The sequence below is a fragment of the Pezoporus occidentalis genome, unplaced genomic scaffold (genome assembly GCF_034315485.1).
Source record: "Pezoporus occidentalis ecotype Australia unplaced genomic scaffold, CSIRO_AGI_Poc_V1 ctg47, whole genome shotgun sequence".
In the NCBI taxonomy this organism is placed as follows: domain Eukaryota; kingdom Metazoa; phylum Chordata; class Aves; order Psittaciformes; family Psittacidae; genus Pezoporus; species Pezoporus occidentalis.
Window position 1 is genome coordinate 453,918 of NW_026915802.1, and position 250,162 is coordinate 704,079.

The window sequence follows — 250,162 nt, forward strand, 5'->3', positions numbered from 1 at the left end:
AGGGCTTCTAGGAAATACTCTTACTTCTCATAGCTTTAAGGAGCTGATAAGTGGTATAGGACCTCTAATGTTTTTTCTCACTGGGAAGAGCTGTATTTTTCTGCATTTTTTCAGAAGCACCAATGTTTCCCACACTTTTCTGTATTCAATTTTCATTCTTTTGCTGTCCTGTGATGCAAGGAAAGCAACTAGTTGTGTTATCTCAGATCACCTCTAGAGTAAGGAGACAAAACTCTCCCTTTTGGGTGATTACAAGATGGGATAGCAAAATTCATGTGTGTTCCTTCTGTTCTCTGGAAGACTATCTCTGAACACAGTCATTAGTGAAGCATTTCCTACCTTTCCCTTTTCCTGCATGAAGACAGAAATGGGACTATCCTGCTACATATAGAAAAAAAATCTGTGTTGCAGGTCAGTCAGTACTGAGAACTACCCCTCTCTAGATATACACTTCAAAAACAGCACTTGATTTTTTTACAAGTGGTTGTGGCAGAACCAGAGACAGTGAAAAGGGTGTCAGGGGATGTCAAGTATCAGAGACCTTTCAAATGGACCTAGTAGCATCTGTGTCCTTTGAGAACCACAACATGGAAAGGTCCTTGGCTCACATTAATCCTGCTGAAGAATAGAGAAGGGAAGCAATGTAGGTTTATGAACAAGTGCCATGTGCTGAAAGAGAGACACACAGGCTGAGTGTTGCACGAATACGGCCTTAACTCAATTGCAGAGCTACTACCTAACATACAAGCCAGGCTGACAAAGATGTTTGATACAGAGAGCAGTGTAAACAGTTAATGTTACAAAGATTTGGAAAAGAAAATGTGCTTTGAGGTACAGTTGCTGTCAGCTCAAGAGATCTAGGCCCAGATGGGAATCCCTGATCCTTCCGCCCAGAAATACCCAATGTTGTTCTTAATTAGTATGGAAATATTTTCCTTCTTGAGAGAGGGCTGTTGAATTGCCAGTGGGATACTGGGGGGATGGGTCTGTGCTCGTGTGGGGTAGGCTATCAAGGAGCTATTAATTAGGTTACTTCCCACTGCTGTTGACATGCTGGGGAAGGGGGTTGTTTGTGGGCAAAATAAAAAGGAAAGGGAAATGGAAAGACTGGGAACAAGAACGGAAAGCAAGAGGAAAAAAAGTAGTCAGGTAGGACAAAGTGCACAGGCTGAAAGAAGAAGTATGTGTAAAAAGACATTCCTAAGATTACTGAAGTAGAAGATGGGACACATGAAACCAGGATATGGTTAGAACCAAAGGGGCAACTCCTTTGAGACAGCCGCAGCATGGATTGGACACAGCCACAAGGACTGACTGATCCTCTCCTGCCTTGTCGCTGGTTTTGTTGTTCATACTTCCACAAACTTGTCACCAAAGCCTCCTCATGTCAGAGTAGCAATATTTTATGCCAACAGTCACTATGAAATAGGAAAGAATTTGGATGTGAAACTTCTTTAGTTGTAGGTTACCTTCCTTTGCTGTCTGGGTCTCTTACCCCTTCCTTTGGAATGGGATCTTTATTGGGTTTGATGAATAATCATAAAAGTACTAATTGGAATTTTTGCTTGGCTTCCTATATAATACTTCAACCACTTACTAATTTTATCAAGGTCTCATTGCAGTCTCTACTCTGTACTTCCAGTCATCATGTGTACAGCCCTGGAAGAGCCCATACACAAAAACCAGCATACAGTGATAGTGTAGCTCTCTATCTAAGCAGTAGGTGCTGCATTTACAGTTCTGAGAGAGTGCCAGAACAAGAAAGAGACAAGGAACGTTTGTTGCAGTGTGAATTAGAATAAGCAAAGGATCTGTTCACAGAGGGGAAAGAAAACTGAGCAAGTGGGTTACCTAAAAATATCAGTGCAGGCTCCAGGCTCCCTTGCAGAGAGAAGAAATCAGTGCAGTTGTGATTATTCAGAGAAAGTGTTTTGAGTTTGCAAAGGGGGAGGAGTGGACTGTTAAGACAAAGGCATAGCATTGATACCTCATGTGGGACTAACACAATCCAGACCTATTTACCCTGAGATCTCACTCTAGAGAACACAGCTGTATGCTGCATTTTCTTTCAAAAAACCTGTCTAATAGGAAGCTGGATTCTGAGCATGGACCTACCCAGCCTCCTTGGAGCAACACAGCACAGGACAAAAGCTATCCAGGTTGCAGTCTACCATCATCACTTCAAATCCTCAAGTTCCCTAAGAGATCCAGAGTGAGCACAGGTGGTTTGAAACAGAGAAATTGGTAAAAAGAGGGACTAAAACTAGAAGGGTAACTTTGCTTTCAATTCCAGGGGTTTGTGCACGACAGTGACAATTCATCAGCACATGAAAGATTGCTGTTAAAGCAAGCACATCTGCTGGGGGCCAAGGAAGCTCTTGTCCCTAAATCTGCCACCAATCATAGAATCCAGGAGCACTCATGGAGGTCTTGCATGTCGTCTTCCTATGCTATGTGTAACGCAAAGAGGGGTATGGTGGCAGAAGAGTGAAGCAGGATGAAGCTGAGCACTGTACAGCTGAGGGCTCCTGATTCCATATCCAGCTCTTTTTGGTTTTAAATGGGGTGTGTTTATTTGTTTGGTTGGGTTTTTCCAGTTGGCTTTGTTTTTAAAGAAAATGAAATACAGATTATATCACAACATGATGTTCCTTCGAAAAATGCTTTGTCAGTTTAACTGGAATTTATCGTTTGGCCTGCTATTCTAAGGGAATACTGCATATATGATCACGCTTGATAAGTTTGTCTAACTTCTGAACCTGTTATCTAATTTCAACACATTTCACACCCAATCAGAAGTCTGAAAGGTATTAAATTCATGCAAGTTTCATGAAATAGGTGACAGGTAGAGAAGGAAGGCCTTATTATTATCCCTTAGGGAAAGACGGCAGAAAGAGCTCACTCTTATTTAGAGTCCAGGAAATCCACATGGGACAGGGACTGTTCAAATGCCCCAATTACAGAAGAGTTCAGTTGAGGCTCGCATCTTACTATGTGTGCATCAGAGGATCCACTGTTTGGTTAATGTATCTTATAGATTCTCTAGTGACTAGTAAGGAATAAGCTTCCTTCTTTCTGGACATTCATAACACTGCTAATGCATGTGATTTCCCTGAAATTTAATAACAAGTAAGTAACATTGCAGTTTCAGGATAATGCAGTTAAAAAGCCTATCAAACACAACAGAGAAAGCCACTGGAAAAAAGGCATCTTTGTTTCAGGTACCTGAGAAGGCAATGAGCACCCAAAATTTTCAATAGAAGATTCTTTCAGGAGGTAAGTTGAGATGCAGCTGTGAAATCGCTGTGGTCTGTACAGACTGTATCTTCTGCCCTCTAATATATGTGCCCCAGTTTTCCTCGTATTAGCCTATCTTAGCACTGGTTTCACTGTGATCTTGGATCCCAGTATAGGTAAAGTGGTAGTTCTGCATGAATATTACTTTGGTAGGATATAGTTCAGCATAACTTCTTTGGAGATGTAAGCTAGACTAACATAAACGTGGTTATAGTTATATAACTTTGTCCAGTGCAATATTCTTATAAAATCATTCCTGTGAAGTGGGCTAGTTCCATTTATACAAAAATTAATGTGGACCAGGCCTCAAATTACAAAGTATTTGCAGTGGAGACCATATTTGCTTATTTACACATGCATGGTGTTTAGTGTCAAAGGGCCTGGTACTGAATGCTGCTTATAATAATAATAACAATAATAACAGCAATAACATAAAAGGGCTACAAGTCTGGCTGGGGAGTCACCACAGTGTCTGTAATTAGTTGTAGTAAAAATTATCATTTCTGAGGCATCTGGGAACACTGACTCTCAAAGATGAACAGTAACTATGTAGTCATCCCTGTCATGGCACAGCCTTAAAGACATTTTTGTCAGGGCACTTCCTTACTTTTTGCTTGCTCTGTACCACGAAATGAAGGTAATGGTTGCATGTTTTTTCTTTGCAGTCTTGCCATTACATGGACCTCTGAGGCTGCCCATTTTCATGACTCACTTAACAATGCTTCAAGGGGAACAGATAACATTTTGAAAGCATAACGTAGCAATATCGAAGCAGTTTCTCTACACAGACTCATTCTGAAAAAGGAGGTGAAACAAGAGTTTCCATTTATAGAGAACTTGGCTGAAGAAATCACTTTTGAAGGAGGGAATCACTGCACAGTTCAGGGCAGGGGTCTGCTTCCTGATATTGTGTGTCAAGTCTTGTTTGGTTGATGAAAGTTCCTCTTTGATGAAAGTTTTCTGGAGTGAATAACAATTACTCCAAATTAATACCACCACTCAGAACAATTGTAGTTAACATAGAAGACTTCCAAATAATTCGTCCAGAACTCAGTTTTTTGTTAAATTTCATTAAAGAACAACCAAGCTTTAGGAAAGTGTTTTATTGGGGAATTTGCTGATACAGACAGGAAATATGAAATGCCCTGTGGTTACAACCAGCAGTCCACCTGCCTCCAAATTAGAGCCTTGATTTCTGCCTGGATGCAAGCTAGTGATCAGTGAGAAAGTAAAGAAAATAACTTTTTTGAAACATAAGGGGTCTTCTTTGGAAACTTAAGAAGGAGACATGAAAAAATTCCCATGCTCTCTACTTTTTCTAACATCCTATTTCTATAAATTTAAAAATGTGAGTTCTGTCACCTGATAACGTGGCAAAAAGAAACTTCTCCAGAACAATGGCAGAGATGTAGCACAACAGCTCTGAAGAACGGGCTTTCAAAAAGCAGAAGGCAGCCTGCTTGCAGGTTTCCATGGGGTTTCATCAGGCAAATGAATCCCAGGATCAAATGGCAAGTCACCAGATGTATTCAAGAGAAAGTTTCTGTTCTTGTCTCTGCTACTTAAGGCATGTTTACAGGGCACAGGGAAGCACCATGCAGTGATAACTTAGAGTCTCATGGTATTCTCAAATTGAATTTATATAGCCTGGTTCTCATCTGGCTATAAAGTCCATATGAATGAGGCTATCTTTCTGCCAAAATCCAAACCAGGTCATTTAGAGCATGCAGAAGTAGCCCTGTGTAACTCTGCTTTGCTAAAGTATCCTTAAGTGCTGTGTGACATAAAACTGGGGCTGCTTCTCCTGGAGTTTCTGTTACCTGGCTGCAAAGTGCTTTGATGCATCTGTCCTGCCTTGCAAAGGTGCAGACGACTGAATACACCACTTTTTTTCACAGCTTAATGTTGCACAGACGAAATAAAGTTGTGGTTTCATGGTGGTTATGTTGTATTTTGTTTTGTTTTGTTTTTCCAAGCTTGTGAGAGCAGGAGAGCTGCATGGTACACAGCATGTCAGGGAAGAAGCTACTGTGACTGCTTTAGATCTTCTACTCTGTGCTCAGTGGGGAGTCACAGCCAGGCCATGTGTGAGCAAGTGTGTGTCATGCTAGTGACACATTCCTTGAGGGAGGGGACCGGTGAGGAGCTGGGCCTCACCTCCCAGCAGCAGCAGGGCCCTAGGCAGAAGTAATGGAAGGGACTGGTTATTCCAGGCGAGGACAGGTCCAGGTGTGGCAAGAGCACAGACTAAAGCAGCAGCAATGGACTGAGCAACCAAATGTCTGCACCTGAAGCACGGACTTGACAGAAACCTTCCTCAAGCAGCTGTTTCCAAGGGACCTTGGGTAAATCCACTTGAGGTTAAGGATTTAACTTTTTTTTCCCTCCTCACTGTTAAGCCTCAGTGAATGTGACATCTTTTTACAGGGAGTAGGGGGGTGGGGAAGAGGAGGGGAGGATAGAGGGCAATTTTTGCTATAGAGTGTGCTATACCTGAGCTCCAGCTCAGGTTCTAGCAGCTTTGAATATCTGCAGTGAACTGCAGGGCACCTTTGTTGGTGCCAACAAGAAGTTGGGGGGGGGGGCAGAAGGAGGGGCGGGGGAAGAGAAAGGGAGCAGGCACCATGTGCTTCCCATCAGGACCTCAGAGGGGGATGCTGTCTGTGCCACTTGCCAAGACTGTTGGTAGAGAAACAGCTGGGCTTTTGGCTCCTCCTCAGCCTGGCAGGCTGTTGACTAGCAGCACTGGTTGGTTCAGGGGGCAGCTGCCTTGCATTTCAGGGCACATTGTCCTGGCTCTTCCGCTCCTCTGCTGGGACAGCGTGTGTCTGTGTGTGTGTGCGTGCACACGCCCTTCCTTTGTGTCCTTAGTGCAGAGCATCCTCAGACGAAATCCTGAGTGCCTGAAACAAGCAGTAAAGCTCGGCAGCAACATGACAGCCCCAGCAGCTTGTCCTCCCTATGTTATGTGCTGTAGCTGTGCTTCTTCACCTGGGATGAGCTTAGTGCCAGGGAGCTCAGTTTCTGACTGGGGAACAGAGGAAGGGAACACTAAATCCTTCTGCAGAATCCTTCTTTCTTGCAAATATGGGTAACTACTTTTAAAGAAAAGGCTCCTTCCCTTCTCCCCTTCTCCCTCTCCATTCTTTTGGAGAGGAAAATGCTCTGAGTTTTGAAGTGCTCAAGGCTGCAGGGTGGGAAGGGTCTGGGTCGGGAGAGCTTTCAGAGGTGACTGGCAACTCTAAGATGAAGAAGGACTTGAGGTGATGGGGTGAGAAGGCAGAGGAGACTGCAGCAGAATTGTGGTAAAGAGGGAGAAACCACCTCACCTATTCACTAAGATGGAGCTGAGTGAATGTTCAGCAGAAGCTTGCTATGGTTAGCCTAAAGAAAAAGAGACAAGGGAGGGGGAATTTTACCTGGGTCTGTGCCTGTTCAACACATTACAAGGGCTTACATCTTTCAGCCAAGGGCCTGGCAGCCACAGAGTGGGCTCAGAAGTTATTTTAAATGGCACAGAACTGAGAGACATTAGCTGGAAACACAGATCCCAGTTCCCCTCACAGTGCAAGTGAACCTTGCCTTAGGTTTATGTGCTGAAGAAGCTTCTGTGAGGGTAATGTTTAGGCTGCCATTTCATGTTTGGTTTTATGCACAGTGAGGGAGTGATATTATGGTGGCAGAACTTCACTGCCAGAGAGGAAGTTGCACACGCATTGCTGCGTCCATGAACGTCATGTGTGCCTTCAAGCGCCTCCCAAATATGGGTTGTCAGGAGTTGTAGGTAGGGTTTTGGTGTGATCTGTGAGAATAGTCTCTCCCACAGTAACAAGACAGTTTCCAGTAGTGTTCAGGGTTATTTTTGGTGGCTTGTCCCCTCCTTTCAGTCCCTGCGGCATACCCTGCCTGGCACAGGAGCCCTGGCAGTGCCAGGCAGAGATCGCCTGGCTGGGAGCACTTGCTTGCCTGTGTCTACAATGCAGAGGGAATGCTACTGAACATGCAGAATTTGTTTTACTGTGGTGGGCTGACCTTGGCCCGCTGTGAGCTGCAGCGCCTCCAGGAAATATCCACCTGCTCCACTGTGCTTTCTGCAGCGGACTGTGTGCTTCGGCACCTGGAGCGCCTCCGGCCCTCCTCCTGCTCTAAGTGTCTACCGTTTCTCAGTCCTCACTGCCTGTCCTCTCTTAAACAAACACGCTTCGCCAGAGGCACCGCCATCTCAGCGGAGGGGCTCAGCCATGCCCTGTGGTGGGTCAGCTGGAGTTGGCTGGAACAGGCTGTGTCTGGCACAGCCTCTCCTCACAGGGGCCACCCTGCAGCCAGCGCCTCACTACAGACACCTGGTGCAGATACGCTGAGTAACGCTTGGCTAGTGGTATTTGGGGAGTGAGAGCTGCTCCCTCTCCTTCAGACGAGAGAGGGTCCCAACCTCAGGGCAGGGGTAAGGGCTCTTCAGACACAATCAACTGGGAGATGAGGCAGGATGGGAGATCAGTGGTGTTGGTTTGGAGTGGGCTCACGAGGGACCCACTGCAGAATTTCTCAGTACTTATTTCCTCACTTTTGAGGCTGAGGAGCTTGTGTGGCACCTCACTTTTCTCGTGAGAGCTCTGTTGGGTTGTGCCGACCTGCAGGCATGTTCTCAGCAGGTATGGAAGCAGATGAGCAGCCCTAAAACCCCTCAGGTTGCACATGAAGGGCTTCTGGGAAAACTTTCTCCTCCTGTGCGTGTCTGCAGCCATAAACATCCCCTTCCTTTGAGGAACTTCATCAGTTGTTTGCCTTCATTTTTACTTTTTAAAAATACGTTTTATTTGCGCAAGACACACAGAGTATGGATCCTCCCCTTGGAGAGGAGAAGAGGGAATGGTAATAACCCCCGTGACACACTGGGCATTTGGAAAATGGTGATGATCCTTCTGAGGGGCCGAGCTAACAGTCTGACTGTAAGAGGTTTAGATCTGGAGCCAGACATCATGGTTAGGCCTGTCTGTGGTTATAATGTAGTTGTTTGGGTTTTGTAGAAGTTGTCTGAAGGAATCTGAATTAAAAGAAAAACAAAAACAAAAAAACAAAGGGAAACCTTTTTCTGGCAGTCCTGGTCTCTATTTGATCTGGCACCAGAACTGATTTAAGTCTGTCCTCATTCTAGTTTCAAAATTGCTCTGAGCTTTAGTGTGACAGTTACCCTGCTTCCTCTCCCTCCCCACCATGGCCAAGGTCACTGAGAGCACAAAACTGTATCTCTTGCCTGAAGATGACCTTAGGCTGCTGGGCTGAGATTTGTCTGAGTGCACAGCTAATGCCCTGCCAGCACAGGTGTGGACTTGCAGGTGCTAAACAAGGTCCTAAACAAGTGATACAACAACAGCGATGAGTTTCTGCAAAACATCCACAAGAAGCTGAAAGCATAAAAGGTATCTGCCCCAAATGATGGAACTGACAGCCAGATGCTGGTGGAACACATTGCAGCATGTGATTGGAAGAAGATGATGGTGGTTTCCAGTGAGAGAATATCGTGTTTACACAATTTAGGCAGGAGTACATCCAAGAATTCTTACTCCATTTCACTGCTTTTTGCTGGTTGTAAACATAGAAGCTCTTTTAGGAACAGGCTCTGCAGTAGAAGCGGAAGTTTAGCAGGGATCTAAATGAGGTAAGGATAGAAGGAATTTTTCTGTCATACTGTATGTGGTAGACTGCAAAGCTTGTGTGTTTAAATGCAATACAGCACGTGATTGTCCTACTGCTTGCAGGCTTGAGTTAAAGCCTCACAAATTTTCTTTCCGTGTGTGTGTGTAGAACTGAATGCTCACTCTGGATAGCTTCTGAATGCTCAAGCCAAGCTATTTTTCATTAGCACATTGTTATTACTGGTGGACTCAGAAAAACAAGGGAGAGTAGCATTCTCCTGTGCTTGCTCTTGTTCTGGTTAAGACCAATGCCATTCCTCTGCTGAGCAGCCACAGATGGTGTCTCTCCATAGCCTAACTCTGCAAGCACCTGTGCCAAGTGAAGATTTTTCTCTGCCTGCAGCTCTGAAAATGGAAGAATAGATTTGGAGTCTCTTTCCCCTAATCCATGAAAGTTCCTTAGTCCTAACCTGATATGCTTTGCTTGAGGCTGTTAAAAAGTTTTTGCAGATTCCCTACTGCCAAAGAGCTTTTGGAGTCCTAATCTCCAGCTGGCAGGCAGCTGGAGGGTGGTAACATTTTCACCTGGAATGGCCAGGTAGGTGACTTCTGTTAAAAACTTGGTAATTCTTGTGTGGTAACTCTTCACATTCCTGAGGAATATCAAAATATATAGAAACTAAAGAAGGACTGAAACTTACAAGTGTATTAACCAAGCAGTGTGGCTTTCTGTGGTGATGGCAGAGACTTGACATGACAGTATGGCATGCACCATCCTAAAGGGTACATGGAAGAATTAGATGGTATGTATGGACTTTGGGTTCAGCATGTGCCGTAAATATCCTGCTGCCGATATTGGTTGCACAGAAAAAGAACATTGAAGTAATATGAAGTTTTCAGCATTAAAATCAAATAAGGAAATTAACCAGCTAAACTCCTAGCAGTAAAACCAGCATGCAGTTTTTCAGAGTACATGCTTAGTATCAAAATACATAGTATATTTAACTACATCTTAAATCAGATCAAACAGTCGTACTGCGTGTGCCAAGCTTCTAGAAAAGAGTTGCTACTAAAATTTTTCCCTTTGTTTATCTTTTATTCCTTATCTTGTTATTTTTACAATCTTGGAAGAGGGCTTTTTTGACATTCATTTATTTTATGTGAAAAGAGTTATCATTCCATAGTATCTTTTTTTTGTGTTTACCTAGTCCCTGTTTGAAGTCTGTGCAATTCACACCTCAGTAAATGCAACAGGGCATTAATACAGCTGTCCTGGAATGTTGGGTTTGTGAGACTTTCAAAGTAGTGTGACTCTGCCAAAGAAACTTTTTGTTGTGTGTTACAATTGTTCTTCTTAGTCCATGGCTAGCCTTTGAAAATGCAGAGCTGACTTTCAGTTTATCTGTTAAAACTTACATCTGTATTTCTGATACCAAAGCAGCACTGGTTCTGAGCTCTAAACTTATGGCACATTGATCAGATGTGCACAGAAGCACCTTAATAGTTGCTTCTGTGAGAAGGGACACAGGAAAAGAGGACAAAGATGTGATTTAATGTGAGGGTGGGGGGAATTGGAAGATTACACTGATTGGATCAGTATTCCAAGCTTCAACTGGTTTTGCTGTGTTGCTAAGGTAGTTGTGAATTTTTGTTTGATTTTGTCATTAGAAGGAAAGTACATATTGCATTCTTCTGTAATAGCTTATATGCAGCAAATTCTGCTTAGATTTCTGTGTGCAAAGCTCAAACTTTTTGTGTTTGAAGAAAATTAAGCACTGAACTTTTACCTCTGCCATAGAATCTGAGACTGAATACAGGCTTATGGTGAAAGTGGCCCTAGCAAGAAACATTTAGAAAGACAGCTTCGCAGACAACAAGTAGAAAAGATGGTAAAGCTGCATTTGCACTTTATCAAGGAAAGAGTTGAGCCTTTATACAGCCTATAAGCCACTGATGTTGATATTTTTCTGGGGTTTTCTTTGTTTGGGCTTTTTTATTTGCTCGTTTGTCGCAGTGTTTTGAAGTGGGCATCCAGGGTTATGGCCTCTACTGTTGGATTCTTTCCCTGCCTCACCCTAAGTCTGGAGACTGGAATTAAGTGTTTTTTGTGCATAGGGGTGCTGGCAGTGTAGATGCAGGATCTGGTTTTGAAGTTTTACCTAAAGCAGATCTTTTCTGGATTGCTGTGTATCCCAGTGGGGATCAACTAAGGTCATACATACTGCTGTGTAAAGGCAGAGACGAAGAATGGAGGAATGCTGACTCCATTCAGGGTTCATCTGTAGTAGCTGTCACATGCTAGCAAGTCCTCATCCCTTAATCCTCCAGGCAGAAAGTGGAAGGATGGGGGAATAATGTATGCCTGGGTTTTGCACCACTGTAGGTATGGGATGCCAGTGGTAAGCACTGGACCTGGACCTGGACCTGAAAACTGAATAGTGCTTTGCAGCAACTTGATTGAGATGTGCCCAAAGTGTCCTTGTGATTTAGACTACACTATGAGCTTTAGTTTGGCTCATAGGAGCGTAATGGGGAAGGGATGGTGCTGCTCTATACAACACAGGGCTTGATGGAGTACTGTTGAAGAACTACTGTCAGCAGTAGTCAACAGGCAAAGAACAGTCTGACAGTGGTAACATGTTCAGGATCTGTGTAACTATGCATTTGTTAAAGCTGAATTTTTCAAAAATGACTGTTGAATTTAGATGCCCCTGTTTTGTGACCTTGCTCTACCACGCCTCAGCCTGATTATTCTGTGTACTGAGCTTCTAAAATTCCTTCTGGTGGCAGTGGGAAGTGTAAAATGGTTTACAGTTCTCAATATCAAAGCCCAAAACACCATGTACTAACCAGCCCAAATGAGAGAGCAGAAATTCAAGTGGTCATGTAATTTTTTATCCAAGATCTGATTCAACTAGGTGAAGGATCAAAATCTGGTGGGGAATTGAGGGTGTGTTTTTTCATTGGAGCTCAGACATTTGTAGTTCTTCATCTGTGGACATCAAAGTGCTTTGAAGTGCAGTGTTAAGTATTGTTATCTCTGTTTTTTTTAAAGCTGTGGTAAAGTGACAAGCCAGACTTCACAAAGGGCACTAGCTCAACTAAGGAAAATGTCTAAATTTCATGAGTCTTTGTCCAGTGCTTCATCAGACCCCTGTTCTGCAAGAAGGCCATTTCATTGACTAAATCCTACCAGCTTAGACACAAAGTATATTGTCAAGAGGCGAGTTATGCATGCATCAGGATTTGGCCCCAAAAGAGGAAATTATTTTATCTCCCCACATGATCAATAGCTGCAGTTGAGCTGAGACCTTGGCTGTGATGTGGTGGGTCCTTGCCTTGCTTTAGGATAACTGCTCCTGTTAAACTAACTACTCCAGCAAGAGCAGCAGCTGCAGTGTAGTGCAGACATGCCTAAACTAGCTTAAATAGTTCAGGTACTGTTAGCCACTGAGCCAAAGAACCATAGAGTTCGGCATGGGCTTGATGCCTGAGGATTTTATCCTGCTTTTTATGAGTTTCTTTACCATCAGAATGCTTTATGAGCATTTCTTTACCATCTCAGCTCAAGCAAGCCTAGCAATGTGTTGAAAAGATGGCTGGTGAATCTGGTTCTCTTTCTATAATAGTACTAGTACTTTTGCCTGCAGAGCTGAGCATGGTGCTGGGGATGATTGTAGGAGATACTGCCTTTGTACAAGTGTAGCAAAAACTGTTTTTCCTCTCTCTGCCTACTGTTCTCCCTCTTATTACCTATCCTGGTGTTCATCAAGACCTGCCTTGCCTTTAAGATTGTATGCTGTGAAACTGCATAGCAATTAAGGTTCTGCTGCAGATCATAAATATCTAGGAGTTGATGAAAGCTTGGAGAACCAGCTGCCTCCTGGAAAAGCTTTTGGCCTTGCCTGACTATGGATCTAACAGGAGAATCTGTAGAGGTTAGATATGGAAAAACCAAGGACCATTACCCCCGTCAATTAATGGGGACCAGGGCAGCAGAAGCATTCCTGATGCATTCTCTCAAGTCATTGCCCAGATGGTGGGCTCTCAGCTCAGCCTCTGCAAAACTGCTCTGCTGATACCTGTAACTCATCAGTTTTCTCCTGGCAGTCAAGGACATGAGCAGGAACGATGGTTCAGGTCCCTAAAACCTAAGTAACTTCTGCTGAGTCAATAGGGGAGGTACCATCTATGCCCTCAATTTTGTTTTCAGGAACAGCCTCATCAAATAGTATTTGTGGCCAGAGACCCTAAGTAGACTGCTGAGCTGTTAAATTGCTAACCTACCCACTAGCCCTAGTTTATTCTGCAGCAGAAATACAAGCATACCTGGACCAACCCCCAGAACTTAACTCTGAACTCTCATTCTGTCAGAATCCCCAGCTTGTTTTTAAAATGGCATTTATTTGTGCTAAACTACAAAAGAGTTGGATGCAGTCTGCCAATTGTGCTTTCCCTCTCTGTGCACTAAATTTTGTTCATTTGCCTTACATGCCTCAAGTTGCTCTAACGCTGCTAGGAAAGTAATTGCCTTGCACTTTCTCTTTCTGATGCCCACGGGTGACTGTGGGGGACTCCTCCCTGGGTACAGTGCACAGTTAAAAGCCCAGCTTCTGCTGCTTTGCTTAAGACCTGGTTATTTCTTCTTCTTTTTTTTTCTTCTCTTTCTTTCTCTCTCTTTTTTTTTTTTTTTTTTTTTTTTGTCAGCTGCCTGTTATATCAATCACAGAGCTGGGATCTATTTATAGGTTGGGACTCAGAGTACTGTGTCCTAGTCACAAAGAGAGGCAGAGACGCAGAGGGGACTGTCGGCTGGTGCAGGCGGAACCAAAAGATATTTAATCAGCAATTAGAAACACCTGAGGGCAAGGGAAATTCTACTCCAGCCTCGAGCTTTATCTCTCAGCCTGCAGCATGTAAGTAGTGAACTTCTACCTTTTACTGCATTTATGGGGTTGTTTTTTGTTTTGGGCTTTTTTAATCCAAATGTTGCTCTGAACCAATCCTTTTAGCTGGGCTGAAAATTAAGGCAGCATCTCAGTATGGTTAAAGGTAGTATTTTTTTTTCTATTTTCACACTGTCAAAGGAAGGTCAGCATGACCCACAAGCAGAGGAGTTGGTTCAGAACTTTGTAGAAATCAGTCAGTTTCACTATTTGAGAGTGGCTTTTTCTCTGGAAATAAGCAAATGAAAGTTTGCGTGGAACAGTTTTGTTTTGGGAATAGAAAGGGTCAGGTTTGCTGGCATTCCAAAAAGGTCAATGTATAATGTAACACTGCTTAAGGGCTTACCAAGGACAGGTGCTATTTATCCCATGCTGGTAAAGGCAAACCTGGAAACTTCAGCAGTCCTGTCTTAAAAGAACCAAGCACCACCCTTTCCTCTATTGAAAAAAAAAAAAAAATCAAACCACCCCCCCCCCCCCCAACCCCCCCCTCCAGCTTCACATCAGACCTTCTGTTAGCATGGAGATGAAATTAAATTTTGCTTTTACTGAATGCATTTATCATTGAGCAGTTGACGTTTCTTTAATTTTAAAAGTCCCACAGCAACCAAAGTCTTCAGTGACAAAAGAGGGGTGCAAGTCTTTGTAAAGTCGGCACAGTGGTAGTCAGAGAAGGAACTTACTCTCTCATTGCTAATGAGCTGTTTGCTTTAAAGCAGACAAAATGCAAAATGTTTGAACAACATTGTATTTTTAGAGTATTTTAGTTAACAGGAATATGAAGAGAGGGAAGACAATAATTAGTCAGAAATTGTTTTTTATTGATAGCTTTTAGCACAAAGAGGTTTTTCTTGTTTCATATTTTTGCCTGAGTTTGGGGCTATAGGTTTTACAAAATTTAAATTTTTTATTTTTTTTTAAGTATAGAAATATTTCCTTCATTTATTGTTTTTATAATGTTTACTTCCCAAAATCCCAATATTACAATTTTTAATTTTGCTGTGCTAAACATTTTAATATAAATTTATAACTGAATCTGTGTTCTAAAAACTTTTCTTCCCCACAATTACCATTTTTGAAAGTAACAACAAATCAAATGAAGCTGAACTTAAAATAATTTGGAGGAACAAGTGTCTCATAAAAATAGAATAATAAAATCAGAGCTGTTTCATAGGTAAAATATCAAGTCCTAAAAAATACATGATAGCTGAGTTGCTTGGACTGACTGTAGAAAGGTGGCAAGTGAGCTTGCTCATAATTTCTTTATGTTGCATTTCTTTGCTGTACATTTTATAATACTCAAAGTTTTTAACTCAGGTTCTAGAGACAAAAAATCCTGGCAGCAAATTAATTCTGTCTGAGTTTTTAGCGATTGATATAAATACTCCATCCTTCAGCTAGAATGCTAGATATAAGAAAGGCTTTTAGGAAAGCGTGGATAAACGTGGTGGATGTATATACACAAATAGTGCCCAGAATAATGGTTACAATCCACTGCTTGGTATGAAGCTCCCCTCCCCCAAATAAAAAAAAATGTTAACCTGACCATTCTTATCATAGGAAGCTTCATTTTGATTATTAAGGCTTTTTGCTTTACTTAAAAATGAATGTAGTTGAATTATTTAACTCCCTTTTCTGTTTGTTTTGGCATGATATTACATTTATTGCCTCTCTGTGACAATCGTTATTGTGTAATAAAGGGAGAGCAGATTTTCCTGAAAGACATTAAAGAAATAAAGTTGCTGACTCTAACAACTAACTAACAAGGAATCTATCAGATAGCTGGTCTGAGGTTCCCCTAAAATTGAAAACCAAGAGACATGTTATCACTTGAAAAATGAATCTTTTTCTTCTTACATAAACAGAAATATCAGCATGACTATGCTTGGGAATTACTGCAAAAACTGATTTACTATAAATTTTTGCAGACATCCAAGCACTCCTGAAGTAGTCCTTCAAGTATAAAGCTAGAAAAATTTTAGTCTTAAGAATTTGTTTGGACTGTTCAATAGTTGTGTCATCGTAATTGCTGGACTTTATCCTTCTATTTTAACTGCATGTGGGTCTTTTCCCCTGTTAAACCTGCCATATCTTTTTATTACTGTATTTGGAAAAAGTAGCTAAGCATCTACTGTCCTGTAGCATACCAATCAATAGTTTATGGGACCACTTTTATTTGGAGGAAGGGAGTTACCTGCGGTTAGAGGGAAGACTTTGATGCATTATGTGGAAGTATTTGTTATTTAGTTTTTTCACTAATATTTCATGTTTTGTGGAATAAGTGTTTACCAGCCTCCAAACTGACTTACTCTGTACAGTGTAGTTTGTCACAGGGCTGTTGCATGAATTTATTTTTTTTTTATTCCTTAAACAACAAATAATTTTCATTTTGTCCTAGTTTATTTGTTTCTTTGACTGCAAAGTAATGATTGACATGCAGAGTCTCCTCTTCAAGCCCCTCCTTTCATTGCTGAGTATCGCACCCCTTATAAATAAAACCTCTGCCAAATCTGCTGCACAGGTGTCTGAAGCACATGCTCAGGTGTCTTCCTGTAAATCCCTGAGAATAGGGATTAAACACCAGCAGGAAAAAAAAAAAGAATACTCTTCTTGAAACGGTTCTGTGTTTTTAGGGGCCTTCTGAATAAAACCCCCAGCAGCCAGTTATTAAAGATTGTGTAGTGAGCTATCTCTCTTACGTCTTTTATAGCTTCACCTGTACATCTGTCCGTCTAGTTCTCTATTTTTACATTTCATTATGCTATGCTTGCTCTCCTCCTCTCTTCTTTTTCTTTCCTGAAGACACATTTCTATCTGGCACAGAAAATAAACTCAGATTTCGGGTAGTTATGTTAATCTAATTCAATCCTCTGTGGGTTAGGAGTGAAATTCTAATAGTGGAGCTGTTGAGGGCTTTTTTGTTAATGGCTTGGGGATTACATTGAGTTAAAGGCTCATTTCCTAATCAAACAGAGAGGGAGAGAGTGACTCCGAATATTTATGAGTCTCCCAGCGCGAGTTAAACATTGAACTCCAAAAGCAGGATTTCAATGCTGCAGAAAGAGTTAAAACCCCTCAGGGTTGCTGTGTCGAGGAGAAGGGAGGAAAAAAAAAAAAAAAGAAACCAGTTAAGCCATCAGCATTTTCAACTGCTGCATAACTTCAGTTTGGTGAGAGAAAATAATCATCTCACAGAGCTAAAATGGAAACCGTAGCAAGATATTTAAAACAAAGTCAAGTGATGCTTCAAAAAGGCTCTTATTTAGTGAAGCAGGATACACGCAAGGCATGCAGCAGCCTAATAGAAACTCCACATAAATATTCTAAATGAGAAGGATTGGAGGGTGGGCTGCCTTTTTTTTATTAGTGCCTGGAAAACCCGATTTAATTTTTTAATGCTTTTTATTTTTGTTCCTACTTAAATCTTGGGTAGCCTTTTCTTTAAAAAAAAAGTGTGGATAGGTCAATATCTAAATTGTTCTTCTTCTGTTATGTTGACTGGTATCTTTTGAGGCATTTATTTCTGTCCTTCAGTTCTTGCCTTGTTGTAGTTGAGAACTGGATTCGCTGTCACAGGAATGATTGACCAAATTAATGCCTGATTGCTTTTGTGATGAGTTCATCATACATGCTTGGGTAGACCCTGCTGTTACTGGAAAAGAGCAGGCCTGCCTGCCTGCAGCAAGCAGAGGGCCTCTGAGTTGCTAAAGGCCTGGTGTGTTGTGAACTAGCCAGCAGTCCTTTTTTTTTTTTTTTTTTTTTTTTTTTTTGTCTCAGAGCTTGGCTTGGATTTAGAAAATGTGTCTGTGGCGGGTGACCTGCACAAAATCAAGGCTGTGCCACGATCCTGCCTTTCTTCTGTAAAGAGGTCCTGAAGAGGAATGGGTATAGAAACCTGCTGTCTTCCAACACATGGCCAAGTCCATGTTCCTCAGTTTCCCCGCCTGTAAAATGATGCATGAGTGCCACCAAAAGTACTCCAAGATCTACAGAGAATAATCTTATATAAATCTCAAATGACTCATTTGCCCATGGCAAAAACTGCAAATCACTGACACAGGTGCATATCTTGAAAGCAAGAGGATTTTGTGCTGGCAACAAGAGTTACCCAAGTTTGTCTTTTTTTGTTTGTTTGTTTGTTTTGGGGTTGTTGGGCTTTTCTTTGTTTTTAAATACATTTGGTCCATGCCACCAAAAAGGTTTTCTTGGTTTGGTACGACAAGCAGATAGAAGGCTAGCTTACTCCTAGTATAACATTCCATGGTGTTGTCCTACACATTATGTCTGAATATGATCTTGGTGACTCTTGTTGAGAGGAAGCTCCAGGTTTATTGCTCAAAAGTGGTAAACTTTGGCAAAAAAAAGTAAGTTACTGTTTCGTTCTGGAGCAATGTGTATTGATGGTCATCCTGTATGCACTGAACTTGGTGTTTTTGCTGACATGTCTGTCTGGGTGCAGCACCTTGAGGTAAGCATTGGCACCTTGCCCTAGTTTAAAAATTATTTAAAACTGCGACCTGATGTGAATGCCTGAGGCCCATTCTCTGCTCTGTGCCTGACCTGCTGAGGAGAGCACCATCAGCTAGGGTGTACTTCATTAAATGCATTTTGAATACATAATATTTGTGCTTGTTCCCTCTAATAACTGACACCTATAGCACATCACTTTGAGACAGGAGCTTTCTGTGGCTGAGCTAAACACTGTATAACAACACTATTTCCTGCCTTCCTTTCCCTTGCCATCCCAGTGTCCTTTCTGTTTGCCTCAGCCTTTTCCTCTCCTGCACTATCATGCAGTGGCCGTGGCCTCGCAGTTTATATTTCCCCTGCTGACCTTTCGGGAAAAATACCCTTCCTTCTCTTTTTGTCCTTTCCAGTGCTATGCTGAATCCTTTGAATGACCTGCTGCTGTTTACCCTGAAGGTGGCTGCATTTCAGTACAGCTTAGCCTGGCATATACAGTTTATGAAGAGCTAGGGAACTAAAATCTGATTTTCAACTTTTCCACCAGCTAAATAGAAAGCTACTGTGTTCTTGTTGTCTTCTTGTCATGTTGATTTTATAGTAGTGTAGGAATTTTGGGGAAGGAACTACTGCCACTCTTCAAATCACCCCGTTTAGTTGAGGTTGTAACTTGAAAGTAGCCACAGTTCTAAAGTCTCAGGACTCTTTAAAGTCTCTAGAGAAAGGGGTGTGTCTTTAGGAGAAATTACCTTTTCCAATGGGATAAAACTTGCAACTAAATCTTGTTGTTTGGATACTGGAAAGCATATGTCCAGCATGTGTGAGAGGGAAGCATAAGTGACTATTTTTATTCATTAAGGGGTTGCTGCCCTTTTCTTTCCCTCAAGCATGTGAGATACGAATGATCCTGCTCACAAGAGTTTCATGCTGTTCTCAGAATGGGTTCTCTTTCTCTTCGTAATTGTGTCTGCTGGATCAGCAGGAAATGTACTCCAGAAATTCTTGTTTCCCCAGCCTCTCATGATCACCTCTTTGTAGTAGGCTTAAGCAAATGACTTGTAGCCATATACTAAAACATAAGCATTTCATTGACATCCCTCTAAAGCTCACAGGACCTAGAGGGTGACTTTCTGGGTGAGAAGAGAGGGTATGCCTGCCACCAGGCTTGCCAGACAGCTTTATTTTTGTTTGCTTTGTTCTCCATCCTCAGGCCTTCCTTTCTTTTTCCACAGGTCTTCTGGAATTTAATAAATTGCAGTTACTCTCATTGGCAGATCTTTCTAATGCTTCCATTTAAATAAGTTCTTCCCTGTTCCATTGTGACTCCATGGCCTAATACAGAGGATTTCAAGCTTTCTGTATTGGTGATGTGAACTCGCGTAAACTGGTGAAGAGCTGATGTGAATATGATTTTCTCTGTCATACTTTTTGGACCTACATTCTGTAGTGCTGAGAGTATGGCAGCACTTGCATTATAACTATTGCTTAGTGCTGTCTTTGCATGGGGGAGGACAATGAGGATTTTGTGAGTAAAACATAAGCTAGGAAGGGATTCCTTGCGTCAGCATCCTCTTTAATGCTTTGCCCCAAAATCAATCTAGAAGCCTGTCTCAACCCCCGCTGCTTTTTAGGTGGAAATTTCTGTGTACAGCTTAATGTATTCATGGCCAATCTTTATACCAAGTTGTTTGTTTCACTGTTGTTCTTTAATTCTATCTCTGATACAGATTCTCTATTCAGTCTGAGTCCCTTCACTGATGTGTTTTGACCATCTTAAATGGGGTTCCTGTTTGCCTGTTCTCCAAGATCTATGGAGAATTGAATGATCACAGCAAAATTCCTTGTGTTACGGCAGGTTCTGAGTGCAATTCTGTGTTTTGTCCTCAGTAGACCCTATTCTCTTTTTTACATTGCAGATAATCATGTGATTCTTCCATTCTTCCTGAGCTTTCTGTCCATTCCTCTTACTCTCTTTTTCCTATATAGGATTAAACTTAATTTTTGTGTGTATCTAAATAGGCTTTACTCTTGTAACTCTGTAATGACTGTCCATGCCATCTATTGCCTATGCAGATCCCTTCTGTGAGTGTCAGCTGGTGCTCTGGGAACGCTTTATACTCTCTGCATAGAGAAATATACTGCACAGAGAGATAGTGGGGATAGAGAACTGTTTTTTTGGGACCCTGTATCCAATTCAAAGAAAACAGATGCAAGGGTATCTCCATGTGCTCAAAGAGCTGTACACAGACATGGTTTTGCTGTGCTGAAGTAATAGGCTACACAATGCAATACCATGTTCGCCTGGCTACATCCAGCTCTGTAGACTCTTCTGGCACATAGGCTCATGGAATGCATGTTTAAGGACAGAATTAATAGGGCTGTTGCTGTGTTTGTGAAGGGTTAAATGATGGGAGATGAGAGCCACAGCTTCCCCTGGGGAATAAGAACTAGCCAGAATAATTGATTGTCTTGGCTTATTGATCCTTCAGGAAACAGCACTGAAGCAATAATGCTGTTCCTGCCACTTTGAGGCACTTTGTACCAGCAACATCCTCTGTTTACCTAGGATACTGCAAAGGAAGAGCTGCTCTGTTGCAAACCCATTCCAGAAAAGCCCTGTGCTAGATGTGTTGAATTTACCACTTGTATGTCTGCTCCCAGGGAGAGGTGCACGTGCAGAGAGGTAGCTCAGCAAGTGTTGTTATTTTATAGTGCTTAATGGAGATGGGCTGTAACTGGTACCTTGTGAATTATTATACTGAGCTTTTGCTGGCAGTGTTTTGGTCTGTACCATTCTGTGAAGCCTCAGGCTGTCTTGTGACAGGGTAACTATCTCTCCCATCCTTCTGCCTAACTTTACCTTTCTGATGAGTTGGCAGTCACCCCTGGTTGGTCTTGCTTGCAAGTTGGAACAGGGTGGTTGAGCATTTTTGATCCTGTGAGCCCAGTGCTAACTCATGGCCACCTGTGTGAGCTGGTGGGGGTAGATGATGAAACATCCCACCTGATTAGCACCGAAGTTCCAAACCTTCCTTGAGAAGTCAGGCATTTCTTTCTGGCCTCAGGGTGGCAGAAGGAGAAACCTCTACCTGCTATAGGAGCTGCTGGAAGAGCAGTGCTTTTTTGTCTGCTTAGCTACACCACCCCTATAGATGCATGAAATATGTCTAAAGAACACAGCACAGCATGCAGATTGTTAACCCTAAGGAACTGCTGGGTGCTTCAGCAACCACAGGCCTGTGAGGGGTAGGGGAGCATATGTTCCGGCCTGTTTTGGGGCTCTTAGTTGTACTTGTAGCACAGTGGGGTGTGAGAGAGCCCTCACATGGTTCCTCCTGAGGCATCAGTTTCTGAACTGGGCTTTGCTCACACTGTCAACTGGACCATTGCTGATAGTGACAAGATTTGAACTCTTACCTATAGAAATAAAAGGGCAGCTTGCTCATCATGCTCCCTATCTCCTATTCTCTCTGCTTTGCACTTGCACCCTTTCTCTTTGTGGATGTGCTGGGTTTTTTGAGGAATCTCAGGCAGGTCTCTGCAGCTTCCCATAACCAGGTCAGAAGGCCAGGAAACCTTGGGACCATTTGGAGGGCATTGCAAAATCTTGCACAAAGCCAAAAAGCTGTTGTGCAAAGCTGCCTTATTAAGTCTGGCCAGCTTACATACAGAGATACACAAATAACTTAGCCATTTAATTACCCTATATATCATTTCTATACTTCATCCTCTTTGATGTTACCAACAACTTTATTGCTGTGCTTGATGTTTGACTTTATATCTCCACCATGTGAAAGCAAATGATGAGAAACATTGCAGTTTGCTTTAAAGGGAGAAAAGTGTCTAAACCACAAGGGTTCAGCAAACAAGTAAAAAGCAATGCCAACTTTTATATATATATATATATATATATAAAGGGGGCGATAAGAATAACCACCAGTGTATCATAAAGAACATAATTATGTTTATTTTGGGACTTGATCAGTAGTTGAACATATGAGGCTCACAATACTGGGTTTAATACAGTATGTGACATTGTGTATTATGTAATGTAAAATTATTATCTACTACTTAATAAATCTCATGCTGTGATTGTTCCACTTCTTTTTGACTAGCTCTCAGACTGTTGCTACAAGTTGTACAGTCAGTTTTGGCTCTTACTTCCATTTTGCCCTCATTGTTTGTATCATGACACTTTTCCCTGCTGCTGGGGCTGCTGCATTTAGCCATAAGATAGCTTCTGACTGAAAGAGCTTCTGAATGGATTCAAGATAAGAGACTACCAGGTGGTAGAGTCAGACATTAAGTCTGTGGCTAGAAGAAAGATGAAGGTAACTGAGAGAGATATTTGTGGTAATGCACTGTTGCAAGTGTGGCTTGTTTGGAGTGTAGGTGGCTTTACTTGCTGTGCACTTAACAAAAAGACAACAACAACAAAAAAAGAGCATAGGTCTCTATTTTTGTGTGTAAAACCTGCCTAATTCTTTGCTTTGCAAAATTTCACCTTCACTTCCTTAGGTGAGAACTCTGCTACGTGTTCTTGATATCTTTATACTTGCATGTGTGTTTTCCCCTTCTTTTCAGTGTTGTAGTCATCCTTTTATCTTAAAAAAAAAAAAAAAACAAAAAACAAACCCAAAACAAAACAATGCTTTAAATAAGCTAAAGAAAGTATTTTTTCCACATAACACAAAGTTAAACTGTGGGACTTACTGACCTCTGCATCATTCAATGGCAAAGTTATGGATTCAGAAAGATATCGAGGAATTTTTGGAAAGTGTGGACTCATCAAGTGGCAAGTATATGTTATGGTCTAGAGGGAGCAGCCTAAACCACAAGCTGCCAAGATACTGATTGTGCAGTCTGCAAAGGTGCACAAGGTGCAGAGAAGGGAACACATTCTTTCTTACAGTCTTTCCTTGAGCATGTGCTAGTATCTGATATCAGAGATAGAATATAGGACTTGGTAACTTCTTAACTTGACCTGGTATACTGTCCTCACAGCTTCTCTTGCAACTGGAAATGGTGTTGTCACTCTTTGTGGGTAGCCGAATTACTTGTTTACATGATACTCTATTACAGACATGCAGTGTCTGTATTTTGGGATGCCTGATGTTGCTTACCCCGAATGTTTTTCTGCTGTTATAGGCAGTGATTCTAAAGCTGTGAAAGTCCCTAGGATTGATAAGCTATGCCACTGTGAAAGTAGCTGTAGAATACAAGAATGCAGCCAGGGAGTGAGGCTGAGCTAAGCTGAAATGATGCTTCCTGAATTTATCCTTTCTGATTGGTACTGTGTTCTTTCCCACTTAGCTGAGTGGCTCTTGTGGTGGAATTTGCAGGGCAGAAGTAGGCCCAAAGGGAAAGAGGCAATAGGTTAGAAGAAGCTTTCAGTTATTTAAGACAACATTATGCAACAGCCATGAGTTTGTTTCAGCGTATAACATCCTCTGCTCTGCAATGCATAGGTCTGCAGAAGGTTTTGTCACCTGATGGCTTTTGGCTTGGTGATATGTTGAGTCACAAGAGCATTGCACTGCAGTATCACCAGTTGGTGGAAGATTCTTCAAGTAAATTTTAACACCCAGCAGGCCCTTTGCTATGCTGATATTTGTTCCTTATAACTTCTACAATGGCTTCTGGCGTCTGGCTTCATCTTTCCCATCTGTGAGTGATGTGCCTGCAATACCTTCCTTCTGCAATGGAGCATCTGGGAATACCTTACCAGGTTTCACCGGACAGAGAAGGCATTTGGACAAGAGCAAGGTGTTTTGCTTATAAGATGATTGTTCAGTGTGAGAAAGAGGAAGGGCCACAAACATTTGTGCAGCCTGCTTCTTGTGTGACACCTACCCTGTGAGCCCAGAGTACTGAGAAAGTGACCTGTTATCTGTTGGAAACTGTAGCTTAGTGTTTTGGCTCCAGCCTCCGCCCCTCAGATTTCATGGGCCTTCTCCAATGCAGTCACCTCTAAACCTGTAGTTGTAAAACTGTGTAAACTTGGAAGCTGTCTCATGTACTTTTGCTGCTTAATGTATGTCTTTAGTAAAACATTAATGCCTTGGGGCTTCTGAGCAAATTTACTTTCATGGCTCAGAATTCACCTCCATAGTGAGAAGACAGCGCTGCATTAACTTTGGGGAGCTAGAAGAGGCTAGGCAAGGAACAACATTGCCTCCTATCTTGCTTCAAATGTCGATGGTCATCTTTTGCATGTTTCAACACTTTGCATTGGTAGGTGCTGACCCACATGGGAATGAAAACCAGAATCTCTTACACTGAAGTCCCGATAGGCACTCAATGCTGAAAAGCTCATGACAGGCCTGGAGTGTTGGGGAACTGTGCTAGTTTTAGCTCTCAATCCCAGCCAGAAATATTCCCAATTTTCCCTTTTTGTTTCCAGCCTGACAATTATGTGACTATGAACACTGAGTTTTTAATATTGTATAAACGTCTTTTTGTACTATTTTATATTTCAAAGCAGTGCCAAGCAGGAATTTGTGCTGCTGGCTTCCCATTCATCTGGGAACTGCTGCAACTTTGGTAGAGGCACGTTTCTGCGGAGAGGACTCAAGCTGCTGATTTTGACTGGAGTTTATTTCTGGAATGCAGCAGTGTTTCACCAATGGAGCAGCTGTCCTGGAAACACTTACCACATGGGGTCATTTTCCTCTCTGCATGTAATCAACAAAGCCACCCCAGTTAATCTGAATCCTTTTAAGTCTCCTAAACTAGACCACAGGGAGTGCAGAGAGGTCTACAGGACTCTGACCGCCTTCACTTCCTACTGCCGTTATTAGGGAAGAAAAAATGCTCCCATGCTTACATGTTCCTTAAAGGGGAAGCCTATAATCTTTTCTGAGCATGGAAAACCATTTCTGTCAGTACCATGCTACTGATACGGGGGGAGGTATAGGTCCTCCATTTTCTATGGATATTTTGTAATAGTAGCTACACTTCTCCTAAGTTTACCAGCTGCTCCAGATTGTGCAATCACAGCAGTCAGCAGTGGAGAAAGCTTCTTGGGTTATTCAGTTCTTTTTCTTCTGTTTGATTTGCTTTGTTTGCACAGCTTTCTTCCATCCCTGTGCACTTCTGGGGATAACAGTTCTACAGCTCAATTCCTTCTGCTATGAAATTTTCCCAGTTATCAATTTAAATTATTTTTTAATTTCCTTTCTTCTCTCTAGTTCTCTCTCATGTGGACTTGCTGGTGCTCGGTTAATGGTTGGACTCAATGATCTTAAAGGTCTTTTTCAACCTATGTAATTTTATGATTCTGTGTTGCCCAGTTACTTCCACACTGTTTCCACTCTTCAACACTTTTTGGATGCAAGTTCTGTCTCTAAGTCCTCCTTGCCTCCAGTAGGCTTTTTTTTTTTTCCCTTGCTACAGCCTTGCATAAGTCTCTTGAGCTACTGTATTATCTTTATTGTAGTTCTATTGAGGTTTTATGTTTTGAGTTTAGTAATTCCTTTCTTTGTCTTACACCTGTCTTTTAGGACAGGGTGCAAGGCCAGTCACAGGTAGCAGTCCTTTGGGGGTAGGAAGACATTTTCAAGCCTGGACAAGGACAGTTTTTTCATAAAGTGATTAAAAAAAACCCAGCACTTCACTGAATTCAGCTAGAATATTTAAGTGTTTCAGAGTGAAGAGAACTCTAGAAAATATTCAATGGATGTACAGTTTCTTTTTCTTATTGTAAGTTCTTTGCCTTTCCAAATGAGTGATGGGATGAACGTAATTAGTCCTTGGGTCACCCCTATGGAAAGGTAAAAGCTGGCAGGATGAAAAGGCTCATGTGATCCCTTTAGAGAAAAGGCAATACAGGTTTTCCTTACTGAGAGCCAAGGGGCAGTAAGTTGTAGTAGGAAACTGTGTTTTTCTAACACTGTTTCAGAAGCTGAGGGTGAGGCTTGAGAAATGTTGCAGAAAGGACAGATGATCAGGTTTTAAAAACAGCCTGCTATGACACCAATCAGAGAGGGGATTGGAGAACAGTGCGTGCCTTTAAGAAGCCTTCAGTAGGCAATAAAGTAGTAAATTGACATGTAATAGAGAAGAATAGAAAAATATTTTCCCCAGTACTATGACAGAGTCTCTTCTGATGGAACATGGCTATGTTCAGTTGAAATTAAATGATGGATTTATCTGTTAAAAGTAGAACAATGTTTGGTTAGCCAGAGTGTGTGAGACACTGGAAGAACAAAGATTTTCCTCTCCTGTTTATGAGCGTGTGTTACAGAAGAGTTCACAGTTTGACTTCAGGCTTCTAGTGCACCGATATTGAAAATATATACTGTAGTAGTGAAGACAAACCGGGATAGTGAGGCAAACGCATCGGGATTGACTGGTTGACAAACAATTCTCTTCACTCATTTTCTAACCATGATGAACTGGGTTTATAGTATGTGTTCTCACTGGCAATTTACTTTATGAAGCTTGGATAAAATTTCAAAACAAGGAGATCTTTATAAATCTCAATTGCCTTGCTTCCCATCCCAGAGATTACCAAATCTAAGACATGAGCATATTTAACTGACCATTTTTCCTCTTGTTTATGATTCATGCACTGCACAGCCCTTGCCATTAGCCTTTAAACATTCTTTGTATACTGTCGTGGTTTAAGCCCAGTCAGGTAATTCGTTCGCTCACTTCCCCCCCTTTTCTTGCCCTCCCCCTGCTCTCGGAGGGACGGAGAGGAGAATCGAAAAGAATGCAACTCCCACGGGTTGAGATAAGAACAGTTTAGTAACTAAGGTATAACACAAATCACTACTGCTACCACCAACGATAATAATGATAAAGGAAATAACAAGGGAAGAGAATACATCATCTCACCACCAGCCGACCGATAACTCGCCCCCCCCCCAGCCCGACCAAGCTCTGACCGATACCTCCTCCAACCCTGCAGACTCCCAGCCCTTCTGGCTAACTCCCAGTTACATCCTGGGCATGACGTGCTGTGGTATGGAATACCTCTTTGGTCAGTTTGGGTCAGGTGTCCTGTCTCTGCTTCCTTCTGGCTCCCCCTCCTCCCTGGCAGAGCATGAGGCTCACAAAGTCCTTGGCCAAACCAAACCATCCTTGTTATCAGCTCTGTTCCCGAGCTGAAAGTCAAAACACTGCACTACACCAGCTACCAAGAAGGGGAAAAATGACTGCTACTGCTGAACCCAGGACATATACATTTTGTACATTTTGGTAGATGAAGCATATATTGTCTGGCAAAAATGAGTAGTTTTCGTAGCAAGGTTACTATAATATGTAAGAAATTGCCTTCTGAAAACCATGTATGATGTCTCTTAATTGAAACTCATTGGAAACAAATGAGTATTGGATAGTAGGTACAGCACAAACACTTCTTAGTGAATAGTTTCAGCAGACCAAAGCAGATGCTGTCTTTGCACATTTGTCTTGCTTTCTACAATCCTTAAAGAACCACAAGGAATCTAAACAGATTTCAAGGCAGACCCATACCACTCTAATGCTCTAGGGCTAACTGCATAGCACAGGCCATTAAAATCCACCTAGTAACTCATGCACTTAGCTGGGCAGCTTCTTAACATCAATGTCTTCTAGAGAGACATAAAACCTTGATTTAAAGACATTGTGATAGATTATCCAGCATGCCTCATGGCAAGTTGTCCCAATGGCCAGTTCCTGCTGTTTAAAAATGTCTTTATTGCTAAGTGAAATTTGTCTAGTTTTGGATATCAGGAATAGTCTTGTCTTACATCCTTTTAAAGCTAGATTAAAGAACTTTCCACTATTAACTTTCCCCCATTTACAACTAGATCAGGTCACCCCTTAGCCTATTATTGGAATTAAATTTATTATGCTTCTCAGATCTCTCACTGGATAGACTTTGTTTCAAGCAGGCATTAGTTTGATAGCACCATGCTTTTCAGTTTGTGATTTATGTCTCTCAATCTTATTCTGTCTCAACCACGTCATCCTTTACCTACAGGAAAAGGCAAGTTTTCAAAGAAAAATACCCCATGTATGAGTGCTTTTAAGAAACCATTTGATACTGCTAATGGTACACAACTTTCACAGCTGTTGTAATGTAGGGATCATATGGCAGGTACAGGTATTTATGTACACCTGGATTTAAAGTAATCCTGCTTGTGGTCAGTTTGAATTAAACTAACATTTTGGCATTTTTAACTCGCGTCAGCTCCTCATTCTAAGCTGTACAAACAGGTGTTAACACAAGGGAGGAGGCAGGACACAGGTAGCTCAGATGGGAAGGATGGTGGGATCTCTTTCAGCAACAGAGGTGGATTAGTAAGATTCTGCAGCCTATGTAGAGAGAATTTTTCTGCAATCTGATTTTTAAAAGTTAAACACCTAAAAGAAACAAACAGGCAAGAACAATGTAGTTTTATGCTCTTTGAATGTAACATATGCATGTTATTTGTATGAAATTGAAAGAAAATCTAGAATTCTGTAGAGGGGAGGAAGATATGTGATTCTTTCTATGGTAATTTTGAAATAAATATAGTAAAATCTCTCAGAGAAAGAAACTCGGTGTGCTCTAAAAGCCTTTGGGCTTCCCCATAGTGTATGTGGCAGAATGTAGATGTTTCTCAGGAAGAATCACAAAATGGTAGAAAAGTTAGGGTTGGAAAGCACCTTAAGATCATCTAGTTCCAACACCCCTGTCATGGGCAAGGATGCCTCACACTAGACCATGTCGCCCAAGTCTCTGTCCAACTTGGCCTTGAGCACTGCCAGGGATGGAGCATTTACCACTTCTCTGGGCCACCTGTTAAGAATCTGGGGAAGAAATCTTCTACATTCATATTTTCCCAGCTTTGCAAAGGAATGGATGTTAAGAATAGTTACTTCAAGGAAGTTGTGCTCTGAAAGAGGCTCGCACACAAGGCCGGAACTAGTAGCCTGTTGTTAGGGGCGTGAGAGAGTAAATCTGAGAGGGAATGGGATTTTTTCAGTCTTGCAGGATTTTAGAACATTGGAATATCTCTTCCAACGTCTCCCCCGACCTACCTGCTATAATGCCATGAGAAGGCCACTTCCTTTCACTCCCCTTTGCTAGGATATCACAGCTAGTCAAAATCAGACCCTGTGAATGGATGTAGTAATGAAGGCCATTCATTAGTCTCAAATGCAGGTGGTCTGTATATTTATAATTTTACTATGAGCTTTATTCATTCTCATTAAATTAGAATTTGATTATCAAGAGAGAAATTTTAAGTGCTTTACCAAAGAATTCTAGAACCAGTTGGTAGATACATTGGATTGCTTGTACATTCACTATAGCTGTATCCAGGGAAAAAGAAAATACTTGGATTATGAAATCAAGGTAACAAGGCTTCATGCATCAGAATTGCAGCTGCTGGAGTGAAATATACCCTTCTTTGTACTTTCTCTGAATAATTTGATTGTTTGTGATATGGACAGTCTAAGATTTATGGATATAGCTTCTCAGCTGGTGTAAACCAGTGCAGCTGCGGTGAAACCAAATGAGCTCTGCCACTGTACACCATATTACAATTTGGCGCTCAATGTAGTTAGGTAGATGTGTCCTTGCTTTTAAGTGTTCAGGTTTTGTATATGCAACAGGTAACTACTGGGTTTTCAGTAACCTAAAACAGCTCTGAGCATGGTTCTAGCAGTAGGTTTTACTTTCCAGCTGTACCTACATGGGGGGAAATATTCCCATCAGTTAAAAGTGGAGCACAATGGAGAACTGAATGAGAAAGCATGGGTTAATGGTAGCAACAGGCAAGTCCAGTCTGAGCTGGCAGACCAAGGAGGAAAAGTGGGCAGTTTGCAAATGTTGGCCTTTTTATGAGATTTCATTGTATTTTATGCACGCAGGATGCAATGAGGTAGTGTTCTTGCTTGGTACTGTTCTGGTAAGATTCACAGCTCTGGGCACTAGCAGCAAAAAATGCAGAGGAAACTTGGAAGGTAGTAAGAGAAGAACAACAAAAATGATAACAGAGCTGGAGGGATTGTTTTTATGAGGGAAGATCAAAAGACCTAAATATGTGGAGCTTGGCTAAGTGATGACTAAGAAGGGAACATGAAAACTACCTACAACTGTTTGAAGGATATAAACACTACAAGTGAGCAAACAGTGGGGTGAAAAATAGTCTGTGAATTTGAAAGTCATTTTCAGTGTTCTCTAATTCCACCCTTTAGTATTCTATCTCTGTTAAGACTTGTGCTTTACTGAAAACATTTCCAGGGAAAAGCACACTTGTATATTCAAATGCTTCAGTCTCTGTGAAGGAATTCTGAAATGTAAATTTAAGCTTAAAATTTGAAGTTTGCTTTAGCTTATGTAAGTCAGGTAGTGTGTAGTACATTGGACTAATCAACACCATGCAAATTTTCTGCATGGCAAGCCAAATACCTGGTTGAAAACTGTATTTTCAGTTTTAACGTGGTACTTGGGTGCTTCCCTGATGGAATTAGTTAACTGAGCAACGTAGGATAGGTTCCAACTGCTTTCTTTCAGCTTTGCACAAAAAGGTGAGGCATTTGCTTTTGTTGACAGGCTGTAATTTATAAATGGTATGATTTGCAACTTGATATATTGGGGGAGGTATTTTTTTTCTTTGACAAGAGTTAAAAAGTGACTACAGCCCGAAACAAGAGCAATGTATAGAAGGGCTGCTGGTGCAGTTTTATAAAGTTGTCCAGATGTGCCTTTGCACTGCAAGAAAGATATTTTCTAATTTTTTTTTGCACAATTCATGAGCTGGGAAAAGTGGATTTAGCTCCTGTGATCCTCCGGACAGTTAGAGCAGTTGAACTGAGAAGACATTTAAGGATGAGTTTAAGAAAATATTGTGTTAATGGTGACTTTTTTTCTCCTCCTGGAGGTCCAGTTGTCAGTTAAATCACTTGGGCAAAGCAATGGAAGTGGTTGCTGGGCAAAGCCTCAGGTGAACTGACTAATTTGGTAAGTCATTTTCAACTTCAGCGATTTGTGAATTCAGGTATCAAAATTCTGTGTTAATACTCATCAACAGGCTTTTCTAAGCACCTTTCTCTGTTAGTGCAGGATTGATGCATGCTGCCCAGAGAATAACAAGAAATATATGGTCGGCTGTGTATATACACTCTTTAAGAAAATGCCTCTGGATACAGTTGTGTATATGTATGCACGCATGCGTCAACCCATACTGCACACAGAAACTACAGGCATTGACCTATGCAAACACACACCAAATTATCGCTTCCTATAAACAAATTAGCATGCTTTAAAAGGTGAAAAGCTCTATAAAATTGTCTGCCCTGTTGTTTATAGTGTGAATAGAGGATGCACTACATTACAGAGAAGCTCACATCTCTCTCTTCTCCCCCCCTCTCTAAATGGACGTGTGCTCCGTCCGTTTCACCATTGTTCCTGCCAGCCCGATCCCAGCAGGGGTTCCCTAATTAGCAATCTCTTCATTTCCAATCAAAGCACAAAGCGGCCCCAAAAGTCTCTCTTTATGAGGGAGCTGAGCGGTGGCTGGGGACGTGGAGTGGGATAATTGCCTTCGCCACTGGCAGCAGTAAGCAGCCTGGCTAATTCATTATTGTAATAACTTTGCTTGTCCTTGGGGAGGGGGGGCTAGGGTGAGGAGGACTGAGCCTGGCGGTGCTAGCTGAGGACAGGGGGAAGGGGGAATCCAGCCAGAATTGAGGTAGAAGATGGGAACAATTGGCAAGAAAGGAGAAACTATTCAAGATTTCTCTGTCTGCCCCCCCCCCCCCCCCCCCAATAATTTGAGGATGATGTTAATTTCTGGCATGGCAGCCAGCATTCCCTGAGCAAGACTGCTGAGGGCACCCGTCTGCTTTGCCCTTGTCATGTTCACAGAGAGGGACATCTGGAAAGGTATGTAACTTGTCCCCAGGATGGCCGGGGAGGCTGGGGCTTAGTGGATGAGGGAGACTGAGGGTTAGTCTCTCAGTCCAGGAAGGAAAAGTTGACACGCAAGATTGCAATAAGGTTGAATGACTGAGCTGCCCACACCCAGCAGTTTGTGGCTTTTAGCGATGCACAAGAAGTCACCAGTCCTTGTGTGGAGATTGTGTGCTGTATTTCTTCAGTGGAGCCAGGAGGTGGCAAATCCTGTGGCAGAGCTTTGTTCTTATCTATTGTCTCTTTAGAATATCTTTAAAGACTTACCTGTCTTCATGTGGATGACTGTTTTGACTTTGCTGGAGCTCTGTTGGCTTTCAGTAGCAACCAAGGCTCTGAACTTGTGAGCTGACTGCTAGGCTGAGATGTCAGCAGGTGCTGGAGCAGCTAAAGTGAATAGGTGGTGATGGTGGTTACTTCCTCTTACTTGAAGGGAAATGTCTGTGGTGTGTCACAGTAGGTTCATTAGGGTTTTGGTTTTGAAATGTGTATGTGTTTAAAGTAGGTAAGGTCAGTCATATATTTCCAGATCCCCTGGTTCTTTGAGCTTATCTCACATTGTTGTGGCAGGGTCTTGGCTACTGTACCTGTTAGGACAGCTCCTTTTCCAAATTCCTTTGAGCTGTTACTGCTATGTATGTTCATTGTGCTCATCGCTGAGACTATCATGGTTCATGTTTCTGCACTGAGATGGCTGCTAATGTAGCTATGAATTTTACTGTCAAAGTTTTTTCACTGAAAATTAGTATTTCTTACATAAAAATAAACAGTGACATCAAATTGCAAGTGCCAAACATACAAATCTGTGTGTGGCAGGAGCAGTTTAACATTAAATTATGCCACTGTATTCATGAATACTTCATTCTGGAGTGATTTGTGCTGCACCTGTGGTACGGAGAGGCACATGGAGCAAGTCCTCAGCCTAACAGGCATTTCAATACTACGTAACAGATCCTTTGCTTCCCGAAGAGCTTAGCCACCTGAGATGCAAAATGCTTAGTGGTAGTAGATGTTTGGGGGTAGTGGGATGAGCAATGGAGTATTAATAGGTGTTTAGAGCAGAATTTATAGTTGATGTCCTGATACTTGTGACCAGTGCTGTTTTCCCAGCTGCTGTGTGCTAGTTGCTGTCTAGCAGGTTTTTCCTCCTCTTGTCTTCTCTTCCTCTTGACCAGAGATTCAACCCCTTGGAGGCTGTGCTGCCAGCAGCCAAAGGAATGTGAGCTCAGTGAGCTAACAAGCAAGACCAAACTTCCTCTGCCTGGTACTAATGTCTGTGTGGGGTCCACAGTGCTGATTAGTAACTAGAGTCCCAAGAGAAAAATGTCTTCTGATTTTTATTTTCCCATGATCAGTGCTGTAGTCCTAGTTGTGTTGTGCTTCTTGTTGTCTAATGTAAATACCATATAGCGAGGAAACGTCAAACAGGCCAATGAGTGTGTGCACAATGGCTACTGTGAAGGATTTCCATCACTTGCTGTGTGTCTTGTGCCATTTCTATGCTCCTGGACCCTTTTTGAAGGATGACTGTAGCAGTCATGGGGGAATTGCACATCTCCCACAGCTTGCCCAGTTAATGAATTGCAGCAGTAACAGCGCATAGGGTTGAGGTGAACTCATGTGGGTAACCCTGTCTGCTAGAAATGAAGATATCCCATTTGTACATTTGTGGGATTCTCCATCATGTGGTAGGTCCTACTCTTGTTGCATTTATCCCTCTAGCCCTTTGAGAACACTTTTAACTGTGGAAAGTGTAGTGACCTAGAGTTAGATCCATGCAGTGGCTAGACTTTTGGAACAAATTGTTTTCTTTTCTTGTGTTTCCAACTGCTCAGGGATAAGGATCATCTTGAATCCTTTTCCTGTCAGTTCAAGAGGCAATGAATCTTAAAGACCTTTTGGTAGATAAACTGGGGACAGGGAGTTCAAAGTTCAAAATGAAAGTCATCTGATATACAGCATGCTGGCATAAGGTTGATGGAATGCTTGGATATGGGCAAGGGTGGATGGGCTGGAGTAACACTGAGCAGTTTAGCCTTGACTTCACTTTTAGTCTGAGACCCTAATAGTTGCACTGTTGGCAATTGCTTGAGGAGAGTTAAGAAATTGTGGCAATGGGCATGAGAAGGAATATTAATGATCCAATTTCCAGCTGGGTTCCACTCCAAGGCTTCGCTGGGTGATGTGCATTTTTAATCATAACAAACCAGAATGAGAAGGAGTTGTTTGCAGCAAGGCAGGCCTGTGTGTGAAACCACAGGGTGTGACACCATCTCAGACCTCTGCCTGCTGCTCCGGGGCAGTTGCACAAGGCTGCTGTGCTTGAATGCCACCATTCAAGCTAGGTTGGGCTATGACCATAGCACAGCCTGGATCACTGCTATAAATGGATCCATGGAGGGTTATCTAATAACTGTCTTGAATAGCCTGAAGATCTTGACCTGAGGAAATCACTGAATTTGACTGGAGCTTTGGATCGAAACTGGCCTTGGTTCAAAAAGAGCTAGAAATAAAATTTCTAGATGTTAGAGACCATAGTGCTGTAGCCATGCTGAATTTCCTGGTAGCTAGTTTTTGCAGTCTTGGATGGTTTCTGTGATAGGGTCTTCTCACTTGTTTGTGTTTCTGGGACATGATTTCTCTGACTTTCAAGAATACAGTCTGGCTAAGTGATGTGCTTAACAATAAGTCTGCATTGATCCTTTCAGTCTTAGAGACACAGCTTTTGAGAGAATTTGGGAGAACCCAGAGGTTTTCTTTACCCTCTGAGTGCTTTGCATTCTGAACATTCATCCACAGAGAACTTTGCTGTACTTCTTTGGGAGCCCATCATTACATTGTTCAAGTAAACAGTAGGAGTTGCTTTTGAGGGACATGGAGCCCCTTTGGCCTGGGGCTAAGTATTCTGTGATCATTTAGTAGTGGGACATGTAGCTCTGTGCTTGATACATATTTGAGAAATTCCAGCTCTGTACCCTAACTTACCTGCTAAGCTTCAAGCACCATGTCTCAGGACAGGTCCCTCTTTATTTGCCCTTCATTCTGTTTTTGGTGACTGTGTAACTGCTTTGTCTGTAGGGTTAAATTGCTAATAGTCACAACAGTGTTTTAGTACAGCAGTTGTCTAGTGTATATGAAAATATGGTGCAGAAACACAGCCTTTTTGTGGCAGAGTTGTCTAATACATCTCTTTGGCAGAAAAAGCAGCAGCTTAGCTTTATCAATACAGGACTTGGAGTGTACACTAAGCACGATGGTAATTCCATCTAGCAGAGGGCAGGGGTGCCACAGATTCTTACTATAATGCAGGAGTTATGGGAGGAAGAAATACTTTTCTCTCATCCCCTCAAGTGTATATTAAGGCCAGAAGCATGTACTGACTTTCCTCTTGGAGTTCTCAGGAGCTGTTCAGTTGTTACCCTACATGTTAGTGCTAGCCAAAACTAGGGAAAAGGGCTGAAGTACTGCATGCCTTCCCTTTGTAGCATCATGTTTTGTGTATCTAGCAGTGGAAAGGTGGCTAGTGTTTGATATCCCAGTACTCTTGCTCATTATTTTCAAGTAAACAAGGTGAGGTATCTGGAAGAGGCATGAGAAAACTCTTGTCCTGGTTTTTATCCCATTAAGCTGGGAACTAACATTTTCTGGGATGGTCTGTGCTGATGCAGCTGTCTGTATTGTGTAGGCTGGGGTTAGACCATTGCTGCAGAAAGATGGGACTCTTTCTATTGGAGAAGAAGTTTGTGAAAGGACACCTGCAAAATCAGAGCCAGCTGGGCCACTAGTGTCTGCCCCAGCTCCTGACTTCCGCAGTGCCAGGGGAGATGCCAGCAGCCTAAAGAGTTCTGTGTAGGAATGAAAGTTACATGATTTATGCAAGAGCTGTTTCACCTGAGGAAGGGAATTCACTGAAGTGGCTGGGGAGGGGATAGGAGGGGTTGCTTTTCAACATCCACAGGAGATGCTGCCTCTGGCGTGTCAAGGCTGGAGGACATAGTGAGGGGTTTGTACATGTTGTGTTCATGCAGCAAGTCTGGCCCGCGAGAGGTACCTTCCACTTGGCAAAGCTGTCTCACAGCTGCCGCTTGACACCCAAGCAGCTAATATGCCTCCTCCACAAAAGGCTTTGGTTTGAAATGTCAAAAACTTCGATTCTGTGTGTGCATCTGTATGTATGTGTGAAAGGGTGGAGATTGAATGGGCAGTGGTCCCGTCCTCGTGGGGGGAGGGGGCTGCGAAATGGATATAGCTTGCTGTGGTTTTACAAATGCTTTTTGGGGAAGATGGATATAATTTGCTGAGATAGGTGTTTGTTGCCCAGGCAAAACTCTCAGTGCATTTACAGCAGTTCTACATGGTCTCTGTGTGTGTGGTAGTTACGTGTGTGTGCATGTACATGCTTGTGTATGCCTTTATTTCCATGCTCTGGCTGCCTGCCTCTGATTTAAGGGCAGGTTTTATTCCCCAGCTGCCTCAGGGCTCCTCTTTTCTGATTGCATTAAAGTCTCTGTAATTCTCCCCTCATTAATGATTGGCATATTTTTACCTCTCACTAAAGGAGCTTGGAGGCAACTCCCGTGGGGCCCTGCTCGCCAAATGAAACAATTTCATCCTGCTCCAGAAACGCATTAAAAAGGGTTTGTCAGGATCTTATCGCTAGTTAGGGAAAGCTAATCAAATTACTTCTATTTATTAGCTGCCGCAGCAATGTGTCATTCCATCAAGTACAGGTACTGGGACAGGCAGGGATTGCACAGAAAGCTCTGTGCATCCACCACTGCTGCCTTCCTCTGTACAACAGCATCTCTTGCCAAAGGAGGCTGCAGGGCCATGAGGGGCTGTGAGCTTCCCAGCAGCAGTGCTTCTGCCATCATTCCCAGCAGGACCTCCCTTCTGCTGCCACTTTTGTCTTTTCCAAGGGTCTCTCCAAAATCCCTTTGCAGTAGCACTCGTAAGCTTTAACCATTGAGTCTGTTGCTTCTGCATTTGGTTGATCGCTTCTTGCTGTTACTGATTATATTTTACTATGGACTGTTTGTTTTGAGATGGTTTGGATTTTTTGTTTTGAGATGGTTTGGGGTTTTTGGCAAGTTTAAATCAGTCTTAAACCAGTCCAGGAATTATTTATTACTTGGTTTCTCTTTGGGCCTGGGTTGACAAAGCGAATATTCTGGCAGGATTATGGCAACTTGGAAAATAATAATAAATATAGGAGGTTTTGCTTTATGAGACTTCTGGGAGACATTTTTCAAGCTTTTTTTTTGGGGGGGTGGTTGTGTGGGGTTTTTTGTTTGGTTGGGTTTTTTTTAATGATCTGGAAAAGTAATTAAAATTGGTGAAGTTGGAAAGAAGACAACTTAGTCTTTATTGAATAAACTGCATACAAAGGACCTAGCTGGGACTCTGAAAAGAGCACCAACAGTTGCTGGACTGGTACTGATTGCATGAGCAGTAGTGGTTTGTGAAGCAGGAGGTGTGAGCTCAGGCAGATCACTCTTTCATTGATTCCACACATGGAACATGCATTTCTCTCATGCACATACAGAATGCACTTGTATTTGCAACCATGTATGTGCTCCCATTCTTGTACATAATCCTAAATCCCAGGGTCACTGTGCCTCCAGTGGGCTTGCTCGAAAGGGATATGGAGGCAGGTGTTTGAGATGCACTTTCAAACTTTAGATGGCATAGTAGATCTACTTCCATCTCTATTTCATCTCGAAACTAAGAGCAATGACATCTTTGGTGCTTTGGATAAATATGAGTTTGCTGGTGAAAATGGTCTTATTTCCATGTAAAGCTGATCTCACATTAGAAAAAAACACAGGAATATTTAGTGGATGTATTTGCATGAAATGAAGTGTGTCTAAATATAGTTATGGTGATTCACAATGATGTAAACCTTTGCTGTTTCATTTTGTGCATACCAAAAATTTTACCTTAGCGCAAAATCCTGGGAAAGCAGTGAAAATGCACTGTTCCCATGAATGAGTGTCCATGAAAATACAGCAGTATGCACATCGCGTGTGTTAGTTTCATTTAGGGAAGGTTTGTGTTGGTTCTCAGCATTTTGCAGTGTATGTACACACATGCGTGCTCTGTGTTTGCACAGAAATTATGGAGCAGTTAGAGGTTTGACAGTATTCTGGCACTACAAGCAATGATTTCAGGAGCTTGGGTTGGTGGGGGACGGGCAAGTGCCCCAGATATCATAATTGTATAAATTCACTGTGCAGTGTGAGTGGCTGCCAAGCTGCAGGGGCCCGGGGTGCTGTTCCTGGGAGCAGCAATGTAGCAGGACTAGTGGGGGAGTCCAGCCCCATCAGCCCCATGCAGCGAGCCACGTTCCAGCATCCTCATTATCCACACAGTTCAAAAGGCAGTCCTGAGTGGTCCGTCATGTTCCACAAAAGGTTGTATCGATTGGTCTTTCCCGGGGTCCTTTATATCTCTCTTCCTCGTCAGTAATGAAGAGGCCGAGAGCAGGGAGAGTCAGCAGACTTCCAGCTGCTGGGATTTCTTCATCTTCTCATCAGGATTTTAATTAGACACGTCCGAGAGGGCAGCACTGTGTGAGGGCAGGAGGGAGCTCTATCAGGCAGGCCACTTCTTTAATTACTGTTTACTGACAGATAACAAGGGAGGGGAGGTGGCAGCAGGAATAGTTGCAGGGGGAAGAAGGGAAAGAACGTCAGTCCCCAGAGCGTGCGTTCAGCAAAGGCAGCAGTTGCTAAGGATTGAGCGGAAATTGTTCCCCCCTCCCCACCCTGCCACACTGTTTACCTGTTGCCAGAGAAAGGCTCCCCTTGCCCCTTTCCTAGGGGGAAGAAGATAAATCGATCTGAAAGGTGTTAAGTGGTAAGGGCCAGAGACACAAGGAATGAAAACTGTAAATCTGGTTAGAGAGAAATGAGAGAACTGTCTCCTCTAAGCTTCCAGGATGCTCAGCTGAGCTGTCCTGTGCTGTCCCTACCTTGGGCAGCCCTGTGGGTTTTCTGACACTGCACAGTAGGAAGCAAAATTCTTTCCTTTTCCTTCTGTCTGGAACTGGCAGCCCTCCTCTCTCCAGCTGCCACCATTGCTATTTTGTCAAAAAGAAACCTTCTTCTCTATGTGTCCTCAGCATTGGCAGTATGAAAGCGGTCTACTCTGCGGTTGCTGCTGTCACAGACTTTCCCCCTGCTCCCCCATGGGCCAGCTCTCCACCTGAATCGTATCTTCACCCATCCCTCCTCTGCCTGGCCCCAGAATCCACATCTCCTTCCAGCTTTTGACTCATTCACCTTAAGGTGGTTTTGGACACTGTTTGTAACCCAACTGCTGTGTCCTGCTGGATCACAGCCCTGTTTTTCATTTTTGTGGAGTTCCATCCTGATTTGTTTGTGTTATCACAGGGGAATGCTGTTCACAGTCCCTACCAATCCAAGTGGTTGGGTCAGACAGCAGTGGTGGATCACTGCTTCCTGGCTCAACCAGGTGTGTTAGGGACATTGGATAATATCTGCAGTGGAGTGCAGCAGTCGGTTTCCACATGGGCAGTCCTTTGGCAAACTGAGCTCAGCAGCCTGTCGCTATCCAGAAACTTGCTCTGACCTTCATGATTCTTCATGATCTTCATGATCATCTCTGATTTCGGCTGTGTTGAAGTCTGGTGCTTCCAAAATACTGTTGCTATCCCAGTATGGAAGACAGCCTGTGCAAGAGCTTGTTTTCCCTTGGTGCCAACAGAATCCAACTGCTCTGAGCAGAACAAGATCTTGGGATCAGCAAGGACTTGGTAATTGGACTGTTGTTCTTTCATTTTGCTACGCAGTAGTGAGCAGATTATAGAACCCACATGTTATAGATTTCCTGTCATCCCTCATGAATCAAAATCCACTGTCTTATTTACTGTTGGCCAAAGCCTGTGTATAACATCACCAAGGGATATGCTCTCCAGCAGTTGTGCAAATACACAGTACAGAGTTGCATGCAGTTGCACGTGCCTTTGAGCTGCCAGTACACCTCCTCCCATCACAACACTTACGGTAGAGAAGGGCCCTCTGTTTCCTATCTGCACAGAATGGCCCCTGGCTTCCCTGAAAGCTCACTGTTTGTAACACTGGAGGCAAATCTGTATTACTGAAATAATATTAAGTCCTGTAACATTTCTAGTTACATTTCTAGTTACAACTCCAGCCATTCTGTACACACTCATACCCACCTACACCAAGGATGTGAACTTCCAGTTTCCTGACAGCTGTTTCATATGAAATCTGGCAGGTCTTCATTGCAGGTCAGTAGAAGAAATTGGTGCTCAAGGTACAGTACTGGAAGTCAGGATCATAGGCACAACTCTCAGGTTTGTCAAGGACAGCTAAGAAATTTTGCTGCTCTAGCTAGTAGTACACTGAATGTAATATATGATAGCCATAATTTATCAACAGGTATTTTCTCAAGTTTCCCAAAATTTCAGCTCAAGATCTTGAAAGAGTGAAAAATGGAATCCAGCTGGAGACTTGCCTCAGTGAAGGGCTGACACATGTTTGTTTATTGATTTTATTTTTGGTAACTGTAGTGAGGCATTAGTGACATGTTACTACTGACTCCCTTGGAGTCCCCTAGAAGTGAAGTTTGCTTGTTATCTATCACAAGCCAGTCTGCTAGTTGCAACTTTGTTCCTTGTTGTAGGTGTTCATACAAAATCTGTGGCCTTCCAGCTGCTGAACTTGGAGGCCCATGAATGAAGTTAGAGAGACTGGAGTGCTAATTTATTTCTGTTAGGCAGGTTAATGTTTCTGTGTGGAAATCTAGATACTAGGCAAGGTCTGGGGGATGTGTCTTCAAACAGTAAGCGGCTTTGTCCTGGAGGAAGTGGTTAAGCCATTTGCTATGTCTGTTGTTAGAACTGGAAGTAAATGGGCTTTGGTTGCAATGTGGGAGATTTCAGTTTGATGTTACAAACTTCTATTAGCTGTGATATGGGAGCATTAGAACAGACTTTGAGATGTGCTGAAAGATTTTCAGAATAGGTTAGAAGAAAAATCTGTCAAAAATAATGCTGCTATAGCTGATCCTCTGTTGGGATGTAGTGATGCACCAACCACCTGACCTGGTCCTATCCCTATTTTCTGTGACTCTGTGAAACGTTAAGATGTATATGATCATGCATCCAGCTGATGCAAACTTGAGATGGGTGCAAGTGCATACATCAGATAAGCACTGGCATCTATAAGCTACCAGGAGAGTGTTCAAAGGAGTACAAGCACTGCACTTTCCTTGAAAGGCCTGACATCCAAATGCTAATGTACCCAACCACAGCAAGTCTTGAAAAGATGGCAGTAGCAGCTTTTTTGCTTAACCAATTTCTTTAATTTTTGTCTTCATTTTCACTGCCATGTACAATGGTGTAGTAGCACCATCATTTTTTACTAGTGCTTCCTGTGAAGTTTAGTTCCAGTTGTTCATACCACTGCCAAGCTTTAATCATTGCTGTAAATATTTTTATGCCTTTGATAGACTTGTTTTGTGGAAATCTTTATCAAAACCAACTTAAAAAAAAAAAAAAAAGAAAGTATGACATATTCTTGAATTATGCCCACCTTCCATTTAAAAACAAATCAAGAAGATTCCTCTTCGCAAAGCTCTAAATCAGCTTGTGTTCTGGAGCCAGGCTGCAGGGACAGAAGGGGCTGTGCCATAACAGAGGTAGTGTCAATAAGTGGGGCAACAAAACAGTAATGGAAAGACAAGTCAAGGGGAGGTGGGCAAAAAAGTGAAGAAGGGAAGCAAATAGTTATAAACAGCTGTTGAACAAGGAGGCTGGACTGTGGAATGTGGAAGAATGGAGTCTGGAGGAGTTAGATGAGAGCAAAGGAAAAGGTTGGGGTGAGAAGGTAAAGGCAGTGAAGAGAAGGAAGCTGGCTGTATTGGTCTGCGAGAGAAGAGAGCAAGAGGCATGACTTGGATTGAATTGTTGGAAGAGCCTCTGTATTGTTATTCCTCAGCTGTCACTGGTGTCTGAACGTCACCCAGTGTTTCATGCTCCTCATGTTAATCTTTACAAAGGCGGTTAAGTTACCCTTGCAGCCATTTACTCCACTACTTTGGTTGTAGTGGTCCCTGTGATAAATTCATCTCTTCCGATAATCCACCAGAGTGTCCTCGTGATACATCATGAGAGAGTTTGTTCACTGTAAAATAAACAACAAACTCTGTGAAAAGGGTACTTTGAAAGGTGCTTATACAAGAACTGAAAACTGGGGAAAGACCAGTTATTCTCTGTGTGCACTTCTGTCTAGCCAACTGTGTGTCTTATACAACTGTATGTTTTAGCTATGTCACTGTGCGCTGTTTCTTCCACAGGACCCCTGCCTCATTCACTGCATACGATGGACATGCTCTGAGATAAATCAGAGTTGCACAATGAAAAAGACCATCTGTAGGACCCCTGCCTCATTTGTCAGGTGTGTACTGAGTGAGACAAGGAGATTGCAGAAGAGAAAGGGAAGTTTTTATAGCTGAAGCAGTGACATTCTAACCTGCCAGTTGACTTTTTTTCTGTGATCATTTCTGTATAACAGGTTTCAGGGTTCTTAAAGCAGCTGTTATGCCAGTGGTTATTTAATTGTGTGTTCCTTATTTTATAGGGGACCTTTTAGATCCCAGAGGAACTGCTTTACAGAAACACTGAGTGCATACAGATGCAAATGAACAGGAATCCACTGAACCCAAAGTTCTATACAAGCACAGATCACTCAGGCTGCTGGTGTCTCAGAATGGGCACCCAGAATTGGCAAATGCCTTTTAATACAGTCTTCGGTCATTCACCTGTAAAATGGGAATAAAAATACCCCCTCCCCTCATAGAGAAGTATGAAAAATAAAGGATCTTGGGCTGGTGAAGCTCTTGGACAATGTAATGATAAGCCCATAGAAAAACACATAAGGAAATTAATAAATCTGTAGAGTTAGGTTTGAATAATATGCAGTAAATAAGGCCTGGGGCCACACACTGAACAATGAACAGAAACCAGCATCTCAACTAGCTGCTTGGTACATGGGAACAATCCCTTCTAAGTGCAGTGTGAGATGGGGTACTGTGAAAAAATATGATCATGTAATTAAGGGCTATAAAATAATGCATATGTACATGAGAGCTAAGAGTATTTCTCACAAGTAAACACAACTGCATTTCCTAATACTTGACTTCATTTGTAGTCTGTCCTGTTTAACATACCCATTTTTTGTTTGTCTTTGTTTCATGGGTCCTGTCATGCTTCACACATTTATCTGCTGTAAGATGGTGTTGTCCCAGCCTCTCCATTTCGATTAAGTGTTGCCATTTCATGTAGTTGCAGATCAACTAATTGCAGGTAGTCAAAACCTGCTTATCTTATATATTACGTATTCCAGAAGTTGTAACCTCCACTGAGGTGCAGATTGCTGTGAGTGAAGGAGGCAGAACTGACCCTGAAATTTGCCCTCATGAGCAGAATTGGTGCTTGGGTGTTGCTGTTCATAACAATGAAGGACTTGGGGATATTTGAGAACTTACAACCTGCTAGCAGTAATTAAAATAATAAAAGCCACAGTGATTTTCCCATACAGCAATATGCAAGAGAGGAGAATGTCACTAGGGCTACGAAATGACTTTAAAAGTCTTTTCTGTAAATGGGTGGAGGAAGAATGGCAAAGTTTAAGCTCCTAGCAAAAGTATGCAGAAATGTAGTGGTCAAAATATCTGATTCTAAATAGCCACTTTTTTGATGACTGATTATGTGCATGTTTAGGAATAAATGTATAATGAGCGTAATGGTAATGGAGTAGTGTTAAAACCCATCAAGTTGAAAAGTTGAAAACGGTGCTGGTATGGTGAGGGTGCAAATGCTGGTTAACCTTCCCAAAGCATACCTGGTATTTGCTATAATTCCAAGGCAGAATGTTATGAATAGCTCAAGAAGTGGAGCTGTGACACATACCCCTGACATAGGGTTTGTAGGAAGTAAAATTGTCTGTTGCAAATGTCTAAGAAACATACCATAAAATATTTTCCTCTTATATTTTCCCCTTCTCTTCGCCATTCACAAACTCAAATATGAAGAGTATTAATTGGCCTATTTAGACAGTATAATGTGGTGCTCCCCTCAAGGATGACTGTTGGCCAGTTGATGACCAGGAAAGCACTGGCTCCCACATTTGCTGCAGATAATGGTTCATTCTGGAAATTAAGTAATCCAAACCTATCGAACACATTTTAACCTGTGTAAGAGAGTATGTGTCCTTTTGTTCAGTGGTTTAATTGCTCAATTTAACATTTTCTTCAGACAAATGTATTGCATGATTTAAAGAGGACAGAAGAAAAAGTGATGCCAGGGTACCCAAGAGCAGGAACTTTGACAAAAATCCCCTTGGACAGGACCTGGCACTACTGTCCAAAGGAGAGAGAAAGGAGCAATTAAAAAAAATACAACAATCTGTTCTTGTTCAGACAGCAAGATGCAGCACGTGTGCTGGGTGGCAGCCATCAATGAGAGCTGGTTTCCCCATGGGATATGCAGACCTGGACTATCAAAGTAAGCAGGGGCTGGGACAAACAGATGTTATGCCAGACACATCAGCAGAGCTAGTCTGTTTTGCATAGGCGCCTGATCTTACTTGGCATGCTTTAAACTCATTCTTTTCTGAGTCTCAGGGTGCAATATAATCATTATGATTTAATCCTAACTGCTTTGTTCTTCACATGTGATGCAACTCTGGGGTATTACTTCTAACCTATACAAACGGGAAGCTGAGGCCCAAGGTGGCGTGTTGCCAGGTGCACAGCTCCTGAGTGTGCAACCTCAGTTGCACGCCTTTGCTTCCCTTTGATGACAGAGGCTGTGGGAGCACTGCATTAACAAAGTGAACAGTCTTTCCCTACAGGTGTCTTGTTGACAGGTAGTGTTAGTGCTCCAAAACTGATGTTTTGAAAACACCATCCTGAGGCATCTCTGCGCAACAGGTACTCTGCTCTCTGGAAAACTGTGTTAGGACAGAGTGGGGAAAATTAACGTGAACATATGGACTAGTGGCCCCCATGCTCCTGTGGCAGTGCAGCAGAGTAAGTCAGGCCTTGGCATGGCAAAAGTTGGATGTGATCCTAATAGTGCTCAGGGGCAGACAAATCAGAGTCTTGCTCTTTACATACAGGCCTGGCAAATGGAAAAATGTTTATTTGCTGCTCTGGATACACAATGTAGGCGAAAAGAATAAAAGTGATTTAATCACTAATGTGAGAAATATCACCTGACTGAGCATGATGCAGAGGACAAATGGGTCAGAGGGCCTTCCCTTGCCCAGCCAGGAGGGATGGGGAAACATTGGTGAGGCTCAGGATCAGATTGGTTAATTATTATTTATTATTAATTTTCTAATTTCCCCCTTACTCAGATTCCATGATTGCTCCTCTACCTGTCTGGGTGCATCTGTGACATTGACTCCGTCTTTGAGATGGGGAGCACCCTCTAGTGGTTAAGGATAATCTGACATTTCCTGGGATTGGCATCCATCATGATCGCGAACTGCCAGTTAAACAGAGCGGGAGCTGGTGCTGGCTCTGTCAGTGCTGGTGGAATGGGTGTTTGAGGTGTAAACGCTGGCTCTGACTTTCTAACCCAGGAATTCCAGTTGACCTCACGGGAAGCCTTTTTGCCCTGTGAAAAGCATGAAAGGTGTGTGTGTTCTCCCTGCTCTGCTGTTGGGCAAAAGCTCTCATTGAGCCCCTTCTTGCTTTCTTCTGGTGAGAAGGCAAGTAAACTTGAATTTGCTCCATTAGTTCTCAGCGGACACAACATCCGACCCTGGCACTCTTCTTGGGGATTGCTGTTCCCTGCCTCTGCTCCTACTCTTTTCTCCCAAAAGCACTAGTCTTGCGCCCAGAGCTCTCCCCAGTGCAGCTATGGCTGACTTTGCTCTGCTTAGATGCTAAAGCCAGCACAGTACAGTCCCTTGCAGGGGGCACAGGAATTCAGCTCAGGTTTCCCTTCTCCTTCCCTAAGTGGATTAACAGGCTGAGAGGATCATCTCTGCCTGCCTGACTCAATCTTCATTAGCTAACATGTTTCGCCAGCCGCAGTCACATCCTGGTCCACAGAGCTGTTTGACATGAGTGGATTCCGGCCCCAGCCTCCCACAAAGGCTGCTGCATCTTCCAAGAGGGTTTTCTTGTTAGCAAGGCTCTGTGGGATGCTGCGGATGGTAGGGATGTAGGGCAGGAGTGCTGCAAGACGTGCTTCCTTGCTCTGTGCAGTGTTCACTTTACAGTAACTAATCTGCATCCTCTGCTGGCTAAGAGATCTGCAACCTTAAGTAATGTGCATGCTGTATGAGTGTCAGAAAATGTCAGAAAACCCACAGGTGGGTTTTTTTTCCCCCTTATGGTTTCAGTCAAGGGAGGATCCTGAGTATATCAGAATATCCCTGAAACTTCAGTTAGTTGGCTGTCACTTCTGGATGCCTTTTCCTGGCTGCTTATTGCTAGTCAGTTTGAATACAGTATTTCCTAACAAGCTGTGTGCAAGCAACTGACCCTTTTCCTCATCCTCTTCTCCCCGATGCTCTGTGGTAGTCATTAATGGCTGTTGCACCCTTGCACAGGCAGTCATTTATTTTACAAGTGCTGCTGTTTCCTCAGTCCAGAGAAGACCTTTTCTATGCAAGGAAGGTGTGCACTTCAAGTATCATCAATTTTAAAACAATCTATTTAAGCTAGTGAAAATTCAAACTGTGGATGCTCTCCTGCCAGTTTGAGGATGCTTCATTTTTGCTCATTAGATGTCTAAACAGGTTTCGTTTCAATGCTAATTAGTGCCTTTTGCACCAGTTTCAGTTAATCTATTTCAAATTGTACCTTGAATTACACTGCAGCGACATTCTCATGCAAAGAAAGCCTTGAGAAGAGGAGGTGAACGCTGGGCATCACTAATACCAAATGCCATTGGGGAACACCTATGATTGCAGCAGTATGAAGGCATTTGGTATCTGTGCAGAGGCCTGGACTTGCCTTTGTGGGAAAAAGAAGCCTCCTCCTGGCTGTCAAATGCATGTAAATAGGTGCAGGCGAAGCGCTTGTATTTCTGCAAAATTGACACTGTGAAAGCACAGAAATGCTACAGAAATTATTGTGACTGAAAAATCTCAATGGGAAGTGATTCACAAGGAAGCAAATCTTCTCTTTATATTTTTGTAACTTGACCGTTGCAGTGGGGGAAGCTGGTGTGCCAGCCTCTGAAAGCAAGGTCGCCTGGCTGGGAACAGAGTCAAAATGGCCTTTTTTTTTTTTTTTTAATTTTGGCAAGTTGAAAGGGAAATAAAAAAGGCAAATGAGCATGAAGGGGTAAAGGACACTGCAGACTTCAGAGGATTTTAGAACCCAAAGCATTGTATTTAACAAATTAATGGATGAATTGAATTTCCCAAACAATGTGTGTTAAAGCACACAATGAATAACCCAGCACTTATGAATTAGCAGTGTATTTGGTTTGGCCCTGCAAGGTCCTACACGTGGGTTGGAGCAACCCCAGGCACACCTACAGGTTGGGCAGAGGAGAGATTCAGAGAAGCTCTGGGTAGAAGACCTTAGGGGTGTTGGTCTATGAGAAGCTTAACAGGAGCTGGCTTCAGTGGGCGCTTGCAGCCCAGAAAGCCAACCGTATCCTGGGCTGCATCAAAAGGAGCGTGACCAGCAGGTCAAAGGAGGTGATCCTGCCCCTCTACTCTGCTCTTGTAAGATCTCACTTGGAGTATTGTGTGCAGTTCTGGTGTCCTCAACATAAGAAGGACATGGAACTGTTGGAACAAGTCCAGAGGAGGGCCACAAGGATGATCAGGGCACTGGAGAGCACCTCCTATATGAAGACAGGCTGAGAAAATTGGGGCTGTTCAGCCTGGAGAAGAGAAGGCTGCGTGGAGACCTCATAGAAGCCTTCCAGTATCTGAAGGGGGCCTATAGGGATGCTGGGGAGGGACTCTTCCATTAGGGACTGTAGTGATAGGACAAGGGGTAACAGATTAAAACTTAAACAGGGGAACTTTAGATTGGATATAAGGAGGAAATTCTTTCCTGTTAGGGTGGTGAGGCACTGGAATGGGTTGCCCAAGGAAGTTGTGAATGCTCCATCCATGGTGGTATTCAAGGCCAGGCTGGACAGAGCCTTGGGTGACATGGTTTAGTGTGAGGTGTCCCTGCCCATGGCAGGGCGGTTGGAACTAGATGATCTTAAGGTCCTTTCCAACCCTAACTACTCTATGATTCTGTGATTTTTCAAGCCACAAGTCAATGGGTCAAAGCATAACAGCTCCCCAGACAGCCTGTGTTCTAGTTCCCTGGGAGATGCAACCCTCTCTGGAGCAGTCACCTGCCAGGGCTAAGTAGTTACCAGTGTTTAATAATTCTTCACATAGTGGGAAACAAGGGTTAAACAAACCCTAAAAATATAACCTGTCTATGAATGGGCAGTAAAGGAAGGTTCGTGAGAGACCAAATAAGACCTTTGTTTGGAGGACCATAGACTGGGAAAATAAACCTGTTTTTATATATTTACAAGTAGCAGAAATCACTTTATGTGTGGGGAGGAGCAGACTAAGGAGATGGCAGTCTAAGTTAAGGCTCACCAAAACACTTGTGGCTAGACTTTGTGCCTTTTTGATATTGAGGCTATTGTGGATCACTAATCTTGACAAAGATGATACTTTTTGTTCTTCAGTCCTGTCCTTTTCAAAGGTTTCCCAAAGCACTTTATGCATTAATGAGTTATTTTGCTGCCACAGCTGGTTTTGCAGTAGCTTTAATAGCACAAAACAGCATACTGATTTGAGACCAGAAATAAGGAAGAATTGCTGGGGAGTAATGCAAGATATACAGACAGAGAGAAAACAGGAATAAACTGGGAATGTTGAATGAGATGTGTTTAAAGCAGTAGTTTGCTGTCTGCTCCTGCCCTTTTCATCTCAATTGCTGGCATCTCATCGGTAATGAATTGCAGGGAGACACAAATTGACACAGTGCAACCTGTACCACTCACATTATCTGTTCAGTCTCCATCAGTGACCCTTTTGTAATGCTACTCTTCTACAGCATCTTCCAGTAACAAATTCTAGTGGTGGTTGGTAGTCTTCAGGTTCCCCTGTGTGGCCCTCTGACCAGAGCCAGAACAAAAGGGTAGATGGCAGATCTGCCTGTCTCTGCAACTCTTTTTTAGCTAGTGGTGAAGGGTCAACTCTGAATACTGAACGGAACACTGTGATTTTAGGAAATAACTCCTCTTTATTCTCCAGTTTGAGGAAACAATAAGAAATTGCATCAGCAAAGAGAGTACTATATCTTGAAAAGAAATTCTTCATACAGTATCAAGAATTCTGTATTTCCATGCTGACTTTTAAAATTCATATACTTCCTCCTGTTTAATCTGCTAGTCCTTCCCTCCCCCTTAAATTTAGGATGTTCGGATGAGGTTTGGATACAGACTAGAATGGTGTGCTTTCTGTGCAGTTAGGATCTGCATGTAACTTCAGGGTTGCTTTATCAGCTGTGGACTGGATTAAGAATGTCTATTGGGAGTTTCAGGTCTTGGTTTTCTCATTGGAGGTCCTTCCATCAGGCAGGTCTGTTAAATGCTTGCTGAGTCCCTAGAGACACTTGATCTGTGTTTAAAGGGAAGCAGCTGAACCACAAGAAGAGAGAAATGGCTGTGTACTCAAGCACTGTTGCTCTGGAGGGATCTTACTGTAAACTGTGCAAAGCTTGCATGGCAACCTGGGAGCTGTGGGCTCTCTGTGTGCTCTATCCCAGCAGAGACCTGTGTGATGCTCCTTCTAGCTTTTCCTGCTCTGAGAAAGACAAGTTGATGGCTTCTGGATTCTTTGGGCATGAACTGTCTTTAACTCTCCTGAGGCCTAGGCCAGGAAAACCTCTGGAGGATTCCAAGCAGCACCTTACTCCTGCTCCCTACTCCTCTTAAAGCTTCCCTAGCGGAGACACCCGCTCAGGGAGAGCAGGAAGTCCATAAATAAGTAATTCCTTCTGTCTCTCCTGATCAGTCCAAGCAGCTGTGATTGCTCCTGAATGCCTAGGTTGCTTTCTTAATGGCTTTTAAACCAATTTCACCCTCGTCTGATGACCCAGCTTCTCCTGCTGTTTTTGGAAGAAAAATGTCTTTAGCGAGATGGTTTTGGGGACTATTTATATGGTGTTTCAATAGTTTTGGCTGAGGTGAAGGAGTATAGCAGTGCAGGTGAAGCTACAGTTTACAGGTTCTACCAGGCTGCCCCATGCCTTGTTTTGACAAACCTCTACAGGGCACCTCCCAGGTTACTGCAGCTAGCATTGCTTGAGAGCACTGGACACATGTGATGCTTGTGGACATCCTGCAGACATCTAATAACTCTTACACCACTCTAAGACACAGAACTTTTGGGGATCTCTTTTACTATTGGGAGAGCTAATCACTGTGACACCTAAGCCTTGCTTACCCTTTGCCCCTCAGTGTGTAGGTAAACATTTGGGAACATAAGTTAGGAATGTAGGTTCTCACCTGTCTGTTCAGCTGACCTATGGCATCACATTAATGGGCACTTGACAGCTTGCCAGATATTTAGGGCTTGTATTGGTGCACTTGTACTTTGTAGAGAGGGATTGTAGTAGCTAAAATAAAAGTGGTCTCTACATAGCAAATATATAGCTAAATCTAGAGGTGCTCGCTTTGTTTCTTAGTGCAAGTCCTGGAGATATTTATTGCTCATCTGATAGGTGTCATCTAGGTTTGTCTATGCAGAAGTATTCTGTATTTCTGGAAGTATTAGTACTGCTTCCTCAGGCAGAACATGCTTGCTGGGCAGCAGGACATGCAAGACATTTTCTGAACATCCTTGCAGTGCTGATCAGGTATCCTATATGATGTGTCGTAGTACAGCCTTGTGCTGCAGGCCAATGAGGATCCCATAGTGCCTTGGTAGAGGCACTAGTCTAGCTGGTTGGAATGCAAATGCCATTCCTATGGCTATAATGCTAAATAGGCTGATTCAAACCAAACGATTGCTGGCTAATCAGTGCTAATCACCTACATTTTTTGTTTGTTTTAAACACCCTGCTTGACCAAGGATTTTAATGACTCTCCTCTTGAAATGAATCCCTGGAAGCAAAGTGGTCTCTCAAGGTAGACTTGCCTGGTACCTTCCCCCTCACATACAAGGGAGGGCCCTCCTGGGTGCTATGTCATTGACTGTTTGGCAGACCTCTGCATGTGAAGCAGTGGCAGTCTCTCTCCTATCATCTTCCTCCTGTCATGCTTCTAACTTCTTGTTACTCAGAAAAAGCAGTGGTCTTAACAAGGAGCAGTGCTGTCCCCAGATTGTGTGGTTCCTACGTTGAATCTGCTAGCAGCAGCTTCTGAAGGTTGTATCATAAAGGCCTACTCTTTGCTGAGTTGCTGACTACATGAGTTATGAAATACTGCCAAATGTTGAGGGGCAAGGTCTAGAAGATTAGTTGAGTACTACTGAGTTCAACTGACTGTAAATATTTAATGGAAGATGGGTATGTTCACCAGAGGAGCAGACTGGGGAGGCAGTAGTAATCTTTGATCATTGCTAAAATAAAGGTGTTGAACGAACACCTGATGAGCAAAAGACCAAACCTGGAGTTTACTTTGTAAGCCCTGTGGAGACCAAGGGGACCTGTTGCTAGGAGTCTGCAGCACCAAAGTCACCCTCAGACCCCATGGGACTGAGATTTGAGTTTACCTTAACAATGGTACTCAAAGTACTCTTTTCTAATGCTGCCACAGGACTGGTCAAGCTGGCAACATGTGACTTTGAAGGATGAAAGTGTTTTTTTTTTGAAATCCAGTGATGTATATTCCACATGAGAGAGATTGCTATATTTTGGAGTACACAGTGCTGCATAACAGAAGGAGGACTGAGCTAGTGAAGCCTGGCCTTCTCTTTACATAGAAAAGCTTTTTTTTTCTGGTAACCAGCATCCATCTCCTTGTGACTGGAAGATGCTGACTTCTTGATACTGTATGTGCATACATATGTGCTAATGCAGATGTGCTTATATGGTCCTGAGTTACCCTGCCTCTTCTAAATGAGGTTTTGTGGTATAGGCAAGGATTGCTTTTCATTTTCCATTTCTTGTTTGAAAAAGTACTGCAAAACCACGATCATTAGTGATCCATAGGCATAGTGTTTGAATGTTAATGACTTGTAGACAGAGCAGTGATTTCCTAATGTGTTTTACTGCAGGTGTCTGAATGAGATACAGTTGATGGAATTCAGAAGTTAGAAGTATGTTAAGAAGCTTGGGATAGGGCTTTCTGGCAAAGCTGTCTAATTGGATAATGTGTCACTACAATTTGCTCTTGTCCAGAAAGTGAAATAAATGTAGTTCAAATAATAAATAAACACAAGAGGGAGTTGTGAAAAAAAATCTGTGTTCTTGTCCAAACACTGAAATTGGTAGAGAACGAATTTTCAAAATGGTCATGTGTTTAGGTGTTTGGAGATGCAGAGCAGAGGAGACTTGCAGTTGTGCTACTGATAGAGCGTGTCAGAAGGAAGCCAGCTCTAGAGGTCTGACACTAGCCAAAACCTGTAGCCCCTTACTGTTAGGAACTGGAATATTCTGAGGCTGGAGAAGGTGACCAGGAGAGCAGTCCTGATCATCAGATGATCTCTGCTTTTTCTAGACTGTTGTGCATCAGGTTTCCTAATGTCACTTGGGACCTGCAGATTCATCTCACTGTTAAATACTTTTGCATAGATCCACTGTGAGTGAGCTCCTCTGCATTTGGCCTGGCTGACCTGGTGAAGTCAATAAGTCTTCTATTGACTGTGCCCAGATGAGGCCAGATGGAGGTTCCTGAAGAGAAAGGATGGTCTTTAATCCTTGCTTTCTTCATCCGTTATACCCTACATGAAAAAAGTCCTTTCACTGCTTTGCTTCTTTAATTGCCTACATCACTTTGCTGGAAGACTCTGTTACCTACTTAAACAACCCAGCTAAGAGGAAATTGCACACTTATGCGCTGTTGTCATGTCATAGTATTCAAATTGCACATGCCAAAAATGTTATAATTCTTTGCTTGCAGCATAACAGTAACCTATTTGTCATGACAAGACAGATACTTCTTTTGATCCGTTTAGTGACTATGCTGGTACTGTGAATATTAGGGTCCTGAGAATGCATGGGCTTAGAGAGAAAAACAGCATATCATCTTCCCAAATTAGAGAAATGAACAAGCATCCCCTCTTTTTCTGATCTCCCTCCCTACTTCTGTAATTACCTGTTTTTTTTTGAGGAAGGTTTCTGACCGCTCAGTTAAACAAGAGTTAGGCAAAGACCAACTGAGGATCGGCAAAACATGCAAGCAAGTACACTGCAGTTTTTCTGGGCAAGGAGGATGGAAGTTCCTATCAAATATCCAGCTAGCTGATGATGCAAAAGGGAGCAGAAGGCATAATCCCAGCTACATAATTTCTCCTGCGTCTCTTTATGTTTCTTACCTCAAGTTCTCCCAAAATCTGGAAAATGGTATCTCACTTCCCATTGTCTTTATTCTTTCCCATTTGGTAAAATACTCTGTGCCTGCCTCTTACTGTAATGCCTTGTTTTGAATTTTACAGAAGTTAGTGTGGCTTCCCTGGTTTGTCTTTGTGTGTGTATGCATCCGCATGTGTAGGTTCACCTAAGATTTCATCAGGAGTGAATTCCACTCTGGAATAGAGTCCCGCTAGTAAGAAAAAAGCAGGTATGGAAGGACACAAAACAGCACTGCCCTTACGAAATACAGGTTATTAAAAGAAAGTCTTGACTTTTCATTGGCAGTGTAGGAACTATATTTGTCTTATCTCACAGCTTCTAAGACTGTTGTATCCAAGCACAGAAATTAATTGTGATAGAGAATTCTCATTCAAAGCAGTACAGGAAGGGTTGGGACACTTGTATTCAGACTCTTGCTCTGCTACAGATTTGTGCAGATTGATCTGGGGCAAGCCACATAACCTCTTTATGATACCACTTGGTAGTCTGTAGGTTGAGAATTATAACACATTTTAAAGACTAGGAAATGCTTGAAGAGCATTCAGATAGGCAGTTATATAAAAATTACAACATAGAAACTATTTCCTGCTTAAGTAGATGTTGAGCTTAAGCAGTGATGGTGGTGATACCTTTTAGATGGAAGCATAATGTTCTTAAGTCCATTTTTTTTTTTTTTTCGGGGGGAGTGTGTGAGGGAGGAAATCTGTTGGAGTTTAGTAGAAAGTAAGACATTGCCTTTGATGGGCAGAGCAAACTGGTTTTGGGATGTAGTAAGGGAAAATGGACTAGAGCCAAAATTAAAAAAAGGCTGTTTTGGTCTCATAGATGAAGTCTGTATCTGGCATAGCTATTTGCTGTGGAAGGGGATATATGTGGGAGTGGTGAAACCCTACCACTGCTCACGGACCTGTGCTCAGGGGACCTAAGTTTTTCTTCAGGGCTACACTAGCCTTGCAAAGCAGAGGGATCAGGGCATGTAACAGTGACTTGTGTCAAATCCAAGCAATACTATTGGCCTCAAGTGTGAAAGGGTTGTCTTCTAAATTTATCACAATGACCCCTAACTGTTTCCTTAAGGGAGACAGGCTGGGAAAGTTATCTTGTCATTGAACTCATCTTTCCTCTCCAGACAAGATAAGAATGTGTGTACAGAAGTCCCTTCTGCCCATCTTAGGTCTTCTAATTACTATGTGCATTTTCTGCCCCATGCAGATACCACTTCACTGGCTTCCTTGTGAGAACACAATAACAGGGCCTTCATAAAGGGAAAAAATTCCAAAGTAACTAGATCTCTCCCTCTGTTGCATTTTCCTTATTCACAAAAAAAATACTAGCCTTATCAACAAGTGAAATCAAGTTTGTTTGGCATGATTTGCTGGTTACTCCTATATTAGAGAAAATGAAATTTCTGTCAGTCAATCAGTCAGCTTGCTGGAAAGTTGATCATTATGCCATGATAAAAGTTTAAAAAAGTAAAAAATTAATCTATCAACAGATTAGTCATTAAAGGACTGGGGGAAAGTCTCCAAAGAAAGTATCTGTCATCTCTTGGAAAAGGCAGCAAATGTCTTCGCAGTGCTTTCTGAGGAGTGGGATTGCATGTCTCAAGGAACTGATATTGCCTAACATTCCATCACCTATACCACTCCAACTCTGGTCTGTCTGAGGCTAATGCTCATTTCCATCATTTCATGATGGAAAGTTGTTGCTCTGCATCTTGATTGAGTGTGAGGAGAACTGGTAACCTCAAAAGCCAGAGGTTGCCTTATGAAAGTTATCACACACTGGAGCACCTGTGGACATGCTCTGCTCAGAGGCCGTGGATGGTGTGGCCAGGACTGCTGCTGCCCCTCCCACAGTAAGAGAGCAGCAGTTCAGGGCAGGATTTGGTAGGGACGGCAAACAAAGGCCATGCTTACAAAGCAACCCAGTGCTGCTGTCGCAGGTGCAGTTCTGCCTTGTATTTACCCAAACTGAGGTTTTGGGCTTGAGATCTAGTAGCTTAATCTTGCAGTCCTAGTACTTTTTTAAAAGCATACCTATCAGAAGGATGTTGTGATCAGTGTTTCCTTCTTTATTCTTTGGGGGAAAGAGAAATTTGCAAAAACTGTGAGAAGAGCTCAGTGAGCACTGCGTGTGAAGGGGTTTTCAAAAGGTGAAGGCTCCTGAAGTTCCACAATCAGCCTGCAGGACTCTAGTCCTCTTACTTGGGAAATTCAGGTTGGCAGATCAGGCAGAGGCTATTCCTTTCTATCTGTCTCAGAAAGGAAGAGCCAGGCCTCTGCACAGCTATTGTCAAGGCAGAGGAAGCTTTATTTGTCCATTTGCACTGAGTCAGAAGAGATTAATGTTACATTTCTGCACCACTCTAAATACCCACCTTACCCAGGCAGTTCTCTGTCAGCAGCAGCCCATTTCCAGAGTACAAACTCACCATTGTACTGTTTAGATCAGTTAATTCAGCTCTGTGGACCTTGTGCCCAGCAATCACATGGCTCCCTGCTTGCCTAACCTCAGCCTAAATAGAAGTTAAAGTATGAAATGAAAACATGGGCTATTGGGCGAGCAGAACCTGCCTGCCAGGCTGTTGCCACCATGGTCTCCCATTCATCAAGGGCCCACACCAGGGTTAGTCTTTGCACAGGATCCATCCAGGGTGCCTCTTTCTGGAGAAAATTGTTTTCCATCAAAATCGGCTCACTGCAAACTTTCTGCTCTTGAACTGTAGCCTGCCCAGGCCCTGACCCTGTCTGCCTCTTACAGCCCCTCTTGCTACTGTGCATCAGGAATCTTCTTCAGTGGGCAGCTAGGTCATCAGTGAGTTTCTCTCTGACCTCAGATTTCTGTTAGAAGCACACCGGTGCTGTTTTTATCCTTCTTGCTTCTGCTTGGGTCAGGTGTTCTACAGTATGGTCAATGTGAGACTCCTTGCTTACAATCTCGGGCCCTACAAAAGACTGTCTTCTACCTTCAACAGTTAAAGCATCTTAGAGTTTCTGCTGGGCTGATCACTTAGGTAAACAAAGGTGTATGTGTATATATATGCTCCATTTGTATTAATTAGCTGTTTTAACTGTGTCACCTGCAAAATTCAAGCAGTCAGATTCTGCTGCATTAAAACTGTGAATGAGACTTTGCTCTGTCTCCTGATGTTCTAAACCAACATGATTTCTCTGCCATCTTCAGGTGTCTCTTTCACCATAAAACACCTCTGTTTTGACATCTTTAAGCTGTTCTGTCTAAAGGATAGTTGATCAGAATCACAGTTTGTCCTGACACAGCCTGGGGATGCACTGTGGCACACAGTTTGTATGACATCTCAGGTAGAGGAGGTAGTGAGCAAGTCGCACTGATAGACTTCAATAAAGCAAGGATGGCTTATACTGGCTGTCAATTTGGCCATTCTTTTTTTGAATCTTCTTAAGTTTCTACAAATACTGATAGTATTTCTGATAGTATTTGTAGAATACTGATAGTGTGAAAAGTTTTAGCCTAATCTTAGCATTTATTGCCATCTTTATAGCTGAACCACACTGCATTTTCTTCTATGCCATCTCATCTGAAAAGCTCTAGTCTGCCCTTTGCTTCTCCTGGCGGTGTACATTCTTGCCTCAAATTAGGGTTGATATAATATCAACCTCAACTGGGGTTGGTATTAAGAAATATCCTTTTAGTTCCTACTTTTTCCTTTTTATTTGCCTGACATAAGAGAATGAAGCTTTTATCCAGATGTGTGTGTGTTTTCCTTTTAAAAAGGCCTCTATGTCTTGTTTAACTGTTAAGAGTATTACATATTTGAGCAGTGGACAGCTAGACCCTGTAAGGACAGCTCTGTGAGTCAGGCTTCCTGTGCAAGACTGCGTGTGCCTGAGAGGCTCAACTGCTGATATGGAAAGGCATCTTCAGACAGGTACTGAAACGCTGCTGTAGATAGGCAGTGGAACTGTATGAGTATAGGAATGTGAATGGGAATTGCAAAAACACACTGACTCCAACAACAGCCAGGATATATGCAGAGCTTTGAAACTGTCTTTTGTGCGGCCGGTTGTGTGTGCTAGTTCTGATGTTTGTGAAGATCTCTGAGGGTCCGTATCTATGGGTTCTGTGCGTGGGAGTATGTGCTGTTATCCTGAATATCTGATTCTGATCTTACTTGCTGGGTTTCCTAGGCTGCACTAAATTACACTGCTTTGAAATGGGACTCGGGCACTTTTCTGCCTGCGTTAGTTTGCATGTGTATGGGGAAGCGGGTGTCGGAGCACAGCAATTAGGCTTTGTCAGCGTGAGACGTGGATCTATGCATGTGCGCGGAGTGCGTGTGTGTGGAGTCGTGCCTCTGAGGGTACCGGTGCCTGGGGCGGGCGTGTGCAAAGCGGCACACGGCCTGCCCATGTAAGTAGCCCATGGTGCACCCTTCACCTTAACCCTAAACTCTACAGCCGGGCCCACGAGAAGCAGATCAGTGGTTAAGCGGGAAGAGCGTGCGCTGCCGCTGCGATGGTTCCCGTGGTGGGACTGGGCTGGAGCCGCGAATTCATGTCACCCGCGCTGCCGCCGTCGCCGCCGTCCCGGCTGCGGTGCCAGGGTCAGCTCGGCCTGCGGCCCGCAGTGCACCCCAACTCCTCCGGCCCCAGTCCAGGACGCCCCGCCGACTATCCCGGGGGAGCTGGGGCCGCTCAGGACTGCCGGACGCGCGGCGCTGCCGGGTCTGTGTCCGGCGGCCCCTTTGGCCGTGCCTCCCCCAGCCACGCTCCAAGCCCAGCCCCTGCGCAGGAGCCAATAGCCGCCCTGCCGTCTTCATCCGTCTCTCGGCGTTAAAGCTACAGCGGGGCTCGGGGCGGTGAAATCCCCCGTGGCCGTGTCCTGCGCTCCGCCCGCCTCCTGCCGCCGTCAGTGTGTCCGCACGCGGGTGCGGGATCAGAGCGGAGCGGCGCCGCCTCCCGCCGCCTCTGCCCCGCCACCCGGCTCTGTCCGGCTTCTGTTCTCGGGGTTCCCCGCCCTCCCCGGCCGCTGCAATTTAGTTCTCTCGTTCTTTTTCTTTCATTTTTTTATTTCCCCTTTCTTTCTTTTTCTTGTTTTTTTTTTTTTTTTCTCCTCTCCAACCGGGAATGCTCAAACTGGACTGATGGACATTTCCGAGCTGTGCATCTCCGACCCGCTCGGCTACCACAACCAGTGAGTGTGCCGCGCCGCGCCGGGACCGGGGCGGGCCAGAGGCGGGCTGCGATTGGCGCTGCGTCCCGCTGCGGGTGGGACGGGGCAGCGACCCCGCGGTCCCGCAGCTTCCCTGCCGCAGAGCCGCCAGCCTCCCTCCCGCAGGGCACCAAATGAACCGGGTGCATCCGAGCGGCCGCGGGCGCAGCGCGCACCTCTGCGCGGGCAGGTGCGGCAAGGTCCGCTGAGGAGCGAGCGCTCGGGGTGTGGGGGGGAGGGTGTCGGCGTGTTGCTGCGTTTCTTTCTTGCCTTGTAACTTCTCCCTCTAATGCTTCATCTCCTAGGAACAGGCAGCTAACAGCACTGGCAGTCCTTTCTGCGCAGTTTTACTTTCCGTCAGTGCTAGGATTTTTATTAGATGAATTACTAGGTGTCTGTAAAGAGATGTGCATATAAAATGACACAAAGCAGATCCATTAAAGCACTGTCTCTATTTTCAAGAAGTACGGTTTTTCACCTGAAATGCCCTATGGAAATTCAGTTTCCCACAGCTTACTGTTCGGATAGCCTGCTCGGGGAAAGAGTGGACTGAGTCGGAGGGCTGGCAAGCAGACATCCCGACCTGGGACCGGTGGCGAATACCTTAGCACCTGCTACTGCTCTTTGTATTCCGAAGTGGGCTGTGCCTGGTAATGCTGTGTTCAAAATCACTTCAGCATGTTAACTTTGGTTTGATCCTTTTGGGGAAGTTAGGAAACAAGGCAAAATCTTCTCGGCATTTGCATCCAGCTAACTGGAGCTGTTAGTTTTAAATGCATTTCTCCTCTCGGATAAATCTCTCACCCTGAGCAGAGTCCCCTTTTGTGTGTTTGATGTTAATCCCTGTGTCACCTACGCAGGTTCTGTGGTGGCATCAAACGTAGGAGTGAAGTAGTTTTGCCTATTTCATTGCTTTTAAGAACACATTGTATTTAGTAAAATTAAAACAATTAAAGCCAAACAGAAAACCCACAATGATACTTACCTGTCTTTCCTCATTACAGCTGTCTTATTTGTCTTTGTTTCTTGTTTCCTGATATTCCATCTGTCCTTACACTCATTTCTTCTTCCTTTAATCCCCTGCTTCCAGCAGTTTCATTAAGATGAGACTTAGTGTTGTTAATAGAAATTAATAATCTAACCCATGTGATTTTCTTTTTTCCCACTGGTGCTTCACTTGTGGCTGCTTCATTTTGAATTAAAAATAAACAAACAGTTTCTTAAGGGAAATGTATTCTGTATGCTGCTGGGAGTCTTTTCATGTTAAGGCAAAAATTGAAGGTGCCTTTACCTTCATTAAAAAAAAAACAAAGCCAAAAACCCAACAAAACACTGCTACATCTTCATCACTTCCTATGGTGTCTCTTAACTTTTCCCTTTTGATTTGTCTGCTTTTGAAATTAAGAAAAGGTACTCAAACCAACATGAAAATAGTAATAAGTAATCTGCACTTTATGTTACTGTTCACCCCTTTTACTTTTCCATGAGCTGTCAGCTTTCAGTAACGTCAAGTGCACCTTACCTGTATTTGCAACTCTATGGACAGTGAGTAGACAGATGAAGGTGGCCCTGGGGGAAATGCCACTGAGCCCCTGGCTTTACAGTAGACAGAGGGTGCTGCTTTTTGAGATGAGAAACTGTTTGGGAGCTCTTTGTTTAGAGAAGTGCTTGCCTTGGTTCTGTGTGCCAGCTAACCTGCTCCTTAACACTGTTGAGGGTGGAAGAGACAGACAAATATCATTTAATGTATCTCAGCCTCTGTTTTTCAACCTCCTTATTTATTTATTAATTAATTAATTAAAGATGTACAGCAATGCACGGAAGTATGGCTTTATCTGAGAAAAGTTACTGAGAGAAGGAAAAGAGGTGATAAGCCTTAAAATTACAGTGTATTTAAAGTGTGCGTGCAGTGTGTCAGGTACTGATTTGATTTGCATTCTGGTTTTATTAAGGTTAGATTTCAGATTGCATTCCTGCATCTGAGGATAAAAGTTGGACCAATACATATCCCTGTAGTCATTTTTCTCTCACTGTAACACAATTATATTGCGAACATGCAATGTAAATACAGGTATTGTACTTGTGCCTGTATCGCTACCTTGCTGTGTGAACATTATCATTCCTATTGTACTGATTTACTCTTCCGGCTGCTAGCCATTGGAAAAATTTCAAGTTATTTTTCTTTAAGCAAGATAATACTTCTTTTAATTATGTGGACAGCAATTTTTGTCAAATTGAACCTTAAGTTAGGAATTAATTTAAAAATATTGCAAGCTGCCTCTTCTCACTTAGTTATTTGTTAAGCTATAGGAAAAAAAATAGGAGGACATGTAGAAGGTAGGAAGGGAAGTGGATGTGGTCACTCAATACGTGATCCATACAGTTACCTGGAAACTGTATTTCACCTTACAGTTATTGAGAGACAGAGAATGAACAAGGCAAAAGAGAGAAGAGGTGTCTCCACCTTGGAGATTAAGGAGAACTTAATATTTGTAACAGTCAGACCCAGGAATGGTCTAAACAAGACCTAAGCAAAGGATTTATTGTCCCTATCCTACTCTTCCTGAAGCAGTGAAAGTTGCCTTTCCTTTGCTTGCGTGTGTTGATGTGAGAGATGACACCAGGAACCTGCGGAAGTTCTGGTCAGTGGGTTGTGCAGTTCCCTCACTGCAGGATCTTGCATGGAGAGTAAGAAAATCCTTCTTTGTAATTTTGCTCCTCTGTGCATGTGTCCTTAGGCAACATATGTATTTCATTTCTTGTGTAGGAATCCACTCTTTAGCAACCGCTTACTACCTTTTGGTACCGACCTTTGGGAGAATTATTCCTGGGGTAGGTGATGCAGCTTCAAGGAAGAGGCTTTCGTGCGAGTTTGAATTGGGAAACTAACAAAAGCAATGATTTGTACCTGCAGTTTTACTCTCAGGTGAGGGCATATGGTGAGAATACATTAGTTACACTGTAGTGACAACGTCTGTCTGCAGTACAGCGGGAAGGGAATGTGTGTGCAGACACCACAAATGTACACTCTGACATACCAAAGATGTGATTACATTCACACACAAACACATGTTTACATCTATAAATGTTTGTGTTATATATGCACATACATATGTATGGTCATACTGAATATTGGTGGTGTGTCTCTCATGAGCAAATCTAAGTCTGTTTGAAAGGAGAAAGACGGCATTTTTACTTTTCTGTATTAACTTCCACATCTCAGAGAATTTTTTTTCTGCTTAGTTGCAGTTGCCACTAGAAATATTGATAGGACTACAAAATTGTAATTTCTAATTAATGTTCTGTATGACAGACAGAAACTGACCAAGGAACCATCAAGAAGGGAAGATAAAATCATTGGCAAATGAGAGCATCCTGCCAGATGCTATGTCTCTTACACTCTTTCTTCTGGTGTATGAGACAGACACCTGAGTCACTAATCTGATAAAAATAAAAATTATTTTATGAACAGAAGGATAAAGTTGAAAGGAATAAGTGATAAATTTGCTAGAGAGGTGGAAAAGTGTAACATTGGAAGTCAATGAAGAAGTGAATTCTGGACTCTGCAGCAGAGAATTAACAAAGTTGTTGTCACTGACTCTAATGCACAGACTGAGGAAATGTGACTTGATTTCAGAGGTTACTGGAAATCTCCATATTCCGTGAATGGGAGGAAATCTGAGTCAGAGAAGCTGATGCAACTGTCTGCTTGGAGTATTTCTGAAAGGCTGGGATAGGGAGGACTTAATTGGAATGAATGGGGAGGAAGTTGTTTGTTTTATTGACAGAATAAATTACAAAAACTCTGGAAGAGAAATGGCCTAGTTGATAGGTTCCTGATGAGGTTCCCATCATAGAATGGGGTCTTGGTATGCTAAGCTTATTGAGCACAAGGCTGATTAGGAAATTGGTACCTTTAAAGTATTTGTATTAACTTTTCCCTCCTCTTCCAATTCCACTTGTAAAAGTAAAGATGATCTAATCATTATCAATTATTGAGAAATATGGAAAGATCAATATATTTAAAAAATAGGATTTTTTCCTTTTATTGATTTGAATTAATCAATAAATATTGCATTTAGCCTGAGAGGGGAAAGACTTTGGAGAGATTGCATCAGAGAAAGTTGCTGTGACAGAGATTTCACATGCCGTTTTCTTCTTCTCCAGGAGAATGTTGCTCTACGCTCTGCCCTTTCTGCTGTTACTCCCTGTGCTTACTACTGCTCTGAATTTCATGTTGTTTGAAAACACCTGTATTCTTCAAGTAATTTCAGTTCAGTAAGAACTTTGGTGCATTGTGTCATTTGGTGTCTTTACTAAATTTTCCAGGGATCAATGGATAGAAACCCTGTTATGGAATGGAAGAAGGGAGTAAAATAAATGAGACTATGAACTTTACAGGTTCTGTCGGGGCACAGTAGAATTTCTCCAGAGTTTAAAATGCCTAAGAGAGATTTAATTAAAGAAAGAAATAGTAAAAGGAGAAAAAGGTGGTGTCAAAGCTTGGATATAAAAGCCCAGATCTTTTCCCCAACTTCTCCTTCAAGCTTGTGCTCCTCAGTTTAGGAGTTGGGAGCCCTAGCAGCAGCTAGTGTTGCACATCAACAGTTCCACTGTACGTTTCAGGGACGGGGCTGTTCTTACCAATGAGACCCGTTCTTTAGTTCATAGAGCTACTGACAGTAACTTTACAGCCAGGGTGCACAACAGAATTTTTAGTCTGTGCAGTATGAGCAGGTAAATTTAGCATATGTCCAGTACCCAGCAGCGAGGTTCCGAGGTAATGCTGCTATAGTAACTGAAGGGGGGGGGGGGGGGGGAGAGAGGAGGGGTGTGTGTGGAGAAGAGAAAGATCAGAGCTTCCAGGGCAAACTATGAATTGGTTGGTTGTTCAGTGAAGGGACTTAACAAAGAAGATACTAGCAGCATTCGGCTATGGTGACCTTGCCAGAAAAAAAACCTGAATGGAAAATCTTGATTTCTTTCTGCCTTCCCAGTATCGGCTCCGTTGGAGTTGTGAATGCAGTCATCTCCGTGTAGCTTGCATGTGTAAAGTGCTTTGTGCCTGTCATTGGGAGCAGAACATAATTTACTATTATATATTAGTAATAGCTATTGACCTCGTGAGTTTTACTTCTTAGGAGTTAAACTGTAGTAATTTATACTTTGTGTTTTTATACTTTGTTTTTTATCCTTGCTATGCTGCCTCTTTCTAAGGCTTTGCCCTGTCTCTTCAGAGCAGTAGAGATTTCCACAAAATGATCCTTGCAGCTGGAACATAGTGCACTTTGATTCTTACAGTGCTTGAGAGTCTGGCTGCTGGGTGTGACTGTCCATGAGAAGAAACATGCCTGCTCAAGGTGGAACACACTGTATAGTAATATATTTCTCATGTTTGTAATTGCAAATGTAATTAGCAAACAAGCTCTGGGGGATTGAGGACTTGAAACTTTCAGTGCACATCATTTGACCCTATCTTGACTGGACCAGAGCTTGTATGCCACTGTTAACCCTTGCTGTTCCTGCAAAGAAATGCTCCTTCTAGTGTGACTGCTGCTAAGTTTCCTCCCCCACTTCCTTTTTTTTTTTTTTTTTTTGTTGGCTATAAGCAGCATTGTGCCTGTATTTGCTCACACCTTCTTTTACTGCGATGGCAAGTGCTTATGTTCCTCCTGCGACAGGCACACTAATATTTTCTCTCCTAGCACTTCTGACAGTCTGGGAAGCATTCTGCAATGCCCTTTGTGAAGAGCACTGTGTACCAGTAAGTGCTTTTGCATACTGAGCTGTTCAGTGCCTTCCTATCACCACAGGCAACGTTACTACTCAGTGCCCCTTGCACTTCGCAAAGACAACTTGCGAAAAGCAGGTGGCAAGCTGTTATCACACAACCTGCAATGGCTCTCTGTCCCTGCTGAGCTGGAATTTTCTTGCGCTCCCTTTTTGAATGGGGGAGGAGTAAATATGTAAGAAATCCTGTTAATTTTTTGGAATCCTGGCAAAACTCAGTCTAGTCACCCTTAGGATGACTTTGTCATCCTACAAACAATATTCCTGATCCGTAAGGATTTAGTGAACAATACAGAATCCGTTCTTAAATTCACAAATTTAAGTATGCATATGAAGCAAAGGGAGCTATTCAGCTTTTTCATGTGAATATTGTCTCTTATTTGTTTTCTTATTTGTTTTCAAGATAGGACTTAAATTGCAATAAAATTTGTGATAGGACTGCATTTGTTTTGGACAGTTTTCATTCTTGCATTTTCATGTATGTGAAATGAGATAGCATAAATGTAGAGAGCTGTTTTCATACAATTTTTTGTCATGACTGTAAGGGCATTTCACAAATACTGCGTCCTGTTGAAGGCTTGGAAGGAAAAGGAAGCCTGTTCTGGTTTCTTCTTGGTAGAATAAGAGCCTTTGATGAGAACCTTTTCCTTCAGTCCAGATTCTCCTTTTCCATTCCCGGAAATTATGTTGGATTTACCTTGTATTTGCAGGCTCATATATTTTACTTAAATTAGAATAGCTTGTAACGTGGGGGATGGAAGTGGGACCTCCAGCTTAGAGCATCCTGCATAACAGGAGGCAGTTTCTCATAGCACCTTTTTGTTTTGAATTCATTGCCAGTGTTTTACTGCAGCTGTTTTTAGATGAAGATTTCTTGGTGCTCTGTCTACTGTTCTGAAAGGCTTTTTGTACATACAGCATATTTAGAAGTGTTATTTTCTAGGTTTGCCCCCCTTTTTCTCCTGGCACTTTAAAGTTCCCTTTAGTAATAATGGCCCTCAATCTCGGGTGATGGAGCCGTCACTGTGAACAATGCTGGTGAGTGTATTGTCTCCCTGTCCTTTTACTCAAGAGAAAGGTCAAAAGAACAGCTTTTAAAAAATGTTCAATTCTCCAGTTACGATTTTGCATATGGAGATTATAATTTTAAGGATGTGTAAGCACTTGGGTAAAAATAAGACAGAAATATGATTTTTTTCCATCAGTTGCTGGAAGTACATTTAAATGTGATGACACGAATAGTTACAAACCGAATTTCTCACCAAGATTTACACCATTTTAAATATTAGAAAAATTAAACAGCTGAAAATAAGGACACTAAAGAATTATTCTTCAACAGATCTAATTGTTCTAAAGTCTTCTGTGTTGTTTCTGCTTTTATTCAGTCAATCTGACAAGTTTTTCATTATCAAACATATTATTTGTTTCCTGACTTAAGAAATCATGCTTATCTAGATGAGTTTTTCCCAGATGTGGCATCATAACAGCGGAGAACATAAGGTGCTACTGATTTCAGGGATTTGGTTTTGAATTTCTTTTGGTGCACATAACCAGAATTAGCTGATATGCATATTCAGTGGGTACAGTTTCTTCATACTTTTTATTTTTTTAAACAATCTTTTGATTTATATGGTAATTTTGAGGAGTTGCTGTCATTTTATTTTTCTTTGTTTCTGGCCTGTGTATGGCATGCGATTGCTATCTAGCTCTAACAGTTCAGAAAGCCCTGTAGAGGAGGAAAAGCGATTCAATTCTTTAGAACACACAAATTCAGTATACATGATGCTGCTTCTACTTTTAGCTCTAAAAGTTTAATTCCATTTCTTCCTAGTTTTTGTATTTCTGTTGATTAAGGCTGTTTCAGTCATTTTTGTAGACTAAGGGACTAATGGTACAGGGAGATACGGAAAATATTTTCCTAAAAAACTAAAGACTAAAAGTATCAGTGCCTATTGCATGGCACTGTCTAGTAGGCAATTTTTGTTATCAGATTCATCAGTACTGCAGAGATACCTGGGTGGATCAGGGTTCTCTGTACACCTCACCGTATTGAGCAGCGACTTCCAAGTGATGATGTGCAGTCTGCAATGCAGCCTCACCAGGGGCTGTGGCAGGGAGGGGACCACGGCTGGCTGATGCAGTCGAGGCTCACATTCAAAGCCAAGGAAATCCCAGCACGGGAACTTGCTTTTGAGTGCATGGGCTATGTGAAGGGTGTTGACTTTACTTCTGGTGGGTTCTTTTTGCCTTAATAGATTGTAGCAAACATGACCTTTTAAAAATTATGTTTAAGTGTATTGATGTGTCCATATGTATTACTTTACATAGATGATGCCAGAAGCAATTCCTTTGGAATAATTGATACAAGCTGTGTAGTGGCACCAAACACACTGTAGAGAACTAAAATGAGTCAAAAGTGCAAGAGAAAGAGTTTTCTTGCATTCAGAGACCTGCAAGTACGTGATGCATGTATATCAGTGTGTGTGTATGCACTTAATTTTACATAAATGTGCATATTCTGTAAGTTAACAGAATGCGTGTATATGAAGTACATAATTTTATATATAACCACGTTCATTTGATATTGCACAGTGTACTGTTTCACTTAAACAGTTACTCATACAATCAATGTCTCTTTGTGTGCGTATGCAAGTCTTTCTGTATATGGGTGCATATTTCTCTGCTTGTATTTGCGTGTAAATGTATAACAAAATAACGACAGGTATGGCTGTCTTCATCGCAAGGTTTGCCTGAGTCTTTATTAATTAAAGTTTGTAAATCTCTTCATAGCCTTGCATAGAAGGTGTTCTGTAAATGTAGAATGCTGTACAAGTATACGATATGTAACATTTCTGCTTAAAAAAAATTGTTTCTCTTGGAGCATATATAATCATGGGTCATATAGGATTAGGTGCTACAAATAAACTGCACTTGTCAAATCAATGCGTATTAAAATTTGTGATTTTTAAAGAGAAACTGAGATTTTCTTTAGTTAAAGTATCAGAGAGGAATTTGAAAAACAGTGTGCAGAAAATAGATCTAGCTGTAACGTTGTCCAGATAAAGCTGGGCTCATGTGCCAGAGCCAGAAAAGTCAGTGGTTTGGAATTTCTTTTTTATTTTTGTTATTTTGGATTATTTTTTTTCCAGTGTGATTTGCGTTTAGGAAGGCACAAAAGATAGTGTGCTTCCCCTTACAGAATCCCTTGCTTAGAAGGTTATCTGACGATGAGATACTTAATTTTTTTATTTCAATACCGTAGTGTTTCTGACCGTTCTTTTTTTATTCTTTTCAAAGAGTTGTTTTATTTTAAAACAGAGCAGTGCCTTTTCTTCTAGCAATTACAGCTAGGGGACTGTCATTGCAGGAGGAACTATAAGCCCTAATCGCTGTCTGTGATCATTACTTCTCTCATGATACTGACTGTCCCCATCGAAATTTCTCCTCTTGAGTTCCTATTCTAACATGGACTTACTTTTAAAGATATTAACAGATTTAATTCCACAGCCTTTTTAAAATAGCATAATTATGAAACAAAAACCAAAAGCTCTCACAAATACGGTATTTATACATGTTTTAAAACAGTAATTTTCCTTAGAATTTTCCCCTCAGGTGTTTAGGAAAAAACAGATGCAACCTCCCCCGCTCCTTTAATTGTTGGTTGAATGAAGAAAAAATTCCTGCTTTTGGCTGGCCTGCTTTTTCAGCATACTATTACTTTGCTTCAGTCTCTGCAAAATGTTATAGATTCAATTCCCCTGTTGGAACAAGAGTTAAAAATTAATTCATGAATAATAAAAAACTATCAGTCTTGTTGAGTTTAAGAAGGATTAGAAGAAAGGGTTTTGTACAGAAGCAGTTATATATCTTGGTGGTGATGTTGTTGGACTAATAGATATTGTACTTGGTCCGGTTGGTTATCTGATAAAGGTAGCTGATTTGCAAATAGGATTGTTATCCTGATGACTAACGAGTCTCATGTTGGGCGGATTAAAAGAGGTTGGGCACCTGGTGTCTATTACAAGTTCTTGATTCCCTCTTAGGAGATAATTTATTTGATTCAGATGTGTAGATTGAAAAGGGACCAGGTAAATACACACAATAAAGAAATGGTTCGTGCTACCTCACCACAGCTGGGATTTTCAGGGAAGGTGATGTGACTTGGGCACCAAATTGTACCGACTGTCAGCATGCCTGTGGTGGGGCACTGTCCATAGCACAGTAAGAGATGTCAGGTCATCTTGTGCTCAGAGCATGTAACTGATAGAATGTAAGTGCAGAATAACTCACAATCCCCTTGAGATAGAGGAATGATTTGCACCCAGATTTTTGTGGCTTGTCCCTACATATATCTCTGTGTAGCACTGGAGAGGGGGAGAAGGAAGTAGGAGGTACGGCTTTGGAGGAGTGAGGGCATTCAGAGTGAAGGAGATCTCTTTTTTTTTTTTTTTTCTTTTTTCAAAAATGTGTCAGAGCTAGACCTACAGTTTATGGAAAGCCAGTGAACAAAGGTGGCTTGTTGTGATGGTGGTTGAGCCTGACATATGGTATGGGAAGAAGACTGCCCTTCTGCACCAGTGAGCCATTCAGCTCAGTTAAATGGAGGTCTGGGGAAATGAGGAAGAGGATATGGCTGCCATAGGCAGGAGGAGGAATAGATGTATCTTCAAATAACTGCTCTGTAAGAGCTTCTTAGGATTACAGAGCCTTGGTGAGGAAGTATCTTAAGCAACAAATTCTCCAGAGGAATTTGCTGTCACGCCTAAAAGCCACGGCACCTCTGTCTTAGCTGTTGTGTGAAAACTTGCAAATGTAGGATTTTTGGGAGGTTAGAGACAATGAGGTACAGCCTGCAGGTGACGGGCTGGTAGATTTGGGTAGAAATAAAGGCAGCATAGAGAGAAGTGTCCTTCTATTAAAAGGTCAGTAGTTTTGCTTCCGTCAGTGAGGGACTGTCCAGTGGCTTTGACTCTACCTGCCCATTGCTCTAGCACAGGTAGGAGCTGGAAGAGCTCTGCAGCCATCTGCAGGGATCTGCTGACAGTGCGCCGGGCACCTTGCTGCTGTGGAAGGGGCTGCAGGGCCTGCCTGGAGAGCAGCCATCGCACCTTTCTGTTTACAGGCCAGCTCCTGAGAACATCCAGATTCCTCTGTCCTCTAAAAAGTACGTGCAGGTCTCTCCTGGGCATCTTGGCAGTGCTCTCATTACTGCATTAAGAGGGAGTTTCCATGTAGCCTCCAGGTAGACTCTCTGTCATCCCTCACAGGTCCTACTCTGCACGCTCCCTTTTGCATCTTACTAGTACATGTTTGGACACTGTCACCACATCCCCTGAAGAGCAATTCCACTGTCTGTGGAGATCTCATGGTAAAGAAGCCTGATGAGTCAAGAGAAACCTTAGTGTTTCCCATATGAGTTTCAGGCAGTCTTTGAGAAACACATTTTCTTTATGTGTGAGCATCTTTTGTGCATTTGCACACTGTTTCCTAAATGAAGCAATTTAGAATTCTCATAGAATCATAGAGTGGCTGAGGTTGGAAGCAATCTCAGGAGGCCATCTGGTCCAACTCCTCTGCTCAAGGAGGGCCACCTACAGCTGGCTGCTCAGGACCATGTCCAGGGCAACTTTTGAGTATCTCTAAGATGAGAGACTCCACACCCTGTCTGGGAAACTTGTGCAAGTATTGGTCACCCCTCACAGTGAAACATTATTTCCTGTGTTCAGGCAGACCTTTCTACTTTTCAGTTCATGCCCTCATATTGTGCCCCTTGAGGTTTTTTTACTCATACTTGAGTTCACCCAGTTGTTTTATGTTGTGTTATAACTCTAGTTTGACAGCCTTTTCTTAATAAAGGGACACATAGGAAATTTTAGGTACATGTGTGTTAAACCTATGTGGAAGAGAAGTATCCCCCACCTGGTTCCCTGGCAGTATGTCTTAATGTCACTTGTGTAGGTGATTGTCAGCTGGGAGTATAACTGCATCGTTGGGATTTGAATTGCGAGGCTCCTGCAGCCTGAGTTAAAAATGTCAGGTATGTTGTCTTAAATTTGCAGTCAGCTCATCAAGAGCATCTATTGTGTCTCATCAGGAGATATAGCAGTTTCTCATCTTATATATATAAGAGTCTAGCTTGTCCACATCACAGTATGATAAATACAAATAAAGAGGTATTTATTGCAAATATCCTCTTTTTCTTAGTAAGTAGCTAGGTTATCAGGGTTCTTCCCTTAACAGTGTAAATTAATAGCAGTAAACAATAATTAAATGCAGATTTAACAAGTAACAATCCAGTAATTTGGGGGTTGCCGTTATTTTGGCCTCTCTTCTCAATCCTCATTGTTTCTGCTTTCTTATGGGAAAATGACATCAGAGTCGTCTTACTGATTTTAGGTACATCACCATTGCGAGAGTCAGGGTAAGGATTTGGCGCTGTTCATGATGTGGACTACTGAACTGGGGAAAAAACCTGTAATAGCCATAGGGAAAAATTTTTAAGGAGGTTGTCATATTAAAATGACTTCTACCATGACAGAAAACCTTCTGCCTGTAATAATGTAGTCAATACTTGCTGCCTTCTAGAAGCAACTACTGTGCTAACAGGTTCTGTTTCACTTGCAGCAATAGGTAATTTATATCAGGTTACTTCCATCTTCTGGGAACAAATAGCAACCGTGAAATTCTGTCACTGTTGTTGAGGGAAGAGGCTGGTGTTAAGAATTTATATGGGAAACTAGGCAAGCAGAAGCCACAAGATGAAGAAGCCATCTAACAGCTTTGAGCATGTTTGGGAACTTGGATTTTTAAAGCTGTATTCAAAGGTACTTTGGATCTGAATCTCCTGTTGTTTTTACTTGTGTAAATGACAAGTAACTGAAAATCAGGTGGGGTGAGCGAGTGTTAAACTGGCACAAGATTAATATTAGGCCATTCAGCTTAACATCATAATAGAGGAAGATATACCTGGAATCAGTATAAGAAATCATATTGAAAGGGACACAAACACGGTAAAGCTTTGTATGGGAAGGACAGAAACTAGTCATTTTCCTTCTGTAAAACTTTGCCTGGTGCTGTTAGTGCCGCAGATCACCTTCTGTTTCTTCTGGATTTCAGGTTTCATGCTTCTAATGCATGAAATGATTTTTTCAGCCCTTTGGGAATTATTTTGGAGTATGTTAGAGAAGGCTACATAGTGGTAACTGGGGAAAAGTTTGATGCATTACTAAAATGCACAGAAGACAAAATGCCAAATGAGGTGTGAGAGGAGGTGAAGTTGAATTCACTGAAGTTACAAAGAATATTATTGGAATAAAACCAGAGCAGAGGTGAGTAAAGGAGGAGTCCAAAGAAACGTTCCTGCGTGTGGTGAATTCCAGAGAGCTCGAGATGAGAATGTCCTTTGCCAAATTCATGAGGATGAAACCCGTGGAAGAAGGCCTGTGCAAAGGAGAAGGAAGACTAGAACAAGATAGGTGGGGAGAAGAGACCCGGCTCTATTTCAAGCTCCTTTTAAGTTATCTATATATTGCCATCCAGCTGAGGAGCAATTGCATTTTTATAGCAATAGATAAAATCAAAAAAAAAGTGGAAGGCAAATGTAACAAACCGTGCCTTAAGCAAAACCTCCTTGATATTACCCTGTGTGTAGGAAATCTTAAGTTCAGCATCATCTGATTCTGTATTATCTTCAGAACGCCGATGCTGCATGGAAATACAAAAAGCAATGGCAGGCAAAGCTCTACTGCTTTAGACAAGAGATCCAGAGGAGAGTTGGTGGTTCAGAATGATCTTGAGCATTTTGGGTTGCAAACAGTATACTTCCAGTGGACGCTGTTGGAGCTGTGTTTGATTGGAGATGGTGAGCTGGAGGAAGACAAGCAAGGGTAGAACCTGTGTCACAGAGGTTAAGATCAGATTGTAACAGAGTCATGGTGACTGAAAAGCTGAGGGCAACAGCCCGGTCACTGTGGCTGCACTTGCTATGTGACTAAGGTTTTTGTCTGAAGTATGATAGGAAACATCTGTTTCTCACCACTTTTCTTATTTAACTTACTGAACATACACTGAAAACACCCAGCCATTTCTTCCTGCAGAAACCTGGAATTTGAATACAACAGTTTTAGGAGAGAGAGATCACAGAGGAGGAAGAAAGATTTTGCTAGCACATGCACACGTTTCTGTTGCTAAAACTGAATGAGAGTTTGCTTAAAAACTGAGGTCAAACTGTGCAAAACTGCCACTTGGTTTATCACCTAGCTTTTTAATTCAGTATGTGCTGTATGGCCTCTGCGCTGAAAATGGGCTTTCCTTCAGATCTGCAGACTGTCCTTTTTTGTATCTCTGCTACTACAAGGTGAAAGTTGTCAGCAACATCCTTGTGAGGTGAGAAAGAGTCACATATGTAAAACCTGCCCACAGAAACACCCAAGTCCTATCCACTTGACAGCCCCATTGTGGTCCCTATCACTGGCTGGAAGCAGAGCCTGCTTCCTGTACCCATTGTGGGGAACCTGAAAGCTCCTTAGTGCTGGGAGCAAATTGCACTGGGGAGAGGTGATGAGACATAGGGCAGCATGATATTGCAGAGAGCAGAGGAGCTTTGAAATGGAGCTTTTGACATTGGAAAGACCTGCAGTGTGTAATGTCATGGGGCCTGAAGAAAGAGAACTGTTTCCTTGGGATGAGAAGATTTATTACAGTGTGTTTAGCATCCCTGCAACTAGAGAAGGAAGATGCACATTAGCAGCTGGTAGGAGGCCTGTGCTGCACTTCTGCTCCAAGGGAGCAGAGAAGGCAGGAATGACACATTGCTGTGAGGTGGGATGGTAGTGGAGTCCTGTGCATCAGTTGGGGTAAATACGATAAACACTGGCTTGGCATAGGAGTGGTGAAAACTTGGGTGACTTTTTTCATTTTGATAGAGATATTGCGGACTATCCCCTGGAGAAAAACCTCGCAGTCAGTGAGCTGGAAAAGGGGGGAGCTGAGCACCACTAACCAATTCTTAAACATTTTCTATCCTGTTCTACTGGCCACTGCTGGCTATTAATGTGGTTTCAAGCCTTTGTGTTGTGTTGCAGGATTAAGGGTGTTACCTGTTGCTTCCTTGTTGGCTCTTGGCAGTATGATGCCAGAGATGGTTTAATTTTCTCCCAACTTCCATATTTATTGGAGGTCCTTTCTGCTGAGTGAGAGGGAGGGAACAGAGAACAGCACATGACAGCACCTCTTCTGCTTGAGACGTTCATGGGCTGGTGGCATTGCTTTGTGGCTGTTCTTGTGGTTCTTCACATTTGTGCAGCAGTCCTTGCTCTAGCAGGTGTATATAGAGATGGGGAAGGGAAGGAAGAGTCTGTGTTTTGCCTGTTCTTGGGGGATACTTTGTGTCAATACTCACATAGATACTTAATATGTCAATGAACATACGGAGTGTTACATGGTGTGTCTTGTACTTCTTGATGTAAATGGATTTGCTACCTCACATTATGTGCCTTATGCATGCATCCCATACACACATCTTGTGTGTGTCCATCCATACTAAAGCAAGAAAGGGTATCTCCCATGAAGCTCCAGTTTCAGGAAGTGCTTCTTGCTGAACAGGGTTTTGAAGCATCTTCTTGGCCTGAGGAAGGTGCTGTTAGAACTCCGCCTGTAACGGTATCACATAAAACAACCTAACAGGAGTGTGAACTGGCTGAATGAACATATTAAATCTGTGACAGAATTCCTGATTCCAGGAGGAGATGTAGGTTTGGGACTGGGGTTATTGAGCCAATGCTTATTTAAAGTGTCGTCAAGACTGAAAGGTAGTTTGTAGAGGTTGGTTGAACAGCGTTTGATCTGAGGAGCTGCTATTTTAATGGACAAGGAGTAACGAAGTGCTGGGCAGGAAAGTCTAGCACCTCAGAAATTAGTTTTTGAAAAGACAGTCTGTGACGTTGTTTAAACAAGGTTGTTGCCTATCGCCTGCTTTCTGCAGGGATTTAAAGGTGCAAAATGAATGATCTTCACAAGAATAGGAGGTAGAAGGTAAACCGTGCTTCCATGCAGTGATGCTGAACCTCTGTCAGATGTGTCCTTTCCCTGATGTGCATTCTGACGTTTGCTTATCACTCGGGAGCAAGTGCACATCTTTTGCCTCCAGCAGCCCAGCTGCCAGGATGGAGTAAATATTGCTTTGTGGCTAAAGGGGCCTGTTAGCCTCCAAGAGACACCAAACACCAGCACTCAGAAAAATTAGCAGCAGTAGAAGTACATTACACAATTCATCAATCTTTTGTTTTCAACACTAAAGCTATGCTACTTGGGGCGTGTGGCTTACACCAGGGTCAGCATTTTCATTAGGAGATCCCTGGCCCCCCATGCTCAGCCCACTACCCATTCCCAGGGGTGCTGCAGAGTTACTTCCAGCAGTGGGTGCATGCAGCTGCCTGGCATGGGTGAGTGAGGCTGGGAGCAGCCGTTCTGTTCTAGGCAGCATGAAAAATCAGAGGCAGCTAGGTATGAGTAAAAATAAGTTTCCCTGGTGTCAGCACAGGCCAGTTCTGATTTTAAAAATGAAATATGGCAGCTAATTAATCTAGATCACAGCTTAATCGCCTGTGGTGGGTTTAAAAAAAAAACATTTTTGTGTGAATTTAGCACTCGGGAAAGTGAGAGGCTGAGATCACTGCAGAGACCAAAGCACAGCACGGATAAGCTGTCTCCTGCCAGCTCTGCTCATGTTCCTCCATGGTGGCCTACAGTAGCCACTGCTGTTACGTCCGGAGCTTGCCTTTCATACCCTCTTCTACAGCAGCATCTACACGCTGGTGTGGCACACACCTCCCCAGCACCCCTGCATCTCCTTTTGTGAGCCATTACAGAGATTTGGAGGCACAGAGCAGCAGATTTGAAGGTTCACCCCTGGATGGTATCAGGAATGCCTCCTTCTAGGGCCCAGGCTGTGGTGTGCTACCTGCTGTCACAGGCGCAGTGAAAAACTGTTCTGCCCTTGAAAGTGTGGCATGAATAGGGAAAGGAAAGAGATCAGCAGAGAAGGCACCAAGACAGCAGACAGAAAGCTGGAAAAATAAAGGGTTTGCTACTTCTGTTCTTTCTTCCAGACCAGGCCAGCACTGAGGAAAGAAAAACAATCTGTCCAATTTTATAGACTGTGTGTTTATGTTTTGTAAAGATTTTGAAAAGACAGAGCATGAGTGCTTTGCTGCACATCTCGTCCATCATTAGTGAGTTGAGTTCTGCCAGCGTTTTCAGTAGATGTAGGTCTTGCAGAGGGATGTGTCATAGGCACTGGCTGTGGGACAATGTCAGCCAGTTGGTTGACTGAAGTGATGGTTGGCATGGGGGAAAGCAGGTATGTGTTTGAAGGATGAGCAAAACAGATGGACCAAGGTGAGTGCATGTGGTGGATCCCAGAAATGGCTAGGACAGTGTGAGAAGAGACTATTAGATTTTGTGATATGGCTTTAAAATAATCCATCAGCAAAGTGATAGCCTTCTACTCTGTTAAGTCAAGTTTTTGGTTAAGATTCTCTAGAGTTACAAGCAAACAATTTACTTTGTCCTTCATTTTCCATTCGCACTTATGCTAAATCATGGTCCTGCCTGTTCTTGCAGGCTAGCAAAGCTGAGTAGGAGGCAAGCAAACAAACGTGGAAGGCAGGGCAAGAGCTGATGTCGCTGATGAAAAACATTTTGCTCTGAGAGCTGGCGCCTCAAACTGGCACCAGGGTTGTATGTGTGCCCCTGACACCCATCGTGGCATTGCAGTACTGGTTATTTGGTGGATACCAGTGTTCTGATTAAATTTCAGTTCAGACAATTACATTATTCCTTATTTTCCATTATAATTCCAACAGGACAGACCTTTTTTCACTTAAACTCTGGCTGTATGGTGCAGAAAAGCTGCTGTGTTAGGCTTTAGAGACGGGATGAAACGATCCTGTAATGTGCATACAATTTTGAGTAGCAGTTTGAAGTCCTTGTGGGTGAAAGATGCTGCCCATGACTTCTTACTCACTGTAAATCATAATTTTTTAATTTTTTTTTTTACAGTGGCCTGAGTGGATAGAAAAGGAACTCTTCAATTTTGTGACGTAATAACTGTCCTAGGTGAAATTAAATGCAAAGCCAAAAGCTTTAAACAAAACCAGGTTGCTAATAGAACACAATAGTACTGTTTTGAATCTGTAACCTTCAGCAATTATACTGACCTATGTAGGGGCAAATACTCGGCACTTAATTTGAATAAAAATATTATTTCCTATTTTGTCACTGTAGATGAATTGAGAAGATGAATCAGTCGTGTTTACTGAGGGCATGGGGATAGTGAGGACAGAGGGCAATAGAGATCTGAAGAATGTGGTTCCCATTCAGTCAGTGTTATGACCAGCAAAGAAAGTCCTGTCTCAGCATAGCAGCTGGGGAACAGACATGATTTTCAACTTGAAAACACAGTATTAATGGGTCGTATTTTGTTGTGCAATATTTGATCCGTGAGGGCCCTGTGGCCAGGACCCCATAAAGCAATTTGAAAAATGTAAGGTATGTGTAACAAGGTAAGAATGCAGGGAAGAGACAAAGAATTCACAGCAATGTGGAATAGGCTGTAGTGAATAAAAGGGAGAGTTGCACACATCAAAAGGCATTTGAAAATTATTCAAGATAAGAGCATGTCCACTAGGTCAGAAACAAGGAGAATCTAGTTTGTCCTCTTCAATTTACCTTTGTTATTACGCAGCACATGTCCCCACAGCATCTCAAACCTTGCTGTGTTGTCTGAGGAAGAGTAACATATACGTGAGGTTTTGGAATACCTGTGATTTGTTCTTGCAAAACAGGGCTTTGAGAACCCCATGGGCACACAATTAACTGTTTCATTTTAATTCAGCCCTGTGGGAAGATGTCAGGGTCTCTCACTTTGTCTCTTTGAAATTGCTTTGTAAAGGGGATGGTTAGTTAGCATCAACTGAGCATCTGCCATCCAGGCTCAGTGAATAATCCAATTCCACTCTGTATTAGAAGAGAGAGAAATCAGACAGGGCTAAACACCAATGATTAGTTAATTTTACTGCAGCCTGACGATGCATTTGGATTGCTCAGGTTTTATACGGCTTTCCCAGTTTTAATTTCTGTGGTTCTCTATGAGGTAGTCAAGACAAGGCAACCAGCAATCTTGGAGGGAAGAGAGTGGAGCCGATATCTCCTTTTTCTCTTACTTTTTGTGGAAGCTCGCCCCTTTCTGTTTTCCTTCGTTTGCGATTTTGGGTCATAGAAAGCTGAGAGCGTCCCTGAAGATGGCAGCACAACTCCCCAAACCCTAGCTGTGGTACTCACAGAGTGCAGAGTTAATGCTTTCTGGACTGGCAGGGGGAACCTTTCCCTGTGCCCCCTTATGCAAACACTCAGGTGTATGTTTCTTCTGTCTGGGCCGTTGTCCTGCTGTCTGGTTCGTGTTCCCAGAGAGCAGGGATTATCTCTAGGACATTTTTTTTTATTTTTTTATTTTTTTTCCCAAAGCAGTGGTAAAATTTTAACTTGGGAAAATTGATTCTTTTCTTTTCCTAATTGTGCTGAAATCAAATGGAGTTGCCCTTGTATAGTTGTCATTTCTGAAAGATTATCTTTCTCTTAAAACAGATAAAATCAGAGCAAACATACATCATAAAGGAAGAAAAATCCTAAAAACTCTTCAAATATAGTGTCAGTTTTGGAGAAGATTTTGGAGTTGTTAAGGTGGTTTTTGTTAAAAAGAATTTTGGGGTTTTTCTGTGGTATTATGTCCCTACCAGTAAGTGAAGTGCATCCATAGCTCTTGGAAGCGTTTGACATTGACACTGGAAATGTCTGTACTGAGGGTCTTCAAATAGTCTCTGTTCATCAGTCTGTCTGAAGTGGTCTGCAACTGTATGGCTCTGTTCAGATCCAAGCAAACCTTAGTGGTATCCACAACAGAATTTTACTTCCTTGTTCCCTCCTTCACTGCTTTGGTTTCAACATTAAAATTATTATCTTCACCTGCTTGGAAACTGCCACCACCAGCAGCACCTACCTTTATTGTGACAAGCTGCCATTCAACAGCCTTCCCTTACTTTTACAGGAAAATGGGACCACACATCATTGACCCTGAAGTGCAACACTTACAAGCATAAAGTGTTTTGGTTGGGATTGTAGAACATCCTTTTCTCTTATGTTGGATTCAGTTCTAGCCGTCCTGAAATACCCACTAGAGCTAAAATGTGACGGTCTCTGTAATGGTAGGAGGGAAATTACCCTTTGAGAGCAGAGACATCACTAAACATGCCAGATATGAGGAGACTTTTTGTCTTTTCATGTGCAGAGGTATAAGTAAGTTTCTTCAGTTCCTCTTTCTTACAGCCAAAAGCTAAAAAATCCTTAGTGACTTCCATCCGGAGATTGTTGTCTTGTGTAATAGAAGGTTTTAGACTGACCTCCAGGTGAAGTAGATATTACTGGATGTCACACAGAATGTGCATAGCCCAACACTGATAAAGACGTTAACGAGAAACAAATTTCAGTGTGTTTTCAGTGTGTTTTCCATATGCATGCTCTGTATCCTGCATCTCTGCCTTGGAATATTGAGGTCTGTGGGAAGCAGATCTACACACAAAGCAGGAAAGTCTCCAAGTGGAAGGTGCACATAGACAACACATCTCAAAACTCCTAAGGCCAGCTCGTTGGTAGCTCTTCTTCCCTTTATTTTTAAGTGACTGAGTATGTAAAAAGGAGCTAGTGTTTCATGCAGGACATGGAGTTGAGTCCCGAATGTGTCCTGGTTATATTTTTATCACGCTAGAACACTGAAAAGAATTCTGGTTTTTGAAGTTTGAGCCAAATCTGTGTTTGAAAGATACACTGGGTATTTTAAAAATATAGCAACAGTTTGTAAAAGAGAATAAGGAAGGTGTGTGAAAATAATGATGCTGAACAGTGCATGCAAAAGTAAGCTTTATTGAAAGACGAAAAGCATTAAAGATGGAGAAAGAAGGAGTCTGTAGTTTTGCAATATATGGTAAGAGACCTTTGTTGAAGTGAAATGATGCTCCAGTTATGATTTTGTTTCTTAATGCAAATTTCTTGTCCTTAGCATTGCAAAAGGAAGTTTGAGAGCATGCAAGTAACCCAGAAAACCGAAACAGATGCAGAAAACAAACATTATTTTCTGTTTGCAGAATTTCCTGATATTAAAATATAAATATCCTAAAAATATTTTGATATTTTTTCAAGTGTGTAATTTAGGTTCTAGAATTTTGGGTACTTGAGTTTGGTGATACCTCTGTGGCAGGTTTGAAATTAAGGAAGTGTGGTGGACTGAGCGCTGCGGGACAAATTTATAGGTAAATGTGGATCAGGTTTGTACTTCTCCAGAATTCTGAGATTGAAATCCCTTCAGGTTATATTGTCAGGACTGCTTGATGTAAGAGACAAAGGTACCTGTCCCATCCTTTCTCCACATGAAGTGCATGTTTGAGCTCTTATCACCTAATTAGTAGATTTGTACCCTGCCCTTTCCCCATCACAATCGCTTCCCAAAACTCAACATCTAGAAAGGAGGAAAGTGACTCAAAAGCGTCAGCCCTCAGGGTACAGCAGTTGTCACCCACACTTGGGAGGGCTGTTGGTGCTTTTCTTATTCCAGCTCAGGAGAATAAACAAACTCAAAAGCCCGAGGCTCCATCCCATGTCTGGTTCTTCCTAAAACAGGGCAGTTTGCTGCTGCCTTTGTATCGCCTCTGGGGTAGACCTTATTCCTTCCCATCTAAGGAATTTTCCCCTTTCTCCCGGCTGTATGCTTCTGCTGCCCGGGGTATGTTCCTGGAAGAACTCTGCCTGTGACACAGCAGATCAATGGGCGAAGACCCAAGTCCCCTTTCCCAGGGATCGATATGATGTTGGAGTATGATGCTGGGGCTGGCATTGCCTACTCCTTTCAGGTCTGGCATTGATTAGCTGCAGCCTGCAAATAGAAGTGGAGCAGTAATGTTCCACAACCTCAATAACCCATCCTCAGGAGCCTGCCAGAGTCAAGGGGCTCCTTGCTGCCACCGCAGCCAATAGAACCATTTCATTAGGCTGGAAAGGTTAATTGCATTGAAAACTGGCATCATCCTCAGCACATGACCGTTGTAAAACTCCACAGTTGTGTGAGGCCTCAAGCTGTCTCAGGGAGAGTGGACACAGCTGAGCTCTGAGAAATTTTGCTCTGCAAGGCTTCTGTGTAGGGCAGTCAGACCCCACATCTGTCAGTTCTCTTGCTGAGATCCCCTTACTTACTTAAGAGAAAGCTGGTTGAGGGGGTGACTGATGTGGATGGTGGTTGTGGTTAGAAGGGCACTTGGTATTTTCATACAGCCTTTGGATTGCATCCTGCATGCATGCGTGCAGTAAATATGGAGGAGCAGCTCACACAAACTACAGGCCTTACTCTGAGCTACGCAATTGAAGGAAGAGCACAGCAGGCTGGGGATCACGGTCTCTGTGTGCTGCAGCTCTGCACTGAAAAGGCGCCTGTGAGTCTCCGTGTTCTGTCTTCGCAGCGAACAGAGCTCAAGCTCCTGCAAAATTGTTGCTGCAGCCACTTAAACAGTATAGGCCTTCTGCAGCATGAGGCCGCTTGTGTGCTTTCAAGCTCTTGAAACTGTTACCTATCAAAAAACCAAGGGGAAGGCTCCCTCTGCGGAAGGTTGGCCCTGTGAAAGTTCAGGTGGTCTCTCCTAGTGCATTGTTAGGCTTCTGTGTATGTTAGCTAGATTTTGGTCAGAGAAATTAATTTTGTGATTGGCATTTGGTTTTGGTTTTGGTTGGGGTTTTTTTGATCAGGGTTTGCAGGGGAGTCTGCTGCATGTGCACAATGTCCCAGTTCAATTTGCCAAACAGAGTTCTAGAAATTAAGAACATTCTGATCATCTGACAACTTTTGAGGGTCAAAGCAGTGTATTTCCTCAGAGTAAAGAGGAAGTTAAATTTTTGAAGTGATTTTTGTTAAGAGGCAGATTTTCTGTCACCTTAGCAAATGTCATCTCATTCTTTTGTTAGAAATGTTAGTGATAGGACTAGGGGTAACGGGTTAAAACTTAAACAGGGGAAGTTTAGATTGGCTATAAGGAGGAAGTCCTTTACTGTGAGGGTGGTGAGGCACTGGAATGGGTTGCCCAGGGAGGTTGTGAATGCTCCATCCCTGGCAGTGTTCAAGGCCAGGTTGGACGAGGCCTTGGGTGAGATGGTTTAGTGTGAGGTATCCCTGCCCATGGCAGAGGGGTTGGAACTTGATGATCTTGGTGTCCTTTCCAGCCCTATTCTATGATTCTATGAAATGCCATCTTAGAAAGCAGATAGGGATTGATGTTGGGTTCTGAGATTTGGCTAATGTGTGTGAAATGTTCTGAGGTGCTCTCACTGAAAATATTAAAACAGAACAGAAGATTAATTCCCAGTCTGACACAGAAAACTTTGCAAACTACTAGTTGTTGGTGACTGAGCAACAGCCAGGCTGTTAAATCATTGGTTGCAGCTTCTTTTATAAGCTCTTCTCTGCCTCCCCTTCGTAGTCATAGTCACCTTTTGTGGGCAATCTTGCCTAACATTTTTTCTTGTCTTCTTGCTCTTCTTTCCCTGTGTGCCACATTTTGAACCAGAATGTTGGTTCCAAGGGAGGGAAACACCTCTGCTCTAGATCAGAACTTTGACTGCTAAGCAGAGAGATGACAGAAGGATGTGAAGATGCTGGGTATGCGCAGCTGCTTCTTTCTAAAGGGAGCCCTTTGCTGTACACTCAGTCACATCTCTGTCAGGACGTGGCTGTTGTGGCATCCCAGCTACATGTGCCAAGCACCACTGCAGTGCTTGGCATCTTTTGTATGACTGCAAGGAACCTCTACTGAAGTAGGATCTCCCGTTGAATGTGGTCAGCTGATTGTCCACCTTGCCCACTTCTTACAGATTCATGGGGCAGGCCTAAAAGGGCTCACATGTTCATATCATGTCTAATTCCCAACACATACCAGGGCTCTGTAGCTCCCCTATCTCCTCTGCCTCTGTCCAGAAACTTTCTGCTGCAGCTTGAGAAGAAGTGAATGAAAGAAAGGACTTAAAGGTCTGAAGGAGGAAGACAAGAAAGGAGGGTGGGAGGGAACCTCTCAGGTTCGGGAGAGCTATTTTGAGATGCTCTTCCAGTCTGCACAGGATTCTTGGTGGGAAGGACACAGTGAAGAGCTTTCTCTTTAATACAGTGTGCATTTTATCTCCGCAGACTTCTTGCAGACTTAGTTTAAAGATCTTAGCTCAATACCATTAGTGTATCTCTGCTGAAGGCCCTTTATAAAATTGATTAGAAAGTGGGCTTTTGCATGTGTGTGTGTGGGCTCTAATCTGATTTGAGTCCGAGATGGTATCTTTAATTCAGTGCATCGCAGCAACTAACTCACGAACTTCACCGAGACTCAGAGCCCCTAATTTGGTTTGAGAATACATTAGCAAAACGAGCTCAGAAGGGCCCTTTTCGGGGAGAGAGGGAGGGGGTGTCCTGGGGGGGTCTTGGGGACGATGGGAAGAATTGACTTGACAGAAAAGACTTGTGGATTTAAACAAGATCCTGGGCATGATATTCCTGCAGTGGTTCCCAGGAAACAAAAGAAGGGAGGAAAGGGAGAAGATTGATTGATTGCTGGCCTTGCACAAACCATGAAGAGCAAAGTGAACCTCAAAGCAGGCTTAACCCTTTCTTTCCATGAAAACAGAGAGAACTTGAGGTGCTGTTTATCCAGAACTGTTTGTCCTCTTCCTATTTCTTCATCCTGCTCCCTGGTCTGATGCCTGTAGCACACACTAGCATTGCAGAAGCAATAGTTTGCTTTTGGACAATGACCCACACTACCAAATCTTTTCAGGACTGATCCAACTCAAAGTAAAATGTTAATCATAGAATCATAGAATGGTTTGGGTTGGAAAGGACCTTAAGATCATCTAGTTCCAACCCCCCTGCCATGGGCAGGGACGCCTCGTGCTAAACCATGTCACCCAAGACTCCATCCAACCTGGCCTTGAACACCACATGTCTGTCCTTCTTTACTTCTTACTTCCTGAAATAGAAAAAAGTGTACGCCAGAAGAAGTCAGTGTTTGCAGTGGGACAATGACAGCAGTGTTTTGCTGCACGTGATATGTAAAAGCCAAACTTGGGGTTCATGGTGTAGATACGTATAGCCACTGCCTCTTTTCTAGCTAACCTTTACTCTTCAGATCCCCTATCCCTGTATGGTATGTACTGGGGGGTTTCTGTAGCATTCGGTATGATCCAGTTGGGGAAGAGGGGAAGGAGGGCAGAGAAACTCTCCAGATCCCTCCCATCCATTTTAAATAAAGGATTATTTTAATTTAAGAAATTATTAAAGTAAATGGGGGAGTAACTCATCTTAGATTTTGTTGGGTGCTATGGAAATACTCAAGATAGAAGTAAATATTTTATTTGAAAATGTAATTAGTAAGCTGTTAAACACAAAATGTTTGCTGTGTTAATTCAGTTTTATGGCTGAAGTCTTGCAGACACAGATGTCAGAAGAGTGTCAAGTTCTGCCTCCTTCAGTGATTCCCCTTGCAGCTGGGTAGTATTTCGTCATGGCAGGAGTATGGTGTTCTAAGACTTGCTGTCTAAATTTTGTAAATTGGTACAATTCAATTTTTTGCCAGGGAAGTTTTACTGGTTTATACCTAGTCTGGCCATTAATATAGTGTCTGACTTACATTTTCAAATGAAGGCTCCTAAATTGTGTTTGCAAAGTACTTACATAAGCCTACATGTGTGTGCTTGAGAATATGACTGTCTTTGTGCAATGCCACATTATGGTTGTTTTAGGCAGAGAAACATCAAAATTACTGACTTGAGTATATTGCAAACTGTTTGGTATACTGGTCCTTTATTATATATTTCCATTACATTGCATGAGTACAAAGTCAGCCAAGACCACAGCTGCACAGACGGCACAACATTTTTGGAGAAGATTTGAGCCCCTTCCTCTCAAGCATTGCATTTTGGAAGACAGAGCTGACTGTCAGGAATGGGGAATCACAAAAACAGAAACCTCAGAAATTGAAGGCTTTGGCAGTAGGTCTTACTCGTGTCATTTGGATATGCAACTGGATTCAAATGCTTAAGCTCAGCCACCTTCCAATAATTATTTTTGTTAGCCCTTGTGCTCTGCAGAGAGCACACCATATGCTTAGTTGAGGTTCCTTTTTACCTCCTTTGATGAACTGCTGAGGTCAGCAATTTTATTTCAGTAGCTTGCTCTGATGAACTTTATTTCTGCACCACCCTCCCCATCCAGACAATGCTGCAGTGCAGAGAAATAATCCAATTTTACTTGATTGGTAATAATTACTCTCAGCTGCTATTTTTTCAGTTGATTGATTAGAATAAACACTGCTCTGATGGGGTACACCAGAATCCATAACTCCCCTTCGTTCTCTCCAGCTACTTCAGCTCCTGCTTCTCCAAACACAACGTGAAACGGGAGGTTGTAATGCAGAGTGGCTTTTCTAAATATGCCTTCTTGCCAGTTTTTAACTAGTTGTGACCAAAGTTAATTTATCTGGATTGGTGGAAGTTCACAAAACCTCTATAATGTCTCTGGTTTGCAAGCCAGTGCTTTTGCTAAACAGATATGTTTCCCACTGTTCAGGGTTGAAGCTGGACAGAACTTCAATCTTTTAGTCTGCCAAACTGATCAAAGGCTATAGGTTTGCAGGAAATGTGCTTCATATTTACAGCTTTGTCCCTTGTCTGACTGGTTTCATAGCCGTTTAGCAGGGTTTCAGGCCATGAGTTGCTTTGGAGGGATAGTCATATTGTGGTTGTGTGAGGCTTTTGCTATACCAAATTTGGTAGTTTCCTTTTAGTATTTGGAAGGAGCATATCAGAAGGCACTCTCTCAACAAGTCATAGCTTGAAACTGTACCAAGCAGTTCTGCAGGGACAGAGGGACTTTAAAGCCCTGGCAGATTTGTCAGGAACTTAAACACCTCAGCTAAATTATGCACAAAAAAAAAAAACCAGGAAAACAAACATTAATGTTTGTGTTTGCACCAGCCTTGTGCATAGTCAGGAGCAACCTCTTCCAGCACTATAGTCTACTCCCTGTGGCTCCCTTGTCGATCCAGCCTATTTTGTACCAGATTTGCTGTGAATGCCAAGTGGTGAGCAGCACTGCAGCCAGTACCTAAGGAAGTCACCACAGGCAGTTCAGGTGTAGCTGGGATGAGCAGTGATTTTCCTACCAAGTAGCTGCTGTTAAACCTGTGGAGTGGAATTCTCTCGGGGGAGGTGGTCCGTGTAGCATGGGAGATGGTTTTGCTACTTGTAGCTGTTTTGATTTCCAGCTTGGGTTCCTTAAATTCATCCTGTTTAGAGAATAATGCTGTTTCCAGGGTGGGAAAGTGGGAAATGAGAAAATTGCTTGAACATGGGCAGAATTTACCTCCTCTTTGCAAGCAGAACAGTTGTCAAAGGCACCTAGAGCTTAGGCTATTTATCTGCTTAGGATGAATCCAAGGAAATAAATAAATGAATCCCTATTAGATCTTTTTAGGGAGCTTGTTGCTGAATTTCCTCTCTGGGGTGAAGTGCATAGGGGACAAGTCTGTCACTGCTGGCAGCAAACGGGCTTCCAAAGGATGTTCAGGCTAATGAATGTCACCCAGAGATGGCGATGTATGGATGAATGGATCCACTGTACCCCATGATATACAATGGTTGGATAGGGCCATCAATCTGTGCAGTGTGACTGGCAGGAGAAGACCGTTTATTAGAGGAAGTGGGGATTTCTGAGAAAGCCCTGTATTGGGAAAGATTTGTTCATCTTCCTTTTCTTCCCAGGAACATTTGAAATAAAGTGCATTTGAAGAAGGAGTACATTAACACTAGAAGATAAGTCTCCAGAAATCTAGTGAAGGGCATGGGATAGCTGCAGTGTTCAACATTCAGATAACTCTTCAGGACCTGAGATCCAGTTCTTGTTCAGATCAATAGAAATCATGATTTAATTTCAACAGTAGTTGAATCAAGGCTCAAATGAAGAGATAGAATATTACTTGTGATTTATTTCCACTGTAGCTACAAAATACTGGGTTCAGGTGGCAGGTAAGTTATTTATACTCAATTCCAACAGTTTTTCCTCAGCAAAATGAAGCAGTGTTTTGTGGCTTACAGAGGTGCTAAGAAGTAGCTCTCCTTGCTGTGAGTGAATGAGAAAGAAGTTTCATTCAAGCTCTCATCAAAGTTGGATAAAGTGCCTAGGTCAATTTTTGTAAGTTGATAGGGAGCCAGGGTTTAGGAGCTTCTGATCACATGCCAGCAGTGATTTCACTGTGATGCAGAAGGAATGGGGTAAAGCTTAAATGGCACCAAATGAAAAAGCAGAGCTGGGTTTCTCCAGCAGCACTCAGCTTACAATACAGAGAGGTTGATTTTTGGATGTGGGATGCTTCTTGACACATGGTTAATCCCTGAGTAATGCAGGATGATCATTGTATGCGTTGATGGCGCAGCCTCTGTGGTACTCCTGAATTTCCAGAACATTTATTTAGAGTTCCACCTTTTCAGGTGTTTTTGATGTAGTTTGTTTGCCAGTATCTGTCTCTTTATGCTGCCTGGTTAAAGAGGATAGCATGAAGTGTCAAAAAATTTCTGTGTACATTAGGACATACGTGTTTCTGAAAGTGTATAAAGGGACACATGCTGAGGGAAGCACAAGCAGAGATCAATGTGGGATGTACAGGGAGGGGAGCAGCATGAAAATTAGAACCTTGTTTCACAGAATATTTGTTGTTTCAGAATGTTATTTCATCCCAAATCTGGCTGCAGCCTGAAATTTTAAGCAGAGTGGAAATTCCAGTAAAATTTATTTTGAGGAAGCTTTCAATATTTTGTTCTGGTTCAATGTTCTTGAACCAATGCATAATTGGTCAGTCAGAGAACATATGAGGCAGCACATGACAGGCTAAACAAAGTGCTAGAAACAAAGCAAAATTAAACATCTCATTTTCATTAGAGTTGTTTTGGAAATCTTGCAGTACAAAACATAGCCAAAATTCACTTAGTCCTGTAATGGGACAGAATAGCATTTTTTAACAAAATTAATTTTTGATTAAAAACTTGTAATGAAGTGTAACTGCAAAGGAGGATGGAAAAATGGGTTGTATGGAGGTGTGGTCAGGAGGCAGTTGGTGTGTGAAATAGCACCTAGGGAGATGTAGACAGGATTAGGCAGTATTAGAAATAAGGTTATTCTGTAGACTGGGTCACAGGGGACTGGGCTTAAAGTTCATGCTGATGTAGGAGGAGGCCAGAATTGGTCTGTGTAATACAGCCAGGTTTGTGAAGCCAATGTTGTATTCCTCTGGCTGGCTTGCATGCAGGAAAACACTAGCTACCCAAGCTACTTAAACAGACAGATCTCTGAGCTGCAGTGCTGAAGAAAGAGGTTCAGATTCTGCTGATAATCTGGAACAGAGACCACCATGAGAGCATGGGGTTTATCTGTCCTTCTGTTCAGCAAACTCATCTGCACACTCCATTCTTTCAAGCACAGTTGCTGATTAACTGTCACAGTGTTCCTGAGATGCAGGTCATTCGGGACCATGTGCCTGCTTTTCACTTGAGGAAGCAATGTCATGGTTATCTGCAATGACTTGCTGAAGTCCAAAGAAGAGTAATGTTGAGTCTGGAATTAAGGACATTTTTGGCTGCAATTTAAGGGCTCAGTATGCTGTATGTCACTGCCCTATGTAGAATCATAGAACCATAGAATAATTAGGGTTGGAAAGGACCTTAAGATCATCTAGTTGCGACCCCCCTGCCGTGGGCAGGGACACCTTACGCTAAATCATATCACCCAAGGACTCGTCCAGCCTGGCCTTGAACACTGCCAGGGATGGAGCATTCACAACCTCCCTGGGCAACCCATTCCAGTGCCTCACCACCCTAACAGGAAAGAACTTCCTCCTTATATCCAATCTAAACTTCCCCTGTTTAAGTTTTAACCTGTTACCCCTTGTCCTGTCACTACAGTCCCTAATGAAGAGTTCCTCCCCAGCATCCCTGTAGCCCCCCTTCAGATACTGGAAGGCTGCTATGAGGTCTCCATGCAGCCTTCTCTTCTCCAGGATGAACAGCCCCAACTTTCTCAGCCTGTCTTCATATGGGAGGTGCTCCAGTCCCCTGATCATCCTCGTGGCCCTCCTCTGGACTTGTTCCAACAGTTCCATGTCCTTCTTATGTTGAGGACACCAGAACTGCACACACTATTCCAAGTGAGGTCTCACGAGAGCAGAGTAGAGGGGCAGGATCACCTCCTTCGACCTGCTGGTCACGCTCCTTTTGATGCAGCCCAGGATACGGTTGGCTTTCTGGGCTGCAAGCGCACACTGCCGGCCTGTGTTCATTTTCTCAGCAACCAACACCCCCAAGTGTCTCTCCGCAGGGCAGCTCTGAATCTCTTCTCTGCCCAACCTGTAGCTGTGCCTGGGATTGCTCCAACCCACGTGTAGGACCTTGCACTTGGCATGGTTAAACTTCATAAGGTTGGCATCAGCCCACCTCACAAGCGTGTCAAGGTCCCTCTGGATGGCATTCCTTCCCTCCAGGGTATCAACCGAACCACACAGCTTGGTGTCATCGGCAAACTTGCTGAGGGCACACTCAATCCCACTGTCCATGTCAGCGACGAAGATGTTGAACAAGACCGGTCCCAACACCGATCCCTGGGGGACGCCACTTGTTACTGGTCTCCAGCTGGACATTGAGCCATTGACCACAACTCTTTGTGTGCGGCCATCCAGCCAGTTCTTTATCCACCGAGTGGTCCATCCATCAAATTGATGTCCCTCCAATTTAGAGACAAGGATGTCGTGTGGGACAGTGTCTAATGCTTTGCACAATTCCAGGTAGATGACATCAGCTGCTCTAGCCCTGTCCATCAGTTCCATAGCCCCATCATAGAAGGCCACCAAATTGGTCAGGCAGGATTTCCCCTTAGTGAAGCCATGCTGGCTGTCACCAAGCACTTTGTTGTTTTTCTTGTGCCTTAGCATGCCTTCCAGGAGAATCTGCTCCAAGATTTTGCCAGGCACAGAGGTTAGACTGACTGGTCTGTAATTCCCTGGGTCATCCATTTTCCCCTTCTTGAAAATGGGGGTTATATTTCCCTTTTTCCAGTCATCGGGAACTTCACCTGACTGCCATGATTTCTCAAATATGATGGCCAGCAGCTTTGCAACTTCATTTGCCAGCTCCTTCAGGACCTGTAGATGGATCTCATCAGGACCCATGGACTTCTGCACATTCAGGTTCTTAAGATGGTCTCGAACCAGATCTTCTCCTACAGTGGGCCCAAGGTCTTCATTCTGACAGTCCCTGCATCTGCCTTCCAAGACTTGGGTGGTGCAGTCAGAGCCTTTGCCAGTGAAGACCGAGGCAAAGAAGTCATTCAGAACCTCAGCCTTCTCCAAATCCTGTGTAGCCAGTTCTCCTGAGCTTGCAGGAGGTGATCCTTGAATATCAGCCAAGAGTCTTGGGCCCCCCTGCCCTCTAGGGCTGTATCCCATGGAACCTTACTAAGCAGGTTCCTGAAGAGGCCAAAGTTGCTCTTTTGAAGTCCAGGGCAGTGAGCTTGCTGCACGCTCTTCTCACTGTCCTGAGGATCCTGAACTCTACCATCTCATGATCGCTGCACCCAAGGTTGCCCTGGAGCGTCACATTTCCAATGAGCCCTTCCCTGTTGGTGAGCACAAGGTCAAGCATGGCACCTCTCCTTGTTGGCTCCGCTATTACTTGTAGAAGGAAATTGTCTTCCACACAATTGAGGAACCTCCTGGATTGCTTGTGCCGGGCTGTACCGTCCTTCCAACAGATGTCAGGGTGGTTGAAGTCACCCATGAGAACAAGGGCTTGCGAGCGTGTCATAAATACACACCCAGTGACTAGTAGTCATGACATGTATATGGGCCTTTAGGCTATGTTCAGGGCATGGATGTCTGGTGGTGTGATGTAGGTGTAGAGTGGTTTCCCAGAAACTGTTCCCAAGAGTGGGCTCAGGAAGGTGGACACAGAGAAGGTCTGGGAGAGCAAGGTCTATACCGCAGACCTGGCCAGAGAGAGATGGCTGTGGAAAACAGGCTTAGTTTGCCAAGGGCAGAGGAAACTGGGAGGCTGGGCACACAGAGCAGATGAAGTGTATGTGGAGTTATAGATCCTGCCTTTATGCATCACATTGATCTCATTCAGTGTGTTATACTTAGCATTTCGCTTATGTAATGTCAGGGTGTTACACAGGTCTGTTTATTTTTAACTCATGGATGACTGGCGGTTTCAGTCTGGATGCTGTCTGGTAATGAAATGTGAGAAATTTGTTCAGGATCTTTGTCAAAGGATCTCTAAAAACTGAGAGAAATGCATTTTCTTGACCATTTATATTTCCTTGTCTCCTGGGAGCGAAGTCCAGCACAGACACACTACGTAGGGCGTGGTGAAAGCATTGACAACTATTTGTGTGCTTTGGTAAATAGTTGTGTTATTTTGTGATACGTGTTACACTTCATTTAGGAATTAGGTGGGAAAAGCAGAAGGGGCCAAGGTGCATTCTGCATCATGCAATAGGAGTCTGGTGCAAAAACCAGCCACCAGGCAATGGGACTAGAAGCTGTATCATAACCATATGGTCATGCCTGACCTTACTGCAGGTGGCTGTTCACTGACTTGGTATTTGTGCTGTGTTTCCCATTGTAGACAGGGTTTAAGTGAAACCAGTTGGGGGATTTGGCAAAGGATTCCCTGGTGTAAACAGAGACCAATAGCTGCCAAAATCATCTCTTACCAGCACCTCTGGATCCCCCTTTCTTACTGTATCACTACCAGATTCTCTAAAGGCAGTCACATTTCCACTGTATTAAAGAATCCAGCGAGGCCTAGGAGAGTATCCTCCCTCCTAGTTTATACATAGCATCCTGCATCAAGCTCTAGGGCCTATGGAACCCCGGTGGACCTAGGCTCCAGAACTTGCTTTAGAAATGACTCTGTTTGCCCTGGTGGGTTTGCAGTGCTCACTGCTGGCTTGTTGCCAGACATAGATTTTCATTTCCCATTGCTCTGAACACTTGCATGGCTCACACCCATAGAGTTCAGTCTATCAGTAATGAGCTTGTTGGGGTTGTCTACTGGAAGGAATGTATTTAGCTTCCAAGATCTCCCACCATCAAAATATTTGGCAAAATCTTGTAAATGAACCTGTGCTTCTGCCTATTCCCGCTGCTTGTGCAGGTTGCCTGCATCTTCTGTTCTGCACACGTCTGTTCCCCTTCAGCCCAGTACTGTCTGTCCATCTCCTCTTTGCATCTAATGGAGGCTGGTAATCCCGTTAGGTGCTTGCAGCAGGCGCTGCCGAATTTGCTTGCAAGCGCCTGTGCCAGGTCGAGTGTCATTGCCAGCAGCACTCTTGGCGGGATGAAGGTTGCATTAGTGAACAGTAATTGAAATGCAAAATAACATTTTGATCGAGCGAGCAGGCTGTTTATTTATCAGATCAATAGCCAAAATGCCCCATCTGGAGAAGTCAGCATGATAACAAGTGATAGCATTCCAAGGGCAAAGGGAACAAGCGCAGCAGGGAGGACATGCCGGCAGGGTGAGCTGGTTTGGCCTGGGTCACACTGGGCAGTCATTTTGGATTGCTTCATTTTGGATCCCTTCCTTTAAGAGGGCAGCCCCACTCCTAGCAGTGCCTACAAAGGATTCCAGACCTCTGGACAGAGAACAAACAGTTCTTAATACAAGATCAGACAGAGTGCAGACATACATAAAATCACTTGAGGTCTTCTCCTTCTCATGCTTCTGGTAGACACATGGGCTGTGACTCAAATGCACACTATGGGTGATGTTGCTGAGTTAGATAGTGTGTTTTTTTGATTCTTTGGCTTTGCTTTAGTGCATTAAATTGCTATAAGGGTCTGAACACTCACGGTGATGATCTGGAAATATGAAGTCATAGCTTGGCTTCAATAGCAAAGCTGCTGGAATGGTATCTAGGTGCATCCACATAATTAGGAAAGAAGAGATGTGGGAGGGTGTGTGTGAGGAAGGCGTTTGTGTATGTTGCACAATACACTTATTATATGCATGTGTACCTGCTATACACAGATACCCTACTGAACAAAGCTATGTAACATTTAAGCCTATCTCAGAAAGGTGCTAAATGAAAGTGTAGACGCAGTTGTATAGCTATGTCTGTCTGTTAGCTTCTGCTTGTCCATTAGTAGGGACGCTAAACAGAGGGAACAGGATGTGAAACTGAGGCTGAAGATCTTGCAAGCTTGTGTTTGTTTGTTTGGTTGTTTTTTTTTCTTTCTTGTCCCAGAGTAATAATTAAGGAAAAGAAAAAACTTCCTGGGATGAGGAGATAATCTGTGCACCACAACAGAAAGAAATATTTTTGTGGGTTTTTTATGTAATCACATTTAGTTAAATTTTCAAACAGTCATGCCAGTTTGGGAGGAAAATGGAGGTAATTTAAAACTATTTTACTTTAGAAATTGTTTGGGGTGGATTGTTTGGGTTTTTTGTTGATTTGTAGTTGGGTATTTTTATCTATATAAATGTATGTGAACGTTATGCACAGTGCTGGAGAAAATTATATGCTTGTTCTGCTACACTGTTTTCTGTCTAAAGAGTGGCTTGTTGGCTGTGGTCTGCTCCTCATTTCTTGGTTCAGGCAAATAAAGCAGGACAACGTGAGGCCCCAGGTAGGTCTGGCATTGGGTGAACTCAAAGCTACTTTGTCAGTCAAATGAAATGGGGACAAACAGTCTGGAAGATGGATGAATGAAGTGGCTTTAGGATAAGTCATTAGGGTTTGAAGCTGGAATTTGGGTCAGCTGCATCTGACTGCTTAATATATGCAGTGTGTGGCAAGAGATCTGCTAAATACCTACCAAAGGTGAGTTTTTAAAGACTCAGCAACGCTGAACCTTGAGGTTATCTTAAATAGGTAGATAAAGATAATCCTGTATGCTACAGCAGCCTAAGTTGTTCAGAAGGAAACTTGGTGTTTCCATCTATTGCCTGTTCTCCTCAGACCTGTGATGTTCGCTAGCTTGAGAGGAGCCTGGTCTACAGTTACGTCTCTCATGTACTCCCTTTCTCTGCTTGTTCAAGCACTGTATCTTAGCCTCACTGTGTAGCACGTTTCTTTTTTGTCCTTGACCCCATGCAATTCTCCTCTTGTGCCTGTGTCCTCACTGACAGCCCAGCTCACTCCCACTTCTACACTTTCCCAATGGTTCTGGGACATCTCCGCTATGCCAGATCCAGTGCTTCCTCTCACCCTGTTATCTTGCTTTGTTACCATATCATCTTAGAAATGCTTCCCAGAGAGCCACATTTCAAATTGAAAAGCACTAATTGCCTATCATTATTTTCCATCCTGTAATATATGTGGAACTAATTTAAGTCAGTTTTTCAGGATCTGTCTGATGAGGCACTTAATTATAGATTTCTCTGAGAGCTACAGGTGGAATTAGGCAAAACCCATTTTCCACTACAACTGCAAGTTTGAAGTGTAAGAAACAGAAACCTCCAAAAACATTAACAGGTCTAACTCAGAGAATTCCTAAGTGGATTCAGGCTGGAGAACACACAAGCTCAGATTTTGTCTGAATAAATCTAGAGTCCTCTCTCAGTAAACTGGTATTCTTAAAGAAATGTTAAGTCTATTTTCACATTTGTTTCTAGGATGATGTCCTTGATTTGTAAGTATCTCCCATCCTAACTCCTTCCTCAAACACTTGGAATTAAGCAATACCTCTCTTTTTTCCCCCCTGCCATTGTTCATCATGAATCGTAGGCAAGGTTGAAGGGGGAAGTGCCTTCAATGGGTATCTTGAAATGCAAGGAAGTGCAGGCTGAAGAATTTCCACTGGTGGCAGTTTTCTCTCAGAAATGCTAAAAGGGGTACTGAGTGAAAAAAAAAGGTCTGTGTGAGATGAGATGAGGGATCAGGTTGGGATGCAAAAATAAATGTGATATGAATGGCAGTGCTGGAAGTTTTCTATTGCTTGCCCAGCTGAAAAGGTGGAAGCAAAATTCTAATGTAGAACTGTTTGAAGTGTGCTTTACTGAACATATTGTTGCATGGATCTCTTTCACAAGTGTATGAAGGACACTGAGGGTACTAAGAGAGATAGAGATTATAAGTGTCCTAGATAGGCAGAGTATAAAGAAAGACATTCAAGAAGAAATGAAGGTCTAGCTGAGTATTTCAGCCTGGATTGAGTTGCAGCTTTGCTGTATGCAGGCAAAGTTATTGAACACATGTGAGCAGTCCTCTAGGTATAGAAAGAATGCGTAAGAAAGTGGAAATATGAAACAGAGCGATGGGTGGTGGCAGAATTTGGATATATAGCAAACAGCAAGTAAGCCCTGGTCCTTGTTTTGTTGTGATAGAAACAGTAAGTATAAGCAAGAAACATGAGCTCAGGTACTAAAGCAATTCACTCTGAATTAGCGTACCAGAGGGCAAGGTACCTTCAAAAGGCAAATGCGTTAATAAGAGAGTGAACTGATAATGTGTGTCACACCTCCGGATTAATTGTCACTTCATCTGTGTACTGCTTCTTTTATTAACAAGAGTGTCCTAAAGGTGGAGAGGCATTACAATAATGAGGAGAGAGATGAGGGCTAGTAGGAAATCCATAATGTCTTCTGCCCATGAGAAACCTCTTCTATTTATTAAGTGGCCTCCAGTTTGTTGTGGCAGCTTTCATCAGCATGAGCTAACTTCGGCTAGAGAAGATCCATGGTATGTAACTGGGCTCTGGTTATGCAATGGGTCAAAGGGATAAAGTATCTCCCGGGCATTAGAGAAGCAAATACTTTTTGTGTGAGAGCCAGAATATGAGCTCTTGCTCTCTCTAACTCCTTAGCTTGCAGAAGAACCTACTTGGGTCTCCATCTTTCCTGCTGTGCAAGGAATATATTCCTTCAGTCTACAAGGCAGAACTGGTTTTATCTAATGACACTTCAGTAGATTTCATATAACCCAGTTCTTTTCAGGAATACCAGGGAACTGACCTCTGGAGACAGGTCTCTAGATAGGCTCTCACAGCTGGGGAGCTGTGAGACTTTGATGGCTTGTTTACGTATTTTCAGTTTAGCTTCTTCAGCCTCATGACTCAAAAGTTCTTCCCCTGACTCACCATCAAATTATAAAGCAAATAAAAAATACCTAGATCTCTCTTCAGAACAAAGGTGAAAGTAGGCCAAGTGTGATTCCTTTTTACAAAATAAGCCAGGTCCAGGTGTCCAGCAAAGCCAAAACCAACAGAAAATCATTGTAATTGGAATTGGGATGTTGTAGCTCTTTTAGAATGACATACTGACAGGTGGACCTTGTTACCACCTGGCAGTCCAGGTTTGTGAACTACAAGTTGGTATTCGTGCTATGGAGCAGAAGTCACACAATGCTTCCCACTCCAAATTAGAGAGCAAGCTCATCAGCCTTTTGCTAAGCTATGGTTTATGTTTGTTCCAAAGACAAGCATGTAGTATTTGTGCAAGTTTCTCCTGGGAATAGGATATGTTCCTGTATGATGGAATAATCCCAGAAAACCTTCCTGGACTGTGGATAGTATGGCTGAGTTATCCCTAGTTATCTGCTGTGCAGGAGTAAGGTGACACATTGGTAGATCCCATTCTTCTCAGACTGTTGTATGGAGAAGAGCTATCAGTAAAGATGAGAAGCCTCTAGATGATGTCTCTCTCGCTTGAAGTCCATTTGAAGCAGAAAAGCAGGAGAAACCAGTGTGGTGCTGACCCCATGCCTCCCTTGGTACATGGTGGGTGTCCTCGAGGCAGAGAGGCAGGGATGAGGCTATGTGGGAGCTGTCCATGGTAAGAGCAGGTCAGCCAGCAGGAGTGGGCACCTCAGCTCCATGACATTATCTCTTTGCATATGTGACCTAAAATTACTGTGGCTGCTGTTACAGCTGTCACGTCTAGCCTGTCACTTGGAAAACATTTATTTCTGTCTTCTGCATCTAAAAAAAAACCCTGCCTGACAAAATTTGGCTTGTTACTGGAGTTGCAGGCAGTGTTTGAGAAGCTGATCTACATTGCTCGTCAGCTGTGAGTTGCAAAGCTCTCTTAAGTGGCCCACAAAGGATGCAATGCCCAAATAGCATCATGGCATGATACGCACATCTCATTTACACATGCAGTGCATGTTTGTATCATCTGGGCTAACAAATACTGATAGCAAAAATAAGCCTGTAGCAAAGAACAGGTTGGATGTTTTATCTCTGTTTAAATCATTGGTGTTTCTGCAGATCAAAGCTTCTTTTGTCTTGCATGGTTGGTTTAAAAATGTCTGTGCAATCCAAAGTGTACTTTTGTCACAAGATGGGGTCTGAAGTGAGCAGGTTTATGCTGGTAGTCTTCTCAGGTTTTGTCAGTAAAATTTGAGTCTGCTGTGAGGACTCCTTCTTCTTGGACTTTAGGACTAAATTGCAGTTCCACAAGCACAGCCATAGGGCACCTGGAAGTTACAAAACTGTACAAGCATCTCACCTGCAGGGATTTTCAATTTTATGGTAGATCTGAAAGGACTTTAAAAAAATAACGATTTTATTTTGTCTGGAATCCACATCCAGCTGTGAGAACACCAAAAAAAAAAATCCCATTTCTGATGTTTTATATTTCAACTTGTGCCCAAAATAGAGATGGTTTTTCCTGAGGAAGGCTTGAGTGTTCTCTCTTTCTCCCCTTCCCTCAGCTGATACTAGTCCTATGGCTGTATTTCAGCATTCCTTTTAATGACAACTTTAATCTTACTGTGGAAATCTCCCTCAAGTTGCGTTGGTGAGTTTGTGATTTTATCAGAAAATACTGGTGAAGGGACTGGGTAGCCTACATGGCAGAACTTCTGGTGCCCATTTCTTACCTTCCTCCCAGAAACTGCAGTATTGTACTGAGCTGTCCTTGCCTTTCCTATTGAAGATCACATGATGAGGATCAGCCACTGGAGAAGCTCAGCAGTGTTGCCTCTAAACTGCCCTTGATCCAGTTTGGAATAGGTAGCACTGTCTGGAGAAGGTACAGGGTCACATATTTGGTTTTGCACTTAGATGCTCAGATGGTATTAAGTTACTGAATTATGGATCCCTTTAGCCAATAGAGAATTCTTCTTGTGGGGAAAAGTTGCCTTCAGTTACAAAGTTGGATATTGTTCTGGCTATCTCGCTAAGCACGTGTAAGTGGTGGACCATATTTCTTTTGAGTCAGGTGAAGACCTGTAGATAAAGAGTACTGAATTCTTATAGTTGGCATACCCAGAAGTGGGTCAGTAAAGAGGTGAGCATAGCTACAAATGACCGTTCCTGGCAAAAATAACCTCAAATGATGTGCAGTAAATTAGCCTTAGCTGCACTGATCCCTAACTTGTAATCCTTGAAGCTGAAAAATAAAAAAAAATTGGGGCAATATTTACTGCCTTGATTTTATAACGCTAATGTCCCTTTCTGGTCCTGTCCATCTGGCAGTCTTTCCTTCTCTTAGTATTGCTGCTGTTCTCAAGAGAGCATTAAACTCGTAAGCAGTCCAGGCATTACAGAGAAATGGCAAAAGATGAAAGGCTGGAGAAGAATTGGTGGAACTTGTAACGTTAACCTAACATCACTGCCTGAGGGCGATAACACTAATGGATAAAAACCTTAAGTACAATCTTAACTTGGTCTAAACCTGAGTATTTACATCCAGAATCACTGAGGTTGGAGCATGCCTGTCTGAGGGCTGTTACAGGCACATAAAGGCTAACAACATTGTTAGTGATAAGCAGCAGTGGGTTTATGAAACAGGAGTACAGCAGACAATAACCTCTCTTGATACAATTAGATAATTAGTGGATAAAAGGAATGCAATGGATAGACTGTCTCTGGACAGTGCATGGGCTTTTGACACAAAGCTGTGCAAGATCTGATTAGGGAAATTAGATCAAATTGGTTTTGATACAAATCCTGTGAAATGAATCGCGGATTAGCTGACAGGGTGTAAACAGAAGGGTTAGAGACATTCTTTATCCTTCTGCAAAGGTGGTGTCCAAAAGGGCAGTGTTTTGACTTTAAATATTCATTAGCAACCTGGAGGAAAATGCAAAGTTCTCAACTTTACAGTTGACAGAACTGAAAGATAGAAGAAAAGAAAACAAAGTAGAAAAAAGAAGAGGTAGGATGAATAGATTAGTATTATCAACAGGCTTTGGTAAAACAAGTGGCAATTGGCAGTGTGTGATTTAAAGATGATACTGGATCTACTTTGGAACAAGGAGAATCTCCAAATTTCATGTTGTGTAGAACATGATAGCAAAAGCAGCTTATATTCAGAGAGGTCCCAATGAGACAGTGGCTATCAAATGGTGTGAGCTGAAGTGCAGCCTGATGTCTGGCAAAGCTACTGCTTAGTTGGTCCATACATCTGCCTGGCTGTGTGCTTTCTAGAGTGACTCTTCCCTGTACTGCTGTGGCATTGCATTGTGTGATTCAGGGCACCTTGCTGCAAGAGAGACCCGGCAAGTTGGAAGAAGTCCAGAGAAGGGCCACAAAGATGCTAAAGGGATTAGAGGGAATGACCTATGATGAGGAAAGGTGAAAAGAACGAAACATTTAGAACTTCTAAGCCTGTTACACAGGCACCGAAATAGTAACGGAGTTTCCTGTGCCAGCATGGAGGAGAGTTGGATCAAGTCTCTCTCCTTTTACATTCCTATTAAGGTAACTAGAGATGAGCAAAATGGCTGTTCATCACTTTGAACTCTTTGCAAGAAACATTTAGCTGTTCTTGAAGTTCAAGATGTTGTATTTCATTGCCAGGGGACACTCTTGAACCTGTTTAAAAATCACCACGGGATCTCCATGAGACTTGCAGAAAGTCAGAGCTAGTGAGGCTTAACTCAGTGTGTATTGCCCAGCAATAATCAACTATGCAAATTGCACCAGAGACCAGAAAAGAGTAATACAAGGACTGAAATGGCTGGAGTCACCTTAGCTATGCTCTTTGATCTGTCTTGGTGTTTAGGACTTTTGCCTCTAAAGCTCATGTTCACATCTAACCAGAACTCACTGTGTATTACCGTCTCCTAGAAGGGAACAGGAGCATCCTCAGCTGTGAGGGTGTAGGGGGTTTGTTGCTATCCTTGATTTGCAATCAGACAGTCACTGTCACTGTTTGCCTTCCTTGGGGAGGAAGGCTCCTTAATTGAGGTTTTGAGTTGAGAAGTGCCTTGGTCCTAGGAGACTGATCTCCCCTCTTTATTTTTTTTTTATGGAGGGGAAGTACCTTAGTGGGTCCTCTTGAGGTTCTCTGGGAATTCTGGGCTTTTTAGGAGACAGAAACTGGGATTTGAACTCTGCTGACTGAATCTGACAGTACAGCTCACCTCCTTGTCATGCCTTTATCATAGTGGTGTCCTCTGTCTGCCTTTAGCATTCCAACTCCTTTTAATGTGGAGTTCCACAGTGCAGAACAGTGTTTTATGGTGGTTTTGCCTTCCATTTTGTGCCCAGTTCATGTTATTGCGCCCAATGAACTTCAGATTTTTACTACAAATGTACTTCTCAGGTAGGGAAAAGTCCCAGCATCTGGCCAGCACAGCAGCTTTGCTATGAGATGCTAAGATCTGGTCTCAACTAGCAAAGCTTCATCTTCATCCACACAGTCAGTTGGCATTACACCAGGAGATCTGCAATCTGTTTAGGTGCCCTGTGGGATTAAAGATGAATGCACCTGCAGCAATTATTCCTGTGACTGCTCCATGGCCTCTAGTCCAGTATGACCCTCTGAGCAAAGTATGGGCATTCATCAGCTCATCACACTGTCTCTGAGAGGAACCAGCTTCTGAATTCCTCTCAAGTAACACCACACAAAACAGCTGAGGAACGTGAGATGCCTGCCCATACTCTCAAGGTCAAGAGTCTTGCCAAATAACAAACTTAGCTGATCGATTCCAGAGGTAGGAGATGAAGTCAAACATCGAGGATGAAACAGAGAAGGGAAAATTAGGAGATACGTGGGTCAAATGAAATCATAAGGATGCAGGAGTGTGAAGTTGCTGCATATCAAACATCCACATTCATATCAACAGACACAGAGATGTGATATATATGTATATACACGTGCACTCCAGCCTTGCTGTATCACAGAATGTTTTGTCCTGTCTCCTGACAGGTTTGACCTTTTGGCAGAAGGAGTTGCCACAAACATCAGGTAAATAGGCTGAAACTGAAATAGAAGTTACCCACATGACTGTGGTATGGTAACTTTAAACCAGCAGAGCTTCCAAGAAGAAAAGTCAAGCATCTCCAGTCAGTCAGAATTCTTTGGACATGTCATCAGGAAAATGAATGTATTTAGGTTTTCTTAAAAGCCTTTGAAAAACTATCTTGCTTAAGGGAAAGTTTAACCTCTCAGGTTAATACTATTATCAATTAAAAAGTGTCTGAGACAGAAAAGGAAAGGTAGACATACCCTACCCAGAAAAGAAAGAGAAGTCAATTTTCAGCATCATAAAGGTTAACATGAATCACCCACAAAGATCAGTGTTGTGGTGTTTGATCCATGTGTTAATGATGTGGGATGTGGATGAACAATGAGACTGCAGGTGACATCAAATTATCAAGAAAGACTGAAAAACTCCAGAGGATCCTAATAAAGCTGGATGCATGGACAGCACAGTGGTAGATAAAATGCGCTGTTGCCTATTGGAAAACATTGCACATCAGAAGGCATTAATTTGATCTTTCATACGTCTTAATGGATTCTAAATTAACTGCAGCAACACAGAAACAGATCTGGGGATTGCAATAAGCAACTTGCTGATATTCTCTGTTGAAGAAATGGTAACAATTTAGATTTTGATTTAAAGACAAAAAAAAAAGGAAACAGTGTAAGGAGTTATATAATAGGTTGAAAATAACATTGAAAATATGGTAACTTCAGTAAGTAATTGATGGTGTGACCACTGTCCAGACCTTCAGCTGGAGAAGTGATGGAGCAGTGCCAGTTTCATGCTGCTGAGGAGCTGGCTCATTGAACTCTGCTCTGGACTGAACAGAAATAGCCAGACAAGAGGAAGTTCAGAGATAGATGATGAAGCAGACAAGAGGTCTGCAAAAACTTCTGCGTGAAGAACAATTATATAGATAGCAAAGAGCTGAATGAGGAGAACATGGCAGAAGTACATTTCCTGACGAGTGCCAGGAGATGTTCAGGGAGCCTGAAAGGCTGCAAATACAGTATAGGCATATAAAAGTGGGGTTTTTTTTTGTTTGTTTATACACCACAAAAGTAATCCCTGGAACTCATTGCCATAAGATGTCATAAAAATAGCAGTGTTCTAAAAAAAAGACTGAACATTTATGTAAAGAGTAAGACTATCTCACTAAAATAAGTAGTTTTATTAAACTTTTTTATTATTATTATTCTTTATTAAACTTTATTTTTTTAACTAAAGTGAGTTCTTTACTGTGAAGGTGGTGAGCCACTGGAGCAGGTTGCCCAAAGAAGGGGTAAATGCTCCATCCCTGGCAGTGTTCAAGGCCAGGCTGGACAGAGCCTTGGACAACATGATGTAGTGTGAAGCATCCCTGCCCCCGACAGATGGTTTGGAACTACATGATCTGAAGGTCCTTTCCAACCCTAACCATTCTGTGATTCTAAGTAAGAGTCTCAAATCTGGTAAAGATGCAGTCCTTTCTGTATACTTAAGAGCATAAACCTCTCTTTTAAGAAATGGGAATATGAGAGAAGCATCTCCATGCAAAAGCCCTATACTAGTAAATAGAAGAAAGATAAAGATTTAAGATTAAGCTGCATGAAACTTGATTAGATGATTTTCCATCAGTTTCTAAGCTCCTCTTTTAGTGGTGAGAGTGAAGGGGGAGGGGAGAGGGAAGGGGAAATCCAACATGAAAATTAATCAACTACTTCTGTATTACAAAAGAAAATCCAATCTGAGCAAGTCCTTTCTGCAGGGTCTGCTTGTGAACTCTTTGCTTAGAGCCAGGGCAGCACATTCTGAACTAAACAAACATCTTTTTCTCTAGGTCTACCACAGACAGGCTCATTTCTTTCTGCTGTCCCAGGGTTAGATTGTGCTCTGGGTAGATTGTGCCTCATCAGCACTGATGCCCCTTCGCAGCACTGCAGCCTTTGAACAGCCTGAAATCATGGTCTACATGAATAGCCTTGTCTTTATTCTACTGTGAATTTGTGGGTAATAGGAATGCTGTTTTTACTGAGTTGTACTGATACTCCTGAAGGAGAAGAACTAGGGTGGGGTTGAACAGCCTGAGCCAACGGGAGCTGGACAGAGGTGGGAAAAGGAGAGATCTCTTTTGACCAACCTAGAGCTGGGTTTGGCCAGGAGGTCTCTGAGTGCCTTTGCTCTCTCCCTGCAGGCTGCTTGGCAGAATGGCGACAGAGGAGCGGCACCTCTCCTCCAGCTGTGGGTCCTTCATCAAGACCGAGCCCTCCAGCCCATCTTCTGGCATCGACGCCATCAGCCACCACAGCCCAAGTGGCTCCTCCGATGCTAGCGGTGGCTACGGCATCGCCATGGGTGGCCACCCCAATGGCCTAGACTCACCACCCATGTTCAACGGCACAGGGATTGGTGGTGGGTCCTGCCGCAAGCGTTACGATGACTGCGCCAGCGCCATCATGGAGGACTCGCCCACCAAGTGCGAGTACATGCTCAATGCAATCCCCAAGCGGCTGTGCCTGGTGTGCGGGGACATTGCTTCTGGGTACCACTACGGTGTGGCTTCCTGTGAGGCATGCAAAGCCTTCTTCAAAAGGACTATTCAAGGTATGGTGGGAAGGGAGGGAAACTGATAGGTCTGTTTCATAGCAAAAAGGGAGGCAGCCCCAGACGTTGCTGAGACTGTGATATTTCCATGTCATATAAAAAGGGGAAGGAGAGGGTGCATGTCATGGACCTGAAACTCCATCCTTTTGTATGCTTCCTCTTTCCTCCCGCTCAGCTCTGGTCCTTCCAAATCAACGTGGACCTGAAGTTAGGTTTTGTCATGGTAGGAACCTTTGCCTAGCATAGCCTGACTGGCTACCAGATCTGGGTGTCTGGTCTAGTGGCACTGATACCCTGATAATGTGGCTGCTAGTGGAGTGAGGCCTGGAAAGGAAATGCTTTGCACTTTAAAGATGTTTTTTTTGAGGCCCATTTGAAGAGTATGTGCTCCTGCCTAGAGGTAGCTTCTTGTCATAGATGTCTGCACCTTGAAGTGAAAGCTCCAGCATTGCAGGAATAGAAAGTTTCTCACTCTGTCCTGCCAGTCTTAATTTGTGGCCGTGGACTTCATATAGACCTCACCACAAGGCTGGACAGGCACTTGTATGAGAGTCAGTCCTGTGTTCCTCCTTGGTTAGTTGCAACAGCCCTTTTCATTAAGATGCAAGTTATTTAAACATAAAAATATTAGATACTGAAGGAGATAGAGATACCCAGGTTTTGTCAGTCTTACTAAGGATGAGGAATTCCTCGGGTGGTTTTGAAAACCTTGGTGCATGTGTGTGTAGATGAATTGCAGTGCATTGCACCTACATGTACAGTTCACATGTGAGGCGTATGACTGTGTCCTGACTGCATAGGTGTGCTGCAGATGAGCACTCACACAGTTACAGTAAAGCCAAAAGAAGGAGTTCCTCCAGGCAAGCTCCAATATCTATAGATGCTTGGGTGTACTTACATAAGCGGGCCCTGTGTGAGCAAAGCCTTTCCTTCCTACAGTCTTTAACTGGGAAAAGTTTTCACCTTCCAGTGGAAAATGCATTGAGTTTACCCACCCACGATGGGTTTACTGTACAGATGTCCAGTGAGCAAGCAGCTTTGTGTGTACTTGGCAGTTGGCTGGGGTAAATCCACCATGGCAACACTTCCTTGCCTCCTGTGAGATGAAAGAAAGGCACATGTGGGGAGAGCATTCATTTTTTGTTCATTGAGTGGGCCTGACTACTCTCTGTCACTTGGGATATTCAACTCTGGAGTGGACAAAGTAGTATAGGGTGCAGTTCAGCCCAGGTCTCTGCAGAATTCACTATTTCTAGCTTAATTTCATAGATTCTAAATGTCTCTCCTCATTGTTGTCCAGCTGTGGGAATAATCACTTTGTGTTGCCCCACTGACTCTTCTTCTTTCATTATGCTGTGTGGAAAGCATGGTCATCTCTAGGGCATTGGCCTGTTGTACCCTGGCAGGGTGTCTGTGATCTGTCATTGCTGAATCTCCTGTGGTTGAATGTGAACTTTTACTTGCACTTCTGACTGTCAGCACTGACTCTGTCCCTCCTCCACTGCTTGGACCCATTCCCAGTGTTTCGTTTTGGCACATTCAGGTGCTAAAGGAGAGACAGAGTAGTACTCTGAAGCAAAGCCCTAGGAGCTGCTTATACAGGAAGAGACTGAAAAACTAACCCCTTGTGGGATCGATACTGGAGCACCTCTGTGGCAGAGCAGAAGAGAGGCCTAACCTAAAGAGGTAAAAAAAGACATGGGAACTTTTGAAGAGTTTTCAGAGAAATTCAAAAGAAAATAATGCAGGGCAGCACTGCCTGAAACAAGTATGAGCATGGGTGATAACATCACCTGACTTGATCCCAAGAAGGGAGAGCACTTCTCTACAACCCCGTCTCCCCAGCACAGCTATATTCTCCCTGTGGTTCTCTAATTGATTGCCTCCTAACATGTAACAGATGGGGGAAAGGAGTAAGTGGAGATTTCTCTCACCTTGTCATCGGCTTTGGCTGGCAACTGAGGTACCAGAAATGCTTTTATTCCCAGGAGTGGGAGAGACGAGTGTGCAGTGCCCAAGGGTAAGAAATTTCAGCGATGGAGCTGAAGGCTGAGCTCAGTGGAGCAGGCAGCAAACAGGGCTGCAGAGTTTGGTTGATTCAAGAAAATGCACCATTCCCAGGGTTCTGCTGCAGTGCGTGCAATATCCAAGTGCAGCCCTGGGTATGCAGGGAAAAAGGGTTTAAGGATCACATAAAAGAGAGAGTGGCAGAAGCATTTCCTTAAGGTGTTCATCCTGCTACTGTATTATATTCAGTACACATGTTAAGTATCTAACTGAAGAAGTAGGAAAATCTTCATCCAGGCTGACTACCATCGATGTAGGGTGTGCAGAAAGCATGTAGATGTGTATGTTACACGATTGTATCCCCTGCAAGTATCAAAAGACTTGATGTGATTCTGGTGCCTGGGAATGGTGTTGATTTAATGGTTTGAGCACAGGGATGGAGCTATGACTCCAGGATTTCCCAGATGCTCAGGAGATGCAGTAGGTAAATTCATCAGGCTTTTGTGGCCTTTGACCAGCCACTTCACTTCTCTGTGCCTACGAAAGCTGAAAAAACAGTGACTATTATAAGAGTACTTAATCTGCTGGCCCTATATTTGGTAAGTTTATTAAGTAATAGGTGTGTATGCTGCTAGAAAATGGGTCTAAATCTGTCCTGGATGACGACACTACCACAGCCCTATCTAGCTAATGCTGATCATGAAGCAGATCTTTGCACTAAATCTCCTCTTCAAGTACCCTCCTCCCCTAGTACAAATGACCCAGTCTGCCCGTTGTTTTTTTAGCTGCATTGACCCAGGTAAAACCTGCATCTCTTGAGGCAGGAGGATCCTGCAGTAGCCTCTCTGCTCCTGCTGCTGCTACAGCAGTAGGAAGAACGGACGTCCAAGCTACAGATCTTTTTTGAGCCTGACAGCTCTGCTACTCACTTTCCCCCTTAGCCAGGTGAGGCCAGGCTGTCCTGGACAGCATGAGAGCTGGTGCCTTGCAAGTGATGAGGGAGGAGATAGGTTGAAAGCCACCATGGGCATGGCTGGTTATCTCTGAGGTCACTACTGTTGCTGTGGGGGAGTTTTTCATTTGCAACATTTTTCCAAAGGAAAGCAGAATTTGTACTGTGTCACATTCCAACCCCCCCCCCCCCCCCCCCAAAAAAAAAAACAACAAGATTTTTGGAATAAAAAAGAAGTGAGGAAAATTCAAACTGTTGATTCACTTCAAGCTGAATTGAAATGTTTGGTTTTGCTGAAGTAAGCTAGGATCACACAGCACATCCTAACCTGTCCCACAGGTTTTGGGGAGGTCATACTTGTGACCTCTCTCCTGTTATGTTACGTAGCCCAAGAGAAGGATCAAGACCTGGAAGCCTGTGTGCCATTTCCACTTTGCAGCACTGGCAATGCTTGAGATGGAAAGGTGAAAACCTGAGATGAGATGATAGCACATGCCATTGGGCTGCAGGCCTTTCTCTCTGAACATGTTACATGAACATGTATTCAGCCCATATTCAGAAGGGCTGAACTTCACGTGCTTTGAGTGAGAGTCAGAAATTCTGACCTACTATGAAGCTAGGCTGTCTGACAAAAATTGAATCCTCTTCCTGTATCATCGCATTGCTTTGTGGGAACTGTGCTCTGGGTCCTGTTATATTCTAGTGGCAGTCTGCATTGTCCCCCATAAAAATACGTGCCATGAGCATCACCTGACTTAGTGTGAATATTTTCAAAGGTGCAATCTAGCTAAGGCAGGAGAGAATCTGAGTTTTGGGCATGTTGAAGTGTGCTGCTTTTAGTGCTTAAGAGAGCCTGGACCACCTCTCCTACGAAGACAGGCTGAGGGAGTTGGGCTTGTTCAGCCTGGGGAAGGGTGGGTCTGGAGAGACCTTAGAGCAGCCTTTGAGCACCTAAAGGGGGCCTATATGAAATCTGGAGAGGGACTTTTTACAAGAGCATGTAGAGACAAGGAAAGGGGGAATGGCTTTAAACTGAAAGAGTCTAGATTTAGATTAGATATTAGGAAAATATTCTTTACTGTGAAGGTGGTGAGATACTGGATCAGGTTGCCCAGAGAAGCTGTGGATGCCCCATCCCTGGAGGTGTTTAAGGTCAGGTTCAATGGGGCTTTGAGCAACCTGGTGTGGTGGAAGGTGTCCCTGCCCATGGCAAAGTGGTTGGAACCAGATGATCTTTAAGATCCCTTCCAAGCCAAACCATGCTATGACTTGAAACCAATAATTTTATATTAGCTGAATGGAATGGGTCTGTTACTTAAAAGATAACATACTTTGGATCGTTCCGAATTAAAGCTTTCTGAATTATATCCCATGGAAATCCTAACTAATCCATTTATCCAAATTTAGAACAAAGGCAAATGCTGGATTTCCTACTGGATACAAGTTCTAATCTAACTCTATTCCTGCTTTTACTAGTTTGTTCAGTATATAAAGCATTTTGTATCAATCAAATATATTGCTGTTATCTTTAGTTCATTAGTTGTTACAACTGGTTTTGCCTATTCTGAATATTAACTAGTAACAGTTCTATGTAACCATAAGAGTCCTTTATTATTCAACAGATTCGTGACTACCCTTCATCTATTTTTCATATTCAAATGGTGAAAATTAAGGCTATTTCTAAAATGACCCATTAATATAAAATAAAAGCTTAAAGCTCAGCAAAATAAAGAATTAAGATTTCTCTCCCTGATCTTTGTTTGTTCTTGGAACTTACCCATAATGTGATGCAACAGAACTTGCACGGAGTGATATTGGAGAGAACTGGTGATTGGAGAGTCAGAAAGAAGAGACATATTTACCATTATCTTCTGAATAGGCAGGATGTGTATCAGGCAAAATGCCTGCATCTGTGATTTCCCTGCTTGAATCTTGAAAGCTTCAAACTCAATGAGTACAGCAACACAACTGCTGTGCTGGTGTGCCCTTACATCAGTAAGGGGCTTCAAATACGGACAGTATGGCTCAGAAGACTTGTAGGGATTTATAACAGGCTTGTAACAAAACCTGTTGTCTTTTAGGACTTCCTGGTAATTATTATGGTGGTTAGAGTTGTACCTGGGAAGGGAGGAACAGTTAAGAGAGTCTGAGCATTTTCCTGAGCAGAAGAGGATTACCATCCACAGGATCAGCAAAGTGCCTGTGAAATACAGAAGGGAGGGTTTGTATCCCTAGCAGCCATGGTAGGCAGGCACTGTTCTGTCCTTCTGTGCTTCTCAGAAATGTGCCTGCTACTTCTCAGGTGGGAGTTCACAGCAAAAGTCCAGGAGGTGTTCTGAGCTTTCAAAAAACTTTTGAAGCTTAACCAGGTACCGTGCAGCATTCCCTCGGTCTGATGCCTGAATGCTGCTTACTGTTCACAGCTCTAGCATTTGGATTCAGAAAACCATCTCCAGTGCAGCTCAACTCTGTTAGCCTTGTGTTTTCTTTTTGTCTCAGTGCATCTGTACAGAGAACTCCATGCAGAAGGATGTCTTCTGAGGAACTTTGGTAAAGTATTTCTGTGTCAGAAACCCCACAGGCAAACTTGCTGCCAGTAGATAGAGAGCCTCAGGACCCATCTCCTTCATCCTCTTGCAAACTGGAGGCGGATTTCAGTGAGGTTGTTTGAAATGTCTAAGTCCTCTTTTGTGGAGCTCAAGCTTGGTGTGCCACCCTGAATAGGCAAACAGTGCTGGTGTTACACCTATAGCTACCCCCTTTTCCTCTCATAGTATCAAGGGTCCTGAAGTCTTGCTCCTCACGTTTCTTTTTTACTTACTATATAAGCTGCATGAAGTAAAATTTTGGTTAATCCATGTACTGGGGCTTATCTCACCTGCTTTTCCGAAGTCTCATTTTCCTGCAAGTGATAAACATGTGTACTAGGGTGGGGAGGGTTTTGGTTTTGGTTTTTGTTGGGATTTTTTCTTTGATTGTGTTTTGTGGTAGGTAGTTGGGTTTGGGGTTGGTTTTTTTGGGGGGGGGGATGGGGGGAAGTTACTGGGGGCGAGTTGATTCTTATTATTCTCCTTTCCAAAAATGGGAGCTTCTGCTGATGTGTGTATATACTCAGGCACCTGGAAGCATAGGACAGCCCTACTGAAAATCAGGTCACTTATTCAATTGCCTAAATACAGATTTACAGGTTCAATGTCTGAATCCGTTTCTTTGAAAACTGTAACTTAAAAAATACCACCCCTACTCCCCCCCCTTACCTCATGCAGATCATTGGAGAGATTTTCCTCTGATTTTCACAAAGTACCTCTCACTCCAGGACTCAGGCTCTGATGCCTCAGTTAAAGTGGAAGTTTAAGTGGAAGGTAATAGAGAATCCACTCCATGCATATTATCAGTGTTCCCTATTCTGGTACAGGAGGTCAGACTGGTGCTGCTGAGGGCAGAGTAACTGCTGATCTGGCACTGCACTCACCAAGGGGCTTTTTACAGTTTTCAGGTCCCTTTGCACTGAGACACCCAAATGATCTGTTTACCTTCAGAAATAGAGATAAAAAGGATTCAGGACAAAAGCTTGTGGGTACTGAAATGACAGTGTCATCACAGCTAGCGGCTGATTAAAAATAAGGTTGCTTTCTCCTGTAGGCTGTCCAAGTCAAGCAGAAGAGCTGTTCCATGGAGGCATTACACTGACTGCCTGGTGGGATCTTCCTAAGACTATGGAATTATTGTAAAACAAACCAACCAATCAAATTCCAAACAAAACCCTTCAAAGCTGTGAGGGCAGTGTAATAATTGTTACAAAAATTGGGATAAAAGGAAACACATGCATGAGCGGAGGTGCCTATGAGATGGATTTCCCTGGGAATTCCTGCTCTCAGCCCTCTGGCTCTGGGGGGGGGGGGGGGCACAGCAGAGAATGGCACCGTGCCACTTGTTGCAACCACAGCATGCTGTGTCATATCACTGGGGTGAAAGATATGACTTGAATGAATGGAATTTGGAACTTAATAGCAGATATCTCTGAGTCTGGGTTTTCCCCTGAAATTCAGGAAAAGCTGCATGCAGTCATCTGGCCCTCTGTTTGAGTCACCCAAAGGAAGGGATGAGAATTCTGTGTGCAGCAGTGCAAAGCAGGAGAGAGTAAGCAAGAAAAGAAGAGTAGAGGGAAAGAATGGTGCAAAACAATGAAGAATAAACCAGAAAAAGAGGAGAGATGAGTTTTCTTCAGAAAACAGAAGCTGAAAATGCTTTAGGTTTAAAAACTTGATTGGCTACTTGTTTATAATCTTCCCTGTGTTTCCTTGTAGAAAGGCACGATCAATAAGCAGGGAGCAGCTTGTACTCTCAGTGCTTTATTAATTCTGAGCTCAACTTCTCAGAGAAGTCTTGTCCATAACTTAAGCAGGAGCTGGGTGGGACTTTACTGCCTCCCCAAGCTCAGGGAGGCATCTTCTTCTTTCCAGAGAGGTATAGTGGCTATGGGGTCTCTCAATGAGCAGACTCTGGGGTGCAGCTTTCAGGTGCTCTTACTATTTGTGCACTGGAAAATATGTTCCAAATTGTTTAATGGTCAGAGGTCTAATTTTACAGAAAATAGGGTAAAAATATGATCTGTCACTTTAATAGTCCTTGGCTGTTTCTTAGCGTCTTTCATCTAAAGGGTTTAAAGTACAGTTAAACACTAATGAATCAAGACTTACAATCTCCCCAGAAGGCAGGTTTGGTGCTTGTTTTGTTTTGCAGATGAGCAAACTAGGACACAGAGAGGAAGTGATTTGCCCTGCAAGGCTACATATGAAGGCTTGGAACAAATCCAAACCCTGATTTGGTCACCTACCACTTGATTTATTGAAGCCATCTTTTTTTTGGTAAATCTTATTCTGTGGAATCAGTCAGGTCCTAGCAGATTTTCACATCAAATATTGACTAAGTTGAGGATATCTCTTCTAATAAGCAACACTTCAAACTAAGGCCTTGTCTATTAGATTATCCCATTTTCTGCCCTTCTGGGTCACGTAATCTACGGTTCATGACACACAGAGACTTGACTTGAATTTTATACTTGCGTACAGACTTGTCCCTGTGCACCTTTGTGTGTTGATGCTTTTCTGCAGGGTCTTGCAGCAGCCCAAGCTGCTGCAGTGAGGAGGAAGCTCTCTTGGAGCACCCTGCACTGGCAGCTGGGCTGGTGGTGTGACCGCCAGCCACTGGGAGGCTGCTGGAATTTCGATGAGTTAATCTCATCACTTTATCACAGGGCACTTACAGAAATTACAGGGAGCTGTGAGCAGCTCACTGTGCTGGCAGCCAGCCCCAGGACGCATAAAAGAAATTGAGACAAACACACACACACAAAAGTCAGAGAACTTTGTTAAAGTTTGGAGATGATAGTTTTTCTTGGATGAGTTCTGCTTGGGTAATGCTGATTGTGCCTTCTCTGGTGATGTCCCTCTTTCCTGTAGTAATGGCAGATACTGCCCCCAGCTGTAGCTCTCAACCCATGAAATGCAGAGCATGTTATGGGGCCTAATATAAAACCTCATTTACTTTGGAAGCATTGTTTTGTATGAAGAGGGTACAGCAGGTCCCACCTCTAGCATTTGCACCTGTAAAGTGAGCTGTAAGACACAGCTACTGGTGCTTTCTTTTTTCCTTTAGACTGGGCACAGTGTGTGCAAGGGGTATATGAGCCTATGTTCAGTGTGAAGGCAATAAGCATGGTGAGTGGGTGTGTTTTTTCAGCTGTGCTTACCAGCAAACCACATGGATGCTGCACAACGTGGTGGCCGCTGCTTTGCCACCCAGGAAGGGAATTTTGCCCACTGCCCGCTCTCCTCTGGCTCTGCTCCTTTAACAGCCATGATCCCAGTACAGAAGTACCTTTGAGAACTGCTTTTTTAAGCTGTACAAACAGTATGTATATGGTAACCAGTACCTACACCTACTCTGACACTAGCACATTTAGTTGTGACGTAGGTTTTGTAAACCATTTCCAGTACTTCACTTGTCAAGGGGTCCGTGGACTGGAGGCTTGGGGAAAGTGGGAGATCTGCTTGACGCAGGGTAGATAGAGCTTGAGCTGCCAGATGGGGGCTGTCACTGCCTTCCGCTGCTGTAAGGGCTCAGTGCCTTTGGTGTAGTGTCTGTTAGGGGGCAAATTTTTGGTCATGAGACCACGAAACATGAAGTCTTACATCTTCCCGGAAATCTGGTCCTGGCTTTGGTGAGAAACGTGGGCACTGAAACTAAGGTAAAATCTTCCAAATTGAGACTGTGTTGGAGTGTTCTCCCAGGTTTGTTCCTGCTCTGTTCCTTCCTGTGTGGGGCACAGCAAGTGTCTGATCATGAGGTAAGGGCCTCTGTACTCATCGGTCTTGTAATGTGCTGGAGCTGTGTGTCTAAAGCAGGAGTTTGTTTATTACCTTGAGATTAAGCCTGAATCTCAATTTCCAGCTCTCTGAGAATGTTGATACATTGCTAGTTATTGAAATTCAGGTACTGCTCAATGACGAAGTACAGTCTGAATAGAAGCAACTTGTGCAGCACACTCTCCTCCTGCAGACAAACTGCATTTTGGAAGGAGGTAATTAATGGTGAAGAATGGGGTGGCTGGGCTGAAGCTTTAGGGGCAAGTTGCAAGTCTTGTGACAAAACAAGGGCAAGAGGTAGAAGGTTTATAACTAGCAGGTGGATCACCTTGGGCTTTGGGGTTGTGTGCTCCTGGGATTTCACACAGCATGGGCCAAGCATAGTGAGTACTGTCTTCCTTTTGAATCTGTGCTCTGTCTTTTGGCTCAGATTCCCAATGGGCTTTCCAACTGCTTAGTTAGCCCCAGAGTCTAATCACCACGCCCAGAGATTGGTATGTATCAGATTGTCGGTCTTTAGAGGATGGAAGGGTCTTGCGCAAGAACATAGAAATCCATTCCAGAAGTAGGAACAAAAATCACGTCCTGTCCCAGTGCTACTAAACTGTAAGCTCTGCTTCTAATCTGATGATATCCAAAGTCATAGAATCATAGAATAGTTAGGGTTGGAAAGGACCCGAAGATCATCTAGTTCCAACCACCCTGCCATGGGCAGGGACACCTCACTATAAACCATGTCACCCAAGACTCCATCCAACCTGGCCTTGAACACTGCGAGGGATGGAACATTCGCAATTCCATACTGTGTGTTCTCTTGGCTCTTACCTACATTCCTTCCTACAGTTCTGCTTGATCTCTTGAGTCTCAATTTCTTGCTCTAAACCTCCAAACCAACTTTCTCATTCTTCTGAACTGACTGTAGAGCTTAGAAATCCTTTTCTGAGCTGCCTGATTTACCCAGAAGTTAGACTGCCTTAAATGTATTGTCATTGTCAATGCATCACTGGCAAGCTTAGATTTCCAGTCCTGCTCCACAAAAAACATTGAATAGCCCTCTTCAGAAACATCACCTCCAAAATGGATGGCAGGATGTAAACATTCATTTCTGTTTGTTGTCTTCTAGGACTAAATAATTGCTACCTCACACTGTGATCCAGCACTTATATCCTCATGTCAGACCCTTGTGTCTGTATTTCAGTTACTTTCTTGGCTTATGATAAAATATTATGTGACCATAAATACTGGGACCGGTATTATTTAATATATTCATTAATTATTTAGATGAGGGAATTGAGTGTACTATCAGCAAGTTTGCTGATGACACTAAGCTGGGAGGAGTGGCTGACACGCCAGAAGGCTGTGCTGCCATCCAGCGAGACCTGGACAGGCTGGAGAGTTGGGCAGGGAATAACTTGATGAAATATAACAAGGGAAACTGTAGAGTCCTGCATCTGGGCAGGAACAGCCCCAGGTTCCAGTATAGGTTGGGAAACGACCTGTTAGCAGTGTAGGGGAGAGGGACCTGGGGGTCCTAGTGGACGACAGGATGACCATGAGCCAACACTGTGCCCTTGTGGCCAAGAAGGCCAATGGCATCCTGGGGTGTGTTAGAAGGGGGGTGGTTAGTAGGTCGAGAGAGGTCCTCCTTCCCCTCTACTCTGCCCTGGTGAGACCCCATCTGGAATATTGTGTCCAGTTCTGGGCCCCTCAGTTCAAGAAGGACAGGGAGCTGCTGGAGAGAGTCCAGCACAGGGCAACCAAGATGATTAAGGGAGTGGAGCATCTCCCTTATGAGGAAAGACTGAGGGAGCTGGGTCTCTATAGTCTGGAGAAGAGGAGACTGAGGGATGACCTTATTAGTGTCTATAAATATATAAAGGGGGAGTGTCACGAGGATGGAGCCAGGCTCTACTCAGTGGCAAACAATGATAGGACAAGGGGTAATGGGTACAAACTGGAACACAAGAGGTTCCACTTAAACTTGAGAAGAAACTTCCTCTCAGTGAGGGTGACGGAACACTGGAACAGGCTGCCCAGGGAGGTTGTGGAGTCTCCTTCCCTGGAGACATTCAAAACCCGCCTGGACACATTCCTGTGTAACATTATCTAGGTGTTCCTGCTCCGGCAGGGGGATTGGACTAGATGATCTTTCGAGGTCCCTTCCAATCTCTAGCATACTGTGTGATACTGTGTGATAAATAAATTTGTGATGCTGCTTCCCCTGTTTTGTCTCAGAGGCAATGTTGTGAAGTGATCATAAGTGGAAAGGAATGAGGAAAGAAATGCTGATGCTCTTTGCACAGGGATGAGACACAGATGCACAAGGACTAATAAAGTAAAACTGGAAAGATTTGCCTAGAGAAACTGTGCATTTTTACAGGGCATGTTATCCATCTTCTCAATCCAGACCTACTGCTTCCCTGCTACCTGTAGTATGCCAGCAGGCAGGAGGAAGCAAAGGACAAAATGTCATCCCTGAATTCCCTGTTTTCCCAGGCAAGGCAAGAAAGGGCAGGTAACATCCATCCTACAGACATGGAGCAGGACTGGCCACAAAGGAAATGCTGCTAATACCTGAACTGTTCCCACTCTAAGCCCTGGACTTCAGGGAACAGGCCAGGTTATAAAGGATGCAGCACAAGGGATGATGATGTACCTGGAGGGGATATTGCATCTGAAAGCCCAGCATTGGAGTCAGCCCCTTGGATGGACAGGTTTCTCCCAATACTTAGAGCAGTATTGTTTTTTCTTCAAATGTGTTCTACTTAGTGCTGGGCTCTCTAAGAGCCATCATCAGCCAGCTGTGGTCTCAGAGTATGTGTGTGCAAATGAGTGAGCAAACATACAGCGTATACAGATTGATGGTGGTGGGAATATCTGGGCCACTGCAACTTGTCCCTGAATCACTGGGGATAACATGGTTCTTGGGTGACCATCTCTGTGTTTGATTGCAGGGAATATTGAATACAGCTGCCCAGCCACGAACGAATGTGAGATCACGAAACGGAGGCGCAAGTCCTGTCAGGCCTGTCGCTTCATGAAATGCCTCAAAGTGGGGATGCTAAAAGAAGGTAAGACAGAGTCAGACTGAGAATTGTTCTCTGTCCCAATAGCACCTGAGACTCCAGGCCTTGCAGGATCTCTTAGGGTAACTGCATGCTGCCCTCTCTGGCTTTCCAAAGGTGTGTTTTTAGGGGCTTTGTAAAATAGTCAGGATGTGCAGGGACCAAGAGAGCAGTCCAGGGAGAAGGATTCTAGTCAGCACCCTCATGATAGGATATTACTTCTAATACATGCAAATTTGAAAAAAAACTGGTGGTGCCAGACTTTCCCAAAGGAACCCCAGGCTGGAAGGTGTTTCACTTCTTTTTCCCCAGTTCATTTTGCAGTGTTGAGGTCATTTTGCCCTTTGTGTGAACATGACTGGCTTCGCTGGGCTTTGTAAAGTAAGGATGGAGTTAATGCAGAGCTATAGCACAGTGTGCAACAAAAATCTGTCCATATTCCCACTTGGGAGACTATTCGAAGATGGGCAGAGGTTTGTCTGAGAGCTGAGGGTCCCCTGCCCTGCACACCCAGCCTGCGCTGTGCTCAGCCTGTTGATATGTTCAACGCTCTCCACTCTCCAAGCAGTGTTCAGCTTCTTTCTTGTGCTGCTTTTCCTCCCCCCACTGCCCTCCCCAGTCCTTGTCCATTCAAGGTGGACCACAGGGAATTCAGTGGCAATTAAACATATTCTTATAGATTGACTATAAAGCTTTGTTTCCCTTGGGTCTCTCTGAGAGAGGCAGCAAGGGGAGAGGAAGGGAAAGGAAGGAGAAGCATTGCATGTAACTCTGCATTTCTGTACCTGGCAGAGCACAGTCCCCTCAGTTTAACCACAAGGAACAGCAGCTGGTTGTGATCTGCACAAGTCCTGTATGCTGGAGCCAAGATGCCAGCTTGCAGCTTGCTTCCAGGTCATATCTTCATAGCAGCTGGTGATAAATTGTACAGTGTCACTTGAACGTGTATTGCTTTGCACGAGGGCGCTCTCGTTTCTTGAGACGCAAGTTGATGGCAGCCAGTATTGTTAAGAATGTAGATTAGATGTTAAACCCTGTTCTGTTCTTTGATGGATGTGTAGTTTCTGTGGTTAAATATCTTCCTGCTAGAGCACCCCAGTAACCAAGCAGAGGTGGTGCAGGTTTGTGTAGTCTGGCTCTCCCTGAGGTGTAGAGACTGTAGACTCAGAGGATCATGATCCACTGCTGGGAGGGAGGCACCTACTTTTGGACCTAGATAGGGACCACTGGAAACCTGTTTCTCTACATGTGGTAGTTCATGAAGGGGATATATCCCCTTACCCACATGCCAGTCCACACTAGTGACACTGGCATTAGTGGGAGCGCAGTTTGGTAATGCACTCTAGGCTGCTCATACTAATCCCATAAACCAACCTTAAAAGCCTGAGCTTTTAAGTGGCTCCAGTCACACTGCAGAGCAGCAGCATGGGTCCAGGCTTGCTGGCTGCCTGTGTCTGTGCTGCCCTGCATCCAATCATTTGAGCTTCTCAGAGCAGGCAGCTGGGGGAGCAGAGCCACAGAACCCTGCACTGGCATGTTTGACTGTGTGGCCAGGGCATCCTCTGCTTCCAGTTTTGGGAGTTTGGCACAGTCCAGAGCAGGTTCTTGTGAAGTGTTCTGTGGCTTAGACTCCAAGTTATGTGAAAACAGTTAACTCCTTCCAGACCAGAATCAGGCTGGAAAGCAATGTAGGTTCACTCACACCATGCTGTGCCTGAACTCCTGAACCTCATGGGATACTATACATGGCAACCTGAAATTTGACTCTACAAATGCTTTTGTGCTGAGGTATATTTAGTTATTCATATAGGGATTGATTTGGCATCATTAAAGCCACTGGGGAAGGACGGCTTGCTATTGATATTAGTGTATCCATAATACACGCCCATAATATTTAGAGCTGTGGAATATACAGTATAAAGATTTATTGATAGTAATGGGATGCAGGAACACATGACAATATCAAGAGCAGCAGAGGAGACTCCACTGGCAATCTGCAAATAGTACTCCCACATCCTAACACAGAGTGGGGAAGTAATGTGGGGCAAGCATCTTTTTTCCTTTGTGCTTTTTTTATTGCTCAGTTTCCCAAGATGGGAAATAAGGGTCATACTGCTTTGCTTTGCAAAAGGATTGTGAAGACTGATTAGTTAACTTTATGTGAAGTCTGGTGGAAGCACAAAGTACTAATTCAGTCAGTACACATCTCTAAAAGCAAAATCCAAAAAGGGGGGGAAATGGGTTTACCGTCTTTGGTCTTCACAGACCCAGGAATTTCTGGAAAGAACAAATCCATAATTGTTTGACAACCTCAAAAATGCAGAATTGACAAGGGATTTTGGATTAGAAAAGGTTCATTGGTCTTTTTCATCTCTGATCTGTCATCCTATTAGCTCATCCATCCCTTTTCTTTGCCAGGGCAGGAATGTTCCCAGCTGTGTAGTTCTTGTAGTTTAATTTTGTTTTTTAAATCCCTGATGTCTTGGTTTCCCCAGAGAGCATGTTCTGGAGTCCCCCAGCACTTGTTAGGACAAGATGTGTCTTGATACTTGAGCTAGGATTATTTTTTTTCCCTTTCAGTAGTTCCCTTTTCTGCTTTACTGTGTTGTACTTGTCTTTCCCTTGGCTTCATCTGTGGCAGAAGGTTGCTAAGACAGGGTCTTTAGCCTCCTTGATTACCAGAGGTTTGGAGAAGAACAGTCTTGTGATTAAAGGCAAGATCTAGAAACTACTTCTTCTCTTGACAGGTTTCTTCTTGTCCTTTGCACCGAGTTGGTAACTTAGTGGGGACATTTCTGGGTAAAGAAACTGTCCTTCCTCTGAAGAAGAGTATAATACTCCATTAGTACCTAATTAAGGGCTTCATGATTTCTTCTCATTAAGGGGGGAAAGGTTTTCCTGGTCATTGTCATCATACATGATGTTCATACAATCTCCTGCCCACTGGGCATAGGCATAAGCCTGTTCTTCAGGCAGAAGGCACCACTATTCAGAGATGGCAGAATCAGGAAAACATGACTTCAAGCTTCTGCCTTACACTTTAAATGCTCAGTTGCTGCTGCCAAAGAGACACAGGCCCTCCCCCTGGGAGTACATATAAGGGGTCACCAGACATCTTCTCTTCTCCCTGTAGGGACTGCCCCTTTGAATGTAGCCCTTCAAGATCTGGGGAGACTGCCCCTAACACAAAAGTGCAAGTTATTCAGGCAGCGCCGAGTGAATGAAGATCAGGGCAGGAAGAGAGCCAGTGGAGCAATCAATAGGTGTCTCAGATATCCAGGCCACTTTCTTTAAGAGAGCTCTGATCAATGCATTGCAACAAGGGAACTGCACGGACATCAGAGCTTTGCTGTCTCAGGTTCTCCTGGCGTGACACTGCAGAGCTGGCCAGACTCGCTGGGGAAAGTGGCAGGCAGAAAGCTCTGCCCACGGAGCCCAGCTGGCTCAGATGTCTGAAGTGTTGGCCTGTCTGGCTGCTTGTGTCTCACTTTCCCCTTCCATCTTGAGTGTGCCCCCAGAGAGCATTAATTAGCCCCTCACTAGCAGGCTCAGATAGGAAGCTGCTGAATCTGGAGTCCAGGATTCCAGCAGACTCCAGTCCCAATGACCTGTGAAGAGGCAACATTCCTAGAAAATCTGTGCTGTGCTGCTCTTGTCCTTGCTGTAGCACCAGCCTGCGGGCAGTGGGAGATGAGGCTTCTTCACAACTTCATCCAATAGAAGTGCATGGCCCCTTCTCTGCAAAACTTAGGGAAACCTGAGCACCCTGTGGTACTGCTGACCCCAAATGAAGAAGATGATATCTATATACATGCCTGGCCAGTGTGGATGATCAGTGAAGGAAAACATGCCCTGCAACTTGCAGAGGAGAGGCATTGTACAGAGCTGGACATCCTTGTCTCTGACCACCCCATAGCCCCTCTACTCCCAGCACTCTCTGCCTTGTGCTCCCAATGACCAAAACGTAGCTCTTTAGCTCTGGGCTCTACAAAGTAGATCTAGATCTCTCTGGCTCTCAAGGATGATGGATAGAGAAATTTCAGTGGTTTAGCAGGTCTCTTTTAAAACCTCAATATACCTTGTCAGTTTTGGGGAGAATATAGCCTTGCCATTCACGCTCTAGCCACCCATGGCCTTTCAGTTTTACAGCAATTTGTTTGTCATCTAGAGGTAGATGTAATTTCAGGTGACACACGGCTTCTGCAAATGGGCTCAGAGGTTTGATTTTGGACGTTGGCTGGTTAAACATGACCTCACAGCCTTGCCCTCCACACCTCTGCTGCCTCTCTGAAGTCACAGTCCTGTGTGTCACCTTGCAGAACTGCACCATGAAGAGGACAGTGATGTCAGTCCTTCTTTGTATGTCAGTGTGGTGGGTTGACCTTGTCTGGCTGAGTGCCACACAAAGTTGCACTCTCAGACCGCCTTCTCAGCAGGACAGGGGAGAAAATACTACGAAGAAGTCCGTGGGTTGAGGTAAAGTCAGGGAGATCACTCAGGAATTATCGTCATGGACAAATTTAAAAAAAATATTTTATAAGAGGAGAGAAGGATATTGAGAAATAAAAACAAAATAAAATCACCTTCCTCCCACTTCTCCTTCCCAGGCCCAGCTCACTCATAAGGTCTGCCTACTCCCCCCCAAACATCACAGGGACTGAGGACTGCAGAGAGCCACCCTGTCTCTGGTGTCTTTGGGAATACCTTGCCTATGAGGAACTTGCAACAAGCTGATAACTTCTGTGCTGCCTAAGGGCCTGCATCTGTGTGAATGTTGGAGGTGGTCCCCGCTATAAAGATGGCAAGCCTGTAATCTCCAGATTTCAGAAGTGGCTGTCTCTTAAATCCATGCTCCTCTTGTTTAAGACCCTGGCTGAGTAGGAAATGATGTAGCCAGTGATACTTTCCTAATGTTTACTCCTAACTCTGCTAGGCATAACTCCTAACTCGCCTAACTTTTTCCCTTACCAGCTGTAGCCAGGGGCTGATGGTACAGATGTTTCCCAATTAAACAAGTCTCTCACCCTGGGCAGGCCTGTCTCTGTGATGTTATAAATTGGGTGCTATAAGATACTATAAATCTAGTATCTAAACAAGGGATTCCAAGCACTGGCAATCCCAAATTACTTCCGCTTAGTAACTTTGCCTTCATCCTTCACTAAAATCCAGATATATGAATCAACAGCTGAGCTCCTTTTTGGCAACATAACCAAATGGAGGGTGTTTCATTTCTGTTTTCAAGTGAAAGAATCTCTCAATGGAGCAAAGTGTTTCCAGCAACCTCTCCCCTTTCCCTCCTGCTCTCATCCCTGCTCCCAGACCATGTGTTCTCAAAAAGGTATTTGATTTCAGTGAAAGCTCAGCTGACATCCCTACAATATGCTCAGGTTTTTGCTTTGTGCTTCCTGGGAACGATGAGGGCTCCTCCGGGGATTCTGGGTAATTGGGTTAGTGGCCAGCTCATGTCAGGAAATTAAAAGGCAGCCCTGATCAGGTTGCTGCTGCATGTGATTTAATGGCTTTGTATTTATAGAGTATTCTGCCTCCAGCCGGTGCCAGAAATACTCACTATTGGAGGCATCCAAATGAAAGAAGAGAAAGAAAAATTATTTTTCTTTCTCTAAAATGCCCCTATGTTTAAAAAGAGACAGGCAACCCCCTGTCCTTTGAAACAGGATCTCCAAGTGCAGTGAGTGGCATCTTGATGTATCATCCACATGTAACTATTTTCCAAGGCATGAATTGAGCATTTGCAATGTGGCTGGGGCTGGGCTGTGTGGTGGCATGACACCGAGCATTGCTGCCTTTGGCAGGGTGATGGTAATTCTCCAAAGAGGAGGCTTCCAGTGGATGGACAGTCCACAAAGTACACACTGGGCTACTGGCACTTGGTATCTTTCTTCTGGCCATAAGACTGGTGCATCCAGGACCCTCCTCACATCTTCTCCCATATCCAATGGATTATAAATCTGTTTAGTTTGGTTCCTCCCATTCCTTTATTAATCTGTTTAGGTTCTTACCATAACTAACTAAATCCCCATTCTGTCAAACATGAAGTCCAGGCTCCATTGATGTAAATCTCTTGAGTAAGGCATCACCTCCACACAGGTTTATGGTAAACACTTTGTTCATTCTGTCACCAGGAATTATGCTCAGTGCTGTTATAATGTGTACGGAAAAGAGGAAGCTGATAAAAGCTGCAACCATCCAGGGGTGTTTAAATCCCAGCCATTGTGTTACAAGCTTTTAGGCAGTTCTGACAACATTGTAAGGCCAGGCTGGATGGGGATTTTGGCAACCTGGTTTAGTGGAAGTTGTCCCTGCCCATGGCAGTGGGGTTGGAACTAGATGATCTTTAAGGTCCCTTCCAGCCCAAACCATTTTATGATTCTATGGTCCCCTGAGGTGAGCAAGAGTGGGGTGGCAAGAGTGGGGTGTGACTTTCCCTGACTCACTTTTGAAGACTGTGCCAGCCCTTGGGCTGCAGGGTATCCTAGGAGGGTCTTTACTCAGAATTGACTGGCACAGCTGTTCTAAATTGAAGAATTAAATAAAAAGTGGACACTAGTTCTTACTGTTGGAAAAGCCGCTGCTGAGGTGACACTGCAAGGTTGCTCTAAGAGGCTGGCCAAGGCAGCAGCATGCTGTGTTGGTGGTTCTAATTCCCTCACCTCTGTGGATCTCCATTGAAAGTGGGCCTCTCTCCCTGCAGTGGTGAGGCCCTCTCCATTGTGTTGCTTACCTAAAAATTTGTTTCGTGATCCATCCTTACGCTCCTTTACCAGTTCCAAAAGGCTCATACGCTCTACCTAAATAGACTGAGACAGAAAACTGAGCTAGAGAAAGCATTAGTTTAACCCTGCAGGGGTTCTCTTGGTAGCCAATGGAGAGAAATATCCATCATGACTCCTGACCTGTCTGACCTGTGAGATGAATGTGGAGGTGCCAGCTTCTCTCTGTTGCCTGTCAGGGGAGCCCAGATGCACAGAAGGGAGCTATCAAAGTCTAAAGTAAGCTGAGTTAAATCACACCCAGGGCTGCAGGTCCCTTTAGGCAGTGAACACCTCTTTGGAGATTTAGCTCTGAACACTACTACTTGGAAAGTTAGTGGGTACTAGGTATATCAGACATCACAGGGCTAACCTGTCCCTCTGAGTCCAGGGACTCTTTAACCAGAGAGACAGTAAAGAAGCATTCCTACGCAACAGCATATCCCTCAAAACATCAAAGGTGGAGGAGGCTGCAACGTCCTGCTTGAACTGATCTAATCTCTCTGTAGGCCCTTGTAACACAGGAGATGGATTTTTTTTAACTCCACTGCCTCCCTCCCCAGGCTAGTTCTCCACCCTTCCATTGCAAGCGTCATTCCCAAGATTGCTGACCTGCATCATGCCAGTTGCTGTGGTTTAATGGCTATGCTGTGACCCTCAAGTTGTTTTTCTATGTTTCAAATGTGTTGGGTAATTACACCAGTCATCTATCAGGAGATTTTGCAGGGGCTGACCTCTTTTTGCAGCAGTATGAGAGCCTAATGGTATAAAGAGTTATTTTTCCCTTCCCATGCTGGAATCTCAGAGTAGTGAAAGAGCCAGTCAGGTTGCAGGGTTGCAGCCTCTTCACTCTCAGACAGGGATGCTTTTCCCTATAGTCTGTTTCTTTCCCCATTTTGGCAAGCCTAACTTTTATGGTCATCACTGCTGTTTCCTAGATGGGCCTCCTCCTGGCTCACTCATCCCATCACCACACCCTGTTGTCTCTCCTGAAGTTCAGAGCAAATAGGGAGACAGAAATTCTGTAGGAGACACCTTGGGCATAATCCTTCTCCCTTTCTTTCTTCTCTGCTTTCAGCCTACTCCTTCCAGTTTCTTTGGGCAGTGCCAATCCATGTACTTTAGATATCAGCTACTGGGGATAGGGGCATCTCTGTTAGCTACAGAGCACCACCCCAACTCAGACCCTGGGAGAGCAAGCAGGCTGCACTGATGCAGAAACTGCAGCTCAAGGGTCAGATGGGCAGTGGCCACAGGACCTGGCTGATATGTGGGGAGGCTCAGCAGAAGCAGCCCCAGGGCCATTGCTCTCTGGCCAGCACTTGCCATATGTTCCTTTCAGTTGTGTCCTCCTTGATCTAGACACATACTGTACCATGCAAACCCTGTACCTTGGCTCCTCCACTAGTTCTTTTGGCAAGATAGATCTTTCTGTTCCTATCAATACATGGCCATGTGATAGGACTCGATGGAAAGTGAGGTGAGGCCAGTAATTTGACGTGACAGCTGATATTGAGCCTAAACTGCATTTCCTACCGGCCAGGGCTTAGCTTCACAGAGCTTTTAAGAGTATTTTTAGTCCTCAGAAAATAAAACAGAAACTAAACCTGACTGTGTGCTGTCGCCTCTGCATACTCGGCTATTTTTACTTCCGACAGACTCGGCCTGGGTCCAGCTTTTAAAAAAAGCTGGAATTATTTTACTTCCATTAAGAAAAAAACCCGAAAGCCTGATGTTATCAAGTCAGCAAGGGAACATCTGATCCCAAACTTGTCGGCAGACGTCTCTCTGAGGGGCATGTCCGAGAAATGCAGGGAGCTTGAATAGATCAGCAGATCAGCTCTACCACTGCAGAGGCTTGGTGCTGGCACAGACCTCGCTGCAAGAGCACTTGGAACACGAGTGGCACCCACAGGACGCTTAGAAAACTGACATCTCTACCCAGGGCAGGACGGTGAGCTGAGAAATCCCGCACAAGTCCTGCTCCCTGCTAGATCAGAGGGGGCTCAGGCAGGCTGGGAGCTGAGAGTGTGCTGCCAGTGAGCCAAGACTCAGTCCCTGCGCCAGACACCGGGGTCAGCACCTAGGTCAGATGGGGTGCCAGAACTCTTATGCAGGGTCAATCAAAAGATAACAAAATTCAGTGAACATCAGCAACATCAGAACAGGGGAGGAAGAGGAGAGGGATATTTCCAGCACAAATAGCCCTCATTTGGTGAAGAAGCAGCTGATAGAAAGGTAGGTTATCAAGGGATGATACTTCCTAAACTTTGCCCTGTACTGTTGCATGTCACATTGTGTATGTAAGCACTCCTTTCATTACTGTTCTAGCAGCCCCTCCTTGCTGATACTGTGAAGAAAGGAGGTCCAGGAATGCTTATGGTGACAATTCTGTAGGATGGGTGCCTTCTCTCTTGGGAAGTGGCGAGTTGTGATCCATATGAGAAATGGTTATGTCCAGGAGCTGGAAGGCAACTGCTTTTTCTTGCAACTGTCTTGTGACGCCGTGGCACCAAATCCTATGTAAGAGTCTTCAGTATGGACCAGCTGCATCTTGTAAGTGGCCACTGCACCTTGCAGTTAAAGCTCAGGAGGCTGCACGTTTGGTGTGAAATCTACCCTTTGGGTTACAGTGTATGTACCACTCAGCCTTGCTCCAGCCCTCTCTCTCTCATCTCCCTTCTCCTTACACTCTCTCACTTCCATTCATACCTTAGTTTACATACCTCTCAGTTTCTTCTCTGCTTAGTGCTTTCCTTCATGCTGTTTCTCTTGAGTTAACCTACTCTATTTTAATATCCTTTACTGTCCCTTCACAGCCGCATTGTAACCAGATTGCCTATCTTAAAATCAGCCACTGAGGAAATCAAAGTAGAACAGCAGGTATTAACAAGCCACCTGAATACCACAGCTCAGTACCAGGTCCTGATTTTGTGCATGCCCTTCCCTTCCATCTAGGTATGACCCTTTAGGCTGTCAGATCTTTGGGGCAGGGATTCTGCCATGATGCTTATGTCTGGAGTGTCACACTCAGGGACTCAGACTGAAATGCTTTTGTTTGCTATAGCACCTACAGGTTGCTGGACTCAGCAACTAGCACTGGGATGCACTACGTAGGGGTCAGCCTGTTCACCAGCTCTGCAGCTGAGCGATGATGACAGGGTAGGGCAGTGGCTCTGCAAATGCTGGTTGAAAACATTTGCCTCAAGGAGTGTTGCACAGGATGGGGAACAAGAGGAGGACAAACACTTGTTCAAAATTAACAAGCTGAAGTCCTTGGGCAAACAGACCTCTGTCTGCTCAGTGAAGGAAGGAGGGATGGAGGGTAAATCTCTCTGCATCTCTCTTATCTTTTTTTAATGCACTTAACTCCTTTGTGTCTTTATAATCTGATTGAGGGTCCCTAATACTGCTACAACCTGCGCAGCCATCCCTCTGCCAAGCACTGGAAGATGGCATGCTTCTCCTTGGGAGAAAGAAATGAGCTCCTTCCCCATTTCCTCCCTACTCCTCCCAGTCTTCCCTCCCCACTGCTTATCAAACTGCATGGTGAAAGCATCCCGGAGGGCTCTGTATTGGTTTCTCCTGGGCTGAGAATGGCATCTCCTTGCACTGACATCAGGGCCACTGGTGGGGGGGACTGGATTCGTCTATGACCTTTCTTCTAGGAAGGTCCTGGGGAGCTGAGATTAGGGGCTGAATTCCTGCAACCTGTTCTGGATTCCTCCATAATATTTGAACAGACCCTTTTAATTTTCATACCTGGTTGCTTGGTTTACTGACAGTTCCTGAAATTTGTATCTCTCCCTACTCTCCTAGCTTATAGGTAGATGTCATTGATTCAACAGAGAATGGAGTAGAGGTCTTCTTTCTTAGGAAACCACGGTACACTTATAGCAGGAAAGAAATCATGGATGGAAATGAAAGTTTCCTGCTTCGTTCAGGACTTTATTAGTGCTGTTTCTCAGGAATCTCCCTAGATAATCTCAGGTTCGGGATTCCCTTGATGCCCTTTCTGAAATCACTCTCTGGAATACGTTTGGGCTCCCAGGAAGGAGTATTGCCCACAGTGCTACCTGTTGCGATAGGCAACCTTTTCAGAAACAGTAGCATGTAACGATGGAGGAGGATGGTACTTAGGGATGTCAGTGAATTCTTCACACTGGGTGAAAAATAGAAAATGGGGCAGGGGAAGGTAATCACTCAGTTTGATCTGAGTTCACCTATTCAGCTTCGTCTTTTTCTCAATGTCTGCTGGTCTCTCATAGCAGCCACTTGCAGCAGTTCCCTTACTCTGTTGAGCTCCAGGCCTGCTCATTCCTGCTTTTCCTGCTCAGTGGGAGCAGCGGGACTCTTAAAAGGAAGCAGCTACACAGTGTTAACAGCACCATGACTCTACGCCTCTGTCCCCAGACACCACAGTTTATAGGTAATGCAACCTAGACCTCCATGCAGGTGTTGCTACTGCCAGTGAGATTTTGACTGTGAGTGCTGCTGGCCTGGTTGGTGTTGCTGTAGGGATGCTCTTGGTACTGTCTGTAAGTCAAACCGATTTGAATGCTGCAGCCATGAAGAGTATCAGGATCTAGATGGTGTAGCAGGTAATGGTTTCATGCGGTGCAAGCAGGGCTGGTGTGAGTGTACAGTAAAACCTTTCTCTTTCCTGTGTTGTCGTAAGCGAATGGTATTGAAGTGCACAGTATGACAGACCTGTCAGCAGACTGCAGGCTTTTTCAGGTGTACAAGTTGTTCAAAAAGCATCACTTCAATGCTGATTCGGAGTGTTTGCTTTTAGTTGTTTGTGTTTATGTAGTGGATTGATTGCAAAATATTAATGCCTTACTGGGATTAGTAATTGTATCACATAATTGATTCCTGTGAGCAGACTGGATAAACTCATGTGTTTCTAAGGAAGTACTTGCATAGTGTAAATTTATATTTTTATTCTATTTGAATGCTTCTACATTTACCTTGAAAATTTGGTTTTTTTTTTGCAACAGCTTTTTCTCCCAGCAAGACTGTTACCCCAGTTTCACAAGACCAATTACCAGAGATCATATGGCTGGCCAGAAATAACCTACAATTGGACAAATACTTATGGCTCTTTTCACTATTTGTTTTTAACATAGTATGTTGTACTAATACAGCAGTGCAGCTGCTGCTCCTGTTCTATTGATGCTGCTATGGTTCTTTGCATGGTGACAATCACTGATGCTTCCCAGTCACTGGGAACTGTTTTCAATCTGCTGTTTGCAGTTTGATTCACTGTATTTTGAAAGAGTTGAAACAAATTCTTCAGTGACCCCCTACTTCAGCTTTATCGTTGCTTGATTGTAGTAGAGGTTGTTTCTATTTATTTTGGTTCTACTTTTCTTGCAGTTGCCTTACTTGATCAAGGCTGAAACATCTTTGTTGAATTCATAGCTCATAATCTATTTGCTATAGGTCACGTTTTCAAATATAAACACTGAGAGGCCACAGAACATTTAACTCCTCATTTTTAAGAACAATCTAAAAACTTATTTTTATAACTGCAGGTCTGATTGATATTTAAAGGTGCTTTTTTTTTAAGCAAGATCACCTAGAGGGCATTGAAGTCTGAAGCTTTTCATTTGCCCATCCAAACTGATGGTGATTCAAGAGTTTGAATAGGTTAATTTACGTCTTCATTAATGTTTTGAATAAAAGTAATGCTCCCAGCAGCATAGTTAGAGCTGGAGGCAGTCTAGCTGGTATTATTGGGATTGCTGGTTTCAGCTGAGATCTCAAGTGTTTGGGAGAGGGAAGCTCCCCAGGGTGTGGGGAATGTCTTACTTAGCAATTTCTAGCATCTGCATGTCAAGGTTCCCTATGGCACTAAGGAATCATGAGGATTTATCTTATTTTACCTGCAGGTGTTCGTCTGGATCGAGTCCGTGGAGGCCGTCAGAAATACAAAAGGAGACTGGATTCTGAGAGCAGCACTTATCTGAGCTTACAGATCCCTCCCCCAGCTAAAAAACCATGTATGTATTGGTCTTGAATTGAGGTCCTCTGAGCAACCATTAGGTTTCTCTTTATTTGTTTCCCAAAATGTACAGTGGAGCAGTTGTTGCTTCTGATTGCCGTGTTAGTCACCGGCACTGGGATTTTTTTCTAATGATCACAGTGCAGAGGTAAACTAGGTATAGCTGAGGTACAGCCCAGGTACTGTATTCATAAATACCAGACCTTTTCTATGAGATTATGTAAATCCATTTAGTGATACTCTGATCTTTTCCTGTATCCAAGCAATGTTAACAAAACTGGCCCTGTGCTGATTTCTCCCTTCCATACTACCTACCCATAGTTCTCTAAACTTTTCCACAGTCCACCAGCTGCTTATTCATGCCTTCGCTGTCCCTTGTTGGACCTACAAGACAATGGCTGACAACCTTATAGTAGCTTCTTGCTATAGCTTGTCATCCCTGTACAGAGCTGGTTTAAAACAGGCAGATAACAGCCTGTGTATCTGCAGTGAAGTATTCTCCTGTTGTGGACAAAACCATTTCTAAGGTCTTATGGGCTCTATAGTCATGTCTTATCCAAGGAAGGTCCTTCTAGAAAGGGCTGTTATGACACCTTATGTCGTGAGAGATACAACAACTTCTCCTTTGAAAAATGCAGTGACTAAGATCGTCTCCCATTTGCTGGTGGCTGAGCCAGAGAAGATTTATGCCATGCCTGATCCAACCATGCCGGAGAGTGACATCAAAGCCCTGACAACCCTCTGCGACCTGGCAGACAGAGAGCTGGTGGTGATCATTGGCTGGGCTAAGCACATCCCAGGTAAACTGTGGGAATTACAAGGGTGTAAGTATGAGCAGCGAAGGGAGGTATTATTTATCACTGTGCATCAGATTTTTATCTACAGTGATGGGTGGAAATTACTGCTTGTGGTGGGCTCTCATTGGTAACAAACTCCAGTAGGTGCATAAATTTATGACTGTATGTGTGTGTTCCCTGGGATTATGCAGAAGGCTTTGAGATTATATGATAAAGTTCTCTGTTTTACCTGGCATTGTGTGGCACAGCAAAAGCACTTGGGAAACAGGCCTTGGGACGGTATGGTGGGCTTAGTGATTTTGCACTGCTAGGTCTGTTGCATTTGTCGATGAATAAATGTTACAGCAGTGACCAGACTGCTAATGACAAAGCAGATACCTACCCTGCCTGTAGTGGGCATTCTTGCCCAGACTCAGGAAAGCTTTCCTCATACTGGACTCATCACACAACAAGTCCCATTGGGATGCAGGCCATACTCCCTATTTCCAGTGAATCTCCAGGCTTCTGTGCTGACAAATAATGAGGGCAACTTACTTGCAATGTGACTGGCCTCAGAAGACTCACTGACTATATCCAATAAGTGCCTGTATGATTGAGTGACATAGCAAATGTCTCATGCCTGCAGGTAGGATGGACCCAGGCTGAAGGAGCAGACATGGCCCTCAAGGGGGTTCTGGGGACAAAGATTTGATCTGGAAAGGGAAAATTCCCCTCTTTCTCTAGTTCTCTCCCACCCCTGCAAAAACAAAACAAAACAAAGATAGGTTAGATTGGCTTGTGGAAAAGGTTGGCCAGGGAGCTTAGGGGATGTCCTTGAGGTTTACATGGCTGCTTTCCAAAGACTGCTTCAGAAGATTAGTGTGAACAGGTCACTACAGCTATCTCCTGTCTTCTGTCCCACTTTCTTGTGTCAGGAGAGTATCTGAGGCTAAGCCATAGGATCACAGGATTTAACCCATATTGCACATTGTCTGTGTCTTCCACTGCATGGGTTTGTGTTCTCTTGATTTGGTTCTTGGCCTTAAGTTCTTCCTTGTCTGATGAGGCATCTCACGATGAGTGATCAGACAGTTTACATCTCCCATGTATTTTGTTTCTCTTTCTTCGTGGCTCCTCTTTTGGCTTTTTGGTCGCTGCTTCTCTTTCAGAGGGAGCATTTCTCCTGTGAGTCAAGGGTTAGTGGTTTCCTGGGCTAGATGGAACATGGACTATTAATTATGTGGTGGGACTATGAAGTCTGGAAAAACTTCTTCAGGACAGTGTTTCTGAGTAGAGGTTAATCTCAGTGGTGCCCTTCTTACATGAGATCTGCAGTATCTGCAGGGATTATACCCGTCGCTAGTGCCAAAATCCATCTGGGGCTGATTCATCACAAGTGGGGTTACAATGGTGATTAAGGAACTCAGCATGGATTGCTCTACTAACCCAGAACTTGGGGTGTTAACAGGAATGGTTTTAATACAATGCAATTAGCTGTTACAGCTGTCCAGTGAGGTGCTGTTGTATGTTCTAACCTTGGCTGTGTCTGTTCACGCAGCATGCTCTGCTGGAGTTCTCTAGCTTGCAGCTGTGGAATGAGCATGGGATGCTCAGCTCCAAGTTCATACAGAGTTTTCCAGCCTGCCATGGCGATGATATCCCAGAACAGGAGTGTAGTAGAAATTACTCCTGCACTGTTGAAGGGGGTCTTTCTCTCTTTTCTGAAAGGCAGGACATACCTGCCATCATCTCAGCTTGCTTTTTGTATCTTCCTTTCCTGTCAAAGGCCCTGCAACATGGTAATAGCCATCAGCCTGGCACAGTTCAGACCAGCAGCAGTATTATAACAGGACTGTGTGCACAGGAGCTTAGGGATTGTTACACAAGGGAGCAATACTCAGAAACAAACATAATAAAAGACTGTTCATAAAATTGGAACAAAATACTCTGCAGTTCTGAAACAAATATAAAACATACTGAGTTAGGCAGCAAGGGGGCAGAGCAGGGCAGGGCCAGGAGGCTGCCAGGTGTTTAGATTATCCATGCCCTGTACTTCTCCCTTCCCAGGAATTTGAGCAAAACAAAATTGCTTCCTGTGTTCAAAAACTCTTGGAGAGAGGGGGATGGAGAAAAGACCAAGTCACAAATTCCTGCCATATATTCACACTGGAATCAGTAAAAACCAGTGTGATGTTAAAATCATACCAACCCTTCAGGATCCCAGGTGTCAGCACAAACTTGTACCCCACAGTGTTAGCAAATATAATCAGTTAAAGATACTCTTCTATGACAACAAGAAAGCATGATTTAATGGTGTTTAGCAAGTATTATTAGCTCAATAGCCTTATTAACCATTAGCTCAAAAGCCATGCTTAGCCAATGTGGAGTTATCCCCTTCTGTGTGAGGCCCCCTCCCCGCTACCCACCCTCCCCCCTGTGCTAATTGTCTTTGAAGATCTACCTTTTCTTCGTGCTTGCTGCAGGGAGACAAGACTTCTCTCAAGGGGTGACGATGAAGGCTCTCCCAGGGTAGCTGTTGTGCTGTTCTCACTAGGAAGACGATAGTACTAGCACAGAATGAAATATGGCAAGTGGAGTGACAGCAGCTGTGTCTGGAGTGGCCTCAGATCCTATAATTACATCTCCCTTTATTACCTCTGCTAATGGCCCTCCAGGATGACAGAAATGATAATAAATTAACAGATTATGAACTCCACTTGCCACAAATTATGTGACTTTTTTTTTTTTTAATTCTGTGAGCTCCCACTGCCAAACCACGGGAATAAAAAAAAGAAAAAAAGAAAAAAGACAAAAAATAAAACCCCTGAATGTCACATCAGCTATTGCAAATAAAGCAGCTCTTCTCAAACTGGCAAGGAGGGAAACATGCGTGCAGCTCTCTGCTAGATACAGAGTCTCTTCTTTTTGGGAGCCTAGGGATGGCAGTGGAGCATTCATCACCTTTCAGGATCACACCTGAGAAAAGCAGCAAGAAACAGATCGCTGAGGACACTTTCTGGATGCTGTGCCATCAAACAGCTTGGGAACGCAATAGGACTGGATTTTATCAGTCCCTGGGAGCTGTAAGATGGTGCAGCATTTGAGTTTCACTAGAGGTTCTCCAGTCTTATAAACCTGTAATAGCAAGCCTGTGTTTTTGGCCAGGTGAAATTAGCATTTACCTTTCCTGATGTCGAGATTCTTAGTGTGGAAGACTCCAGGTTGTATGGTCTTCCCTTGTCTGTGCTGACTGCAATGATATGGGCACAGTTCTCCAGCCCTTGCATTCTACATGTGTAAACACTGGAGGAAAAGGGTCCCGATTCTGTCAGATGTTTCCAGTCAAGGCTTGGCACTGCAGCGCTCCCTCCTTCATGCCCTCCTGCTGGAGCTGGAGTCCTTGGCTACCTGGGAGTGCTTCTGGCAAAGGGCTTTCCCAGGTGGGTAGGGCAACTGCAGCTGGCTCTTCTGTTCTCCCTGGCACAGGACAAAGCATGGTCTTTCTTCTGCAGTTCCCACCCACCGTAACTGCCTCTGGGAAAGAGTGATTAACAGAGATGCTACTGCGAGGGTTAAATACATTTTCCTACTTTATTCTCTAGCAGATAAAGTGTCAGCCATGTCTGTCGTGGATCTTCTCACTCTATACTACATGACTGTTTCTCAATCTTTAACAAATTTCATTGGCAGAGTGCAGGGAGGCGATGGCATAACCCCTTTTGTAATCCAGATGGAGAATGAAGATGCAGAAAGGCCACGTGGCTGACCCAGAAACTGGACTTCAGGCAGCAGTGTAAATGCTGGGCTGTTCTGCATGGTCAGAGCTAGGAGAAGGGTGACCAAAGGAGAGATTCCAGGTGCTGAAGAGTGACAATGGCTGTGCACAGCACCACTCACCTATCTCAGGGCTGATTTTATCAGTTCCCTTCTGCAGGGAGAAGACCTAGGGAGACAGAATCCCAAGCCTTTGAGCTGTGTCAGCCTACACTTGGACTAGTCAGCAGGGCTACACATACCAGCTCCAGGAGGTAAGGGGCAGAAAGGCAAGGCAAAGGACAAGGCACCCCTGAAGTATTCACAGCCTGAGTAAGGTGTGGTATTCACCAGGTGCAGGACTACATGGAGCACCGGCTGTGCTGTACAAGGATCAGTCTTACAGCCATGGAGCTGGATTTGCGGCTCTTCTCCCTAGGAGCCTGGACGCCTCTTTAGCTGTTCCCTCTGGCTCTCCCCCCCAATGGTTTATTGATTCTTCCCTCCCACCTACTGCTCCCCTCAGACCTTGCACACACAACACGTGACAGCTGATTGGTATCTGTTAATTAATGTGGCCTGGGGCCTCTTTTCTATTCAGTGGCCTGATAAGGGAAATTGGATGTCCAAGGGCTGCCAGGCCATTATCACCCTTTGCTTCCCCTGGCAACACAAACACAAAACATGGCGTAGTGATAAATAAATACCACTAACCCACCCTTCTGCCTTCCCTTCCCCAGCTGAGATAGCAAAGATAGAAAAAAAACCCCACAGTTGGTCAATATAGCAATCATCAGCTCTTTTGTTAATTGCCAACTTGATAACAAGAGAAATCAAATGATCATCATGGTGGCTGGCTATGAAGGCCCTGATGTGGGGCCAAGAACTGTGAGCAGGGAGGGCTGTGGGATGAAGGAGTCCTGCTGAGTCTAGCACACAGACAGTGGGGCTGGGAGGCTCCTGCACAGCGGCTAATGAGTGCGCAGGCCTCTTGGTGAGCCCTGAGGCTCCCTCTGGGGAGAAAACTGGCAGGGGAGGTTGGTGGAACATCTCCCCCCCTCCTTCCACAGCTGAGGGGTGCCTGGTGGTCCTCTTCTCTCACAGCCCTGGGAATCTTTAGATAAAAGGAGCTGCCAAAAGGTGCAGTCCCTGCCTGTCAGTGGTGAGCAGGAGCTGCCTAGATGGGACGAACACACTGTGCTTGAAATCCCTCTCTGTAATGGCTATGGCACAATGCCCATCTCCCAGGATCTTTCATGGTCTGGCCTGCAAGGGTACCTGGTACATAGGATGTAACAGCTTGCTTTCCCACACACTTTATCTTTTTACCCCTGAAGGCAGACAGTGCCCTTGTGTTTCGGCCTCTCCACTTTCTCAAGTGGCCACTGGGGCTGTCAGGGTCTGTCTTGAGACTGTGCTTGCTCTCTCTGTACTTGAGAAGAAAGACTTGCTTCACTGCTGGGTGCTGATTCTGTTGCTGCTAGGTTTATTAGGTCCTTGTATGGCACCATAAAGATATTTTCGACACTGGGTAAGGTGGTTGGCTGTGAGGTGCAGAAAGCTGATGGCGTGGAGCTCAGGGAGTGATGAGGAATAGAAAAAGTTTTTGCTTACGGATTGAATACATTCCAGTGCTCTGTTGTGGCAGGACCTTCTCTCACACTGACCAAATGAGAGATTGTGGTATGCTTGTAATTAAAGCCTCTGTCATTCCCTCCTATCCCATCAGAAGCCTCTGTCATTCCCTCCTACCCCATCGGAAGCCCTCTTTTCTGCCATGTGTAGCTGTTTTCTGCTCTTTGGTCAGCTGGGGCAGATTAAATAGGCTGCAGTACAAAACCACAGAGGAACAGTGAGCAGGACGATGTGGTACAAAACAGTTGCTACTATAAAAGAAGCAGAGATGATTGAAAAGAGGTTGTCGTTAACCTTGGGTTGCCATAAACAGTCTGATCATCAGAACTCTTGTGGGTGGGCATAGGAGCAAAGAGAAGAGTAAGGTCCATGTGTGCTGATTGCCACAGAGACAGGGTCACTTTAATAATCTTTTATAAATTATTTTTGACAGCAGCAGGAGAGTGCTTGGGATGAATCCCAGGGAAACTAAGGACCCCAGGCTCCTTGAGGCTCTGCTTCATACCCATTTGACTGTGTTTGTCGTTTGTCCTTTGCCCTCTCAGGGTTCTCCAACCTCTCCCTTGGGGACCAGATGAGCCTCCTGCAGAGCGCCTGGATGGAAATCCTCATCCTGGGCATTGTGTACCGTTCCCTGCCATATGAAGACAAACTTGTCTATGCTGAGGACTACATCATGGATGAAGAGCACTCTCGCCTGACGGGGCTGCTGGAGCTTTACCTGGCCATCCTACAGCTGGTGCGCCGCTACAAGAAGCTCAAGGTGGAAAAGGAGGAGTTTGTCACACTCAAAGCTCTGGCCCTTGCCAACTCAGGTACAGCCCTAGCCCAGTCACCGTTACAATCAGGGAGTCAAGGCCCACACTGTTATCTAGCCTGGGAGGAAACTAGAGACTGCTGCCTGAGACTGTGCTCTGTCTGTGTCATGCAACATCCTCAAAGCTCCTCTCTGTCTACAGAGCAGGACCTAAGCTGGAGAGCAGAGAGAAATTAGGCTTGTTGCTGCTAGAGCCTAAACTGTGCTCTGGCTCTGTATTAGAGAGTGGAATCAGGCAGGGATGGGGTGGCTGCTGGTTTCTGGCAGTAAAAGAAAGCCTGTGAAGCCCTTCTCCACTAGTGAGCTGATTCCAGTGCCATGAGCTCAGAAAAGGGGATGTAGGACACCCCTGCATCCACTTCAGTAGTGTTCAGTTGGTCAGCTACAGCAAACAGGGAAACCTTGGTCCCAGTTTCGAATCCCACAAAAAGCTGTGGGATTTGGGCTCCCCAGTCCTGTCCTAGAAATGTTCAGTGACCACAGACACTGAATCTCCCTTAAACTGGGAGACAGCGTGGATCTGGATGGTAGAGCATAAGCCTATGTTGCCTATTCTATTTCCTCTTGTGAAGAGGATGAGAAAGGCCAGGGCTCTCCACCGAGTGCCCTCCATCTCAGTCTGGGGAGGGCTGCAGCTCTCAATCTAGCAGGCTGTAGGGGAGACAAGAGGTGCTGGGTACTGCACTGCTGTCGCACAAAGCCAGATAGCTATTTGCTTAGGATTCCCTTCCAAAAGGGAAACTGCTAAAGCTACTGTGTGACGAGGGCTCCCTCTACATCCCCTGAGTCTTATTGTCTCGCATCAGATCTTTCAAACTGCATCATGCAGGTCACAGAATTCACCCTTGCAGCCCAGCAGTGAATCCAGTATCTGTGTTGGCTAAAGCCACCTTCCAGAAACACACCCCGTGTGAAGCTGAAGGGATTAGAAGAGGGGGAATCTCCATCTTTCATGGTAGCTCACTCTAAGAATTAATAGTTTTCTCAGTTAAAAAAAAAAAACAACACACAAAAACCCCCCAAAAAACCCACAGCAAAAAAAAAAAAAAGATTCCTTGGCACCATATTTTTAATGTCACTTTGCCTGAGTTCACCTTCTAGATACTGGTCTTTGTTGAGCCGTGTGCTGTGACCCCCCAGGTCTTCTTCCACCTGACTGCTTGACTCGATAAAGTTGCAGTTCCATAGACACATTCCTTGGCTATAGATACATTACTGCAAGTGTAAGCAAGTGGTCCAGAGTGTGTGCGGCTGCCCTATCCCTACTGTTTTACACCATCCTGATCCTCTTTGCCATCCATACATCTTAGCTGCAGCAATTTAAAAGAAAAAAGAAATTACTTACTACTCTGTCCTGGGTTCAGCAGTAGCAGTCATTTTTCCCCTTCTTGGTAGCTGGTGCAGTGCAGTGTTTTGACTTTCAGCTCGGGAACAGAGCTGATAACAAGCGATGTTTTGGTTTGGCCAAGGACTTTGTGAGCCTCATGCTCTGCCAGGGAGGAGGGGAAGCTGGGAGGAAGCAGAGACAGGACACCTGACCCAAACTGACCAAAGAGGTATTCCATACCACAGCACGTCATGCCCAGGATGTAACTGGGAGTTAGCCGGAAGGGCTGGGAGACGGCAGGGTTGGAGGAGGTATCGGTGAGAGCTTGGTCGGGCTGGGGGGGGCGAGTTATCGGTCGGCTGGTGGTGAGGTGTTGTATTCTCTTCCCTTGTTATTTCCTTTATCATTATTATCATTGGTGGTAGCAGTAGTGATTTGTGTTATACCTTAGTTACTAAACTGTTCTTATCTCAACCCGTGGGAGTTGCATTCTTTTCGATTCTCCTCTCCGTCCCTCCAAGAGCAGGGGGAGGGCAAGAAAGGGGGGGAAGTGAGCGAACGAGTTACCTGACTGGGTTTAAACCACGACAAAATTGATAAAAATGTTGAGTGGCATCTGTTTCTTTCACTGACCCCGTGGATTTCCACTAGAAAACTCCTCCTTCAGGGATGATTCACCATTGATAGCTACTTTGAGATCTGTCATCTAGCCAGTTACTAATCAATTGAAAGTGTGCTTTATTGATACTGCATAGTGCTAATTTTTTAATGAGAATGCCCTGTGGTGCTAAGCCAAGTGCCTTATAAAAGCCTAAGTCTATTACAGCTATGAAGTTAACTTTATCAACCAAACTTGTAATCTCATCAGAGAATGAAAACGTGTTTGTCTGACAAGACCTGTATTCCAAAGTATCGTGTTGACTGTCAGTAGAATCACAGAATCATTCAGAATCATAGAATCACTGAAGTTGGAAAAGACCCTTAAGATCATTGAGTCCATCCATTAACTTAGCACTGCCATGTCTGCCACTAAATCATGTCCCTAAGTGCGTGCCGCATCTCTGTGTCTTTTAAATGCCATTTTATAAGTCTTAATCAAACGTCTGTCTTTTTTTTTTTTCTTTATGTTGCCCTGGTTCACATCAGGCTAGCATGGAAATCATCAGGTAATACCTAGGAGAATATGTACATCATTAGAACTTTTCCAGTCATCTTGAATTGCTTGAAAATACCAAAACTTGTAAATCATTAATCTGCCCTATCTGGGCCTCAGCCAGCAAGTTTAGAACTCTTCAAGCCAAGTTATCCAGCTCTGCTGATTTCTGTGAAGTTTGTACCTAGCAGATGTCTAAATCTTCTTGTATATAGGACAGACTAACAAGTCTTAATCATTTTCATATAGCATTGCTACATAATGCTGCTTTTTTTCTAAATGGGACAGACATCCTCACTGAGGACTTCTGTCTCCTTTGCACTGCTGTTAACGGTTTAATCATCTCCAGGTGAAAGGAGCCACCCTACAAATGGTCATTTTTCTTCTATTTCTTAAGTATTTATAAAACTTCTTTATTGTCCTTAGCCCTCCAGCCATGGATTTTCCTCCAATGTCCTTCACTTCCCTTATCGATTTTCTATACTTCATAAATTCTGATCCATATGAATTGCTATCTAGTTCCCTTTTTCAGTTTCTTATATATTGCTTTTTTAGCTCTAATTGCTGCCTTCACTTTGCCACTGAACCAGGATGGGCAGATGGCCAAGGCTGGCCTCTCTTTGTGGGATGGTAGCTTGTGGTGATGTAATCAACTCTTGTTAAAGGATCTGCCTCCTGTCTAACAGGAAGGTCACAGAATTAAACAGGGAGAAGGACTCCTCAGAGAGGCTGAAGTGCTAAGGTAGTGGTTGTGACAGGATGACAGGGTAAGTAAGTGCCACACCAGGGCATTTATCTGGCCCATGCTAAGGGCAGAGATGCTGCAGAACCTGAGCCTTGGTACTGTCATGTCCTTCACAGTGCAATAGTAGCACTGTCTGCTGATGTTGCTCACTGTGCTTTCAGGATTAAACCTAGGGTAAACCTTAAAGGACAGTCTGTATTGGGAGTGGAGAAACACTAAGCAATGACAGACCAGAACAACCAACATTTGTCAAGTGGTTTGGGGTTCTCCTTCCAGCACTGTGGAAGTAAAGTAGCCAAGGTAATGGTTAGGAGGCACAGGACAATGCATGTTCTCAACTGGATGAGAAAAGCCATTCTGACTTGACTGGATTCTCCTAGTGCATCTGTGTAGGAGTATAATCCACAAAAATCCTGCTTTGTTCCTGCTTTGTTATTTGTATTGAAACATATGAAAGTAAAGCACAAGATCTCATTTTTCACGTAATTAAAGCCTCTCACAACACACACATAAGGGAGCTAGAATAGAGCAAGTGTATTTTTCTAATGTAGCTGTCACATTCAGCCTTCACATTCTTTTAAAATAAGTTATTTTTTTACCATGTTTTTGACATGGAGTACACTTGCAGAGCCTGCATGTATGTGCTTGCATGCAAACAGCTAATTCCTAAAACAGTAGGAATGGAATGCAGACTACCTCTCGGCTCCCTTGGGTCAGAGACACAGTTTAAAGCTGATCACTTACATTAGCACCTGTGCTGCCTAGACCTCCTTTCTGTCTTGCCTCCTATATAAATTCCTGAATTTCCCTTATCCCTGGTGGGTGTAATTGCTTATGCTTCTAGGGACTTTCCTCTCTTCCATGCAGCCCTGTGTGTATTGACCCTTTGTTTCTAGGAATTAAAACAAATGAAAACAGAAGTGGGAGCTTACTTGCTCTTTGCTAGAGGAGAAGCTGACAATAGGCTGACCTTGCCAGAGCTGTGGCTGATCTCCGAGTCCTCAGTGTAATGCACCAAGGACACACCTGCTGGGACACGCAAAGATAATTCAGATGACCTCTGTCTTTAGTAAGTGCATTTTAGAGAGCTGAGAAATGAATTGTTAATGCCCAGACAAGCAGGCAAGTCCCAACAATATGATCACACAATTTTTGACAGAGTAGGGGTGCTATATAAACTGTTACCCTTCAGAGCCAGCAGTCCCTTCCTAGGCATTCCAAGGTCCTTTTTCTTCATGAAACAAATTGATCAACCTGTGTATTGAAGAGCCTCCAGGTTAGCATACAGCACATGTTCATTTAAGGAAATCCCATACCGGCCAAATGTTATTTCCCTTTTTTTTCCCCATGTATTTAAATTCTGAGATGGAGGGAACAAGATCTGCATCTAGCAAGGGGATATGTAGCAAATTCTGTACTAACAGGTCCTGCAACATCCTGGCTCCTCCTGCTCCAGCCAGAAGCTGCAAGAAAAAGAGTTAGGTGAGGAGGCAGTGAGCCTTGTCCATCTCACACCTGCCCTGTACCCCATGTCAGCAGTGTTGGAGAGGGGCTCCTGACATGAAGCCTAACTTTTAGGCCAGCTGACCCTCAGGGACATAGTTGGGCAACCTCCTTCCACCTCAGTGCTCCACCAGCTGTAAAAATTCATAGCTATTGATTTCGTAATTAACAGTTTATCAATGCCATCGACACCAGCTCACTGGTGAATTGCAGGGAAATTAATCCTGCACTGGTATTTTTTGCAGTCAGCTACTGATTCTGAGCTGCTTTCAGCAAAGAGGAGGGAAGTGGGGCAGGCTTTGATCTTTATTTCCCCAATTGCTCTGTGTACATTTAGTTATGTAGTGCTGTTAAGTCTCCTCACCTTACAGAAGTCAGGTGGCAGGAGGGCACAGTTTTGGGATTCTCTTTGCCGTTCAGCTACATCAGTACCCAAAACCAGAGCACCCACTTGGATCTGAAGCTTGGCTCATTGCCAGGTGCTTCTAGCACCACTGGAATCTGCAAACTCTGATGGGCTGTGATTACTTTTTCCCCCACCTGGAAGGACATTAAACAGAAAGACTGGAGGATATTTCTCTCCAAGCTCCAGCTCTTGATACTTCCAGTCTCAAAAATTATCTTTGCAACTTGGCAGGAAACAGGTCCCACTCACTTCTCCTGGATGGTGCATGGAAATTTTCCAGAGATGCTACCTGGCTGGGAGAAGTTGCCAGACTGACTTGGCAACATGCTTCTCCCTCCCTACATTTCAGAATCAAGCTCTGTGGCTAGCTCAGGCCACTGTGATGACCTGCTCTGAACTTCTTTGTCTGATCTCTTGAATGCAAAAAGCAAATGCAGCAAGAACAATCCTTTCTTAGTAGGCTTCTTGGAAATACAACCTTTTAATATACTCTAATTAGTGCATTCTTTCTAAACAGCTTCTTAAACAGCTTTCTTGCTAGACATAATATTTTCCCAACTGTTGTAATACTTTCTAAATTGTGCATGATAAATAGCATTTACTGTACATGTATGAAATTCACAGTATTTGTGTTGCACTCTCCATAGAGATGACACATATCTCTAGAGAGATTTTGATGCTTCGGCCAGCCTTCCTCCCTTTCACTGCTGTCACACTGAGGAGCCCATGTCCTCACATTTGTGTTGTGTGTGTGGCTGAGCCAGAGCACTGCTGCATTGCAAAGTCCAGCTGCAGTGGCAGACAGTGCACGTGCATGTGTGCTTGCCATGGTGGCCCTTTGCTGCTGCCTTTGGATTCATTGTCCCATGGCAGGAAACTTGATCAGTGTGTTCAGTATCAATTAAAAGTCTCTAAACAATGATGACAAGGCAGTAGTGTCTCCAGCTCTGTCAAGGTTGTAAGAAAGATGCAAGTATCAGCGAGATGAAAAGGAAGAAAAGCTTCAGTGACAGTTAGCTTCTCTAATCTAGCCTCTGATCTTTGGTGCTGCCCTCTGTCACTCTGACTTACCTATGAGTTTAGCAACCTGTGTTCAACTTGGGTTTCCCAGTTCAAACCCAGACTGGGTCACCTTTGCCTCAGCGACACACTAAGGAGCTGTGCTAGCCTTGCAAACCCTGCTTGCCCCTCCAGCAGCTTGAAGAAATCTAACTGGCAGCCTAAGGGAAGGGGCCTTGCAAGACGTGTGGGTTTCCTTCAGTGAAGCAGGAAGCTCCCTGAGCAGCTGCTGGCGGTCTTTGAAAACAGCAGCATATGCACAAAGGTGGGGCTGGCAACACCCTTGGGCACACTGGTTGTGACCTACTGGGGCTTTTCTGTCTTGCTGACACCCTGAGCAGCTGCACGGCAATTAGGCCGTTTAGACAGATGAAGCGCTATAGCAGTGTTAATTATTCTTAATGAGATTGCTCCCAAGAGGCAGCACAGCAGCTGCTGCCCCTTGCAGGGTGACTCTGCCCATAAGGAGCATGGAGGGCAAGTGAATGTGCAAGTCACAAAGGCCCCTGGCTGACCCCTGGACAGCTTTGGGGTAGCTGGCAAACTCGGCAGCATGCAGGGCACAATGTGTCACCTACCCCAGCAACCTTACTGTCCCTGCACTGCTGCAGCCAACTCGTTGGGCTGATGCCAAACATCACTGCAGCAGCACCAACACCTGTCAGCAAGGTGCATTTTTTTCCCCCTTAAGAAACAAAACAAAATAAAGCACGCACACACCCAAAAACCCCTCAAACAAACAACAAAAAATCCCACCACCCCAAACCCAAAACAAAACAACAGAAAAGAAAGAGAAGGAAAGAAAGCATCTTTAGCTCCAGGACCATAAAGGATTTCCTTTCTCGTTCCTCATGTCTGAGTTGTCTGTTTGCTGTCTTTTCTTCCACGCCGCAGATTCCATGCACATAGAGGACATGGATGCCGTGCAGAAACTCCAGGACCTTCTCCATGAAGCCCTGCAGGACTACGAGCTGAGTCAGCGCAACGAGGAGCCCCGGCGAGCGGGCAAGCTGCTCCTGACCTTGCCCCTCCTGCGGCAGACAGCCGCCAAAGCTGTGCAGCACTTCTACAGCATCAAACTTCAGGGCAAGGTTCCCATGCATAAACTCTTCCTAGAAATGTTAGAGGCAAAGGTCTGACAGCCCCAGCGCCAGCTGACAGTGGCCGGGGAACAAACAACTAGAAACAAAGATGCAGACAACGGAGCAGTCCAAACAGCAGCAGCAGTCACCGCCGGCTTTTATCTCCAGTCATTTATTATGGAAGAATTATTTAATGTCTATCTGCCAGCGTGACTGCAGAATCTCGTGTACAGAAGGGGGAAACTTTTAATCAGTCACCCGTTTCTCTTGTTTTTGTTTTTCTCTGTGGCAAGTACCAGAATATGCTCTTGCACTTGTTGAGGCGGTCATCGGGGCTCAGCCCCACTGAGCAGTGATGCTCTCGGCACTGTCCAGGCCGCCTGCTCCCCAGCTCCCTCCGCCTGTGCTTGAGGGGGAGTGGGAACAGAAGCAGGAAGAGAGGAAGAATAGAGTCAATATAAACATTATCTGCTGGTGTTGTGAGGGGTCAGATAGAAAGGGAAGCAGCCAGGGTCCTTCTTTTTGTCACCTTTCTGGCTCTTACATAGAACAGATGCTCCTTTGGAGAAGAGCACTGCTGGAACTCTGCTGATCAAAATGGCTGCTCCCAGGCCACCCCTCTAGCAGCAGCTAACACTTGTACATAGAGGCCCCACTTCTTACCGGGAAAGATGCTCCTAACTGTGTAAGATATTCTGCGACCTTGTACAGTGTGTCATTACGCCTGGCTACTCCCTCCCATGTACAATCCCTGCAGGCCCCTGAAGAGGTAGGATATATGTCCCTGAGAGAATGCAAGTCTGCTTTCCCAAATGGCAAGGAAAAAAGAGCCCTATATGATGCCTCAGAGCTGGGTTGACTTGATAATCTCTGCATCCTCTCCTATGTGGTGCTAACTACAATTCTTCTACACTTTTCACCCTATAGTGTATCAAACCTGCCTCTCCAGCTCAGCTGAGTGCCATTTCCCACTTCTTCCAGACAAGGCTTTGTCTGCATGGTTACTGCCCAAGTATAAATGCACCCCAAAACAGAGCTTTCATAGACCTCATTAAAGTGATAGCTTTTTGCCTCCACAGAGACTTAGGCTTATTGCCAAATGCTAGTTAGGAATCAAGGGCACTGCTTTTTTGAGGAGGCAGCTCTTGAGCCTGAGAGATTGCTTTTCTGTGGCAGCCTATGGAAATAAATTAGAGGGTGGCATGAAACCCCTGATATCCCAACTACTGTCTTCCCCTGCCTCATCCCATTGTCCTCAACAGCAGCAAAAGAGCTAGCACAGATGATACCGGGGCCTGGTAAGAGGTTTTCTCGTTGATGGAAAAGCAAATACTTGACCTTAAGGTGGTGGGAGAAGTGGGGGAATATTTATTTACCTGTCTCATGTAACCAGGTTCCTGCTGTCTCCAAGCCCTGGTTAAGATTTGCTGCATTCCCGGTAGCCAGAGGGGAATGTGGGTGACTGCAAAACTGGCTGTTGGCATTCTCTAAGATTTTATTTTCGAGGTCACTTTAGTTTTGACCCAGCCTGAGCTGATGAAACCTGAATGTATTGTCTGTTTTGTGGTCAGTGGCATGGCAGTACCAGTGAGAAAAAGCCTCTGATATACATTCGAGACACCACTAGCTTACTGCCTCTGTTCCCCTCAAGCTTTCCTAGCTATCCCAGAAGAAAGATGGTGTGGCAGAGGAGTAGCTTGCCCCTGGCAGGAAGCCCTCCAAAGCAGGGTTGAGGCATGTGATCAGGGAGGCACTGGGTGCCTGTTTTCTTTTAGAAAACAGTGCGTTCCAGTAGGGCTGTCAGTGCTGCAGAACAGCACCCAGGCTAGCTCAGAGATGAGGGGCGCTAACTGATGCAGACCTTTCAGCTCTTGTAGCCTGGCGCTTGAGTTGGTTCAGTTCCACCTCCTTTGGGTTTTCCTACACTACACAATTGTAGCTACTTTTATTCAATTTGTACTCACTTGTTGAAGGAATTCAGTTTGCTTCAGGCACATTAGTAAACTGAGACCTAAGGAGCAGAAGGCACATGGGAGCTGAGTCTGCTTCCATGATCACAGCAGTAGCAATTATAGAGCTCCCTTATGCTTTGAACAGATACTTGTGTTTCTCTCCCCAGCTGCCTCTGCGAGGGAGCTGGTGAGAAAATGAGAGGCTTTTGGTTGCCTGTATCCATCTGTGACTGAGAGGGACCAAAACAAAATGCACGCCACCACTAGAGAGCCAGCTCGCTATGTGCTGCACTCTGGCAACAATTCTGACTCTGGCAAAAATGCTCTCACAAATGTGCTGGGTTGCACTATCACCTGTAAGTTTGACTCATTTGACCACTGTTGCTTCCCTGCCAAGTCCTACCCAGCTCGCCATCAGCCTACTGTGTCCTGACCTGCTGTGCAAAGATAGCTGTCCCAAAATAGAAGAAAAGATCCTAAAAAGCAATTCTTACTCTATTGGGCCCTGCCTGGAAAGGCCACATACTTACAAAGAAAAAAGGCTCTTCCAGCTTTGTTGTGTTTGGCCCCAGGCCTGCTTTCCAGAATGCGGAGGGAGAACTACCTACTGATACCTACTAAATAATGATAATGAAGAGCTGCAGAGTTAGCTTCGAGCCCACAGAGAATGCTGGCTATTTAGACTAGGGCTGTGGCATGGAGGCAACTCCTGCCTTGGCAGAACAGTATGAAGATACCAAACACTTTTCTTTTTCCAGGACCTTCTTTCTCCAACACAGTTGCATAACCTTGGAGCCCTCCTGGATATCCCCCACTTCTTGAAGATAATATGCCTGGAAATGTTTGCATTGCTTCTCAAATAGGATGGGAACTGAATCAGACAGTAATTATCACACATTAATCTCTTCAAGCAAGGAATGCAAACTCTCCCCCAGGAACTGGGACAGAAACATCTATTTAGATTTAACCCTTAAAAGTCTTGTACTATCTTAAATTGTGAACCAGGTCAGCTCTGTTGGGCCCTTCCACCAGTGCAGGAATCATGCGTATCTCTTCACAGTTAGTTATTCTGATCTGCTGTGCATCACTAATACTATCATGCTGCCACAACTGAGGAGTATGTCCAGCTACACAGCAAGCTGGGCTTGCAGAGGACAGGAACATTGTTGTGTAGTCCTATCAGTGAACTTAGAAGTAGGAAATGGGGTGTCAGCAAATGCTTTGGTCTTTGAATACTCACAGTCTCTTAATACCGGGGGTGTGGAAGTTGAGACATGAACTAGGAAATGGGTTGGTGTTCTTTATGCTGTTCATTTGTAATCTAGGAGTCACAGAGTCAGCACCATATAGCTGTCCTTCTTCATGGTGTAAAAGATAATGGAGCTTGAGCCTTGGGACATAAATGGGCTCTATGACTCAAAGCAAAGCAGAAGAGGTAAGTAAGCGTATCAGTAACAGCTAATAAGCACGAAGCCCATGTCCAGCAACTATGGTAAAGCACCCCCAGCCTCTGATTTGCATGTGTGGATAACAGAAACCACATACCTGTCAGCTGCTACAAAAGGCAATACTTCCCAAGTGACCAGCTCTTCTGTTTCGGGCACATTCTTCTCTGGGAACAGTGGTGTCTGGCCTGTAATGCAAACCAAATTTCATGGGGATCAATTAAAAGAAAAGGTACAATACCACACAGAATTAGGTTTCTGGGGAAACTTGGGCATTACACCTCGCGGCAAAACTGTGAAGCTACAAGAAATGCCCCCCCAGTGATCAGGCCCTTGCAGTATTGCTCGTGCTGGGGCTGGGGGGGGGGGGTGTGTGTGTTCTTTTCTCTTTGCAAACTATGTCATCCTTTTTTTAAAGAAAACCCTAGTACAAATATATAAAATAAAACATGCTGCACCAGAAACATGTAAGCAGCTGTTAGAGGGGAAAGTCATTGAGAAAGACCCTAGAACGTAACTTGTTGAGCTTCTATTACCAATCGGAGCTGAGAGAAAAAGCTTCCACTTTGTATCCACAAGCTATAATCAATCATATGGCCAAAGGCCACTCTGTTGTTCTTGTGGCTGGGTTATATGGAGAAGCCAGAGAAACAGAGGCTGTGAGAATGATGCAGAGAGTTATAGACAGTCAGTGAAGTAAAAAGTAAACCAGTATCTACTTAACTATTATCTGCTCCTAAAGGAAAAAGAGAAGAAGAAAAAAATGTTAAATAAATTGTATTCTTGTGGTACAGGTCATTTCAAACAAAACAGAAATAAAACACAGAATGTAAAAACTAACCCAGGCAGAGTAATGTTTATTGCGTTCAGGAGCTGCTCTGTTCTGTCCCTTGAGGTTCCCCCACCCCACAGAAGAGGCTGGGGTGGGGGAAGGCAGGATTTTGCATGCTGCAGTATGGGAGGAGAGCCCCAGCCCGCTCAGAAGCACTAATCTGGTGTTTGCCCATAGCCAGAAAACAAATTCTCAGCAAGCTCCTCCAATTTTGTAAGATAAGCATTGCTGGGAGCTCATCAGACAGGCAGCATGTTGTCAGCATCTGCCATGGACTGGTCTGTTTTTTCCACTCACCCATTTTCTCCCTACATTCTGCACTTCACTGGTGCAAGGAATAAAGATGAGCTAGTGATGAAAAAGCCTTGAAGTTGTTCCAGTGAAAAACAAAATCTCTAATCATAAAATAGACCACTGGCTGAAACCCAACAGTGACATCATGAGTGTTGCAAGTATTACAGCAGAATCCATTGCTTATAAAGCGGGTGCAAGTGCTGAAGTCATGGCATTTGCTTTGATGGTGGTCAAGCAATGCAGGAGAGCAAGCTCATATCTGCTTCAGAAAGCAGAAGAAACTCACTGTGGTAACTGGGGTAGAGGCATGAGAAACAAGCACCCCAGGACTCTGACTTCTGAGCACAGACAGCGTCACCCCCCATGTAAGCACCACCATCTCCACGTCTCACTTTTAGCCAACACTGAGGTCTTTTTTCCAGGCAGCGGCACTCGTCAGGCAACCAAGAGGTGTCTCAGCCTGCCCTCAGGAGGCGATGGCTGTGAATTAGTGGTGGCCAGTAGGAAAGGCCGTGGGAGAGAAAAGAGCTTGAATGAAAAACCAAGATGAACCACCACAGTAGGACTTTTACCTCAGTTAAATATAGCACAGGGACAGCCACTCTGTGGCTTTGCAAAGGGCAGCAGTTTTGACAATTTTATGTGGCACTGGAGCTACCGGTGTCACGAGATCAGCAAGGGCAGCCAGAGGACTGTGGCGAGCCCGGGCCCCACTGGTGTCTTCAAACACCATTCATGGGACTTAAGGTTTCCTCAGTCCCTTAACTCTGAAGTAGCAGCTGTCTTCCTTACACATCCTGGGCACCCTTCTGCACTGCATAGGTTTTTCAAGGCTTTCCTTACATTCCTTACTATTGTTCACTCACTCACACTGGAAATAGAGGTGGGGGGTGTCCTGATAGTAAGCACACCGAGCATTGGGAGAAACTGAGGGCCACCTGAAATTTCTTCTTACAGAAAAGCTTCACAGGAAATACTAGAAAAATACTCTGTTTTCTCCAATCCAATTAGCTGAAGAGGGAAGGAGGTTTCTTTACTAATCATAGGATCAACTACATTGGAAAAGACCTTTAAGAAGGATCAAGTCCAGCCCTTATCCCAGAGTCCACCACTACACCGTGTCACTACGGGCCTCATCTACAGGTTTTTTAAATGCTACCAGGGACAGTGATTCCACCACTTCCCTGGGAAACCCATTTGGTGAAGAATTTTTTCCTAATATCCAGTATATTACAGCTGCATATATATATTATGTGTATATATATACACATCATATATATGTATATACATATATACATACGTATATGTATATGCATTATTTTACATATATATATGCATGTAATATAATGGTGCAGCTTGAGACCATTACCTCTTGCCCTATCACTTCTTATTTGGGAGATCAGCCACCTCCTGGCTCCATCCTCCTTTCAGGTAGCTGTTGAGAGTAATAATGTCCCCCTTGAGCCTTCACTTCTCCAGGCTAAATAACCCCAGTTCCCTCAGCCATTCCTCACCACACTTGTGCTCCAGACCCTTCACCAGCTTTGTTGCCTTTTTCTGGACCCGCTCCAGCACCTCAGTATCAATCTTGTAGTGAGGGGCCCAGAATTGACCACAGGATTCGTGTGCAGCCTCATCAGTGCCGAGTACAGGGGCACGATCACTGCCCTGGCCCTGCTGGCCACGCTATTGCTGATACAGGCCAGGAAGCTGTTGGCCTTCTTGGCTGCCTGGGAACAAGCTGTTCATGTTCAGCTCCCCCAGGTCCTTTTCTGACGAGCAGTTTTCCAGCCACTCTTCCTCAAGCCTGTAGCGTTGCATGGGATTATTGTGACCCAAAGGCAGGACCCAGCACTTTTTCTTGTTGAACCTAATCAATGTTGAGTTCTCTAAACACATTTCTCTCCCCCAAGATAAAGTCATGTTTAACTGCTGGGATATGTTCTTAAGCTCCAAATGCTAAAATGATTGCAGCAGTTGTCTGTGGCTACCTGAACATGAAATAAAATGAAAACCAACAAGATTTTTCTCTTTCAGGCTAAGGTATCACAGAGGGAATCAAAGCAAACATTAGCTAATGTAGCGAAAACTTCAGTGTTCAACTTCCCAGTACCAGGAAGAGGAGAGGTTGTGCTGTGTGCCTGGCTTTCTTTTGGTTGATAAGAAAATGAACATGAGCCAGCTTCAGTGTGCGCTTGCAGCCCGGAAAGCCAACCGTATCCTGGGCTGCATCAAAAGGAGCATGACCAGCAGGTCAAAGGAGGTGATCCTGCCCCTCTGCTCTCGTGAGACCTCACTTGGAGTAGTGTGTGCAGTTCTGGTGTCCTCAACATAAAAAGGACATGGAACTGTTGGAACAAGTCCAGAGGAGGGCCACGAGGATGATCAGGGGACTGGAGCACCTCCCGTACGGAGACAGGCTGAGGAAGTTGGGGCTGTTCAGCCTGGAGAAGAGAAGGCTGCGTGGAGACCTCATAGCAGCCTTCCAGTATCTGAAGGGGGCCTATAGGGATGCTGGGAAGGGATTCTTCGTTAGGGACTGTAGTGACAGGACAAGGGAGAACGGGTTAAAACTTAAACAGGGGAAGTTTAGATTGGATATAAGGAAGAAGTTCTTTACTGTGAGGGTGGTGAGGCACTGGAATGGGTTGCCCAGGTAAGCTGTGAATGCTCCATCCCTGGCAGTGTTCAAGGCCAGGTTGGACAAAGCCTTGGGTGAGATGGTTTATTGTGAGGTGTCCCTGCCCATGGCAGGGGGGTTGGAACTAGATGATCTTAAGGTCCTTTCCAACCCTAACTATTCTATGATTCTATGATGATTCTTTACAAAGCCCTTCTGTGCCACTGCAATGACCTGAAATGACACTGTGGCAAAACCTGAACATCTCTGCACAGGGAGCAGGATTAGCCCTGCAGTGTGTTGGGGTGGCTGGAAGAGACAGAGGCTGATAAGCGACTGTGAGGAGCTGGGTTTATAAAGCACAAGGATGGTTCGGCAAAACACGACAACCCTGATCCAAAACATTGCTGCCAGCCATTCTCCAACAGCCTTTCTCCAAAAGAACTGCAGCCAGTGAGTCTTTACATTAGTGCTAGTCAGCTCTGAGAGGCCCATCATGCTTCTGGTCCTTGTGTGCTTTCTTCCACAGGGCTTGAGAAGCTAGAAAAGTCTTCAGCTCTGGGAGTAGCAGCAACCAAATAATTGTAAATAGGAGGCAAAATTGTAACTGGCCAAAGGCTCAAGCCATCTTTCATAAGAAAAACTGAGAAGACAACAGGTACCACTGACACATTGCGACTCAGTTGTCACTACTTCACCGAGCCCCTCGTAAATCTAAATAGCCACACGGTGACTGCAACCTTCCCTTGGCAGCACACACAGCACATGCAGAAACAGCTCTACTGCTTCAGACCACAGCCCCATTTAGGCCAGTGCTCCCTCTCTGTTAAAGTGGCTAGCAGCAGATGACCGGAGAGGAACATAAAAACAGGGCAAGGAGGTGTAAGTCTGCCAGTGATTTAAGGATCAAAGACTACCTGAGCTAGAGATGAGGCCTTTGCATTTAACAACCCCAATGATTTTTCTTACGTTAATTTCTCCAGTCCCTTTTTTCAACCACAAGAAGCATTCAGCTCCTGCAGCAATGAGTTTCATGGATCACTGCCCAAAGAAGTATCTCCTTTGCTTGTTCTGAACACGCCATCAAGCTCATCCTATTTATTTCATGCTCCTACAGTTTGTATTAGAAGACAAAACAAACAGTCCCCCGCTCACTTCTCTTTACCATTTACAGTCTTCTAGGTCTTTCAACTTCACTCACAGTCGTTTCTTTTCATGGAAGAAGTATAGCTGCCAGATACTCCTTCCCTGGGTATACAATGCACCAATCAAAGTTAGGAAAATGTGACAATAAGGAAGGCAAATGGCTCCCTTCCACCACATGATCTTGATGCTTTAAAGACAAGTACGAAAACCTAGTACCAATCTAAGATATAGTGACAGATGTAGACCTCTCTTTCTGTAGCTATCTACACACAAACATACACACTCATTACATCTTGTAGTTCTGCATTCACAGCACTACTAGAGATCATATTTACCTTCAAAATAGCTTAGAAACAAGGTATTAGCCTTTTTAACCCATATTTTCCTAACAATAACAACAACAGCAGATTAGAATCCTTCCTTCTTTACATAGATGTGGCCTTTTCCCCAACAGATCATTTTTCTCCCTTTCATCCACCTGAAACAAACAGAGGAAACTAAAAAGGCACCTTGGCCTTTCTCTGATAATATTCCTTTTCTTATAACACAAAGGATTGTTCTAGAAATAAAAGATTTTAATGCATTCCTTGATGTATAAAAGATTTTTTTTTAATGTATTACTTCCTATTACACAATAAGAAACTGATTTCTGTTTAGAAATCCCAGCTTGCTTAATTCAGAAATACCAGGCTTTTCTAAATGATTAAAATCAGCACACTGACCATTCTAAAAAAGTCCCGGAATCAAGTGCATTATTTTGATGAATGAAATTACTTTACATCTTGTTCCCTGATTTCAAGAAACCAGCACTACATTTTCCATGAGCTTTATCATACACTCCTGACGTAACTGCAATTGTTGAATAATAAAAGGCAGGGCACTGATCAGAGAAGGAGAAGCCAGGACAAAGCAAACTGAGATCACTGCCTAAATTGGCAAGAATCAACACAAAACAAGGCTGCATTTAACAAATTGGTTAAATCACAGCACATAAATCATGTTTTTGAGAGGGGTTAATTTACACTATGTGCTAATTAAGTCAAGTGAAATAAATACAGAAGTTATGAATAATCTCACTGAAGAGTGTTACATTTGGAAGGAAAACGATTTAACTGAAGCCAAAATTACAGTCACCTTCAATAATTACATTTCCAGCACCGTAAATTTTTTTCCATCACAACACTGCAAGTAATTCTGTATTAGCATTTACATTATTAAACTCCAGCACATTAACTAAACTGTTGTTTATAGTTTTTGTCAGTGGTTAATACTACTACAAATTGATGATCCTTTGGGTCAGTCCTAGGAAGCACAATTTCATCAGATATTTTTCAATCTAATGAACTCTTGTACCAAGCCTGGGGTAATCACTCATTTCTCCCAGTTGTTTTTGTCATTTCCCCCATTGTTTTTGTCATCACATCACGAAAGTACAGCAAAGTCTGAAGGGAGTGATACTTATGGGAAAAGCATTAGTGCAGGCATCAGCTTCTCAAGGCACTATCCCCCAGCTCTTCCACTGCCCTGAGCACTTCTAGCTCAGGCTCACTTTCTCTAGCTGCAGAAAATCCTACATTGCTATTGCTGCTTTGCACATTTCTTTCCCCTGTAGCTCCATGAGAGGAGGCCCCTACTCTGATCCAGCTTGTTGCCCTGTTTAATCTTTGATACATTTTTGTTCCTTCACTGCTGTGATAGTCTCTCTTTCTCCTGCCTCCTCCTCTTGTGTTTCTGGCACATTGCCATCTGGGTGGGGAGGCCACCGATGAGTATTCAGTCCCCTGTGGCTGCTGACCACACTGAGCTGCTCCAAGCCCCTTGCAGGATGGACTGTTCCAGCTCCCTTAAAAAACCCTGTCCCTGTGGGTAGCACCCACTCACTGTTCTGCACACCTTCCGCTTGGAAGGAGGGTCACCCCAGGTAACCGTGTTACTGTTTTTCATTGGTGGGGCTCTGCTAAGATGTCCTTTCCAGCCCTGCAAGTAATGCAGTGCCATAAAAGTGATGCTCACCAAACCAGGGGGAGGGCTACAGGACGGCTTTTGCAAAATGACTGCTCTGTGACTGCCATTCAGGCCAGGTTATCCTTCCCCTTCACTCTCAAGCTTATGTTTGCAGACAGGAATGAAGAACAGGCCTGAGACACAGTCCACAGGGTAAATCACGGCAGCTTGTGTGGCAGCTTTAGTTAATTAGACAAGCCATGCCAGACCAGCGAAATACCACACTCACCTCAGGCTCAACTGCACAGTGCAGAAGAACCTCAATATCCTGCCTGCATAAGCCAGCAAGGCCATGTGGCAGCGGAGCACATAGCAACACGTGGTACTGCCAGTGCTGAGCTAGAACAGCTGCATTATCCGGATGCTGCATGCACTTGGCAAAATAGTTATTAACACAAACTGAGTTACAGCAATTGCTTTTTCCATGGAACATGTCCACAAAAGTGGGAATCAATGGCTAATTCCGGAATTTGTGATTGCCCTATATGTCAGGATATGTTGCTGAGTTACTCCTGTCATCCCTCTGGACATTCTCACAAACAAAGACAGCAGTAGTCTACCTACAGCTGCCTGACAGGTGTGTGTATTACTTGTCCCAATACGAGGAATAAATAAATTACCCCTAAATTGTCAGTGAGATACCATGCTAAGTGCAAACGTTGTCACCTCCTTGGTACCAGGTTCCATACTTTGCTGATTATATTTATTCTCACACAGGTCATCACAGCAAATGCCCTTTTCACTGAGTCTGGCCCTATATGAACTGTTCATCTGGCAGAGAAGCATTACTCTTTTCAAAGATCAAAAGAGTCAAAGAACAGAAACTGCAACAGAAACTATCTATCTGGGCTATGTCTATGAGTAGTTGCAACTCAGATGTGATATGCCAAGGGAGAGGGGAGAACCTGTGCTGGGACAATGCTTCACAAGGTGAGCAGAGCTGGCTAGATGTCCTTCACAAAAAGTGTCCTGGTGACTTCCCAGCCATGATTGAGAAATGAGATAATCATCTCTTCCATGAGCACTCATCAGATAACTAGCTACCCATTAGGTTGGGAACACGTAGTACCTCTGGAACAAAAAGAAGAGAAAAATATGATATAATGATAACACAAAACGAACATTAAGCAGCATCTCTGTGCTTCAGACTTGGCTGAGGAGTCAAATACCCTTTACAGGTAACTTTATGCTTCACAGTTACTGCTACTAAGCACATTACAAAAATAATCGCTCTTCTGTTTCTCTTCTCCCTTCACAGTCCCCAGCCTCCACTTCTTAACAGGAGTGGGGAGATGTAGGCATAACATTATTTCCCTGCCAGTCCACACCATAGGTACCACTTATTTCTCCTGGATCATTTCTCATGGCTAGAAAGGTTCCTGCCTGTGTGCCTAGATGTACTTTGAGCTTTCAAGGAGTAAAGACTGAGAGAAACAGGGCAAGTATAAGAAAAAGAGCTTATATAAGAAGTATAAGAAACCAAGTATATGATACAGTTTGTTCCTCAACTAGTTGGCATAGCTAGCTTTACTGCCTATTTCCCATTAGTCAGCCTGGCAGAAAACCATGACGGAGATTTTTGCCCTACCTTCACCGTCGGCCATTGCATCAGTGAGAGTGCACTGCACAGGTGGGAGGCCAATATGCTCCTGGCAAAGGAGGAAAGAAGCAACCATTAACAATTAGTGACACTAACATTAATGTCACCTTGTTCCTCACCCTAGCTCTCAATGTGACTACTCTGCTCCTTTGCTTCCTACAGTGAATCTTAGATGATTCCTCCTGATTTGCAAGTAGCCATAGTAAAGGAAAGGGGGCGGGGGGGGGGGGGGGGGAAGACATAATGAAAAGGAGAATGTGTCAATTCAGAGCTTCAGCATCAATGAAGCTGAAGACTTCCTGGAGACATCAATGAAGCTTAGATCAGACTCACATAGAGGAGGGGTGACAGGCAGCCATTTATGTGTTTTTACTGCATATTTCATACTTCCAGATGGGACAGTAATACTGTTTGGGATGAGAAAAGTCTGCCTGAACAAGGCAGGCAGAGCCCCGCACTCTTCAAAGCCAATAGAAAAGCTGAAAGGTATTTTTCCCATCAGCAAGAGATTTTTCATGCCCTCACCACATGCTCTGTTCTCTGGGAATCATCATCTCTTTGGCTGAGAAGCAGAATTCAACCTATGCCCCTAAATCTGGGGTTTGATAGCCGGGAGCAAAGAATCCAAAGCAGAGGGAATAAGGGATGTTAGATTCAGGGTGAGAAACTTCTGGGTCTGCTTCCCAGCAGGAGGTACAGCAGCAAAAACTATGGTTATCTTTGAAATGCAGCTCAACCTGTATGTGCTCCTTGTACTCTTTATGGAGAAGGGATGGCTGAAAGGGTTGCTGCAGCACACAGGAAAGTCTGTCTTGGAGAAGCCAGCCTTAAAGCAGGCCTTAAAGGCAAGTACTTACCCAGCTATCAAAAAATAGCACTTTTCTGTGCCAAACTGCACCAGAGAGAGACCTGCTGGAGACACCTCTCTCCTAGAATTGCCCTTACCAAGTAATGAAGATGAGACACCTTCTGAGACTGAAGTGGCAGGACAGTATATGCAGGAACCAGCTGCTAAAATATAACAAATCACCAGCACAGTGTACCATGTACATCCAAGAGAACTGCAGGGCTTTGGGATGGAAGTGGCTGGACTGCTAAACCCATGAATTCTCTCATTAAAATCATCTGTTCTGCTGGGGTAATGAAGGGTAGCAAATGCTGTAAGTTGTTCTAAAAAAGGCATGGGGTCACAGACCACTGAGCTTTACTTTGAATCTGGTAAATTGATTGAATTATCAAGTAAAATTAGAATCATAGGAAAGGACTGGCACAAAGAACTGATTTAGTTTTGCTCCATGATCTTACCCTATTTCCACTGCTCGTCACTACCTTCAAAGTCCTGTTGATTCTTAAGTCTCCTGCTTAGATCATTCCTTGCTACTCTTCTGTATTTGGCTATGTCCTACAGAAAAATGGCTTTTCATCCTTCCCCATTCCACCTAATTCTGTCCTGGGAAAAACTGCATAAGCCAGTATTTGTATTTATTCATGTAATATCTGTATTGCCATTGCAGGTACTCCAGAGAAAAGCAGCAATAGCAGAAATCATACCCAATGTCCTAATGATCCAGCACTGGTCCCTCACTTGTCCCAGTCTTAACAGAGGAGAACTGCATATTCTAGGAGGCTAATCACTTAAACTCCTGTAAGAACGGCTTTACCATGTGAAGAACATGCAGCATAAGAACGTTTTAAAAGAGTTTTCTACGTGAACCCTTATATATTGCCTGAACCAGATGGAGTTTTAGGACTTCAGTTTCCCTGGCAAGATACGCTGAAAAGAATGATCCAGATCCAGCAGGTGTCTTGGTTCTGTGCCTGGAAACTCTTTCCCTGGAAATAGGCAATCCCATCCAGCCATCCTCTCCCTACTAGTTCAGGATTTTTTGTGCTTCAGTATAAAATATTTACCTAATATCTCTTCATGCAGTCTGGTGTCTGGAAACACCACTCTGAAGAAGGCACCAAAGAATTATGCTGATCCTGTACTATTATATCTATTTTGCATATTCATTTAGCACTTAGTGTTTCTAACACCTAATTCTCTAAGCACCAAACGCTACCAAGCAGTGACATTAAATGAACACATTAGACTATAATTCATACTTATTACCCATATCACTTTGATCAAACTAACTTCAGTGTTTATTTGGTCACCACCATAGTTAAATTGTTATTCTAATTCCACTCCACATTTTGTTAAGCATTCTGATTTAGCAACTTCCATAACTTTGTTTTCCTTTGTGACTAAGAAATGAGAGTTCCAGATTTTTTTTCTGAGTAGACATTAGCTTCCACGTATCCACACGATGGCAATACAATTCACTTTCAAACTCCTAAGGTCTAAATTTCCCTGTTTGGATCTCTGGAAAATTTGAGCACCCTCTGCAAGGTCACTGCAATGCTCTCTTTTCACTTTAGTCCCAAGTCCAAGTGGATATTAGGATTTATAAAGCTTATGGCCATTATGGCCTGAGAAGTGGAGCATCTCTGTTCTTGCCTCTGAGTCACCGTGCACCTGATGCCTCACTAATCCCCAAGTGGCTTGGTGTGCCTCAGCACTGAACAGCTATAATTACTTCTGGAAGCCAGCTGCCAGTCAAGTGACAAAGAAGTCTGCAGAGCCATTTCCCCAGCCCGCATCGCTGAGTGCGTGGACCATTTGAATACAATACTAAATAGAACAAGACATGGGCGATATATTATCTTTGCAAAGCTGAGCTTGTCACATTTGCAGAATTAATATGGTGTGGCAGGAGATGTAAGGGCCACCTTCTCCATGGAGCTCCCACATCCGTGGAGCCAGACCGCACGAGCACAACGATGAAGAGCCTAGCTTTCCAAAACCACAAAGTTCCTGACACGAGATGGGCAACCAGCAGTACATTGCAAGTCCTCTGAGATAAGCGCAGAGATGAAAAACTAATGACAGAAATGGGTGAAAACCAGGTATTTCCTACTAAGTCTAAGCGAAACTTTTCTGGGTCTCACTCAAGCACTGTGCCAACAAACCTCTGAATTGTGTTGGAAGTGTTAAGCCCACACTGTGCAGCAAGCCAGGAGCACCTGGGAGGCAAAGAGCACCTGCACCATTTAGCAGATGCTCTTTTTGGGACCTCTGGACAGTATTAAGCAAATGACTTTTATTTATTTAACCTCCTCAGTGATCCCTGCACTCTACGGACAAATGGGAGTACTGAGTGCCTGCTCCAAGGAACCCTGCAGCCTAAATTACAGGTAAGTCCCTGCTGCTGTTCAAAGAGGGTTACTTTCTGGGCACATTCCTTTTGCTATGGAAGAAAGGATACATTTAGGATGTAATAAAGAAGATAAAACAACTGCCGCCTTTGCAGAGAAAGCTGCAATACCAGCAGTATCACCATAGGTTCAATCCTGTTCCTCCTCCTCTTCCTTCAAATAGAAGTTAAACTCACCCATTTCCTCCCTTGCACACTCTCCTTAGAGAAAGAAGCGGCTCAGGACACTACCTCAAATCAGAGGTTCACTTGGACACGTCCTGCCAAAAAAAAATCCCAGTAGAAGCTGGAGGAAAACATGGAATCTTTTGCTGCTTTGGACAATTTGCAAGGTGGATATTTTTTATATACATGTGTGTGTATACACATAATATATACATATAATACATACATATATATTGTACACATGCATAATACAATACACACATATATTTAGTGCTGCATGGGTGCCAGCCAGCTTATGTATTCCCAAGACAGAGAGATGCTGGTGTATGTGGGGGGGGAGCCTGACCAGGAAAGGCTGTTTGAAGGAAGCCCAGGAGGCTTCACACTATGTATCCCATTCAAGCTTGACCTTGGTGGAAAGCCCATTGACTGTTCAACACCGTCCATGCAGCCCAGAACTGTCCACAAGCAACTTCACAAGCAAAGACACACAGCAAGCTTTTGTCTCTTCTCCTCCAAACATAAGGTAGAGTCAGTGACCTTCTCTTCACCCCACATGAGAGTCCTCTTTGGGAAAGAGAGAGGCCATTTGAAGAAAGGGAAGGTATGTCCTGTGCTGGCACTGGGAATCCCACTGAGTGACAGGGAGAAGTTCTACAGCAATTGCTTTGTTTAAAATGCAAAATGTGGATGTGTTTAGAGGACATATCAGCATCAATCACTTTATGCAAATACTGCCTGTGGAGAAGAGTTTCCCCTGTAAGTCACTCCTCACTGCCCTAATCGAGTTAACGCTAGTAACTGAGGGCATGTTGCATGCTGATGGGCCACTGATGGTGCTGTCCCAGGAGAAGATTAATAAAAGGCAGCAGAAGTGCTTAGCCCCAAGCAGGGAGCAAAGTCAGAGGGGGAGGGGACGGGGGAGGACAAGGGTGTCTTTCTGTCTAGCAGTCATTGCCCATTACCACAGACTAAAAAAGCAAAACCTTGCAACCCTCTTCCACAATCACCAGCAGGCTTACAGAGGAAGGTCAGCACGGATGACATGCACTGATTTGGACAGGAAACATTGCTGACTTGCAGCCTGTAACTTCTCTTCACAGGGGAACATGGATCCATAAAATAGAGGTAAAAAAATCAAATGCAACTCTGCTCCTGTTAAGCTTAGAGGTACCTAAAATAGGGGCCTGCCTCCAGCCTCTGAACACACATAGTCACAGCTGGACTCACAAGCTGACACCAGAAATCAGTTGCAGACAGCATGCAAGGATTTGCTTAGTGCATCATAAAGGAGGACAGAGACACATTACAGCACAGGCCCTGACAGCCACTGAGGAGGAAACACCTGTGACTGCATGGGAATGGTTTTCAGGCACTGGCCAAGAAGGCAAGGCCCTGGCAAGAGTGAGTAGTACCAACCACAAGTTGACTTCTCTGGCAAATGTAGCCCTAGTCCCTTCCTGGCAGATGAACAGTAAGTACTGCTAATGATAGTCATTAACATTATTTCCTCTCTTTCTCAGCGGCAAGAGCAGTAGGAGAAGGAGACTGGGGAGAATGCAGATGTTCTCACTGCTGCGAGCAGAAAAGGAATGGAGCACTGCTAGTTAGCTTGCTTTTCATCCATGCATAGATAGTAGTTTTACTGCTTACTCTTTCCCCTTCTCTTCCTAGTCAACTCCTAAGCTTGCCACCTCTCAGCTTCTCTCTCAGCCACACTTGCTTCCTGCATCAAACTGTTGCCAATAGTTTCCCTCTTCTCAGCGTCCTGTTGCAAAGACTTCTGCCCTGAGCTCCTCTCCCACCATGCCTGCTCTGCTCAGAACGTGAGTTATTGTCCCATGACTCCTGTACATCTGAGTTACTGTCAGATCTTTGCTGAGTGGGAATCTTCTCTTTTATGTATCTGTAAAGTGCTTAGAACATTTATATTGCTCTATAAATAAGGATAGTAAGAGTCTAATGCTGGCAGCTCTGGCAGATGCATAGGCAATGATGACAGCCTGCCCATGGAGTGAGATCATTCTGCTTACTGGAAGATTCCATACCACAACAAGCTTCTGCTTGGAATCCAATCCATATCAAAACCCTTCTGAGCCTAGCAAGAGCAAAGCTGGTGCTGTGTTAGGGAGCTGACTTAAGCCAAAAGTTCTCAGCATTGCACTTCCATCTGGCAGGCAATAGAGAGTTGCAAAGAGTTTGTATGAGAAGTACCGCCCAGATATGCCAGTCAGTGAAGAGTAATGTTTGCTCTCCTAGAAAACGCCTAAATAGTGCAGGTCAACCTGGTTCATAAGGAGCTTAAAATCAGAGATGGTGCCACCAACCCAGCTGCAGATTTGTAATGCATGCACTTCTAAACCACTAAGAGGATTATTTTAGGACATGGATACAAGACAGAAGATGGCAGGATGCTCTTTCAGTTATGTTCTAGCCCCATATATCCCACAGCTCTGACACAGGCAGTTTTGACACAGGCAGCCCAAGCAGCTTTGAGGGACTTACAATGAGTTGAAGGGTAGGGATTTTGCACACCACATCCCTTTCTCTGTCTCTAGCATTTGAATGCTTATGTCCTTCCACAGGCACCAGCTGTATGAGAGTTCCCCAGACAGAGGACCAGCTACCATCTCTATGGGATAAAGATCAGCTATCAGATAAAGTTGCCATCAGCTCTCTACTCTGTGACTGGAGTTGCTTCTCCAAAGCTCAAGAGCTGAAACCCAGTCAAACCATCACCATACATCACAGCAGTCACTTTGGGGCTAGTACCCAGTGGGAAGACAGTTTGTTTCTGGCATACAAGATGTTTTCCTGCTGGGGCAGGAGTGGAGGGGGGAGCAGAAAACCTAGCATAGAGGAAGGGCTGGTGAGCAGCAGGTTCTGGCTTTACAAGAGGATGATAAATGATAACAGCATTAGGAACAAAACCAAACATCTTTCATGCTGTCAGAGCAATGAAGCCAGCACATAACAAGACATGGGCACAGGGCAGTGTAGTTGCTTTCCAGAGAAGTGCACAACTATCAAGTTACTTCTGCTCTGAGTCAACAGACCAATTCATCTTCCCGGGGTTCCTGTAGAAGAGGACAGGGGATAAAGGGTTAGTCATTTCTCTCCACTTAGCTAAGAGCTGCAGCTGCTCCATAGTGCACTAAATTCAATAGACCGGGTCATGTCAGGTAGTGCTGGATGCCAGTGCAGCAATGCTGTAAGAGGATGTGGATCGGAGAGTCCTAGCTGGACTTCTTCCCACACAGCCCTAGTAGTTACCAGAGTATTGTGAGGGCACTAGCTTAACACAGAAAGGAACGAACAGTCCAGAAGATGAAGACCACAGTATCTAATCCCCTTCAGTGTTCCCCCAGATTCAGACTCCACAGAAAGCTTTGCCTCCCTGCAGATGAGCAAAAAGCCCCCTTCCTGGGGTTTACCTCTTCTTCACAGGAGGAGGTCACCAGAGCAATAACAGTAGTTGGTGAAGGCAAGGATGCAAAAGCAATTCCTTCTATCAGTCTTCGTGAAGAACAGGTTCAATGAATTATTGTAGTTGCCCTCCTGTCTTTGTTGTAGTCCAAGACTTGGCAGTGAGGAAAAGATTAATGGCCAGTGCAGAATTAAGAATGAGATGGAGTGTCATGCCTGGTTTTGCTTTTACCAGCTCCCAGTCATCTCCTTCTATGCCCAAAGTTGTCCCTTTGGGCATACAATCAAACAGAAAACATGACACTCAGTGAACATATATGCATGTAGCCAGGAGGACTCTCAAGTACTACTGGCTTGGCAGACCGTTCTTCTCAATATTAAGTGGTGCTGGAAAATCATTCCTGTTAAACTCCAGTTCTCCTTAACAGAAGAGTAATAATACTTGATGATTCTTCCCCTGACAAACACTTGCTATCTTCCTCTGCTAATGGCAAGGGACATAGACGGCTGTTAACTGTTCTGGGCTTGCATCCGGGGAAATCGAGACACTGTAAGGGAAGTGTGTTTGACTTCCAAGGTCAAACACAGCAAGGATTCAAACAGGCTTTCACAAGTCCCTACTCTCCATATTGTTTGCAATTTCTTTGTTTTGTAAGTGTTCTCTCTCAAGATGATCTAAACCCTCTAGCAACTCACATACTTCACCACCACACTGTCCATGAACTAGGTAGGCATCCTCCCCATCTCACTGCAAACAGCTCTGTAGGCCCCATCAAGCAAGAAGGCTCTGCGACACCAGCTTGAGCTTGTCTTCTTTTGGCTGTGAGGACTGCTGGCTGCTTTCCCTCCTGCCATGAAGGGTGGCCACGGACACAGAAATTTAAACAGAATTAATTGCTTTGCTAAATACACCCTATGCTGAAGAACACATCAAAATGGGGAAAATGGGAAAGTTCAATGGAAAAGGCCTTTGCAGTCAGGCATGAATGAGATGTCTCATGTGACAAAATGCAATAGAAAATGTAAGTCCAACCTGGAAGAAGGCAGCAAAAAGGAACGTACAAATTCACACACCAGGTAGAAGTGAGAGGTCTGGGGAATCCTGAAACCACCCACTGAACCCATTAAAAGTACCTTTGTGGGAAGTAGAATGAATGAATCCCACTATGTATTTATGCCTTGTGCTGGATTTACTATGCTGCACATAAAAACAGGTGAACTCCACTCAGTTTTCCCCACAGCTAGGCACTCTTTTTGCAGCACTGTCTTGTCCATCTAACAAGGAATGAGGTTAGGAAACCTTTAGTGCAGACACTGAAAAACTGTTTTCTCTGTCCAGGGAAACTGTTGGGAACTGGCACATTTAAGATCTCTGCATCTCTTTCAGGTAAATTAAATTGGGGGTGGGAGGTTCAAAAGTTATTGTGAGGAATGAGTGAAAAAATATGTACAGTCACAGACAGTGCGATCACCTGAGCCTTGTTTCATTTGGAAATGAGGCTTGAAGGAATTAAAATCTTCTATGCATCTACTGGAAATAGAAAGTTTACCAGAAAAATTATGGGTCTTGAATTATATTTGTATTATAAGAAGGAGATTAAAGAAGACAATGACACTAAGAAAAGAGCACCACTTCTTTGGCACCAATAATTTTGAGCAGAGATCAAACTTGGAATTAATTCTTTTCAAATGATAAGGATGAAGCTTGGAAACAGCAAGGCTCAAAGTAGGAAGAACTGGAAAAAATAGTAAACTGAAAAGAAATAGTCTCCTAGGATTTTGTCATTTGTTTGGGACCCCTGAAGAAAATGAAGAGTAGAGCAGCCCATTATAGAAATAGAATTTGCTGCTCTACAAAGTAAATTCCAGACACCCACCCAGCCTCTATAGCACAGTAAAAGGCTGAGGTTGCTGGAATTAGTCAGGGCAAAATCAGGCCACACAAAGAAAAAAGAGCTTCCTCTGGTAACCTAACTAATGATATTCAGCATGTCTGCGCATTTCTCCACTGCTGGATATGTGACCATTTGTTTAACCACTCCTGGCCTTCTATTTCAAATAAGGATTAATAACAACGAAGATACCTTGTCTGCCAGATACCTGAAGCTTTGAATTGCATTTTTCATGGTGGGCTTGGCCCTTTTTCCCCCTCACACATCAGCTGTCTTTCTGCATTCTGCATGGCTTACTCTAGCTCTGGGTCTGGGGACATGATTTCTCCCCAAGTCAAAGTGGATGTTTCAAGACCTATGCCTGATATGGAAAGCAATATGAGTCTTACTGCAGCAATGCTAACATTAATTCCCAATAAAGTCATGCACTGAACAGCCTAGCAGGCTCCTGAACTGGAAAACTGGGAGCAAAAGAGGAGTTTGAAAGTAAGGAATACTGGTCCTGTTGGATCTCAGGTGACCCACTGAGATCTTTACTGGTTGTAAATAAAACAACACCCATGATGGGAGTGAATGTCTGGGTGAAGCAGTTGTTAAGGGAAGTAAGAAAAATATCCAGCTGTGTCTGAGAAAAATCTAGGATATATGAAAAATCTAGGATATATGAAAGCCTAAGCCATAAGCCAAAAGCCTATACCACAAATCATAAAGATGTCTTGTCCCTCAATGATGATCTTATGGAAGCATTTTCTACCCAAGCACCAGTGCTCCTCCACAGGGAATGCAGTTGGTCTTGGTCTACCATCCCCACTGCTATTCCCATGTCATTCCAGCTAGGATAGCTGTGCAATTCCCCATCCTCTACAGCCAAGCACTCATCTCCTCTAGTACCTCTCAGTCCAATTCTGGACCTTTCTTGTCACATACAACAGATTTTTAAAATGCATATTTAACTTCACAGAATTTATGTGCCACTGAGGAGAAATTCACACCCTCCTCCCAAATGAAAGAAGGAAGAAATAAAATCCTGTCCTTGACTTAACCTTTTACATGCACTGTCTCAGCAAGGATGGAATTCATTTGGTAATAGTTCATTGTAGCTTTATTTCTAAATCACAAGTGACCAGTGCCTGACCTAAAGGCCAATTATAGCCTCCATAACTGTACAGCAGTATGGAATAGCCTGCTGACTCTTTTATCACTCAAATAGTTCCTACAGATTGTTTCTAAAGGACCCACTGTACAATGCTCAACTCAGACTATTTGTTCGAGTTCTGTGGATCACCACATGGTTTGCTATGTAGTTTTCCTGAGTTGCACCTCTTTGTCCAGACACAGAGGACCTTTCATTTATTGCACTGGACCCTATCATCAATGTGTTCATAAGGAAAGAAGTGGGTTTCAGTTCCAGCTGTCTACAAGGTCCACAGCTCAAGGCAGCGTGCTCCACTGAACAGCACTCCATTAAGTGTTGTTCCCACAGGAGGTGCTGTGTACCCCACAGGAGCACACACAGGGTTAACATTCTTGAATTTCTTCCCAGAGACAAATGGTTTGTGTTGAGGAACTGCTGCTGGGAAGAAAAAAAAAAAAAAGCCCCTTTTTTATTATTCCAAGGTGCATTTTAATTTGCACAAGCGACATTGTGTCTGTGATGGATTACACGAAGGGAAACATTACAGCCCAGCAAGCTTGGCAAGGAAAAAAAATAGGGGAGATATGGGGAGGATTAAAAACAACCTATTGCAATGCAGAATTCTGATAAGGGGTCCATGGTGCCTTTAGAGCAGGAGCAGGTGGAACTCAGAGTACCAAGAAAGAGAAGAGGCATGGCATAGGGTGAGAGAAGGGGAGCAAGGTGGGAGCACAGACTGGAACAGACTCCTTGGTCATGTAGTCCACTCTCTCCCTGCTACCAGCACAATTGCAGAAGTCCTTTCATAAAAGGTCAGGCTCCATCTTAAAATCCATTCTGTTTCTTTTCCCTTGGAAGGATGTTACAGAATCTCACTTCTCTTCCTGATGGTTAGAAACCTTCATTTAATTTCCAGACTAATTTATTCTCAGCCAATTTATACCCATTTGTTCTTGTGCCAACATTGTCCTTAAGCTTAAATAGCTGTTCTCTCTCTTGAGGGTTTTGTGGTTTGATGTATTTATAGACAGAAATCATATCCCTCTTTCCTTATTTTGCCTGACTGAACTAGCAAAGCTCTTAATACCCTGTAAAGCAGATTCCTCATATCACTGGTCATCCTAGTACCTTTCTGTGCTCTCTTCCAATTCATACCTGTATTTCTGGGATACTGGTGAATTGTATGTGCTATTTCAGGAGTGGTCATACCAGGCTTTTGGACTGTTGCACAATAGTTCCATTTCTTTACTGGAAGCGTCTATATGCTGGAAATGTCTCCTGGTTTTGGACCTTTCATCAGCACCATACTGGTCATTTGGCCAAGGTCATTAATGGTGAAGACAAGACCTGAGAAACGCCTCCTTTCAGCATAATACTTCCACTTTCAGCACTACCTGTTGCTGTCCCCGCCTTTAGTCTCCCTTATGATTCCTCCGCTAATCACCATGCGGCACCTTATCTAATGATTTTCTGAGCTTGTGATAAACAAGCTCTAGCCAGTTATCTTATCAGAGACAGCTATCTCATTGCTTTTTATCCCATCTTCTTTTCCAGTTGTGCAGGTCTTTTTCCTTTAAGAGAACGAACGTACTGTACAAGCTAGAGAAAAATCCCTCTTGCCTGCTAATAGTGTATGGTTTATGGCACAAAGGTAGGTAATTCTGTCCCCTTGTTGGAGAGAGCACTGGTGATATTCAGTGCTCTCTTTACTACAATATTATATTTTCTTCCACACTCTTCAGGGCCTCAACAGCATAACCAGACTCTTTGTATTCCTCCATTTTTTTTTTTTTAATCCAGCCTCTTCTTGTTTTGAACTAACACAAAAAAGCATTCTCCAGAGATATTAGTGCCTGGAATTAAAAAGGACAGATTTCTAGCACTTAGGGATGGAGGCATTTAATAACAATAAAAATGCAGCTTGGTAGGTGGTCTGAGAAATGCCCTAACACAGCAGGAAAGACTCAAGAAAGCAAGCTGAATTAGGTACACTGTTGGTAAACCAAATCATCACATTTTTGTACTGTGAATCACAAGGAGTATTTGAAGTAACTGCAGTAAACATTTATCTGTTAATCTACAGGATATATTTTACCATAAAAATCCAGGCACATCCATTAAGAGGAATGAAAAAGACCTACCTAGAACATCCTCATTAATAAGCACATAAATAAAAATAGCCTGGGTACTCCAAAATCTAGCTAAGGTTCAATGCAAAATAGTATCGAGTACCAGCTACTTCCCTGGAAGCTACACAGGCTTAAAATCTTTCCTTGCAGGAAGTTGAAAGCCTGTTGCCATAAGCCCAGAAGGCTTTTACTGCAGAAGATACAGATGAGCCCCGTAGGACCTGTAAGGTCACTATAGCTGGGCTCTGATGCACCATGTGAATGGTTTCTATTGAAAATATTTGCCCATCAGTGCATGTATATATGTACATACTGCAATGTAAACACGTATCTATTTGCCTCTCCTGTACTTCCATAAATGAAATAAATGACTCCAAACATAATGTGCTTGGTTTTATAAGGCTATCCTTACTTGTCATGAGTAAACTCTACCAGGTCTCACAAAATTATGCTGTATTCTGATTCCTTGCGCTTTGTCAGTAACAGAAGTTCTACTGCTTAAATAATGCCTCACCTGGACTAACGCTACAGGCACAATGCAATTCTTCTCCTGCCCCTCTCCACCTGTGTTCTGGGAAGTCACAGATTGGACCCATTCAGTTGGTAAGGGAGGAACAGAATCCGGCACCCTTCCCTACAGCCCTGCTGCCTCAATTGAATTACAAAGTAAAAGATCACAAATGCTTCTTTTTGATTCCAGAGCGAGTAAGGTTAACTCTACCTAACTGCTAACAAGAAGGTAACATATTCAAAGACAGTTTTCAGAAATGTATTTTCCATTTTCCCCATTATCTGGGGCAACCCAGTACTCTCCTTTAATAAAAGACTGACTGTCATCACTTTTCAGAACAGAGCCAAACTCTGCTGCTCTAGAAAGGTCAGTATTACACTTGTATTCATCATGTCACACAAGTAAGAAATCCCAGAATCAACTTCTAGAAAATGCTAAATGAAAAAAATTTAATAAAATAGAGTATTACTTCTGAAATCCACTTGCCCCTCTGTGCCTCACTGTCCTAAAACCTTCTGCAAGCACACATCTTGCTCTATGCCTGAAGAAACTCGTTCCTCAGAACCCACATTAACTCCATTTCCCCCTGCAGGGGACTGAAGTGTGCTTCTCTATAGAAGTTTCTCACAGAAAAATCAGAAGTATACAGTATTATTTGGAAAATTCAATGATAGCTAATTAATAATTGACAAATAAGTGCTGGGTTAGGAAAAGACTGAATGCATTATATGAGTCATTCAAACTGAATGCTTTAGGCAGCTCAAGTGTTAAGTCCTTCCTGTTCCTTTACACTAATGACACTGTCACTGAAAAACAACAGAACTGAAAAGGATACTAGTGTCTTCCAGGCAGGGATTCTGAAATCCCTCTCTCCCAGTGCATCCCTAATCCTGCCAGCTCCTTTCTCTTCTAAGTGAGGTTTAGGCAACCAGGCAGCACAGCCTAATTGGTTTCTTTGATGTGACGGACATATGAAGGGATCGGTTAAAAAGCCCCATGATAACCTTCCTCGCTAAGACTGTTTTCAAGACACAGAGGATGTGGCATGAAACATTAATATAGCCTGAAGACCCCTTGAAATAGGAAGGATCCTTTCTCACAGTGATAGTATCATAAACATCCAGTCACTTAAGCAAGGTCTACCATCCTTCTGTGGACCAAATAGGAAACTCTCAGAGCTGTTCCTGGAGCACAAGCATGCACCCATATGGGTTGGGAGGGAGAAAACTTCTCTCCAAACTCCTGAGAAAAGGGGTGTCACAGGCAGGGTGACAGTAGGGAGAGCAGGCAGCACGGAGAAGCATTGATGGCTGCTGCTCTTGCCATAGTTGCTCTGCAAAGGAAGCCTCAGCTACAACCATTCCCCCACATCAATTGTGAGTTAAAAAAAAAACCAAAATTATTCTACCTCAGACTCAGTAGGAATCTACCACTAAAGCTCCCAGATTTGCTCTTGCTCCCAGCTAACAGTCAGTACTGTTTCAAGTAGGGACAGGACAGCTGGTGTCACATAGACGGTTGGGAGGTAGTAAAGAGAATACAGGGCCCTTGTTTCTTGTAAGGGGGTCCCTGGGGAAGCTACCTAACAAGATTCAAAGAAAGATGACTTGGGGCAAACCCAGAAGTCTCAGCTTGCAGTCTTATACAACTCTGCCAGGTTTCAGACTATTCTGTGCCTCTGCTTGGACCCAGACCATGCATGTTTACTTACTGCCTTGATACCATATCAGTATTTTTCCAGAAAAACACAAGCAGGAAGCAAACAGTGATTTCTAGCATCCAAAGCCTGAAACCAACAACAAGAAAATCTTTAAAAGCTCTTTGCCTGCCAGTGGAGCTGTCAGAGCATCTAAAAATGTAAGTTTAAAAAAGCCTGATTCAAGGCAAGCTAAGGTCACTGCCTCTTTCTCTAGAAAGAGACTTCTGTGAAGTAGTAGGGTTTTCTAGAGAAATCTCTGAACATTAAATCACTCACTCTGAGTTTTTAACAATGTGATAGCATAGCAAGGTAGTGGATCTGACGTGTCCGGGTTTGGTATATGCCAGGTGCCTGGGAGGAGCCAGCTGGAAGATTAGTCTACTATTGAACTACCTCTTCAAAATGATATTAAAAAATATAGGTTGAGCCTAACAAGGCCCCTGGTGTTTCAGATGCTAACCCAGTGACCATATTACAGAGTTGCCCTACACGCATGAAATCTCAGTTGCCCTACAAGTCATGAAACAAGTTATGGGCTAATTCCACAAATAATGGATGACTTTGCCAATGTTCAGTAAAATCCTTTACATTATTAAAAACATCAGTGTCAGGTTACAATTACTAAAGAAGTCCCAAGTCACACAAGGCTTTAGAGATTATACCCAAAACTTTGGGATGAAGTTTATGTGTCTATGGACTATTGTCCTGAAAAAAAATGAATTGAAAGGTTTGCTCTCACTAACAATCTGGGGGCTCCCAGCCCCTCCTGAGCCTGCTAGAGAGCTGCACAAGCTCTACTTTTGCTACAGAAAATAGGACATGTTGGAAACACCTTGCACAAGAACCGTTTGTGTAGCTTCCCTTTCTGATTCTTTGCCAGCAACTTTCCTCCACAGCTCTAGCAAAAGAGGATCACCATTGTCATCTTCATGACTACACAGACAGGATATACCCAGCAGAGAATGGGATACTCCCAAGTCAGGAATAATTCAGTTTCTGCTATAACAGTTTCCACTGCTATGTCAGCCCACTGCTGAACACCTGAAAACAACGTATCCTTCCTTATGGCACAGATTCTTCTTTCTTCATTGTTTTTTTAATGATAAAAAGTAGTATTATTAAAGACAGGCAAACAAAATACACTTCATCCTTGACAAGTTTTGACCTTGAGCCAGCAGCTTCCCCTGCATCTCAGAAGCATGGTTTTCTTTTTAGGCTTTATTTTCATGTAGGATTAAGAATTGCCTTGTATTGCTCTTCCTAGAAAATTATTTCAAATGTGGAGTCCACCACTGCACACTTTTTTGGATGCACTTAACAGTGCCCAACATAATGTCTTTTGGTCCACAGGAAGATGCTGTAGGATGAAGCCAATTTTCCACCCACTCCAAGTCACTCTCTTATGTATAGATTGCCCAGCCCAGTGTACACAGAGCTCAGAGTATCATTGGTCCTTAGGGTGATGTGGAGTAGTATTGTTGATTACTGAGTTACACAGTGAGTGCCAGCAACCATTCTTTGCCTGACAGGACAGAAGGAGTGTATATGAATCATGTGGGATAGGAATGCCTTGTGTCATGCTCAGTTAGCTCCTTTATTTCTTTACTGAAAGATGCCTGTGATACTTCTTGGTCAGAAAATAACACTAAGGGCTTCAAAGAATGAAAATAAAGATAAAATGAGAATGAAGAGGGGAAATGAGAACACAGATGATTTCCTTTACCCTTTCCCTGAAAAGAAAAGTGATAAACTACCAAATAAACAAACTCACGTGTTCCCTTTGCCACCCTTGTTTTGCTTTAAAGGCCTTATGTCAAGAAGCTGCACTATAATTAACTCCTGTTAATTCATACATAAAGGCTACTGCTCCTCAGATGGAGATGGCCATACCCACTGCAGAGCATGGCAGCTATCTCCTTGCTCATGGGTTCTGGCACCAGCCAATTCCATTGTGTGATTTATCACCCGGTAATCCATCTCCTCCATCCATTATCCTGCACAAAACCCAGCTCTGGACAGCTGCTTTCTCTGCAGAGCTGTCACTTTGCCTACCCTGTTCTCAGCAGGGCAAGGGAGTTTTGTCTTTTTAGATTCAGTAAGCCTCATGACAATTTGGTTGAATATCTTACAGGTAGAAATAACAGCTCTGTGCACATTAGATTAGACTGATGACCTGCATAAACCTTTCTCTTCAGCTGGGATAGCTCTTCCAACTTAGGATTTGCCAGCATCTATTAGATTTGTGCAAGTTAGCACTCCTGAACCTTTTTTAATATCCACAGGCTATTTAAGAATCAATTAATGAAGCCTACAAAAACTATTTTACTGAAATCAAACAGATCTGTTGCCTCTATGCTGAACTGATAAACATGACAAACAGTGATTTCAAGTGCTCGAACTGCAGCTAGTACAATTATTCAGCAATAATTTATATTGTGAAACAATATATAAGCGAAACAATGTATTATTGCATGTCAATTCTTTGAGTTTGAAATACACTTTCAGGATTCTTGCATATGCAATCCATGTGCACATCCATACAGCATCTAAATACTGCACCAGACTTACGTAGTAGTCCTTAAGTAGTATCAAAGGTTTTTATATTAGAAAGGTATAGCTGTATCAGTAAAATCAACACATTCTCCTAATGCTGATATTTGCTTGTTACAGCAAGCTTGGTTTAAGCTGGTTTGGTGTATGGAATCAATGAAGGCAACAAAAGTTTCTTTTGTGCATCTAGTCTAAATTCTCAGGGTTGGGGCCCGTATCAGCGCCTCCATATTTGTGTGACAGCCAGGCTAGAACTGCTCCAGTGCAAACATTAGCACTAGTGAAGCATATGCAGAAAAAGAACACACTGCAGTAGAAATTAAAGTTCTCCCGCCTGCAGCTGTGCAGCTCAAAAAAGCTCTGTGTACAATAAAGAAACAGGGGAAAATGGTAAAACACAATGTTTAGCTTCAAAGACTCAACAAAAAGCAACACATCCTCTCAAGAACAAGACTTTCACCTTTGGTACAGCTGTACTGGATCTAGAATTTGTCATGTGCTTAGGGACAGGACTCACAAACCCAAAGAGAGTTCAGCTTGGGGAAAATAATTAATTTCTATTCCTCTCCTTCAGCTCAGCCAACCTCATGGGGGGAGATGCCAGAAAGCATTACTGCCCTCCTGTTCTTCACATTAAAAAAAAGAAAAAAGTAGGTGAGGAGGGAAAAGGGAAACAAAGATGTAGAAAGAAGCTGGGGAGGGGAGGAGCAAGGACGGGAAGCTGAGAAGCAAGAAGAAAAAAAGCATTCGTAAAATTAAAAGGCAGGGCCCCATCAGATTATGTCGGGCAGGGGAAAGCGTGTAGTAGGCAGGAGTAATGGGTAATCGGAGCAGAAGTGAAGAAGGGGATGATTTATGGGAGCATGGAGACAGGGGTGGAATAATTTTTGGAGCAGAACGGGGAACTTACTGAACGCCTGAAACTCAGCTACTTATCCACTCGTTCTCGTGATAAATTAGCTCTTGTTTAAAGTAACCGGAGCTCCATTTTTCATTCTGATTACTACACTTGATATCTCTCTCTCTCCTTCTGTTTCTCTCTGACCACTGCCCCTTAGGTTCTCTAAGCTGAGGCAATGGGTTTATGGGAACTCTTCACCCCTCCATTACACTGTTCACACCCCCCCCTTCCAATTACTGTGGGATTAACTCTTTAAGTTTCTGTGTGCTTCTCTGAGCTGCTTCAACTGTTTCTCAGGGTTGACCTGGGAGCATATGGAATATGATCTTCTATTTATGCTATGGTGGGGGAAGGTGCATGTGTGTGCAGTGCTTGCATGCATACGGAAAGAGCACAGTGGTATGTCCTGGCTTCCAGCGTTTGCGCATGTGTTTGCCACATTCGGAAAGCAGCAACATTTCTGGCCTAGAGCACAGCCGGGTATGACTAGGAATGATTTATTTTACAGTACCGCCCAAAGCCACCACACCTCCCAGAGGCTCAAGGTCTCACTATTCAGTTTACCACCCAAATCCATACGAAGACTCAGGTGAGACAACAGGCAAGACTGAAGCAAGTGACAGAAAGGAGGTGACATACAGAGACAGACTTGCCACAAGTGAGTAGATGATTTTAAGATAAACTCATATAAAGACACGCTTTCAATAAAAACTTGTAGGACAAATAAGTACTAATAAGTATCAGGTTTCCTATTGATACCTGTTTTGTTTTTTTTTCCCCTAAAAGCATCAGAATACTGAAGTGGATCACAGGGAAAGATTTGAAGAATTAAGTGGTTTTGCCAGTCTGTTCAGGGAATACAAAAGACAAAAGGTACCACAGTAGACAGACCAGCTAGGTTTCTGCTCCCTCCCTTTATAAGTGAGAAAAACTTGCAGAGCAAATTGCTGAGAATTCTGAGAAATATAAGAACAGACAAGCCAGGAGTTGGCCTGTTATCGACAATAGTCTAGAACTAGAATATAAAAAGAAAGGGTTATTCACTGAAATTAAAAGTTGACAAAGTAATTAGCTGGTGCAACCTTCACCTCAGCTGTTACTAATGCCAGGAGCTAGACACAATTGAAAAGGATAAGGCAGGTATAAGGACATATCTAGACTTATGTTGGTTGGTGTGGACACACATCTGAACAAGAAGTCAATTTCTACGAATACAGTCTCAGCAGATGTGACCCCACAGTCCATCTGTTTCTTAACTATGCCCTGCCAGGAGTCCCTGCACCTTCTCAACTCATGTTGTGTCAGTCACAGCAAAAGACAAGGTATCAGGTTAGTAAAGGACACCAGATCTGACACATCACAGCAACACATGACCTCCCATATAGGGCAGCACAGCCATAAAGCCTTGCTGAACAAATAGGCTGCTTGCCTGACGCAGCTTACACTCAGTGTAAATTCTATCACATATTACAGGACACAACATTGGTTAAACCGCACATTCAGTTCTAGCTCTTGTGAAGGAGCCATATTCTGCTGAATGGTATCTGTCTGATTTGCTGCTACTGTGTGCTCTGTGACACTCCTCTACAACCATCCTGAGTACACTCTCCTAGGTACAGTTCAGTTAAATCACACTGACCCACATTCAAGATTGAGCTAATTATAGTAAAGCTAACGTAAATATAACTCATATTTCTTACATTTCTGTAGCCAGCAGGTAGTATAACCACACATCATCATCTTTATGCCAGAAGACATGAATGTTATGGATAGGTACTTTTCCAAATGAGAAGATGGACCTCAACAAAAGTTATTCATATTACAGTTTCTCAGTACAGGCCTTTTTTGTATGGGCTTTCAATGTTTCTTCTATAAACGTAAAGATCTCCAAGTTCAAGCAGAGCAATCCCATCTCCATTGCCTCCTTATTCATACTACTATAGAACTGTGCGCTACATGAACAACCTGGTAGCACTGGACTCCTGTTACTACCTTTGTTAGTGTAAGAGGCATTCTTTGAATAGATAACTACAGCTTGAGTTATGAGGTGTTTAGGAGGAAAGTCCAGGTAAGGTAAAAAACTAGAGAAAAGCTATAAGCACTGTCATTACCAAAACCAGTAGGTGGGCAGGCTGCTTGGAAACAATGATGGAGTCTCTGCCTTGAAGGAGTCACAGACAGTGTAAGTGCCCAGACCTCCTGAACACAAATTTACAAGCCTGATGTGTTTACCATAAAATTCACCAGAAAGGTGTTTTTGGAAGACAAATAGGTCCACCAGGTATTACACCGTTAGTATTTTTCCAGGGATGTCAACACACCTACAATGTGCAGGCAGGGACTGCAGTCCAAAGCCCAGACTAAAAAGCAGCTGCAAGAGAAGCAACAGGCAAAGACAAGGTGTGCAATAAAAGTTTAAAGGTAGTGAATGTGCATTTTCTTTGAGGTGAGTATACTGCACATCCTCTAACCTTGGAAGATCCCAGGGGGGTTTGGAGAGGGGATGAGGGTGGTTCACAGTTGTTAATACATTTTTATTATATATTTCATTATATTAAGTAGAGGGCAAACTGATTACTATGACCAGACAAGGACAGAGAGATTAGCCTTACTGGAGTCATGGGCAGTTTCTTACTTGGAGTTTAGGTAGTTAATCTACCCACCATGTTTCAGACTGTGCTCACTTTATCTGTACCTGGGATTCCAGTCCCATCTCTTCTTCTCATACCTTTGATAGCAAGCAGCTAGATCTTCAGAGATTTCAGAAAGCCAAGGTTGAAGTAAATGAAAACTGAAAGTTTTACTTTTATACAGAGCAATTTCAATACGAGAGCATTGAAATAGAATAGAATAGAGAACACACAGCAGCTTTCACAAGTTCCAGAATACTTCAGGTTGAAAAGAATGAAGTATTTGAAGTTTTTCTCTGGGGAGACCAATTTGTTGCAGAAACACCAATCTTGTGGGAGTTTTTCTAAGCCCACGGGAGACCTATTGCTTTTACCTTTGGGTCCCAGCTGACTTGGCATTTCAGATATGGCACTTGAAAACATAAGCAGAACAAAAGCAGAAACTTCATTTTATGAAAAATTTCAAAGGTTACAGGCCATAATCCTGAAGTAATAATCTTATGCTTTCTTCAGGGAAGTGAGGTAGACGGGGCTTAAATGAGCTAAATGCTTCAAATCCAACCTGCATGAAATTTAGCACACTTGTAGTTTTAAACTGGCATCTAGAGCATCTTGGGTTTTAAAAACCAAACACACTTAGTTTTTCCTGAAGGACTCTGAAGTGGTGAAAATTCACTAGGCAGGTCTTGCTATAGACCATATGGAGAGTATAGCTCCTTTGTTAGACTGTCATTTTTTCCTTTGCAATTATCTTCTAAATGGCCACTGTCAGGGTGGCTTGCAGCAGTGGCTTCTTTCTTCTAGAACTACCTGACCAACATAATTGCTAAGATAGCTTATGGACAAACCAGAAGCAGCTTAGCCTATAATGGTACACTAGTTGCCTCTGTCATCTGAATGCTTTTTTACTGACTTGTCTCCAACCTAGTCAACAAACTGCAGAATTAGTCAGAGGACCATTTACACCTCAGCCTTGCTGATGAGACTGCCAACAGGAAAACTTCCCAATGCAATGCTCCGCCATTTTCTCTGCAAAATAAGTAAGGCACTAGTTTGGCTGAGACACTAGCTCCTTGTACATAGCCATGAGGTAGTACTGACTGTCTCTGTTACTGCAAAGTGAATGCTGCTGACTGAAGGACTACTCAGTCCGCAGCCAATCAACTGAGTAACTCATTTGTTATACCTAAGTGTATCTGATACTATAACCCAAAGGTTCACATACAGCAGCTGTCTCTCTCAATGGGCAAGATTACCAGGATGCAAATATGACACAGTCCATCATTCGGTGCAAACTCATTTTGTTTAGCCTAGAAGCTCAGACGAAGAAGCAAGCAAGCACTGTTTTTATGACCATTGCCCTCTTCCCTCTGTCCCGCAAAACCAGCTGACCTTCAGGGGAACATCCAGCGCTCAATGGAAAGGAATAGCTAAAATATTCAGAGGATGTCAGGATATCCCTTCTTTACAAAGAAAGCAAGCATTCATTTATGGGCCTGAATCAAAATTCCATGGGTCTGCTTTCTGGCCCTTTCAAGAGGCAGAGAAGTCATTGTTACTCAGTGGACAGTGAAAATTTGCCCCTACTTACTTCCAATGCCAAGCCAATGGAGAGAAACTTCTGTGGAAACTTTTCTTGAACAAGATCTTAAGTTTTTAGAGGTTCTTCCATTTCTGTTGGCCTTCTAGACCATACTGGAATTCAAATAACCTACCTGATGTATTTGGGGGGTTGTAAAATATCACAGATAGAAGTGAGATAAAGGTGGAGAGAAGAATCCTGAGATACTATGGATATATTTATTTTTTTAAGAACTATCATTGCTCTCTTCTATGCCCCCTCCCCTGGCAGAGGTGAACTGCATATCTTTAGTTAATAATTAACTTGTCATGAGCTCCATCAATATCCCATCATCCAAGTGACAGAGGGAAGGGAGGCGATGGGGGAGGTGATCAGCACGACATGCCAGCTCTGCCCGCAGCCTGCGATCTCGTCTCAGCCATAATAAATAGGATGAAATGCACTCCTGATAAATGCCCATGTCATGGAGAGATTTTACCTTCACTCAGAAACAATGTAATATCTCAGCTATTACCCAAAATAATTTATCAATGTGTAATAGCTTTGTGCAGAGCTCAGATAGGAGGGGAGCAGCGCTTCCCGAGATGGATGGATCGTACCTTCTGCTTTTAATTTTTAATGCTCGTAGGCAGCTTCACATTAAAGGCCAGGTGTCATATATAGACTTAATGTAAGAATGGAGTTCATGAATTCTAATCAGGAGAGAATCTCCTTCTCTCCTCTCTTGCTTTAGTCACTTCTCTTTTTTTTTTTATTTATCAATTTTCCTGTCTTTCTGTACTCCCATCTTCTTTGCCTCACCTCCTTTGGTCCATTTCTTCCCCCCTATTCTTCACATTTGTTTTACTCCCTGTCTCTGTAACAAAACCATTTGGGTAGCTATTTGCTACTTCTAAAAACTGTACCATCACTTAAGGATAAAACAGAAGACTAGATTTACTTCTGCCTTGGTCCCTGTGCCATCATTTATATACAGGCAAAAAAGCCCAGCACAGTAGCGATCAAGAGCGGAAAAATCTGGACTATGGCCATCAGAATTCACAGTGGAATTACATTGCTAAAAGGAGCCTGGCTGTAAAGGGCCAGTGGAAAAGGTCCATCCCATATCCCAACAAATCCACATATCGCTGCAAAGAAACATGCTTCTTTAGTTGGCAAGAATACTGCACTAGGATGTGTAGATCCAAACAAAAGTGCTGTACCCCAAGGTCTCATTTTCTTCAGATTTCTAGTTTCCTTATAGCCATGCCAGCCACATAAACTTCCTCCTCTTCACTTTCAACATTATGCATGAAAACCCAACTGGGGCCCATCTCATCTGGTGGCCTGCAACGGAGGATCCTATTCAAGGACCTCTGTAGCAGTACATAAAATCTCCAGTATGGACAATACCAGGAAGTTGTAATTAAAACCACACCATTAGGGTTCAAGTTAGAAATAGCATTATTGTATCAATACACTACATCAAAGAATGACATACTGTCTGGGTGAGACATACCTGAAAGCCACAGCAATGTATGTCAGCACTTCTTAGCTCTGCACAAAGAATGAAGCTGCAGGAAGGAAGGGGGGAGCACCACTTACTGGCCAGAATGTGCAGCGAGGGACAAGAAGACAGTTAATACAAGCAGCAGACACAAGGATCAAGGAAGAGCCACAGACTGCAAAAAAGGAAAATGTCAACTGTTTAGACAACAGCTTCTGTTCACACTCCAATGTGAAGAAAAATAAAAGCACACCAAGGCAATGCTGCCCAGACAAGAAGCACTGCCAGAGCTGCAAAACCTTTTACAACCACTTTGCTGAATCTCATGTTATGAGGATACCAGTGCTAAGAGGAGCCTGGACTTGACTTCTTGATTTCCTTCTTTCTGTCAACAAAGGTAACTTAACTGCTCCATTTGTTGGTTGACAAAGCAGGGTCCGCAGACTGAATTACTCTCTCAGGAATTCCTTCAAAAGAAAAGACTTCTCTTGTGCCTGAAGACCAGGATGGCATAAAAAGGCTTTGCTGGCGCTGCTCCTTTTTAGCAGATAAACAGAGGACAACCACCTTTAGGGATTTTATTGTCAGTGAACTATTCCTCTTTTCCTCTTGGAACTATTTTTCTTTCCCACTTGGACATCTTTCTTTCCAGAACATAAAAAACTTAAGACACAGGCAATTTATTCCCACGTGGAACTCGGCATATTCCTCAGCCTACCAGATCAGCACAGTAAAGTTCTGTTCTCAAGCACCTGGTCACTGGAGGAACAGTCCATAGGAAATATTCCTTTCTTGTTTCTTACCTTCTGCAAGGATTACTCTATTTCCATGTTACTCCTTCCCAGTTCTGCACATCACAGTTCTGGAGATCAGATCTGTCCCAGTTAAAACAAGCGGCATGCCCAAAACTATTGACTTCGCACTGCTTCTCAGTAGGTGGTTGATCAAAGGGAGAGAAAGGCTGGTGTCCCACTGTGACAAATCCACTCTGCACACGAAGAAGCCATCTCTATAAAATATGCTAAAACAAGTTTTAAGAAAAAGTCATTATGTAATTGATAAAAGACAAGATAAAAGACAAGCTTTGTATTCAGCTTTGTGAATGTCAAGATAAGAGACTGCAGACCTTTGAATCTTTGGACAGCAGATCTGAAAAATGAGAAAGTGGAAAGCCAAATTTGTATTGCTGGGCCATAGTGTGGTACTTCAGGGTACAGGGAATGTGTGGCTGTTTGTGGGCAGAAGCGAACTTCAGGCCATCTGTGAAGATTCCCAGTTTTTCTAGGAACACTTTACTGAGCACATTTTGCTCCTCTATGTCTGTGTATAAATGTCACACTGCAAAGGCAAGACACTAGTATCCCCTGGCGCAGCAGCCTTAGGATACCCTCTGTGATATACAGCTATGTGAACTAATAAGGAAGAGAGATGCTGTTTGAAGAGGACAGAAAGATAGCCTTACCTCCCCTGAATACCATTCACTTAGTGGTTTTGGCCTGGCTCCAAGCCAGGAGGAGAGCAGCATGCCCTTGTCTGTGTTGAATGAAAGCCCATTGCTGGCTGCCAAACAGCCTCAGGCAGACAGGGACTCCAAGGACTGAACTGAGAGCTCTAAACTCATTCACTCATGGGCCAAGATCCTTCCTAACCCTAGAGGGGTGTGACAGAGAAAAGAGAGACATCCCCCAGGTAACAGCCTCTTGCATCACACAGTCTGAGCCTAATAAGGGTCTACTGCTGTCTTATTCCATTGCTAACACTATGACTCTAACTGCCGTGTACTACAAATTAATTCATTCCTTCAGGCTTTGCTGTTCAGTAACTGGCTGTCACAGCAATCTCCCGAGGAGCTAATTGAGAGTTGTGATCCGTGCAGTATTTCCATTACTGCTGTAATGACAGGCAGCCAGACACACACATATGCATGCTCACACACACAGAGCACAGGTTCCTCTGTCCTTATGAAGGGAAGCCAGAGCCACCTCAAGTACTCAGCAGTAGCTAGGAGAAAGGGAAAACGGGCTGAACTATTTCAACAATTCAGACTAAGGTCATCCAGACTTTGCCCAAATTAGGGCAACTTGCTGGGAGCTCAAGACAAGCGCCTAATTCCCATTAGTGGAGTGTGGCCTTCACACACTCCTCTTCTGTACCGTGGCACAGTTCCCGGACACTACAAATCCCACCAAACAAGTCACCTTTATTTGAACAGTCTTCCCTATTTCATGGTGGAACTTGTAGTCTCCATAGAGATGCTTCTTGACCAAAGATGTTTGCAGCTGCTGTGTGTGTAGCACTGTAGAATCTGCTAATATTAGAGCCTTACAGTTCTGCTTAGCAAACTCGAAGAGGTGTTAATTTAGGAAGGCTGTATTTGATCAGTTATGATGTGGTTATTCGGGCGCCTGAATGGCTCAGGCATGAGGTGTGCTCACAAACTGAGTCACTTTTTTGTTTGTTCTCCCTTTCACGAGCATTTACCGAGGAAACCATGAAACCCAGCACTTCCTGTGGCTGCGCACCTGCTGGTAAAGACTCAGCCATCACAGGGCACGTTTTGTGTCCTGACTGGACTGCATACTCGTAGCTCCCACCCAGAAAGCAGAGGATATGCAGTTCTGTGCTGCCACTGATGATTTTTTTTAGCAGAGTCAGTTAGAAGATGAGAAACTTTATTCTCTTGCAGGGTTGTCCACTTTTTTGAACTACCTCTAGAATTAACTCTAAAATGAACTCTACCATATCTGAGGCCTTGTCTATATACAGACAAATGTGTATCCATTTAACTTAGCTATCTTAAAAGTTGGTCAAATTGATGCAGACTCATTCAGTAGGCACTTCTCACTGAGTGCTTTACTAATCCCAATCCTCTGACTGGTTTCTTCATAAGTTAAAGACCATTTCAAAGTCCACTATCAATGGAAAACCAAAGCACAACAATTATTTTGAATGACAATTACTGAATTCCCTAGTAATTAAAATTCTGTAACATTTTAAGTATCTAAGTGAGACAGAATGCATTTGCAAGTGAGCTATTTCAAAATAAAATCTGCAATTATCAAAAAAAAAGCCAGACAGATCTAAGTCAACAGCTCTAGTCACCCTTAAACTGAGACTGTTGCAATGGCAGAGGTAACCCAGCTGCTGTGAGCAGGTAACTCATGTTCGGGAACTTTCAGAGGCCTGGACTGCTCTCACAGTCCAAAGGCAGCTTTTTTTAGCAGAGGAATGAGCTGTAGGTTCTTCAGAGCATTCCAGAGAGCGCAGTGTGCTACTCTGACTACCAGTGCACTCCGGCTTTCTAAAAATACCTAGGAAGATACCTATTCAAGGTACGAAAACAGCTTTTAGGGCTCACATAGAGGATTAAGTTACTGAGCTTTAAGAAGTAAAGGCTTATAATCTTACTGTGATAATTGATCACATGCATGCTCCTGGCATGTGATAAATACAAAGTCATTTGACTTAACCTAGCAGAAGGCAATGTTAAGTGAAATTACCCCATGTCTCCTGCAGGCTAGTTGTGCACACAGCTCTTACCACAGCTCAGCTGGAACATAGCAATTTGTTCAGTTGTGCTAAAAGTTACTGGATGTGCAAACTCCTATTCTGCCCTCTTGTGACAATATCACAGGAAAATAAGGTTCTTTTTTTAAAAAAGATTAATTTTATAAAGGAAACACAAACATTCCCAAAACTTTCACAACGGTGAAGTGCCCCTGAGAAGTGGGCTAATGCAGGATGTTCTGAGATACCTGTGCATCACAGAATGTGGTATACTGTAGTATGTTCAGCTTTCCTGTATATAACTGTAACTACAATTTGCAATTGGACATATTTGCAATAGATATAAAATAATCTTAGTGGTATAGAGCAGAGGGCAACAGATTGGATGCATCTATCACACTACACCAAGAACAGACCCTACCATCACCCATGGCAAGCTTTTGAAAGAGACAAGAGAATGCCAGTGAAGAAAGTTCCAAAAGCCCAGGGCAGACTGGAACAGTCTACACAGCCTGTTAGGGTATGGGGTGCCCCAGGACTTCATTTCAATGATCATTCAGAGCATGGCCAAGGAATATGCGAAGTGGGCATAAAACTTACCTGCTATCAATGTTCGAAGAGCTGTGGTATAAATGGAAAAGGTTCTGAGTATGACCAATAACTTCATTATCCCAGAAATACTATGTGCCATAGAAAAGCTTTGGCTTCTGCGCAATGCCTAAGTCAGACCTTTTCCCTTAAAATGTGATACAAGATGATTTCCAGCTGAGGGGTGAGGGTGGAGTGTGGACATACAAGTAGCAATTTATTCCAGACTATTTTGAACTGATTACCTGGAGGGAGCTTCCCAATATGGTTGCTTGGCATGTATTTCAATGCAAACTGATTGCCTCATAACTCTGCCATGCCAGTGTACATATACTTACATATCACAACAGGATCACCCCAGCCAACCTGAGTCAAATCCCACGGCCATAATATGCTCATGTCAGCATTTGACATCCTCATGGACTCCATATGTAGATGCACCAAGTCACCAGCTTCACAGCAGAAAGCAGATAGAAGTCCCTGCACACCACATCTCAAGCAAGCCTAGCCCAGCCTGAAGGGGCAGCACAATGAGCCTGCCTCAGCTCAAGAGGTCCTTGCAGCTTGTGTTTGATGGAAGACACCTGACTACCCTGTGCACAGATCTGCTGCTCCTGTGAGAAGAGACGTCTTGAGAGAGGAAGATTTGTCCTGACGCAGTGAGCCATCAACTCATTTGGAAGGGACCCTTGGAGGACACCTAGTCCAGACACGTACAGGCACTACTACTACCACTAGAACATGTCAGCTGTGCCTTTGTGTAGCTGACTCTTGGCAACTTCCAAGGATAGAAGTTCTACAGTATCTATGGGTAACTTGTTTCACTGAAGCACAGGCTCCCCTCCGGAAGTTTTACCAATGAGTATTTGAATATCCCAAGACACAGTATGTACTGCTTGCCATAGCTGACAGAAGATCAAGTCTTACCTAGACTATTCTAAAAATGGTAAGCATAAAATGAGGAAAAAATAAGCAGACATTTGGAAATAGGCTCACAAAAATAGCATACAAATGCATTTCTCATGCTACCCGAAACTAAGCACTAACTACAGGAAATCCTTCAGGATTTCTGTTTCTAAAAGCTCTCTCAGTTAGAGAACTAAAGAAAGATTATGGTACACTGATACTCCCTCTGACAGAATAAAGCTGCATGAAAACAATCAAGACATTAAACAATGTTTGACTGCAAGCCCAACATCCACCGCAATCTCTGTTCAGCAGGACAGTTTACAGAGCAGGGAATTCAATCTCTGATTATGCCCTCCCTCCCTCCCTCATTTATGCTGCTCAGTTCTCCAAGGTAGTTATCAAGTGCAAATAAACCTACAGAGGAACACTTGCCTCCTCTAGACCTAAATTAATGCCACTGAAACTCATCATTAGCTAGATGTATAAGGGCAGCTCATACACATGTAATCATCTATCAGGAAACACCTACCGTATAATACCAAACAAAAGGTCTGCTGTGTGAAGGGAGCCTTTTCTTCAGGAGATGCTTCTGATTCAGTTCAAAAGAAGGCTAAAGCACCAAAACTCATGTACCTCATCCAGTTCTTTGCCCAATTCTATGCTAAAGCAAGGAACTAGTTTTATTCTGGACTGCTACATTCCAGGTTAACTCACTGCATAATATAGTGTTAGCTGTCTTACAGATCACACTTAGAATCACAAAATTAAGATTGGAAAGGAATCCTGGAGGTCATCTGGTCCAAGTCCCTGCTCAAAGCAAGCCCAACTTTGAACATAGATCAGGCTGTTCAGGGCAAATTGTGAAGAAGACAGCCTCTCTGTCCACACTGTTATAACGCCCCTGTTGCAGATTGTATTCATTGCCTCTCATCCTTCTGTTGTGCTCCTCCAAATAGAAACTGTCTCTGTCTACCTTTTAACTACCTCTTTGGCAGTTGAAGGCTATTAGATCTCCCTTAGCTTTTTCTTCCTCAGCTGAATAAACTGGGGTCTTTCAGTCTCTCCTTTTATTTCATGTGCTTCAGTCCCTTAACTGTACACTGGACTTGCTCCAGTTTGTCAATATCTTCCCTATACGCAGCCCAAAAATGGGCACAGGACTCCAGGTACAGGCTTACAATTGCTAAATAGAGGGGAATAATCAGTCCTCAACTTGCTCAACACAATTCTGACAACTCAACCTAGCATGCACTCAACCTTCACTGCCTCAAAGTCAAGCCACTGAATGATCTTCAGCTTGTCTGTCAGGACTCTCAGGTCCTATTCTGCAGCACTGCTCTCTAGTCACGTGGATTCTAGCCCACAGTTCTTTCAAAACCAACATTCACTTTCCAATACACCTTAGCAACATCACAAAATAGCATGCAGTTTGTAATTCAAGGGCAGTAAATATATCTTGTGAGCAGAACAGAAAATAGACTTTTTGTGGGGGTGCCTGAATTTGCTTGCAACTAACAATTTAGGAGGTATTTAGGCATAATCGTATTCCTCCACCTCCTACTTTACTTTTTTCCCAGCTCAGTATCTGTGGCTTACACATTTGTGTAAGATACCACAACTTTTGCTTTCTCTGAAGCCTCATGCACCAGATGTAGAAGGACAGACTGACTATCTGGGGTCTAGCGGGGTAAGTGAACAAGGAACAAGTATCTATTATCAGAGTCAAAGGAACCGTAAGGAACTTATCCTTGCACCACAATCTCTAACTCTGGGCAAAAGAAAGTTATCTGGTTCCAAGTGCCTGGTCCAGAGCAGAGGCCAGGGTCTGAAGGGTGGATGAAAGACCAGGAGTTGAGTGTGCATGTGTGCACCCTCCTCCCCCCATCTTCTCACTCTGAGTTTGAATGAACAGAGAGAGAAGGTGAAGAAAGAGGACACAACCTAAACAACAGATGTATAAACTGTAGAAGCAGATACTGCCAACAGGCTTCTGTAACATAGCAGTTTTAATGGAGAGTTGATAATTTTACCTCTTTCACTTTTTATGTTACTCTATCTTGTACATACTATCTCTGTGTAATAACAAAATACATTTGTGGTATCTATTCTGTTTGTTCTGACCTTAGATATAACTAACATCCACTCAAAGGAAGAACACACTCAAACACTCATGCAAACGGAAAGAATTCCATCTGCAGATCTAGCATTATTCAGTCTGAATAATCTATTTGGTAGGATTTGGCTGATCAGGATGGTATTAAAACAAAACCAATAATTAGTAATAACCTATTGCTTAGCACTTACACCACACTTTACTTTTAGAAGTACTGCAAAAAAACATTACTTGATTAATCAATTAATCAAGAACCTATAAAATTAGCTGCATTAACTAATTAATTAATCAAGAAGTTATTAAAAGCCTGACTGAAAGGATATTGATTGCTGCTAGAAATAACAATTGCAATATTGTGATGCAAAGACAAGAATTTCAGAGTTGAAAAACAACAGTCTGCAGATCTATGAGGATTTTCATGCATGGAGCACGGATATGAGATGCATCTTAAAGGTGTGTGGCATGGGAAACCAGAAAAGAGCTAGAATATCTATTGTCAAACATAAGTTCTTGGAATTATTTGACATGACACCACTTTCAAGCACAAGAGAAATAGCTATGGCTAAGATCCTTGCAAGTTATTTCCATCCTGAAGAAGGTAGGAAAAATTAAGAGAAAACATACTCTTAGAATGGGTATTTGCCAATTAATTAACTCTGAAGAGAAAATGCTAATGGCTTGCTCAATACACACTGCTCATTGTGACCATGACTCAATTCAGTCTGAGAAGGCTTTGCAAGAGCTTTGCCATTAGCCTGTGACATAACCTTCAGAGACAGGGGAGACCAAGAGATTCACCCACATATGAATAAAATAGAAGCAGCACAGACACCCTTCCCATCTCCACTGACAGGCATGGTGTGGAAGGGGCAGGAATACAATTTCCCCTGTGGTCAGATGGGTTAGAGATCTACTTGCTGTTTCCCACTTATAACCAAGCTACCTATTTTACAAGCCAAGCACCTCATCAAGCTATACACTGCCAGACTGCAGCTAATTTCCGTAACTTCTCTGATAGGATCCTTCTAATTGCTGGGGGTTTTGCCCCACTTTGACCAGGCCAAGCAGTAGCTGAGTTTCATCTGCTATTAGCACATGCATGATTCTAAAGCTATGGGAAAGTGTGAGTGAAAACATCTATGCTAATGACTGACAAAGGGTCTTGTGCACAAGGTTTACCAGAACTACAGGCTGATTGTTCAGGATCCTTCATCTCCCAATCCTACAGTCATACTTCTGATGGGATATTGAATTGCAATAGCAGCACCTCTGACAGAAGGGGTGTCTGAGACACCTGATCTGCTCCACCTAGTGATTCCAGAACATGTCAGGCTACACCTCTCAAGATTAAGACTGCTGCAGGTGATGATATAGGGCACTGTATATAGCCCACTATATATAGATCATATGTAATCTGCAGACTGCTGCTTGATGACCATGGCAGTAGAATAGCTGAGGGGAGTTTCCCATTCTTAAGCTGACCTGCAGTAAGACAGATTTTATGTAATGGGGTCACTGATACCCTCCCCCACTTTATTATTCCAATTTTCACCCCCCTACCTTATATTTTATTAAATTTCAATCTCTCTTTGGTAATAGCAAACAAACAGAAAATGATAGCAGAATATTATATCCCACAGCATCACAGCTGCTTGAGAGACAGACACATTAGTACAGTTCAAGAGGGGAGGAGGGGAATCTCATACCAGGTATTGCCTTTCCTCATAAAACAAATATATAGACAGAAAGAGCTCTTGCACAAGTGAAGACAGCCCTCAGTTTGCTCTGCTCTTGAGGCACAGTACTGGAGCAGCCTACACTTCAACTTAATTGGCATAAAATGGAGTACATTATGGCAGTCAGTGTCACCAAGGATGAGCAGCAGAAACACATTATACATCCTGGCATGCAAGGGACAGGCTGGTCCCAATCTTTGCAACCTATGCATTCTTGCATATTTTTCTGCATATTGCATTGCAAGAGCCATATGTGCTACAGATGACAACCAAGGTTATGTGACAGGGTTAGGTGGCTGGGCTGCATCTTGGTGTAAAAACTGAACAGCATCTCTGTGATGTAGAACAAAGGCTAACATCTTCTATGAAAAAAAAAACCAACATTTTCTGTTCCATTTCCCAAATGGAAAAAAGAAAAGCCAATTCTGGAAAGCACAGACACAATGTCTTTTTAGTCTAGCTCAAGTGAGTATCTGTATGGTGTACTGCTGGAGAGGAGTCTTTCCTTTCCCTGCTAACACTAGATAAGTAATTCTCTTTCACACTGGATGGCTCTGGCATCAACTCTACTGCTCAGGAAAAGCCCAGTCTCCCTGCCTGCGATCACTATTTATACTGGATGTCCATTAATTGCATTGCTTGGAATGATTTGCTGTGGGTTTTCTTTTTTTATTCTAGCTGCATTATGTCGTGATCTGATGACTGATTGGGTCCTGTGAGCAATCATGAGCCCGAGCCTATTGCTGCTAGCTTGATAGAGTGTATATCTCTATTTCATATTCAATAATGATGAATGGTCATGGCTTACATTTATATAGCGCCTTTCATCCAGAAAGATCCCAAAGCACTTTACAAATTGATTTACTGTGCAAACTATGGGGTTTATTCTCCGCTTCATAAGCTCGTATAAATCCCATTGAGTTACTTGCACTTCATCACAGTACTTGGTATTGCCCAAACAAAGCAGAAGCACTCTTTCTAATACACCTAGGAGAGAGTCAGGGAACACTTATAAAAATATGCAAGTCTTCAGAACCTCAGTTTTATGTCTTATCCAAAAGGCAGAATCTTTAGTAGCAAAGCAAGCACCTAACCCTGGGAAAGATCTACTTTTTGCACTACTACCAGAGCTTCCTGCAGCAAAGCATGCCTTGGAGAGGACACAAGTAAGAGGTGAACCTGCCTGCTGACGACTGCACCCTGAGGCAGAATCTGATAAAAACAATTGGTTACTTCCACTAAAAAAAAACCACTATTAAACAGAAAGCTACTAGCAATTGAACATCAAGAGCCATCAATACAAGCTGCATGAGTTTCTTCTGGGTTGCAGAAGAATGAAACAGGAGGAAGGCTCAAGCAACCTTCCTGGCAATAATTTTGAGCACATATTTAGCCACTGCATAATGCTCTGCACTAATGATTTGAAACAAATTACCCAGTTGCCTTCTCCTCTATTTAACTTAGGGTGGGGAAGGAGATACACCAGGTATGTGTCTGGCTTCAGCAGCTGCTGTTGTTCTCACCTTGATGACTAGCAAAAAGGATTCCTGGAACCTAGCCTCCACATTTTCCAAGCCTGGGGGATATAGTGATGTGGGGAACTCATGACTGATGCAAAAGGTAACCACCTCAAGTATTTTTTCCACATTCTCTACTCAGTCTAAAACCTTCAAAGGAGCTCCATGACTTTGGAAGAGAGCTAAATGAGGAGCATAAAAACAAGTGCAGAAATTCTCAAATAAATATAGTGACACAATGTAATGGGTGAAGGCTGAACAAGCTCCCAAGTTCCCTTTTTTCCCCTGCCATATTACTTCTTAAATGGCTGAAATTCTGAAATAACTGATCAAAGACAAAATCACATCAAGTTATCCAATAGTTGTGTGGAAGACCTGTTTCCTATGGGATTTTAAACGAAATTTTTCTCTGGGAACTCAAAAGGAAACAGCTCATAGATATTTGAAGGTAAAAGGTATCAATTTAGTGCTAGAATTACATATAAAATTCAGGGTTTGAACACTGCCTTTTCTTTCATGGCATGTCAGACTTACCGTGCTGACATACTGCAGCGATAAGTAAAAGAGAGAGAACAAAACCTTTCCTCCTTTATTACATTATGGACTGTTTGCTAGATTCTTTATTAACATTAGATCAAAAAAAAGATAGCAAAAGTTAAGACAGGAAAAACATATTCCTTCTTTTTTGAAAGTATTTTGAAAAATAAATCCAGCAGCAGGATTGACAGTATCAGCCTGAAAGACTCCATGTAACCTGTATTCCTGAGGCAAGGGTAGGGGGAATCACACAGAAAACATGGGAGGATTTATCCAAAAGTTTCGTAACACGTTCAGGCCCGTATAGCTGCAGTCAGCTCGAGCAGCTTGCCTGATACCAGTAAAATATTCTGGACAATAAGTGAGTGAGGTTTTAAGGAGGCTATAGTAGAAATGTCCTCATCTCTCCCTGTATTGTGAATATCCTGCCCATTTCATCTCAGTGTAAGCTGGTTACAGTGAACGTAATGGCAAATGGGATGTTGAAGCACAAAAAGCCTTATGAATTTCTTGTGGTATAGACATAGAGAATGTGACAGTAAATGCTGAAGCCAGCCAGATGCAGGGCAGGTGCATGCTAACCTAGGGCATGAGACCCCACTAACCATAGTCTTCTCTCTCTGAAGACTGCTCTCCCACTTCAGTGAACAGGACAGAAGTTCTCTAAATGCATTAGTCATCTACATTTTAAGTGGGGACCTCAGTCATATTTGACACAGCTGCATTTGGCATGTGGTTTAAATGGAGTATATTTTTTTCTTAGACATCTCCCTCCTAATACCTAGAAATGTCACAAACACTAAGACATTTCCCTTCAAGACATGTGCACTGGCGCTCATGGTGTTAAAGAACTGCAAGATGAGGACTACAGCCTGAAGCCTACACCAAATATTCTTTAATTTTATGGGACCACTAAGGTGTGATGCAAGCATGTTTTATCAGCATAGCTTTCATACCTTGTGGTGGCTAAATTTCAGCTCATTTTTACTTCAAATACTTCAATTTTACCTTCAACTTTACAGTAGATGCTTTGTCTTTGCACAAAGTGAGAAAATTAAGACCATTTTGATACAAATGGCTTGCCTAGCAAGAGGGGAACCCTAAACAGCCTTCTGACACCTGAAAGGAGGCTATTACAATGCAGCAAGGATCTTTATGAATGCACGAGGCAGGATAACAAGAGACTGTGGAATTAACTGCAAGAAGGGAGATTCTGACTGCATATAAGGAAAAAAGTTCTTATCATAAATAATCAGAGAAAAATGTTACCCAGAAAGACTGAAATTTCCATTCTTGGAGGTTTTCAAGGGCCAGCATGATATTTCCAGCACACCCTCCTCTGCCCATCTAGCACTTTTCCCAAGCCCCTCCCTCTTTTGTTTAATTCTTCTTGTGTCTTATTTTCTGCATGCCAGTGTGGGTCCTTTTTCTCCTGGCTTTGATTTCAATAGGAGGGGAGTGAGAATAAGAGCAAGATTCACAGTTTTGGTCTGTAGGATGACCTTGGCCTTCAGATGTTTGGAGAAACAATGACATAGAAGACTGGATCAAAGCCCACAGACCTAAGATAAAGCATGTAAATGCATTAAGAGGAGAGCAAATAAGCAGTTCCATAATGAGGGCAGGTACTTGCTTGATGCGGACAGTATTATCAGAATTTAGCTGCCAAGCACTAGCAAGCAGTTATTGAGTCTCCATAACTTCCCTATTTTTCAGAATGCAGTGATACTGGGAAAAGTATACTAATGACCCTTTGCCTATTTTAAATCCTTCACTCATTCCCTTCATAGTATGGAGATAATGGAGTTCCATAGCCAATAATGTACAGGCTGTTGTACAGACAAAATACACATTGCCAGTAGTCCAGTGGCAGGATTATTATTTTTTTAAGTTAACACTGGAAGATGTTGCAGGTTCCACTTTTGTTACCAACAGTGTTTAGAAAGTATGCACTTCTGTAACGGTCCTATTTGGTGGGGTTTGTAACCAACAAAGAATTACTAACTCATGAGATCAAAGCCAACATGAGTATCAGACTAGACTGGAAACAAACTCCATACTTTCAGAAATCCTGACAGATTACCAAGCGCAGGAAAAGGAATTCATCCCAGTTGAGAAGGCACTGTTCAATCTAACAGTTCAGCAAATAGCTGGAAAGATTTTATGATATTTGAGCCTTAGAAAACTTACTGAAGATAACAGGACATCTCATCAACATTAACAAACAGGTGACAAGAAAGCCAAAAAGTAATTGCAAAATAAGGAAATGACATCAAATTAATGAAAGCAACAGCATCAGAGTTCCTTTCCTGGCAAAATAACTTTCCACCTTACAAAAATGCCAGCATAAATGATATAGATAGGCCCTTAACTGTTACTCAGCTGCAAAGCCAAGGACCAAAAAATGCCAGAGACTGAGATCCTCCTGATCTAGGAGATCTCCTGATCTCTCCATAGCAGGAGATACATGCACAAAGGCAGGGATGCCAGGGAAGCCTGCATCACTTTCCAAAGCTTTATTTATCCCAAGGATAAAGAGAAGATTCTGGCAGCCGTCTGCATGCATCAGTCTACTTTTGTTCACCAGCTCTGAGCTCACATCACATCAGCACTATAAAAAAGGAAGAAGACATAGGCAGCAGTTTTGGAAATGAAAATAAAGCATTTTAAAAGCTTTGCAAGAAGATGATGACTGCCAGGGCTCAAAGACCTTAAGTTTTTGCAGACACAAATAAGAATAAATCAATGTGGCTCAAAACTTTCAGGCTTCTTGGTCTTTGCAAGCAGATCAGTTTGGATCATATAATCATTGAATCATAATTCTATCCTACCATAGGATAGAATATAACAGTGCCTAGGCCAGTGTGTATCAAAGATTTCAATATCCAGCTTCATGAGCCTAAAATATTATTGTATCTGCCTGTAGACAGTGCCTCTCATTCAGCCAACACCCTGCAGCTCCCCAGAGATGGTGTGATAGGAGCGCACAACATCCAGAGATACATGTCTTTTAAAGCCCTCCTAGCTGAATAAGACATAACAGTACCCAGGACCCTATTAAAGAAGGAAGGGAGTCCAAAAAATATATGAATCAGGGCCTGGGAAATCAGTGTTATACGGAAGCCTGTTACAAAAGAAAGTGGAAAACTGCTGTGCTCCTGGGGCATTCACCTTACCAAGGCAAGCAAGTGCCAGAAGCCATGAGTCCTATTTGTATAGGAAAACACACCATCCCCTTCAGACTCCCAGTGTGGAGGAGGATGTTGAACCACACCATCCCCCTGCAAGCCCTCCCTCCCTCTCCTCCACCGTAGATATACAAGGCTAAGTTGATGAGCTGGTTCAGCTTAGTGTGAAATGTGTTACATTTTCCCCCCAGCTGCTTCCTGATTGCAGTATTTACTTTTAATCTCCTCTGCCTCAATGCCCGATAAAAACTTTGTCACATTAGATGGTGACAGATGGGGAAGAGAAGGGGGGGATCACTGCAAGGGAACGTCCTGGCTTCCCAATAATTTTTCACAACACCAATTATGTCCTTCAGTGCTTCCCGGCATGTGCACCCATGTCAGCAGAGAAGGAAATAGAAAGGCATAAATAAAGACAAAACCAGGCATTGCGTGGCTTTAATCTGCAGAATAACATTTCTCATTTAGGTGAAATATTGTTGGATTCTTTCCTGTGCTGGAAATGGAGACACACACACATATATACAGAAACACAGATGCACAGAGTTCACAACTGCCTTCCTTATGCATGAACACTACTGTCCTCACAAGCAGCTCTCTGGCATTATGAACAGAAAAATGCAGGTATCTCGTGCTTTCTGAAAGGTATCTATGACCTGCAAGCCAAATCTTATGCTCTTTAATCCAATCTCCACTGACTAAATGGAGGCAACATGAAGATTCTTATGTTACGGGATCAAAAAGTTCCTAGAAAGTTTAAGAACACAACATATTAGGCAGTACTTGAGGCTGCTGGCAAATGTCACTTTCCAAGACTAACCTTGGATGACACTACATTTGGCACCTTTAGATGTCTATCCAAGGTGACAAAGGGCAATCTTTTGAATCTGGTTTACTTCTTGCTTAGGTCTCCAAGGGAAATGAAATGCAGTAGTAAAAAACTGCATTGGTGGAGATATATATGGCAGCAGCTGAAGGTAATCATGGAAGCAAAGGGAGAGGGAGCCAGGATGAAGATGTGAGATGGCTTTGACCTGGGCTGGGATTTGTCCAGTCCTACCAGGACAAAAAAAAACCCTACATTTTGTTTGCCCTTTCTATATTCAAGAAATAAGGCTTTATGCACCTTCTTTATGAACAAGAAAAAAAATAATCAAAATATAGCAATTCCCCAGCTATTTTTAATGTGAACTAAGAGAACCACAGCTACTGCTCTCATCTTGACAATCCTGGCTCAGTCCCAAACAGGGACAAGACTTCAGTGACTTCCATTCCAAGCAGAATGGACAGGCTATGTCCCAGAGGAGTACATAATGAAACAAGAGCAGCTGCTCTATGGCATGATGTAAGTGTAGCAACAGAAATGATGGAGAAGAGCCTCAACTGGAACAGAAGGAAAGGGTAACTTTCCTAACAAGTGAAGCATGGTGTACATGAATGTTGACAGATAGGGCACATTCAGGTATCTTCCATTAGGCCAGAACTTGGCCTGCAGGAGTCTTGGTAAGAAAGTAAAATGAGTAGTCTCTGGGCTCCAGGCTAGAAGATTCAGCAGATATCAGGCAAAAGGCTGTGAGCCACAGAAGTGATGAAGAATCCACTGATAAAATGAACTATGCTTTATAAGAAGCCAGGGAACAAATGGCTGGAGCTAGAACAGAAAAGATAAGGCAAAGGAATGAGAAAGTATTAAGTTCTTTAGCTATAGATTTGCTTTACTGAAAACAGCTAACTAGTAATAGAAACATTATGGTCTTAAAGTGTCATTATGGTTGTGCATGACCACATTTTGGCAGTCATGTCTATATTTATATAACTGTCAGTATGGATGTATTATAAGCAGATTTACAGGTCTGATTATGCCCGTGAAACTCCCTAGAAGCTCAACTACAATGGGCTCAGCATGATATTATGGTGGCAAAGAAAAATGCCCTTTTCCCTACAGACAGAACCAGTGAAGACACACAGGTCTCTGAAGAACTTGTTGGGTATAAATCAGCAGTCCTAGACCAGCTAGACCTCAATGGATGTAGGAGCAAGAACAGCCACTTACAAGAGAAAGTTAGTATGAAGAAAAAGAAATGTCAAGGCAAATAGATTTAAGGAGAAGGATAATATTCAGACCTGAATAATTTTTAAAATCCTGTTGCCTTTCCAATGGATAAGCACTGAGGCTAGGAACTGTACATGGGCCTTACCCCTTAGGCTTCTCTAAGAAGCATTTTTGGTAGAGCTGCTAAAAAATAGCATCATTGCTAAAAAATAGCATCATATTTGCAACCAGATATAGCAGACAATTGCTTTGGTGTGGTACCATGTCCTAAGGTGAGATTCTTTGTTCCTTCCCATTTTTTATAAATATATCAACCCAAATCACTTGTGGTTGATTAACTGATAAAGATTCAAAAAACTAAAACCTAGAAACATCCAGATTATTTTTTTTTCATCTGCTTTCATTATTTCTTCAAATTAGTTACTCACCAAAGTAATATTCTCAGCTCTTTACTGCAATATTTTTGCAGCCTCAATGAGGGTGTTTCTACAAAGAAAGAAAAAAAAATATGCAGACAGCTACTGTCCTAATGTAATTTGATCTAAAAGTGTCTTTTTGTTCGGCAGGAAAAGAGATGAATCACATTTTATTTCTCTGATTCTCCCTAGAGATTGTCAATCAGTTTAACTTGAATTTATTCTTATTTGCAAATCACGTTAAAGGAGTAGGACTGTCCTAGAAATCTAGGCAGAAGAAACATTCCCCTACTTATTTTTTGGGTTATTTCTAAATGAGGATAAGAAAAGAAGACCATATGCAGAGTACTCTCTCTCTTCTTGCATCCCAATTTTATCAAGCAATACTCAGGCCACGGTTTCTCCTCTCTGTTTAGCTGCCTTACCTTCAATGCTTTAGCACATGTTCAAAGGTATACTGCTCCCCTATCTTAGAGCTTACAATTAGGCTGAATCTACTTAAGCACAGTGACCAAGACTTAGAGAACTCCTGTTAAGAAGTATGTGCACTTTTTACATTCCCCACCCCCCCCCCAAAAAAAAAAATCAGTTTTTCCTTCATTTAGGCACAATAAACTTCCTAATAATGGGAGAAAAACAACTGCCAACTCAGTGACTGTGTTGCTGTGCACCAGGAGGATTCCACAAGCCACCCCTTAACTTCAGTCTCTAGAGGAAAGACAGGAGCCCAGCTTCAATATGCGCTCAACTTTGCTTCCTTATGTCACTATGTTGGACCAAGTGGTTAGAGGAAACCAAGTGAATTTTGTGTTATTTTCAGGAGCTGGAGTTTATCCCTGAGGAACTGGTGATGTTGACTAAGAAAAATCAGGGCAAAGTAAGCTAACCTTCCAAGCTAAAGATCTCTCTGCTTAACACAAAGCATTGCAGATTCTATGAACAATGTGGTCATTATATTACAGTGCTTTTCACACCACCCCACCAAGTAGGCTGGAGTGCACAAAGACACACTGGGATGCGATGCAGCCAGGACAGCTCAACCCAGTTGACCAAAGAGATATTCCGTAACATATGATATCACGCTCACCATATAATGCTGGGGGAAGGAGGAGGAAGGGACAGATGTTTGGAGTGATGGCATTTGTCTTCTGAAGTAACCGTTACAGGTGATGGAACACTGCTTTCCTTGAGACGGCTGAACACCTGCCTGCCAACGGAAAGCAGTGAATGAATTCCTTGCTTTGCTTTGCTTGCACGCATGGCTTTTCTTTACCTATTAAACTGTCTTGATCTTAACACATGAGTTTTCCCACTTTGACTCTTCCAAGTCTCTCCCCGATCTCAACAAAGGGGGAGTAACTGAGCAGCTGCCACCTGGGGTTAAACCATGACAAAAAGGTATTCAGGAATTAACAAGCATGCTCTTCCTTTGCCTGCTGTATGAATGTTAGCAGCACTTAAACCTGCAGCTTCTCGGGCAACTTGTGTTTTGTGGCTGGCAAAATGCCTGTCAAGGTACTTGCCAGCAGTGGTACAAGAATACAGCCTATATTTTTTTCAAATACTCAGCAAGTCCCATCAGCTTTCCACAGCGGAGATTTGCAGAGGCCTTTTGGAAGTTAGATAAGAATTTCCAAACCACCTTCTCTTCAGTCATTTTGAACAGTCCATTCCTTCTTTACATAACTCAGAGCAATGACAAGGGAAAGGAGTTTGCAAGTAAGTTTTGCCTGACCCTTGCAATCTCAAAATCACAGGATGTTTACCATGGTCCTGTGGGAGCTTCCATGCTTTTCAGTACCAGCACAGCCCCAAGCTGCTCACTGTGTTGCAGTGACAGCCACAGCAGTGACATGCAGTGTGCAACCAACTGAGCAGAACAGCGAACAGCCCACTGACCTTTGTTGAATGGGTCTCATTAAAATTTCCAGGCCCCCAGTGAAAATTGAGCGGTACTGACTCAGAGTACACAAGTATTCATATCAGCACTTCCAGTCAGCCATTTCATTCATTTTCATAATCATCCCCACTTGATACCTGCCCTTCCAAAGGAAGCATGTGCAGGCTTTAAAAGATTAGCAATACTTTCCTCAGCTGGTACTTCTGAGGTATTTAATATAGTATATAATAATTCCTGACAATGAACAGAAAGCAACATTCTCCCTGCTCTACACAACATTAAAGTCAAATACTATATGCCTGCATCATCCACACTAACAGTTTTCAGCTTACAGTCTGCAGACAGCCGTGATCCCTCAAAATCCTCGCAAGAGAATCACAAAAGAAATCTACAAGAAGCAGTGTCATTGTCAGAAGGCTCAGTATACAGGAGTGCACACAGCCATGGAAAAGTGCTTCAGAGGTCCACAAACAAACAAACAAACAAACAAACAAAAAAATGACTGAGAGACATCATAAGTGTGGCAAATGCTACATAAATATTTTAGCTGGACTAATGAAGAGGCATTGGTATGTGGACACCATTACTAGATTTGCTGTGAAAGTCTTTAATGATAGTACATGACATTTCTTCTCAGTACATTTTATTGACTTAAGATAATAGTTGTTTATAAAGCATCTGTATTATTTTGTTTCAAAGAATTTCTTATTTTCTCAAAAGATGACAACTTATTTAGGAAGAAATCACACTGATGTTTCATGTGTTTCTCAAAGCCTTTGTAGCAATAGCATATATTCAATAGAAGCGTATTTTTCCCTTCTGTTCTGCAGAAACTTCGTATGAATAGCAACATATTTATTGGTGAAAATAATGCAACATGGCATCAGAAACCAAGAGATCAGAGAGCAGTGATTCAGTGAAAAAGCCTTTGGTCAGAGCAGATACCAAATTGCTCCAAAGCAAGCAGAGTGATTTTGTTACAAATCCTGTTTTAATATTTATTTAAAGACACCACTTTTGTGAGACACATGGGTGACAATATCTCCTTTTGTGACACAGATGGGTGACAATACCTCCTCTTTATTCAATTCTAGTGAGAAGATCGAAGGCTGCATTAAGTACTACCCCCTTGCACGTCAATACATAGGGAGAGGAAATCAGAACAGAGTCCAGACAAGGTCTCTAAATCTGCTGAAGGGATTAGCTACCTTATTCCAAGCCCTTCAACAGGGAATAGAGGCACTGCAGAGCACCTGGAAACAGACCATTACTTTGATCAGGGCAACAGGGGGAAAAAAATGACTGAAAAACAAGTCTTACAAAAGTTTGTTAATAATTCTGGTGGAATGGCCCAAACTGATTTCAAGCAACAACTCCCAGCTGTGAGGTCTCTATATACAGTGCTCCTCAAATCACATCAGCAGACAGGGGCATTGTGACTGGACCTATGTACAAATCTTCACCTCCTACTGAACAAGAAGAAATACCACAGAAAACTACTGGATATCGTCTGTGGATCTTAGGTGACCACTGAACTAGACCTGAATAGGAGGGTGCCATTATGACACAAAGGTTTATCTCAAAGACTGAACCCTGCTCCTGCACATCCAACAAGCCGCAACCTTGCAGGCTTCCACAGGATACAGCAGTGAGCTAACTCAGATGTGCAGGTCTGAAATATTAATATTAGGACCTAGGCCCTCCACCCCTCACCTTCAGGTAAGAATAACCCCACCTCTTTAAAGAAGTTTCAGAAGTAAGTTTTGATCACACATTTTTGTCCACAGCTAGTTAAAAGATGCGATTTTGAGCCCTGTGGAAGCAGAACAGGAGCCTTTTTTGCTTCTCAGGGTTTGTGAAGGCAAGGGTAGTGGGTTTCAGAAAGATTATCCCACAGTTCAAACTCATTAATGAAAGAAAGAAATTAACCAAGCTCATTTTTCAGGGAATTCTTGTGTAAACTGGAAATTTTCCAGTCTGTGAGCCCCGCACTGTGCTAACCCATAAATCACAGCAAGCAGGTTGTCTGTATAGTGAGCTCAGCCACGTTCAGAGATGGGGGGGTGGGGAGGTGGAGGAACCAACATATGTTCATGGAGAAAAAGCCTATAAAAACAAAACAGGAAAAAAAGAATACCTCCCTTGCCCACCACTGGAACAAAATAAAAGGCTTGGCCTCAGGCACTGAAACATACGCTGTCTGCAAAGAGTCCCCCAAACCAGGGGAAGGCACCTGAAACAGGTCAGCTTTTAATTGAATACAATATTAATTACTGCGTGCACCATTAACGGTTTGTGGGATTTGACTAATTAATGTAATAGTTTCTGAGTCACGCTCATTAAATATGAAAATTATGCCGGTGAAAGGTATCGGTTTCATTATCAATCTTGTATGGACAGGAGTGGGGGTGGGGAGAGGCTGCAGTGGAAAGAGTCCCACCCCAAGTTATTGTGTTATTAGCTCTCTCCTCTTGGAATTGGTTCAGGTGGGCAGAAGGAAGAGCCAAAGTGAAAAGAGGCAAGAACAGGAAGCATTACCTAGTGTTTGGAAGTCAGGACCCAAAAGCTATCCAGCTCTGATTGAATGTACACTTTTGTATAGCGGATGGAGCTGGCTGTCTGCATGCAACTTCAACTAGTTGTTGTCAGTTCCCATCATAACGTTTAGTTTCCTTCATCTCCCCGGAACAAGCATAATGAGAGAAATTGATGTTATGGGGTACTTCATTCATTAACCCATGTAAGGCATGTGGTGGTTCCGAAGCAGAAAAGTACAGGGAAGGTAATTATCACTGCTAAAAGCCAGTTCCAGAACACAAAGGATATGTTGAGAGATACTGCCCTGGGACGCACCCCTCACATGGGGCAAAGCTGTTACAGAAGGAGGACCAGAGATGTTATACCTCTCATTCATATCAAGCAATGCAGGATAGAGGCAGCACTGATGCATTCCAGAGGGAACTGCCATCAGTCCTGTATAGGAAGAAGAGTCACCTGCATGCAGGACCTCCAGGCAAAGAAAGGAAAGAGACATCAGTGCTCTAGGGTCCCTTTGTGCCCTACCCACCAATGGAGCAAAATGCAGAGGTCACCTTCTAGACTGAAATCTGAGAATAAGTACACAGCTGAGACAGTAGGAGGGCAGAAAAAAATCTTCAAGAGTAAGATAAATGTCTAACATCACATAGTGGGACTCTTCTTCCAAGGATCATAGAAGGAGGTGCGATCACCACCCTGTTATCAACAATGCATAAATGCTGCATAGGGAGCCCTACAGGAGCAGGAGGAGCAGAGATAATACCAGTGCTATTATTTTTGTAGCAGTCCTCCCGACTGATTCTTAACATATTTGGCACATGCTATGGGAGTCGAGAGGAAAGGGGATAGCTTTATACCAGACCTGCACATGTCCACATCCATGCTGCAGGTATATATCAGCCTGGAAGGCCCAGATACAGAGAAGAGAAACCAGCAGGTGGGAAAAGGGCAAGAAGAGGACAATAGCACACATGCAAAATCCAACAAACAACTCAAAGCCCTGATTCTCCTTAAAAGGTAGGGGAACGCCAGCAAGCAGTAAACCTGTTAGAAAGGAAATCCCATACGCTACGGTAGGCTTTTTATCACTTTGTCTAACAAGCAATGGCTGATGTATTATTTTCTTCAAAATAGATGCTGGTGTTCTTTCTAAATAACACTGGCTTGCTAGGAATTTGTGGCTGAGCTTGCCGAGAGTTGGTGAGATTATACACAGCCTGTTCCTATTTGGGCTTATAACGTACACAACCATGACCAGTCTGCAGGCTCCTGTACTGCATCTAAGGCATTATCCCTTCTCCACTGTACATCTTCAGCCCAGCCGCCTACACATAAACGTTCCTTCATATTCCAGGCCCCACAGCCCTGAGCAAGGAAGGCAGGTATATACAATTAGTTCTGCTTCATATAGGAACTATGAGTGCCATGGGCTCTGAGAAAGCTAGAAAATTTGGAGGGTCTCTGATATAATTAACTCCAAACTTTTGATTAAGATGATGGCAGGGCTCTCTGCAGCCTTATTAACAAGGCTACCGTTCCTCTCCATAACAAGACAAATAATCATTCATGGAGTGAGATCGAGTACCTTCTGTGATTCAAATCCTATACCAAACAAACAAGAACTCTTCTGGTCTGGAACAATGCCCCATACAGATGGCATTTTCTGGTCCTCCCTTTTCCAGGTCACAGTGTTTCACCTAACTCCTTCCCATCTATTTTGAAGATGAGCTTTGAATTTTTAATCCACGTTCACCAAAACAGCCAGAGCACTGCTGCTGTACAAGCTGCTCTGGAGCTGGATGAAGGTATTATGGTTACACTTCTGTGTATGTTTCAGGGATCACAAAAAGATTTAATTCATATTGCTCTGCCTCTTGCTTTGCTAAATACAGTTCAGAATGTGCTTAGAGAGGTCTTTGTATGGACCTTTCATCACAGTGGTTAACATGAAACATTTGGCTCAGGAAGCCTCTAAACTACTGCCTTACTAAACACTGCTGTTCTCCCAGAAGTATGCAATAGTGCCATTGTCAAACAGGACACCAAGCTATGTAAATTCTCATTCAGACTTTTACAGCTGCTGCATGCTGCCATAGTTCCCACTAATTTTGTCAATGAGGCTAGAGAGGACAGAGGTGGACTTTCCCTACCAAGGGCAGAGTAAAGATACTTTCCTCTAGGAAGCATGCTGAGGAACCATGCTCAGCCTTTTCTCACTAGCACTGTAAAAGCTCACACTTATTTTTCAGCTTCACTGACTGTATCCCTGTCCTGGGTTCAGCAGTAGCAGTCATTTTTCCCCTTCTTGGTAGCTGGTGTAGTGCAGTGTTTTGACTTTCAGCTCGGGAACAGAGCTGATAACAAGGATGTTTTGGTTTGGCCAAGGACTTTGTGAGGCTCATGCTCTGCCAGGGAGGAGGGGGAGCCAGGAGGAAGCAGAGACAGGACACCTGACCCAAACTGACCAAAGAGGTATTCCATACCACAGCACGTCATGCCCAGGATGTAACTGGGAGTTAGCTGGAAGGGCTGGGAGACTGCAGGGTTGGAGGAGGTATCGGTCAGAGCTTGGTCGGGCTGGGGGGGGGCGAGTTATCGGTCGGCTGGTGGTGAGATGATGTATTCTCTTCCCTTGTTATTTCCTTTATCATTATTATCATTGGTGGTAGCAGTAGTGATTTGTGTTATACCTTAGTTACTAAACTGTTCTTATCTCAACCCATGGGAGTTGCATTCTTTTCGATTCTCCTCTCTGTCCCTCTGAGAGCAGGGGGAGGGCAAGAAAAGGGGGGGAGTGAGTGAACAAGCTACCTGACTGGGTTTAAACCACAACAATCCCCTATACACTAATTTGATCCTTTTCAATTCCCCTCATTCTCCACAACACTTTCCGTACATATGTGATTATGAAATAGTAAGGACCTCCCAGACTGGTGTAAAGGTCAGGATTCTGTATACAGAAGTCCTGGTTGGAAAAAGAAAGCCCACACCCAGGACAGAGCAGTTCATACTAGGGGGAAACCTTTGCAGCCGTGAAAATACCCAGGTTGCAGCTACATAATCAGTCTCCTGTATCCCACATAACTTTAATAATATGAGTTCAGTATTTAATGAAATAACTTTATTGTGATGTGCTGTCATTGCCTATTACCTCTTTCATTTTTGATGTTTCTGTAGCTCAGTGTCGCTCTGAATGAAAGTCAGAATGCCCAAATGAACATGGTAGCAGACATTTTCAACTTAAGTTAGAAGAAGAGAATGAAGTGAGCACATACAAGACAAAGCTCAACTAAACTTTAAAGCAGATAAGCACAGCTATACTGAAGCTGCAGCAAATTAATTTATTACTTAAATATCAGTCAAATGGGACACCACTACCCTTCAGATGAATAAAGTCCCATCAGACATCAGAAAGTGAACCACCAAAGAACAGGAGGAGTTGGTTGTTTTGTTACGTGTTTTTGTTGTTTTAGGAGGTTTTTTAAAAGGCATTCTTCTCCACCCCATCACACATTGCAATTACAGGTATGTGTCAGCACCTCCCAACAAATATATTTAGGAGATAACACCTAATTGCTGCCAATACCTAATTTAATTGTTACATTTGCACAGAATTAATTTATGATAGCATGACAAAAGTTGCATTTATCTAAGCAAAGTTAACTCTTTACTCATCACTCAACACCAGAACTGAGTGGATAAATTCAAACTGCCTTAGATTTCCCCTCAAAACATCATTCTATGCTTTTCTGGATAAAAAGAGGACAAGAATTGGTCAGTGTAAAACACACAATGTGGTAAAGCTAAGGAGGAAAGAAAAACCAAAACCAACAAAACCCTACAGAAAACCAAGAGGGTTGTTTGGTTGTTCTTTTTTTTTTCTTTCTTCTTTACTGTAAGAACTTTCAGGTTTAAAACAGGTGTTGAAGTTCTGCTGTTGCAAGCTGTACAATAAAGGCAGTTTAATTTTTCCAAATAAAAATATATTAAGAAAATAGCAAAAGGATTTTTGAGTTTCTCCTTTATCATAGAGCCTAGCAGTTTTACTCACAAAGCATTGCTTGAGTGGTTCTTCTTGCCTGAAGACTTTGAATGGTTCCAGAAGAAAGTATTGCTGTCCCATCAAAAAGTACAGTACAGAGACCAATAGTGAGTTCTCCAGGGCACAGAAGTCAGTGACAGAACTAGGAATACAAGCCCACAGCTGTGACATTAAAGCTAAAACAAACACATAATTCTGAGCACAGGGATAAAAACAATGTCCCACTGTTGACTGATGCTTTGCAAGCAGAAACACATCAGAATTACTGCTCTAAAGAATTTACAATGCATCTGTGACAAAATTCTTAAAGAAACATGTTGATAGATGTAACAGGATTTGAGGTATGTATGTACCAGGTTTGGTCTCCTACTTGCTCAGGCAAGCTGATTATTGGAATTTCAATATGGAAAGTATGTATTGATCACATAATGTGATTTATGAACTTATGCAAGGAACTGTCTGTCCTAGCAAGAGCGGGCAACAGTGAGAAGAGTAGTATGCTCTATCTAAGCCAGATCTCTGGAGAGGAGCCTTCACAGTGCACAAACATGAGGTGTAAAACAAAATCTAAGACAGGGAAGCAAGCCAGAGGCAGTGGGTCTACAGTCAGAACAGTTTGCTGTCCCATGCAAGTCAGACAAAACACCATTTGCATCTTAGTTGGTAGCAGCTTAAGAAAAATGAAAGTTCATTTGTATCTAATAGCTTCCTCTGCTGGTGGGGAAACCTAAAGTAACAGCCATCACTAGGACAAAGGCATTAGGAAGAAACTGAGGCTTCTTTTAAAAGTTTTGGTTTTTTGTAACCTTGTTTTGCGCTACCTAACTCATGCAGCCCTTTCCCTAGTAATATTCAGTATCTGGGCAGAAAATTAAGAGAGCAAGCATTCCTTGCCAAGTTGAAAGTCCTCGCACAGGGTTGACTGCAGCACTCCCTGAACTAACCATCCAGCAGAAATAATGAGTTCTCAGAGATCTGGGACATATGTTTTCTACCAAACTGAAAAGTCAGATTTAGGGCAAGATTCCAAGAATTAGAGGCTAGCCTCCCTTACAAGGCACAAGGCAGCACTTCAGTAAACAGGAAGCAGAGCACAGAAAGGGAAAGGCAAACAGAAAGGCAACTTATAACCAGATCTATTCCCACTTCTAGCAGTTGCCATGTGATGGCCCTTTTATATGGAGCTTTCACTCAAGTCAGTTCTGTATGCCATAGACTCAAAGTTAAACACCCTTGGTGGCTGGGCCTATATGGAATATCTTCAGAGGGGAGCACTCTCATCTGCACTTCTCTTCCATTGCCACTCCCACTTCATTTTTTTCAACAAACCCACCTCCAAATAGCTTCACACAGGAAATAAGAACATGGCAAATCACTACAGATATTTGCAGGAATAGGTCTTTACATGTAGAATCCAGAAAGATCTTCCCACAACTAGTTCATAAAGGGCACACAGTTCACCGCTTCTACCAGCTGCATATTTTCTAGAGATTTGTCCAGTCTAGTTTTATATTTATGCCAAGCAGCAGAGATAGTGTCATTTGTCTTGAGAAACTGTTTTGCTATCTTTAGTCCAAGATTTTTCTTTAGTTCCAGTATCTCTCCCAAAACTTGCCAGAAAGGATCAAATGTTAGTGGGAGCTTAAAACATTAAGCTTGCTTGCAGATTGAATGCACTTTCTCTCTCAAGCCACCGATCAGTTCTTCACCTTCTCTCCATTCTACATGCAGACAAGAGGGAGAAGTAGTAGCAGCCATTCAGGAAAGTAGTCATATAAGGCAGAGTTGATCTGAAAGAGATCCAAGGAATACCCCTTTCCCCTGTACACGCAAAAGTATTATGGTCACTGTAACATATACTAGCACTTCTGCACCCAGCCAGGTGTGCTCTCCTTAGGTTCAGCAATCCTGGTCTTGTACACCACTCAGACTGTGAGGGGCAACAGAACATGTCAGAACTATGATGCTGGGGACATGCCCATACTTCTCTGGTTTGGCCCCCATTTAATTACACATTCCCTTGGCAAAATGGTAGCCTCTACCCATCAAGATCCTTTCTGAGAAACCAGCAAGAGGCTTTACTGACAATGTGCTGCTGTGAAAAGCTATGCGTATCATTAACACAAGCAAGCCTCCAGCTTCACCTTTAATCACTGGCGGGCTTGACACCTGCATTCTGCAGACAGCCTTCACTGAAGAAAGTTTGCAGCTGGCCCAGATCTGTCTAAGCTTCCTCATACCCACCAACTATCTCCACTCTCCATTTGTCAATTGTAAATGATAATTTCCATTCAATCTGATACATATTATAAGAATATAAACAAATGCCTCTGGCTGTATCATGGCTGCGATCACTTCCCTTTATAGCCATCATTTATTACAGGCAGACAGGTGGCCGTTCGGTGGAATGCCGAAGAGGCTCTCACCTGGACAATCACCAGGAAACACACTCACATTTACATTCTTCCCAAGCAGAAAGGCAAAAGAGGCATGTGATTTCTGGAAAAAACTTCTCTAAGCTTCAAAATTTCTTCCTTTCTCAGCCACATAAAGTCACAGGAGCAAGTCTGAATATTACCAGCCTAACCCATCAGCAACCACCATAGCTCAAATTTAAACTTACTTAGGATTTTTGAAAACAGGGAGGAGTTCTGGGGAAGCTTTGCCCCCAGTTGCTTAATTTTATGTCTTACAGTTTTGATACAGGATACATGTTTTTTCTAAATACTGTTTTACTTCACAGCTGTACACAAAACACCAAGATGGCAGCAGCTTTGTTGCTCAGATGGAGGTTGAAAGAAGTCCTATTATCTACTACTGCTAGGCACATGTAGTGTTTCATTTCAAAAATACATTGGAGTTCACATATGAAAATCATTTCACCTCCCTTTAAAACACTATCACCTCTAAAACAGATATGTGTCAGGTTACTTCACAACTCAGGCAGCAACAGTCAGGACAGAAAGTGAAGAGTATTGCAGTAACAGCTCTTAGAGAACACAGAATATAATTAACACATCTGTCAAATTCTAGAACAACGATGTTAACATCAGCTCTTGTATCAACACAAAAGGACCTCTGCCTTAAACTGCCTCTGAAACACAGCAATCTCACAAGCACAGCATAGTCAGAGATCAGTGCAGGATATTAGTTCAGAACAGAATTGCATAATCAGAGGTTAAGCAAGTCCCTACCAGCAATTCTGAGAGCAGGACCTGGGCTCCCCATGTAGGCCCTGGTACTTGTTAACTTGTTGGAATGCAGGAAAACAGACTTGTAGAAGTGCTGCAAGGACAGAGCAAAGACAACTGGAGTGAAGAGTTGCTGAAGGATCTTTTCATAGCTTTAAACATTATTAACTAACCATCATTCTCAAGATTGGAGTTCATATTGATTGTCATAGCAAAATGTGCATTATTGAGTCCATACTAAAAGACAGACCAAAAGTCCATCACACCAGATATTCTGTCACAGCAACAGCTAGCACCAGATATTTAGGAAAAATAGGCCACCTTCTCCAGGTATACTCATCTAGCACCCAGTCCTTTAAAGACTTCATAAGGCCAAGGGCTGCATTTAAAACATTCCATTTATTAGCCATCAATGGATTTGAATACCTAATCTCATTTATATTCTTGGTCACCCACAACATCCTCCTTTCCCTCTCACTCTGCCAGTCTAACAGCTGCACTCATTTGCCCTTGCTTTGCAAGACGGTGCTGAATTCCATTCCCTAGAGTAAGAAGCTGGACAGTGAAGTGACTTAGCTGCACTAAAAGGGGTATCTAAAGACCCTGGGCTTTCAGTTTAGTGCTTAGCCCAATAGATGGGGCTGTACCCTGTGCATATGGCTGTGTTCATGGCCAAAGGACACAATAGCTTCTTCCCAGAGGTACCAGCTTAGAAAGATGCAATGACCGGGACTGAAGATGTAGGCAGATGCATGCCAGAGATAAAGGCCCTGCTGACACTGCTTTTATGATGGTAGCTTGCTGAGGCTGTTATACTACACAGAACTGGAATCCAAAGGCCAGTTTGCAGCAAAATTGCGAGAAGTTACAGTGGTTTTGGCCCCAGCAGTCAGTTAATAGATGTGCAGATACTGTACAACAATTTCACTATTTAAGTATAGGACTCTTCCAAGTATGGAGCCTCCAGCCTTTAAGGCAGCCAGCAGCAGTGGCGCTGTAGGTGAGAGTTACATGTGGAGCCCAGAAGCAAGGGAATAGGTAAGCCTATAGTGCCTGTTGTGTAAAGTGCATTAGGAGTGCCTCCAAAGAGGGATACACCAAATCTAGATTGTTTTAAAGGCGCTGGGGAAGCCTGAGGCAACGAAGATGTGTGCAACATGGTTGCTGCTCCACCGGCTTCTAAATAAAACCACTGGTCCAGACGGCCCTAGTCCTGGTTCAAATTTGAATTCTGCAGGCAGCTAGGATCAGATCCCTCTTCTGGGGACAGTGACAACAGGGAATACCCAGCTGTAATTAACCTAACTACTGAAAGGAACCTCACTGTAATTAATCCAAACCTAACACCAAATAGAAATTAGTCCTTGTAATTGATAAACAGTGAGTGTAGCTACTGGCCAGTGATGTGTGGACTCCACCAATGCCTCTGTGTCTCTCTGGGATCCCTGGCATAAGCAGCGATGAAGCATTTTCTAATCTCCTCCCTCGCTTCCACAAGGCAGCTTTCAAAGCAGCTGGACTGCAGGGATGACTATATGCAGTCTGCCTGCACAGCTCTTCCCAACTATAGAAAAGGGAAGAGAGAGATCCAGAAAAAGCAGGACCATATGCTAGAAAAGAAAGCCACTACCAAAACCATCCAGCCCAAATGCTCACAGATCAGGCAGGCTCACAAAAGCATCTCAGAGAGGTCACTGGTTTGGTTGACTGGTTCATTGTCAAATTCCCTCTTTAGCCATCCAAAAGCTGCTTTCCTGTGCACTACCTGTGAAATGTATATTTCAGACACACTATTTCAGCACATGACGAAACAGTCTAGCTCTGGCTGAGAACTGCTTTGCCAAAAGACAGCAAATGATAGAACTCATCCATTACAGCCAAGAGCCCCATTTTGTGTAGCTGTTTGATTTCTTTTCAAAGGGTTTTATATCTGCTCCTTTCCAGATTTATTGTTTTCTTATTCTGATATTTCAAAACACAGTAAGAATTCATGAACTGTGACAATAACTATTTTACATACCGACAACTGAAAGCTCTTGCAAGCCTTCCCCCAAATCAATTACCTTTGCCACAATTACAATTTTGGGAGTGCTTCTGCTTCCTGTGGAAACTTTTTAATTTAAAAAAAAAAGAAAAAATGATCTGCCACAGTGCTCTGTAGTGGGGGTCTAAGTTCTCACCAAAGGTTCTCAGGGGGTGTCAACTTACACACCTAATCCACAAAAAAAAAGCCCAGCCTAGTGAGAGGAACATGAGCTGCAATTCCCAGTAAGAAGCATTTCACAGTTCAAATTTACATAGTCAGTTATTTTGCATTTCAGTTTGCATGGAAAATTAAACCTTCCCCTCACACTTCCATGCTCTTCTCCAAAGATTTTCCCTCAGATGAAACAGCCTGTTTTTCCAAACTCAGCCTGCTACCTAGTTCTAAAATTTGTGTATTTCTGCAGTAATCTGTAACAGAGGCAACCAACCAGAGCTGAACTCAGTACTCTTAAGCTATCATTCTACCATTTTTGTATTATTTATAGTCTATAATTTTTTCTCTTCTTGAACACTGGCTGGGGTAAAGTTAGGCTCTCTACACTTCCAGTTGAAAAACTGGCACTTAAATTTTTTAAAGCATGAACTAAAAATACAAGCGGAATTCCAAGACTTTTTGGTTTTGGTTGTTTTGTTGGGTCTTTTTTTTTGTCAGATGTGATGTTTACAGCACCGAAAATTTGGAGGTGCAGTGCCTGGATCTGTAAAACTTAGGGTCTGTAAAACTGCAGAACAAAACTGAGAAGAGGTTGAGCTCTACCCATAACAAATAAACCTCACTTGGGATAGTCCTAGAACTGAAGGACAACAAGGCAAGCTCCCACAGCAATTTGGTATACAGTTTGACATCACATTGCAGGTTCACCCACAAGTCCATGAATGCTCTCATTCCCAGTCATTTCCCCCACTAGAGAAAATACGCTGGATGAGAATAAATATATACACTGAGACCTACATCTAACTTTCACATATCTAAATGCAATGTGATTCACTTTGAACAGACCACCTGGATTAAACAGAAGTTAATAACAATCCCTGGTTTGTTTGTTTTTTTTTTGCTGCTTAAAACTTAAGACTTGGTAAAGGAGGGGTAAGACAGGACTTTTTATTACTCTTAGATGGTGCTAAGAGAACCCATAAATACATCTCTTTTTTCTGTGATCCCATTCATCTTGCTGCCTTTCTTCCTTCTCTTTGCCAACAATCAGATCCCAGTAAACAACCTCAAGTGAAATTTGCAACTGTCAGATAAACATTAAAAATGCTTCTCTTGTCCTTTCCCATTGATAGTCCCATTAATATTGTAATAGAACAAAAAAGTTATGAAAATGAACGCATGCTGGGTTTGGAAGTGAATGATGCAGACAGCAACCATGAAATATATACACTTGAATATACATAGACAAAGAGATGCAGTGCACCCACAAAGATGTGTGTATACACTTGCATGTAATATTTTAAGATACAGTTCCAAACCCACGCTACCGTACATTGTAAAGCGACTCTACTGACTTTTGTCTGGCATAATACAACAGAAGTAAAATCAGAATTAAACTACCACAGCTTTTTTTCGAAAAAAGTATCATATCTTTATGTAATGCTATTTTTTTATCTTTATTTTTAGTCAGAGGCTAGTATTGCAACCTGCTGTTCCCTATTCAGTACTTGTACTATGCAAATCTCTGCTTGTGTGTCTACTGTTAATTAAAAAGATCTATACCTCAAACTTAAAAAAGTATGAGAAAAAATCAAAAACATTAAAGTCAAGCTCTTTTATTCAAACTTGCCCTTTAGACACATGCTAATTCAAACTCTATCCACTAAAAGTCTCCAAAAAGGAGCCAGTCCAGTCCTCCCAATCCCACAATGAAAATGTTGTATCTTGTATCGTCTGTCCATCTAAACCCCCACTGAAATCACTGATAGTTTCAAAATAATCTCAAAACTGTCTTAAAAATCATGAGGTACTGTTGTATTTTATATATAAATTTTATTTTTATATATATGCCTATACAAGCATGGGATTTTTCTACCAGGCTTTTACATTTTCTGAACTTTTAACATTCCACTGTTTCAAGCTCTTCTGTAGAGATAAAAGATTTGCATGCTTTTAATAAAATGAGAATTCTTCCAGGAAAAAGCAGGATTTCAGAGGCTGGAGTTTTAGGAATACCCTCAGGTAAAGAGGCAGCTGTGATTGGGTCGGTAATCATGCAGGGAAACTCTAGAGGGACAAAGTCTGCCTGTGAGGCTTTCCCTACTTGAACAAGACCTTAGCTCTCTGAACAAAAACACACTGCCAGTTGTATTGTTCCAATTCCCAATTTAGAGAAATTTTGTTGGGTCATTTCATAATGTCAGACTGCATTTAAATGCTTCCAGTCATCTATTTCTGAAGTCCCTTAATGTTACATGCCTAGAATTTTCTCTCTTCTGAGCCTTGTACTTTTTTAATTCAAGTCCTACATATTTATACTTCTGTATACAAGCCAAAAGATACTAGACTGGGAACACCAACTGGATTTTTCACTCGTGGTTATCCACTGCTCAGGTCAACTGTCATTTTGCATAGAAATGATTCCCTAGTTGACTCATGCTTATATTAAGCAGAGATGAAAAAAAAAACCCAACAATAAAAAAGATGTTAATTTTATAGCATTTTCTGACATCATAGAAACAGACTGACAGCATTCTCAAGCTGCCAACAATCTTAAAATGTGGAATATTTTCACCTGTTATGAAACATGGAAAAAGCAAAATTGTTTTTTGATGTTCTCACCAAAGTCACAAAAAGGTCAGTCAGTCTTATGAGACTTCAACTGCTCTAGTGGCTTTTGAACTGAAATCTGTTTCATTCATCCACTCTGAAATACTGATTATGGAAAAATTCTGCTTAAGACTTCTGCTATTTAAATCACAGATCACCGAAAAGTAATCATCTTCTGGAATTTATATTAAAATTTCTCCTGAGTGGCAGTCAAGTTAGGTATAAGGACTCCAGCTGGGTGAAATTAAAAACTCACATGAGACTGTTTACATTGCAAACTTTACCTTAAAGCAAGGTAAAGCAAGGTGAAACTTTTACCTGAGAGCAAGGGAAGGTACTGAAGTCACAAAATCTGGATAGTCAATGGGTACTGTCTGTCCTTCCACAGACAACATATTCTACTGAGTTAACATAAATACAATGACTACAATTGATCATACTTAAAAAGTATTTTTCCAAAGACCTCACAGGAAATGTTCCACATGTTCTTGGTGCTTCTTTTTGTAATTTATTTATTTATTACACTTTAAACTAGAAGGTCTTTAAACCTATTTATTGCACTTTAAACTAGAAGGTCTTATAAACCTTACTGTCTGTCTTTCACAAGGCAGAACGTGAGCACTACTTTTCAACAGCAACACTTACTGGAAAAGTATATACAATGATGTCAAGTTCTCTCACAGTTAAATTCTTCTTTGGTAACAGTTTGTTCTAATTATTTTTTACTTAGATTTGAGACAATTTATGCAAACTCTTTGCTCATATTTGTTAATTTAGGGTTTGAATAATGTTTTTTTTCTACCTATACAGTTACCTCCCTTTATTTGGTATACCATTGTCAGAAAAATCCTCTTTTCTGGTAAGGAGAAAGGTTAACTGCTTACTCTGGGATCTTGCACAGTTACCCCACAATTCACTACAAACCAGCTTCAGCTCCAAAATGGCTTTTGGTTCAAATGTTCATTGAAGCAGGTTGATTTAAATGTCATGGAGCACAGGATAATAGTGTTTTCCACTGATTGCCCTCATGCTGTAGTTTGCATGAGGGCAATTGGGCTAGGCTATAGGCTAGGCTTTGGGAGGCTTCCCCTCCTCAAATGGGATATTATGCCTTTATAGAGTTGGTACAACTAAGGAAAAAGAAAGAGACAAATTAGGAACAGTCTGCTGCTGGACATGCCTAAGAGTAATAACCATGAGATCTTGTCATGGAGGGACTTCGATAAGCAAAGGATTCACCATGCCTTTGTTGAGATGGAAATGCAGCCCACAACACTACACAAAGTTCAGTCTGAATCTGACATTGTTTGCAGTTCATTTTTTCTTGAGCATCAGGGAAACAAGAGTGATGGAGTAGACACAGAGCATAAGGCAGAGCTGGAACCCTTATTCCACTTACTAAAGCAGTATGAGGGAGCAGGCATCAAGGAAAATAAGCACTATGGTGATCCATGTATTAACTTCCTGCCCTCCAAGGTCAGCATTTCTTAAACCATCCAGGACATTACATTCTCTGCACAGTCTCTAGGCATTTAGCAATGGGTAGCAAAAGAAGCTAAAGCTCTAATGGGATGAAGTGTCAAAGAGAGCTTTTTATTTAAAGAACTAGAGAAAAGAAAATGGATATTTTAACTTTTATCTTGGAGTTAGTTAATATTCACACTTAACTGCTGAACTGGCTAAATTCTTTTCTTTTCTTAAGGACCTTTATAAATTTCATCATTAATAAAATCAGACATTCAATTAGCAGGGAATTTCTGATTGCTGACTGAGATTCCCCCTTCCCCCAACAGTTTCTCTTTTTCACTCTTTCTAGTCTTTTGATTTTCCGGTCCTACCCCTATGTCCCCCCTTCCCCTGGAAAACCAGGGAAAAAGAAAACTGACTATATTAACCTCTGTCATTACCTAAATCCATCTCTTAATTAATAGGAGTTAATATGATTAATCAAAATAATGAGACAAACCTATTAAATTAGGGTGTTTAAATTACAAATGGAAGTGGTAAAGGCAAAGGAGCTGATAACAAATAGCTGCAGTCAGAGATGGGGTTAGCTCTTGAAATGATATGTGACAATCAGCAGAGAGAATTGAGAATGAGAGGAAATCAGCAAGATCCATGTGAGAAAAATATTCTACATGCACAAAGAATGATGTTGTTCAAATGCCAGGTGGCATTTCAGAGGATCAGATGTGTTAGTATTTTAATGCCTTTCATGGTGGAATATAAGATAGATGACAATATGATCATCAAATCTTTCAACTTGCAGTTAATTTCTATAGAGTTGGATGGTGCAGATTTTGCCCTGTTAGAGGTCCCCACTAGCAGTTTGATGGGAAAGCTGAAGCATTCACTAATCATATTAACACTGTCCCATGGAGACAAGATTGGACAGGTTATACGTTTCTATACTGGAGGCACACAGCCTGAGCAAAGGCCTGCAGTTGCAATACTCCATCTCCGATACTGACTTTCTTTGTGACCTCAGGCAAGTGCAGTAAACTACTCTGACTTGCTTGGCTGATTTAGATACACCATTCCTGAGCAAAGGTCCATATTTTATCTAAACTAGAATCTTGAAGTCTGCCAAGCTCTGTCACTGTGGTCCTCTGAGTACTGAAGGAAGTTATGCCAACAGTGACCTTTCCCCAGTAACTCACCAACAGTCAGTTTCTCATTGAATTTTCATCACTCAGATACCTGTTTGAACTACAGTTCTGAAATCTGTTTAACTCCCTTGTCACAGACCTCCAATTAAAGTAAAAACAAAGTCTCTATCATAGGTCACTGTAACAACGAAAGTGATACTCATTATTTGGGAGGAAAGGTCTTCCCTTTGCAGAAATCCATCAGCAGTTTCTATTTCAATCAAAACTATCAGCAAAGGAAATAATGTAGCACAGGACTGCTGCAGATAACAAACTGCACTACAAACTACTAACAAACAGGAGGAGGTGATTATGTTAATAAATATTTTTCAGGTACAAGGAACTCTACAAAGAATTGGGGAAGAAACAACCATGTAGACAGAATATTTCAAGACCAACATCATCCTTTTTACCTTTACTATATAATTTGTGATCTCTATATGAAGCTCAGATCATGCTAGAGGCTATGGGGTTAACAAAACACATAATTTATGAAGACACCATGCAATATATGATTTATAGGCCACTTTAACTGCCTTTAAAAGGCTGCAACTGGCCAGGAAGTGCTCCAAATAGCACCAGAAACCTCTCTCCATGGCACTGCATTGAAGCGGCAGTACGAGGAGAGTGAGATAAAAACAGGAGAAAAAGAAAGATCCTGCAGGAATTCAGCAAGGGAGGAATATGCTAAGTTGGCTGTTTAAAGCTGATTAGCCAGGGGAGATGAGAGTAGCAGTAGAAGAAGGCACAAGAACTTTGTTTTCATAGCCCCAAAACACCCTTTCTTAGCTGGCTTTAGACTGAGTTTTAAGAGGGAGTGGTAAAGTTAATGGTTGGCAGCATTATTTTGTGAGAACTGATACCTGACCTTTGACATCTCAGAACATCCTGTGGAAGCCCAAGGAAAAGAATGCTGAAGCAGCTAAGAAGGAACTTATTATTAGTTATAATCTCATCTTGGGCATTATGCTTTCTAGCTTTGCCACTGAACCAAGCAAAGGTGCAATCTTTCTCCAGGTAGAAGCACAGCTTTTCAACTCATGAACACATACAAAATGATGGGAAGGATAAAAAAAAAGAGGGTCAGAATGAAGATTTGGAAAGCAGTAATAAACTGCAGTTGAGTCATGCCATGCCACGTCCTTGTAGAACTTCAAAATCCTACATTAACGGCTTCATAAAAAGACATGAGTGTTGACAGTGATCCCAAACATCCTAAAGAGTTTAGTAAAGAAGTTTGGAAAGAGCATTTCCAGCACACCATGTAGAAAGGCGCGAGTATTTGGAGGCTGAGGAGCTGAAAGAAGGTAGAATGAAACAAAAAGATTATCACAGATACTCCATGCTTGGAGGAATGATCAGGAGCTACTAGAGTGTACAGTACAACTGGTGTCAGCCAAACACAGTGTTTCTCAATTGATGAAGCAAACACGTAATGTTTTGAAACACCTACTTCCACATAATGAATCATGTATCACCAGGTAATTACTATCATCTTCTCCCTTGAAAGGCAGAACAACCATAGTGACAAGGTGCTATTCCATTTCTACAGCCAATGCCAAGCTTAATAGACACATAGCTAAAGATTGCAGACACACTCATTTATAGCAGAAAAAATAAGTTTTTTATTGCCACATCCCGCTTTTCTGCACAACAGTGGCCTAAACCCATAGTCAGGATAGTGCTGTTTCTCACATTTTTATAAAAATTTCTCTTGCATAAAACACAAATAGGTTACAATACAATAAAGTCTTCTAGCAAGGACAACCTTCTAGGCAGAAGGATCTACACAATACACCAAAGGGTGTCTCTCAGAGAAAAGGAAACATTTTCAGAGCCAGTTTCTCTCCTCTGGAGTTATTACTTCCAGGAGTACAAGAAGACCCTCTGCATCCATTTCTTTAGGCTCTTTGATTGCAAGTCACTGCAGTAGCTTCTAATTATCTGATGGTCTGTTCGAGCCCTGGCTTCTTTGCCAAGACCAGGGGGCCTGTCAGTGCTAGCCGTGATTCTGATCCAGAGGTCTACTAGCAATAGACTGGGCCAAACTCATTCCAAAGGGCAAACAGCTATTTGAGAATGCTTTCGAAGCAATAGCAGAGCTGGATGAAAACCAGGGGTGTAGAATTGACCTTGCACTTACATGAAGTAATACCAAATATCTGGAGGAAACAAATCCTTCCAGCTACATGCAAGCACAACAATAATTCTAGGAAGTGGAAGGTGGTAAATTAAAGGTCTACTCAGCTGTCTTTTGATAACACTGATTAGCAGCCCTGGTCCAACTGAGCACAGAGGGGAGATGGCCATGTATGTGAAACAATCAGCCCCAGGAGTTGCTCCAAAGCAATGGCACTGAAAACAGAAAAAAGCAGAGCAAATGTAATGGCAGTACTTGCTGCCATACAGGCCAAACTCCACAAGTTCATGCCTACACATGAAAGTACCACACATCAAACAACAGCTCAATTCCTCCTCTACTCAGAAAGGAAACAGGCAAAGGAAAGGGTGTGGGGCATTTTGCAGTGCAGGAAAGAATGATGAGACCCTGTTAATCCTCCCTATGATTCCAAGTAAAATGTCTTCATTTCCCACACACTGCAGCTCAACGACAGAAGACACCTGCAGGAACTGAAGAGAGACATAGCGTAAGCAGCTGCCATAAGTCTGCACATGCTTGGGCAACTATTAAATGATCTCCCTCTCTACCTACTTGTCAGCACCTAGTCCATAGAACTGCTCATGTTTGTTTGTTTGTTTTCCTTTCTATCCTTGGCATAGCCAGCTTTGTTGGGAAATGCTCAATTTGTTGAAATTTGCATGTTTTGCAGGAACTCACTGTCATGAGGAAACCTTCGATAGAAAAGTTCCTTAAATTGCATTAAGCAACACAGAAGCCTGCGTGTAGAAGGAAACCTACATGGGATATGAGAGATTTGGGCTCAAGATCCTGGTCTACTTTTCTGGACCTAAGACTTGAACTTGGCTCTTCCCCAGCATAGCTAAATGCCTTGATTGATGTAATTCTTCTTCTGGGAACAGTCTTTCCTGTTGGAACTTTTTCACTCTGTGAATTAATAAGTGCTCCTTTGGCAAGCACTGAGTCCTACAGCTGCTACAGCACTAGCCTGTAGAAAAGTACAGCTCAGATTTGCTCCAGCAAATATTTGCAGACCCCACATAAGAATCATGACCACCTGGATACTGCCTATCTTAGAAGCTAGAGAATTTTCTTTTCCTCTGATAAAGCTTCACACAGGGCTGATTTAATCACACATGGAACAGAAAAAAAAAATATGAATCACAAAATAATTCACTGTATTTGAGAAAATGAAATCTGAGAAAAAGTCTTGGACTACAGAGGCTCTGGTAGGTTTTGCTTTCTGCCACAGACGCATCACTTTCCTTGCCAATTGTAAATTTGCTCTAGGCAGGTTCATTAGCAAACAGCAAGAAAGAGCTGCCATTTCTTCCAGCCAAATTAAGATGAAAGAGGAGGGACAATGGAAGCAGAATGATTGGAGAAAGGCTTAAACATTAATGCTATTAAATCAGTGGTAGTGCCATTACAGAGAAAGAAGGCAAGGGTAAAGGGCACAAAGAGGTTGCAAGGGTCACTGACCCCAGCCATAACCACTGTGGGAATGCAGGGGTGCTGCCAGGAAAGCAGTCTAGTATTTACAACAGGATCGGCTGTTGCCTCAGCTCAGCAAATCCAACTCCATTGGAAGCACAAAAAAGGAGGAGAGAACATAACCCCTTGTCTATTAGGAGAAAGAAATGGGATGGTTATGCAATCCTTCCATGAGGGGGACACATAAGCCCCCAGGTTTCCAAAACAGCAGCATTGGCTGCAAATGGGTTTGCTTAGTCTCCTGAAATCTTCTCATAGGAAATCTTACTCTAAAGCCCTCCCCTCAGTTCTTAGTACTCTTCTTTCTGCTCCCTGTGTCTTATATCTTCTTGTGCCTGTTTGGCTGTTCCCCATCTTTTGCCAATTAATTTTCATCCAAAGCCTCTGAGTATTTCCAGTATTTTCCCCTCCCCTGAATCTGCAAACCCATAGGTGTGAAGAAAGGGGACACAGCAGACGTTTTGCTACTTGGACCTACTAAGATTTCCTTGGCACTCTTTTCCCACAGTTTCCCATATTGATTCCTCACAGTAGAGAAGGCCTACTTCAGGTAGGCTAGAGATAGCCTACCCTCATTCAAGGTTGAGGAAGAGGGATCTAGAGCAGTATGGACCACACACAAACTCTTCAGAACATTCAAGAGCTCTAGGTGTAGGTTGAGGGGCAAGAAAATGAGATTGAGATACAGCAGGCTGGCCTGACTTGGCTAGCTGACTGAAGGTTGCAAGTTGGAAATATGGCCTAAGCTGCTAACAGATGGCTTCTTCTCATGGTCAGAAACACACTCATGGCTTGGAAGGACAAGATGGAAGAATGATAGTTTTTTGCAAGTTATTTACATATATAAAGAGTGAGAGAATGTATACATACACACGAGTGCATCATCTCATCGTCCAGATTGTTCTTTTTTAATACTGGCAGAGACACAGCAGGGTTGCTTAAGACCTCAGTATGATGCGAGGACAAATATGATACTAAGTCAACATGCTTCAGCATGTTGTTTGCTTCAGAGTCATAATTGAGGGCAGAAGGCCAGGTGGATGTCCTCCTTTATATTTCAGGCCACAAAATAGCACTTAGAGTAATTTTAACTCTTTATCATTTTGCTCATTCATTCATGCACTGGATAAATTGCTGAGCATATGCAAAACAAAAAACATCCCAAAAGTTTTCCCAAAATTAAATCGTTCTTTTGAAAGAAATGCGCCTTATTTTTCATATAAACTACACTAGCAGTTTTAATATAAACTGCCCTAGGTTCCAGATGATGTTGGTTCCTGTTGTTGTGAAAGGGTCCTCTGATCATGGTGGTGGGGAAGAAGCTCACCTGGCATCTTTTTCCCCAGGAAGGTACTTCTACACTAAGCCAATTCTCAATGTTTTTAAAAATGCAACAAACTGAACTCTATTTGCTTATTTCAAGTCATCTGCATCCCTCTGCTGTGCTCTCTTCACTTTTTACAACTTCCTTTTAAAACTCTGTACTAGAGCTACCTGCTATATTCTACTATTCCATCAATGCCATATATGTAGGTTAAAAATCACTCCCGCTTCCTGCTCCTGTGGTCACCTCTAAGGAATGCAATAGCCTTTTTTCAATATATAGCTTCAGAATGGAGGACTGAGATACAGTCCTTCCTCCCAAGTGTCTTACGTTGTACATGATTGCTAATACATGTTTGCTTAGAATTAGATTTCCTTGTTATGCTAATCACCTTATATAAAGTTTTTCTCATTATTTATTACCCTATCTGGTGACACAGCAAACCTTAAAACTCAGCTATGGTTTTTAGTTCCTTCCAAATCACAGACAAACCTGTTGAATAGCACTAAACTTGATATCAGTTCTTGCCAAATCCCCTGGACACTCTCTTATTCAGCGATACTTCCCACAAATGATGCCTTTGAGCTCTTGGCTAACCAGTTCTTAATCCATTTAACAAGCATTTTACTGATATCATGTAACACTAAGATTTTAGCCAGACTATCATGCAGTACAAAATCAAACGCCTTATGAAAGTATAAGTACATCATATCTACACAATTGCCTTTAACAACTCATTCTTTGAGATTACATTCTTGAGATCAAATTTGTTTGACAAGACCTAGTTTCCATAAAGCTGTGTCGACTGGCATTAATTATATCCCTACTCTTTAGCAACTGACTTCCATATCAGATTTTCCATTACTCCCTTGTTCTTTTTTGACTTCTGGCATACAAAAGCAGGGCAGGATGCAGTTGCAGCATGGTGGGAATGGGAGAAGCACAGGAGAAGAGATGTGTAATGATGTAGTCACTCCCAAGGCACCACCAAACAGTACTAATAGAAAATTACAGCACTTTTAGCTGTCTTCCATTGCATAACCAGAGTGAATCTTCTCCAGGTGATCTCACAGTCTTTGAAATAGTGAAGAAATTCCCAAATGGAACAAAACCTAATATCAGTAATTTAGAGATTTTCTGAGACCTTTGACTTCCTCATTTCAAAGGGTTTTCTCATTTTGGATGTTGTTTAATACTCCCGTGTGATAACTAATGGACTCAAAAAGGCTGTGGATCTTCATGTGACACACAAGCACTTTGTCCTTTGCATATATAGGACAAAAATATTTCTTGCACGTGTCAGGTTCTGCAGAGGTTAAACAAACTACACAAGACTCGGCAGGAATTTTGTCTAGCTTGCACAGCTTTGGAAGTCTCTTCCCACCATGGGTTAGATTATGTGATCTTCTACAAACAGAGAAACGTGCCCATTAGAGATTTAATTGGTTTACATAAAAAGAAGTAAAGGCAAAAAATCACAGAGCCAGAGAACTGAAAAGGGATTTCAGCTCTGAAGCTTTGTAAAACCTTTAAAGTTTTAAGCCAGTAAATGGAAGCTCATAAACTAGCATGACCTCGCAACAATCATGCAACCCAGTTCTATATCTTGGGGCCCCCATTGAACAATTTGAAACTTAAGACTGAACCTGCTGATAGGGCAGTGCACATTTAAAAACATAGCTATTTGCGGTGCTCTGAGAAAGATACTATAGGACTGCAGAGTGTCAGGGTTCATGCACCAGCCTGCCAAATAGTTTGCTGTCAGATTCATCCCCTGAACACAGACCTATGCTCTGCACTCTAAACTCTCACCATGTTTCCCAATTTTCTGGTTCTATGGGAGCCTCAAAACTATGAAAACTGGTGTCATCAGGTGGCTCCTGTAGGAAGCCAGAAGCCACAGCCTGTCCTTCGCACTTCTCAGTGCCGTAGTCTCTGCTCTTTCGGTGTTTTCCTCAGAAAAGAAGGAATTCAGGATCCCTATCCACTCTGCTGCAGCTGAGTACTCATAGTTTTCATGTCCATCTGTAACTATCTGTCTATACAGTAAGGGTTCAGGAACAAAACCTTCCACTGAGGCAGAAAACAAAGCAAATAGCTGTCAGGGCTACTTTGACAAGTTACAGGAGGTCATTCACAATCTCACTTGAGCTAGCAACTTCTCTGTAAGCACCTATGAGTACATATTCTTCAATGCACAAAATAACCACAACTGCCAAGCCTCTTTCTAACATGCCAGCTATTTTTTACACCCTCTGCTAGTGTCCAGAGATGCGTTTGTGTCTCCAGGCTTCCTCATGAACCACAGAGCTGCTCAGATCTGAGAAGCCAAAGAGTACACACAACTAAAGCCAGCTCCCAGCTTAGCCCTTTCCACAGCACAAGTAGGAATGTCAGTGCTTCGAGCTGCACTGTCTGGTCAACATCACTGAAGACACAGCATCAGTTGTGGAGCCTAAGCACCCAACACTTTTTCATGCAAGAAGACCTTTTATCAATACATTTTACGTTAGCTTGTCTTCCATATAATGTCTCTCTGCTGTGAAGTAAAGGTATAATCAGTTCCCCCCTCAGTTACACAGGCAAAAGATCAAACTGTATTCAGGGATTCCTTTATCACCTTTAACATGACCATCCACCAGTAACTCATCCTACCTTGCCATGCAGCTAGCTGCTATATGTTAAGCTGATGGCAGAAAGGACTTCCTACATCTTTAGTTAGCAAAATGGTGGTCTTTAATGGAGGCAAACCACAAGACAGTGATTTTCAAAGGTCTCCACTGCACCTTTCAGTGTTCACTGGTCCCTGGAGTAGTGAATTCACTTGTCATGCCAAATTCAGAGACAGTGCAGAATCAGGCTCTCCCAACTGTCTTCCTGTTGAGCTACACGAGTGACATGGGACAGAATTCTATCAGGACCAGCACATATATTTCTATGAGTCTGTGCCATGACTGACATGTAATAGTTGTGTTTCATACCCTTGAAAGCCGGGACAGCTCCACTGAGTTTCTGCCATTCTTAGGTGAATAGGAATGTTAAAATATGGGACTTTGAAAGGCTTTTCCAGATCTCAGAGGAGTTTTTAAATGTGGCATCAAAACCAAGTATGCATCAAAAACAATTGGCAGGAGGCTGCGGTACCCTGTGGAATGATGGTGACAGAGGGCAGCACCCAAGTACCGTGTGGAGTCATATGAGAAACTTCCCAAGGAAGACACCTGTCTCAGCTTCTCTCCTCCCTGTCACCAGGTAAGTAACCAAATCCGAATGTAGCCCGGGTTCGATGGCTGCAGGGAGCAGAGCGGCACGAACAGAGCATGAGCCACCGTCCTAGGAGGTGACAAACCCCCAGGTGCTCCAGGTGTTCCCTGCCACCAGCCCGGCCTCCTACCCTCTAACTCCCCAGCAAGGGAAGTAAAGCTCCACCGGGGCATCGGCACTGAGGGAAGGACCCCGCTCCCCGCAGCTCTTCCTGGAAAGAGCAGCAGCAGCCCTCAGAACCCTCCCGCCGAGCCGAGCCCTGCCGCCCCAACCGTGAGGTTTTGGTGCCCCTCTGTGGGCACCATGTTGAACGGCAGGATCCAGCCTCCCTGCCCGGACGGGAGAGCTCTTTCGGCCCCGAGAGCTGTCTGTTAGGGACAGCCGCTTTGGACTCTTTAAGGTCATTTAGGAGCTTTTGGGAAAGTGAGACCTCCAGCTTCTCCCCAGGAGCAGAAGTATAGAACTACAAGATTGCTCCGTTTCTAAGCACAGGCAAGAGTAAAAATGGCAATAAGGAATACTTAAGAGAAAAGGCGTCAACAACTAAATCCTGTCTTGGGTGGACTCCTCCAAATTGCCCTCCCATAGGAAGCACAGCAAAGGAAGCACGCTTTTTCCCTGGGAGCAGGGAGGGAGAGGAGAACGTGTTTTTGCGAATGGGAGGCATTTATTTGTCATAGAAAGAGCAAAAGCCACCAGCCACCAGTTTTCTTCAACCCCCTCTTTAAACACACCGAAGACAAACTGGAAGGAAAGCGGTATGAATTCATTAATTTTGCTGACTGAACAGCAACCTGAAAACAGACCCCAGACATTAAATAAGACAGTTCAAAGGGAGCTGAGGAAAAAAAGTTAGACACACTAACTAAGACACTGCCTGGACAGAAGTGGAGCACAGAAAGAAGGAAGAGTAGGCTCACAGAACAATGCAGGCACCCCAAGGACAGAGGTCCAGGCACTTTAGTGTGAAGCAGAGGGACAGCCATGCATCTGCTGGGGTTAGTCCATGCCTATTCACTTTTGGGACCTGATATCAACTGTTTGGCAGTGCACATTTATGAAGAACGAGAATAAAGCGAAGTTGAGCTAGTTGTATTAAGACAACACAAGAGGATGACCGGGCAGGTGACACAAAACCAAGAGAATGCAGACCGCATATTATGAAAATCTGAGCAGGCTCTCTCCCTTGGTACAGATCAGTTTAATACTCTTTATCAATAGCTAAAGAGACACTGGAGAAAACAGTCCTGGGCTGCTTTGTAAGCTGGGGTTTTGCAGCATTTATACCATTTATTACCTGAATCCCTACCCCTAATTCTAATCTAATTTTTGGCCAGACCAAGACTTCTATTGTGCAGTGGGATTCCTAAATCTGTTCTCATGCTCTACAAGAAAAAAAAAAAACAAAACAAACAACAAACAAACAAAATAACAAAAAAAAGCAAAAGTAGCTAAGAAGAAAATACACTCACCCCCAGGCAGAAAAAACATAATGAAATTATGAACACCTACCTTCCAGCAATAGTAGGAAGGATTTTTTACCATTTTTACCATTTTCAGAGTAACATATATACAAGTAACCTACTCTGTACCTGCTCCTCCTGCCAACAGCCACTGCTTTTGTCACAGGACATGTAGAATAAGCTACCGATTTCCGCACTTTAAATGTCTGTTGGACTGTAAACTACAGCAGCTGACGTGCAGAAGCATATTCCCTTTTGGTTTTTAAAAAATAATTTGTTTCAAATTCAACTTGAAAAGAGCAAGCAGTACAAGTTCTCACTTGGCATTTTAAGTGGAACCACTAAATCCAGATAACCTACTACCCAAACCTCTGCATTCATGGCTCGTTTAAACAAGAACCTTATTTTGACAACAGGACCCTTTTTTTCTTAGTGTAGGGAGATGTTTTGGTTTATTCAACTAGTTCAAAGACTTGTTCACTGAAAGCTGAGAAACCAACCCACAGCTGATAAAACAGGAAAGCTCATTTTACTTTTACAAAACATTAAGGAAAAATAAGGTGTGAGAGTATAAATTAAACTAGTATAAAACACTGAGATATATTAACAAACAGAAACAATCTGTTCAATTCCTTAGGTATAGATAGATTTTTTTAGACCCAGATTTCAGTAAAACATATTTACTTAAGCTTTAAGTAAAACTACTTCCAACAGTCTGGATATATAGCTAATTAAAAAAAGTAAAGCTATTTGTGCATTGTAATTGAATTCCAATTTCAGTCCAATTAGATCTTGACACAAATTAATCTTCTGACAAAAATGAACCCATGATTTTCTAGTACAATAAAAAGTACAAATTAGGATCCTAAATGTTTGTACATTAAACTATACCACTGCTTGATTCAAACTGGCTCAGGTATAGTAAATCTTCCTGGTCATGAGTAGTATCATACTTAGCAATACCAGCCTGTATGTGTTTGCCAAAAAAAAAGAGGGCAAGGGTGAACATGAAAATAAAATTAGTATTTCCTTGTAAAAAATGTAAAAGCCCATGACAAGATTAAACCAGATTTAAAAATCGCATCTCCTGTTTCTCAGTTTGTCTTCAATCCATGTACCTTTGAATGCATGTACCCTTGCAAATGCCTGGAGTGGAAATAAAATTTAACAAAGAAATTGGATTTTAGCTAAATTTGTTAACCCAAAGAACCAAAGAAAGAAGCTGATGGATCACATATATCTCCCTGGAGTTACAATGGTGCTCAACACTGAGAAAATTCTTGATTTGCAATGGATTTTCAAACTCCTACACAGAAAAACAAGTTTAGTTACAAAAGCAAATACTGAGGCCATTTCCTTCCCTTAATGCAGAGAGCTGAGAAATCTTACTGAGTACCAACATTCTTCCTAATCCCTGGCACACAGGAAAGACAAGGAAAAACTTCTTGGCCTTAGATCTATGCACATAAACACATTGGAAATTAAGCTTCTGCTACCTGACAGGCTGATTTACAAGACTGCTAAAACTAAAAAGGATTCCTTGAAATCAATTAAATGCACTTTTAAGACAGCTGGCTTTTGAAAGGAACTTATTAGTTCTAAATATTAAAAATACCATCATACAATTCAAAGACATGATTTTGATTAAGCAAAGAAAAAAATGTGAGGTACTGCATTTTTCAAATCCACTGAAAAGTTATAATTGATACACGTCCAAGAACGGGATACAGAGGAGAACTTCCAGCTGACAAAAATTTCTTGATTCTGAATCCTAAACTGTCAAACATTTGAACAGGCTAAGTAGTGCTATTTTTGCTCAGTTTAGGATTTAATATTTTAGATCATAAATAGTGTTCTAATGAAAGGTTCAATACCTCATTTACAAGCAGACGGAAATACTACTTTCAAAGAACTGTTATTTTTGTGCCCAAACTGTTAGCAGAAACCATCTCCATTTCTCCATAGACTCCAACAACAGTGAGAATACTTTCTAGCAAACATCTGCCCTAATTTAAGGATCAATTCACTTAGTGGGCATCTAAGCACTGAAAGTTTGATTTTGGCTGAAGATATCAACCTTACTAGTTTACTCATTCCTTAGTGTGCTGTATCTGCTCTAGAGAAAAAGCTTTGTTTTGAATCTGTTCAAATCAGCAACAGAGACATCTGAGCATCAATGTGCTAGAGAAACAATATCATACAGTAGCTATTCTGCAGACATATTGAATTTTACATCATTCTTTGTCTGAGCTCATGACAATGAAGTGTTTAGTTGGATTGGTTCATGGCAGGCCTTATGGTGCTCCCAGCAGTGGCCCACCTTGGGTTTTATCCCAGCTGAAACAACAGGTGCACATCAGCACAGAAAATCAGGCAGCTTCTTCAGAGCCTAGTACAGTCAAGAACTGACTCCGAGGGCCCAGGCTTGAAGGAGCAAGGTCAAAAATATTTTACTGATAGGGCTGTCCAATCAAAACAGTTTGCTCTATAAAAAGAGACACCCAGTATCCCACGTTGAAGCCATTTACTTTTACTGCATACCCCACATTCTTCATCTAGGGAGCCCTTTGTCCATATTATCTGTATGCAAACACAAGCCAATGCTTAACTTAAGCCTAAATATGTTTGTTTGTGCTACTTTATTAGTAAGTGCATTGAGAGCATGATTGCAGGGAGCTCTTCACTGTCTTTTCTGAAGACTGAGCTCATGCTGTTAGCCTTAAAGATGGTTTTCTCTCTTCAATGTTTTGTCCAAGTGAGTGGAAAAACTGACTAGGTATAGCGATAACTTCAGCTAATACCATCCTTCTCACCTACTGAATAATCTACTGTTTCTTTCCCTTATAACCCTCTTACAGTATAAGAGGGCTTATTTTCCTCCTGCTCTTTACCCCCATTCCACATGTTTACAAGTTTCAACATTTCACTACATATTTCAGCAGCAATTTCTCAATTTTAGGCTTAAAGTCTGTGAGCAAAATTCTGCTGAATATTTTATGCTCCTTTGCACTCTCTCTCTCAGGGTATGGCTGATCCATCCAGTCTTAGTTTGACAGGTCTGTGGGATTCTCTTGACTCGTTCAGATAAGTTTATACTTCTTCCTACTCTGTCATCACTAAATTTTTTTCAGTTCATATATTTTTATTTCTGTAAACCTGTTCCACTGGACTGATGACAGGAACATTGATCTGTCAAGGAAATGACCCATAAACAGTTTACAAACAGTAGGGTTTGTTGAACCAGCTGGAAGAGGTGCATCTACCCAAGAGAAAATTTGTTGGTTATGATGAATTGGAAGTTGAAGAATTGATTTTGCACGATACAGTTAGAATTGTTGAAGGGCAAGGAAGCTTCAGCTATAGTCAGATCTTAACTTTTTCCAGGCTGCCTTTTGTATGCACTGTTCTGATGGATGTGCATTTGTCATTTCCCAGAAAGAACAGGTACTCTTCTTGGGGTGGTGCTTCTGGCTACAGTCTGTATTTGGATACCTGCCAGCTGCTCAACTGGAGGAATTTTCTCTCTGAGGATTCAAGCAACTTAACAAAACATGTATGACAACAAGAAATCATTTTTGTCCCTTATTACAACACAGAAATCATCAAAGATAGGGCAGTCATTAAAAAAAGCCTTCCGGGGACAGACTCAGGAAATGAGCTTGGGCTAGTATGGCCTTTCCTTAGGTCATAGAAAGTATATGCAGCCTGTCATTTCACTGACCATACTTTCCTCTCTGAAACCAAATCAATAATTACAGATTGAGTAAATGCACTTGCAAACTCCCTATTTCAGAATTCAGCTTGGGACATGACAGTATTCTCACACAGCAACATCCCATGGAGAAAAATAAAAATCTATGGATATGACCATTCTGGTCTCTATTAAGGACACTGCCTGGCTGCATTCTGAATTTCAAATTTCATTTGCAAAAAAGTTAGTTTTTTAATGCAATTCCTTCTTAGACTATGGGGAATTATGGGACTGCTTTGCTTATTCCCCCTTGGGAATCTCAGGCTGAGCTGCCACGTTCTAATTTATTTCTCACAGGCTGTATTAATCACCTTGGGCTTTGCACAGATAGGCATCATATTCTCCATGGATAATTCTGTGTATTTTTATAGATCTGGAAGGAACTTCAAGTGCTTTAAACAATTTGTGGCAAATCATCCTTTTCTCACAGGACTCAGCTCAGTTACATGTAAGCTGTAACAGTTTTCAGAGTAAGGGTCAGTATCTTCTGTGGTTCTGCAGTGACTGACCCCATGTGGTCGTGGCTCATCCTTGTGGTTTCACCTGCTATGCATAAGTAAATCAAAAGAAAAACTAACACACACATTTTCACCTCACTGGAGGGAGGATGAGGAATTAGCTTTCTCTTCTAAAAACAAGCAGGCAACACAGCTTTAAAAATTGTTTAAAGCACAGGTTGATAGGGATGGCAGTAAAGCAAAGGCTCCACAGATCCATTTCAGGACTCCAACCCAGCATCCTCACACCCTGCCATGAAAGACACATCACCAAGCTCCCTGTCAGCCTCTGCCTTCTCAGTGCCAACATTCCTTGCAAGGCACTATACCATAACATAAAGGAGCCTTCCATACATGCTCCACTTCTGGCCTTACAAGGCACAGATACTACTGAGTCTTAGGAATCAGCTCACCCTCTGACAGCAGCCAGTGAGATGTGGTGTGTACTAAGCAGCTGTACAACAACCATATATAGCCATGTTCAGACAAAGCTGTAGGTACAGTAGCACTGTTTGGGAAATAGAATGACTTCACATGACCCCATATCTGCCCTTAGGTGTTTTGCCAGTGAGGAGACTTCCTGATAATAATTCCCAATAATAATTCCTGTGCTTCCTTGCCCAGATTTTTCTTTTCGATGAGGGAAAGATAGGGAAAATACATCTCTTTCTGCTACGTTCTCTTACAGATGAAGTAGCATGGATCAATAGATAAATGCCAGTACCTCCTACTGGTCAAAAAGCTATAGGTTACCTTCCTTTCTGAGGGAATATCAGCTGGTGCCTGCTTTACAAAGTTGCTAGTTTACAATGATCTCCAAGGATGCAACAGCAGATACCAATCTCTCTGGCCACTTTGACTTGGGAAGCGGAATGTCCAGTTCACTTCCTGGGAAAAAGCTCAGTGCTTCTGTGCTGCCAGAGGGTGCAACACTAGAGAAACTGCACAGACTTACGTGCCACACCTGTAACGGAGAAAGCCCCAGTCTTAGGCAGACTGACACCTCTGGGAAACAGCAGAGCAAACTATTTAATACAAGCTTATTGGAGTGAATGCACACTTGGACAGAAGACACTCAAGAGATATCACAACTAAGACAATACAAATTCTGTTGACATCTGCTGACTACCTGAAAATCAGAAGGGCCAAGCAACAGGAAAATGAGTCTTCCATTCTATTCAGCAATTTATTTCCAAAGTAGGCTTGGAAGATAAGGCAGTCCAAACCATCATGGATGAAGCAGGATTTTATTTTTAGGTAATCAGCACTGACTTCATCAAAGGCATAAGCTTAGATGCAAGTGACTTCTCAACAACTACTGCGAGTCATCTCTACATGAAATGAAGAGGCAGATTTTAGCACAGAATTAGGAAGGAAGGCAGAGGAGGTCCACAGATCCAGTGCAGTTAGCAGACGTTGCTAAGAGCCTGAGGGATCGTGCCAACTCCATCCTGCCATTGCTACAGATAGTATTTCTCCTGGTCAGGGCAGAAATAAAAGGGCTGTGTAGTTTGGGTACGCAGGTGTTATCATTCTCTGTTCCTGTAGCAAATGTGTTAATAATACAATAGATGGATTTCAAGGCTGCAGTCCAGTGTCCTCCACCTGTTGTTTTTATTTTTTAAGAGGAGAAATGACACAGCCTGAACAACATTGCAGCATGGAAAATTTGTTAAATAATAGTATTCAACTCTAAAATAGTGTATGAGTCTCCTCTCTGCTTGGGATTCAATATAATTTCTATTGTCCTGTCTGTGGAGGTCACCTCCTTGTTATCAATTCCGGCTAATTAAAAGATTAAGAGTTCAGGAAAGTCATTCTGAGGACTCAGCTATCACTAGCACTAACAACAGCTGGCAAAGTAGTGACATGTGGCTGAATGTCCTGACCCCTTTCTCTTTGCACAGCTTTCAAGTTTATCAGAAATTTCAAGGGACTGGACCCAATATTTAGCACAGTCCTTTTTAGTTCTATGGCCTATGAAATTCATTTCCACTCTTCTGGTGAATCTGCTGCTACTGATGTTTCACAAAGAACAGCTTTCCAAATGACTGCTGTATGCAAGCCCTTGTTTCCAGTAACAACCTCTTAATGCCCACTAAAAATATTATCATCTCAATCTTCAGGGGACATACACATGCACAATAAAAGTCACTTCTGCCTAAGAGGTAGGTCACTGCTTGGCAGTAACATGTTACCCCATGACACATTTTTACTTTGCTTTTTCAAGGCAGCACTAGCCACCATATGTTTAGCCTTGATGGCTTCAGTATCATGATGGCAATATTGTCATTTCCTAGTGCTATAAAAGAGACCTCATGGGCCTCTGACTGTTCTAACACTCAGCACTAGAGAAATCCTGGTCTGCTGATGCTATTGCTCTCTCATACTGAACAGAGCCTCCCTATCCAGCCTGGCGATTGCTTCATTGATGGTATCACAGTAGGGAGCAATAGCCAGGGTTTAGACATGAATAAGAGCCAGGCAAAGTTCAGGCAGTTTACTTGGAGCAATGAATACCCCATGCATTTATAGGCTGTTTAATCATCTGAGGATCTGAGCCTCATTCTTTTCCTAAGCAACTTTTTTCTCTGGATTTCCCAGTCACCTTGCCCAATTCAGCATCCTACCCTGATTTTGTGAGCTTATTCCATGCAAAACAATAGCCTCTGTGTTAAAGACTTCTCACAACGTTAACCTTCCCTGAAAGTGCTTTGAGAGACATTGATAATAAGTACTATGAATTGCAAAATACATTAAGTTTTGGAATCATTTCCACATGACTTGGTTCACAGTGGGCCTTCTCTCAGACACTTACTGTAAAACACACTCAGTCACAACCTATCTCAATTTCCAACATGAAACATCCTGTAACGTTTTGTGTTTCCACCACCCTCATCCACAATTAGAGAGACATTCTAACAGTGACACATACGGCAAGATAGAGCAATTTTGCCTGCTAGACCATGAGCAGTAACTTCTAAAGCTCTCAGCAGCTATGAAGAGATTTGTGAAGACCACTTCCCATATGCCAGGCAATGACCTCACACCAAGAGTCCTGCTCAAGGCTGAAGTTTGTCAACCTGACATGAGAGGAGTTCAAGTGCTCCACATGGAACCACTTTTAACAAAGTGGAGCTGAGCCTGCCCAGCCATTTTCTGGGAGACCTGGAACAGGGCAGCATCTTAAAACCTCCTGGCAGCCTCCTGAAAATCTGCATCCTTCTGAGAGACATGAAATAGAGTTTGGAGAGCTACACAAAGCAACTTTGACAGCTTGCATATAGCATGCACTCTGAACACTAAATTCTGGTTTTCCTAAAGAAGATTAAGGAAATGCTTAAAGAGTCCTAGTTTATAATCCAGTGATGCCCAAAATCATATAGGACATTACATGGTTATTTAGTTTCAAGTATGGGCATTATAGGAGGTATAACTTTACTGGTCAGCCAAGATGATCTGCTGAAGGCACATCTTATCACTAAGCTCACAGCAGTGGGAAGGAAAAGAAAAAGGATGCAAAAAAGAAAAATGTCAATACGCAGGCAGAGCACAAATAGATGGTACCTTAGTGTGAGGAGCCTATCTTGAAACAACAGCAGTAACAACAGAGTAAAAAAAATGTGAGAGGGCCCAAATTGTTTCCTTCTGAGGAGTTTACCAAAGAGACAAGATGCTCTCATGGCAGTAGAAAAGTAATGACTAGTATAGAGCAGGAAAGTGAGGTCCTGTCTATATTCTCATAAAGTGAAAAGAGAAAGCCTTCAATAGGAATTTAAAAAGTAAATAATAATTAGAGCTAATAAATCCAAAGACAACTAAACCCTGCCCCTTTATTTTGCTGCAAACTATCAGAAACATAAACATCTTAGCACAATTATTTCTATCACTATCCAGGGTTGATTTTCTGGTTCTCAATTTAAAGTTCTTTGAAACAACCAGACCTAAAGATAGTCAGATTGCTCATCTTCCCCAGACTAAAAGGACTGGCTGACAGCCGTCTTGGTAGAAAGATTGGCAGTCTTCCATAATAAAGAGTTTATGTCTGGACCCTGTATTAATAGCTGTAGCCCCTGAACCAAAAGGATTTTGTTCTAGTAAAAACTGTCAAGCTGACAACTCTGGAGACTGAGGTGTCTCATTTATTCACAGAACAATTAAATTATAGAAGACACTGGGCAGATTCCTCTCAACTATGCCTTTCAGGTATTACTTCAATAAAAATCTCTGTTCTGAGGCATCTATGCTATGGCGTAGGTGGATTTTTTTGTGGCTTTGGATGAACCTGTCAATGGAAAGAGGCAATTATTGCAAATCCCTGACTACAGATGTGCTATGGGAACATCTGTCTCAGCAGGAAAGACTGACATCCAAGACAATTTGCAAAAGTCAGAGAACAAGCAACAGATGGCAGCAATTTTCAGTCACCAGTGACTGGCTTGGGTTCCTTTCTGGCTAACAAGTGTGAATGGCTCAATTACCTGGCAAGTTCCCTCAGACTTCAGCATCTACCTGAAGTTGAGAGAACTGCGCACTTGGTCACAGTTGGTTTTAAAATCAGCTAATAAAAACAGAGCTAATAACAGCACTCAATACCCATTCAGTTCAGAGATGGAGAAGCACGGATCCTTAGCTGCTCACAAGCTCTGACCCTGCACCTTGTCCAGTGGCCAGAGTGGTGGTGTACATGCTCAGTTAAAAGGTGCAGGTTTTTCAGTACAGTTCTGACTTTCTACCACAGGTCTGACAGACATACAAAGAGACCAACAACTAGATGAGTCAGCCTCCAGCAAAAACGCAGAAAATTACTCATTTTGTGCACCTATAATTAGTACTTCCTGTGCATGGAAACATAGAAAAGCACACAATCATACAAGCACTTCATCTACCCAGTGGCAAAACCAGCCTACTGCCTGAAGACCTCTCCCCCTCCCTGAATCTACAGAGCAAGACAAAGAAACATTCAGGGTTCCTGACAACCTAGTTCTTCCCCAGCACATGCTAAACAAAACCCTGCTATCTAACAGGGAGAGAGGATGAATTAACATAACCAGCTCTCCACACAGCAATTAGCAAATGAAATCAAAACAAAGGAAATGTCCTCCATTAATCTTTCCCTGCCAAAGAGCACCTGACTGCCACATAATCCACGACAATTAGCCAAATAATGGGAGCGCAAGAGATTTATCTTGAAGTAGAAATTAGGGAGGGCACGATTAATGTACTGTACACCAGGAGTGCAGGCAAAAGCTCTGCAATGTTTGAGGAAACTGCAAAGCTTAGTAGCCTGCAATCAGGTTGCAACACATACACCCCGATATACTCCTTTACCATATCCTGCATAAGTCTGATTGGCATATGGGAGGATCAGAACTCATACCCAAACTTACACAGACAAACTTCAGTGGTGTACCAAACAGATTTACCAATATCTTCTATTAAGAGGGGCAACTGGCAGCAGTACTTGAAAAATGTGGGGACAATACCCTTAAACAGTACAAAGGTATGACAGATACAAAGGTTTTCTATCATCCAACAGGCTGGTGCAGAAGACGTTTAAGGAGATTTACAAAGATTGTGATCTCGGCCATGAATAGCTGTGCCAAAATTTTCCTGTGGGACAGTAAACAATTTATAGTCCTGTGATATTAAGTGTACTATGTCACACGGTAGGAACTGGATTCAACAAAAGACTTATTCCAAGGATATTTTCAACACTACAGAAAAGAAGACTTTAACCAAGAGGAATGGGAAGAGAACAGACTCTGCACACTACTAAAATCAGTGCTGAAGTGGTGTGAAAATACCTTCTTGTCATCAACTTAAATATCAGCTTATCAGGCAAGCCAACAGAGAATTTACTTTGGGCAACTGGTCTCATAGATGTTGCTGTTACAGGGGCTCTTAGGCATTCAGACAACTCAAGAGGAGTTCTGAGGGCTCTGTAACAGATTTAGTCTTTCTCTACTCAGAATACACAACTTCACAGATTCCATCAGCTGCCATACCACTGTATCTTGCCTGTGCTCCAAACTTACGTCTCATGTCTTTTCACACAACAAGTATAACAAATATGGAAATTGAAACGGGATGAACACACAAGTCATTCCTGGAAAACGCCTGGGTAGGTTCAGATTCCTAAACCTATAATCTTGCAGTTGACATGTTTCAATAGAGCAGAGAACTTGCTTCCAAGATCCAAAGTCATACTTCTAACCAGAAAAAATAAAGTATCTTTCTGCCAAAGAACACTGCATGTAAATGAGGGAAGGGAAAAAAAAAAAGTTCACCTAGAGGAGTTACTAAAATTTCACCAGGGATTGAGAGCAATTTGAAAGCGTCTACTCAGTAACAATGTTTTGGTTTAGCTTTCTCTCCAATTCTTCCCTACAATGTATTCCTTTTGTTTCTCCTTCTTTCCTTCCTACCTCCTCCCTCTCTTCCCCTTTGGAAAATCTGAAAATCTTTTCTCTGTCACCTTGTCCTTTAAGCTTCACAGGGAGGACATGTTCACCTCTGCAATATACTATATAGATCTCCTCTAAGTGCTTAGTATACTCAAAAGTGGGGGAGTGAGGTGGCAACATTAAAGAAAGTAAGAAGCTACCTCCAATGAAGTAGTTACAGCTATACGACAACATGAAGTTTCAGCTCTCTTGAAGTTCTTACATATTTAATCCTTTTCATTTCCCTGGAGTTCCATCAGCTGACCCAGCAGGGTCACTTTGCCCCAGTTGTGGGCAATCAGAGGTGGTTCCCCACAAAATCAGTTGAGCTGTTTCTCTAGCTCACATAACACTGCCTTCACCATTGCTCTCATGGATCTCTTTCCTTTTTTGAACAGTTAATTTACTGTACTTCATCAGTATTTTTACAAAGAAATGACAGAACAGAACAGAGGGTACCATGTGTCCCCTTTCCAGCATACAGCAGTCATATTTACCAGGCACTGAAGATTAATGAATCTGGAGCTGTTTGCTACTCTCCAAAAGTGTGAGCATGTTCTTGCCATCTCACACTGGAGAGCTAGTTCTGAATGTGCATGAAAAGACAATAGTAGGTGTCCCTTAGTGCTGCTTTCTGGGGAATCCTTAAACAGCAGCAGCAACACCAAAAGACTGTGCCAAATCATTCCATTCTTAAGGGGACATTTACCACCTCCTCCCAAAGAATCTGTTTCCAGCCCCTTACAGTCAATACATTCCCATGAGAGAAATCAGCACAGACCTGCCAACACAGCCCAGCACAAGCTACAGCTGCATCATCTAGCCACTTAACAGCAGTCTTTCTGACAGCATTTGTTTCAAGGAAACTAAGAGAAAATAATAGCATTCAGCCACTTTACAAGTCCCACAGCCTTACAAAATGGAAATGGAGGGCAGAACCTCAGAGATGACCTAAGGCTAGTGGCTGCACAGTTAGCCTATGAAGCTGTTTTCATGTTAGTGCACCAATTGCAAAGAAGTTACTATTTGTCATCAATTCTTAACCACTGCAGTATTAACAGGCTTCTTCTTTGATGTAATTCTAATTCATATTTTTAATGTCCAATCAAAGGCTAGAGTTTTAATTTCCCACATAGCTGGATGAAATTCTTTCAACATGAAGGCTCTCTCTCTCTGTTGTCCACGTATAGGGATAAACGCCTAAACTTACTTGTTCACATAACATGAGCAACAAACATGGTGGAAGGCAGCAGCCATAACAGCATGGCCTGGCAGAATTCAGTCTGGTTCAGGCTGAACAAAGCTACAGCCACACAGGGCACTCTTGATCACCTGTACTCTGCCCCTAAGCAGGGACACTGTTGTACTTTAATTCGACAGCAATAAAATAAAGGGGCATTTAAAAAGAAAGCTATATGTCAAGAATTTCTTCATAACAGACAGATTTTTTGGAAAGAACAAAGTTCTCATTATACTGTCTGTTGAGATTCTTCTTTGTAAAACTGTGACAAATCTAATAGTGCATGGGGGGATATTTTTTAATAGAGCCAACAGATGGATGAGGTTTTAGAGAGGCAGAGACAGAAACATATAAACTTCAGCCAAATGTAAAGAAAGAGAAACTGCCTGGGAAAACATAACCGAAAGTAACTCAGCATGGCTTAGTACTGGGAGCTGAACTTGCAGCTTTGACAAGGCTGACTTTAAGGCGACCTTCAGTGAAGCTTCTTAACAGTGTATGCTGGGCAATCGCTGGTAAATCTTTATTAATTTTAATTGGCGGCACCCATTTATAAGAACCATTAAAAAGGATAAATTGAGCCCATCCGGCGTAATGTCTTTTGTTAATTAGTTTGTCAGCACTGTTTTAATATCCCCTAATGACTTCATATTTCAGGGCTGACATTAAAGGAGACGCTGTGAGAAAGGAAATGGTCTTATCACCATGTACATTTTTTTCTTTTTTTGAACAAAAAGTGTCCTTCCAGGCCTGACCAAGGTTAGGTGTCATTTAACTCAGACAAGCAGGTAGCACAAGACTTGGAAGGGCCCCCTCACCCTATCCAAACTTCACCTTGCTACTGACCAGCATGCTCTGCTGAGATTTTCTCTTTTTGCAGACCCACACAACAGCAGAAGAAATTAAAAATCATCAAGTCACCAAATTCCCACCCTTCCTAGCTCTTCATGGGCTTGTATCCAGTATCAAAGCACAACCATGTGGGAAATATATGGGAAAAACCCAACATACATTTGCCACAACACCTCCCTTTAGTAAAAGCAGGTTAACCCCCTACAAACCTTAAGTTCTTTTGATTCATAACAACATGCACAGCACCGATATCCTCATCTGTCTTGGGGACCACAAACTTACAGATGAGAAGCTGATAGGATAAGAGCATCAGTAAAGAATGCTTCGTGTATGAATCTGATTTGCAAAGGAAGACAGAAGAGAAATTATTTCTCTAGATATGAAGCTTGGTCTAGAACAAAGAGAAGGGAACAAATCAGTGATTTTGGTGTCAACGGTTCTCTTCTTCCTCCCTTGTGCTCATCATGTATTTCTTGGACTAGCACACTCAACCTGCAAGCACGGAAGACAAGGAACTTGAATTCAGAAACAAATGTTGAAAAAATATGTTTTTTCTGCTTCTAATGAGTACAGTATATTAGACCCTTATGTCTCAAGTAGGTTATGAAGATTTTCTATTAGGTAATAAAAAAAATGTAGCACAAACATTTAACCCTTTCTCTTGAATATGTATGCAGCTGATATTTTTTATTCAAGGCGGAAGTGCATAAGGTAAGGGCCAGGAGAAGGTCAGCTGCAGCAATCACAGAAGGCAATGCAACCCGTGATTGTCCTAGAGCCCCTTTACGAAGTTAACTTGATTTTCTTAGACACCATTATCTTTCTCACTGTTCTGCCGCACATTAAATGTCTTTGAGCTGGTGAACACAGCAAGGGAAGTACTTCCTCACTGTGAGGAGTTTTATCCCTGCTCAATTTCCTGCAGTGGCTTGATCAGTCAGGGGGAAGATCATGAAATAACTTAGACGTTTTGTCAATGAAAGGCTTTTTCTTGAGAGCTGGATTCTATAAGGGCTTTTTCATTGAAGTTTACAATAAATGAGCAATACGAGGAAAACAGCATCCTCCCCCAGTTAATATCACATTTGATGCTTTGGGTTCTAGTGTTAGATTAATCCACGAAAGGGTGAACTGAAGAAGAGAGAAACAGCTAATAAGAAAATCAGCTTTTCCTTTATTCATTAATCAAAAGGTGTTTACATTTATGCTGGTAATGGTAAAAGGAAAATTAAATCTTTAGCAAACAAAACAGATCTTTTTTGGTTTCCCTGAAATTTTAGGGTAACCCATAAATGGCTCTTTATAAGCATCATACTGAGAATTGTAGAGAGATGTGTTCTACTTTGCTAGATCACCTTTGAGCAAAACACAAACGAGTAATAACTGTAAAGCCTGAATTAGTTACTAGTTTTATTACTGAGCAAAATCCTTGCCTCAAAGTCAATGCAAATCTTTCTGTAAAGATCTCAAGAACTAACAGGTTTTACTTTTTCCATTAAAAGTTAGGGCTAATGATTTCACCACAGATTTTTTTCTTTTGATGAATACACAGTCACAGCACTTGAATATTAAAAGCTGCTCTATGATCTCCCAAAAGCCATCCTATTGTCATTGCAAGCTTGTGCCATGTTTCATGCAGATTTAAAATTTTCAGGGGACCGCTAAAACTATGCCCTATGTGAAGCACACAGTAAAAGCATGCCTAGGGTGAAATAGATATTCCCAGCAGGCTGAACACCTCTTTGAATAAACTGCCTTTACAGCTAATAAAAGTCTTGAGCTTTTCCTCCAACCAGCCTGTCTCTTGTGCACTGGTGTGCTCTACAGAATTCTTTCTTTTATAATCAAAGGTCTGTATAACACTGCCAGCATAGTTGGTACTTAGTCTCCATTTTGCAGCTCTGACAAATACAAATTTACATAATAATCCTTCATTTCTGTAAAACACCATTATTCATGACAAGCATATTGCCAGTCTTCACTAAAGAACAAAACCTTCTATTTTCATTGACCCAGTATTTTTAGCATTTGTTGTACAAAACCTCATGCCTTAATTACTCCTGCTATTGCTAGCCAGAAAGTGAAGAGAGATTATCTTCTTCATATGCATTAACACAATGACAGTTGAAACTCACCTGGGAACTGAGAAAGAAGGCATCTAATATTCCTGTTTCCAGTCTAATATTCCTGTTTCCATGTTTCCAGAAAAAAAAATTTCCTGTTTTCTCTGTAAGAGTCAGAGAAAAAGAGAACAGTATCTACCACTGCCCAAATGTGGCCAGCTTAGGCCCATGTCTTCCAGTCTATTCTCATACATATTCCAACACTATTTTCACTTCATGGTATCTTTCCTTTCATATAAAACTTTCTGTCTTCCAATACATCATTCTTGCTTCTTGTCCTCACAATTTAGGTATCCAATAATCAAATTTTTAAATACTAATAAAATGCCTGTATTTTAATAAATTATTTAAAGTTTGAAAATGCAAACCCTGTGCCAAATATATTTCAGGTATAATAATAAATATAAACATATAAATATATAAATATATATAAATAAAATATAAAACTAAGATTTTTAAAAAAAATTAATACTTTATCGTAGATTTTTAACGTATTTTTTATCCAAAATTCAGATTGCCAAATCCAACCACACACACACAGAGCACCTAAGAAATGTACCACCCATGAAAGTAACCTGACTAGTATAAATAAGCGTATGCAATTAATTTTATGAATATATATGAAGTACAGGCAGGCCTCACCCATGACATACAGACCCTGTGTGTGCCAGCTGAAGTTCCCTGACCAGTACTCCAGGCTGCGTCTGGCCTCATTACCTGCCAGGAATTGTTGAGGAACTTACACAGATTTATCTGTGTTTCTGGATTATTCAGTGCACATGTTGAAAGTTTTCCTTTCCCTGACAGAGCTTCAAGCTGGAAGAAGTCAGAGATCACAACTCCTATTTACAACACTTTTTTGTTAATAAATCTCTTATGAATTATAAAATCAAGCTGTTAACTTTAATAGCAGAGAACTACACACAGTATATCTACTTCACACAGCTCAGTCACGTGCACACCAACACACCAAGTTGTTGTGACCAGATTAGAGCAACAGCTGGGAGGCCAACCCCAGCCATTTCATCAGAAGCAGAAGATTGTATTGATACAACAAGGTCTTCCAGGCAAACATTCAGAAAGTGCTTCAAGCCGTCCCTTGTTTCAACTGGTGTGTACATATATACACCTCTAATTCCTGTCTGCAGATAGCAGCCACCGCTGTCTCAGATGTGGTGTGAGTCACACATCCCACTGTGGATCCTGATGTTTGCTGGTGGCTTTCAACAGATTTGGCTGACTCACATGCTAATTTATCCATGCTTGTGGATTACTAATCTCTGGAGTTTATCGGGTTTTGGGAGACTTTCAGACATGACCTCTCAGCACACACTTTTACCCTTTGACTTGCTGTCTCTGGTGTCTACTTCTACCTCCACATTCATAAATACCTACAGAAGCCACTCACATGGAAGGGCTTTTCCAACACACAGGACATCTGACACTTCCAGGAAAAAGCAGAGCTATTAGATGATACCATGTGAACTGTACTGTTACGTGCAGTAGCTCAAGGAGACAAGAGGTACTAACAGACCTGTGAATATCAGAGTAAAAGCTAAAAATTGAATTGTTTACAGTGGATTTGTTTGCTGTTGTTTTGTCTGCTTTGTTTTTTTGTTTTGTTGTTGTTGTTGTTGTTTTAGGAAAACAACTAATAATAAAAGGAAAACAAAGGTAAAGTCAATCAATTGGGGTTTTTATTTAGTTCATTATTTAAATAAGAGATTAAAAACAAGTCCAAAATCCGGCATTTTTAAATCATTCCACAGAAACAACTTTGAAAATAACCTGAATTTTGTTACCTGTTTTGATCATTCATCAAGAGATCATGGGCTAATTTTTCGTCAGAATCAGCTTTGTAGATTACATCTCAGCACTGGAAAAAACAGTTGCCTGCTTTCCCCCATGGGAAAAAAAACATAGAAGGAAACAAAATAAATCACATCACATTGCATAAAATCACAAATGTCATTATCTGCAACCATCATATGCTATTATTTATCCAGCAACTTCTTAGTCCTGCATCATGCTCAGCATTCAGCATCAAAGGAAAGCACTGCTGTGTTAGCTTGCACTTACAGTTACAGCTCTCAAACCACCTCACAAAAACTGCTCAATATCTCTATCCTCATACTGCAGAGAAGAAACTGAAACATAAAGATAAGTTGTTTGATTCTGGGGGCAGAATCAGGATAGTCCTGTTTATATTTTCCCTGGAAAAAATTAGTAAATTTTTCTTTTCTTGATATGGAGGATTAGAAAGTTAAGGCTGCATATTTCTCAGCTCTCTTTTGACAAGAAAACTACTAATCCTTCCCAAATTCCCTTATTTTCTTCAGTATTCCACTCACCCTAACTTTTTCCTAAACCAATTCTTGGTCACAAGTGATAGAAACCTTCAGTACAAATCTTCCCAGTGAAAAGTTCCTTCTCTGGCTTTAGGCCACCACTTATAATCTCACAATTTTCTCTTAGTCCACTGCTTTCCATAATTAAAACAATCACAACTGTAATACAAATAATTTCAAGAATAAAGTAGTTTTATAATGAAGTTCATAAAGGACTAAAACTTCAGGATTAAGATTAGTATGTAAAAGGGGGGGAGGAGAGCCTGGAGACAAAGAAATGCACTTACAACAGGCAGAAAGGTGTTCTTTCTGGTCCTGGTTTTGTTGGGCACCACTCAAAGGCAGGCAAATACTTTGCTAACTACAAAGAAGGGTTAAGTGGACCTGAGGCGTCAATTCAAGCCCAGACACTTCACACGTCTAGCCCTGATAAGGAGATGGAAAACCTCAATTCAGTGTACTTAATCCTCAGAATCTCTTAACAAGCAGCAGTGAGGGCTTTTGGAGACAACCTGCATGATCTCATCGACTGGACCAGGGCAAATGATAAAAAATTCATTTGGAAAACATCAAACTGTGTGGACAGTCCACACACATTCTGGATGAGCTGGTTCTTTGAGATCTAACTGTTGCTTAGTTATACCGGTCACAGAAACAGCTCTTAATTCCGCCAGACAGAGATTAGGACACCAAGAGAGAACCTTCAGAAAGGTTCAGGACCTTGAACTAATTCAGTTTGTGCTATTCATTCTGCAGAAAGAGCATGTGCAAAACTCTCTGCCCCTACTGTACCAGGGTGATACAGTAATATGAGTTCACTCACATGAATGAACTCATGATCTATCCTGGCAGAAAGGGCAACTGTTCAAAAAAAGTTTTTCACAGGTAGAGAAAAAATCCTCACAAAATTGATCTATTAATACTGTTTATACAGATTTCTAGAGATGGCCTAGCTACCCAAAGTACAAATAATTTATATAACAGTAGAATTAATACTCACTGAATCAGCTATGCAAGGAATAGGGATCACTTTCCTCTTCATAAGAAAATAAACCTGACACTGCCCTCATCCATGCAGAAATAGCAAAGCAGGAGTTGTGAATTCCTCTGCAAACTGAAAATCAAACTAATTCAGCAGAAACACTTTGTAAGATCTATAATATACAATACACACATTATAGATCTTACAAGAACAAGGATTCACTTTCCTATTGGCATGTGTTTACCAAGTCTTCAAAATGCCTCAGAATCTGATGAAGCATGGGCTAGATAAATGGACTGTGAGGTGCACTGAATACTTGCTGAACTGTCAGGCTCAAAGGGTTGTGATCAATGGCACAAAGTCCAGCTGGAGGCCTGGCACTAATGGTGTTATTCAGAAACAGAAAGAGGCAGATACAACAATAAAAGAATCTTTAAATCAGACTGTAGTTTTCAAATAGAGTAAAAATAGCCTTTCAGCTACCTTGACAAGTTATTTTACCACTGTAAATCTAAAAGAAAACAACATTCTCAGGGACATGGGTTAGTATTTTCACTAACTGATCTTTTCCTTTTCCTTCATTTTCACTTTTCCTTTTTCCATCAAGCACAGCTATTATAAACCAAAATGCAGAAAACTCAAACCACTTTTGTAACAAAATAACTATAAGAAATTTCAAATTCCATGCTAATATTTATAAATACTAAAATGTTATTCTTTTTCACTGGTGTGACCAAGAAATCAGTGTTTTGTTGTTGAAAGCCCAGAGACTGGGGGGTTCTCAAAATTTTTACTATGCACAAGGAAGCAAGAGTCAACAACATAACTGTGTTGCAGGGAAAGCAGAGTTGAATGAATACTGCAAGTGCAGAGCTTCTGGCAGGAGGATTACTCAGCAGAGGGAGCAGTTGCCCTGAGTCACCTTTTTTTCCTTCCAGCATTAGCATTGCTGTAGCAGCAAATTATGGTAAAAGGAGTTTGTAAAGCAGTGTAAAGTCGTTTTTATTAGCCTAAATATGATGATTGGGAAAAAAAAAAAGCTTTCAAGAACAGGAACACTTCCTGAGTACATATTGAGAACAAAATCTCTGTGCTTACTTAGATAGGCACTGGTAAAGCATCCAGGAGAAAAAGCAGCTGGTACCTGTGAAGGAGAATGTTGTGTGCTTTTTTTACACAAAAAGAGATAGATAATTTCTAGTGTGAAACAGTAAGAGTGTGTGTCGTGCGTTCAGCAGTAGCAGTAATTTTTCTCCTTCTTAGTAGCTGGTGCAGTGCTGTGGTTTTGACTTTCAGACTGGGAATAGCACTGATAACATGGATGTTTTTAGTTGTTGCCCAGTAATGTTTAGTCTGACCAAGGACTTTCTGAGTCTCATGCTCTGCCAGGGAGGAGGGGATGCTGGGAGGAAGCAGAGCAGGACACCTGACCCAAACTGGCCAAAGAGGTATTCCATACCACAGCAACTGGGGGAGTTGTCCAGAAGGGATAGATCACTGCTCAGTCGGGCTGGGTATCAGTCGGCAGGTGCTGAGCGGTTGTATTCTCTTCCCTTGTTATTTCCCTCATCATTATTATTATTGGTGGTAGCAGTAGTGGTCTGTGTTATACCTTAGTTACTGGACTGCTCTTATCTCAACCCGTGGGAGTTACATTCTTTCGATTCTCCTCCCCATCCATCCAGGAGCAGGGGGAGGAAGGGGGGGAGTGAGCGAGGGCTGCATGGCTGAGTTGCTGACTGGGCTTAAACCACGACAGTGGGAAAAAAGATTATAATTCACCATAAAAACAGTATCTCTGCTGAGTCCATTATTTATGGTGACAATTTTAGTTCCTCAGATTGTCTGTAGAAAGTGTTTTGAGAACAAGAGATGAGACATCAAGAGTGGACCAACCATGTATGTGTTTGTTCTTCACTAGGTGCCTGTGAGAGTTTATTCTGGTATACAGTCATTACTCAGTTTGACCTATGAAGTTTTCAGGACACCATTTGATGCAAAGGATGAACAAGGTTACATTCTTGGCAATGAAAATGCAGCAGCTAGAGACATGGAAGATCAACTGTGGGAAGTATCATTCTTATTAAGAGAGAGAAAGACACTCTAATACAGAATGTATTGAGAAAGTGCTGCAGGTTTCATAGCATTCTGTGTATAGAACCTGCAAGAGAAAATGGGGCACATACCTTACACAATTTGGGGCACTGCAACACAAAACTGTGGTAACTCACACTATTCCCACACGAATATGCCAAAATCAGTGCTCAGAGTATATGGGCACATTCAGTGATTTTTATTAATAGCCAAAAACAACACTTGCTCTCACTCCATTTTTTAAGTCTTTACTTTTCTAAAACAGACAAAATATAGCAAATTTTCTGCTCACTGTCTTCTGCTTACCAGACACTACAGTCATACATGTTTAGTTAGATCAAGTATTATTTATGTTTTATTTTACACCCTTTAATTCTTACCAATATATTAAAATTTAACATTTTAGCCTTCCCTTCATTATCCTGTTAAATCAGTTACAGGACTTAAAACTGGGAAAGGGATCTTTGTTCAATATGGGTCTCAAGAAGAGCTACTCAGTTATCTGTGAAAGAAATAACTCATCAATTTAGGATTAAAAAGAGTCTCTGCATTATTTTTAATAAACCAAGACAACTTAACCTATAGTAAGCTTCCAGAAGTCAAGAAGAGTAACATATAAGAGACAATTTTATGATAACCACACAACTTGAAGGGGGCCTCCACCCTTTTTAGAGACAGGTGATACAATATATGCTCCCTGCAGCACCAAATTCCTCTAAAGATCCTCTTCTCAAGATGGAGTGCATCACTGCCATGGCCTAAATCAGTGTGGCTGCTACTTCTATCTGCCCTGCAGCTGGCCACATTCTCACCCTGTATATGCTGTCACATACAGCAAGGACACTAACTACCAAGAAATAAGAAATGACTCTACACATTCAGCACTGAGACAAGCAACAATCAGCACAAAAAGCACAGGTTGACTGAACAGCACCGTAACCCAAATGACCAGAAACTGCACATGTAACTAGTGAGGATCTGGCCCTTTGTAACAGCTGGTTTCAGGGGATGGCTGTGACTTGGCCAGTCTCCATCCACAAATACAGAGAGCTGCTGCAGCTCAACCCACAAGTGTTCTTGGAATCTGCTTGCTACAGCTTTAAAAAGGGTCAAATAGAAGGTGCTAAAAAAAAAAAAAAAAAAAAAGAAAAAGTTATGCTGTGATCGCTATGGCTGCTTTAACTGGGCAGCCAACTCTGCCTTGTGACAGACAGCTGGGAAATGCAGCTAGTGAGGGACTGATTTGTATCCACATTTAAGCACTGGTGTTTCATGCAAGCACATGAATTGTACAACAGGAATTGAGGGGATGGAGCAGCTGCATTAGAAGAAGAGATTTCTCTCCTTAATTTGGAGACAGGCAGGGTAGGTGAGATACAATTAAGAACTACGAAATCACAAAGGCAGTGGAGAAAGTGGGAGCAGAACTGTTACTCACCAAACCTTGCAATACTACAGGTTTGGGCACGCACTCAAAGTATGTGCAAGGTTTGAAACAGAAAAAAGCAGTAACTTTCCTTTACAAACACAGCAAGTAGTGATTTTCTGGTCATGTAGGACTGAAGAGACCAATAATATCAGCAGGCTAGATGAAAAGAGCATGCTATGCAAAGATGATTAATGTATGGACAACAGTTCCAAAACAGGTAAGGGAATGGGCACAAGTGTACCTCCTTATGATCCTAATCCAATGACTGTGGACACTGGGAAGGAATGAGGAGAATGCACAACATGAAATGATCAGGACCATGTCCCTTTCCCATCCAGCATTGCCTGCTGTTACTGTCTGAGACAGAAATACCAGTCCAGTTAGGCCATAGGTGCACAATAAGGCATTTCTTATGCTTTTATGCATGAAGCCATGGCTAGAGAAAGGTCACTGACAATGTAGGCCTAAAAGGCCTGACACACTTCACGAAAAAGAGCCAGTATGGCTTCACCTGTAGTTGCTGTCATATCACATATACTTGAAAAACATGTGCCAAAGTTATAATACAATAGGCATACATTTTAGGCTACCTGTTAGAGAACTGAAACTAAATTTCATAGAATCATAGAATAGTTAGGGTTGGAAAGGACCTCAAGATCATCTAGTTCCAACTCCCTGCTATGGGCAGGGACATCTCACACTAAACCATGTCACCCAAGGCTCTGTCCAACCTGGCCTTGAACACTGCCAGGAATGGAGCATTTACCGTGTCTTCGAGCAACCTGTTCCAGAGCCTCACTACCCTCACAGTAAAGAACTACTTCCTTATATCCAAACTGAACTTCCCCTGTGTGAGTTTAAACCCATTACCCCTTGTCCTATCTCTACAGTCCCTGATGCAGAGTCCCTCCCCAGCATCCCTATAGCCCCCTTCAGATACTGGAAGGCTGCTATGAGGTCTCCATGCAGCCTTCTCTTCTCCAGGCTGAGCAGCCCCAACCTTCTCAGCCTATCTTCATACAGGAGGTGCTCCAGTCCCCTGATCATCCTCATGCTCCTCCTCTGGACTTGTTCCAACAGTTCCATGTCCTTTTTATGTTGAGGACACCAGAACTGCACACAATACTCCAAGTGAGGTCTCACAAGAGCAGAGTAGAGGGGCTGGATCACCTTCAACCTGCTGGTCACTCTCCTCTTGATGCAGCCCAGGATACGGTTGGCTTTCTGGGCTGCAAGTGCACACTGAAGCTGGCTCATGTTCATTTTCTCATCAACCAACACCCCCAAGTCCTTCTCCACAGGGCTGCTCTGAATCTCTTCTCTGCCCAACCTGTAGCTGTGCCTAGGATTGCTCCAACCCGGGTGTAGGACCTTGCACTTGGCATGGTTAAACTTCATGAGGTTGGCATCAGCCCACCTCACAAGCGTGTCAAGGTCCCTCTGGATGGCATTCCTTCCCTCCAGCGTATCAACCGAACCACACAGCTTGGTGTCATCAGCAAACTTGCTGAGGGCACACTCAATCCGACTGTCCATGTCACCAAAGATGTTCAACAAGACCGGTCCCAACACCAATCCCTGAGGGACACCACTCATTACCCATCTCTGCTTGGATATTGAGCCATTGACAACTGTGTGCGGCCATCCAGCCAATTCTTTATCCACCATGTGGTTCATCCATCAAATTGATTTCTCTCCAGTTTAGAAACAAGGATGTCATGCAGGACAGTGCCAAACACTTTGCACAAGTCCAGGTAGATGACATCAACTGCTCTATCCCTATCCATCAGTTTTGCAGCTCCATCATAGAAGGCCAACAAATTCGTCAGTGTCGTGGTTTAAGCCCTAGCCAGACAGCTTGTTCACTCACTCCCAGCAAGTGGTGCCGGGCTGACAGCAATCGAGGCCCTCCCCCCGCCCCGGGCTCTCCCCTTCCCTGATCCTGTGAGGAATGGGGAGGAGGATCGAACAAGTGCAACTCCCATGGTTGAGACAAGAACAGTCCAGCAACCAATGTACAACACAAATCACCACTGCTACTACCAACGACAACAGTGATAAGAGAAAATAACAAGGGAAGAGAATACAATACCACCGGCCAAGAAACGAGTCCCACCCGGAAGCCCGTGTCCTTTCGGGTAATTCCCAGTTACCCCCCACCCCGGGCATGACGTGCTCTGGTACGGAATACCTCTTTGGCTAGCCTGGGTCAGGCGCCCCGTCTCTGCTTCCTCACAGCTTCCCCTCCTCCCTGGCAGAGCATGAGCCTCACAAAGTCCTTGGTCAGGGTAAACATCACTTAGCAACAACCGAAAACATCGGTATCACCAGCACTGTTCCCAGGCTGGAAGTCAAAACACAGCACTGCACCAGCTACCACAAAGGAGAAACATGACTGCTACTGCTGAACCCAGGACATTATCCACCCCTTATTCCATACCATTCATGTCATGCTCAGATCCCACATTTTCAATACACCATCGCTCTCCCACATATAAACATCCATATACATACAGACCAAGAGAAAAAGATCATTTTCTTAGTGCATGGACCAATCCCTATAATGCTGCCAAGTCCATTCGGTCCATGATGTCAGGTTCCATCTCTTGTAACAATCTTTCAGGGCAGGAAAGGCTGTGTGCAGTATTGGATCGTTGCCTGCTGATGCTGGTCGTTCCTTTACTGCGGAACTCATCCGGTTCATCAAAGTTCATTCTCTGTTGGGATGATGGTTGGAGGGAAGTCAGGGCTAGTTGCTGGTGAACTGGAGACATCTAGTTGATGGGCTATAAAAGTATTACACAGCAGGCAACAGCATACAATTGAGTTCATTGGCTGTTTTCCCCTAAAATCAAATCCCCTTGAGGTATACATCGGACTTCCCCATCTTCCCGCATTACCCACCAAGTATACCCAGGTCCCTGAGCAAAAGCAATCCCACGAGTGGGTTTGCCTTTACCTGAAGCAGGAATAACCCAGACTGTCTTCCCCAGCAAATTCTTCATATGCACCATGGGAACTCTGTCCTCCTCTACAGTATGCAAAAGTTCTGACTGGGCTGGGCCAGCCCTGTTGAGAGATCCTCTGGTGTTGACCAACCAGGTGGCCTTTGGTAAGCGTGTATCCCAATGCTTGAAAGTTCCCCCACCCATTGCTCTCAGTGTAGTTTTTAACAGCCCATTGTACCGTTCGATTTTCCCAGAGGCTGGTGCATGGTAGCGGATGTGATATACCCACTCAGTGCTGTGCTCTTTGGCCCAAGTGTCTATAAGGTTATTCCAGAAATGAGTCCCATTGTCTGACTCAGTTCTCTCTGGGGTGCTGGGTGCCACAAAATCTGTTTCTCAAGGCCCAGGATAGTGTTCTGGGCAGTGGCATGGGGCACAGTGTATGTTTCCAGCCACCTGGTGGTTGCTTCCACCATGGTAAGCACATGACGCTTGCCTTGGCGGGTTGTTGGCAATGTGATATAATCAATCTGCCAAGCCTCCCCATATTTATACTTCAACCATCGTCCTCCATACCAAAGAGGCTTTAACAGCTTGGATTGTTTAATTGCAGCACATGTTTCACACTCATGAATAACCTGGGCAATAATGTCCATTGTTAAGTCCACCCCTCGATCACGGGCCCATCTATATGTTGCATCTCTGCCCTGATGGCCTGAAGTGTCATGGGCCCACCGGGCCAAAAATAATTCACCTTTATGTTGCCAATCTAAGTCCATCTGAGCCACTTCAATCTTAGCCGCTTTATCCACTTGTTGGTTGTTCTGGTGTTCCTCAGTGGCCCGACTCTTGGGTACATGGGCATCTACATGACGTACCTTCACCACCAGGTTCTGCACCCGGGCAGCAATATCATTCCACAGTGCAGCAGCCCAGATGGGTTTACCTCTGCCTTGCCAGTTGCTCTGCTTCCACTGCTTCAACCACCCCCACAGGGCATTTGCCACCATCCATGAGTCAGTATAGAGGTAAAGTACTGGCCACTCTTCTCGTTCAGCAATGTCCAGGGCCAGCTGGATGGCTTTCACCTCGGCAAACTGACTCGATTTACCCTCTCCTTCAGCAGTTTCTGCAACTCGTCGTCCAGGACTCCGTACAGCTGCCTTCCATCTCCGATGCTTTCCCACAATACGGCAAGAGCCATCAGTAAACAAGGCATACTGCTTTTCACTTTCTGACAGTCTATTATATGGTGGGGCCTCTTCAGCATGCATCACCTCCTCCTCTGGTGACATTCTGAAATCTTTGCTCTCTGGCCAGTCCATGATGACTTCTAGAATGCCTGGATGACTGAGATTTCCTATTCAAGTTCGTTGTGTAATTAGTGCAGCCCATTTACTCCATGTAGCATCAGTTGCATGATGTGTAGAGGAGACCCTGCCTTTGAACATCCAGCCCAGCATGGGCAACCAGAGTGGCCAGGAGGAGCTGTGCTTCAGTGCCAATCACTTCCGAAGCAGCTTGAACCCCTTCATAGGCTGCCAGTATCTCTTTCTCAGTTGGGGTATAGCTGGCCTCAGATCCTTTGTATCCCCGACTCCAAAAGCCGAGGGGTCGACCTCGAGTCTCCCCTGGAGCTTTCTGCCAGAGGCTCCAGGTAGGACCGCTCTCCCCAGCTGCAGTGTACAGTACATT

General features: G+C 43.0%; 1 protein-coding gene and 2 long non-coding RNA genes across 13 annotated transcripts; 1 reads left to right on the forward strand and 2 right to left on the reverse strand.

Annotated features, from left to right (window-relative positions):
- The first annotated feature begins 6,142 nt into the window (after positions 1-6,142).
- ESRRB (estrogen related receptor beta) lies at positions 6,143-147,360 on the forward strand. Of its 10 annotated transcripts, none has more exons than XM_062636122.1 (10): positions 6,143-6,388; positions 13,641-13,849; positions 31,204-31,283; positions 42,579-42,679; positions 103,289-103,698; positions 115,980-116,096; positions 128,755-128,865; positions 129,506-129,667; positions 135,577-135,846; positions 142,936-147,360. In XM_062636122.1, exons 4-10 carry the CDS (start codon positions 42,639-42,641, stop codon positions 143,178-143,180), a joined length of 1,356 nt encoding a protein of 451 aa, XP_062492106.1. In that variant the 5' UTR covers positions 6,143-6,388; positions 13,641-13,849; positions 31,204-31,283; positions 42,579-42,638; the 3' UTR covers positions 143,181-147,360. The 10 variants fall into 10 exon arrangements, with proteins under 10 accessions (XP_062492106.1, XP_062492101.1, XP_062492105.1 ...); XM_062636117.1 differs by lacking the exon at positions 31,204-31,283 and adding an exon at positions 44,703-44,787; XM_062636119.1 differs by lacking the exons at positions 6,143-6,388; positions 31,204-31,283 and adding exons at positions 8,406-8,956; positions 44,703-44,787 and having other exon boundaries at positions 13,682-13,849.
- LOC134172748 (uncharacterized) lies at positions 136,900-142,715 on the reverse strand. The gene is made up of 2 exons (XR_009967994.1): positions 137,765-142,715; positions 136,900-137,195 (listed from the first exon to the last, which is right to left on the reverse strand). It is a non-coding gene; the product is annotated as an uncharacterized LOC134172748 (long non-coding RNA).
- Positions 147,361-154,253: 6,893 nt separating the features above from the next.
- LOC134172749 (uncharacterized) lies at positions 154,254-243,001 on the reverse strand. 2 transcript variants are annotated; one of them, XR_009967996.1, is made up of 3 exons: positions 240,469-243,001; positions 196,031-196,146; positions 154,254-154,487 (listed from the first exon to the last, which is right to left on the reverse strand). It is a non-coding gene; the product is annotated as an uncharacterized LOC134172749 (long non-coding RNA). The 2 variants fall into 2 exon arrangements; XR_009967995.1 differs by lacking the exon at positions 154,254-154,487 and adding an exon at positions 176,091-179,388.
- Between the last annotated feature and the right edge of the window lie 7,161 nt (positions 243,002-250,162).

Bases quoted from the DNA above. Each gene is read 5' to 3' on its own strand.
- ESRRB (XM_062636117.1), top strand. From the start codon at position 44,711: ATGCAGCACGTGTGCTGGGTGGCAGCCATCAATGAGAGCTGGTTTCCC. The intron at 44,788-103,288 runs GTAAGCAGGGGC...CTCTCCCTGCAG, and splicing joins TGCAGACCTGGACTATCAAA to GCTGCTTGGCAGAATGGCGA. The intron at 116,097-128,754 runs GTAAGACAGAGT...TTTTACCTGCAG, and splicing joins AGTGGGGATGCTAAAAGAAG to GTGTTCGTCTGGATCGAGTC.